At 40.8% G+C, this 288,358-nt stretch overlaps 1 protein-coding gene across 1 annotated transcript; it reads left to right on the forward strand.

Annotated features, from left to right (window-relative positions):
• The first annotated feature begins 247 nt into the window (after positions 1-247).
• On the forward strand, positions 248-167,448 carry NFATC2 (nuclear factor of activated T cells 2). The gene is made up of 11 exons (XM_036752894.1): positions 248-377; positions 18,349-19,369; positions 21,356-21,527; positions 64,445-64,647; positions 65,692-65,864; positions 80,483-80,623; positions 109,657-109,712; positions 110,299-110,425; positions 111,973-112,668; positions 152,144-152,231; positions 167,041-167,448. Exons 1-10 carry the CDS (start codon positions 248-250, stop codon positions 152,185-152,187), a joined length of 2,763 nt encoding a protein of 920 aa, XP_036608789.1. The 3' UTR covers positions 152,188-152,231; positions 167,041-167,448.
• Positions 167,449-288,358: the final 120,910 nt, after the last annotated feature.

Raw genomic sequence — 288,358 nt, forward strand, 5'->3', positions numbered from 1 at the left:
CCCTCCCTGCCAGGGGCTCACCCGGGCTCCCTGCAGCTTCCTCACCTCCCCCCCCCCCCCCCCGCCCCAACCTCACGACGCCTCGAGCGGACTGGGTGGAGGGGCACGAGCAGAACAGGGGCGAAGTCTCCAAGTCTTCGTGGGGACTTCTTTCTCGCACTCCTCTCACAGCCCCCCCCCACCCCGTCAGCTACTTTCGTCTGTCCCCCTCAGGCTTGGCGGGACCTCCACTCTCCGGCCCCAGAAGATGAGTGGCACAGAGAAGGATCCGCATTTGGACCAGAGGGGGGACCCGGGCCCTGAGCCCGCGGAGAGCCCCCAGGTCGAGTTTGACTTCTCCATCCTATTCGATTATGACTATATGAACCCAGTAGAAGGTGGGTGACGGCCCCGCGCCGCGCGGGGCCGGGGAGGGCTGGGCAGGCAGCAGGCGGGGCTCAGCTCCAGGCAGGCAGCCAGGGCAGGGGGCTGGGGCGCTCTTGCCGCACTCGTCCCCTTTCCCCGGGCTGCAGCCGCTCTCTGCAGACCCTGGGGGCCGGGGCTGTTTCTCCTTCCCGCACCAAGGTGAGAAGGAGGCAGCAAGGCGGGGACTCAGCTTCTCATTGTCTCATTAACCCTTGGAGGACAATAGGCGCACGCCTGCTTCTGCCCGTGGTGGGGAGACTTGCTGAGGCGGTATGGTGTGGTGGAAACATTGGCTGGAATTGGTGTTGGAGGATGCGAGTTCAAATTCTGACTCTGCACTTTCATACGATTCTTGGTGGCTTTCTGCAAGCCACTTCTCTGGTCCGAAAAATGAGGGAGTTGGACTGGATTTCTAATGTTCCTTGATGCTCAAATTTTATGATAAGAATAATGAACATTTATATCACATTTCAAAATTTATAAAATTCTTCGCAATCTTATTTGAGTATTCCAACAAAACTGTCAAATTTTATACTACAGGTGTTATTATCCCCTTTGAAATATGAGGAAACTGAGGCACAGGGAAGTTTAGCCCATGGTCACGCAGCAGGTTATCAGTGGCAGGATAGGAACACAGTTCTCGTAAGTTCCATTATCTCTACAGTCCCTTCCAGCTCTAAAATCCTAGGATTCAAATGTTTGTAAAATTAAAAATTTGTAATTGTAAAACTAAAACGTAAAATGAAAAGTTCTGAGCCTAATATAATACAAAAGTGTTAGAAGACTAGTAAGTAGTACTGGGCGTAGTAGGAATGGAGTAGCAGCCTGAGAAGAGTAGGTCGAGAGGGAAAAGTCCCAATGGAGCTTAATGGACACCATTCAGATTAGCTGCCAGTCCTCTCAGACAGCCTAGTAGAGATGGGCCAATCATGACTTAGGTCCCTGGTTGTTTATGCTTCTGTAGAGCCCAAGGAAGAGGTTAAATGTGATGGCAGCTCTAAGCGTGGTTTTCCTTAGTTGTTTTGAGGCCAGCCCATTTCCTCCCAATGCTCTGTGGCTGCTTGTATCATTCAAATCAGTGAGTGGAGAGTGATGAGCTAACTTCTTAAATAGTTTGTACAGTCGAATTATTCCTTCCTTGATGATGGGGGCTTGCCTTGTGTTAAGGCTCTTCAGAAAAGCAATTTGCCTCCCTCGGGATTGGTAATTGGTCTGTCCCTGCAGTGTGTGTATTTAGAGCCAGGGGGACTTTCCCACTGTGGTAGGTGCTAAGCTCAGATGGGTCACACTGTACAGTCATAAGTGTTCAGCAGAGGGAGGGGGAAGCATCCTCTTTGGTTTTTGTTAGTTAACAGGTTCCCCTGACAAGAGTTGATTTACAAGCCCTCTGAGAAGAGGAGGCTTAGTATGTTTGACAATTTTGACTAGCTTAAGACTGTGACAGGTTTTTGAAGCATGCTTTCTGGGGTGTGTAATGATCCCAGTGGAAATCCTTTCAGTAGGGGAACAAGTCTTTCACACATACTTCTGTTTGTTTTTCTTCTGGTGGGTAGAGTTAGTGCTCAATCAGATTGGCTACAGAGCTTCTTGAGAGCAGAGGTTGTCTTCTGTCTCCTTCTCTCCTGTAACACCTAACACAGCAGGTGCTTAATAAAATACTCAGAACCTTAGAGCTGGAAGCAGCTTTAGAATAACAATTGCAAAGCTGAAAGAGGCCTGAGACCCTTTAAGGGAGTCTGATGGGTAAAAACTATTTTCATAATAATACTAAAATGTTTAGATGTTTACTAAATAGATATCTATAGATCTAACCCACATAAAGCAAAACTCTTTGGAAGGAGTTCTAAATGATTTTTCAGAGTGTAAAAGGGTTCTGAGATCAAAAAATGCGATAACCACTGGCTTAGTCCCCTACATTCACTTTGCAAATGGAGAAACTGAGGTCCAGTTTTGTTGATGTTTGACTATAAAGAGTTTACTCCTTCCACTATCAACAACCATTCTACTCTGAGCCGTATCTGATTCTCCCATGTTTGCCATCAGTTGAATGTGTGGAAATGGTAATTAGTATTAATTTTGTTTTAGCCAAAGATGGAAATAATTAGCATGTGAAGGAAAACAACATTCTAGAATTGCAATCTGGAGAGCATTCTTTGCTTTGAAAAGATACCATTGAGAGTCTGCAAACAGTCCAAGCCAACATCAGTGGTCTTTTCGTTTACCAAGATTAAAGTATGTTATGTAGAGAACTATTTAACCCCCCTCCCAGATCTGCAATCAGTGGGGCTCACTGGTATGTGTTGGGTAGATTGGCTGTAGAATCATTTCAGAGCAGAACTTGATGGAAGATGCTTTATAAATATTTTTCCTTTGCAAATGGATTATGGGGTTGACAACCTTACTGTCTGGTTCCATTGGTTTCTAAAGCATAATTGAGGAGGGTTCTGAAATTGATTAATTCAGCAAATGTTTATTGAGTTTTCTATTATATAAGGAGCATTATATTAGGTACTGGGGACACAGAGAGAAATAAAAGTCTTTCACTAGGGTGGGGATGACCTGAACACATATTCACTATAATACAGATTTCAATGTGATAAGTGCCCAAGTATACAAAGTATTGTGAGATCAGATGGAGGAATGATCTGTTTAAGTAATGGCATTACTGTGTATCCTTGGAGAAGGCCTAGAAAATGGCAGATATCTATAGTGATAGACTATGAGACCCTAACTCCCAGAATGAAAAGAATATGAATCTGGAGTAAATTGCTCCAGATGTCCAACTTCCCTAATATTGCTGCAGGGATAACAACGCCAGCTTTTGTCCAGTTGTACATGTTGGTTCTCTGGAAGGGCTGTGGCCACCTCAGCGTCTTAGGCCCTCCTATTCCATGTGGTTGTTGCTTCTCTTTGCTTTTGGGCTTCATCTCAAACCATGATGTTGTTAATAAGAAATACTTATAGCTTCACTCATAACTCCAGGCATGTGGACATTGCAGAAATTGAGTCAACCTAACTGAATGTTGAATGTTTTATGTTAATTGGGAAAGGGACAGGGAGAGACAGGTAGACATGGGGGATAAATCACTGGATTTGCGATCAGGAAAATCTGGGTTCAAATAATGCCTCAGATATTAGCTAAGTGACCCTTATTAAGTCATATAACTCCCCTTTGCCTCAGTTTCCTTATCTGTAAAATAGAGATAATAATCTCTTACTTCACAGGGTTGTTGTGAGGATCAAGTGAGGTCACATATATAAAGCATATATATATATATGAGCATATATATATATGAGAAATGTTAGCTATTATTATTATAATCATTGGGACTGAGTCTGTGATTTCACTAGTAAAGAGGATTCCCTCTACTAGTGCAGATTAGTATCTTCCTTGCAATTTACAGAGTCGTACAGAGTTGCTTAGAATACAGAAAGTAAACGACATGCCCAGGGTCACACAGCCAGTTTGTGTCAGAAGCAGGACTTGAACCCATTTCTTTATCCATTATGCCATCATAACTTTTTATGTTAAATGACCCAAAGTTTTTCTTGACTGAGGAGGCTTGTGGGCTTTCCTAGAAGTCAAGTGTCTCTTCTGTATAGGATTCAGTTCAATTCAGCAAAGATTTATTAAATATCTCCTAGGGGTCAAAGCACTGCATATATATATATATATATATTTATATATATGTATATATATGTATATGTACATATATATTGCATTAAAGGTTTGCAAAGCCCTGTGAACCAGGTGCTATTATTATTATTTTAATTTTACAGATAGGGAAAGTGAGGCTTAGGGTAATTTGTCCATTGTCACCCAATTAGCAAATGTCTGAGATGTGTTTCTTGATTCCAAGTGCAGTGCTTTACAACGTTTTGCTATGGCATGTTGCCTCTCAAGTATTCTAAGCATGGTCCCATTTGAAATGGAAGATCCACCAGATGACTTTATATTTGGAAGAATAATTTTAAACATTCTGAAAGACAGCTTAGAGCTCTAATTTATATGCGTGTTCTTTAGATAACTTATTAATTCTTTCATCCATATATGTAGTGCTATAAATCATATATATGTATATGCATAGACATTTTATACAGACACACACACATGAGAAGCAGCATGGCATAGTATAGAGCTGGCCTCAGAACCAGGAAGACCTGGATTCAGGTTCTGCCTTTGACAGCAAATTACTTAACTTCTCTGTGCTCTAGACATTTTTCTGAGAAGATACTGACGTGTTTTGGAAGAGGAAGCTTTCTCATCTGTTAGTACCCTATATCAGTGAAACTACAGGTCCATACTCCACCCCCACCCCCCAGAGTTGGTTAATCTTTCTAGTCTTTGTCTCAGATTAGGCAGTTAACTTCCAGATAATCCACGTCTTCTTGTATCACTCATCTTCTGGCATATTGTCAATGCACATTAAAAAAAGATAATGTGTTGTAATAAATAGAAAATATGCTGACACGTGAGTCAAGAGACCCAGGTATTAGTCCAAGCTCTTTTGCTAACTAATGGTGCAACCCTGGTGAGACCCTTCTTTCTGAGCCTCACTTTCTTTATCTGTAAAATGAAGGCATTGAAGCAGATGAGCTCTCTTTCCTACCTTAAACATGAGTTTATACTATCAATCAGACTTTGTAATGTATATGACGAAGTCACAGAAGGAGCATGGCACACTGGAAAGACTGCAGGATTTGGAGTTAGATGTTCAAATCCCAACTCTACTGTTTACTGGCTGGCCTTAGCAAATGACTTCACCTCTCCAGTTCTCACCTGCAAAATGAGAAAGCTGTATGTTCACTTTAAGATCTCTCCCACTCTTTCAATCATAATTCCACTTTCTTTTATTTCTTGGAGGCTAATTTCGTGGGTCAAAACTTAATGCCTGTTTCAGTAGCACTTTCTTTTAATGGTTTAGTAAACCACTCGTTTGCAGTCTTGGTCAGAATTTGTAATTTGAAAACTCACCATTACAAATTTTAGGGTTTCTTAAAGCAGTTTCACTCTGGATAAACTATTTTCTAATACATCTGTAGTATTATACTAAAGTGTTATCATCAGTGCTAGATTAAGAACAGGATGAGTTTGATAAATAATGTCTCAAGGGAGCAGCTACACAGGTGAAATGAATAATGGAAGGAAATAATCTTTTTGTATATAGGAAATTAATGGATTAAGCTCAGTTTCATCCTTTAAAAAGTACAAATTGCAAATATTTTAATGTTATGTAATTGCAATCAGACATGCAGTACAGTATCTTTGAAGAAATTATTGAAATTTTAGGTTAATTTTAAAATGTTCTATGGAGATTTTAAATATCCATACTTGAGTGTTTAGCCAGCATAATAACTCATTATATTCTACTTATAGATGCCAAAATGCTGCTTACCACCAATAATTTCAACAATTTTTCACTTTTAAAATTTGTTTATGCTTTGAAAGTTTAATCTTTGGTTATGTTTCAAGCTATGAAAACACAATGTTAGAATAATTGGTGTCATGGAAAAAACACTGGATTTTCAATCAGAAAACCTGAGTTTGGATTCTAAATCAGATAGTTGCTCACTACCTAAATGACTTTAGACTGGTCACTTGATCTTTCTTGGATTTAATTTTTCCATCTGTAAAAGGAGGTCTTCAAACTAGATCAGTGGTGTCAAACTCACTATCTGCCCCCAAACTCCCAAATAGGACTGAGACAGATTAACATGTACTTGGGAAATCTTTAACAAAACACATACAAATACAGTATAACACAGATAATGTTAACTAGTGGTTTTCTAAGTCAATATGCAACCAGTGGGGCTTCCTTTTGAGTTTGACAGCAGTTGATTTCTAAGGTCCTTTTTAGCTCCAAACCTATGAATTGATCAATTCAAGATTCATCCTTTATTGAACAGAATAAAGCACTCATGACCACGAAATACCACATATTGAGTGGGCCTCCTCCAGTTATTAGGACTTTACATTTTGGCTGGAAAGTTAGTATCTAGTGATAGCCCCTCCATTGATAATGATGGTTGAAGAATCATGGAGGCAATCATCCAGTCACATGATCCAGATTCTGCCCTCTGACAAACTGACATGGTAGCCTAGGCATTTGGGAAAGACCTTGTGGCCCATGTTTATTCCCCTCAATAAGCATGAAATTTCCACTCTTCGGTTGTGACTCAATGAAGGGACTTATTCAGCCCTGATAACATCTATGGCAATAACCACTTTGCCAAAATGAGCCCCCCCAAAAGATCAGGTTTCTGTATAGAGACAGGCATCATGTGTTAGCAGATAAAATCATGAAATTGTAGTTAAAAAAACCAACTTGGGCTCAAATCCTGGTTCTGTCACATACTAGCTATGTGGCCTCAATCCCGTCTATCTGGGCTTCATCTGTGAAATGAGCGGGTTGGGCTAGATGATACCCTAGGTCCCATTTAGTTCTAAATTCTATAAAAAATTATAAAAAGGAAAATATTCTTGAGCTCTGAACTCCTTTGACCTCTACTAGTCTATGACTTCTTTCTTGTACAGTACAACTAAGAAGGAAAACAAGCTACAGATTGGGGTTACACACATCCTGACCCTAAATAGGCCAGATCCTCACTTAGCGAGAAATGAGGTCAAGAAAGAGATGTTTAATGATCTGTAAGAGTGTTTGGAGATCATACATCTTCGGGTTGGTATAAAGAGGACAGGACTGATCCTGAGGACAGCTAAATTCTCAGCCTACTTATACCTCAATTGGCTTTGAGGTGTAGGACAAGGAAGTCACTTCTCCCTGATGGCTCTTAGATCCATTTTTGTAAAATAAGGGTTGGGTTAGATGTGGTCTTTATGATCCCTTGTAGCTTTAGTATTTTATGTTCTCCATTTTCATCCATCTCTAAAATTCTACATTCTAAGGTCTTTTCCTGCTCTAATGTTCTGTGGTTCTATGAGTTGAATCCATTCTTAGTCAACTGATCACTTTAGATATTTGCAAATAAGTCCTTAAGGTCTGACCTTTGGCTGGGATTTGGTATTTTAAATGAGTTCTCTTTGCCACCAGAAGGCCCTTGGGAAGGAATAAATGAACCTGTCACATACTTCTTATGAGAATTTGGAAACACTTGCAATAGCAAGTACCTTCTTTACACACAGAGATGGTCACAGCCCTTGACTTGAACCCTTGGATAGGATTCTAAAACCAAGTTCTTCAGTCTCTATATGTAATACTATCTTTAAATTATATTCTGGTCATACGCTGCTTAATATTGCCATAGAATTGTGGGCTTTTGCTTAGTTGGGTATGGGAGAAGGCTAAAAGAAAGCCTTCCATCCTCCACAGCATGTGAGTGGGGTTCCCTTGTGGCTCCTTGGATCTCTCTTTCAGATGAGTTGGCCAAGCAGAGAAGGCCTGGGTCCTGTTGTCCATCAGTGTCCTATCTCCTCAGATAGTCATTCTGAGCACTCAGGCCTGCTGGTGGCTCTTGACATGGGACCATTTAAATGAAGCCTGCCTTGGAAACAGCATGTGATGGTGTGGCTCCCAGACAAGACGACCATTCTCCTTTTCCGTCTTCCCTGGCACAGGAAGTAGATTCAATGACTGTACAACTCAGGCAGCAAACTCAGGCTTCTGTGGGGAAGCTGACCTAGAGGTTAGAGTTCTACCAGATTGTAGACCCCCCCATCCCATACCCACACACCCATCCACTACCACCACCACCACCAATATGAACAACAATCTCCCAGAACAAAACTCGAACACAGTTTTATTTACTATGAAGAACATGGCATTTCATGGCTGAGATTCACTTCTCTTTCTGGTTGCTGCTGATTGTTCAAGTCAGAGTCAGGCCATCTCAGCAGGTATATATTTTCAGTGGGCAGCTCTGTATGATGCTGGGAACACCAGAATTGACTGAGTGGCCTTCGGTCTTTTTGAAAATGAAAGAAGACTGAAAGGCAAATTGGAAACTACTGAACATAATAGGAATGAGTGATGATGGGAGTCTTAAAAAATAGTCCTTTATGATTTTACAAAACATTTTCTGGCTAGGTGGTACAGTGGTTAGAGTTCTGGGCCTGAAGTCAGGAGGACCAGGCACTTCTTAGCTTTGTGACTTGGGGCAAGTCCCTTAATCTCTGTTTGCCTCAGTTTCTTCATCTGTAAAATGGAGATAGTTCTAGCGTCCACCTGTTAGGGTTATTGTGAGGATCCAATGTGATAATATTTGTGAAGCACTCAGCACAGGGCCTGGCACATAGTGTCATCATCATCATCATCATCATCATCACCACCACCATCATCATCGGTGTTGTCACTGTTGTCTAGTGAGACAGGCAAAGCCATGTGGCATGAGCTCCACTTTGCAAACAGGAAACTGAGTTTCTCACAGTTGTAGGGCTAGGATGCCTTGGAATTAGGATTTGAACGTAGGCCTTTTGACTTTATAAAACAACATCTGCTTCTCAGATGATCCTGTGACAAGAGGTTTGATATTGTGGTACATTCATGAAAAGTACAGGACTTGGAGTCAGGAAGACCCAGGTTCAAATCCTGCTTCTCAGATGCTTACTAGCTATGTGGCCCCGGGCAAATCTCTTAACTCGGGTAGTTCTCAGTTAAGTGAGATGATTGATCTGATGATCTCTGCCAGCACTACCAACTCTAAATCTATGATCTTAATTGGGGTATAGGGGTGTATGAAGGAACCCAACATTCTACCTATTTTGTTTAAAAATGTGCCAGCTGTTTCTATTTATGTTTTAATACTCTCACCTCTTGAACATTCCCATAAGAAGAAAGAACACTTCTCAATTCAGCATTTAGAAACATCCTTACAAAAGCATGCTATTGAACTAGCCTGTGCATACCTGTAAAGAGCTAGAGTCAAGAGAGAAAGAAAGGTAGCATCATGGATAGAGTGCTTATTCAGAGTTATGAAGTCCTGAGTTTGAATCCTGCTTCAGACACTTAGTAATTTGTGACCCTGAGCAAGGCACTTTAACCACCCCCCCGCTTCCCCCATGACTCAATTTCTTAATCTATAAAATTAGGGGGTGTGGGCTTGATGGTCTCTAAATCCAAATCTGTGTTCCTGTGCTTCTAGTGTCTAGCTTCCACAGAAGTTATTTTAAAGAGGACACGTGGTCCATTTAATAAGTGTGGCCTAATCATATAGGAGTGGCCCTTCAGGCTTGAGGCTGAGATCTGTAGCCAATGAGATCATCCTGGTTGCCGTGGCAATGTCATTAATTCAGGTTGGCAGTGACCACTGCTTACGTGTGCCCCAGACAACAAGAACGTGGTTTTGGCACAAAAACAGTGGGGAGAAAGTGTTAAAAAAAGAACAAACCCAAAATTTGGATTTTAACTTGACTTTATAGAATACAGAAGTCACTCTCCTAGGGTATGCCAAGTGGTTCAGTAGTCAGTAAAGCAGTGAGTGGCTTTCTGAATGATCCAGAGGGATCTCTGCTGAGAAGCTTCTTAATAGTGAAAAGAAACAACCCTTTTTTTGTTCAGCTCAGTGTTCAGCAACAGGAGATCTGCTGGTCTGCCAGGGTCTGCTGCATAGGAATGTGGGGTGTGCGCACTGGAAGGATTGCCTTCCAACACAGTAGGATTTTCTTTCCACTTCCTAGGCCTTCTTACCCTTACTCGATGGATTTAGTTGTGACAAGCTCTGTCGCTGAGGCTTGATCAATTTCTCCCACTGGAAATGCATTTCGACGTGCTTCCAAAGCTCCGAGCCCTTTCCTTTGCTTGCTAAATGAGGTGGGCCTGAGTCTGGCCAACACTGTGTCCTCTATTGAGATGTATCACTGCTCTTGGCTCTCTTCTCTTGCAGTTTGACCTCTGTTCTGATATTCTGAGCCTTAAAAGGAATCCCTTTCTTCATTCATTCATTGAAAACACACTTATTAATCATCTACTATGTGCAAGGCCTTGTATTGAGTCCTTGGAAAGATATAGAAATAAGTTGTAGTCCTTCACAATTTAGTTACAGTCTAGTTGTGGGTTGAAGACACACACCAAAATATAAAATAAATGAAATGAAGAGGAATGAAGAATTGCTTTGAGATTAGACTCAAAATAGATAGGTAGAAGGAGTGTCATAGAGGTGTCATAGTCAGCTAGGTGGTCAGCAACGGATAGAGTGCCAGGCCTGGAGTCAGGAAGACTGAGTTCAAATCCAGCCTCAGACATTTACTGTGTGACTCTGGACAAGTCACTTAGCCCTGTGTGCCTTGGTTTGCTCATCTGTAAAATGAACTAGAGAAGGAAATGGCAAACCACTCCATTTTCTTTGCCAAGAAAACCAGAAATGAGGTCATCAAGATTCAGACATGACTGAAATGAATGAACTTACCTGCAAAACTCCCATGGCCTGAACCAGATTAAAATGTAATTGGGAAATGTTTTTAAAAATGATAAAAATACAACAAAGATAATGTTAATTTGTGGTTTTCTAAGTCAATATGTGACCTGCAAGGATAAGTTTCTATTTAAGTTTGGCCCCACTGAAGCATATAATGTGCTGGATTCGAATAGGGAAGACCTGAGTTGAACTCCTGTCTCAGACACTTGCTAGCTGTATGACTCTGGGCAAGGCATTTAACTCAACTTCAGTTTCCTTATCTGTAAATTAGGAGCAATAAAGGCAGCTACCTTACCTGTTCACAGCGTTGTTGTGAGGATTGAATGAGCGAATATATGTAAAGTGCTTTGCAAGTCTTGAGCTACTATCTGAATATTAGCTATTATATGGACAGATTTTTTTTTTTAAAAATGACAACTTCCTTATAGCAAAACTCCAGAACAACAAGTGATGCTTCCTTCTACTCTAGTTCATAACCAGAGACCAGACCCTGTCATTGTCAGCTGTGCTTTTTCAAAACTTTGTCTTTTACTAGTTTGGTTTTGATTGCAGAGTACATGAAATACCTTCCTCCAAAAACAGTTGCTCCAGAGTGCATGAGAGAGATAGAGAGAGAGAGAGAGAGAGAGAGAGAGAGAGAGAGAGAGAGAGAGAGAGTGTATTTGTGTGTGTGTTAAAAACTACCATTCCAGGCATGCCAGTTTTCCAGCACAAACCAATATGTGCATCATTTGCAGGCACTCTTATGGTCCAAGTTATTTGGCCCATTGAAGAAACGCCTAAAAGTTATAACTACTAAATATCTATACTTGACCCTTCTAAACTCCATAGAGCTTTTAAAATATGGGGATGGGAATCAGTGGAGAAAAATAGCAGATATTAAAGAATGTCTCTATAGTAACTTCAGATTAAAGAAATAAGTTGCATAGTTATAGAATATTCACTTTAGGCTTCGGGTTTATCTGGATGATTTCTCTGTCTCTGTCTCTGTCTCTCTCTTATAGATGTAGGGATTGTACTTATGATTTTACTGGTAAAGAGAATTTCTGCATAAGGGAATTTGATTTATCAATGGAAATTGGCAACTTCTTTGCAATTTATAGCTTTAGAGTATTGCATTGAGAGGGTAAGTGATGTGCTCAGGGTCACAGAGCCAGTATATTCCAGAGATGGGACTTTGAACTCATTTCTTTCTGACTCTGGGAAGAGAAAGAGAAGGGGACAAACATTTATTAAGCACCTACTATGTGCCAGACACTGTGCTAAGCACTTTGCAAATATCTCATTTGATGAGATGGCCTCTTTATCCATTACATCATACTGCCTTCCCCCAGCCCCATATATTTGTGTATTTCCATGATATATTACAATACCTACCATAGGTGCCGTGTGTGTGTGTGTGTGTGTGTGTGTGTGTGTGTGTGTGTATTTGGCAGGCCTCTCAGTTATTACTGATACTTAGTGATTCATTGATCATTAAGAACCCCATTACAGTTTCAGTGGGAGTATGTCTAGGAGATGCAGTGAATTTAAAATTTGTTATTTAAAGGCAACTGGCAATCTTTTAAAAGGGGGCCTTTCACATGGGGAACATGAATAGACCAGATGAAAAATCCATTTACCTTCCTCAAATTTTTTGTGATTCCTCTTAGCCCGTTTGCTCAGGAAATTACGAGACATATTGGTGCCGAAGGCACCCTCCATCTTCTCCTGTTTCTTTCTGCTGTAAAGCCACAATGCTGCATTTGTGGCATCATAATCGTTTCTATAGCAACAGACTGTGATGTCTCAAACCCAGGGCCTGAGACTCCATACCACCTTGGGATGTGATCTCATCAAGCAAGGAGGGTCAGACCACCTCAGGACTTGGATGGGCACAATCCAGGATGCAGAAGGAGCTTGGTTCTTTATCAAGTGGCACCCTTCTTTCTGCACAGACATAGAGCAGAGTCCTCTCACTGGCACATATGTGAAAGCACAGCCCCCACACCCTTAAGTCATTAAACATCTCATGGCACCAGGAAAGAAAAAAAATTTAAATGAACATTTAATACAGGTTCCCTGGCTGGGTTTCCATTTCAGTAACTCCATTCTATTTCCCCAAAGTCACAGATGGAGAAGTTATTCTCTGACTGCCTGCCCTAAAAGACCTGTTGGGTAGCTGTGTTGGCACAGACCAGCCGTCAAGTTCCACTTCAGACTTGGCTGCATGTCAGCAGCGAATGAGTGACAAGGCTGAGACATGTGGCAGCAGAAAAGTGCCAGGGGAGTCTACATTCCCTCATGCTGTACTTTTGACAAAAGATTTCAGTGTTTTAACTTTGTTGGCAGGAGGGGAGTTAATTTATTTTTTAAAGGCATCAGTTTTATTAATTTGAGTCAATCTTGCCTGTAAGCAGGGTATGTAGTCCTAGCAGTCCGTAAGATCCCTCAGACTCAGATGCCACAGTCCCTGAAATGCTACCATAATGACTAGAATAACTAATCTCTAGCTCTTTGAGGACTACAAAGCACACGAGTGAACAGGGGCTACAGGTATTAGGATTGCTGTTTTACTGATGAGGAGACAAGCTCAGAAATGGTAAGTTCCTTGTCCATGGTCCCATGTCTATTAAGCGGTAGAATCAGATTTTGAATCAGATTTTGAACCCAGAGCTTCTAGCTCCTAGTCAAGCACTCTTTCTACTGTATCTCCCTTTGGGTTAAGGCATGGCTATTTCTAAGCCTATTCTTTCCAAATGCAAATATCCCAGCCCCAAATGGCAATACCTGGCTGTGAATTAGTTTCTGTAACAGGACAAATGCGAATCTGGATAGGGTCTTGGAAGTGGGGCTAGGAGGTGGGGAAAGAGACAAACTTTGCTGACTTAACAGTTTTGCTGAGAGCCCGCCCTGTCAAAAAAGACAAAGAGAGCACCAAAATGCTGACTGAGCCAATTTATTTTTGTTAGCGTTCTTCCTCTTTTTTTTTTTGGAGGGGGGTGGGGAGACTTGTATATGAAATGTCCTTATAGGGTATATTTCAAGGAAGGATGAAATTTTCCTTTTAAAGTTCTTTCTTCCTATCCCACTGCACTGAGTAAGTCATAGATCTGCCAGGACTATTGAATAAAACTTTAATCTAGGAATCAACCTAGGGGTGGTCATATTTGCAACTTTGTCATATCCTGATATGATAATCCCCAGGGAGAGTGCTCAGGTCACATCTGACCAGAGTTGTGTTCAATTGTGGTGTTGTAGATATCATATTTTAGGTGGAAAATGGGCAATCTGAAGAGTCCAAAAGAGGGTAACTAGCATTGCAGAGGGGTTTCCAAACATATCATTTGAAGGTTCATTGAAGGAACTGTGGAAGTTGAACCTAAAGATGAGACTGTCTTAAAATAGCTGAAGAACAGTCATAGGGGAAGATGGATGAGTTATTCTTTGAATGTGCAGAAGGCAGAACTAAGATCACTATTTAGAAGTCATGGGGAGGTGGATTTTGGTTGACTCTCCTAACTTTTTGACTTTCTTAACAATTAGAGTTGCCCCACAATGGGATGTGATGCTTCATTAGGCAATAGTTATTCCATCACTAGAAGTATTTAAGCAGAGTCTGAATTTCCACTTGTCAGGAATATTGTAGAAACTATTCATGCATGGGATATTGAGTTCGATTAAAAAGCCTTCCAATTCTTTAATTCTCTGATTCTCAATCAACCAATTAATATGTATCTATTAAGCACCTATTATGTGCCAAGCACTAGAGTAGAAATAAAATGACTGAAATAATTCCTGCATGGGAGGAGCTTAGATCTGGTGAGATGATCATCATGGATTGAGAGCTAGGAGGCACCTTAGAGTCCACCCAATCCAAACCCACATTTTCCAGATGAGTAACTGAGGCCAAGAGAAGGCAAGAGACTTGCCCATGGACACATAGTGAAGAAGTAGTGTGTGAAGCAGGATTTGATGCCACGTATCCTTGACTCGACACCCAGCCCTCTGTCCCTTATACCATGTGAGGGAGGAGTGATTGAAGGAACTAGGGATATTTGGCCTCGAGAAAACTTAATGAGGACAAGGTTACTTTCCTTTAATTTTGGGGAGGATTTGTGAAAAGGAATAAGATTCCCTTTTTGTTCCCTGAGAGCAGGACTAGGAGTAATAAGTCAAAGCTGCAGAGTAACTAATTGAGGCTTCATATATGAAAAATAAACAATAATAATAACTAATATTAATAACACCTAGAATTTATGTAACACCCAGTGAGGCAGGCCCTAATGTCATTATTCCAATTTGACAGCAAAAAGCCACCAAAAACTTCCTCCTGGAGCCATCCTGAAGCGGATGGTGCCTTGGGAGGTGGTGGGCTCTCCTTAACTGGAGGTCTTTAAGCAAAGGATGAATCAAAACCTTTTGTGCTGAGGGGATTCTTGTTCAGGTACTGATTGGCTAGCTGGCCTCAGAATTCCTTTCTAATGCTGAAATTCTGAGATTCTGAGGTTTAGTATATATTGAAGTGTAGACTTGTTATATAGGCTTTTGCCATAAAATTGGAGAGCTGCTAGTGACTATTATTTCTAAGATGACAGAAGCATGATGGGGGACCCTTACCATATTTATTTTTTTTGACAAGGACCCTTCATTTCCATTTTATTTCTGATGCTTCTATCCTCTGCCACCATTTATTGGATAGAATGCTGGCCTTGGAGTCAGGAAGTCCTGAGTCAAATCCTACCTGAGACACTTACTAGCTGTGTGACCCTGGACAAATCTCTTAACCCTCTTAACCTCAGTTTCTTCATCTCAAAATAGGGATAATAATAACACCTAACTTATAGGATTGTAGTGAGGATCAAATGAGGTAACATATAAAGGATTTTGCAAAATTTAAAGTGCCATAAAAATACAAATTATTATTATCATTAGGAAAATAGCCAATCTTGATAGACTTGTGGCAAGGATTCTTGAGACTGTATTGTGATTTGATTGGATCTAAATTCTAGTCTTATTTTTGTCATTCTTCAAGATTATTGAATCTCCTCCCCCTCCACCTTAGGAATTGTGTAACTTTAAGCTGCAGCTGACATATCTAATGTGAATGTGGATGTGGTCTTTGGGAGAGCACAACTATTGCTTAAATGAAATTAGAGCCAAACTCTCACTAGTTACGGAAATATTTCATCAGTATACTGCTTGCTTATGGTATTTACTGTCAAATGCTCAAGGGACCAAGAATTAAATGATTTTAAATTGAAATGTCATCTTCCCTCCCTGCTTCTAGGTTCATCTAAATATTTAAACAAAAAACAAAACACAAAACATGGTTCTTGAATTAAAGACATATGTAAAAATTTGAATAATTTTGTTTAATAAATGAGGACATTTTTTTTTTGCTCCAAGATTTCAGTAATGCTATAGCTAGTGAAAAGTATTTCAGGTATTTTGCTTCTTAGCATGGAGGGTGTGTTCATGATAAGGCTGAACAAATCTTTTTTGATAAGGTCAGATTGTTCACTAAGTCACATCTAGGGTATTGTTTAATTGTACATTCTAAGAACATTGTAGACATAAATTTGACTTTGATCTTCTAACTTGATTCAAAAATTAGAACTAATAACTGCCAGGCAGGCTTGCCTTTTTTTTTCTTTTTAAGGAATTTGGAATTAGTCTTGATCTTGAACTCAACACAGTAACCAGATAAATGGCACCCTGACTTCTGGATTTAATTTAAGTTTTGATTCGCTCCAAGTTGTGAATAGAGAAGGGGCCACTCATTTCACCCAGGCCTTTCTCTGGAGTGATAACTGCTTTCTGAGAATGAATCTTCTAAATGGGCCAATCCAGGGTGGATATAGTTAGGCAATTTGGCCCTTCGATAGAGAGAGCTCTCTGTATAGTCTAATGGTTAGAGACTCCTCTGTAGGAAGGATTGTCCACTACAAATGCACCTTTGTACTAAAATCAAGTTGTACATGCAAGCCTCCTGTGAGTGAGTAAGTGACTACTATGAACAGCGACCGTGTTTTCCAAACCCCAAATTGGGAAATATAGTTTTGATGCATTATTCTTTTTTTCAAAGTTTTACTTAAGAGAGGCAATGGAGCATAGAGGAGAGCTGGCCTGGAAACCAGGACAATCTGGGTTCAAGTCTTGCCTCCGACTCACACACAGCCGGGTGACCTTAGGCTCCAGTTTAAAGGACTGGCATTTTAGCCAAGTCTCTAAGGCTATAACTTGTAGAGAAGATGCTCACTTATGTAGATTGAGGGAGGTTCCTTACCTGGGAATGTCAGTATGTCCCTATGTCAGTAAAATCACAGGTCTAGTCTCTGTGTCCTATTTATGAATAATTTTTTTTAGAAAGGTTTTTTTTCTTTTCTTGTAATTGGAACTGCCTTGGAGAATCTGGGATTTTTGTTTGCCAGAAGCATGAGTCCTTGAATATTGCTAGCTCAGTTATTCAGAAGTTATTTGTTGAGTATTCCATATATACAAAGCCTTGCACATCTCTGGGAGATAGATACTAAGAAGCCCCAGTCCAAATCCTCCAGGGATTTATAGTCTGTTATGGGATCTAAGGCACAACACATACAAAGTCAAACAACAGTGTAAGAGACGGGGCAAAGACAATTGTAACTGAACTACTCTGAAGGCTTTTGGATGACCCTGTGAGAGGAGGGGCACTTGTGGAGGAGACCCTTAGAGGTCTTAGAGTCATGCCCATAGGGGAATTTATGCTGCAGTGGTCCCTCCTCTGGGGGGATAAACTGAGAATTTGGTGCACGGGGCTTTTCTGTTCTGCCACTAACACATTGTAAAACCTTTACAAGTAACTTAACACTTTCTAATTCCTCCTGCTCTTCCACCGAAAAATTGGGATGACAGATTAGACAATCTACCTCATACTGTTGTCTTGAGGCAAATGCTCGTAAACTCTAAAGCATTCTTAAGAAATGTGAGTTGTTATTAATATGATTATCATTGGTTGTAGACCCGGAGATGGGGCTCGAGATTATGCTGGGGCCAAATTGGTCAAGGATCCTAAACCAAGTCCTAGTTGCACTATCTCCATCTGAGCATGCGCTGTGTTCCCCTAGTCTGGGAATGACTCTCTTCCTGACCATTTTTCAAAGCCCACCTAAGGAAAAGTGGTACGTCATGGAAGGAGGCACACCCGTCTGGGTTGCAGGAAGTATGGTTGTTAGTTCCCTATCTGCTGAGTGACCAAGTCATCTGCCCTCTCTGGGCCTCAGCATCGTCTTCTATAAGGTGAATGTGGTGGACTAGAAGATCCCTGACATCCAGTCCAGCTCTGACATGACGTGCTTTGATTGTAAAATTCCATCGATTTAGCTGCATATAGAACATACTAAAATTGGTTAAACTCTCCTCTCTGTTCTCATTGAATCTGGTGTGAAGCTGCTCGCCTCATGCTTTCTACCTTTCCATTAAGTCACGAACCTGAGGTTTTAGTTTGGGCTTTGGTGTTTTGCTTTTTAAAAAATAATTAAAAAAATAAACCCATGATTGCTCAGCTTCAATAGTACTATTTTATAGCCTTAAAAGAGACCCTTCTTTTTCCAGAAGAACCGACTCCACATAATATCGTCAGCCCACCCTCTGGATGTCCTGATGATGTCCTGGATTATGGCCTCAAGCCATACACCCCCCCTCCTAGTAACTCTGCAGATCCCATGGGCAAATACGGACAGCCAGATAGCATAGGGTCAAAATGCTACCTAGACCCTGCAAAGCATGTAGGGGCTTCGGCTTTGAGTCCTAGGATCGAGATCACTCCATCCCATGAACTGATACAGTCAGGTGGGTCCTTCCGCATCAGAGACACAGATCTTTTGGTAGAGCAACAGCCCACCTCCGCCACTGCTAGCCCAAGGTTTACTCTGCCGGTCCCTGGCTTTGAGGGCTACCGGGATCCGCCTTGCTTGAGCCCCGCTAGTAGCGGCTCGTCTGCAAGTTTCATTTCAGAGACCAATTTCTCTCCCTACACATCACCGTGTGTCTCGCCTAATAATGGCCCTAGTGACGACCTTTGTCCACAATTACAAAACATCCATACTCATTATTCTCCTAGAACCTCTCCAATAATGTCACCACGAACAAGCATCACAGAGGAAACCTACTTGGGACGACACTCACCCTCGCCCCGTCCCAACTCCAGGTCTTCATCACCCGGTGCGAAGCGAAGGTACTCTTGTGCCGAGCTCTTCACTACTCAGCTGCCCTCGGCCTCTCCACACCAGTCTAGGACCCCCTCTCCACAGGCCTCGCCCAACGTCTCGCTGAGGGAAGACGGACTTTCAGTCACTTGCACCCAGTTGCCCGACTCTACCATTCTTATGGACACCATGAGCAACCTCACCACAGATCCCCCATGTGGCATCCCCTCCAAGATGTGGAAAACCAGCCCTGACCCATCACCAGTTCCCTCCCAAAAAGCCAGCATGCCACGGCATACCATCTATCCGAATGTAGATTATCTTGGCCCTTGTGAGCAGGAGGAGAGGAGAAACTCAGCTCCCGAGTCGATTTTATTGGTGCCCCCGACTTGGCCAAAGCAACTGGTTCCTGCCATTCCTATCTGCAGGTGAGTTATGTGATTTTAACATGGCTCTGCATGCTGATTAGTTTTAAGTCTAAAGGTTTCAATGCTTACTCAAGTTCAATAAATATTTATTAAGCATGGCTACCTGCAGAGCACTGTGCTAGGCACAGAAGTTACATTTAAATGAAATAATACACCGCTCTACCCCTCATAACATTTATGGTCTAATGGGTGATCTGATGCACACAGGAATAGATGTAATAGGAAATAGGACATATGAAATGCACAAAGGAGATGCAAAGTGCCTTTGATTTTTATGTAATGAATTAGACACATTTCTCTCTAATGGATTGCATTTGGTGAAGCCCTGATATTTGATGAGGTATTAAAATGGGTTTTCTAGTAAGCTGGGAAGACAAGTAGATGTGCTAGGGGAAAGTGTCATTAGAACACCATCTCAGAGGATTTATGCCATTATGCATTATGTATGACAAATGCCTGGGGTTCAGGTATAAGGTCAGTCTGACCCAATTCTCAGTGTTGTGTTTCAGTAACAAATGGCTCCAAACTAAACCAAGCTAAAGGACACTGAGTAGATCTGTGCCCTTAAGATCTTAGATTTACTAGTGTGGCTGCCTATGGCCATACCTTGTAATCTATTCTTCCTTGGGCTGCATTTTAAAATGACTCATTTGTTTAAAAAAATGAACAACAACAAAAACCTTGGAGGAAAAAATGCAGGCCTAGAAAGAAAGAAAAAAGGATGTTCAATCCTAGTGGTATTTAGATCAGGTGCCCGAGATCAGCAATATACCGTAAACAAAATGGGCAGAAAGAAATTCTGAACTGTATACAAGACACAGTGCTATCAAGTAAAAAGTAAGAAGACCTGAGGACTTTACTTCCTTCTGCCTCTATTTCTTCACCTGTAAAATGGGCCTAATACTTCCACTACCTTCCTCACAGTTGTGAGGAAAGTGCTTTGTAAACCTTTAAGCCCTACAGTAATAGGAGCTATAATTAGGTATGAGGTTATCCATTTTAAACAGTTCAGCCTCAAAGCTATATAGTATTAAAAATAGCCTGCCTGAATATATTATTCTGTATATTGTGCATTATCTTGTATTTACTCCCCTGAAATGTTATAGGACCATAGGATTTAGAGCTAGGAGGGAGCTTTACAGATCAAATAGTAAAAGTCCTTCATTTTATAGAAAAAGACAGTTATGTGACTTGCCCAAGGTGACTTAGGTAGTAAGAAATCTGAAAGTGGAAGACTTATTCTAATCTGGTACTTGCTGATTCATAAGATAATGAGATAACGCTCAGGAGAAATGGATTCTCAATCCAACTCTGCCTGTCACTAACTCACCGCTGTGGCTTTGAGTAGATTTATCTAACCTTTCTGTGACTGTGTCCTATCTGCATGGTGAAATGATCCTCTTTGAGCTCTAAAATGCCATGATATAAGTGAACTGAATAGCTAGTAAATATCTAGCACTGTGCCAGGCTCTATGGGGTACAGAAGAGAAATGCCCTCTGCCAACAATGAGTTTAAAAATCTAGTTTGAGCATCAAAAGCATCCACAAATAATTCCATTAGCAAATAATAATAACTGACATTTTTATAGCACTTTAAAGTTTACAAAACAATAAAATATGCCATAATCATGAACCACTTAAAGCATCATTTGAACACAGGATGATTTTTTTTTTCAAGTCATCAAGCTGTTCAATTTTTCAAACCAATTTAACAAACAATTATTAAGCTGTAATGCACTGGTTATGTAAAGAAAAAAACCACACAATGCTTGCCTTAAATGAGGAATTTGCATTCTATTGAAATCATACCAAGACAGGATACCACTATGCTCCTCTGAAACATACCATGACTGTGAATGGCATATGCATCAGACTCTTTAAAATGCATTTGTTCTGGGCAGGATAATTTGGGGCCTAGATAGGGAAGGGGGCACATTTACCTGGATTCTATGTGTTTCTTATATTCTTGTTTTTAATTTCCTTCAGCATCCCAGTGACTGCATCCCTTCCCCCTCTGGAATGGCCCCTTTCCAATCAATCAGGGTCTTATGAATTGCGGATTGAAGTGCAGCCAAAGCCCCATCATCGGGCACATTACGAGACAGAGGGCAGTCGAGGGGCTGTCAAAGCTCCCACAGGAGGTCATCCTGTGGTCCAGGTATGAGTTTGCATCTTCTTCTACCCAGTGCCTTAGATTGAGTACTAAATGACCCACCTTTGCTTCACAGCAATCACGTACAAAAATGTGATCTTCTGGAAAGGGGATTTTGGGTCAGTGGAGCTTAGCGTCTGGTCAACCAGGCTTAATTGGTTTGGAACTACTGCTTGTAGTCCCTCTTGTAAGCTAGGTGGTACAATAGATAGAGTATGGGACCTGAAATCAAAAAGACCAGAGTTTGAATCCAGCTTCAGACACCTACTACCTCTGCAGCCCTGCAGAAGCAACTTAACCTTTCTCTGCTTCATTTTCCTCCTCTGTAAAATGAGGAATAATATTAGCCTCTACCTTCCAGAGTTGTTGTGAGGATGACATAAGATAATATTGATAAAGTACTTTGCAAATCTTAAATCACTATATATAATAGAAATGGCACTACAAATGGTCTTCTTATGGCTTTTCTCCTTCTGGCCACAAATCTGCAGAGATAATTATGCTTGATGAGGTTTTCTAAAGTTTTGCCAACCATTTAGTCAACATTTTTATATGTTTTAAGTTTGGGATGAAGGTATGATTCCATCTCTTCTTTATCCAAATCTGTCTGGTTCTCCTACCACTGACCTAACCACAGATATTTCTTTAAATATTCACTTATACGTATAGCAAGCTCTTGTTTCTCCATAATATATAGGAGTTGAAGTATTCTGGTCTTGTGATTATTCTAGATAACCAGGAATTGCCACATACAACCCAGGATGTGTCTTCATGTCAGTCTAGATCAAGGATTCTTAACCTGGAATCTGTGTCCTTTTCTAAAAAATACTTTGATAACTATTTGAATGTAATTGGTTTCCTTTGTAATCCCAAGTATTTTATTCAATGAATTTAAAATATTATTCAGAGAAGGGGTCTTTAGGTTTCAACAGATGGCCCAAGAGGTCCATGACACAAAAAAGTTAAGAATACCTGCTATAAATGAAATCTAATCTACTATTCTGGAGATCTCAAACCTGCTGCTAGGCTGTGGACTGTTCATTTGAAACAGTTGGTGGCTCAAGAGATAGAGCACTGGAATAAAAAAAAAACCTGAATTCATAATCCTGACTCAAACATTTAGTAGTTATGTGAACTTGGGCAAGTCAACTAACTGATGTCTGCCTCAGTTTCCTCAACTATAAAATGGGGATAATAATAATGATAAGATAAAAAGAGCACCTACTTGGCAGGGTTGTCATGAGGGTAAACTGAGTTATTATTTGTAAAGCTCTTAGCACAGTGTCTAGTATGTAGTAGGTGTTTGATAAATAAATGCTTGTTTCCTTTTTCCTTCACATCTGTAGAGGTCCCCGTTCCATTGGATTGTAAGCTCCTCAAAGGCAAGGGCTGTCTTCTGTCTCTTTTTGTATCGCCAGTGCTTAGCACAGTGCCTGACACATAGAAGGCATTTAATAAGTGGTTATTAATTGACCGATTGCTCCTAACCCTCCAAGTTCTAAGAGGGAGCCTTTGGTAGTCTTGTTCAAGCTTCAACTCCAATAAGTCTTGATTAAGTGCCTCCCATGTGTGGCATAGTGTGCCAGGTGGTGGGAGAAATATAAAAGAAAATAAACACAGTCCCATATGTAATGACATCGATGAATGAAGAAAAAGATTCAGACAGTTAGCAGAGCAAATAGAGGGAAGCTACAAGCTTAAATTGAAAGTCCCTCTGGGTTTGAGATTCCTCGTCGACATCAGACTTGGGGAACTTGTGTGTTGCATCTTACCCTTGGTTTAACTTCTTCCAGCCTGGGAAGAAACTGCCAAGAAGTCGTATTGTTCACATTTATGATTGTGAAAATGCAACGTGGCTTTAAAAGTCTTTGGCAGTATCATAAGAGGCTACATAGAAGGAGATCATTTTCTTTCTTAAAAATGAGATGTGATACTCTACTTTTTAGTGCAATTGGAGTGAACCCATGAACGCAAAATGTTCTGTAGGGGAGGAGAAGAAATTTGGGGAGAACACAGTTAGCAGTTGGATTTTGGGTAGTTTTTCTTCTTAAAAGATTCAGCTACATAATGTCCCAACTGGGTTGACAGTCTTTGGGGATGTTACTGGCAATTATTTTTATTAGTCTAGTGTTGGTCAGTAGGTAAGAGGCAGGAATGGAAAAAAAGAGAATAGATATAAGTAACTTAGTATAATGTCCCTAATCTTTCCTTTTTCTATTTTTGGGACAGGATGCTGTTGGTCCTCATGTGGACAAGACTGCTATTCTATTCAAAGGGAGTTTTGCAAGATCAGGCTTTAATGTTTCCTAAGTTCTTTATTTTATGGGCTCTAATAATATCACAACTGAGAGTGCTATGTATGAGTCCATTGTCATTTAGTTCTCTTGGCTGCTTCTGCTCATTATCAGATACTTGCAGCACAATATCCTCAGAGCTGGACTGCTCCTAGGTTTTACCCCCTCTTATTTGCTCAAATAAAGAGACTTTTAAGAAAGTTGTAAGTACCATGTATTGTATAACCATGCACTGTAGTTACCATACAATTATTATGTATCATTGGAATTATCATCAAATGAAAATATTACCAAGAAAACTATATTTTATCCTAGTCAGAAATATGAAGCCTAATAATAATAACTTATATTTCTGAGGTGCCATTTAAAATTTAGAGAGGCAGTGTAGTATAGTGGATAGTAACTTGGCCTAGGAGCCCATAAGATCTGGGTTCAAGTCTTGTCTCTCATATATACTGTTGGTGTGACCCTGGACAAGTCATTTAACTTGTTGGTATTCTAGAGAATTCTCTTAAGACTTTGAGTTTCAGAGAAGGTACCTTGCATTGATTTTCTTACCCAGGAGTTCTTTATACCAATGAAATCACTGATCCTGTTTTTTTCTTTATTTATCATTTACAAAGCACTTTGATATACATTTACTATCCAGTCCTTATAACATCCTTGTGAATTAGACAATGCAAATACTGTCACTGCTGTTTGCAGAAGAGAAACTGAGGCCCAGAGGGAGAAAGCAGCTTCCAAGGGCAAACAGTTAGTGGTAGTAGGACTGTAATGAAGGGCATGATGCTTAAGTTTGGTGGTCTTTCTACTGACCTATGTTGCTTTGAGTTCACATTCATAGGTTTGATATTTTAGTCTCTTAAACAGATGTTTAGGCATATGGAGAAAATGTGGACAATTCCTTTATGAGGATTCGTTACAAATGTTGAAAATATCAATTAGATTTAAGCCATGGTAAGAATTGTGGGTTTCACGTGGCCAAACCCTATGTCCCAGGGCTGCACCTGCATGGTTTATGACATGAGAATCTGGACAAGACTAGTAAAAAACCAACCACTTTCATCTTGTAAGAAAAAGCACATATATATTTGGCAGTGATTTCAATCCACTGAATTTCAGCTTTTGGACTGTCTGCTACTCAGTTCAAATTATGTATAAAACAAGGCAGAAATAAACCAGACAAGGGGATTTTCTGGTTTTACTAGGCAGTGCTGTGATATTGAAAATAAACAGAAGCCTTTGAGTAATTGGTTGTGAGAAGGTTTCATCCCTTCCCCCTTTATTAACTAGTTAAAATTAGTGTTCAGAAAGTTCTTTCACTTCTAAAACTGAAAGTAGGAGGTTCATTTGGATGTGTTCTTATTGGCGCCAAGGTGTCTACCCAGTGGTAAATTTCTAGTTCCATCTCTTCTGTCCCATTCTCCAAGTGCTCCCTCATCCCAACACTGGGAGCATGAAGTGGAGGAGGTACATAGCTGATTGATTACTCAAACCTTAGCAGAAGTTCATATAAAGTAGAGAGAACCATGTCAAGCAGAAATTGCCTTTTTCAATCTATAAATAACATTGGCAAGGACAGAAGTCCTCAGTGGGTAATCCTTGCTTTCCATTCCTTCTTGTCAATCAATAAGATATTTATTTCATTTAGAAAGCATTTATTAAGAACAGACTCTATACCAAGATACTGTGCTAGGCTCTGAGGATACAAAGACAAAAGAAAAAAAATCATCCCTTCCCTCAAGTAGCTTGCTTTCTATTGGGGGTAGGAGGTGTGGAATGCAACATTTCTAGGTAAAGAGTAGGGAAGGAATTGTAGGAGAGTGGAAAAAGAGCTGGAGATTTTGGGTTCCAATCTTGACTTTGATACTGACTACTTTTATGACCTAGAACAAGCCATTTGCTCTTTTCTGGGTCTCTATTTCTTCATCTTTAAAATGAAGGGATTGGATTACATAATCTCTAAAGTTCCTTCTCATCTCAAATCTGTGATCTTATGCTATGAGGATATATAAGGCATTGCCATTTTATAAACATCAATAAAACCTTTCCCACAAATCTCAATGAGGTAGTAAACAAAAATTTAGAAGTCCATGAGATTTAGATATTTCAAAAAATAGTTTGATTAGAAATATAAGAAACCATATATACCATATCATCCTGAATTTAGATCACATTCTTCTCACCAATCTGGTTTATATAAAATTGGGATGCAATCTATGAAATATTGTTGTTGTTTTATTCCTTTGAAGGAGATGTTATTTTGGGGGTGTGGCCTGTATTGATCAATGGCTTATGTTTGGACCATTCATTCAACAAACTTTTATTTTTCTTCAGGGGCAAAATAAAAAAAAACAATTCCTATCCTTAAGGGGCTTATATTTTACTGGAGTGAGGGGGAAAGAATTTATCATTTAAAGCAATAAATAGGTAAAATATAATTTGAGCAGGAAGAGTGCATTCATAGCTAGAAGATCAGGAAATGCTTTTGGTAAGGGGTATTATCTGAATTGAGCCTCAGAGGAAGCTAAGGATTATAAGAGGCAGAATATGTATATTGTAGGAATAGACAAGAAGGAACTACATAGGTACAAAAGCAGGGGATGGGAAGACAACAGCAAATAAGTCACTTTATTTGGGAAAGAGAGTATGTGAAGAAAACTGTGAAATGTCTCAAGAAGTAGGGCAGATTTCAAAGAGATTTAAATGCTAAGCTGAGGAGTTTCTACTTTATTTTAGAGCCACCCAAGATTCTTGAGCAGATCTGTGCTTTAGGAAGATGATTTTGGTAGCTTTTTGGAGGGTGGGTAGGAGAAGATAGAGACTGGAAGGAGGGAGGTCCATTTGGAGGCTACAACACCCTATGCAAGAGGTGGTAAGGTCCTGAGCTAAATGGTGGCCAGGTCAATGTGCAGAGATAGCGCTGACAATACTTGGCAATTGATTAGTCATAGGAAATTAATGAAAATGAGAAGTTCGAGGATGACTGTGAGGCAGTGAGCTGGGGTGACTAGATAGATGGTGGTGCCCTCAATAGAAAAATAGAAACCTGGACTAGAGATGGGGTTAAGTGAGTTGTGTGCATTCTGTGACAGTGAATTCTGTTTTAGATGTGAGCTTCAGTTCCTCATCTGTATGTAATTGGGCTTGGACTGATTTCTATTTGGACGTGCCTCGGACTGATTTCCCCTTAGGCAGAGGAAGTCGTTCCAGACACGTTGGAATAAAATTCAGTCCGAGCCTGTCTGAATAACTAGTTACATATAAAATGAGGAGAATTGGACTAGATGATTGTTAAGGTCCCTTCCAGCTCTAAATCTGTGAGCCTATGGTGAGGTGCCTCCAGGACATTTAGACAGAGATGTCCCCCAGGTAGTTGGTGCCATAGAACCAGAGCAATGAAGTAGCTTTGAAGTCTAGGATGAGTGGTGGGATATTTATAAGGAACATAGAATGGCAAGCGATGGAAACAAAGACCTGAGGCTCCCTCTGAATTTTACTGCCCACTGACTAAAGCAGGGCTAGAAACTGACCCCAGTTTTTCTCTCAGACCAACAAACTATTCAGTTAAGTTCAACAAACATTTATTATTTACGTTGTGCAAGGGTCTTTACTAGGTGTTTGGGTAATAAAGATGAAAAAATAGTTTAGTCTCTGTCCTCAAGAAATGTACAGGCTAACAGAATAGTAACTCATTTTTGTAGTGCTTTGATCATATGCAAAATACCTTTTCTCACAGCATTACCTGTGAAGTAGGTAATTATTACATTCACTTTAGAAATGGAGAAACCAAAGCTTAGGGAGGTTAATTGACTCGCCTATAGTCACATAGTTAGAAAGTGTCAGAGTCAGGATTTAAATCTGGCCTTTTGGACTGGGTACAGCATTCTCTCTAACTATATCATGCTGCATATTTAGATCTTGAAAACAGAAGGCTTCAGAAGTTCCTGAGAAGTGTCAGGGACATGAATTAAAAGGCCTAGCCTTTGGTAATTCAAACTCTTTTGACTCATGCATCTATTCGTCTTTGGCGGCTTCATCTTTTCCCTTTGTCTGTGACTGGGTTCTTTGTCCCTAACTGGGGGTTCTAGAGGCAGCTTCAGATTTGAAGCCTCTCTCTGGGTTTGGTTACTTTCCTATGATAATCCACATATAAGGTGGAATTCTATTGAATAGTTTATCTTGTAGTGACCTTAGCTTGCAGTTAGCTAACAAACATTTTATGATATTTATAGAGGTCTCAGACTTTGAAGTTTCTTCCTTGGAAAATTGGTGATTTACTGTGGAAAGATTTTTCTAAAATACTAGAAGAATATCTGCTAGGGGTGAAAATGAAGTAAAGCACTAATAGTTGAGTGACTGTAATTGATTTATTCATTCAACAAAGTTGGTACTGTGTGTCAAGGCACTGTACTTAATTTTGGGAAAGGTATCGGAGTTAAGTGAGACACTTACTTCTCTATGGATGAGGGAGATTTTATGATAGAGTAGAAAATGTTAAGGGGTCCCTAATCCTGGACTGGAAGTTAGGAGACCTGGTTTCAGTCAGTGGCTATGCAGACAGATTGGCTCTGTGACTTCAAGTGAGCATGCTTTATCAGAGATTCTAGAATGTGAAATCTGGAAGGGGCTTCCGAAGTTATCTAATCCAGCACCTCCCTTCTAAACCTCTTTGGGGCTCAGTATCCTCTTCTGTGTCATTATGTCTGGACTCAGAGGCTCTTCCGACTTGAAAATGCTATAAGACACTTGACGAGGCAGTAGGCCACCTGGGTTTTCAAGACATATTTTGAGAACCATTGCTTTTGTTTTAAGGCATTATACACAGTCTTGAAGGCTCTGGGAAGCTATGTTAGTGTTTTAACTACACATTGCAAGAGATGAGTTTCCTTAGCTGAAGAGGACAGGGTTGAATGAACTAATCTCCAGGTTCCATTTCCACTCTTTGGTCTGTGATTTTGTGATCTGTGATCTATGACTTTTAAACGAAACACTTCTGCAGCTCTTCTGAAATCGGGTGGATCCATTATAATGCAAGTAACACAGGCTTCAGGAAACCATTGGCTTTACTTATAAAGTAAGGATATACTTCATTTAGCTAGTAAGTAATGTACTATGTGATAAGAAAATGAGCTTCCACTTCGACCTCTTCTCATGGTATATCTCCTCTGCTAAGGTGCCCTGCTGCCTCATCTCTTGAAGGTGACCAAAGCCTCTTCCAGTTGGAGTTTAGGTTCACAGAGGTCTCACCAAGCTGCAGAGGCTTTGAGAGTATGATTAAGGCGATGGATCTAGGCAAATGAGCAAAGTGTAGAAAACCTCATCAGCAGGGGACTGGCCACAGGCAATCCCAAATTCTCTATTGGGGTGAGGATGATTTGCATATTCTGCATCAGGGGAGAGAGAGCTCCCACCCTTGGAAAATCACAGGTCTTTTCAAGTATTAAAGTAAGAAGCTCATGTAAAGTAAGGAGAGCATGTATCTGGGAATTGTGAACAATGGGGCTTGGTGCTTTGGATTTTTACTGTGCTTTCATGTGCAGTTCATTAAATGACTGAATATCTTTTATTTAAAAAAACATGTTTGTCATGTGCAAGCATATTGTAGCAGGTGAAAAAGGGAGCATGCTCTTGGAGTCAGAGGACACTAGCTGTGTGACCTTGGGTTAGGCTTGTCCTTTCCCTGGGTCTTCTCAATTCCTCAACTGTAAAGTGAAAGGAGTTAGGTTAGATGTCATCTGAAGTCCGTTTCCAGCTAAGGCACAGTTTAAGAATATGGATACCCTAATTTTGTTTTGGGGCTTATGCTCATAGAAACCCAGCCTGCCTCCTTAGTCATCATGTGAGAAACTTTTGGAGCTTTCTGCCTTCTGGGAGAGAGAGAGAAAGGGAGAGGGAGAGAGAGAGAGAGAGAGAGAGACACAGAGAGACAGAGAGAGAGAGAGACAGAGAGAGAGAGACAGAGAGAGACAGAGACAGAGAGACAGACAAAGAGACAGAGAGAGAGACAGAGACAGAGAAAGAGAGAGAGACAGAGAGACAGAGAAAGAGGGAGGAAAGGAGGGAGAGAAAGGGGAGAGAGGGAGAGGGACAGGGAGGGGGAGACAGAGACAGAGACAGAGAGGGAGGGAGAGAGATTGAGAATCAGTCAACAAATAAATATTTATTAATGACCTACTCTGTGCCAGGTACTGTGGGATATAAGCTAATAGAGGTTAAGCACTAGGGATATAAAAAGAAGCAAAAAGACAGTCCCTGCCCTCACAGAGCTTAACAGTCTAATGCAGGGGGGGAGTCAACAGGCAAACAAATATATACAAAGCAAGCTATGTACAGGATAAATAGGAGATAATTAACAGAGGGAAGGCATTAGAATTAAGAGGGGTCGGGGAATGGTGTGCATTTCGGTACAAACTCTTTCACTTAAATGTCAGTGGGACCAACATGGACTTGGGACATTCTCACTCAGACAGGTATAAAGTCTCCCACTGCCTTCCATGCTGGGTTGCGTGCTTCCAGGAGTCCTCCTGTATCTGCACTTGGCACACATGCCTTTTATCCTTTCAAAGTCTGTATGTGTTCTTTATGCCATGACCTCTTTATTAACATTCATTTTCTAATTTTGTTCCCTGAATGAGACTCACATCCCCTTTCGGAAGGCTGGTGCTCCATTGAGAACAAAGTCATTAACTGAGGAGGGCAAGCCTTAAGCCAACATAGGAAAAAGGGGGAGGTGATACCAGCTTAGAGGTTTATTGTCTTATTTTCAATAGAGCAACTGCCATTCATTGTAGCGAGTGAAAGATGTTAGGCTGCAAATGCGGGCTTGTTGCTAACTTCCTAGAAGAACAAGAAAGCTCAGTATGCTTTTGCTAGGGCAAAGAAAGGAGAAATACTGTATTCATATTGGAGTGTTTGTATTTCGTGCTGAACATAATTACAGCGAGAGCCCTTTTTAAAGCTAGTGAATCTTAAAGCTAGAAAGGACCTTGGTGATCCTGTAGTCTAGTGCTTTGTCACCTTATTGTGTCATAGACCCCTTTGGAAGTCTCATGAAGACTATGGACACCTCAGAACAAGGTTTTTAAATGCATAATACAAAACACATAGGATTTAAAAGGGAACCAATTATATTGAAATATAGTTACCAAGAATATTGGGGGTGGGGAAACACGAGTTCACAGACCTTAGGTTAAGAACCTTTGCCGACCTTCTCATCTTATTAGGAAACTGAGTCCCCAAGAGGGGAAATCACTTTCCCAAGGTCACATGTACGGTGACTTACTATTGACAGCAAGGCCATATTACAGCAGGGATTTTGTGTTAATGAGACCTTAGAAAATGCTTGCATGGCTTATAAAAATGTAGAGAATGAGGGGAAACTTCTAGCTGAAGTCTGGGTATTCCCACTCAGGGGCCAGGTTTACCGTATGTAAAGAATCTAAGAAGACATGTTGCTGTTTAAAGTTCTGGCAGGCTCCAAAAATAAACCATCACGCCCCTCACCCCACCCCCACCTCCACCCCCACCCCCTGGGGTGTTTATTCTGTTGTATTGAGTTATTTCAGTAGCACTGGGGAAAAGAGCAAAGGGAAGCTGAGCATTGCCCTCAGAAATAAATTCCAATTTTTCCTATGCTACTGGCATTTAAGGAGTTTACCAAGTTCCCCAGTTCAGAGAAAAGTTACAACTTTTCCTGAGACATAATTTCTGTTCATTTAGGTCTTTTTCTTTTTGGTCAAGTCTTACTTCTGAAAGTGAGCTGCTGTCTGAAGGCCAGGCCTTTGCACGCAAGCTGATTCCCGTATCCTCCTGTGTCTTTATCCTGTGGTTTAAAATTATGATCCAGCTTCCTCCTCTTCACGTGTTTGGCCTGGAGAGTTTGGCGAGGTCTGGAAGGGAGCCTGTGTTGGGGGTGTGCTCTCATGGTGGCAGAACAATAGCTGGTTTGTACAGACCAACAACCTGTGGCCTGAGGAGCCCGGCTGCTCGTGTGCTTCTGGGTTGTTCATGCTCTGCTGGTAGGCTGGGCAAACACCCCAACAAATGGCCGTGTGTGGAGGACAGTTTGAGCAGTCAGCAGGCTCTGTCCGATTTCCAAGTGAGTGAAGGAGCAGAAGATACAGTTTTCTTCTTGGCAACACAATAGACCAGAGAGCTAAGGTACTAGAGGCAGCCTCCCAGACCATCTAGTTTCAATTACTCATTCCATCATTGAACATACTGAGGTTCAAATAGGTGGACTTGCTCAAAGTCACATACAGAGTTATAGGCAGGCAGACAAATGGGGAGACCTAGTAAGTGTCCCTTTCACAATACTGGACAAAACAAATCTGAGGTTGGTTAATGAGCTATCCTTCCTTTTGAGAAAAAAATCCCTAAGGGGCTAATAAATAAGCAGAGAATAAATAAAGTAAGCTGAGAACTGTATTTAGTATAATAGGGATGATCTTGAAAAACTTTCTTCTTATTCTTGTGCTACTGGTTCCAGCTGAAGAAGGTATTAATTATACTCAGTTTTCCAGATAGAAATTCAGTTAATCTTACAAGTATCCCTCATTTAACAGGCTTGATCTTTTGCAATTAAATCTCATAAAGGAGATTCTGGGGAACTTCAGATGTCATTTAGTCCAACTAATAGCTCAGCAAGAATCCACTCTACAATATTCCCAGTAACTTGTCAACTGACATTGCCTTTGAGACTCCATTGGTGGGGAGCTCACTACTTTGAGAAACAGCTCGTTCTATCTTTGGAGAGCTTTTATTGTTAAGTTTTTTTCCTCATATTAAGTTGAAATCTTCTTTTCTGCTCATTGGTCCAAGTTCTGTCTACTGCTACCAAGAAAAATTTGTTCCAAGGCAAATCTCTGTTAAGTGAATCCTATTTTTTCCATTGATATCTATTATACAATTGCAAATCTATACCTATGAGAAAAATTGCTGATACCTCATTAGCAAGTATTATGTACCTACTGTGTGCCCATCAGGAGGAGCAGTATGGTATAGGGGATGTAGACCTTATTTTGGAGTTTTGAAGACCTGGGTTTAGGCCCCACATCTTACAGTGTGACCTTGGTCAAGTTGTACCTAAGGTGACACTCTAAGACCAGAATGCAGAACATTTGCTGATCCGCATTGGAACAGGGAGTTTCTTCATTGGACAATTTCTACACTGACGAATCATTGTTGTTGTTGTTGAGTCCTATCAGACTCTTTGTGACTGTGGGATTTTCTTGGCAAAGTACTTGGCCATTTCCTTTTCCAATAAATTAAGGCAAACAGGATTGAGTAACTTGCCCAGGGACACACAGCTACTGAGTGTGTCCCTGAATCTTCCTGACTCCAGGGCCAGTCCTCTGTCCATCTAGCTGCCTCTCATACATCAGGACAAAAAAAAGAAAGTGGCCCTGCACAGAGTCAATTAGACAAAAACACACCAAAAATCCTGGCAAGAGTTTTTTTTAAAGAATATATTTAAGTGAAAATTTATTTTCAGATAAAAGATTAGAATAATATTTCACACATTTACAATGTATTTAAATACTGAGATTTAAATATACCTGCTAAAACTTTGGCTTACATCCTGTCTCTTTTGGAGAGGGAGCATTCTGGAAGAATTGTTAGGTTAGGACTAGAGTGGTCAATGTTTTCTTCTCAGGGTAAATATTTGTTTACTTAATTGATGGCTAGTAGCCTCTGTAGGGGCTGCTCACACAACAAATCAACATTATTGGCCATTTAATGGAATGTGGAATCTGGAGTTGGTTATTTTAACAATTGTTGGCGGTAAAGAAACAACGACAGATAAAAGATCTTAGCATAACTCTTACAAATCTTCAGGTCCTGAAGTGTTGCTGCTCCTTAAAATGAATTTGTACATTAAACCATGACACCATCTGATCCTTGTTACTTGCTAAAGTCACACAGATTGTGTGTAATCAAAAGATCTAGAGACAATCTAGCCCTCATTTTACAAATAAGGAGTGGCCCAGGATGATTAAATGACTTGATTCAGTAAGCCTCAGAGGTGGCATTTGAACCTAGGGTCCCTCATTCTAGAGCCAGTGCTCTTTGAATGTCACCATTAAATTTGAAATTCTGTTATTTATATTTCTATAAACAAGGTATATTTACCTATATTGGAAAATGAGTGAATGAGTCTGGCGTTAATGCAGTAGATAATGGAGATCCAATTAAAATTTGTGATGACAAGATCTGAGTTCAATTTTAGGAAGATAGCGCTGATAGGACATTCAGGATAGATGATGGATGAAGTAGGGAAACTACTTGGAGGCTTTGAAATAGTTTCAATAAGAAATGATGAGCTTGGAAGCAGGGACTGTAGGAGCAGGATTGTGGGAATCTAATACAGTGGACTTTTGTTATAAGAGAAGTTATTTTGTCAACAAGGGCAAACTTAAGAGAGAACGTATCCTTTAGAGGTGGATTTGATTCCTCTAGAGCAAACTGAAGGTGTGCTGAGGTGATTTTTAAGGTCTCTGTTAACTTTAAAGTCTAGGGGATTTTCAGGAGGAAGACAGGATTAAATGACACCTTGAGCTACTTTCTAATTGTATGTTTTTGGGGGCTTATTCCTTTTAAACTAAAATTGAGTGCTGGCAATTGAATCTTGAGTCTTACAGGAAGGAGAAGTTAATTTGAAAACAAAAAATTGTCAGCTTGGACCCAAGAGCTAGAGCTGGCTGTGTCTGTGGGGATCCTAGGTCCCAGGAACTCCTAAAATAAGAAAAGCTGAGTGCTAGCTACACTATAGGTCTGGTAGTCAAGCAACTGGCAATTGATTTCATTGTTCAGCTCTAGCATGTCATTTCCTGTGGCATCTCTGCTGGGTTTTTTTTGACTCACATTAGCGAGTGTCACTTAGTCAGGGGCACCTAAATTTAGTTCTTCTGAAGCAAAGATTCCATCTTCTCTTAGCTGACTCTTTTATCTTGAAGTCTAGGCTCATTTTTGGCCACGCAAGAGTCCATGGCGTGTTTCCCAGCTCTATAAATTAGTTCAAGGAATGACTAAACTTCCTCCCTTAGAATCACAGATGAGACCTTAAAGATAATTCAGTTGGATTCTTTAATTTTACAAATGAGTAAGGCGAGGCCCAGCGAGGATAGGTCCTAGGTCATAGGATTCTGCAGCTCACATATTTACTAGCTGGGTAATGTGGGGTGAAGGCATTTGTGCTTCAATTTCTTCCTCTTTGAAATGAGGTGGGATTATAGCAACCTAGGGCAAGTGGATTCTTGTTATAAGAGAAGCTTTTTCAAGGACAAACTCCAAGGGAGAGCGTATCCTTTGGAGGTAGATTTGATTCCTCTGGAACAATGAGGGGCCTGACTAAAGGTCTCTTTTGACTCTTGAACCCTTTAGGATGATTGGCTTTGATGGTCTGTTAGGATTGATGGTCTGTCTCTGAGGTACCTTGCAGCTACAAATCTATGTCCCTATGGCCTCCCTTATAACCTTGGGTGAATCCTTCAGCCTCCCCACGCCTCCATTTCCTCATCTATAAAATGAAGGATTTGGACTAAATGTAATGACCCTTCCCATGATAAAGCTATGATCCTTCATTTAAAAATAAAGAAAGGGAGACCTAGAGAAGTTATATCATGGGACTTTAGTGCTCAAGAGAACCTGGAGATTATTTAGTGCAGTCCTTATCTCTTAAAGATGAAACTGAGACCCAGAAAAGTTAAGTAATAGGACTTTAGAGCTAGAGGAGGTCTTAGAGATCATCTCGTTCAAGAGTTCTTAACTTTTTTGTGTCATGGTAGGCTAAATATTTAACAATTCTCTCTCTATATATTATATATATGTGTGTTTTATATATATATATGTGTTATATGTACATATAACACATATGTTATACAATATATTTGTGTGCATATATACACGCACACATATAGTTTGTATGCATATATACACATACACATGTATTATGTATGTGTATATACATATGCATACAATATATGTGTGTATATATATGGGTGCCTGTGTGTATATATGTATGTATACATATATGTACATATACACATATGTATACGTGTGTGTGTGTGTGTGTGTGTAGGTGGCACAGTGGATAGAGAGCCAGGCTTAGAGTCAGGAAGACCTGAGTTCAAATTTGACCTCAGACACTTATTAGCTGTGTGACCCTGGACAAGTCACTTCACCCTGTTTGCCTTAGTTTCCTCATCTGTAAAATGAGCTAGAAAAGGAAATGGCAAACCACTCCAGTATCTTTGCCAAGAAAACCCCCAGTGGGGTTGAAAACTACTATGTCACAACTAAAATGACTGAACAACTATTTATATGTGTGTGTATATATTTTGTGCTTTTGTGCTGTGCTCTGTGAGTGAAACAGAATTGCAGTAGCTCAAAAGAAATGTGAAATGCACAAATTTAGAGACATCTCAACTTCAAATGTTCATATGGCTATTTGTGCCTAACCTGTGGTAGAGCCTTCTGACCTTGCCTTGGTCTGATCAGCCATAGTTGGACACACTGTACCTTGACCCCCAACATAGCCATGTCATTTTGGCCCTCTTGGAGAATAAAGAACACCCAACTAACCAACTATATGTATGTATAATACACATATACCTATGACAAGTTTTAAGTTTAGTTTGCGATATTAACATTTCTCCATCATTTTCTTAAGTCTAGATAATCAACAAAATAATAAATCAAGCCCTGATTTGTACAAAGCTCACTCTGAAAATTTAACAGTGGGCTCTCCTCAGTCAAGACAAGTCAGCTCCAGCAAACCACTGTACGGAAAGACCCCTTTGGCAGTTTGGAGAAGCCTATGGACTCTTCTTCAGAATAATGCTTTTAAATACATAAAACAAAATATATAGGATTACAAAGGAAACTAATTATAATGAGATCCAGCTATCAAAATTGAAGGGAATATAAAGCTCATGTACCACAAGTTAAAACGTCCTGAATCAAGGACCTTATTTTATAGATTCAGAATCAGCATTCCAGAGAGGGAAGTGATTTTAAGGTTGCACAACTATCCAGGAAGTGGGGTCTTGAACCCAGGTTTTCTACTCTTTTCCCTATTGCCTTGCCACCCCAGGGGTCAGTGCCCTGCTGCCATGTTGTGGTTCTCAAGTTCTTGGGTGAAAAAGTGCCCCAGAAGTGCCAGTGATGAATGTGCACAAGTTGATCCTCAGTGACTTTCCTGTATTGAAAGAACTGGAGGAAGGAAGTGACAACAATTAAAAGGGACTAATTCAGTTCAATCGAACATTCACAGGCCTCCTTCCCCCTTCCCTGCCCATCCCCCCACTCTACTGTTGGAACTTTGTTTTAATTTGATGAAAAAGAGAGGCAGTGACAGTCAAGCTTTTGATGGAATATGCAGAAGTTAGTTTTATAATAAAAAACCCTTATTTTTCACTTTCCTTTTCTAATCATGAAGTATGCTGTGGGTGTTCCCCTGCGGTTTTCAGTCAAAGAGGATATTGTTTTTTAGCTCTGAGTTTCCCTCGGGGCTTCAGATTTTGCATGTATCTAACCTTTAACTCTCAACTCATGCTTTTTGGGTTCTTAATAAAGTTGGAGCCTTTGGGTACATACCCTAAACAAGGTGGCATGTTTGTCTGTTATGCCAGAAGGGCCTTTACCCAGGCTGACTCCCACCTTCTTCCTCTTCCTAGCAAAACTCTTGCTTACAATCTGATTTTGTACTCTTCACTCTGTCCTCCACCCCAAACTTACTTATATCAGAAAGCAAGAAAAATATGGAGTGGACAAAGAGGAGAAACGATATTCTCACTAGTTTTGGGGGAGATTCATTAAGAGGGCCACATGCCCACATATACACTGAGCTTTATGCTTCGAAATCCATCAGACAACCAGAATTCAACAGGTGCTTCCTCATGTGTCTGGCTCTGTGGCAGAGGATACAAAGAAAGGCCAAAAGCTTGGTCCCTTACCTCAAGGAGCTCACCTTCTAATGGGCATCTTCCTACTCTCTCATTGAATGGACGCATTTACTGAACACCTTCCTCAAAACAGGCATTGAGTTGTAGAAAGATCACTGAAACTGGAGTCAGAAGTCTAGGGATTAGGAATCAACTCTGCTACTTACTACCTTTGTGACCTTGAATAAGTCTCTTTCTGCCTTGGATTCTCAGTGTAGAAGAAGCTAGATAAGAGGTAGGGAATGTTGACCTAGGAAGATATCTTGCTGGGGGAAGGGAGAAAGAGGTTCTCATTCCTGTGTTTGGTTGCCTGCTGACTAATATTTATGACAGGATGTAAGGCAAGTAAAGTGGGACCTTTCACTATTTTTTCTCCTGGGCAGAGGCACCTGATACTGACACTCATTAGCTGCTTTGGTGACGGTCTTTTGCAGGCCTTTGAAAGTAAAGATAGGTGCTGGGGGAATTTGGGCAGTGAACAGGTGTTTCCATACACCTAGATATTTGACTTCCCATTTTAGGTTAATCTTCCATAGGGGCATTTGCTAAACACAAATTGCATTTGATAAATGGGTAAATAATTTTATTTTAGGCAGAGGTGTAATCTCAGCAAAAGGAATCTGGAACCTCAGCGGTCACCTTAGCTCTACCATGTCACTGTGGTGGCCACTGTGTTGTTGAAGGAAGTGGAACAAGGGAAGGGGACAAGCATGTATTAAACACAGTGACTGGTAGATTGTAGGTACTCAATACATGCTTGTTCCCTTCCCCCACTCCCTACTATGTGCCAGGCACTGTGCTAAGCGCCTTACAAATATTATCAATGATCCTTACAGGTGGGTGCTATTATGACCTCTATTTTACAGTTGAGGAAACTGAGGCAGATAGCGGTTTAAGTGACTTGGCTAGGGTCACATAGACTTGACTCCAAGTCTAGCGACTCCCTGCACTCCTGTTTCCTCACCTATAAAATGGGGGTAGTAATACCAGCATTATTATCTCACAGGGTCATTGTGGGGAAAGTGCTTTGTAAATTTCAGAGTGTTATAGAAATGAGTTCACACTTATATGAACTGATGCTAAGTGAAATGAGCAGAACCAGAGAAACATCGTGCACGGTAACAGTAACAGTAACATTGTGCAATGAGCAGCTATGATAGACTTAGCTGGTCTCAGCAACCCAGTGATCCAAGACCATTCCAAGAGACTCATGATGGAAAATGCTATCCGCATCCAGAGAAGGAACTTTGGAGTCTGAATGCAGATCAAAGCATACTATTTGCTCTCTTTTTTTGGTTGTTGTTTTGTTTTCTTTTCTTTCTTCTTTCTTGTGGTTCCTCCCATTGGTTCTAATTCTTCTTTACAACATGACTAACATGAAAACATGTTTAATATGAATGTATATGTAGAACCTATTTCAGAATGCATGACATCTTGGAGAGAGAGGCAAGGAAAAAGGGGAGAGAATTTAAAACTCAAAATCTTATGGAATTGAATGTTGAAAACTAAAAATAAAAAAAAATTAATTAAAAAAAAGAAGTTAAAAAAGAAACGAGTTCACAGATTATAGGTTCAGAGCTGGAAAGGTCTTTAGAGGTCATTGAATCCCCCATCATTTTACAGATGGAATGAGGAAACTGAAGCCAAGAGATGTCAAGTGACTTGCTCAAGGTCCTGCATCTAGTAAACTTCTGACATGAGATTCAAATCCCTGTCTTTTTGACCATATGTAGACAAAGACTCTCTTATCATTGAGGCTTAGGATTTATTAGGGATAGAGATTGGGCTTTTGATTTAATTGGAATGGGGAGCTCCCAGAAGAAATTCTCTCTACCAGCAAAGGTTGGCAACTCCTTTGCAATTTACAGTCTTAAAGGGTTGCCCAGGACACTGAGGTAAAGTGATTTGTCTAGTCACACTGTCAGTATGTGCTATAAATAGTTGAACCTAGTTTTTCTTGCTTCCGGTAGAGCTTTTGATCCATTGTGCCACGAATTTATGATTATTGATAATAATCACATTTCTATAGTGCTTTAACATATGCTGAATACTTTTGTCATATGGACTCTGTAAGGAATGCGTAATGAAGGTTATATTATTTCCATTTTACAGATGAGAAAACTGAGGTTCAAAGATGTTAATTTGCTTGTCTATGGTTGTATATATAGTCTCACAATTAGGATTCCTCCCCAAGTCTCATGACTCCAAGCCCTCTTTCTAGGATACCACACTGGATAAAACTTAAGTTTTGGAGGATTTCTGTTCTTAGTAGAATACCTACATTTGTTTGCTAACTCCAAGTAAGCAGGTGGAAAAGAATTCTGTGTGTTAGAGGCTACATCCTCTTTTATGGTGCATTCTGGAAGAAATATTACTGATGGTGAATGAATAGCCACCCAGGAAAATCATGAAAAGAAACAGTAGACTTGTTCTCCCAATTTCCTAGTCTCTGATTCCCCTTCTCTCTACAGATTTGCTGATTTCCTTCAGCATCAAAGACTTCGAGTGCATTATTCAGCCATCAGAAAAGCGCTGGGTTAATATGTTTGTCTGGGCACACGGCCAGTATTGGTTTTTTACCTCTGCTGGGCTACAAATGGGAAGATTTGTGAGCTAGATAAGGAGAAGCACTGTGTTTGGGGCATGATAGTTATCTTTCTCACATGGCAAATCCATAAAACCAGCTTGTAAAAATGTCCCTGTGCTTTAGTGTATGAGAAATCCAATCAGAGACTGCTTACTCCCAACTTGATTCAGCTGACCAGCTGTGGGTCATTGGGAGATAAAAAGTCTGGCCAACAGCTGGAATTAAACAACACCATTGCCAAACTGATTTAAAATAATAAACATTCTCCAGAAAATGAGTGAGGAAATAATAGAAAGTCACCATTTAGCAGCATCAGAAGTTTACATGAACATCCTTGAGGATAGGGAGTGAGTGGAGTGCCTTTCCTGGGGTCTGAGTGCTCCCCCTCTCTAAGTTAAACACGCATTTTATTATAAGCAATCAAAATAGTAGGAAGACTTGAATGGAACTGCATCAGGCTGCCAGAAGATGCCTTTACCAGACAGAGCTTAATGAGAATTCTACTATAGGTTGGAGGCCCTAATTTTAAGATGGTAGCATTTTGAACTGTTGCTCACCTGTGAGGACTTCTGATTCTTTATTGATCAGAGGCTTCTTGGGAGCAGTAGGTTATACACTACACAGTGTTTGTGCCTTTTTCTACATAAGAAATTTTTTGCCATCCAACCACTAGCTCAGGAGGCACTATGGGGTAGTGGAAAGAACACCAACCAGTTGTAAGTCCAGGATTGAAGCCCTGGTCCTGTCATATAACAGCTTTATGACCTTGAACAAATTGCTTCCCTTTTCTGTTCCTCAGTTTCCCACTTTATAAAATGAGGCTATGGGACTGTATGACCTTTAAGTTCCTTTCCATCTTTAACAGTCAAACAGATAATGAAGGTAGACAGTGGGGATGGTAGAAAGAGCACGTGACTGAGTCAGGACACCTGGGTTCTGTTCCTGGGTGAACCTGGATCAGTCTCTCTCCAGGCCCTAGTTAACACAGCTATATAAGGAGAGGGTTAGATCAGATGGACGTTTCTATAAATACTGTCAAGTAAAAATGTATGAAATTAGGAAAAACTGCTTTAAAAGACCACTCTGTTTTCCTCCAGAAAAGTGGTTTATTAAAGTATGTTCTTTAAATATAGGTGGCGTTCTACCCAAACTGCACATATTTTATATGCTTATTTAACCTGGATCTCAATTTCACTTTAATAGCTGGAATAGTAAAGGTGTATGTTCAAAGAAGTTTGCATTGATTAGTTTGCAGAAGGAAATGACAGCTGATGAGAGCATGGTGATAGCAAGACCAGGGTAGGCCGTGTTTTGTAAACCAACGAGGCAATAGGAGAAGAGGAGTAATTTAAGCAAAGTTATATTTTTCTCAAAAAAAGACCCAAGTTCAGTGGATTGATTTTGCTGATTTTCTCTTTGAGCTTTGAAAACTTCAAATGCAAATTGTTATACCTTCACATTTTAGCCAATGGCCTTCATAAGCTGCTATAACCAAGCAGTTAGATTCTTGTTGGTTTGACTTCTGATGAACCTCTCTTCACTTAGCTAGGTTCATCTTCGGATTGCAGACACATAATCCATCATCAAGCCCAAATTGGACACCCTTCCACCTTAGTAGTACCTTCTATAACTTGTACTGGGATATTTGAGAACTCTAAGCAATGTATTCTGCTGGGATGACATTTGAGACCTCTAGACAATGGTGAAACATTAAAGGGAAAATGTTTTTTAAAAATTAATTTTCTTTTAAATAATAAATTGTATTATTGATCTTTGTGATTATATCACAGTTGTTTTTTGAACATACTCTTGCCATACTATGAATCTTTCCTTGTAATGATTAAACAAAACCAACTGACCCAGTGACCACATCTGACTGTGCATACAACACTCCACATCTGTAGTACCTCACTTCTCTACCAAAAGGAAGGAGACCTGTTTCCTTAGGAAGAGGATTTCATCATTTTGTAATTTAAATTCTTTGCCTCTTAGGGCAGGAGTCCATGAACTAGTTAAAAATTTTTACTTGATAACTATTTCAATATAATTGATTTCCTTTGTAATCCAGTATATTTAATTTTGTGCATTTAAAGACATTGTTCTGAAATGGGGCCTATATAGGCTTCACTAGGCTGACAAAAGAGTCCATGACAGGAAAAAGATTAAGGTCTCCTCCCTGTTTTAGGGGGAATGGTTTATTTCCTATATTTTTTGAGCCTCCCCAATTAGTGGAAAAGGAAGAGGGCCTTTATTCTTGGCCCTCACATCAGCTCGTGATCATCATTATTATTGTATTTGTTTACAAAACCTTCCAGCTGCTAAAAGTAATCTGTTTACAACCTTTAAAGATGAATTCCTGTTCAGAGACACAACAGTGTAGAACAAATGCATGTGAACAGAAAGAATCTCATTTAAAACCCTTCTTTTTTTAAAGAGAAGTTGGCTCTCTTTGATTAGAATTGAGGTCACTGTCAATATCCCTCCTCCCATTGGGATTTATGGCTAGTGTTGGTTTACACTTGCCTGTTGGTGGGGGCGGTTCCCCATTTTGCCAAACGAATGAATAGCCAAGTCCTTAATGCCAATCTGGTGACTGAATACTCAGTTGGGTCATACACATGCTTCACCAGTTTCCAAGTGCAAATGTGGATGATTTGCACAAGTTGGGACACACCCATTGCATCTACTTTTGGAGACGGAGTCTTCAGTATAGTATGTGGTGATCATTTTGATAGTTGTTTCCCAGCAAACAAACAATACATCATTATAGTTTGGAAAGACACCCACGCCTAGTTAACCTAGCAAGAGTTGAAACAGGTTTTTACTCTTATGCCAAAGTACATTTCACTTTTTACTAAAAAGGTCATCTTGACAAACCATGGGCTTGCTCTCTCTCATTCACTCTCAATTTTTGGTCTTTGGTCTTTGTAGGTAAGAAAGTTTCCCCAAGTAAGTAATGACTATTGCTCTCGGCCTAGTGTAACTTTCTTTCTAGTTCTTATGAAATCTTATTTAAAAACAGGGTTTTAAAAGACACTAAACAGTCTCTTCTCATGAGTCAAGTGTGAGTCATTGATGTGTGCTTCAAATTTCCATTAAAGATGCATGAAGGTTTCAGAGTGAAGGGTGAAGAATTTCACTTCAAGAATAGTACTTGGGGTTTCATTGACATGTCACAGGTAGCTTGGGAAAAAGCGAAAGACTCATTCACAAGGTCACCAAATCTCAGAATTTTAAGGTACCACAGAGACCTAGTTCTGCCCATTCCTACTTTTTGCCTGTGCTCCAAAGGAGTGGAGAATCCTAAGATGTCAGGAGTTGGAATTGCTTTGAAACATAGGATGTTAGACCTAGGCAGTACCTTAGAATATAAATATCAAGTGCTGGAAGATTATGTCCTCGAAGACTATCTACCCTAGCCTCATTATTTTACCTAAGAAGGAACCAAGACCTCTCAACTAATAAATCAATCCATCCATTAACGCGTATTTATTAAACACTCGGTATGTGTTAGGAACTGTGCTGTTTCCTAGGGATACAAATACCAAGGCGAAATGGTCATTGCCTTCAAATAACTTCCATTCTGTTGGGGATGACAACATACACCTATATAGGGATAGGGACTGAACCTGCAACTGATTTCATCAATGTAGGGAGATCTCAGTGAGGAGCTGGTTGGTATCTTCTCTGAATCTTATCGTCTTAGAGCAAGCATGCCTACCTTTTTGTGTCATGGACCTTTAGGGCAGCCTGAGGAAGTATATAGACTAGAGGTGGGGAAACTGCAGCCTTGAGGCCACATGTGGACTTCTAGGTTCTTGGGTGCAGCCTTTTGACTGAGTCCGAGTTTTACAGAACAAATCCTTTTATTAAGGGGGTTTGCGCTGTGAAGTTTGGATTCAGTCAAAAGACTGCTCTTGAGGACCTAGTGAGCCACATGTGGCCTTGAGGCTGCAGGTTCCCCACCCCTGATATAGACCCTGTCACAGAATAATATTTTAAAATGTTTAAATAAATTTTAAAAATACATAATATTGTGGAGGAAACCAATTATATTGCAAATAGTTATCAAAATATTTTGTAAAAAAAAGTTTGTGAACCTTAGGTTAATTACCTCTTCTTGCTTAAAGAGCACTGAGTGATTTTTTCCAGGGTCATGCAGTCAATATACATCAGAAAAGGGACTTGAACCTAGATTTCTTCGGCTCTTAGGCCAGCTGACCAATAGGCTTTAAGAAGAAGATGGCCCTTGAGCTGAGTCATGAAGGGAACTAGGAATTCTAAGAAGACTTGAGAAGAATAAGTATATCATTATATTTGGGGTGGGGGCAGTTCTGAAGGTGAAGTGGCCTCAAGGTCACGTAGCTGGTCAATTCATCTGTGGCAGAGCCAGGACTCAAGTCAAGTCTCTTGATAACCAGGCCATTGAGTAGCAGTGTAGCTGGAGCCTTGGTATTAGGGAGCATTGGAGACACATTCACGATCTCACATAAGTGGCAAAGAGGAAACAGATCTAAATGAGCAACATAAAAGAAACTCGATCAGCCTTGACAAAGACATAGCCACTGTATTGGCTTGGAAGCAGTTGAAAGGAAACATTCTGATAAGGAGATGCTATATCAGGACTTTTTGACAGGTCAGCATTTTCTTTCCTCTTCTCTGTTGTTTGAGCACTCCATTGCCGTCAAGTGTTCCAGGCTGCCTGGCATTCTGCCGCCACTCGGCCCTCACTTCCACCAAGCATTTGTGTGGGGGGCAGGAGGTGGAGGGAGGGAAGACACACTCTTTGAGCCTGTGCTTGTCAGTGGGAACTATGAGGCTGTCTTGCTCCAGCTCTTTGAAAAATCTAGAGGGCTCCAAGCATTTCCTTATCTCCATAAGTTTATGTTGTTCAGCAGGAAAAGGGAAGTGGAGGGAGGAAGCGATTTCTCATGTGGCTTTGTATTTGGTTCTAATTAAATGAAATCAGCCAGGCCCTTGTTTTCCCACTTTTCACCAAAGAATGATGAATGGTTCTATAAATCACCAATACACAGTTCCACAGGCTGACCACACACACACACACACACACACACACACACACACACCCCACTATTGAATGAGGAGCTAAAATACCCTCCACAGAGCTACAGCAAAGCAAGAACTCATCACCCACCGTGGCTGGTTATGTTAACCTTTTGGGGTCTCTCCCCTGCTGTGGCTGTATACTGCTGAGTAAGAAATGCCTCGTTTCAGCAAAGCCAGCTCATGGAGAGTTGTTGAATTCATTCACTTGTGTAACTTTCCCTCTGGCAGGGACTTGCGTTGTCTAGACAGGAAGATGTGTGTGATTGGATTTAAAGATGCTGCTTTATTCCCTGCCGGGGAGAGAGGGAGACCCATATGCCTGAGTCAGAGAGGTCTCTGTTGGGACCTACTGGCATAGTAGTGATTTCTTTTGTCCCGAATGAGGTGTAGCCTGAGTTAATCTACCACATCAAGGAAGGGAAACACTGCAGATGGAAGTGGGGAAAAACATGCAGTTGCAATATGGAATAGTGCCAATATGTACAATTGCCAAACTAGCAAGATATTTGTATCATTTCATGGAGTGGTAGTTGATGTGGTCACAATATCCTCTGCTGGATTATTCAGAAATCTCTTAATTTAAAAAAATGGAGTAAGAGTAAAAGACAAACAGGCGGAATGAATGCTAGCTTTAATTCCAAGAAAATCTATTCAAGTTATACATCAGTTGATATTTATTTCACTCACCTCTTACTTTCTCAAAACCTCCCCAATATCATATATTGATGGGATTGGTTTTCTTCTCTCCCACAAGTAGGATGGTTAAGAAACTTCAGCAGAGCAGCTGCAGCTCTCCATAGAGGAGGCTTTTTCTAGTGCGAGACCTTTTTACAGCATAGGTGGTATAGTGGATAGATAGATAATAGAGTCAGGGAAGACTCGTCTTCTTGAGTTCAAATCTGGCCTCAGACACTAGCTGTGTGACCCTGGGCAAGTCCCTTAACCCTATTTGCCTCAGTTTCCTCATCTGTAAAATGAGCTGGAGAAGGAAATGCAAACTATTACAGTATCTTTGCCAAGAAAACCCCAAAATGAGGTCATGAAGAGTCAGACACAACTGAACAAAAAAGTTTTCAAAATAGAAGAATCTAAACATGAATATATTGCTTATAGATTGTGACAGAAAAAAAATTCTGAAAGACCAGGAAAAAATGATGATGATTTTTTTTTATTTCATCCATTACAGAAACTTATTCCATTGACTCAGGTTTAGTCTCAGTAGAACATAAGACAACTTATCTTTGGCTTATTGTCTTAGAGAGTTGGGGCAGCAAGAGGTGAAATCTAACTTGCTGGTGGTTATATAGCTAGTTCAGATCAGACGCAGGTTTTCCTGAGGCCAAAGCTAGATCTTTATGTCCACTCTACCTTTCCATAGAAAGGTGACAGTAGCTTCCATTTCTGGAGCATTCTAAGGTGTTCATCTTCCTTTGGATGCTCTCACTTTGCTTTCTAAAATGTATTCAGAACTAAACACAGCCCTGCAGATGTGGTTTGCCCAGGGCATCGTACAGCAGGGCTGTCACCTCCTAACACTGGAAACTATGGCCCTCTTTCACATCTCAGGGAAATGCAGCCATCTCCAGGTGGAGTTAAGCCACTTAAACCATATTGTCCAGGACTATATCATGTTGTATGGCCCAAAGAGGAGTACTGTGCCATAGCTCCAGTGACAAGACTTTGGAAGAAGCTAAATATCATCACTTTCCTCTTCAGAATTGCCAGGAAATCTTCTATGAACCTCACTGTCTTACAATTTCTCTTTTGAAAGAAATCTTTTCCCTCCAACAGAGTAATCAATATTCCTCACACTTAATCAACCCAAGCCTTCATTTCCTCATCTGTAAAATGGAGGTGTTAATATTTGTCCTCTTGACTCCAGAGGCAGGTACTTAAAAGATAACAGATGGGAATATGTTCCAAGAGAAAGTTTAAAACACTGTAAAAATGCAGAGTTACTATTTAAAACAATAGGTTAGTGATCTATGTATACTTCTTCACTTTGGCAGTAACTATGCATGGGTGTAGACTCTTGGTGGGAAAAGATTATTTTCCTAAATATTGGAGTTTTCCCCCTTATTTCAAATTGTAAATAAGTAGTGTGATCAATGTAACATCAGGGGGAGTGAATGTGAGGAAAACCACATATAAAGACATGCATAAGTACATCTTATGGATGGATGCATTTATATGTGCACATAGGGAGAGACATACTATGCAGAGATAGCTGAAGAAGACACTGAGCTGAATGAATGAAAAAATAAATGAATGAATGCAGGAACTTAGTCTATGAAGAGGTGAGTCAATAATTTTGATCATGCCACATATTTCCATTTTGTTTATAGAAGCCAGTCCCTGCTGTGGCAGTGAAGAAGAACAGCCTCCTTGTTTTCTGAATGATGTTATTTGTTTACCTGCCAAACTACCTCGCATTTTCCCCAGGTCACAGACCAAAGCCCGTCTGGCTGCTCTCATATTATAAGAATTATGCAAAAAAAATCCACCAAAACCCACCCATTCAAATGAAAGAAATAGGATCTTAAAATCCCAAAATAGTGTGGAATGGAAAGGTACACATCATGTCTGGCTTCTCTTTCCCCTTGTGGCAAAAGTGACTCAAAGTTCTTGGTATTAATCCAGATAGATCAGTATGGAGTTTAGGGGAATTCGATTGTGAATAGCTTACCTTATAATACACTGGATAGCTCTTTTAGCTGTCTTAGATTTCATAAATCCTTATTTCTTCCCTCTCTGCTCTCTAGTATTATTCTTAAAAAAACTTTTTAGACAAAGTAAAGATGAAGGTATTCCCACTCTAGATCTATGATCCAATGAATAGATCTAAAACCCCTTAAATTTTTCCCTTGCATGGCTGTTAATTACATTGACTTGCCCTCACCCCTCATCTAAGTTGGTCTAGATGTGTATGCTTTATGTGGAGTTCTACAGAATTATTTTCTTTCAAGTTTTCTGTGTAGAAAGCTGTTCGGTGGGAGCAGGGTGGGCTGCACAGTTTATATTTAAATATTTGCAGCTAGTCTTAGAAGAGCAATGGGCAAGCATTTATTAAGTGCCCACTGCTATCTTATTCTCCCTTGCTTAATTCTCCAGGATTTAATTTGTTTTTTTCTGCCTCACTCGGGGATTAGCCTTACCATAGACAGCATACAATAAGGAGCATGTTTCTCAACTGATAATCAGTTCTTCTTCGCAAGCATATCTGAGAAAAATGTTTATTTAGAATGTATTCCTCTTGTTGCCATAGACAAACACATAACCAGCGGGAACATTTTACCTGTTTCCTTTTCTTTCTTTATTCTTTACTTAAAAAAAAAGTTTTCATTGATGTCTTCTGTTTCTTACATCATCATAGTTATCTCAAGTATCTCTTCCTCTCCCCCTCCCAGGGAGCAATCCCATATAACAAATAACACTTTTTTAGAGAGGAAAAAAAAAATCAGCACATCTAATCAATATAGTGAAGAAGTTCAAAAACATATTCAGTATGTAACACCTGTGGATCTCCCACTTCCATGAATGATGTTAGGGGTATCCTGTCCTTTTTCTCCATTCAGGTCTTGATCTTTGTAATTTTGTTATGTTTACTTTTGATTTTTTGGTGTGTCATTCTTTCCACTTACATAGTTACAGTTATGTGTATACATTTTTGACTTTACTTACTTTACTCCACATCAGTTAATACAGATATGTTAATATGTTTCTCTGTATTCATCATACATGCAATTTTTTTCAGTACAATAATATTCAGTTATATCAATGTGTCACAGTTTGCTTAGCCATTCCCCGATTGATGGTCATCTACTTTGGAATCAAATTCTTAGCTATCACAAACACTTTTATTATTATTTATTATTATTATTGCTAGATTTATTATTCTTACCAAATTTTATTATTACCAAACACTTATCAGAGAATTTGATAAAAAGATTCCTGCTCCCTGTCCCCCCATTTGGCCATTTCACATCTTATTCTAAGTGCAATAATTTTGTCTGTGCAGAAATTTTTCAATTTCAAGCAATCAGAGTTATCTATTTTATGTTTTATAATTGCCTCTAGCTCTTGTTTGGTTAAGAATACATTTACCCATCACTGTGAGAGGTAGATAATCTGTTTCTCTCCTGTTTTTTAAAGTGTATATCTTTAATATCAATGTTGCATATTCATTTAGGATATGTTGTGGGATGTGGTATAAGGTGTTAATTTAAGCCTAATTTCTTCTAGACTGCTTTCCAATTTCCCCAGAAGTTTAAAAAAATCAAATAAGGAGGTTTTTCCCCCAGTAATATGTTTTCTACTTTATCAAACACTGAGTTATTGAATTCTGTCGATTTGATTTTCTCTTGTCTAGTCTCTTCCATAAATCTCTCTCTCTCTCTCTCTCTCTCTCTCTCTCTCTCTCTCTCTCTCTCTTTCTCTCTTTCTCTCTGTCTGTCTCTCTCTCTGTGTATATGTATATGTATATATATAATTTCCAAACAAAATCAGATGATTTTTGGTGACTGTTGCTTTATAATATAGTTTGAGGTCTAGGAATGTTGTTTCTCCTTCATCCCTGCTTCTCTTCACCATTTCCCTTCATATGATACATATATAGTTTTTCCAAATGAATTTTTGTTTGTATTTTATCAGGTTCTATAAAGAACTTGCTTGGTAATTTGATTGGTATAGCATTAAGTTTGTAAATTAATTTTGGTAGCATGGTCACTTTTATTGTATTGGCATGATGTAGCCATAAGCATCAAAATATTCCCCTAGACATTTAGGTTCTTTTTCTTATTTAATTAAGTAACACTTTATAATTGAATCTACATAAGACTTTTGTGTGCTTTGGTAGGTCAATCCTCATTTAATGCATTTTGTAGTTCTTTGGAATGGCACTTCCCTTGCTATTGTTGCTTCTCGCATTTTGAATTATTATATTGAAATGCTATTGACATTTGAAGATTTATTTTGTATCCTGCAACTTTGCTGAAGTGATTAATTACCTCAGTCTTTGCAGATTCCCTAGAATTTTCCAAGTAGACCACCATAATTTTTTTCCAACCCCTCAGTTTTATTTTCTGCATGTTTTTGTTTTTCTAATGTGTTTCTTGTACATGACAGCTTATAGGGTTTTGTTTTCTTATCCAATTTGTCACACCTTTTATTTTTATTGAATTGTTTAATCCATTCACATTTAAAGTTATGAGAGTTTTTATATTTCCCGTCATCTGTCTCTAATATTGGTTTTTTCCCCAAATTATGATTTCCCCTTTTCTGTTGTAAATACAATACTATGTTTCTTTAGTTGACTTACCTTAATCTTTTTTAAAGGTATCTCTATTCCCATTGTCTCTCTCTTCCTCAACCCTGATCTCTTCCTTTCACTTGTTGCCTCTTTCTTTTCAGGGTTTTGCTTATTGATTCTTTTTTTCTCTTCTCCTTTTTATCTGGTAATATAATTCTCCATTTTTCCCCTCTTAGTCAATTAGATTCTCCCTTCCTCTCTTCCCCTTCAACTAATCCTGTTCATTAGTCTTTAAATTTTCATTTTATTTGTCCCTTTCAAAAAATTATTTCTCTCACTCTCTTCATTATCCTTCCTTTCTGTCTATTCTAGAACTTCATTCTCTGATTCATGATCCATATAATTATCTGGTCTCTCTCTCTTTTTTCTATATTCTGCATGCAATTAAAGTTTCCAAGGTATCCATCCTAGGCTGTCCCCTCTGGGTGCTTTCTGTCACTGCCTTGTCAGACTTGCCCATACATTCCCCTATTCCTGTGTGCCGCCTTACTCCCAGGACAATTCCAATTCTTGTGGGTGTCAAAGAAAATGCTGACCCATGGTAAGGCCCTTCCCCTACCACTTCCCAGATTGTGCCATCCACCACTGATCTATATTCTGTCCCTGGTTACCTTTCCCAAACCAACTCCCATATGCAGCAAAAAGTTCTTGGGTTCATGCTTTCCCACTTTCCCAGGTGCTAGGAGTAGATGAATAGACTTTTCAAACACCAAATCTTCCAGGCCACATTCAGCACAAAGTCTTCATTTCTCAGTATTCATAAGTGGGACCCCCTCCAAACACCAAAGCCAGATCTTCTCCCCCCACCTTTTTATTTCCTATCCCCTCCCCCTCAGCCATTCCCCACAGGCTTTTCTCTTTTTGATACCACAGAGGTCACTTTCCCCTCATTGCTAGCCCTTGATTTAACTCTAGCACATTCCTCTCTTTCCTCCTCATTTCTTCCTCCTATCCTTTATATACCCTTCCATGTTGTAATGTAGTCCACAAAAAGCATTGATTCACCTGTAGTCAGGGTGTCACCATATTTTGTGCATAATGTTCCATGCCCACCTTTTCACTTTTACATCCTCCAGACTTCTGCCTTCACCCCTGACTCCTTGTGTATATTTACTGGTCTCTCTGTTGTCACTCTGTTGCTGTTGCTGGCCTTGGCTGCTGTATTTCTTCACTCCTCTTGCATTTTTTCTGTTTGGGGTGTGAGAGAACCAAATAATCTCTTCAGTTTTGATTTTCTTTCTAAAAATGTTTCAAATGCCTTTTGATTATTGAACATCCATGTTTTTTTCATGTATGATTAAACTCACATTTGCAGGCCAGGTCAACCCTGGGCTGCATCTGAATCCCCACTGCTCTTCAGAACACTTTATTTCATTCCTTCCTACATTTTCTGGTGGGTGCAGAATAGACTTGCATTATTCAAATTTCCTTTTCTTGCATTTGAAGGTCTTTCTTCTAACCATTTGCAGAACTTGTTTCTGAATTGAATTGTTAAATTTAATCACTATGTGTCTTGAAGTTTGCAGCTTTGAGGATTTTTTTAGAGGCAATCGGTGAATTCTTTCGATTCAAACTTTACTTTCTGAACTTCCTGCATTATGGTGTTAATTTTTTTTGTCTTGTCATGTTCTTCTGGCAGACTTATGATCCTTAGGTTGTCTCTTGCATCCTGTTTTTGAGATCACTATGTTTTGCCTACATGGTGAGCACATTTTCTTTTAAATTTTTTTTGTTTCTCTTCTTCTACATTGTTCTTTACTTCTGTATATTTGCATTCCCAATCAATTGTTCTCTCTTTGTTTTCTTTGGTAAGACTTGCCATTGAAGATTCCAAGTTTTCTATTCTGCCTATTATTTTTGCTGTGTAGGCAATAAATAAGCTCTTATAATTCTCACTTCTCTTTTGAATCACCCAAGAAGAGTGTGTTGTGATTCCATTTCTCCTCACATTCCATAGGGTCCTCTGTCTCATTAAGTGTTGAATCATTTTCCTTTGTTCTGTAATATTTATTCATAGATGCCTGAACTTGTTTACTAGATCTGAAGGTCATATTTGTTTTTGTTGTTAATGTTTTTCCTATTGATTTATCTGCTCATGTTCAAGATCTCTGACCTCTCTTCTTCCTGAGATCTTTGGTCATTTCAGTCTCAGCACTCTCCCTACCCCCATTTTCTGCTATTCATTTTCTGACTCTGTTTCCTCTGATGGTGGCTTCCTTGGGGGCTTGATCTCAAAGCATCTCAAACTCCTTCCACACTGGGCAATTCAGTTTGCCATTCTAGGTCTGTGACTCAAGTGACTTTTAAGTGGTCAGAACTGGCCCCAGCTGGATGCTATGCTCTTTCCCTCAGCCGTGGTGGATTGTTGTACGGTGTCTCATATCCATATGTACACAGATGGTATCTTGTCCTTTCTTGTGCTGGCATACTGTCCCACTCTTTGTTCCCTAGTTCTCTGGTTGGGTACCAACAGTTTCTAGAGCTACTGTATTGGTGCTATGGGGTTGTCTGCCCTGGCACTAGCAGTTCAGGACTTTATAGTGCTGTTGCTACAGAGTTGTCCACCCCAGTATTGGCAATTCAGAGCTTTGCAGTGCTGGCACTATGACATTGTGGTTCTTGACAGCTTTTGCCACTGAAGGGATGTGCCACCACTGGCTGTCTGTTACCACCTGGGCAAACTTCTGCAGCCTGGAACCAGTGTCTCATTGGCATTTGGAAGAGGGAGCACGATTGAGGTGTGAGGCTAAGTTTTGTTTTAAGCCTGTATTAGGTCCTTGGGTCTGCTCGTACAACCTTGCTGCTGCTCAATGGGAGGTGAGAGAGGGGTGTTGAATGACCTCGGGGTCAGTGAGCATCAGATGATGGGTCTTTGTTTTTGTTAGTTGTTTTTTTTTTCTTCTTTTCCAGTAGTCTGGTGTAGTAAAAATAGTACTGTTCAAGGGTCCTTAGACGTGAATTCTAGCCTGAGCTTTGCCATTAACTCCCTACGTGAAGTTGGGCAAGACACTTAACCTTTCTGGTAATCAGCTTGCTCCTTTAAGAATGAAAAGGTTGGATTAGATGATCTCTAAGCACTTTCCCATGCTGACATGCTATGATTATGCATCTCTCCCTTAAACAGTGCTGGAGAGGTGATGTGATGGAAGAACTGACCTTTCATTTCTTGATTTACCTGTCCTTTACATCTCTGCTAGTTTATAATTTTATATTTTATAATATACTTTCACAGTGAAACAGGAGCCCATAAAGCTCTCCCATTATCAAGGAATAAATTGAAAATTCCATGCAGGTTAAATATAGGCTACTGCTTTTATGAAATTAAGCCACACTTCATGAATTCCAAATTGGCATCTTTCCTTTAATTCATAGGAGGATAGACTTAGAATTGGAAGGGGCTTTAAAGATCATGCAATCCAACCTCTTCATTTTATAGTTGAGGGAACTGGGGCCCAGAAAGTTAAAGGTCATTTGCCCAAGGTCACACAAGTAATAACTGGATGAACCAGGATTCAAATCTATGCCCTCTGACTCCAAATCCAAACCTATTCCCACTGTATATGTCAAACTACCAGGAGACATTGTGGAAAAACTCTTGACTTAGAATCAAGACACATGGTTTCATGTTTAGCTCTGATGCTTGCTGTATGGCCACAGCAAGTCGCCACACCACTCTGGGCATCAGTTTCCTTATCTGTTAAAAAAAAGTAAGGGATAATAATATTTGAAATATTTGCCTATGCTTTGTAAACCTTAAAGCACTTTAAAGATGTGAGCTTCTGTTCTAATGTTTATAGCATTCCAGATATGAATAGTCTCTTTTCTCAGGGTACTTAAGCTTGATTTTTTTCAGACTGTGAAAAAAAGGAAAAAAGAAAAAATAAATTTATCATATGAAAATTATATATATATATTTATTATGTATAAATGGAACAGCAAATTGTACATAATAGATTTTTAGTTTCCTATGCAGTCATTTTTTTTATTATACTATCTTATAGAAATGCTTGTTTTATCCCATAAATTAAAAATGAAATGAAAAAAAAATAAGCCTAGGGAACTAATGGTGTAGTTTATAGGCTCACTGAATCTTGCAATTGGCAGGGACCTTGGAGATTATCTAGCACCATTGCTACCTGACCACGAATCCCTTCTACAGTGTTCCCCATGGGTGTTGGTCTAGCCCCCACCTTAACACCTCTAGTGATGGGGAAACTATTACCTCCCAAGGCAGCCCTTTTTTGGGGAGCTTGGACTCTATGGAAGTTTCTTATTATTTCAAGCTGAAAGCTGTTATTCCTGCTGAGGCCAAGCAGAACAAGTATAATCCCCCTTTCACTTGCCAGTCTTTTAGATATATTAAGATAATTATTATCTCCTGCCCTGTGCCTTCTTTTCCTCTGCTAAATGCCCCTAATTTCTTCAACTGATCTCAACGTGACCTGGTCTTCTCACCACTCTTGTCACTTTTCTCTGGACATGTTCTAGCTTGTCAATGGCCTTCTTAAAATGTGGTGTCCAGTAGTCCAGATGTGATCAGACTAGGGCAGTGTAGAGCTAGACTGCCCCTTCCCCCAGTTATCTTCATTTTTTACTAACGTAACTTATAATGCATTATTGTTTTTAGCTGCTATGCTTTTAATTCACTAAATCCTTTGGTCATTGGTCATGTGAACCTCCTTCTACTAACAGCTAATAGTGATTTAAGTTTTGCAAAACACTTCCTATATAGCATTTATATGCTCCTCACAACGACACTGTGAGGTATGTGCAATTGTGATTCCCCTTTTACTGCCAAGGAAATTGAGCCTGAGAGAGGTTGTGGTTTACCCAGGGTTACACTGTTACTAAGGGTCTGAGGTAAGGTTTGAACTCATATCTTATAACCTTCAAGTCCAAAGGTCTGTCAGTCATGCCATCTAGCCGCATTTCCACTATCCCTTTTGTTGGAGTGAAAGATTTTTTTGAACTGTAAACTGGTCATTCTCATTATCCGTAATTGAGATTCTCCAATAAAGTATCAGTTTTCTAGGGGCAAATTTCATCAATTTCGGGCTTTACTTGTCCCTTTACCTGCATTTTTGCTTTTCCTCTAATTCTATAAGTTAAATAGAGATATATTATTCATAAAAACACATTTCCCCTGCCTAGTCTGGAATCCTTACTGCTGCTGATCAGGCTCTGGCCTCCTGTAGCTCTCAGAATAATTAAGAGCAATTTCTAAAAAGTGACCCAGGTATGGGTGAAAGTGAAGATATCAAGAACACTTTTCTCTTTTAACAAGGCTGTTTGTCAAAAGGTAGTCTGTAGGGGAGGATTAGTATTTTGTTTAAGTAATTCTAAATTCATTTAAAACGTGAGTTTTTAATTCCTTTGCCCCAAGAGCTTGTTTGTTGAATACGAATATCAATGTTTAATAGTGGATCAGAAATTTGAGGGTTTGGCTGGGTATGGGGGCACTTGACCCTTAGGATGGGTGTGGAGGAAAGGTAATGTATTAGGTCCCTGTCTGAGGGGGGTGAAGTCATCAGTTTCTCTTTACAAAGATACTCCCTGGTGAATGGAGGAAAAGAGGTGGGGGAAGGGATGCTGAATTTGGCACTGAATTCGATTACCCTAATGTTCTCTTCTCTGATCTCTCTGAGCTGTTTTCTACGGCTTCCTTAGGGTTTCAAATGTGAATATGGTAATTGAAAACAAATTTAGCATGTTTCAGGCCATAAAGTCTCCCTTCAGCTTGCTCTGTAGCTGTGCGGTAGATATATCTGTTTTTAATTTCCAGTGATGTGAGAAATATAGAATGACTTGATTCTTAATTTAGAATATTGAAAGAGTGAGAGAGAGAGAGAGAGAGAGAGAGAGAGAGAGAGAGAGAGAGAGACTATTTAAGTTCTGAGCTTCTGTTCTCATTTTGTGATTCACAATGTGCCTTAAAAATTGTTCTATCAATGAGGCTTATGGACCTCCATAATGACAAAAATACGCATCAGTGCAGAATTGTCCAACTGGTGGGATACTGAGGTGCTTAATCAAGCAATCATTTGGGAACTTTTTTATGGGTACCTTGGAAATTCGGTCACCTCTGCATGGAACAGAGCAGCTAAGTAAAAAGGGCACAGCCACCCGAGACCCAACCATTTAGAACAGGAAGTCTGAGAATACTTTATACAATTGAAACTGCAGGGGGAATTCAGGGAGGCAGAGGGTAATTATCTAAATTGAAAGGGGGCCAAAGTGTCAGGGGGAACAGCTTTTTGTCATGGAGAAAGGACACTGTGATTCTGAATAATGGCAACTGCTCCAAACTGTAGGGTTTAGATCTCAGCAGGAAGTCATGCTCGTGACATCTTTGAACTGTTCAGGAGAAATGCTTCTTTTGGTACATAGAGCAAACCCTGAACTACATTGCACGATACCGTTGTTGATTGCCTAGTCATCTGTTGATGGTAACATGCCTTTGATGTTTGATGTTGAGGATATAGTGGGTGGTGACTGAGACTTCTCCATTTCTGTCTTTCCTGCAGGAGGATAGGTGGAGAAGTTTTATGTGCATCTGTGTGCCTTTTATTTTTTCCCGTTGAAAGGGCCCTCAAGACTCACAGAGAAAAGGAGAGTTCCATCTTTAATAGCTTTATTTGAAAAATAGGATGGCTTATTTTTAAAACATGTCTCATTAGATAATTGCTAAGTCCAATTTCTAATCAAAATGATACTCTGCAATGGAGCATGGGTCCTTGGGATACACATAGAACATAGGACTAAGATCTGGGAGGGATCTTAGAGATCATCCTTCATTTTTTAGACAAAGAAACTGAGGCCTAGAAAGATTAATTGAATCTGTCAAACATCATACAGCTAGGAGATTGAACAGAGCCTCAGGTTCTCTGCCTCTAAATGCAGTGGGGGTTTTTTGTGTTGTCAATCAGTCAACAAGCAGTTATTAAGTACTTTCTCTGTGCCAGGTACTGGGCTAGAGGATGCAAAGATTAAGAAACAATACTTACTCCCAAGGAGCTTGTCAAGCTGCTGCCTTTCTGGAGCCTCTCAAAATGTAGATGGACCTGTTCAGATCATACTAGCTTTCTGATGAGATGCCCTTCTGATGATGCATCCCTACAATAGTTAGTTTTATTAGAGCGAGAGATGTCCATATTCTGTTATCTGTCTGTGGTCAACCAGTGAAAGAACTCTTATCCTTCCAGACTTAAGCTCTTGACCTCAAAGCAGTGAGTGGGGGGGGGCGGTGCACAAGCACCTTTAGAGACTAATATGAGTCATGTTGAGACAAATGGACTGTAGGGAATGATAGATACCTGCACATGAGCCCTTTAATGCTAACTCAAAAACATTTCTGTGGTGCTTTAAGGTTTACAAACTATTTTCCTTATTATAGACCTTATAAGAGGCAGGTAGTACAAATACCGGTATTCTCATTTTGTAGATGAGGGACCTGAGACTTAGAGATATAAAATGACTTATTTAAGACCACACAGTTGGCAGGTGTTGGTAGTCAGAATTTGAACTTGGGTCTTCTAAACCCAAATATAATACATATTCTTTTCATTACATGACACTACCTTCTGTCAAAATTCAACCAATGAAAGGTGCTATGTCACCATTTTTTTGTTTTGAGAAGAGTTAAATTTTCATTAGGTTTTTGTAAGTGTTAGGTTCTAATTCGATGCCTTTCCAATTAATACTTATTTAATTGACTTCTGTGTTTTTGTTAGAACACAGATAGCAGAATCATTGTGATCCCTGTTATATTTCTTGGTTTTTGTTTTAAAATTATGTCATTTTTTACATTAAAAGTTAAATGCAGATTTTTGGAACCCTGCATGTTTGCCAAACAAACAACAAAAAACCCCTCCTTCCTTAGTGTCTATATAGAAATTCTAAGTTTGGCATGAAATAACTCTAGGCTTGTTGCATCTGTGTGTTGTTACAGTTGGAAATGGATCAACTTCCTAGTGTTCTGAGCTGTGTGAAATAGTTTCTTGCATTTTTGTTTGTGTGTGTGTGGGGGGCAGGGTGAGGGGCAGGAAATTCGCTGATGTACAATTTGATTTTGGTAAAATTCAAAACTTTTTCCAGCAAATTGCCTCTTTGAACTTTAAGTCTTTCAAAGAGATAAGCAGTCTCATGTTTCTGATTTTCTGAAATGAGTTGTAAAGAATATCAGCTAACATTTATGTATTGCTTTAAATTTTGTAAAGTGTTTGATATCCATTTATTTCATTTGCATCTTGCTGCATCCCTGTAAGGCAGGTACTATAGATAATATTATCCATATTTTAGAGATGAGGAAACTGAGGCTGTGAGAAGAGAATAGCCAGTTAACAGCCAGTTATGCGACCAGTAGGTGCAGAGGCAAGATCTGGTTCTTACTGACTCCTCAACCCGGCAACCTGTCTACTACATGCTGGCTTCCTCAGCCAGTTTGACTGTGTTTTGATAGGTCCAAAGCATAGCCAGCTGATGATGACTTTGTTTCAGAGAAGTGAGAGGCAGTGTGTAGTGGGAAGAGTGATGAAATTGGGGAATCAAGGAGAAATCTGGGTGCATTCCTAATTCTAATACTTACTAGCAGTGTGACCATGGGCATGGCTCTTAGAGCTTCAGTTTCATCGTATGTAAAATGAGAATATTGAGACTCATTATCACAGTGATAAGGAGGCTGTTGTGGAGAAAGTGTTTTTCTAAATTGTAAAGCACCAAAAAGTATGAGCTATTATCACTAGGCTCAGAGCTGGGACTTGGGGTTGGGTTGACAGGGCAGCAGCATCCTAGGCCATCATATACAGAAGAGAAAAATAAAAGACACAATTACTTTTATTTGATTATGTTTTAAAACTTTGACTTATTAAAACTTGAAAAACATGATCCTTTCCATGGACAAGAGAAAAAGATTTTATGTGAAATCACAAATCTTTTATATACACCTTTGTTTTTTTAAACATATAACCAGTTTAACACAGAAGTTCCAAAACTATCCTGCTTCTCTGTGCTGCCTCCTGAACATCTCTCTCTTTTCCTTGATGTGGAGACTTATAAATGCCTGCATTTTTAGTGCTAGAAAACTCTGCTGTCCATAGCACGTAGGAATTTGGTTTGGTTTTTTTTTTTTGGTAAGTCAAATCACATGTTACACCGAAGCCTCAAATGGACCATCCATAACACAAAAGAGCACAATTTTCAGACTTTATATAGGACACACAATACTCCTAGGAGATTAGTCTCTGTTTTTCTCACCAGTCCCTCCTACCTCCCCACCCCCGCCTCTCCCAAAAAGTAATTCTCATAGCTCATAGAACACCTAAGTCCAAATTCTGGTTCTGATGCTTATTCACTGTGTGTCCCTGAGCAAGCCAGTTAACCTCTTTGGTTCTAGGTTTCCCAATATGTGAAACGAGAGGGTTGATTTGGATAGTCTCTAAAGCCTTCCCCCAGGTTTCACTCTGATGATCCTTTGGGATCACTCTTTACACTTTGTTTTGTATGAATTGTTCATCCAATGGAATTGAGAACACTATTTTACAAATTTGTACAGCTGAGTTGATTAGAAAAGTCTCCTCTGAAATACAAGGTTGTGCTTTATTGTTCTTTAGGTAAAATCTTTCAGAAATAGACTGGATGGTGCTAACTGTTGTCTAGGTTGCGCTGGGTTGTGAAACTTTGTTATTACATGGAAATTCAGTAAATTGCATTGATTGAACCTAGAAGTGGATTGTTGCCATTTCATTTCATGTTTCCCCATTATTTGAGATCTGCCTTTATAAAAGGCGGATGGATTTCAGCTCAGTAGGAGAAAACACTTAGAAATGTCCAAAATTAGGATGGCTAAGTTGGAAGGCAGTGAGTTTCCCATTACTGGATGTCTTCAAGTAGAAGAGACTTGGCCATTTTGGGAGGATTTTACAGACAGGATTCATACTTTAGGTGAGATAACAGTTGGACTCATGACCTCTAAGGTCCCTTCCAAATGTTGTGATTCTATAAATCCTTGAAAACCTCTGATTGGACTCAGTCAGAAAGATGAATAGAACTTGAGCTTCGGTCAAATGGTCAAATGTGCTTTCCATTGTGTTTTTTTCCAATAGAATTATATTGATCTTTTATTTTTATATCACCTACCCATCCCAATCTGTCCCCTCCACTACCATTCCTCCCAGAGAATCATTCCCCATAACAATGAAGAAAACATAGAGGGAAATGTTCAGAAAAACTAACCAATATATAGAAGAATTCTAATGTTCTATGTAGTGTTTCATACCCATAGTCACCCCTGTCTGCAAAGAAGGGCAGGGAGGTGCCTTCACCATATCTCTTCTTTGGGGCCAAGCTTGGTCATTATAATTTTTTAATTTTGTGAAATTATGATTAATAATATAATTATAAACATTTTCAAAATTTATTATTTTGTTGTTGTAGTTATTTCCATTCCCATCATTGTAGTAATTGTATATATTGCTTTTCTGGTTCTGCTTAGTTCACTTTTGCATCAGTTCTTATAAGTCTTCTCATGTTTCTCTGAATTCATCACATAAACTATTTCTTCCATTGTATTCATGTACCATGACTTGATTAGCTATTCTCCAATTGATAGGCATCTTCTTTTGTTTCCAGTCAGATGAGTTTTGAGTGAAATTGTCGTGGAGTTCAAATGGGTTTCAGAAACTTAGTCGGTTTTTTAAAAAAAATCTCTGGGTTTCTTTTCAGAAGCTGGTAAGATGGACTTGCCTTTTTCTTCCCTCACACTTTTTAGAATTTTTTGCTTGCGTCTCCTTTATGTTTTTTCATGTGTAGATGATTCATGTAAGTCCTCCTCCAATGCTTTATTGAGGCTTGGAGATGACCCTCGCTTCTTAAAGTCTTAAGACAGACATCTCTCTGGAGGTATTTCTGACCCACAGTGAGAAACGGGGAAACATTGGTCATTCAATGTAACAGATATTTTCTGAGTGCCTACTTTTTTTCCCAATGCACTCTTCCAGACACTGAGGGAATACAGAGAACTGATATAGGTCTAATTCTTAAGGAGCTTGCAACCTAATGGTGATGGGGGATTAGAGGAAAGAACAAGTATGCAAATAGCTGTGGTACAAGGAAAAATGTGATCTGTGCAAACAAGAGATCCAGTCTACTTGCTCGGCTCAAGGAACATTTTTGAAGATTTAATATATCCCTCTTTGAGCCAAATTTCCAACCTTATTAAGAACCCTTAAGTTCTAAAGAGTCCCTTGGCCTCTTTTAAAATGAATGAGCCCACTGATCATTGCTTTGAACAAATTTTTCTACCTTGGAGAGGACAGGTTGAGGAGCAAGAGCCAGGAAATCATTTCTTCAGGCTGAATAGTGAGGACTTCTTATTCAATTTTTTTCTCTATTGCCATTATATCCAAAGTACCTTAAATGGCTGTGGGCTTTTTACCTGAATGCCTCTGTTGTGAAATTCCCTAAATGACTTTTTAGAACTCTGAGAGGATTCAGGAACTGGTTTGGTAGATGCTTTTAAGTAGCTTTCTCTGTCAATAATTAGCTGTAGGCATAGAACTTTAGGCATGTCGGTAATTCCAGACAATAGAGGTAGGCTTTAAAGGTTAGATTTGGAGAGACAGAATGGTATAGTGGGAAGAGCCTTAGTTTGAGAGTGCATAGACTTGAGTTTAGTCCCATGTTTGACATTGACTGGTCAGTGTGTGACGTTGGTCAAGTCACTACCTCTCTGCAGGTCACAGTTTTCTCATCTATCTAGTAGAGTGGTTAAATGAGAGGTTCTTACAGATCTCTCCCAGCTCTAACATTCTAAGATTCTTGAGCGCTTGCAATGTCCTATAATGAGTATTTCTGTCTTACTAAACATGGGACTGCCTCCCAGTTATGCTGCCCATCTTTCTCATTTAATCTTGAACCTTTCTTATTCACACAGTGGTAATGATTTCATTTTTGATTTGCCTCATCTTTGGGTGATCAAGTCATTTTGGGGGCAAAAATCTCCCACCAAGGTTAGCTGGCCCTCCTCACCCTGGGTGCCACTTAGAGTACTAGAAGAGACTGTTACTGTGTGGCAAACTGTACAATGTAAGCTTTTTGAGGGCAGTTACTGTTTCATTTTTGTCCTTGACTTCTCAGCACCTTCTACTGGGTAATAGTTTCAATTAAACAAATATTTATCAATTGCTTATGAAATCCATAGCACTATGTTAGGAGCTGGGGAGGATAATCTCTCTGGGCTTCAGTTTTACCATCTACAAAATGAGGGGGGGAGGCACTGTAATTGATGAGTGCTAAAGTATCTTCCTACTTTAAATTTATGATCCTATAATCTATAATAGAATGTAAGTCCCTTAAGAATGGGCTTAGTTTCTTTTTTGTTTGTATCCCCAGAATTTAGCATGTGCCTGACAAATAGCAGTCACTCAATAATTGCCTTTTGAATTATGATAACCCAGCATAGGACTTTGTACACAATAGGTGCCTAAATTTTTTTTGAATTGAATAAATTGAAATTTTAGAAGCCATTCATTTCACTCCCACAAAGGAGCAACTCTGTCTCACAGGGGCTCATGGAAAGATTACTCTCAGTCTTACAATTTTCCATCTATTGTTGTAGATGACATTGAGGACTTCACCTGCCTCTTCCAAATCCTTTATTATCTTGGGCAGAACCATGTCACCCTAACCTTAATGACCCCCACAAAACACACAGAAAGCCTTAAAACTATATGGCCATCTCTGAAGAAGCTTAAAGGGCATGATCAGAGATCACCAAGTCCCAGCCCATCCCCACTGTGCCCTAACTTCCTTAAGCGCATAATACTACTGAACATTACAGGATAAAGCTTCTGATACTGGGGAGAAAGAGGAAGTAGCATCATGCCGTCAGAATTCATCCTTCTGCATACAGTGTTCCATTTCTGTCAGCATCATCTAAAAATTCTAGGAGCTAGGATGAGAAAGAAATTTGCTTCTCTTGGACACCAACTTAAAAAAACACTATAAAAATCCAAATTTAACCATCCGACTAACTGGCAATATAAATAGATTGCATATTCCAATTGATGTGTTACAGATAGACTATGCATGTCAGATAGATGTATGTCTGACTTTGATTTTTGTCTTCATTCTCCATTACCCATCTGGTTGTATATTAGGCACTTATTCATATGTGGTAGGTGTCTTAGTACTGGTGGATTTTGAAAACTATTTTGGTTATCCTCTGACTTTAGTCCATTTCCAGTCTGTCTCTTCATGATTTTTTTAGATGGACCCACATAGGAATTTTTACATACTTTTGCAGTGTATGTTTGTGCTACAGAATATGTAAACATCCATGTTTGTTCATATGCAGAGGATTGAGTTGACTACGGATGCTTATGAATACTATTATATATGAGCCTATGTTTATATATGGGAAATTGGTTAAATGAAATACCATTTACTGTTACAGGATTAGAGAATTTCAGAACTGGGCAACACCTAAGAGATATTTAGTCTATTTCCCCTCATTTTATGGAGAAATGACTTGCCCAGGGTCATTGAACTGGTCTCCTAGCAGAGCTAGGAATAGAACCTAAAGCTTTGGCCTTAGAACCCATACTTCTTTACATCTCTTTTCCCCTCCCCCATTGTTAGCTCTCCAATTTGACTATCTTTTAGGAAGGGTTACTTATGTCTTGTTTCTTTGTGGTGCAATAATGTTTGTTTTGATTTTTCAACAGCTTCATGGTTACATGGAGAACAAACCTCTGGGCCTTCAGATCTTCATTGGGACAGCGGATGAAAGGATTCTTAAGCCGCATGCTTTCTATCAAGTCCACCGGATCACAGGGAAAACAGTCACCACAACCAGCTATGAGAAAATTGTGGGCAATACCAAAGTACTGGAAATCCCGCTGGAACCGAAAAACAACATGAAAGCAACGTAAGGTCTCAGGAACAATGAATGACACTAATAATGTGAGAGAGGGTTGACTCTTTCTCCACTAGACTATAAGTTCCTTGAAGGCAGGAACTACACCTGGTTTCAGTAATTTGAAGGGTTACCATGTGGATGAGGGATTAGATTGGAAAGGCCAATGGGAAGATTACTGGCTCTAGAGGTAGAGAGCCTGGGTTTAAATTCCATCTCTGACATTTTAATGACTGTGTGACTTTGGCCATATTCCTGAAGCTTACTTTCCTCATCTGTATTAGATAACCTCCGAGTTCCCTTCCAGTTGAGATCTATGATCCTCTGTTCTTCTTGGCCCTACAGGACATGATGAAGAATAATGAATAAAACTTGTAGAGAGTCAGATTTGGGGCTCAGTATAAAGTGAAAAACAACTTTCTAAAAACCAGAGCTTTCTTAAAGTGGACTGGATCTAAATTCATTGAGTGCCTTAGGAGCTGAGCTGCCTGTCATTAGAGGTCTTCAGATGGAGGCCGTGGGACCACTTTTCTTTTTAGGATGTGCTACAGAGGAATCCTTTTAAATTTCAGGATGGAATAGGCAAACTCAGAAGATCCTCTAATTCTCAAACTCTATGATTCTGGGATCTCTGTATCTTTGCCCATAGCTTGCATGGCATTCTACACAGAGTAGGTGCTTATAATATATGCAGTTGCATCGAGCCAAAGCAGGTTGGTTATAGGTTCCAAGTAGTTAAGTGAAGAATTTACTCTTGTATATATTCTATCAGGAAATTTTAGACTTCAAGGTGTGGGTGATAAAATTGGGAATTAAAGTTTCCTAGGGGAGTACTTTCCCTATCATTATTTTATTTAATTGCTTTGTGATTTTTATACCAGTGTAAATTCATGGCTGAAACTTAAGGATGCCTGGGGATTTCATTCTATGGTGTGCCTGTAGAACCACTTAGATTAAACCATAAGAACTGTTTCAGCCTCGACTGATTTTTAACACTTAGTAAGACAGGCAGCAGTTGCAAACGGTTTTCTAAGCCCCATGGTTTGTCTTTGTCAGCATCGACTGTGCTGGGATCCTGAAGCTTAGGAATGCTGATATTGAGCTGCGGAAAGGAGAGACAGACATCGGGAGAAAGAACACTCGGGTGCGCCTAGTTTTCCGTGTGCACATCCCAGAATCCAGTGGGAGGATTGTCTCTCTGCAAGCTGCGTCCAATCCCATTGAGTGCTGTAAGTAGGGTTCTATGGTCTTGTTTGTTACTTTAATTTCTAGACATAATATACATTACACACCATGATATACATTACACACCATTCTGATGGATCATGGATATAATTCTGAATATTTAGGTAGTACTTGGCAGTTTATAAAGTTCTTTAAACATGTTGTGGGGGAGGGGTGCTACAGGATGCAGCAGAATGAATTTGCACTATACTTTGTAGTAAGAGACTTTAGTTTGAATGCTGGTTCTGTTCTTTGGTATTAGGGGGACCTTGAAAAAGGTACTATCCTTCCCTAGATCTCAGTTTCTTCACCTGTAAAATCCACAACTAGTGTTATGTGATCCTCTAATCCATTATTTCCTTTGATCCTCACAACAAAACAGTAAGGCACATAGAATGAATGTTATAAGTGCCATTTGAAGGTGGAGTGAGAGGTGCCCCATAATGTAAGAGGAAAGAGCTAGATTTGAAGTCAGGAGACTTGGATCTAAATTCTGGCTCTGATTCCCATTAGCTTTGGGACCATCTCAGCCTCTCTGAGATCTCAGCTTTCTCATCTACAAAACAGGTAAGAGAATCCTTGTAGACCCCACCATGCTCTGCTGCTGATAAGAAAACCAAGGCCAGAGAGAATCAACAGTTTCCCTGACAACAAAGACAGAGGTTGAATCCTTTAAGTGTTTTTTTCTGGGTTTACTTTTTACTAATGGGTCATTTTCTTGCATTAGAGAAAATAAGCAGGTCTCCAGCTGCATTTAAAAATCCCACAAAACCTTGCATAGGTAACCTATTGTTCATAAATCATGATATGTTTACCAGAGCACTCATTTTTTTCACTTAAAGACATAGTTTTGTTCTTGAATACTGTAGTCATGGCCTGAATAAACTCTTTGTCCTTCGTATATATTCTCTAGTTCTTTTGGGAATCTTTTAAAGCCAGGACGTATCAGCCCCAGTCAGTTGAATTAAGATTTATGTTTTATCCTAAGAGATAAAGCCTGATTCTACCTACACAGACATAGTATAAGACAAAGCAAACAAACAAACAAAAACCTGGTTAAATTTGTTCTAGTATGCATTAATTTGAAAGTAGTCCAAGTGATTTGATAAAATGTAACTCCTCAGAATTACCACTGGTTTGACTTGAGTGTGTAGGGAAGAGAATACTAGACTGAGACTCAGGAAACCCGAATTTTAGTTCCAATTTCCTCTCCGTACTAGCTATGTAAACTTGGGCAAGTAATTTCCCTTCTCTGGGCCTTAGATTTCCCATCTGTAAAATGAGATATTTGAAAGGCTTCAAAAGTTCCTTCCAGTCCCGGCATTCTAAGAGTCAGTAGTTTTTGTGTGTGTAGACCTAGTCCTTACGTACCATAAAGGGTATTTTCCCCATTATTAGTAAAAGGATAAGAGGAATGGGCTTAATTAATGGAGAAAGAGAAAGAGAGAGGCTATCAGAAAAATAAAATAAAACAAACACTGATGAAGGATTAGAATTAGAAACTAACATGAATCACTGTGTGTGTGAGGTCATAGAACCGCTTTCAAAAGGAAGGGGAAAGATGGAGTACAGTTTATAGTTCTTTGAGGTGTGTGTGTGTGTGTGTGTGTGCTGGAGGAAGGGTGGAGAAGCAGGTGGAATGGAGGAAAGGGCTACGTGATCTCATATTCTCTTCCTGAATTGCACTTTCTGCAATCAGTTAAAACGTTTAATTATACTGAACCTAATGAGTCCTCTTGGAAGAATTTTGAAGTTTCTTTTTTTCTGATAGTTTGCTCTTCTTGAGTTTACCAAAGTGGGGTGGCTAGAAGGCCCTAGAGAGAGATTGTAGGGGAGACAAGCAGGGAAAGCAAGTACTAATAATTATAGTAATTCCAAAATCTACCATTCCACACACATACACATACTCCATCCTATTCACCCCACACTTGTCTCCTCATCTGCAAGGTGGCTGGGGACTTACTTGTAATCATCCACATTGATTTTCACAGTGGTCATACCCTTACTCTTCAGTTTGATAGGAAAGTCATCTTGAGACACTGAAGGTACTTTTGAGATTTTCATCATTTTCAAATTTTCACCTTATGGCAAGTTTTCATCCTGATGAGGTTATGGGTTTTAGATAAGGGTTAGAGAGGGAGAGCCATCTGGAGAATTAGCTGCTTACTTGCCTGCCAGCTGATGGTGACCAGTGAGTCACTGGGTTTGCTCTAATCTAATTCATTCCCATTTACTTCTTCTGGGAGAGATGAATGGATTAAGGAAAACAGGTGTATGAGCACTTACTTGCAAAGATAATTAATTAATTTGCTTTTGATGCTGAAATTCTGTTCTCATCTAAGCATGCAAGTGTCGATTTGTAACCATGATAATTAGTCAAACTTTCTAAGACAGCCAGAAGCATATTTGAGTGGTTGTATGTTTCACACAAAATGTGCCCCCTTCTGACTTTTCACACCTGGCCAGATTAGCTTCCTTCTCACTACTGCCTCATCTGGACAGTGGTGACAGCAACAGCAGCAACATAGCAGCCCCAGCTGCTCAAGAGGATAGGGGAAAATACCCATTCCTGCCAGAGTTCCTGGAAATGCCATTCTTTCTAATTGTGACTCACAACAGGTCTAACCACACTGGGGGGAGGGCAGGAGGTGTGATTCTCATCTTGTAAAACTGTCTTCATTTATTTCCTTTTAGACGATACTAAGGCACATACAGGGCTAACCCCAAGCCTAGGAATAAATCATTTTTTAAAGTTTTTTTAGTCTCTTTGGAATACTGATGTGCTGCAACCTTTTCTGAAAATGTACCCTCATCAATCAGATGATCAGAATTTCCTCACTTATCTGTCCCATCATTCATTTATTCCCTCACCTTCTCATTTCCCCTGCCTCCTTCCCTTTTTGACTTAGGATATTGGCTGTCACATTAGAAAGATTGCAACTAAAGGCTGGTGCAATGCATTGATTGATTCAAAGTTAGAAAGCTAGAGTTCCTTTTTTTGGTGGGGGGGGGGGGAGAGAATCATGGAATCCTACAATCTTGGAAATAAAAGGATCCTCAGAAGCTTTATAGTCAAACCTATAACCGAACAAGACCTGGTCAGCACATCCAGGGTGTCATCTAGTGTTTTATGTGAAAACATACAGTGAGGGGAAAATTCTCTGCCCTGCACCTACCTATTCACTACCACATCAAAAGCAAATTAATTAAGATTACGTCCTTGGTTGCCATTTCACACTATTGACTCAGGTTTTTTTTTTTCAGCTGCTTCTATCAAGAGACAGAAATAACTTATGTATTTAATTTTTGCCACTTAATATACCTCTGGTGGGCTTCTGGTTATTATGATCATCATTGCTTCTTTTTTGTTGTTAACATAAATGAGATTCTGAGCATTTTTTTTAAGAAAAAACAGTGATCTGGAAATGATGGTTGCCATTTTTCTTATCTATAAAATGAGGAGATTCAAGACTCAAAGATTTCCAAAGTATCTTCCAGCACTAACATTGTGTATCTATAAAGAAGAGGAAAAGTTCATATTTACTGACCCTTTACAATTTACAAAGTGCTTACCTTACAACAACTCTGTGAAGTAGATATTATTGTTGGCCGCTGTAAAGATGAAGAAACTGAGGCTCAGGCAGGGAAAATGACTTGTCTGGTGTATGCTAGCAAGAGGTGGATCTGTGGACTCAAATCCATATCATTCAATTTTGGATACTATGTTCTCTCCACTATACCATCCTCCCTTTTTAGATCAATAACTTAAGGGTAGAATGTCTGATGGAGCTTTCACTGCCTTCATTCTCCTTTTCAACTGCAAAGAAAACCCACTAGAATGAAGGAGAAAGAATGGTTGTGCTTCTGATGGGAAGTAGTTGAGGGATTTCCTACATGATGAATACTTGGTAAGAAACAAAACCTTAGACATTATTATGTTGTAAATAAGAGATTAGCTTCTGGGTCATCAGTGGTCTGAGGCCAAAGCTCTGAGAACCACTGGCTAAGGTTAAGCACCTCCAGTTCCACGTCAGTGAAAGCCCTCAGGTGAAACTCCGAACTTGGAGTTTTTTTTTTTTTTTCCCATGGTTAATGTCAACACCGGCATTCCAAAGAAGCTTTCTAGAAAGGACCAAAAATATGTTGCCGTTCTATAAACATCTGTTACTAATTTGCCTGCTCTTTGTTTTCTTTTGGTGGATTGGAGGTAGAGTGGGGATGAGGTGGGGCAGTCATGGGATCGGGAAAGAACAGAAAAAAATCTTTCCCAAATCCCCCATTCAGTTTTTTTTTACATAGGGATGAAGGAAGCAGAGAAGATAATAATTCTCTGAACAATGAGAGACACATCAACTTCAGGAAAAAAAAAAACCCCACAACAGAAATGTCTTATAATTGGTGAGACCATAAATAATTGACAATTATCAGGAGTGAAAGAGGAAGCTCTAAACCCAAATGGCTAAGAATAGTTGAGTATTAGAGCTGAAAGGAACCTTTGGGCTTATCTAATACAGCCCCCCCCCATTATCTTATAAATGGGCGAATTTAGTTCCAAAGAAGTAAAATGACTTGGCCAGGATCACATGAGCAGCATACCAGAGTTTGTTTCTAGGTCTTCTGATTACAATGTTTGTGTTTTTACCATGATTCTGAATAGAGTTCTGATAGGAAAGCCCCTTTGGTCTTTTATTTTGTTTTACAATTTCTGCTAAACTTGTATTGTGCATAGTCCATGACCAACGAGGAGTTTTGTTCTAAACCGGATGAAACAGATTCTTTGTGAGCTGTGGAAAGATCATCTCTCCCCCCACTTCTCCTTCCTCTCTCTCTCTCTCTCTCTCTCTCTCTCTCTCTTTCTCTCCCTCTCTCTGTCTCCCTCTCTCTGTCTCTGTCTCTCTGTCTCTCTATCTCTCTTTCTCTCTCTGTCTCTGTCTGTCTCTCTGTCTCTCTCTATCTCTGTCTCTGTCTCTCTCTCTCCCCCCACCTCTGCTCCCTCCTTCTCCTCCTCCTCCTCCCCCTCCTATCCCCCTTCCTCCCCCTAACCCTATCTCCTTTTCTCACTCCTCTGTGAGTTTCCGAGTATGTTCCTGTTCCTGTGCTCTTCCACAACCTTGAAATGGATGACAGACCATATTTCCCTTTAATCAGTTTCATTCGGTTTCCATTATTTCCTCTATGTTACAATGGATTGCAAAAAATGATGTTGTGAATATGATATGTAGTATGGTAATAATGGTGCTTGAAAAAGAGCCTGTTTCAAATGTGTTATCTTTCAACAGTCAGTTTTTCTCGTAATCTGGACTTTGAGTCTATAATGGTTTGACATTTGTCTCTTAAGTATGAGAACAATCAGAAGCAACCAGGCAGGATAGGAGTATCAAAGACTCGTGTGTGTGCATGTACACATGTATGCGTGTGTCTGTGCATGTGTGAGTGTGTGTGCATGTAAAGAAAACAAATCTAGAAATCATATACTATTATACCTAATCATCCTCCTACATCTCTTCTCCTCAAACTGGATTTCTTGAGCTCCAGGCCCTATTGAGAGGTGGTGTAGGGCAGTGGAAACACGTCTGGACTTAAAGAGTTGGAGAGTCCTGGGTTCAAACCTCGGCTCAGCCAGACACTTCATAGCCAGCTACAAACAGCATCTCTCTGATGCTGTTTCCTCTGCTTTAAAGCAGGGATAACAGTAATTTTAGTATTGTCTAGCTTGCAGGTTTGTTGAGAATCAAAGGCTTTATAAACCTGAAATCACTATATCAGTACGATTTGTTGGTTTTCTCTACTTCTTGTCCATCATACTCTCTCGATGCCATGACCACGCTAGAAAGGAAAACATCAGCGCAGCCAAGGGCAGACAGGCAGCAGGCTTAGGAGTTTAGCAAACATGAATTGTGCTTCAGGTGAGCGGGTGGAGATCAATAAACTCATCTCACAATAGGGAGTGGGGTATTTACTTGGCTGTACATGCGTTGTAAACTAGGTGAGTGATTGCCAGAAAGTTGTTTTGTTTTAGAGGAGGAGGACATGCAGAAGCTTTGTTTTTCCTCTTTCTACTGATCGCTATGGTTACGTAGAGCCCAGATTGAGCTGGCTGGTTGGTTAATTAATTAAACAAGGTGGTGTGACTCTAAGAAATCCATGAGCCTGAGGTACTTTTAGGAAACCAGGGCTTTGAAATCTCTAAGTTAGTAAAATTAATAATAAATTAATAGTAATTATATTAATAATAAAATTAACAATAGTAATATAACTTACATTTATATGGGATTTGAAGGTTTACAACTAACATCGCATCTTTCACAGGAAGTCCTTCCCAATCTCTTTTAATTCCAGTGCCTTCCCTCTGTTAATTATTTCCTATTTATCCTACATATAGCTTATGTTGTCTTTATTTGTTTACATGTTGCCTCCAGAATTTGATTCTGAGCTCCTTCAGGGCAGGGACTGTCTTTTGCCTTTTTTTTTTGTATTCCCAAGGCTTAACACAGTGCCTGACTCATAGTAGACGCTTAAGCAATGTTTATTGATTGAGTGATTGTAACAAACCTCTGATGTCAAGAGAATAAGTATAATGATTCCCATTTCATAGACGAGGAGATTGAGATTTGAGAACTAAAATGGCCTGTCCAAGGTCACACAACTATTGGGTCAGAATAGGGACTCAAACTTAGGTCTTGTGGCTCTCCTGACAATATTGTTATTGCCAATACTAAGTCGTCTTGCCTCCACACTCCTTGTAGTTATAGAATGTTAGGACAGGAGGATATCCCAGAGGCACTCTTTTTCTAGGAAGGAGCAGGTTAATCTACAAAGATCTTCCTTCTCTGGGAAGTATATGTTTTTCTGTATGTAGCAGATCACACATTTAGAGCTAGCAGAGGCAGAGGCCTCAGAGGCCATGTAGTACAATCCCTTCATTTTGCAGATGAGGAACTAAGGCCTCAGGAAGTGTCATCATTTTCTAAGGGTCACACAGATAGTAAAGTGGCAGAGCCAGAATTCTAACTGCAGGCATTTAATTCCAAATCCCCTTCTTTCTCTCATCCCATACTGTCTCTCAGTGATTCTGACCACAACTGGTTTAGCACAGCTGGTTAAAGGGCCATGCTAATGGTATTAGGACTTTGGGGGTCAGTCTTCATGCAGGCCCATTAACTATAATAATCACAGATGGAAACTTGGAGTCTCAAAAATGGGAAAACTTGTCCATCGATCAGGTGCATTTGTTGACCACCTATCCAGTGCCACCCTTAGGCCCTGTAGGTGAAATAAGAGAATGAGATGTGCTTTCTTAAAAAACAAATCAAAACAAAACCGAAGGCTGAAACGTATGGGGTTTTTTTGCTAATAAAATGTGGTGAAGTGGGGTTCTTCAGAGAAAAGTAGAAATCATATAAAGGATTGCAATTGAGAAAGACTTTCTGGAGAAAATGAGATGAGCTAGGATGGAAGATACCTAAATGTTGCATGAGGAGACGGGGAGCAGGGAAAGCATTTCACGTGGAAGGAACAGGATAAGCAGAGGTGTTGAGGACGAAAGTAACTGTGGTGTAAGTTGGGAACCATGATAATAATAAAAACGATGATGATGATGAAACAGCAACAACAGCTAGCATTTATATAGCATTTTAAGGTTGCAGAGCACTTTACAAACGTTATCTCAGTTTATTCTGACCACAACCCTGTGAGACAGGGGCAATTGCTATCCCTCATTTTACAAATGACAAAACTAGAGGATTGGAATTCAGGTCTTCCTAATGTCAGGCTCAGCATTCTATCTGCTGCTGAAACAGAGGGTACTTTTGGGGGAGCCCAAAGGCATATAGGGCAGTTTCATGGAAGGAGTCTGGATTTGGAGTCAGAATGCCTGAGTTTTAATCCTGGCTGTGACACCTGCTACCTGTGGGACCTTGTGCGATTCACTTGCACTCTATAGGCCTCAGTTTCCTCACCTGTAAAAAGAGGAATGGATGAGATTATCTCTAAGGGGCCTTACCAGCTCTAAATCCAGTAATGCCAGGAAAACAATACAGGGCACATGCACGCCGGTCAGCTTCATTGTCCCCACTTCTAAAGCCCTTGGTTACTTTTGAAATGGTTCTATTTCCCCTTGTTTCTGTGGCCTACCCTTCTATTACCTCTGTGGAGTGGGAAGATGGTATTCTTCCAGCTGATTGTTTGTGGAAATTTGTAGATATACCTTAAAACATTTCATCCTTTTGCTAAGTCTAGGACCCCATCTGGGAGGAAACTCCATTTCCAAGGGACTTTCTTAGGGATATGTCTAGGCCAGGGGTAGGGAGGCTGCAGGTTCCCCATTCCTGGTCTAGGCTCTTAGCTCTTCTGCCTTTGAGACGAGGACTCGCCTTGCTAAATTAATCATTCAGATATTATAGGGCTGGGGAGGGAGGCAGATTTTGGCTCTAGCGTTTAGAGTGGCATTGATACCTTAATATTATTTATTAAAAACATTGTGTCCCACCTGAACTACAAAAGCAGGCAAAATCACGGCAACATAGGAAGACCTTGGATTATTCCTGGGTTTCACCCATAATGGATCTTTAGCCCTCCTTGAAATCAAAAGGAAGCTATGTTTAGTGCTTTTGATTAAGCCAGTACTTCTTAGGTGGGATTGAGAGCCCCTAAAGAGTTCTTTATAGTGTACTTAGAGGTCTTTGAAGCCCAGAAAGGCTTCTAGGAGATGGAGAAAGGAAGCAGGGAGATATCAAAGAAAATTCTCAGGGGATATTGAAAGTCTAAACATTAATTAGTACTGCAATGGGGGTGGGGAGGTGTGAGAGCAAAATTGCGTTTGGAAGGGAAGGAGAAACTTAGGTCTTAATGTGGAAAGGAGATTTACAAAGATCAGCCCAATGCTAAAAAATAAAAATAAAAAAACCCCTCCTGTCACAATGCAGATTAGATCATTCTGTCTCACCTTCTCATCTCCTTGGGCTCTGGTGAGGGAATAGAGAATGCCCAGAGGATCCGTCTAAGGGGCCTTGACAGTGGGTGTTGCTCATTCCTGATTCTAGTTATGAAGTGAGTCAGCCCTTGCTGGATGTGGGTCAGGTTGGCCAATGCTTGCATAAGCTTCCAGCCAATGAGAAGGAGGCATGATGCACAGTCAGAATGGGTTTGGTACGATGATGGGGACCTTAAAGAGAAGACTAGCTTTCCGAGAAGAATCTGCTACCTGTCAGGAGATGAGGGATTTGTAAGGGGCTAGAAGTGGGCAGAAGAGGGTAGAATGACAGAGATGATTTTAATTATTATTTACATTTTATTATACAAATTATTAGTTACAGGGTCATTGCCTTTCCTCATTTTCTCATCCCCTGTTCTTTTCATTCAGATTTTGACTCTCAGTTGCCTCTTCTACTGTTTAGATAAGGAAAGTTATTGCCTTTGCTTTGAGGAATTTCTTGGGACCAATGTCCCCCCTTTTTCCTCTGAAGTTATTGGGTATATTGTATTTCTTGGCCAAAAGGCCCATGACATGGTGAATTACAGACAGTAAAATAATAATGCCCCTGTAATAGGCTGACACAGTGCAATAGGCATTAGTGTGAGGCTTTCTTTAGCATTTGTGTTGCTGCCTTATGTCAGTGACTGTTGCTATTGAAAGTAAACACCCCAACTGGTTAAATCAACAGTGTCTTATTTATTCAAAGCTCATAAAACACCAGTAGCTGTAAGTCACTTTATGAAGTGCCAGGCCCTGGGGGAGGAGAGAAACAGGGTGAAAGTTTTGAAGGGAGTGTAACTCTGAGTGTCTTTACCTTTAGGGATAGGGAGAAGGATTAGTTTTTTTCCCCTGAAGAAAGAGATGACCCTCAGCTGGGTAAGTGGACCACTAATTCCATGTGCTCAGCTGCTTTTGACCATCAGGTGCTTATCTGGCATTGGTCTGGACAAGAAGCTCAGTGACAATATGGAGAGATTAAGTCTTTGAGAAGGCCTGAATTTGCTGACATCTGTCAGCAGATCATGGGAAATAAGCCTGGCAGTGAAGAACAGTGCCATGAAGTGACTCCAGAGGTGTGTGTAGTTCTGATGAGTAGTAAAAGGCGCTGTACCATTGCATCAGAGTTGGGATACAGGTTTCATTTGTTCTTCAACCCTAAGAGATTGCTGTGCTCCTTGGGAAGGCACTGCCCAACATTCAGCTCATTCCTCTTAAATTTATAGCACGGGGCAAGAAGCTCAGAGACCTGGGTTCAACTTTTTGGTGTTTACATTAACCATCTATACAGTCCTTGAGAGACTACTTATCTTCTCTGGGCCTCAATATCCAGCAGATTGTCCCCTCTATCTCCTCTCCTCTCTTACTGATCTTCAACATCTCCCTGTCTACTGGTTATGTCCTTCCTGTCTACAAGCACACCCATGTCATCCCCCAGCTAGATAGCACATCATTGGGCTTGGAGTCAGAAAAACCTGAGTTCAAATCTAGCCTGACCCATTTACTAGCTGTGTGATCCTGGGCAAGTCACTTAACCTCTGTCTGTCCCATATATATATATATATATATATATATATATATATATATATATATATATATATATATCTATATATATCCTCATATATAAAATGGGGATAATAGTAGCACCTACTTTCCAGGGTTGTTGTGAGGGTCATTAACAATGTCTGTAAAGTACTTAGCACGGTGCTTGGCACATAGTAGGCATTTACTAAATACTTGTTCCCTCTACCCCTCCCCCCCATCCTCAGAAAACACTCACTTGATTCATCTATCCCCATATATCTCTTCTCCTTTTTATGGATGCCTCCACTCCTTTCCTTTCACTCTCTTTTTCTCTCTCTGCCCTAACGGCTTCTAAACTCAACATTCTACTGAAATGGCTCTCCCCAAAGTTACCAGTGATCTCTTCATTGCCAAATCTAATGAACTTTTTTCAATGTTTGCCCTTCTTGACCTACCACCGTCTTCTCCTTGATACTCTCTTCTCTCTAGGCGTTTGTGACACAGCTCTCTCCTTGTTATCTTCCTTCCTATTTGACCAAACCTCAGTTTTCTTTGCTGGATCTTCATCCAGGTCATTCCCACCAACTGTGAGGATCCCCCAGAGCTCTGCACTGGGCCTTCTCTTCTGTTCTATTTCACTTGGTGATCTCATCATCTCTATGCAAAGAATTCTCAGCTCCGTTAGCTCTAACCTCTCTCCTAACTTCAGATCTCATTTCCAGCTGCCTATTGAACATCTCACACTAAACATTAATCTTTCTTCCCAATCTTTCTCCTCTTCCTAAGTTCCCTATGTCTGTTGAGGGAAACACCATCTTCCCTCTTACCCAGGCTTACTATCTAGATGTCATCCTTCACCTCTTGCTCCCCTGTGCCCCACAGTTATCCCTTGCCAAATCTGCTCATTTCTACCTTTGTAACATCTCTTGTACACATACTGCCCTCATGCCTGGACTATTGCAGTAAACTTCTGGTTGGTCACCCTGTCTTAAGTCTTTCTCTACTCTAGTCCATCTTCTACTCAGCTGTCAGATTGTTCTCCTTAAAGTGAAGATCCAACCATGTCACCCTCTTACCCTCATTCAGTTAATCCCAGTAGCTCCCTATGACCTCCCAGGCTCATATATAAAATCCTCTATTTGGCTTTTACTACCTCCATAACTTGGTCCTTTCCTACCTTTTTAGTCTTTTTACACCTTATGCCCTATGCTCTGCCTACTTGTCAATCCAATGACAGTGCCCTCTTTGTGGTCTCTTAAACAAGACATTTCATCTCCCAACACTGTACTGGCAGTCCCCCAGACTTGGAACTCTCTCCCTCCTCATCTCCACCTTCTAGTTTACCTGGTTTCTTTCAAGTCTTCCTGAAAGAAGTCTTTCTTAGTCCTTTATCTTGGTGCCTTCTCTCTGAGATTATCTCCAATTGACCCTGCATATGTATCTTGTTTGTACATAGCCATTTGCATTTATTAGACTGTGAGCTCATCAAAAGCAGGGATTTTTTTGCCTTTCTGTGCATCCCCATCACTTGGTGCAGTGCTTGGAACGTAGTAGAGACTTAATAAATGTTGCTGACATAATGGAGATAAAACCTACCCTATATACCTCACAGGGTGGTTGAGAGACTCGGGTAAAGGAATTACTAGGAAAACACCTTGGAAAATGTCAAAACGCCATCTGAGGGCCATTGGCTGTTTGTACAGCCTTTGTGGAATTTCCTGAAGGATTGTGACAGTGAATGGGGCAGAGTGAAAGTCTGGTGATTTCTGAGTGAGGTCTTCCTTTTGGTTTGAAGGAGCCTTTCCTTTGGGCAAGTATCATGATAAAAATTAGGATGGATACAAAACATCAATTGTGAGAAATGGTGGCAGTGGTGGGGAAGAAGCAAGGATGTCAGTGTGTGTGTGCGTGCGTGTGTGTGTGTGTGTGAATGTGTGTGTAAGGCACAGAAGAATTGTGTTCTGTACTTCTGGAAGGAGCAGGATCTATATGTACAGGAAGCAATCTCGTATAGTGGGAGGAATGTTAGATTTGGAGTCAGAAAAGCTAGGATTGATTCCAGCCCTTGCTACCTGTGTGTGTCACACTGGGTAAGTCACTTAACTTCAGTTGCTTGAATGATCATCTGTCAAATAAAGGGGTTGGACTAGAGAGCTTTGAATATTCATCTGACTCCAAGTGCATGAGCCCATGTCAGTGTAGCCAGACATTTGCCAAAGTTATATACCAAAAATAAAGTTCTGGATTTTTAAACCATTAGACCCTGAAAGGAGATAAAAGGGGGAAATACCATCAAGAGATAGAGGTATGCTGTTTGCGAATGCATAAACGGTAATCCATATTCTCAGGCCTTAACAGCAGTTTCCCACCCAGCACTAACAGACCAAGTAGATCTTGTCCAGGATTTAGTTCCTGGCTTTCTGTGAGCCCTTGGACAAGTTACTTCATAGCAATGACTCAGTTTTTCCACCTGTAAAATGAGAATAATGGTATTTGGAAGCTCCTTACCACAAAAGGGCATTGATCTTTGATATTATTGGATAAAAGTCCCTCTGTCACTGAGAGTGCCATCCTTTCATTAGGATACAGTATGACTGCATGCAAATCTTTAAAACTAGACCCTAATTTTCAGTGAATGCTGTTGATATTTTCACTGCTAATAAATCTCAGTTTGTGGTCAATTCAATTATGAACTCATCAGAAAACTTGAATATTTAAAGGGAGAATTAATCATCCAGACCATGTGGAAGAAATTAGCAGCTTCTGTGAAGAGACATTTTCATATATACTTTTAATTGGCAGCCACTCTGACCAGCTGTTGCAGTGCAGTCTCCGGGAACAATAAGAGTGCAAGCAGACTTTGGGAAGTGAAAAGCCGACAAACAAATAGCCCGTGATTGATTTATTGCTAAAAAATGCTAAGTTGCATTTTTAAGACGGAGCTTTTGGCCCATCCTGTCCCGACACAAGGGACTTTTGTAACACTCCCAACTGTTCAGTTTCTAGAGAAGAGATTGTTTAAAACTGGCCCCAACAGCCATTAAGCAGAGAAGCAGCCTGGTGCTGCGACAAGAGGCTGGGCCTGGGATTCAGGAGATCTGGGTTCTAGGCCTGCACTTGTCATGAGTAATGGAATCTTCAGCAAATCATCTCACCTGTCTAGGACTCAGTTTCCTCCTCTGTCAAATAAGGACTTTGGACTAGATGATCTCCAAGGTCCCTTCCAGCTTCAGGATTCTGCTTTCTATCATTCTGTGTTTTCAGATGCCTTCTAGCTGTAACATTCTTTGTTTTAAAGTCACTTTTGACTCTAACATCCTACACCTCACATTCCTTCCAGCTCTAACTTTCTGCATTCTGTGTATCCTTTGGCAGTGATAGAGTACAGGATAGGCAGATTGGCATATGAAGTCAGGCTCCAAATCTCAGCAAAGCTTCTGTGCTGGCTGAAAAGTGGGGCCATCTTGATGTAGACCTTGACGATACTGACTTCAAAGGAGCTGGCTCTCTGCCCAGCTGTTTGGACCTTTGGGAGGAAATCAGAAGAATTTAGTTTTACTCACTGGGGAGAAGAAAAATAAAACAACTCCAACTCTTCTCTTGCCCACATTCCAGAAGGAATCCTAGGAAATAATTGACTTCTGTAACCTCAGTTTCCTTACATATAAAAATGAAGGCAGTGTGTTAGAATTGGTGATCTTTAACATCTTTTCCAGCACTAAATCTTGGTGTTGTTTTTTGTAAGCATTCTTTTCTGTGACTCTTGCTTTCTCCAATAAGAGGTGACTTCAATTGTAAAATCAGAATATCGTTCTAGGAGAATGTAAGCTCCTAGGCAGGGATGGGGAACCTGTAGCCCTCTAGGTCCTCAGGTGTGGCCCCTTGAGTTTGGATTCAGTCAAAGGGCCTCACTCGAAGACCTAGAGGGCCACATGTGGCCTGGAGGCCGAAGGTTCTCCACCCCTGTCCTAGAGGATAGAGAGGGTTTTCATTTTTGTCTCTGTATCCTCAGTACCTATCACAGAGTAAATGCTTAATACTTGCTTGTTGAACTGAATTCTTGTCACAGCTACAGAACTATCTTTCTTTATTGATCATGTAATTTCTTTGATTTTTATCTATCCTTAGCCCAAAGATCTGCGCATGAACTGCCCATGGTTGAAAGGCAAGATATCGATAGCTGCCTGGTTTATGGAGGGCAACAGATGATCCTCACTGGCCAGAATTTTACAGCAGAATCCAAAGTTGTATTTACTGAAAAGACAACAGGTAAGCAGTGTTTGAAATGATCTTCCTAGTTACTGGAGAAGGCTTTGTTCTGTGGAATAGGGAGAAAATCATGGTCGGTAGAAAGAGGGAGCTGGAGGATAGTGGAGAAAGTCCATGACCTGTCCACTAATTCCCTTTGTGACTTTACTTCCCTGGGCCTCAGTTTTATTCTCCTTAAACTGAGGAAGGTGGGCTAGATGGATTTTAATATCATTTTCAACATTAATATTCTATGACGCTATGAGATCTGAAGTCATGTGAAAACTGAATTTTTTTTTTAGTGGAAGTCTATAGATGTCAGAAACTGTTTCTTCACTAAGTGACCTAATTTTTGTGTACAGTTTCAGATATTGTTGAAAATGTGGTTGTGATTGTGTTTTTTCCCTCCAGGTAAAAAATATAATTTTGAGTTGAAAGATACAACTTTTTCACTATAGTACATAGCCAATTAAATATTTTCCATTTTTATTTTGATCTTGGAAAGACTCTGATGACACAAACACAAGTTAATTTTATAGTTGTGTTGTGTTGTGTTTTTTTTCCTGAGACCATCTCTCTATCTCACCCAGGCTGCAAGTGGAATAGCCACTCATAGGCCCAATCTGAATATTGATCAGCATGGAAGTTTTCATCAGAAGCTCCATTTTTCTTATCTAGGCTAGTTTTGCCCCTCCTTAGGCAGCGTGGTGGCTCACCAGAGCCCAGGGATTGAGCACACTAGTGCTGGAAGGAGTGAGAACATGAGGTTGGCTTTAGCTCTGACCCTAGTGCAGAATTCCTGAACTCAATCAGCCTACCCGTCAGATCAGCAGCTAGGACAGCAGACATACACCACCGTGCTCAGCTTGTTTTATAGTTTATATAGTGCTTTTTATATACATGGTCTCATTTGATCCTCACAAAACTTTCTGAGGGAGGTGAGACAGGTTTCACTATGCCCAATTTACATGAGAGGAAACTAAGAAAGGTATAGTCATGTCTCCACTTTTACACAGCTAGTAAGTGGTGAGTCAGAACTTGAATCAGTAATCTCTCTCTAGGCTGCCTTATTATTATATGCACAAGATAGAGTTAGATGTTGTGGGGAAGGGACAGACAGACCAATGACTGAGTTAAATTGTACCCTGTCCAAGCCTTCTCATTCCACTTGATTTCTGTCCATGGTCTTTTACAAACCCTCCACGGAGGATACATTGAATGTACTAGAGATCTTCTTCTAGGTCTGGCTCTATGTTGTTGTCACTGTTTAATCATTTCAGTTGTCTGACTCTTTGTGACTCTATTTGGGGCTCTCTTGGCAAAGATATTGGAGTGTTTTGTCATTTCCTTCTCCAGCTCATTTTATAGATGAGGAAACTGAGGCAAACAGGGTTGAGTGACTTGCCCAGGGTCACACAGCTAGTCAACGTCTGAGGCCAGATCTGCACTACGGAAAATGTGTCTTCCTGACTCCAGGCCCAGCTCTCTGTCCATTGCTCCACTGAGCTCTAGGCCTTTAGCTCTTTCTTAAATAACAGTGCAGAACTTAGGTGGTCCCATTTGCTGACCTTGATCTTGTGACATGACCAGTCTACCTCCTTTTCCAATCATCTGTGTCCTTGATGATCTCTTTTATATGACTGTGCATACAAACAGTTTATTGACCACAAACTTCTACAGGATTCTTTTGCTCACTTCCAACTCTGACTCTTTAGAGGTCAAGGCTTTTCAGATTTGCAACCGTATAGCCTTACCAAGAGAATATTAGTGCTGAAATGATGGAGCTTTGTGTCATGTAGCACTCGGTGATAATTGGAAATGACACAGAATTTCCTAAATGAAATCTAATTTACTCTCTTCCTTTTATTCAGTTCTGGGTCCAGCTCATTGTCCATTTGCAGCTTAGGTACTGATGGAATAACTTGATGGCTTGTCGTTTGGACTGAATGTCATGATGATCTGGACAATATATGTTTTTCATTCTATTTGATTTTTCTCATGTGCTTCGTTAGGCCATTTCCTTTTGAGAGGCTATGAATCTCATTTAGGAGCCCTTGTAGTATTTGAAGGATTATCGTGGTCAATATCGTAAATCATTCGTAAATATCTTGGAATCTCATCACTCATGCCAGAAGTGTCAAACTCTTGGCCCATGGTTTGACACCACTGATTTATACTACAAAGAGTTAGTTTTCCATTTGGACTCTTCGTAGGATAACCCTCATTATAGTGGCAAACTTCTTTGGCAAATATGTCTCCTTCTTCTACGCCTTGCTCAATATTTATAGGTTCATTGAACATGTTTAACTCTGTTTTTGTCTCACTTGAGGAATCATGTAGGATCTTAATATATTCACGGGAAATACCTTGTTTGATGAGAAGCTTTAAGACTGCATTTTATTCCATGTATTCAAATCCCTTTGTATAATTAACAAGTGTAGTTACAGCAGGATCTTGTAGGATTTTCATCTCTCAGTTCTGTGACTGTAAAGATGTGACACAGTAGGTACAGCATTGGACCTGGAGTCAGGAAGACCCAAGTTTGAATCTGGCCTAACTGTGCTAACTGTGTGACCCTGGACAGATCACTTAACCTCTGCTTACCTCAGTTTCATCTGTAAAATAGGGATAATAATAGCACAACCTCACGGGCTTGTTCTGAGGAGCAAGTGAGACAATATTTGTAAAGCCCTGTGCAAACTTTAAAGCACAGAAATATTAGATAGATTTCTATTATTATTGTTGTTATGTGGCGTGCTGCAGGACACTGTTTCTTTCTTGTACTTTCATCAAGAATGTCCTTGATAGGAGTACAGATCTTTCATAAATATTTTATAGAGTTGAGAAAGCAGGGACATAAACCAGTAGTTGTTGGTGTTTTCTCAGTCACATTGAATAATACCATCAGTGTTCTTTTCCATTCTTTCCAAACATTCTCTTCTTTAGAAGGGCATTGAAAAGATAAAAAGGAATTGATATAGGAGTGAATGGGGTGTTCAGGGAGGACCGGCACCTCTGGTATGAGGACTGCTAAGATCTTTTCAGGGCTCTTCATTTACCCTTGGTGTCCACCTGTCACTTTCAACTGTGGCTCCAAGAACTTGTAGCATGCATAGAGGCCACACCCCACAAAACCATCTCAGCAGACAGTCTAAATCAGGTTCAGGGTAACTAACAGGCCTCAAACTCATTGGTGTGTTAGGGGATGTACCCCAAGCATGTGAAGACTTCCCATGGTGCAAAGAGCAGATGACAATTATTTGTTTCAACAGCCATGAAGGTGGCTGAGGCAGCACTTAGAGCTTGGTCAGACATCAAAGATACCAAGGTCATCCATTACATCCCAGGCCAGGAGCTTCGAATCTAGTCAGAAGGGTAAGATGCCTACAAAAATAATGATTAAGAGGAACTTGGAATCATGGAAAACCTGGTTCTGAATCACAGCTGTGAGACTGTCTAGGGGCGTGACTATGGTGAGCTGCTTAACCTCTACATCTGTTTGCTCACCTGTAGGACGGAAATAAAAACACTTATATTATCTACTTCACTAGGGTTGTTGTGGGGCTCAAATGAGATGATGCATATAGAGTGCTTTGCAAACCTTGAGCCTTAAAGAACTACATAAATGCCAGACATTATTATCATCATACAGAATAGAATATAAGTGTAAGATGGACGTGTGAACAAGATTCTGTGGTTCTTCATAATAGTGAGAAGCTCACTTCCAACTCAGAATGGATGTGAGGATCAGGGAAAGTTTCACTGAGGGTGCTTCCTGCCAAAATTACTTGTTTGTATCTATTTGCTATATTCTTGCACATGGGCATATCTCTTATGATAGAATGTAAGTTTCTTGACTACCTGCATACCTCTTGGTGTAAGGACACTCTCAAGGTCTTTCTGAAGAGCTTTAGAATTGATTGCATGACATGGGAGACACTGGCACAGGACCAGCCGGCATGGAATACCCTCATCAGAGATGGTGCTGTGCTCTATGAGCAAAGGAGAATTGAAGTAGCTCAAAAGAAACATGAGATGCCCAAATTTAGAGAATCCACCCCACATGATCGCATGGCCTATTTGTGTCAACCTGTTGTAGAGCATTCCAAGCCAGTATCGGTCTGATCAGCCACAGCTGGACACATTGTAACTTGACTCTAACACAGTGGTGTCATTTTGGTCCTCTTTGAAAATGAAGACAACTAACCAACTAAGTTTCTTGAAGGCAAGATTTTTAATTTGCTCTGTTCTTGCATGTGGGCGTATCTCTCCTGACTGAATGTAAGTTTCTTGAAGGCAAGACTTTCACTTTGTTATTTTGGTCTTTATATGCTCAGCACCAGACATAGTGCGCATGGTAGGAGCTTAATAAAGGCTGATTGATTGATTTAGGGGGTGGGATTTGGTTTGGGAGTTCAGGGATCTTTTCCCAGTCATCTGTTAGCTTTTCTGTGCTTCTCTTTTCTTAGCTTTAAAAGATATTTCCAATTTTTACCTGATGCAGTTAGTATTGAGACTAGTGTGTGGCAATCAGTGTGCCTCATGAGCCTTGCAGCTGCTACAATCGTGGATAAGCCTGGGTCCTTTCCAAGGCCTGTCTCGTTGATTCTAAAACCATTAAGTCAATAACTGAATTAAGTTCCTGACTCTGGGATAGAGCATTCCAAACAGAATCCTGGCATCATTGCAACTAGAAAGACTGAAAACCTTAGTCCTGGGCTTCAGGCAATACTAACGTCCTGGGATGAGGCTTGAGCCATTTCTGGAAATCTAGACTAGTTACCATTTGGCTCCAAAGGGAATGCAGGGAATTGGCCCTGCAGTGGCACAGTGACACATGCCTAACAAAGCCAGCATGCGCAACATGAAACAGTATGTATGTGTTGGAGCAACTGCCGCATAAAAGGATTAAGGGACTCCCCTTCCAGTAAGGCAGCATTCCAACCTTTGAAAAGCGACAATATCAAGTCCGCTGTGGAGCAGCAGTCAGTAAAGAGGCAGCACCAGCATACGCGGCCAACCTCACCCCAGAGGCTTCTATTGATTTTCTTCTGTTTAATAGCACCCTTAATCCTTTCCATGTGCCCACTGCAGCGAGCTGGAACCTTCTGAGGCAAAGGCAGTACACTGAATGCCAACCTAGGAGACTGGGCTGAGGACTCAATTACAATCATCGAATTGTCACTGAAACAGCTCTTCCTCTCCTCGCCTCCCAACTTTAATCCATCCTTTGTGCTGCTGCCAACATAATCTTCCTTATGCACAGATCTAGTCATGCTGCCCTTCTTCCCAAAGATTTTTAATGGCTCATTATTGCTTGCCAAGTAAAGTTCAGACTCCTTTGCCTGGCATTCAAGGCCTTCCATAATCTGGTACCATCCTGTGTTCTAGCAGTAGGTCATATTATTTCCCTTTGTGTACTCTATGCTTTAGCCAAACTCTGGTCCCTGAGGGTGCTTCCCGGCATTTGTGCCTTTGGTCCTTCAGTTTCCTTTACCTGGGATGTCCTCTCTGGTCCTCTGTTATTTTTATGCTCTCCCTTCATGAAACCTTTTCTGATTGCCCAGGTTGATAATGATCTTCTCTTTCATAAATAACGCAGCACTTGGTTCTGCCCTTCTCTGTTGTGCTGATCATGTATTATAGTCTTCTGTATTTATGCCTCATTAACTTAAAGGACAATAATTTCCAGGAAGGCAGAGACCATGTCTTACCTAATATATGTCTGTGAGTCATCTTCATTGAAATAATAATTCAAGCCATAGGAGCAGATGAAGTTACTAAGACTTAGAGTATATAGAGAGAAGAAGACCTGAACAGAATTTGGGGGCAACACTGACTTTATAGGGCATGATCTGGAGGATGTCAGCAGATGAGTTGCCAGACAAGTCAGGAAGAAAATCAGGAGATACGACTGTCACAAAAACCCAGAGAGGACAGTGTCCAGTAATGGGTGTAAGGTCAAGAATGTCAAATGGGGCCAAGAGGGATGAGGACAGAGAAAATACCATAAGATTTGGCAACCAAGAGAAATTTCATTTGAAAGATAAGGTATGAGGCCAGTTTGCAAAGGATTGAGGAGTGAGGGGACAGGAAGCAGAGCTAACAACAGTAGATAACTTTGTTTTATAAGAGTTAGACTGAGAAAGGAAGGAGAGATATGATATGATAGTTTGAGGGAATGGTAGGATCTAGAGAAGATTTTTTAAGGATGGGGAGACTTTAGTATGTTTGAAGCTGGTAAGGAGAGAACCAGTAGAAAGGGAAGACTAGAGCGAGTGGATTGATCTAGTAGAGAAGAGAGGGATAGGATCAAGGGCAAGGAGAAGGACCATCTCATTATCAGAGATTGGAGGAATTGAGGAGAGAACGAAGGATGATGGATCAAAGGGTGTAAGAAGACAAGGGTAGAAGAGGGAGCTTTTTAATTTTCTTAATAAAGTAATAGGTGAGGTCCTCAGTTGAGAGAGTAAAGGGAGGTTGAACACGGAAAAGCTTGAGGAGAGAAGAGTTGCGGTAGAGAGTCAGGGAATCAATTAGGGAGGAAAAAAAAGATTGCTTTGATGCAACGAGGGCCTAGTGGATGTGAGATAACATACATTTGTAGGCTTACCCGACCAGTATGGTTGTATTATTTCTTTCATTTCTGTTCAGTAGCATGTGAGTGTGAATGGAAGTAGATGGTGGAAGTAATTCAGGCTCTTGGCAAGGGGTGAACAGTGATAGGGAAAGGGAGGAAGGAATTTGAAAGTAGGTGAATGAAGGAAAGTGAAATCAGAGCAGAGGTAATGACCTGAGAAAATACTAAAGAGTGTGAGGGATTAGAAATGAGGATGAAAATAAAGAATACATTTAGGAAGGACACAGAATGGGGAGAGATTGAATGGTAGGAGGTTATGGTCAGACAAAGGATAGTCAGAAGTGTTGATGAAGGAAGAGGAACATTTGTGGGTAGCATTGAGATTAGGGGTGTCACCATCCTTGTGTATGGATGGCTGAGGCGGAGTAGAGAAGTGAGTCATGGGATTTGAGGAGAATGAGGTAGTAAGAGGTTAGGATGATTGAAAGAGCAAATGAATTTAGAAATCTTCTGATATAAGGGCATTAATTTGAGAGGAGAGGAAGAAAACGAGACAGGCACTCAACTCCTGGGGAAAATAGAGAGAAACAACCACCACGATCTGTATGAATGAAAAATTTTTGTCGATTCAACTTCAAAGGAGAAGAGGTTGTTGAATGATGAGGGCAAAGGGAGGGTCTGGAAGAAGGAGTATTCTAACTCCCTGCCTAGAACTAGTGTGTTGAAGGATGTGAGAGAAAGAACATCCCATGCTGGAGAGAATTGCTAGGTATGTAGTATCAGCTGGGAAAGCTAAGTCTCTGTCGAGAGCAAGTACATGGAATGAGTGGAAGAAAAATGATCAAGAATGAAGGGAAGTTTGGGAATTTTGGAGTTCATGTTAGAGGGCACAGTGACAAGGTAGGGTAGAGTTGGAATGGGACATGTGTGGGGTAGGGTGGATGAAGAATTTCTCCCTTACATTAAGCCAAAGTCTGTCTTCCAGTATTTGGCGTTTTTTTGGTTTGTTTTTGCTATTGATCCAAGTTCTACCTTCTTGGCCCAAGCTGAACATCCACTCCCTTTTGAAAAGGATAGGGACTGGATAGGTTAACGTGGTATAGTTGACGGAGAATTGGATTTGGAGTCAAAAGACCTGGATTCCAATCTTGGCTCTGTGAACCTGGGCAAGTCACCTGTCTTCTCTAGAATTCCTTGTCAGCAAAATGAAAGAATCAGCCTGATGATCTCCAAACTCCCTTCCAGCTCTAAAGCCTGTGATTCCATGGAATGTCAGTTTTTAAATTTGCCCTTTTGTCACCATTCTCACTGCCATCATCATGGTGCAAGTCTCACCGTGGTGCAGGTCTCATCATCTCATGCCAGAATTACTACAGTTGCTCAAAGGTGATGATATCTAATGATGTTGTGGCTTTGGGTTCTTCCTTTTTTCTGACCACTAACACAGCGACCAAATGGAACTCATACTGCATCTATACTCATATCAGCAAGACAATCTTCAGAACATAATTCACAAAGCAAGCTGGTGCATGTCGAGAGCCGGCCATGCCTTTCTTATCAATGATGCTTCTTTTACAAGCCAAAAAATACTGGAGCCTTTTTTTCCTGAAATGAAGAATGGGTATATCCCCTAGTCTGTGATAAGGCTACTGCCATTGAACATGAGCATGTGGTAAAATCCAATCTGTCCTCCTCTTGCCTAGCTGTGATAGCTACTACTCAGGTCACGAAGACCTGAGTCTGAATCCTGCCTTAGACATTTAGCAATTATATGAACTCAGGCACATTATTTAACCTCTCTCCTCCTCAGTTTCTTCATCCATAAAATGGAGATAATTATAGCACCTATTTCATAGCATTGTAAAGATAATAATAGTTAACGTTTATATTATATTTAAGGTTTGCAGAATGCTTTATGTATATTCATTTGGTCCTCCCAATAACCCTGTGAGGTAGGTGCTTTTGGTATTCTTATTTTACGTGTGAGGGAATATGCAACTAGTGAGCATAGGATCATAGATTTAGAGGTCATAAAGTCCAACCCTCTCATTTTACAGATGAGGAAATTGAGGCACGGTGACATTAAAAGGCTTGTCTGGGGTCATGCAGCCAGTTGCTTTAGAAAAAGGAGTTGAACTTAGTTCTTCTTGGCTCCAAGCCCAGATCTGTATCATTATTTGGTGCCACCTACCATCATCGTCATCATCATCTTTTTTTAAAAGGCAATCAGGGTTAAGTGACTTGCCCAAGGTCATACAGCTAGTAAGTGTCTGAGGCTGGATTTGAACTTGGGTCTTCTTGATTCCAGGACTGGTGCTCTATCCAATGAACCATCTAGCTGCCCCATCATCTTCATAATTTTCAACAACAGTAATAATGCCAGCAACATAGAAATGGTGGGTCTGGCACATGGTACATGGGACTCAAAGACAAATAAAGATGAGACATTTAAAGAAAGATGGCGCCACTTCTGTTTCTACCTGCTAACGCTAGTTACAGACTCAGTGGAATTCAATGCTAGGAAGTCACTAATATGAAAAGTGTTATGAAGTGGGCTGATTCCTCTTTGCATAGTGGGAATGGATCTCTGCCTGTACATGATATCCGTCTCATTGCTCATGCAGTCTACTTGCTCTCACTTCCATGTCACTGACCAATAATACATTTCAATTCAATTAAAATGTTTATGTTCCAGACACTTCCCCACTAATGCTTTCCTCCAGTGTCTCAGCCTGGCATGGAGGAGATGCCCATAGACCATAAATGGCTCTGTCGACTTCTGCCTCCCAAGATAGAAAGGCTTCAAGTATAGGCCTGTATACTGTCCCAGGACCAGCCTAGCCAAGTTCAGAGAGGTTCATTCACATCACTCCCTTCTCAGGGGGTGATGACCTGTTATTTGGTAAGGGGTGATAAACTAATATGGAAAGAACAGAGGGAGAGGGGATGATTGATAGAGCTTAAAGCCCTGGAAGAAGTGGATTCTGTTCCCCCTCCCTATCCCTCAGGATATATACATTTCTTGAGGATAAAAATTGTCTTGTTTCTGTATTTACATCCATAGTGTCTTGCACAGTTCCTGGCACTAAGGCATTTAATAAATACTTATTAACTGACAAAAAAATTAAGTATCATGGCCATCACTGAAGGCAAGAGCTATTGAAAAGGAGTAGGAAAAGGGAAGAAAGACTTTACTGAGCTTAAGTTTAGGACTGTTTAGCCTGGGAGGGTATCAAACCTAAGGCCCTGGACTGAGTGGAAAGAATGGTAGTCAGGATAGCTGGCTTCTCGCTCCCTTTTTGCCTACCACCAGTCATGTGGCTGCTGGAGAGTCTTTTACCTCATGGAGCCTTACTTTCCTTGTCTTTAAAATGTGTATAACAGTACTTCTTGTCCTGCTCGCCTCACAGGTTGTTGTGCTGAAAGTGCTGAAGCATCTGTTAGTATAAGCAGTTATTGTTACGGTTCTGACAGCCTTTTTTTCTTTGTTCAGATGCAAGTTACTTGGTGCAGTAGATAGAATGCCTGAAGCACTTATTAGCTGTGTGGTCCTGTATTTGTCCAGTTACCCCATCTATAAAATGAAGATAATAATAGCACCTGCCTCCCTAAGAAAACATCTTTTTCAGTGACTGAATCTGACAATACATACAACATTCTGTCCAGGCATTCCCTGCTTCCTCATCTATTCTCTGGTCCCTTCATTGGTTTTTCAATTCCTCAGACTCCAACTTTTTTAAAATGATATTTTCATTTTGCATCACTGGGGTCATAGTAGAGGTGGTTCTTTCAGATTTGCTTCTTTTATGGCTCTGCATTAGTTCACACAAATCTTCCCAGTTCTGTTCAATTCCTCATGTCTATCATTTTCTACTACATTCCATGACATTAATAGGCCATACTTTTTTCATTCCCTAGTCGACAGGTACCCGTTTTTGTTGCTACTTCTTCGCTCCCACAAAAGTGCTAGGATTAATATTTTGCTATATATTGAAATTTCATCTTCCTTGAGGCCCTAAGTAACAAGGTTTACTCGGCCAAAGAGGACTGGATAGTTTAGTCACTTTCATAATTCCAAATTTATATTCAGAATGGCTGGACTTTGTCAAAATTCCATCAATAGTGAATTATTCTTCTAACCTTGTCTATTCCTATTCTATATCATCTTAGTCGATTTCAGAGCTGTAATTAAATATCAAAGTGGTTTTAATTTTGTTTCTCTTAACATTAGGGATTTGAAGCACGTTTTCATGTGCTCATTTGTAGTTGGCAATTCTTCTTTTGACAACTGGACATTAGGATTGCAATAGTGCTTGGCCAAGTCCTCTCAAACCACTATTCCCTTTGCTATTCAATCTAAGCTACTTTTTGATGGTATTAATTTCATCCTTTAAAAAAGAAAGACAGTCATTCTGGTTCCTCTGGACTTTAGCAGGCAGTCTTAATGAGTCACAGTGGTTAAAAACAAATTCATCACCCGCTGACTAGTCTTGTATGTTAGTCCTACTAAGATCATATGTAGAGCTTTTTTTGTCGGAAAGGACTCGCCAGAGTTTACATTCTACTGATACAGCCTTTAAAAATCTGGGGTTACCTCCACACCATGAAGAGATATGGAAAGAGGATTTCAGTGGAGCTTTGGATGACATAGGAAAGTTTACTGCATGGTGTGTCACAAGGGTCTCTTGGGTTAGGTTTCCATATTCTGTCATATCTATCTAAAGAGAACACTTAGGGATTAGTGATTCATTGTATTCCTGTGTAGATAACAATCTAAAACTAAGGGGTTCTCCAATTTTCCTGAACCTGGATAATACCATGGGGACACTCCAGGGTGGGGTAGCTGACCACTTAACACTTCTGAAGCTGGGAGGATTTGAATGAGTTCTCATAGGCTGTCTGCTCCTTTGGCCTTGGAGACAAGCATCCTATATTTGATCTGTCTTCTGCAGGGCAAATTTCCTCCTTGCTGCTTTTTTCCAGCATTCATTGCCACCCCCTTCTCCATGGACAGTTTGGCCACTGAAAGATGGGGGTGGGGATGGGGGTGGGGTGTAGTGGAACAGATCCAGTTTTCCTAGGAGGGGAATCCCATCTGGTTCTTGCATTGTCAAGGTGGCAACCTTTTGAGTTAATCTTATCCCCTTATGTTTTGTAATCTGTATCACCAACTAAAGAATCCTTTTTATAGTTGGGGACTAAAATAGAGCTGGCACTTCAAATTCAGGCAAGCTATCAAGTTTGAGAATGGGGGGGGGAAACACAAGAATTGGGTGGGATGGTGATTTCAATTTCAGGAAGGCTGCAATCTCTTTGAGATGAATGACATCTTACTTACTATTTTACTTCTGCATTTTAAATCTCATCCTTTTCCCACAAGAAAACAAAACCAAAGCAAAAATAGTCCCCTCTGGGGCCAAACCGAGCAAGTTTAATTAATAATAGAGTGGAAAGAGCACTGGGTATAGATTCATGGGACATGGATTCAAATTCCACCACTGAAACTTTATATGAACAGGTATAATTATATAATCTTACCAGATACTGAAAAGACAAGTAAAAACAATTATATGTGTAAATTTTCAGCTAGGGTTCAAGTTGTAATGTCCACAGTGTTCTTGAACTTTAGTTGGTGGCTGGACATGGTACACTTAAACCTCAAGCTAACTTGGGGGATCCCAGCAAAACATTGCAAAACAGGAAAAAATCTAGGGACACAAAAATAAAAGTGATGTGGTTGCGGAAACCGAGTTGCCATAGCTCTTCAAGACTCACTGAGACAGGGTGGAATCCAGTGTTTTGGAAGGTTTCCTCGTATGACACAAGGTTTTGGAATTTTACAGCTGGTAAATCCTCATTAACACAGGCAGCCCTCACCAGCCAAGACCCACTGGCTCGATGCTGACTCTGGGGCTCATGGTGGAAGCTAGTCTGTTCTTGATTATTCAGCTTTGAAACTTAATTGTTTAAAGAGCATTAAAAAAAGATAGATTTTCTTGGAACAAACAAAAGGCAGAGGCTCCCATCACCTGCTGAAAGCAAATTGATCATTTCTGAGTCTGGCGTGGGTAGTGGAATTCCCTATCCTCCCACTTAGTCATAGCATCCTGATGTGAGTCATTTTATTACTTGGAGGTTCCCAAAGGTTTTATTTTGAGTGGAGCCTTTGTTTAATAAACACAAATACATATACTTTTTTCTTTTCTAAATTAAGTATTTTTCCATGAGTTGGCATGCTGGATAAGTTGGAACTCTGTTAGAATAACAATCCACTCCCTCCCGTTTCACTACTCCACTACTGTGTTTGTTTCCTTTCAACCAAGATGGAGTCCTCTTTGTCAATAGCATCCATATGTGATCATATAAATTTGTTTCATCTCTTTGTAAAATGTCAGATTTGGGGTTGGGCTGGATGTGTGACTAATCTGCTGGCCTTTTACCTCCAAGAACTTTGACCTTGGTGACTCAAGTCCTCAGTGAAATGAAAGTGCTGGCCTCCAGCCCACCATTCAGGCATGATTGAATGTGACTAAAAGACTGTATCAAAAAGAGAGACCATATTTCAGATCCAAGTCCTTTAAGCAAGACTCTATTCCAATATTCTTATGTCAAAAATTGCCCAGTTTGGGCTGGGCAGGGGGAACTGTGCTGAATTCATCTAAACTTCAACTTCTCTGAAGATTTTAGGAGAGTCTTTCAAAGGAGGCATGTTGATTATACTCAATGACTCGAATTCTGTTTTGAAGCTGCACCAATAGAATGATGTGTCACTTTAGGCCATGCAATTAACCTCACTTGCTTCATCTATGAAGTAAGGAGCTTGGACCAGATTGATATAGAAAAAAATTCTATAAAATTAAGTTATTATTAAATTAAAATTAAATTTCTATAAAAATAAAAATTTCACTTTTGGTGTCACTTCTGATATAGGAGGTCTATTTCAGCTATAACATCTATGATTTTCTGGTTCCATGGGAGTATAATTTAATCTTAAACTTTTCCAGAAACATATATTGCCATTGTTTTTCTGTTATAGAAGATTAACTAATCAGAAAGTGGGTTATCAGAGAATCAAAGAATTGGAGAGTTGGAAGAGACCTCAACAGACATCTAGTTCGACTCATCTGAAGAGTAATCTCCATACAAGTGGTCATTTGCCCTCTCCTTGAATACCTCCAATTTGAGAGGAACCCATCACCTCTTGAGGCAGCTTATTCCAATTATGAACAGTTCTAATCATTCAGATGTTTTTCTTGTCATCAAACCTAATTTTGCCTCTTTGCAACTTCTTCCCACTGCTCCTGGTTCTGGTCTCTGGGGCCAAGTAGAACAAGTTTTGAATTAATGGTACAGTGGAAAAGAACAGTAGTTGTGGAGCCATAGGACCTGGGTTCAAATCTTACCATTGAAGCTTATTACCTCTATGACCCAAGGCAAGCCATTTGTAACTTTGTTGGACCTTAATTCCCTCATCTGTAAAATGAATTTGATGACTTCTAATGTCTTTTTCAGCTCTAGATCTATGATCCAAAAAATACTTTAAGGTATTTAAATCTCAACCTACATTTTGAAACTTCTCTCTATTTTCTTACTTCTTGACCATTTCCAGGCCTAGATATAGACTAAGCGTATGAAGTTAGCAATATAAAAGTTGAATGGGGGTCAGGCTTTTAAATCTGTTTAAAATAAGGTTTGGTTTGTTCAGCACTTCACTTATACCTTCTGCCTTTTTTCTTCCTTGTGCTTAGTGGATTATTGAATATCCACAATGTGGCTGAATTTCTTTTAGTTTCCTATATTGTGTTTTAAAGGAGGCAACAGAAACTTGGTCCCCAGAAATTAAAAAAAATCTCCTGCTTTTTGTACTTGAACTGATGCCCTGCTGGGTCATGGAGGTGACCTTGAGTTCTTTAAGGCTATGACAGCAAAGACTGGCAAGGTTTTGCATATGTTTTTCACACGACGACTAGCTTAGCTAAATCATAGCAACACTCATTTCCAGAAGGTTGCTTATGCTACTGGAATTCATGAAGACCATCTAATAAGGCAGAGAAGTGCGGCCAGTGTCGATAGAGGAATAGCCTGCACCAGTGGAATCGTGAATCCTTGGAACATTCATGTAGAAGGTTTATGCATGAGAACTGGGCAGTGGTAGTTTAGCAAGCTCTTTGGAGTATAGGTGAAGTTCTGCTGCCCACCTCACATTCAAGTCTTTGAGTTTTCCTTCTCAATTAATTTAGAACCATAGAGACTTATTGAACATTAGAGCTGCGAGTGATCTTAGAAGTCATTTAATTCAAAATTTTACTTTTAAAACGAGGAAACTATGGACCAGCGAAGATCAGGGAACTGCTAGAGACAGAGCTCGAACCAATTGACTTCGGTTGTCTTCTTTTGCATGTACAGCTATTCTTCTCCACATAAAAAGGAGAAACTAATTCAGCTGAAGTGGCATAGAAAATCCACAGCAATCTCACCTTTATGTCTGTTTGAAAAGGTTCTTTAGCCATGAATTTTCTTATTCCTGTAATTCGGTAAACTTACTTCTCAAGGTACAGGTAAATAAATTTGAGAACCTTGACATTTCTATTCCTGGAGAATCTGAAAAAACTAAGGGGTCCCCAGAAATAGACATGTCTAAGCCGGGCACTCCCATTAAGCCAGCTATGAAAGCCAGTTTTTCTGCCAGTTAGCAATCTCGATATAATGAGCACAGGCTCATGATTAACACAGAGACAACAACTAATTCAACAAAACCTTTATTTGAATAATTTTTTTTCTAAAGTACTTACAAGTTGCTGTAGAAGATCATGCTTGGTTTCCTAATACAAAATGACACTTTGATTTCCTCCAAGTCGGCCTCGAGTTTGGTGGTGTGATCACCACTTGAATAGGGAGGGGATAGGGTTTCATTCTTCTGAAAACTTACTCCTTTCAGTGTGAGTGCTGACACAATCAGATCTCTCATCAGGGCTTACTGCTTGAAGCCGTATCCCTGAAGTGAGACAGAATAAAGTGTTTCCTGTGCGCTTCCCTCTGCAGTGAGGAGTTTCTTGTGAGGAGACACCATTAAATCAACTGAATTGGCTGCTCATGATAGCAGCCGACTGGCCATCAGCTTGTGGCCCTGATAGACCCTCACACTTCTACTTCCTGTTTCCCACTGACTGATCATCCTGTTGAATTAGCCCAGTAATAAAATTAAAACTAAACACTGTTAAGACAAGTTCAGCATTACGGTCATTGCTTAAAGAGTGCTTCAGCCATTTGCCCAGAGAATTTGGCTCATGTCTTTTCTCCTATGAGTAAGGCTTGGAAGGGCCTTTTTGCATGTTGGCTTAATTTTCCATGTTAAGTTAGCACTGGGGAAGTCTGTCAGAACATCTGCTCTAGAGACCAAAGCCCTCTATTTAATCTTAGCCCAGAGCAGTAGAAGGGCATTCAGTCTCATTGGGCCTATTAAGTTCTTGGCAGGCCTATGGAGAAATGCCAAATCAATGGTATTAGTCTGGGGGATGTAGCCTATAAAGAAATACCAGCTTATTTCAATGAGAAGGCAACACTTGGAAATAAGTCATGTTCATGATCAATCAAGATGTGTTTACAAGCAGCATCTCAAAGCCCCAATCCCATCCCCTTAGATAGCTGCTTTCTGGCAGAGGATTCTCTGATAAGAATCCATCATTAGTCACTGAGCTCTGTTTTGAGGGAAGTCCTGACTTGGTTGTGGCAGTAGTGGGGTTTAAAAGTTTGAAATTCACCTTGAAGTTCCAAGTTTAGTCTTAAGTTGTACTTTGTTGTGAGATACTGGATAGCTTACTTACACTTTCCATTCCCTCTTATTCATGAGGAAGCATCGTTGTGTGGTATAAAGAGTACGGACTAGATTCAGGGGACCTAGGTTCAAATGCCAACTTAGCCGCTTATAGCTCAGAAGGCCATGAACAGATAACTTAGTTTCTCTGGTCCTCAGTTTCCTCATTTATAAAATGAGATGGTTGATCAGTAAAGTCCCTGACAGTTCTATATGTATGACCCTACGGACTTATGATCCTTTCCCACCCTACTCTTATGATCCAATCAAGCTGATAAAATTTCAACTGAAATTTGCAAATTTCAATTTCAAAATTTCACCCTCACCATGTAACCATGTGGAACAATGACCTGAGTACTTGTCACATCAAGCCTAAGCTTTTCATCATGGCTTTCTAGACCCTCCACAGGTCAGTTCTCACCATGCATGCCAAACGTTTTCTCCCTTCAGGCTGTTTTTTGGGGGGGGCAGAGAAAAGGGGTTTTTGATCTCAGAAACCTTGTTTATTTTTTAACTTTATCCTCATTCACATACATGCCCCTTTTTAAATATGCTTCCTCAGCTTATCTTTATTCTTCCAAAAGTTGTCCCTCTTTCAAGTCCCACCTCCAGTCCCACTTTCTCCAAAAAGCTTTCCAAAACTATTCTAGCACATGGTGATTTCCTCATTCTTGGAATTTCTATGCAACTTTAGCTTTTAATTATATATCACATTGTTTTGTTCTTGAAATGATTCTACACATGACAGTCATTTCTCTGAAATTGGTTAGTAGACCCTTTGAGGACAGGGACTTTTAAAAAAATTCTCCTGTATTTCCTATAGTACCTAGTATAGTGTTGGACACACAAACAGTATTTTGATTGATTGACTAATGAACCTGATTTTTTTCTTCTCATCTAGGAGGGTACAAAAAATTTAGGAGCAAAAGTTTAAACTTTGTCTCCCTTTGCCAAGAAGAACTTTGTAAAAGTACTCCCTTTTCCTCCACCCACAACCCGCCAACCCTGCCCCTCATCTTAAGGTCCAAGTTTGGGCAATAGCTTTTCCCATGAAATAATGGGTTCATTAATACCTGTTATTAGCTAAGGGGTATTCTTAATATCCATTGTAAATAATGGTGTATTTGTTCACCAAGGCATGGGTTCAATTCAGTTCAATTAAGCAAGCATTTAAGAACCAGCTGAGTGCTAGATGGTGGGGTTACAATGACAAAATACAAATTGAACAAAACCTGCCCTCAAGGAGCTTATATTCTACTGGAGGAAACAACGTGTATGCAAATAAAGAAATACAAACTATAAACTAAGTAAATGCAAAGAAATTTCAGGGGGCAGGGGTGGAGCACTGATGGGGAAATCAGGAGAGGGAAAGGAAATTTGCCGCATTGTCTGAAATAGTTTTTTCACAAATTTGTTGCTGTTGTTTACTTAGTCATGTCTGACTGTACATGACCCCTTTTGAGGTTTCCTTGGCAAAGATACTGGTGTGCTTTGCCATTTCCTTTTCCAGCTCATTTTACAGACGAGGAAACTGAGGCAAACAGGGTTAAGTGCCTTGCCCAGGGTCACGCAGCTACTAAGTGTCTGAGGACAGATTTGAACTTAAAAAGATGAGTCTTCCTGACTCTGGGGCTGGCATTCTATCTACTGCACCACCTAGTTCAAATAAATGTTTGCTTTTAAATGTCAGAATGCATCTCCTGGAGTTGTGTTCCCAGTCTGGACCCATCTTCGTAGCATGCCAGAAAGTAATGAGAGTGAGGCCACATGGGTACCTCTCTGAGACTTATCCCATCTGTCATGTGCTCTTTGGGAACCTATGAGTTGCGGAAAGGAAGCTGTTAAATTTAGGATTGTGCATGCTGGTGTTTGCTGAGAGGGCAGTGGGCCTCAGTGATTAGAAGAAGTTGCAGATCGCTTTAGAAATTTAAAAGAAACCAAAAAACTTGAGAATGTCTATTCAGAAAAGGAATGGGCCCAGCTGCGGTGGCAGCCTGGTGGGTATTTTTCAAAAACTGAGTAGGAAGAGTGAGAGATCCCATCATTGGGCAAGAGCCCCAGACTAATGTACAAATGTCGAAGAGTCTCAAAACTGGCCATCATCATAGGAAGCTTTTTTTAAAGCACCTTCCTGGACATTGCCACCAAACCCTGGCCACCTCAAGAGTTTAAAGGGGATTAGGAATTGAATCTTTCCTAACTAGGCAGCCACGTTCATATGTAGGGTTTTCACCTCTGAGTCAGCAGCAGGGGCTGTAAATTATAGCTGGCCAAGGCAGTACCAGAAGTGTTGAAAATCACATGTGCATGTGGGTGGTTTCGATGTGGTGTGTATATGTGTGCGTCTATGTGGGGGGTGTTAATGCTTAATTTTACAGATGATAAAAATTTCCATTTTTCCTTTAATAAGCTTAATGGGAGTGAATTTCTCCTCCTCTCCCCTGTCCCAAAGGCTTACTCATCACCAGGCTTTATTAGGAATTCAACTGTTGGACATGTTTGGGGTAGCTTCTATTCCAAAGACTTGATTTGTGTTTTCTTTTCATTAAGTCCTCTTGAAACCTTTTGAACAATGTGGGGAGTGCAGAAGGAACATCAGCTCTGAGAGAATGAGAGGGATGGAAGGGGTTGAAATGGATCATAGAATCACAGAATCTCAAGAGTTGGATGGCTCACAGGACATTTAGTCCAGCTGGATCTGAACAAGATGTCGATGTCCATTATAATGAGAAGGGAAAATCAGTTTTTGATGATGTGTGTCAATCTCATGGCCCATCCATGAAAGACACAGGCAATTTATTTATCCATTTAGTCAACTTTACATGTTGCCTGAAATTGAGAAAGCTGTTTTCTGGTTTCATTTTCCATTAGAACTTTTGTTTATTTGCAAACAGAATATTAAGTAAGTTGTAACTGTGGCCAGACCTTAAATTAGTCTCATCTTCTTTCATGACATGCATTCCTTGGGGGAAAATCACTAGTCATTTTTGTGGCCTTTAATGGGAAACAGTTTTGTGAAAGACAGAGGAAGATGACCTGATACTAATCCAGATTTTTCATTTTGTGATTCAGTAGTAAAAACACTTGACATTTTTATGTTTGTTTCCCCCAATAGAATGTAAACTCTTTGAGAGCAGGGACTGGTTAATTTTTGTCATTGAATCCCTAGTGACTAGCACTATGCCTGGCGCATAGTAGGCACTTAATAAGTGCTTATTAATTGATTTTCACTGATTTCTTTAAGGTATAAAAGTGCGTTATGCATTATGTCTCCTTTGATCCTTAAAATAATCTTGTGAGATAGGGCAAGTTTTATTGGGTTGAGTCTATTATCATTATCCCTATTTTTTGCAGTTGAGGGAATGGTGGCTTAGAGAGGTAAATGACTTACCTGAGGCTACACAGCAATTATAATAGCAGTGGAACCAGGATTTTACAAACCTAGGCCTTCTGACCACCAAAGCCGGGGAACTTCCCCATTATACCACAGCTGCCTCCCTCCCCAAGAACATACATTTGTATCTAATTACAATAAACTTTTGGTGTTTTTGTTTTTGAGACAAAAAAGGGCCCCTCTGCTCAGTTCTACAGGAGAGATCAAAATTCTGACGTCTTACTTGATTTAATTTCCATCCGAAAAAGGACCTGATTAGCAGTGATGGGCGATTTCACATTTTAGCCTGTAAAATAAAGATAGAAAAGGGCAAGGGACAAATTGCTTTCATCTCCTTGCTCCTGGTGAGGGCCCAGAAGCAGATTCTGTATGACATTTTCTTGGGCAATTATATACAAGTTAGCTTCTTCACGTGCCCGCACGTGTGCGCGCGCGCACGCACACACACACACACACGCAAAGATTTTTTTTTCCTTTCAGTGATCTAGTCTTTTTTTTTTTTTATTTGAATAGCATTTACTCTCGGCCTCAACTGTCAGAGAACTCCTGAGACATTCATAGTCAGGGGTTAAAAAAGAAGTAAACACTGATGGAGTAAAATTAGGATTGGATGTCGGCAGCCCAGAAAGTCTAGTGGTGACGAAAGCTGATGGAGCCTACTCCCTGTTATTTAAGCATAAGGTTATTGCCTGAGCTGCAGAGTGTTTCCATTTAGTAGGGCTTGGGTGTTCAAAGGGCAGAAGTCAGGTTGATGATGAGTATTTGGAAGAAAATATTACCTTGTCCCAGGCACCATATGGGATCAGCCACCACAGGAAAGCCATGAAGTAGTTTTTTTTATTTTTTGGCCCAGGGAAGTCTCCTTCTTCCCTGTTCAAAGGGCCCCATGTCTCTCGCCTTCAAACATAGTTTGGTGTTTTGTGATGTCAATGGTGATCGATTGACTTTGAGTCCATTTATTATAGCTGGGAATAGGTCAGACGTTGATATTTCGGGTCAGCTCCAGCTCTGTGCATGAGGTTTATTTAGTAGCTCATACTGGGATCCTTAAGTCTCCACAGTGACATTTTGGAGTCCTTTGTCTGTTGGGTTTTATGGGTAATGGACAAACACCTTGTCACCTTTGAATTTCTGTCCAGGTTAAACTGCTATTTTAACACTGTAGAGAAACAGTTCGAGGTTCACACAGAAATAATTCAACAAACATTTATTAAATACCTACCTAGGCCAAGGCACTGTGTGCAGTTTTGGAGATATAAAGTAGCTAGGTGGCACAGTAGATGGAATACTGGCTCTAGATTCAGGAAGAACAGAGTTCAAATCTAGCCTCAGATATTTACTAGCTGAATTACTTTACATGAGTCACTTTGTACTGTCTGCCTCAGTTTTCTTCTCTGTTTAAAAGTGATAACAAAGCACGTCACAAATATGTATGTATAAATATATATGCATTTATAAGGAGGTAGGTAGTCTGGCATAGTGGAGATAATACTGGACTTAGAGTGAGGACGATCTGGGTTCAAATATTGCTTCTGACACTTAGGTATGGAGTGCTTGGTAAGTCAATTAAACTCAAAGTATTTCGGGAAACTTCCTAGACTTGCTTACTAAGTCATAAGTGATCTATGATCTGCATTGACGGAGGGAGTTCTCTTACCAGGGGTTACTTGTGCTGATGGAATCACAAATCCTTTACATATATACATATATTTAAAGATACTTTAAATTTACACTCCATCATTACATAATGAATCAAAGTAAGTTTATACCTATAGCCATCATCTCCTAGTCCTGCTTCCATGCCTCCTCATGGCATAGAAATGACTCTGGGTTTTCTAAGAGGACACAACAGAATCCACATACCTGGAGCATCCCAGGATGAAGCTGGAAAGGTTTCAGGTTCAGACCCAGTGATAAATAAGGGTAGGCCTGCTGCTGTCTGAACCAGCTAGCCAGTGTAGCTAAGGACTACTGCAGTGAGCAACACTAAGTTGGCCATTAAGTGATGATTTTTTTCAGCCAGTTTTCAGCAGTTTGTGAAGTCTGTCTCTTAAGTCATGGAGAGGTTGGGATGTGATCTGCATCAACCTTCTCAAAGGGTGAGAGTCTATAGGGATAAAGACAGGATGGACCTGAGATTTCATTGTTGTAGGGAATTCCCAGGTGAGGAAACTCCCTCTACCAGCAGATCAGCACCTTCTCTGTAACTTATTAAAGAGTGTTCTAGAGCATAAGGGGTTGGAACTTGCCTGTGGACACACAGTCAGTATATATGAACTGAGACCTTCCTGACCCTGGAGCTACTTCTCCATCTACTATGGCAGCAGTATCAAACCCAAACAGAACCAGGGTCTGCTAAACAACACATGAGAATCCCTGTGGGCTACATGTTGACTTAGAAAACCACAAATCAACATTATCTAGGTTTATTGTATTTTAAAATTGTATTTAATTGTATTTTTATTTATTTTGTTAAATATTTCCCAAATTACATTTTTAATCTGGGTTGGGCTACACTCAAGAGTCTGTGGTCCCCATGAGGTTAGTCTATTATGTTTTTGATATCTCTGCACCATACCACACTGTTTCTGAAAAAAAAATATATATATACATATATATAATAAACATATACCACACTCGAGTATGTATATTTTTGTTGTTGTTCAGTAATTTTTCAGTCATATTCAACTCTTTGTGATCCCAATTGGGGGTTTTCTTGGCAAAAATATTGGAGTTGTTTACTATTTCCTTCTCCAGCTCATTTTACAGATGAAGAAACTGAGGCAAATAAGATTAAGTGATTTACTCAGGGTCACATAGTAGGTGTCTTAGGACATTTTTGAACTCAAGAAGATGAGTCTTCCTGACTCCAAGTCTCTCACTGTACCACCTAGCTTCCTGAGTATGTGTACACACACCTACACATTTGCACCCACACATATACATACACATGTATTTATATATGCATTTATATACGTATATACATACATACATATATATATCTTGACTAGGAAAAGGATTATGACTTAGGAACACATGATTCCATTCTCTGAATGGGTGGTCAGTATATACATTGACATACATACATTAAGGAGAGGTTATTTCCTCCTCATTTCAAGTTAATCAGAGTAGTCTTTGCAGCAGGAGAGCAGTTAAGAGAAATAGAGAAGAAAGGAATATATTAGGGTAGCTTGGATGATGAAGAGTAGAAGTTTTTTTTTTTTAATGGAGAATGTAGATGTTGTAGGGCCTAGGTTTTAGAAGAAGCTTCAGGGTTGGGAGCAGAAGTAGATAAAGTAAAGCAGATAAAAACTGCAGAGAATATTGGCATAAGTGGCAACTTCTTCTTAATATACTGGATGGGTGGGTCAGTTCTCCTTCCTCCTAACCAACCCTCTTCCCCTCAACGTTCTCAAAAATCTATTGGCTAGCCTCGAGCAGCCTGCAAAAGCTAGCTTGGGATTTCCTTGCTGTAGTGACTGGCTACAGAGAGGTCCCTGAAGTGACTACTGCTTTCCAGCCTTTAGAGGCACTTGTTTTCTCTGGCCAGAGCCCAACGCCATTCAGAGGGGGCAGGGAGGATGAGAGGCTTGGAAGGAAGAAAAGCTGTTTTCATTAGGACTGAATCTTTTAAAGTGAGTGTGTTTATAGGGGACTAGGTCTAACCTGCAGCCACTCAATGAAGGGGCCAAAGTAAATGCTCCTTATTAAAGTCCTGGAATCCCCTCTGTTCATTCACAACCCTGACTGGTCCTTTGGGATGTTAGGGCTAACTGGTAAATCCAGCAGAAGCATTGCAAAATCTAATTACTGCCTGCTTCTGTTCTTGCCGCCTAGGTACTTGATTCCTCTGTCAGTTTGTCAGAGAAGATTGACCCCCTTGACCAAAAGACATGCTGTTAAGGAGTAAGGGAAATAAATCGTATCCTTGACCACAGGCAAGTGGTAATTCCTGGGGAGCAATGGTGAAAATAAGAAGATGATGCTGAATGTCACCCGCAGTTCTGACATTGAGCGGAACCCAGTCAAATAGATTTTTTTTTGGTGGCACAACATCATAGAGGGGAGGTGACTTGGCTTTGGATGATGAGGCTCGATCCACCTATAGTCATGAATTGTCAACTCTATTAAATATCTGCCACTGTGACTTTCTAGTTCTTATATTTGGATTGGACCTTAATCTAGTCCAGCGATGTCAAACTCAAACAGGAATGATCCCAGCTGGCCACATGTTGACCTACAAACCCCAAAATGAACATTATCTATGTGGTATTGTTTGTATTTATTTTGTTAAACATTTCCCAATTATATTTTAATCTAGTTTGGGCCTCACATGGGAATTTTGAAGGTCATTTTTGGCCCTAGGCTGTGAATTTGACACCTTTGATGGTCTGCCCTCCCACATAGTTCAGCAATCTTTTATATAGAATCCCTAACAGGTGGTCATTCAATCTTTGCTCACAAACTCCTGATGACAGGACTTATTACGGGCAGCCCACTCCATCGCTGGATCTTCTAAACTGCTAAAAATCTATTTCTTATATTGCTTCTAAATGCGTTCCACCCATTGGTCATACTGCAGTCTGGAGTGCCATGTTGCTAATAAGTCTTCTCTGTCTTTCATGTAATTGTCCTGCAAACATGTTCCTCTCTGAATTTCCTTCATATGACATGGTTTCCTACCTCCTTCACCATACTACTATTCCCTGAATAATCCTCTACTTTGTCTTTGACGCTTGTCAAATGTGGTGCTTATAAAAGAGCACAATATTTCAGCTATGGTCTACCCAATGCAGAGGATGGAATAACCATGACTTCTTTTCGATTTAGCTCAGTAGCATATGTAAAGTACTTCCTGTACGTGAGGCATTTTGGTAGATGTGGGAGATTCAAAGTCAGTCCCTACTCTCAGGGCACTTAACAATTCCAGTAGGGGGATACATCATGGAAACTGATCAGTAAGTGCAAGGTAATTTAAAGAGAGAGAAAGCTCTAAGGAAATCATGCAGGTTTCATGGCGTGAATGAAGGTGGCACGTGATCTGAACATTAGACTTCTATTAGTATAGCATGGGACTGAGTCAGGTTTTGTTTGTGAGTTTTAAAGCTGTTTTATTGCATTGTTGTCTCATTCTAAGGCTTACAGTCAACTTATCCTCCCAATTCTTTTTCATATCAATTACTGCCAAGCCAGGGCTTCTAGCCTATGCCTAGCAACTTAGATATAGTATGTACATTTGTCCATTAATTTATTCTTTAAAAATGATTGCCTATTCAAATGTTTTGTTTACTTTTTATGATTTTATCATCTAATGGATTTAATAAGGCTATTTGTTTACACAATTCTTATCTCTGTTTATCTACTTGGCTGTGGTCCACAGTCTAGCAGGAGGTGAAGTAAAAGGCTTTGAAACCAAAACACCTAATTACCTTTCTCTTGCTTTAAGGAAGACTGGGTTAAGAAATACAGCGAGCTTAGAAGTGGAAGGGGAGAAAATAGGCAGCTTTCTGTGAGCCTCGGAGGTGTTAAGATTAGTCCAGGGAGCTGGCTGGAGATGAGGAAGGATAGTTTCCCAAGATGGCTCTCATCAGTCAGATCTACATAGCTTAATTTTATATTTCGTGTGAAATTCGATCCAGCCTCAGAATGTCACTTATGTTCAAATCCAAGCATATGCCATCCCCAGCTTACATATGCTAAATTTATGGACCTTTAAAGATAGGAATGGCCACTCTGGAGAAGCTGCCCTAGCCAAATGAAGGGCATATCTTCTTCATTCATGTTCCCAAGTCCTGTGACAAGCTTTCACAGCGACCATAATATGTTTTGTTTGTTGTGCTTTATAGCACTTGGTGTCTTATATTTCCTAAATTCAGAATATCTAGGGAAGACTATTAGGAGCCCCAAAAATGGTGGGTTCATCTCCTTCCTTACTTTGTTACTTCACAAGATTTATAATTTCATTACTGTGGACACTCCGTTAGCCCTGAGAACAAGCTCCACTCCTTAGTAGACAGCTTTTATGAACAGCTATGGCCAAAAAATTCATTGCTAGATAGTTGTCCTGCTAACAAGCCTGTCCTATCTCACTTGTCTTCAGACAAAAGACATGTAGCCTGTTATGAGAATCATATCTGATACTTTCCCATCTTGGTGGAATCCAGTCAAACCTTATATTCCATTGGCACTGACTTTGAGAACCCAGGGTCACTGCCATATTACCACAAGACATCTGAGTAGGACTTAAAAAACTACACACACACACACTATTTGGAGACTAAGAACCTCCCAAGACTGTCCATAAAAGAGAGAGGAAAGGCAGAGAACTCACTTCTGTCCTATAGTCTGGCTACTGAATGTCCATTTAGCCAGCGGATCAGTTCATTTTGCCGGTTCACTTAACCAGTGTTTTCTGTTTTGATAACTTTGTTAGTCTGACCCTTTGTATATGTGTATAGGGGGAATTGGTCCATACTTGTGATTTCATCTTTGCATGGAACTGCCAGGGTGAAAATTCCCTCTGGAGGCAGCTAGGTGGCAGAATAGATAGAGCACTGGGACTGGAGTCAGGAAGACCTGAGTTCAAATTTAGCCTCAGATACTTGCTAGCTATGTAACCCTGGGCAAGTCATTTAACTTTGTTTGCCTCATTTTCCTCAACTGTAATGGGGATAATAATAGCACCTCCCTCTCAGGGTTCTTGTGAGGATCAAATGAGATTATATTTGTAAAATGCTTAACACAGTTCCTGGAACAAGTAGGAACTTAATAAATGCTTGTTTCCTTTCTTTCCTCTTCCTTCCACTAATGCAGATGGACAATTTGTCTGTAATTTATAGTATTAGAGAGTTTCCTGGGGGCACTGAGAGATTAAGATTAAGTGGCTACATAATTAGTATGTATCAGAGACACGGTTTGTATCCAGATCTTCCTATCTTGACGGTTGGCCCTCTATCCACTACTCCGCATTGCTTCTCAACGGTTTCTATTAGAAGGGTCAAAGTCAAGCCAATGAGAATACATTGCAGGATGTATAACAGAATGGACTCTCATTTCTCATCACGGTCAGTTTGAAACTTACTAAAGTATATTTGCCCCTGAGATATGTAGAGGATCCTTGTGTTCCATTTATGGAATGTGATATCAACAGTAAATCTAAATTTACTACACAGGACAGTTTGGCCTGAGATGAAAAGCTTCTCGGATGCCTGGCTGTTTCCGTATGAGCTCAGCATGATGCTACATACAAACTCAAGAGCAGGTGTTTATTGAGAAGGGTTCTGTTGTGAGATTGAGGGAGGACAGACGTAGGAAATTTTAGATGATTGTCCTGCCATTTGTTGTTTAAGCATTCATTCATTCAACAAACAATTATTAAGTTCTTTGTTCAGTCATTTTTCAATCGTGTCTGACTCTTCATGACCCCAATAGGGGTTTTCTTGGCACAGACTTTGGAGTGGTTTGCCATTTCCTTCTCTGGCTCACTTAACAGATGAGGAAACTGAGGCAAACATGGTTAAGAGATTTGCCCAGGGTCATACAGCTAGCAAGTCTCTGAGCCCAGATTTGAACTCAGGAAGATGAATCTTCCTGACTCCAGGCTCAACACTATCCGCTGTGCCGGTTCCTACTGTAAGCCAAACATTGTAAGAGCCATTGGGAGAGAAAGAAAAATAATTCACTTTCTCTGTACTTAGGCTGGTCTTTAGACAATAGGCAGTCAGTCATCATTGCTGTACTGGAATCCTTTCCAGATTAGTAGAATCTGCCAGTGCTTGGATTCTATTGGCATAGAATTCAGAGTAACATCCACGATATGATAAAGTATCAGAAGTATAGCTTTAATAGAGAGCTTTTTCATATATTCCTTTAATAAGACTGCACGTGTGATTTCATTAGTATAGGGAACTCCCAGGTGAGAAAACTCCCTCTACCAGTTTAGATTGGCACCTGTTCTGTAGCTTATCATCTTAAGAGAGTGACACTGATAGGCTAAGTGACTTATTCTGGGTCACATAGTCAGTATGTGTCAGAGGTGGGACCTGAACTCATGCATTTTTAACTCTGTGGCTTGCTCTTTATTTACTATACCACATTGGTTTTTTTTTTTAATGTTCCTTTAATGAACCTGGGGAAAAGAGATAGAAGAGGAGAAAGGAAAAACTTCCGATATTTACATTTCAGACCCTGAAAAACTTTCCAAGCCACTTCACCTGTGGCTCTTTAATTACTTACCTCCAACATAAACATTTGACACAAACTATTGAGAGGGTGTCGTTAACTATGGGCTCCAGTTATATCGCATACAAGCGTTCTGTCTTCTGCTACTCTCATGTTAATAGCTTTAGTTTCTGATGGGGCCCCAAAGCAGAATACAGCTAACACTTGTTTCATATTTCCTGTTCACCTAGGGATGGTTTGTTTTTTCCTGTACCTTGAGGGTTGGTCTACACTTACCCTCTCAGGCTCTGGAGACTCAGTAGGCATCTTGAAATTAGGCAGAAAAACTTTCTTGTATTCAGTGGTGTAGCTGCAGCCTGATTCCACCCAAAAGAAAACCAAGTTATATTTCTAAGGGGATATTAGAGGTACTTGGCAAGGAAAGTCTCTTCTTTCCTAGTGGGATGCCTTATTTGTTCTTATATTTTGTTCATGAGTGGAAAAAAATAATGTTCATCTTCAGTGAAAACTGTTGACTTATAGACAGGAAACATGGATTCGTCTCACCTTCATCACTAAACAGTTGTGACTCTGGGATAGTCACTTCCATCTTTTTGAAACTCAAGTAGCTTCTCTCCAAAAGACAGATAGTAGTTTTCGCTGATTCACAGAGTTGTTTTGAATAGCAAGTGACAAAAACATGCGTCACTGTACTTTGTAAATTATAAAACATCATAAAAATGTGTGACTTTGTAGAGTTTGTGCTTTAATTGAAAATTTAAAAGCCATTCAGGTTCTATTCTGATGTGTCTCATGTCCCAAAACAACTACCTACCCTGAGATTTAGGAAATATTTAAACCATTGATTTCATGTTGTGATTTTAAAACATTTCACTTGATTTCTCTGTATTTTTTGACAGTGGAGAAAAGCTAAAATCAAATCATCATATCCTATCTGGGGTATAGAAACTTCTCCAGCTGTTGTTTCTATTGTTAATGATGGCATGAAAACACTACTTTTAGGACAGTGATACTAAATTAGTATTTTAAGCCTTAACTTTCTAATAATGTCTTCAAACCTGTCAATATTGATTTTTTTTTTTCAGATGGGCAACAAATTTGGGAGATGGAAGCCACAGTGGATAAAGATAAGAGCCAGCCTGTAAGTGTGCAAATGACAATATTTTCTAGATGATAGGATATTGTATCAAACTAGAGGGGCAGAGAGTGACTGGATTTTAAATGGTGATATCTACTGTAACAGAATATGATATTCTTAATTGGGAGCCCATATCTCCTTCCTTGTAGCCTGTAATTAATGATAAACATGCCCTGTTGGTAATGGAGATTATTGGTATTGAAAAACTGAATTGCCTGTGAATACATTTTTGCCTATAAACTTTGGCTTTCCTTCTGATATCACCCCCAGTTTATCTTGTATGTATCTTGCTTGCACACCGTTTGTTTCTAAGTTGTCTCCCTCTACTAGAGTGTGAACTCCTTGAAGGCAGGGATCATTTTTTGCCTTTCTTTGTATCGTTAGGGCTAAGGACAGCTCCAGGCATATAATAAGCTGTTAATAAATGTTTCTCGGCTTGTCTGGAATTTATCCAGCCCCTAGGCAACCTGTCAGAAAGAGATCCCTGTTACATGGAATGGCAAGGGATTTCCCTGTAATTGATTGCAACATTGAGGTAGGAAATATAGCTCATGCTTCATCTTAATTAATAACAGCTTCATCCTTTCAGAGTATGCTTTTTGTTGAAATACCTGAATATCGGAACAAGCATATCCGCACCCCTGTGAAGGTGAACTTCTATGTCATCAATGGGAAAAGAAAAAGAAGCCAACCTCAACATTTTACTTACCATCCAGGTAATTCTGCCCCTTGGGAGCAGTCATTCAGGGAAGGAAGGGGGATGCCTTATATCTAGATTTGTTCATCCCTTTTCTTAAAAGATGGTTCATAAGTTTGCTGACTTAGTGAAGAACTGATGTCTGACCCATGGTACCTTTGGCAGCTAAAAATTATGTATCTGTGTGGAACAGACATGTGAGCATAGACAAATGAGAACTTCATGAGGTATATAATCTAGGAATAAGTTATGATTGTGTGAAGACACTTGGTGGAAGACTAACATAAGCTATTTCTATTCAGTATGTTATGGTGCTGACTAGGGTAAAATTTCTTTCCCTTTATATAAAAAAAAATTAATTTAAATTTAAAAATAATTTAAGTATGTTAATTGAAATATAAAATTTAAAAATTATTTTAAAACTAAATTTTATAGTAAAGCATACAGTTTCAACAAATAAAAACAAATGAACAAAATGAAGACTAAACTCCGAAATAAAACCTGTCTACCTATTGATAAGAAAAAAATATTAAATATAATAAGATAATAACAGAAAAAAACTTTATTTTCCCCAGGGCCCCTTTGAATTTCATCTCTCTGTACAATACAGTTCTGTTGCGCTTATTGTTTTTTATATTGACTTATTCAATATGGATCTCCTTCTTCCAATTCTACTTGTGACCAAGGTAAACCAGAAGGCTTAGGGTGATTTTTTTTAACTTGGGAAAGTAGGTCACGATCTTCCCAAGGGGTGATCCAGACTTTGCCACATTCCCAGGACGGGAAACATAGAATGAGAGAATATCATCAAAATGTGTAATTTCCTGTCCCAGGCCAAACATAGGAGCTTATAGGCTCCTGAAAGCAAGAAAGAAAGTCATGAAGCTGTCTCTGGCTTCCCTACCCCCAATTTGGTTTCATTTAAGTGATGGTTGTGGGTTTGCGCTGGCTCTCATTCTGCCTAATGTAGCCGATCCAGCCCTTATTAAAATGTGTCTGCTCCAGAGCATTGGAGGCATTAGAGCTGATGTAATAAACCGTAAATGTTGGTGGTTAAATCACTGAAGCTTAAATACAACATAGAATCGTGTGAAAGCCTCATTTTGAATCCTGTCCTCCACAGGCAAAAAGGACGGTTTTTCAATTACATTTTATAGCACTTTCATAACATAAAATTTGTGGCGAAAATATCCTCCAACATAGTCTTTGGCCTTGGAGTGCCTGATCACGACCAGGGCCAAAGCCCAGTATAACAGTGGGCAAAGAATTGGAGTCGTCAGTTTTGAACTTTTTTATTTTAGGTGGCTCACTGTTTTAAAGAATGGATTCAGTTCTTCACAGTTTATTTTGGTTTTTGTCTTACTTGAGTCTTCAGCATGTACTTGATTTTTAACATCTATTTCTTAGAGAGACTCTGCATTCCATTCGTTAATCCATTTAACCTGGTGAAAGGTACAAAATGGAAGAGGTGTGCATTACCCTAGGTCTCTTGTTAGGGCAAGGAAGATTTTACATTGTCTTTCAGCTGCTCATTAAGAATAATGTACTGTACATGCTTTATTCTAGTTCCATCCATCAAAACAGAACCTATTGATGAATATGATCCTGCCTTAATCTGCAATACAGTGCACAGTGCCTTGGGAACAGTAACACAGCCTTACTATTCACAACACACAATGGTCACTGAGTCCCCTTCCTGTCTTGTGGCCACTATGGCATCATGCCAACAGTTCCGCTCAGGTCTATCTTCTCCCGACTCTCGGTACCAACAACAGAATTCAACAGCTGTAATATACCAGAGGAGCAAGAGCTTGAGCCCCAGCCTCTTGGGCTACCAGCAGCCCACTTTGATGGCCTCCTCCATCTCCATTTCAGATGCTCACCGATCAGTGCTCATGCATGCTGGCTCTCCAGGCCAGAATTCAGCTCTGCTCCACCACTCTCCAACCAATCAGCAATCTTCTCCAGTGATTCACTATTCTCCAACCAATCAGCAGGTGAGGTGTGGAACCCACCAAGAATTCCAACACATCATGTGCTGTGAAAATTTTACGTCCAGTGCTGCCCGGCCTAATCCACCCCAAGTCAGCCAAGCACAGAGGATAAGTCCAAGCTCCTATCCTACGGTAATTCAACAACAGAATGCTACAAGTCAACGAGCTGCTAAAAATGGACCACCCGTTAATGACCAAAAGGAAGTATTACCAGCAGGAGTGACTATTAAGCAGGAACAGAACCTGGACCAGGCCTATTTGGATGATGGTAAGATGCTTGTTTTTATCATTGTCTTCACAGAAACTCCTATATCCCCTAGAAAAAGAGCAAGAAAGAATGTATAACCTTGGACAAGTCCCGGTCCCACTCTGGGTTGTAAATTAGATGATCTCTGAGGCCCCTTCCAGCCCTATGGTTCATTGATTCTATATGCATATACATTTGTAAAAACCACTTTGCCAATAATGGGCAGCCACTGGGCTTGTAAGCTCAAAAAAAAAAAAAAAGACAACCCCTTACATCCTAATAGTGACTTTCTCCTTCCCTCTTCCCACCCCTGTGATTTGGAACAGGGTTGGTTTAAATTGCTAGCATTTTCTCTCCATTTGCCAAGCTGAGGTTGAAAGTGGAGAAACAAGAAGAGGAGGCTTTCCAACTCCCTTCTATTCTTGTAGGGAGAAAAAAATAACACTTTATAACACCCTCTTGATATCTTGGGGGTGGAAAAATAAGAAAAAAGCTTATTGAACATTTTATATAGATCAGGACATAGAGTGTGTGTGTATGGGGGGTGGGGGTGGGGTAAGGGGTAGTGCTGCAGGCCAAGCTTTGCAGATGTCCTGGCTGAACAGTAGTACATTGATGAGTTAGAAACAATGGATTTCCTTTGTTGGGAACCCAATAGATACGGTTGTTGGGCCCAAGGAAAGGCTGCAGGGAAGCTTGATTTGAATCCTCCCCTCTTATTTGTAGGTGGCTTGGCTCATTAGCAAAGTAGCCAATGGGTTATTTTTGTGAAGAAACAGCCATGTCACTCTTTGCCCTATGACTAGCACCAGGGGATATGGATAGAGCTCGGATATGATCCAAAATTTGCTTCTAGTTAGTGGAGGACAGGGAAGCCTAGAGATGGAAAGAGGAGGGGAAGGGGGCAGGACATGGCATAATTTATTGCTCACTGGAAAATATATTTTGGGAAAGGAAATTTTTGCCATTACCAGCCATTAATTATTCTTACAATTTAACCCTCTGGAACACACCTGAGAACCAGGAAGGCAGCAAACAAAATTTCCAAAAAGCCAAAATAGAAGATACAATGCTCATCTGCTTATTCATAGGAAAGCATTTCAGGCACTGATTCATAGCCTATTTACACTGATTTTTCACACGGTTCTGTCAAGCTTGGTTATCAGCTGACAGCAGATTAGAAAGGGAGAAAGATGTCCTCTACAGCCTGACACACTAAAGTCACAAGGAGGGCCAAGCCAATAGCAAGGGAAGAGACAGGACAATTACCAAAAAAACAGACATAATAACTCAAAAATTCCTGCAGTCTGGCTTTATTTAGTAGTGCCAGATCAATCAACTCTTAATAACTCCTGATGGCATCACTATTGTAAAGAATGGTATAGCATTCAATGATCATAAATCATAAAGGAAATTATGTGTATTACCCTGTGAAGTGTCAGTTTTCCAGAAAATTAACTGACGAGGCACACTTCGTTTCCCTTGGGACTTTATAAATGATGTTTATCATTGAAGGAACAATATATATACTTCTCTCCAAGTGTCTAGGGATTTGTGTCCTAAATGACATGATCTATAAATCCACCTACAAATGCAGAGATTTTCATTTAAATCTCTTCATTTGTAGGTTGGAGACATGGCAGCTTTCTTCAGATATTTGAGAGGCCGTCACAGGGAAGAGAGAATAGATTTGGTTTGCTTTGTCTCAAAGGGCAGAACTAAGAACAGTGGGTAAAAGATGCAGAGAGGCAGATTTTGGCTTGATTTAAGGAAAACCTTTCTAATATTTTAAGCTGTTGAAAAGACTTCCTCAGGAAGGTAGAGAGTTCCCTCTCACTAGAAATTTTAAAGATCCACTTGATGAACACTTGTTGGAGATGCTAGAGAGAAGATTCTTGCTCAAATAGGGGTTGGACTAAGTGACTTCTGAACTCCCTTCTACTGTTTGATTTTGTGAAATAAATGAATCACTGGTGGGAGATATCCACCTCCCCCTGCCCAAATCTACTCCTTCTTGGGTTGAATTTGACTTTAGATTAAGGGATGAACCAGCTGGTTCCATTTTCTTATCTCTTGTTAAAACAAAGAAACAGTTACCTTGGACAGTGTCTAAGAGAGCCATTCCTTTGTTCCAAATGACTCATCCCATCACAGCAAACATAAGTCACCTAAATGATGGGGTTGAACAATACAATCTCTAGGGTCCTTCTGTCCCATCTCCAAATTCTGTCATCCTACTCAACCATATCTGTAAACTGCAGAGATGCTTGAAGATATCTGGATGATGAAACTTTAAATTTTAGGGTGAGAACTCAAGTGCTGAGCCCTTCTCAGAGACCTAAAAAGCCAAAGACATCTTTCTGGTGGAGGAAGGCGAAAAGACTTGAATAACTGGACAGATCATGGCTTCTTCTTAATTTTAAAAGCTGCTTGTTTAGAAAGAAATGATTTAAAAAGTCAAATGTGGTAACACTGTTAACAGAGGAAAATGTGGTAGAGTAGGAAGAACACTGGATTTGGAATTGGAGAGCCTGGGTTTGAATTCCCACTTTACTATGTATTTGGTGACCTTGGGCAAATCACTTCATCTTTCTGGCTTTCAGTTTGCTTCTCTATAAAATGAGAGAATTAGAGAAAATGATCTCTAAGGTTCCTTCTGACTCTAAATCTAGATCATTTGAGATCCCTACAGCAAGAACCCCTTGGCTCTGCCAATAGTTGTCCTTAAGCTTTGGCTCTGCCTAGGACAGTGCAGACTGGAGCCAGATGGAAAGAGGCTGGACAGCAACTTCAAGCCAGCGGCTCCATTAAAAATCAACTATCCTGCTGTTGTTTGTGGGTTGAACATAGCATGGAAGGCCAGTCTTCTTGGAGAGGGACAAGTGTGGGCATGTTATTCCAAATCCTGGGCCAAAAAATGCACCCACAGCTTTTGCACCTGTGAAGATGTGGGTGAAAATTTGGCTCTAAGTCTGTGGGATATTAAGATAATCGTAACAGATGCATTCCATCCTACACATTCATGGAAAATGTTCACAATCTGCGTGGCTGGCATTACCTAATGTGGGTACAGTTTCTTTTTTGACATTCATTTTTTATTTCATTTTTGTGCATGAAAATTGATATAGTGATTGGGATTTCTCTAATCCCTTTCTGGGAGACGTGAGGGAAAACTTAAGGTCTTTAGGACTATTTTCTCCCTATATATATTTAAAATTCAGAAATGGGTTGCTTCTATTTGACATTAAAATTCAGTGGGGATTCTGCCTTTGGGAAAGCCCATTTATACTCTCTCTTCCTTTTGCATAATCCTCATGTTTATACAGGAGTGGTAAAAATTCAGTGTTTGTATATTTTTCATTTATCTTAGTATTTTTGCAGCCAGCTTCCCCCTAAGTATTTTTTAAATTCATCTTTCTACATGTGTGTCTGGGGAAAATAATTCCCATGTGAAAACAAGAGTTATTGGTGAAGAAGATTCACCTGCTCTTTTGTAAAAATACAAATCATGATAGTTCACGTTCATATAGCACTTGAAGTTTTAAAGCACTCAAAATAGGCTTCTTTCTCACCGGATCTTCACCACAACTGTGTGAGGAAGGAAGTACAAAGAATGGGAAACTGGGGAGGGACAGAGAAGTGAACTGAACTGCTGGCCTAGGATCATTCAGCAAGTGTTTCTATGGATATGGAGTGGAATGATGTTTTGGAAATATAGCTATCTCTCCCTTCCTTCCTTCTTCTTCCTTCCTTCCTTTCCTCCTTCCCTCCTGCTTTCCTTTCTTCCTTCCTTCTTTCCCTCCCTCCTTCCTACATTCCTTCCTTCCTTCCTTTCCTCCTTCCCTCCCACTTTCCTTTCTTCCTTCCTTCTTTCCCTCCCTCCTTCCTATGTTCCTTCCTTCTTTCCCTCCCTCCCTCCTTCCTTCCTTTCCTCCTTCCCTCCTGCTTTCCTTTCTTCCTTCCTGCTTTCCTTTCTTCCTTCCTTCTTTCCTTCCCTCCTTCCTACATTCCTTCCTTCCTTCCTTCCTTTCCTCCTTCCCTCCCACTTTTCGTTCTTCCTTCCTTCTTTCCCTCCCTCCTTCCTATGTTCCTCCCTCCCTCCCTTCCTTCCTTCCTTCCTTTCTTCCTTCCTTTCTTCCTTCCTTCCTTCTTTCCTTCCTTCTTTCTTTCCCTCCTTCCTTCTTTCCATACCAGCATTATACAATGGGAGGAACCATAGAATTAGAAGGAGAAGTCCTCTGTTAAAGTTTGGGCTTTGCCATTCATTAGCTTTGTAATCCTCGAGCAAGTCATTTCAATTTTCTTATCTCTAAAATTTCTACTACCCACCCCATTGGATTACTATATTTTTAAATGGAAATAAGCATGAAATGCAGCCTGCCATCATTGAAATTAATCATCTTCAAAATGAGGGGATTAATCTCCAAGTTTCCTAGCAGCTTTAAAGTTCCACAGTCTGTGTGTAATGAGTATTTTTATTGTTACCTGCCCTCTTTCCATCCTTCTATTTATTTGACTGAGCTTGCTGCTTCCTTTATACATCCACCACAAGGTCACCTTTTCCCTTGCCTTGGTGTCTTATCTTGTTTCATGGGTCTCTTCAACACCCTCCTCTCAGTCTTCACGGCTTTCTGTATTCTTCTAATTCTTAGGATTTCATTTGGCTGGTCTGAAATTCTGATATAACAAATATTTTAATTCTGCTATAAGCAAATTTTTAATTTTTACATAAGCAAAAATTAGTCGTTTTGCCAAGTAAATGAGCCTTCCTAAGAGGAGGAGTTACATGGTCTTTTATGCTTGTGGTCCCCTGTTTTCTTTCTCATCTTATCCTGTATGCTTTCTCTTCTTACGGCTTTGACTACACCTGGGACACATGAGTAACTCCCAGAAATAGTTACTGAGCTGGGTTGGATTGCAGCATCACTGATGAGAATCAGTTTCTTCATCTGCACAAATACTTGTTTTCCTCTCTTCACCAGTTGAATATAGTCCTCTAACTGGTACCCAAATTAGGCAGCCTGGTATGGTGTAAACATTGTATGACTTGGCAGTCAGAAGACCTGAGTTTGAATACCTGCTCTGTCATAAACTATTTGTGTGACCCTGGACAAGCCATTAACCTTCTGGGGCCTCAGTTTCCGTATCTGTAACATAGGGAGGGGTTGGTAGGAGTAGATGATCTTGAAGGTCTTTTGCTGTTCTAAAATTCTGTTTTATCCCATGATCTCAGTAGTTTTATTCCTTGCTCACTTGTTTCTAATCTCAATTCCCACCAACTAATAGAAACCTTAAAAATTAGGTAGGCCAACTCCAATTTACAGATGACAAAATTGAGAATGAGAGAAGCTGAGGCCACATGTATAGTAAGTGGTAGAACTGGCATGGGAACCCAGGTCCTCTGACGTCCAATGCAGTACTTCTACACGATGCTGCCTCTTAAAGAGGCTGAAACTTTCTCCTTTCTACTCATCGCTATCAATTCATATTTCCCACATACTCTAAAGTTGTGAAAATCAGCTGCAGAATACATAGAAGGTGGAGTCACAGGCCTCTAGAACAGACTTTATAAAAGAATGTGCTTTGGGTTCCCTCAGAGTGAGGCAAACCTTGATAATGAAGACACAAACCCCTGTAAAGCCTTTAGCCCATGCTCACTGATTAACTACCAGCACAGCAATCCCTTTGGCCACCTTCCTGAAAACAGGAACATTCTCTTGAAAAGACTAATTACTTAAAAAAAAAAGACTTTTGGGGGAGTTCTATTGGTTCATTCTCTTAGGTGCTAAGTAAGCAGCCTCAGTGCCTACCCAACCCTTTGACTCCTACCTACATCCTCCAAAGTGGAAAAATTGAGCCCTCAGAAGATCTGGGTTCCAGTCCTGCCTTGACACTTAAAACCGATGTGGCTTCAGGTAGGTCTCTTAACTTTCCTATGTCCTAGTAAAGTCTGTAAAATTAGATGTCCTCCTCAAGGTCATTTCCAGCTCTGGCTCTACAACTCTATGATCCTCTAGTCTAGGTAATAATATTAAGTAGAGACCTTTGCAGATCGTGAAACTAGGAAGTAAAGATATAGAGGGGTAGGCACTGTGACTCTCTCTCTCTCTCTCTCTCTCACACACACACACACACACATACACACACACAAATTTCGACAACATTCTTTATTTGTACAAACCATTACATTCCCCTCCCCTGAATGTAGAGTAAAATGAGATTCTTCTCTCATTTATCGAAAAGCTTGTCCTTTTATCTATTAATGAGTAAATGGTACCACATTACATTTGTTCACCAGTCATACTCCAGTTGGAGTGGGGTTACTATTACTACTTTATAAACCAAAAAATTGAAGACTGACTAGGGGGAGAAGTTGGCAAGAGCCTTTAATCACAATTCTCAAAGTAGCTCTTTATGGAGGGACTGAATGTGAATCTCTGAGGTTCCTTTCAGCTTAGATTCTCTACGTCTATGATTCCAAACGCTCAGGAAAGTACTGTGGGAGCCCCCTCTAGCTAAACAAATTTTCTTTTTGCTGTGGGGACAATGCACTGAGAGTCTCTTAACATAGATCCTTGGTGGGCTCCATGCAAATGGATTAGTTCACATATCAGATTTTCCTTGAAATAAATCAGCACTCAGCCAGCAAAGAAGGTTGTTTTGGAAAGGATTCTGCCGACCCTGTGAATGACCTGATCCTTCTCTTCCCTGACTTCAGCGTTACTATCTGAAGTGAGTGTTTAGCTACTTGGTCATCGTATCATGGGATGAATGGGAGAATATTGTTCGTGGGAATTGTTTTTGGGTTAAAAAAGTCTTCTTTATCATGAACTAAAACATCCAGAAATAGGTGCGTTTCAATATACAAAGAGAAGAGAAATGATGACTGTGTATGAAACTGTGAATGAATGAACTTTCCAGGACCTGCCCTTAACTTTGCATTAGTAGTACGTAAGCAAAATCCTGATTCCTCTAAATGCTAGTGTTATCCCTCCCAAATGAATTTATATTTATATTTATTCTCTTTATATTTATTCCATATATGCTTACATATCTTTCTGTGCTTCCCCACCCACCCACCCATTGCTTCCTGCTTAGGATGTAAGCTCCTTGAGAATAGGGAATGTTTCATGCATTGAATTCGCACCCCAGGTACCTAGTGACTTGTGGCACTTAATAGATCCATAATAATTGTTTGTTGGTCGATTACTAACAACTAAATGTATATAGTGGTTTAAAATATCCAAAATGCTATATATAAATTATCCCATTAGAGCATTAAGATAACCCCACAAGCAAGGCACACAGAAGTTGTTTTAGGTTTGTTTGTTTGTTTGGTTTTTTTTTGGTCTGAACCCATGATTCCATGAGTATATAGGACTCTCAGTGAAGAAACTCCCTCTACTAATGAAGAATGCCAATACTTTTGCAGTTATGCAGTAGCCTTAGAGAGCTGCCTGAAGTCACACAACCAGAATATGTCAGAGGCCAGCTCGTTCTGATGCTGACACCAACTCTGAATCCGCATGGCCATGCTGCTTCTCTTAGTGAATCAGCTGTTGTAGAAGGAGCTGTTGCCTTATAGATAGAGCTAGGTGATCTCTGAGGTTCCTTACAGCTTAGATTCTCTAAGTCTATGATTCCAAATGCTTAGGAAAGTTCATATACCTTCTCAGGTCTACTGAAATGCTTTCCCCTACATTCCCTGGATACCAATTTGTCATTTTTTTTTACTATAATTTGGCAACATGTCACTAGAAAGATGAAGGTTGGGCTAGGCGATCTCTAAGCTTCCTCCCAGTTCTTAAGAGTTCCCCTCAGTTCTGAGGTTCTTTCCAGCTCTGATTGTCTATCACATATGATCTTAAGATGCTATGGGATGAGGCATAAGACTCAAAGAGCAGGAAATTCCTACCTCTGAAGGCCCGATAAGGTAGTTCTTTTATGGCATTTGATAAGAATATGTATTTTCAAAGGAAGGAGGTGTGGTGCAGGTGAAAAACACTGGCCTAAGAACCAAGAGAATGGAGTAGTTCCAAGTTTGTCATTACTTATGTGACCTTGTGGGCGAATCTCTGAGCCTCAATGTCCTGAAATGGAAAATGAAGAGTTTCCACTGGATGATCTCTAAGCTCCCTTCCAGCTCTGACATTTAGTTACACAAAAGCACACAGATAAATGGAATATGCCGGGCACATCTAAAACTGTTTTTCATAGGCTAACTGATCAATTGGTGAACAGCAGTTCAGATTATATATTCCTGTTCCCAAGGAAAAATGGAAGCAAATCTTTTATTAACAAACGAGTCTGTCTTCAATTAGAAACCTCTCACTGCCTATATTTGACTAGTAATAACAGACAAGCAACTGTATTAAATATGGTGTAGTGGAGGAGAAATAAGGTAGAAGGAGCCCATTCATTTCAGTCATTTTTTTTAGTCATGTCTGACTCTCTGTGACCCCATTTGGGGTTTTCTTGGCAAAGATGCTGGAGTAGTTTTGCCATTTCCTTCTCCAGCCCATTTTATAGATGAGGTAGCAGGCAAACAGGGTTAAGTGGCTTGCCCAGGGTCTCCCAGCTAGGAAGTGTCTGAGACCAGATTGGAACTCAGGAAGATGAGTCTTCCTGACTCTAGGCCTGGTTCTCTAAACACTGCACCTCCTAGGTGCCCCTAAAAGGAGCCCAAATAACAGATTAAAAAGCTCTGGATCTGAGTCTTAGCTCCATGTTAACTATGTGACTTTGGGTTAGTTACTGGGAAAGGTTATAAGTGAAAGAACTTTCTAAACTATAAAACATTATACAAATAGTAGTATACAATCGAGATATTACCATATGAGTACTTTTAAAAAAAAGGAGAGCATAGCTCTATACTATTATTGTGGAGACAACACTTATCCCAGTCTTGATCTATTTCCAGAATAATAACTGTAGCTCAGGTTTGTCTGTTGCTTTACATTCATTTTCTCATTTGATCCCGACAATACCCTTGTGATTTGGGCTGTACAAATGTACCAATTTTACAGCTGAAAAAAAAGTTCAGAAAAGCCCAAGTGACTTTTTCAAAGTTACATTGCTAATAAATGGTAAAGCTAGGACACAGACTCAAATCTATTATTGACAAATCCAGAGCCTTTTCTATTAAATCATGTATTCTTCCATCATATCAGTGCATCTTTTAGAGAAAGTATAAGAGCTAAGGAAGTCCTGTTCATTTTAGTTTGGTTTCATAGTTTAGAAAGTGCTTTTATTTATATCCTCTCACAGTTCGATTCACAATAAATATTTAATAAATCTTTACTGATTGAATAGCTTTCATGAAGTAGGTGGTGCATGTATAATTATCACCACTTTATAGATGAAGAAATTGAGAGTCAAAGACATGGGATAACTAGTCCAAAGTCACATACTACCTCCCCTGTGATGGATTTCTGTGTCCCCTTCTGAGAGTCCCTGAGTGCCTCGGGATGTTTATCTGCAGAAGGGCTGCAGTGCCTGGCTCAGAGGACTGTTCTGAGACATAATTACTGTTTGTCAGATGTGGTGTGCTCCCCTGGTGAAGCGCACCAACTAATTGCACACAATCATTGTTATCGTGGTAGTTGGCATCTATCAAAATGATCCAATCACAAGTATTCAATAGACAGAGGGATTCCAATAGATGAATATCCTGAAATGGGCGAAATACACAGAGGATCCCTCTTTTGGGTGGAGGAAACAGGGAAATGAATGCAGTTATTAAAAAGCATCATTTCACTGGCACCTCTTTGTTCGCCAAGTTGGGAATCTTTAATTGGGTCAGTACAGTGCCCATGGGCAAGTTTGTTACAAAGCACTTCCTATTCAGAAAGTCATGCGAAGTCCACAGAGAGCTTGCCATCCGCCGAGAGGAGCCCGTGGGCCGAGACTGCCACAGCCGTCCCAGGAGGCCACTCAAGCGGGGCTCTCCTGAGGTGGAAGGACAACAGCAAAAGAACCAGGGGTGAGGAGGCAACTTTCAGGTCAAGCCATCACTTAGGAAGTTCCTGCAAGGCTTTGGGGACCCAGAATCATAGTATGAGAGCTACGTTGATCCTCAGAGGCATAGTGCTATAAATAATATTGATGATAACAGCCTTTATTTCCATATAGATCACTCTAGTCCTAGTACCTCATGGGAATAGGTGGTGTAAGTATTCATATCCCCATTTTATTGATGTGGAAACCGAACCCCAGAGAGGTAAAGCAACTTCCCCAAAGTCACATAGCTACTAATGATCAGAGTCGGAACTCAAAGTAAGGAATTCTGCTCCCAAGCCCAATTTTCTTTCCATTGAACTATTCCGCCTCTCTAGTCTGGTGGAAAAAGCACCGGACTTAAAATTGTAAAACTTGGCCATGTTACTGTGGACAAGTCACTATACTCCTCTGTGGGTCATTTTCCTCATCTCTAAAATTGTAGCTAATAATACTTGTACCATCTACCTGTAAGCTGTAAAGTGCTATAGAAATAAATTGTTACATCAGTATGGGGTTATAAGAAAAGTGTTTTATAAACTTTAAAACACTCTATAAATGTAAATTATTAGTGTTTATTATGATTATGAAGAATTCCATGTTTTGTTTATTTGACACACCAAGGTCACAGAAGGCAAGGGGCATTCAGAGTGTCAGGAGAGACTTCTGAGGCTCCGTAAAATCTTAGCTTACTCAGGTGCTTGAGGGTTAATTATCCATATAGCTTTTGCACATGAAGAACAGTAAAAAGATTGGGAGACACATTCCCTTTCCTTCTCTTTGCACTCCCCTCCCCAATTTCTGCTTTACCATATCCCTCTTTATCCACCCGTGATCTTGTGTCTGGGAACCAGGAGAGTGGATCTCCCACCTAATTCTACACTTGGGTGACCGTGGACAAAACATGAGGTTTCTCTGTAAAGTCTCCAGTGCTAGTGAATAAAGACTAAAGAAGCCTTTCCTGAAACATATTGCTTTGAGGGACTGGAATTCTCAGAATACTGGACCCGAGTTCAGATCTTGCCTCAGATACTACCAGGAAGACCCGGGGTGAATCATAGACCCTCTATATCTTCTACAAATTGAGGAGATTGGATTTTGGTGTCCCCAAAGGTCCTTTTCAGCTCTCAATCTATGATTCTGTGTTCCTATTTTGGTCGAGCTGGTAAGCTTTGTCACCCCTCCCCTTCCCAGTATTTAAGGAGCCACCTTCCAGATGGCTCTTGACAAAACAAAACAAAACAAAAACAAACCCAACAAGTTCTGAAATTCTGAAAACCAGTTGCTCCTGGAGGAATGTACCGATGTTACTTGGGACTGTACATACAAAACCAACCACAAAGCCTACTTCCAGACTAGTGATGCACTTATGCCACACTCTTCACTTTCCAGAGCCAGGGTCTGAAATGAAGAGAGCAGACGGCCCCTACACAGAAGGCCAGAGGGTACATCATTAGCGACTCAGACCTGGGAGATGTTTGCCAAGATGGGTCTTTTTATTGACTTTGGCTTTTTAGGGGGAATTTTTGTCTCTGAATTAGAATGGGCTTGTGGCTCTGGAGTGAATGTCCCATTAAATAAATAGTAAAAATTAACTCTGCCCTAATGGCCTGTTATCATGAGAGATGAGTGCCAGCTGTGAGGGGAGGCGGCCTAAGCCGGGGCTCCAGATGCATAACATTCTAGGGTTTAATATTTTGTTAGTGCTGACCTTTAGCCCACTACTTAAAGATGTTTGTTGCATTTCTCTCCTTTAATTTCATGTACCGAATATTTTTCAAAGTACTTTCATAGGATCATTGATTTAGGGCTGGAAGGAACTTTTAGAGGCCATCAAGTCCAACCCCCTCATTTGACAGATGATGAAACTGAGACACACAAGTTAAGTGACTTACCCAGGGTCATAGAGCTGGTAAGTATCTGAGGTGGGATTTGAACCCAGTGCTTCCTGACTACAAATCCAGTACCCTGTGCTGGACATGTGCCACAGTGCTTATCATATTTTGTTGTCATTCAGTCATTTTTCAGTCATGTCTGACTCTTCATGACTCCATTTGGGATTTTCTTGGCAAAGATACTAGAGTGGTTTACCATTTCCTTCTCCAGCTCATTTTACAGATGAGGAAACTGAGGCAAACAGGGGTAAGCGACTTGCCCAGGGTCACACATCTAGGAAGTGTCTGATGCCGGATTTGAACTTCTTGACTCCAGCTGCAGCACTGTATTCACTATGCCACCGAGCTGCACATATATTATTTTATAGTTTATGATTACTCTATTCATTAGAACTGGAAAAGAACTTGGAAATCATTAAATCTAATCATATGTAGGAGTTGAAAATATGGGAGATTGGGCTGGATATGTTCTGACCTTGGGGCCCATCTGAATGGTTTATTTTGTTTTATTTCAGGTATATCCCTCATAATCTAGTCTTTGGGGAAATTGTCGAAGGCATGCCCAGTTATTTCATAGTCAGGGTCAGTTGAGGGTTTAATTAACCAACAGTTTTATGATAATATAAATCGCTCTTTCTTTACCTGGACACTGTCACCCTCTCTGCCCCCCAAAACCCTCCTTAATATAAATTGTCAATTTCTGTTTTGCTGGGAAATGTATTTTTATGGAATAACTTTTGTTCTGCCCTATTTTATAAAAGTAGCATTTTGGGTATCTTGATGTCTTCAAGATGAATAGAGTTTATTCCTATTCACTTCCATTCCACCCATTTTCCTGTTGGTGCATTTTATATTTCCCTGTTTGCTTGGGGGTGAGTAGGGGGGAATCTTTTAGAATCTTAAGTAATGATGGAACTATTTCAACATATTAACAACAAATATTTATGAAGTGTTTATTATATGTTAGGCATCACCTCAAAGACTGGGCATAGAAAGAAAGGAAAATTTGAGGTCCCTTCCCTCAAGGAGCTAATATTCTAATGGGGATGATATCATGCAAACAACTATATACATAGAAGATAGATAGATCAATAGAGATATGTCTGTCTATATCTATCTATCTATCTATCTATCTATCTCTATCTTTCCGTCTCTATCTCTCTTTATCTATTTCTCTGTCTCTGTCTCTCTCTCTGTCTCCCTCTCTGTCTTTCTGTCTGTCTCTGTCTCTGTCTCTGCCTGTCTCTGTCTCTGTCTGTCTCTGTCTCTCTCTTTGGAATGTATGGAAGGTAACCTCAGAGGGAAGCGATAGAGGATGCGGTGGAGAGAGACTGGGAAAGGCATCCTGAAGAAGGAGGGATTTGAGCTAAATCTAGAAAGAAGTCTGGAAAGCCAGTAGGTAGAGGTGGGAAAGGAGAATATTCCAGGCACAGGGGACAGAAAAGCCTGAAGTCAGGAGATGGAATTTAGCAAGAAATAGTAAGATTGCCCACCTCTTCAACAGTTTTTTAACTTAACCCTAGATTGTGTTGAAGTTGAAAACGTAAGTAAGATGCGGAGGGATCTGGGTCTCTTCTGCCTTTTGAGAAGCTCAGTCATCAGTAAATGGAACTTCTCGGAGATAAGGAATGATGCAAGGACTTCCTCATGTCTCCAGCAGCAAATCTCATTGCTTTCAAGGACTTGGGTGACATCTGTAGCTTGCTTTAATCATCATGAAATCAGATCCCCAACAAGGCAACTGATGTGGCGCTATCCTTGGCCATTTAGGACAGGAATTGAAGGCTGAGAAGTTGACTTTATGACAATATTGTCTCTTTAGGATACTTGGACTGGAATCCTAGGGATTTTGCAAACCAGAAAATGGGTTTCATCTGAAGCCTATTACTTCCAGCAGCCAGAGAAAGTCAAAAGGATGCTCTTGTTAATTTTAGGGTGGGCAAATATTCCATTCCATTGCACAAGTTGGCAATGGGGATGATAAATTTCAAAGGTTATTCCCCAGTTGGTTCATAGATCTTAGGAAATCATAGAATGTCAGAGTTGGAAGGGGTTTTAGAGAACATCTAGCCTGGCCCCTTCACTTTGTAAATGAGGAAACTGAGGCCCATAGAGTATGTGACTTCCCCAAGGTTGGTGCCAAAGCTCGGTCTAGAACCCAAGTCTCCTGAATCTATCTATTTTTCTTTTCAGTGTACCATATTACCTGTAACTTGCCTAGCATCACAACCTGGAGGCATATGGCAGCTCTTTCATTTGATGGGTGTTTAAAACCAATTAATCAAAAGTTGATCAGTAGACTTTCTGATCTTGTAGGTTATGGGACCTTAAGATTAATCCTTAGCATATTTTTGTGCTATATGTATCAGGCATTATGCCAAGGTCTGGGATATTAAGGTGAAATTGAGGTCCCTTCCCTCAAGGAGCTCATATTCCAATGGGGATGAAAACATGCAAACAACTATGAATATAAAACATTCCAGCTCTGGAATTCTGTGTTCTGTGTGACTGTGGGCAAGTCACTCCCTCTCTCTGGGTCTTGTTTTCTTCATCTGGAAAATGAGGTGATTGGACCAGATGGTTTCTAGATCTAATATCCTTCCCAGTTCTAAATCCTGTGAACTATCATCCTATGATTCTCTTCTGTTCTCATACTGACTCAAGAATCTGCTAATGCTATTCTTGGTTGAAGCAGAAGTTAATTAAGGAATTTTGTCAATAGAATAAGTGATACCTTATGGTGTTGTACACAATAAATTTGTAAAACGTGTCTCATAAGAGGCTCTTCTATTCCTTTTCCTTCCTTCCTCCTTTCCTTCCTTTCCTTATTTCCTCCTCCAGCTTTGATATTCTTTGTTCTAAGGTCTCTTTCAGCTCTGGAATTCTGTATTCTAAGACCCTTCCCAACTCAGACATTCCATGTTTTAAGGTCCTTCCTAGCTCTGACATTCTCAGTTCTAAGCTCCCTTCCATTCTGTGTTCTACATCTTAAAGGGCCTTCCAGTTTTGACTGCCTAGCATTCTATGAGCACAAACTCCAAAAACAAGTCTATTATTTATAGCTTGGTCAAAACCAGTGGTCATGTTTCATTCTACAAATGCTTTGAGTTCTTTTAGATTTCAAACAACTCATTTGCTTAACCAAGGCAAAAACAATGCACAACTAAGTATAGCCATGGTTGTTCCTGATGCTAGAGAAAAGTGGCCTCTCCCTCAGAGTGTGGTTGGCAGCCTTTTTGGCTCAGAGCAACCCAGGAAGAGACTCTGTGTTTCACCATTTGCATCCTTGCTTTTGCACCCCCTCCCCACCTTCTTGTCAGACTTGCTTCCTCACACCTGCAGTCCCAAAAGGGCAGGGCACAGGATATCAAGGGTAGGAATGTGTGTAGGTGTGTGTAGTTACTAGTTTATAGGAGATAAATGCAGATGTTTTGAGGATGCAAGTTCAAAGCCTCTTGGATAGTGAAAACAAAACAAAACTAGATCAATAGAAGAATCATAAAAGCCAGAGATGAATCTGGCCATTTAAAAAAGTTAAAATTTTAAACATTTTTAGCAATTGTGCTATTTGGGCACTGGGAAGGGGCTATCTAGTGATGAGTAATTTGATTTACAGAATTACAGAGACAAAATCTCAAGTCTGGAGGGGACCACTGGGATCAGCTAGTTGAATCCAATACTGAAGCATAATGTAACTTTACATTGTTTTTGAGAAGTTGTTATCCAGGCATTCAGAGAGGTCCAAAGACTCCAAGCTAAAATATCCTTAGGGTACCACCCCTACTTCTTCCATCATCTCTCAATGTCCCATGGAGTCATTAGCTTCCACTTGGCCAAATCTAATTTTTAAGGAGTTATTTTCTTCAATGAGGTTTTGTACCTCTTTTGCCATTTGGCCAATTCTAATTTCTAAGGAGTTGTTTTCCTCAGTATTTTTTTGTACTTCTTTAATTTAGCTGTTAATTCTCTTTTTGGAAATTTTCTTGCATAGCTCTCATTTCTTTTCCAAATTTTTGTTTGGTCTCTTTTATTTGATTTAAAAATTGTTTTTCTTCTTTTTATTTCTTTAACTCTCATAAGAATTCTTGTTGGGCTCGTGTCCGGTCTGCATTTTTCTTTGAGGTTTTGCTTGTAGATATTTTTGAATTACTGTATTCTTCTGTGTTTGTGTCTTCCTTGAACTTCCATGTCACCATAGTAGCTTTTTATGGTTGATTTAGTTTTTTGTTTGCTTATTTTTCCAGTCTACTAGTTGATTTTGGACTTTATTTTAGTGTTAGGCTGGGCTCACTTTTTGGGGGGGAAGGATGTTTGCCAGAGTTTTTTTGTCCTGCTGCTTTCACAGCTCCTTCTGGGAGATCTGTAAGTTTTCAGTGCTTCCAAAGTGGTGTGATCCTGGGAGAGGTCTATTTACTGTCTTACTTGTCTGTGCTCTCTCTGCAAGCTCCTGAATAAGGTTTGAGTCCATTGGCTTGTATATAGTTGAATTTCCATAGCCTAGTGCCAGTTACTGTTCATTCTCTAGAGAGGGTTCTTCTGGTTCAAATCAACTAAGGAGTTATTTTGTTCAGTATTTTTTGCACTTCTTTAATTTAGCTGTTAATTCTCTTTTGATAATTTTCTTGCATAGCTCTCATTTCTTTTCCCAATTTTTCTGTCACTTTTATTTAACTTAAAAGTTGTTTTTATGCTTTTTTATTTCTTTAACTCTTCTGGCTCCTCTTTGGTTTTGATCTTCTTCCCTGGTTTATTTCACTGTAGACTTATGTGTAGGGCTGTTGGTAAGAGTCTTCCCTCTGCTCTTGGGCTCAGAGCCACACAGTTATCTTTCTGGAACTTGTTCCTTGCTCCTAATACAGGTAGGGCCCTTGCTCCCTCTTGACCACTCCCCACCCTGGAACCGTGACCTGAGTAGAACGGGAACTGTTGGTCAGAACTGTCAGATGGCACCAATTCCTGCTTCCACGGTTAGTACAGGAGTCCCAAGGGATCTCTTTCTGCCCAAGTGCCTCCTGCCCCAATGTTCAGTCTCCTTCCCATTCTTGGATGGGAAGTTGACTGTTGATACTGCCATCTCTCACAGCCTCCTGTACTGTGCTGTGCTCCTAGCCATCCCCTGCCTCCAGGTCCACAGTGTGCTATATCTATCTTTTTAAGCTTCACTGGGCTGGAAAAATGATGTACTCTGACTTTTTCTTGACTTTCTCAATCAGAACTCAGTCTGGTGTGCTTTCTAGCTTGTTGTAGAGGAAGTTGTAGAAGAACCAAGGCGAAAATGCTGCCTCTCACTCTACCGTCTTGACTCCAGCCTCCTCCATCACTTCGCAATGTCTAAAGCTACTGGAAATAAAAGGAGAGAGCTGATTTAGAATCAGATGACCTGGATTCAAATCCCAGTCCTGTAACCTATTACCCATTTGACCATGGGCAAATCAGCACTTCTCTGGAAGTCAGTTTTTTCATCTGTAAAAAAAGGAGTAGATGACCTCTAAGGTCCATTTCAGCTTTAAACCCAAGAAGGACATTGACAAAGTAGAGCACATTCAGAGGAGTATGACCAGGATGGTGAAGGAGCTGTAGACATACAAGAATTGGTTAAAGGAGAAGGGAATGTTCAGATTGGAGAAGTCTAAAGGTGGATATGACAGGTGTCTTCAAATATTTGCAGAGCTATCATATTAGATTGATTTTGCTTGGCACAAAAGGGCAGAATCCATAGCAATGTTTGAAATTGTGGAAAGGTAGACTTTAATTTTTTTGGAAGAAAAAATATTCTAATAGTTCAGCCCTGTCCAAAAGTGAAATGGCCTGAATCGGGAGATTGAGAGATAGCCACCGCTAGAGGGCTTCACATCGATGGCCACTTGATTCTGATCAAGTATAGATGGGCCTGGGTGATCTGTGAGATTCCTTCTAACTCATAGAATCAGAGAATTTTAGAGAAGGTGCCAGAAGGAAGCAATGTAACTCTGAGAAGAACTTGTAATTACTCCTCATAACTTCTCTGCCAGGCCCACTGTGCCTGTCCTCTGAAATAAAAAAGAACTCCACTCCCTGTCATGAATGTATTCAAACATCAGACAAGTGAAAGAGTAGGAAAGTCACTGGTGTTTTGGCTCTGGCATCCCGAAGTGACTCATGTTATTTTAAGAGTTGAGGAAGTCTAACTCCCCTGCAGAGAGAGAGGGAGGGAGAGAGAGAGACAGACAGACAGACAGAGACAAAGAGATAGACAGAGACAGACAGGGGGAAGAGGGATGGAGGGAGGAAAGGGGGGGGGGAGAGACATATTTTCTGCCTATTTAGAAGCAGAGCAAATGCAGTAATTTCAGTCTTCCAGAGTTGAACTTTCTGGTTGGGTCCAGTTGCCCAGTCTGTGCATTAGCTCACTCTGCCACCAGATTAGCCACATTCATTCATTCATTCACAAAACATTTACTGAATACCTACTGTGTGCAAAGCATATATCATAATAATATTTCTTCCATATTTCAAAATATTTGTGATTTCATTGTAAACTTCTCCATACTTTAGGAAATGTTTTTTGAGAGTTGTTAGATCCAGAAGTATTTGTCACCTGGTGATCAACTCTCTAATGATGAACCTCTGTGAAATTAGTTCAGTTCATCCACAGATTACACAGATTTGGTTACCAGTGTCAGAGGACAAGGGTTCAGATCTCCACTGTGCTCCTACTTACTGATTACCTGTGTAATCATGGCAAATAACTCCCATTTACCGGGCTTCCCATAAGAGGAGAGACAGCCTGGGAAGGACCCTGAGTTTGGAATCAGAGTGCCTGAGATCAAATCCTGACTTTGCCACTTACTACATATGTGTCTTTGGACAAGTCACTTAACCTCTTCTGAGTCTTGTTTATCTAATCCACTTAGCTCACTGTGTGACCTTGGAAAAGTCACTTCTTCTCCTGGATAATTTCCTTTTCTTTCAAACAAGAAATTTAGACCAGATGACCTCTTAGATCCCTTTTGTTTCCAGCTTTTTATGAACTCATGTTTGGAGCAAACTGTGTATATGCTGTCTTAATCTCCACCAGCCTTCACTGATTCTACTGCGTAAAGACAAGGTCTAAGGTATCGCTCTAACTCTGAACTGGAGTGGTACCTTGTGTGTGTGCATTCATGTGTGTATAGAAATTAAAAAGGACTGAAGCTTCCTTGTTCCAACTTTCTTTTTGCAATAGAATGGGTTCTAGGTTATAAATAGGGGAGTGGCACACCTTTGGGAGAGACTCTAGGGGTGGAGAACCTGCAGCCTCAAGGCCATATGTAACCTTCTAGGTTCTTGGGTGTGGTCTTTTAACTGAGTCCAAGTTTTACAGAACAAATCCTTTTATTATTTTATTTTATTTTTTATTTATTTTATTATTTATTATCCTTTTATTAAGGGGATTTGTTCTGTGAAGTTTGGATTCAGTCAAAGGGCTGCACTTGAGGACCTAGAGGGCCACATGTGGCCTTGAGGCTAGCCTTGGACTAGTCTGTTTGGTCAGTGGTCCATTCCGACTAGAATTGAAGAACCCCAAAGATCTCAGTTGAACACCTGTTGCTGGCCAGTTTTCAGTCTGGTCCTGCACATCTACAGACATTTTAGGATGTGCATTAAATTTAAGGGATTCAGACTGTTATTCTGGCCTGTCTCACTCTCTACTCTGGAGAGTTTTCTTCTTTTTTCATGTGTCAGAATGATGCTTCCAGTCCCTTAGTTAAATTTGTTACTTTAATTTAAACTCTGCTGAGTTGGTTACACTCTACTTTTGCCAACGTCTCCAGGGCATTTTTTTTACTCTCTAAAAATCCTTCTCTGTATTCAGAAAAAAGATCTCTAAAGCCAGGTAAAAACTTTAGCTTTTAGGCATAATTATTATATCAAATCATCAAGATGGTGGCTTGTAAGTAGGGTGGGATTTTGAAGAGAGATATTTGGTGGGTATTTCTCTCTCTCTCTCTCTCTCTCTCAGTGGTTTCGTCAGGCTCTTGACCAAAGTTTCTGTTTTCCCTATCACTTTGACCTTCTTAACCTCCTTGGGTCTCAGTTTCCTTCTCTTTTAAATAGGGATTTGGATTAGATGGCCTCTGAGATCCCTTTCTAGACCTGTGGTCCTATGATGCTCCAACATTTTCTGCAGGGTCGGGTATATAGATGTTATATATGATGCAGACATGATTTAGCAATCTTTACCGTGCTGTGATCTCAGGCTGAATATTTGGCCCAAGTATTAAAATTTTACCCTTTTAAGTCCCACCACCAATCTCTGTTCCTCCAAGAAACTTTCCCTGACTACCCTAGCCTGCTCTCTCTCTCTAATTTGAATTCCAACTGAACTTACTAGTTTTATCACTGACTAGGTGTTCATCATATACTCCTTGGTCTTAACGAGTATCACCTGTTCACAGCTAAGCTTCTGGAGGGCAGGGATCCTGCCTTCTACTTTTTTCATCCACGGTGGACACTTGATCTATTATTTGCTTGATTTTATTTGGAAAATGTTACAAATCTGTAGCATTTGCCCAAAGGCAGATGCTCCTGTTGTCTGGGGAGTCCCCATCTATGGCATCCAGTCAAAAATGTGCTGGCCAGTGGATCTACTAGAAAATTTATTTTCTTGCCTTCAGAAACCAGTGCTTGCCCCGGTGTTTGACTCTCTCCATCAACTTTGTTATGATAGCAAAGGCAAGTTCTATGGAAACCATTGTGAAATCCGTCTCTGGAGCAGAGCAGAGCCCAGCAGTGTAGAGCAGAGCTGAATGTGGCTGCCTGGAGAGTTGGGGAAAGCCATCCCTCCTTTTTTTCTTGTTGTTGTTGTTTGTTGTGCTTGGCCGAGGCTTGCTTTGGACGAGGACACTCTAATTTTTCAGGGGGGACCCAAGAGAAACCTCCTCTTTTTTTCCACCCTAGCAGTACAGCCAACCTGGCACAAACGTCCTCCTCTTTCCAGCTGTTCCCTTCCAAACACACCCCTCCTCCTAAAGATAGCCTTTCTCAGTGGCCCAAGCTGGTGGAAAGCATGAAGCATGAAGGGATTAGCCCAGGAATCCATCTGGCCTGACAGGCTGGGTTTCCCTCTATAAACAAGAGTGGTGTTTTCAGGCTCCGGACTCTGCAACCAGCTCTCCTTCTCTTCTCTGCTAACCCATAGGACAGCCAGATTTCAGCTTTGGTAACAGGCTTTGCTGTTTCTGGAGATGGAAAACAGAAACCAACCCCCTGCTTTTCAAGCTTCTTGTGTGCTGAGAAATCATGCCCAGAAGAGTTTGGAATGTGAATCTCTCTCCTTTACCTCTTGCTACCCTCCCTCTCCTTTTAGGGGAAAGGGGAATCCAGTTTCCCCTTAATCACTGGTTTCCTGTTTTATCAGGGGCTGTGCTGTATGGATTTATATGATAATTGACTCAATATCAGTAAATGCCAATGTGCATCTTACTTTGTCCATAATTGGCACAGAAATCGCCTTAGGCTGTGCTCTTTTTCCCCTGAATGTCAAGCCCCTTGCTGCACTGACCCCACTATACTGGGAGTCTTTACCAAGTCAGTCTAGGAGGAACCCCAACAAGGTAATATTCATGGGTGACTCTTGACCAGGCCTAAAGAGGAATATGGGAATGTGGGGAATCATAGATTCTATGAATGGAGGAGTCATAGATTTAGAGTGAGAGGCCATCAACTTCAGCCAACCCCCTTATTTTACATATGAGGAGACCAAGGCACAGATACTACGTGACTTATCCACAGTAACAGAGGTAGCATTTGATGGAGGATTTGAATCCAGGTCTTCATTATTATAGTACACTGTCTGCTATGCCATATTGCCTCTTAAACACTGCAGTCACTCATTCTCCATACTTGCTCACTCTTCTTTTAGTCCCTTAGGCTTTTTCTTTTTCCATATCCAGTCAGTTGCCTTGCTATCTAGATTCTGGGGCCAAGGGTCCACAGATAGATTTCAAAGGGTCTATGAATTTAGATGGAGAAAAAAAATCACAACTTTATTTCAATATAGTTGGTTACCTTTATAATCCTATATATTTTGTTTTCATGCATTTAAAACCATAATTTAGTAGGCTTCACCAGACTGTTTGGGGTGGGGGGTGGTCTGTGACACTCAAAAAGGTTGAGAACCCCCGTGCAATGGCCATATTGTCTCTGTTCAATCTTTTCTTTTCCCATAAACACTATCCTAGTTCAGACCCTTATTACCTCTTATCTGAACTATTTTAGTAATCTCCAGACTGTTTTCCTGGCCTCCAATCTTCACTCACTTCCAATCTACCCTAAAACTCCCTGCCAGATTAACCTCCCTAAAGCCTAACTCTGATGATGCCATCCCCCTTTTCAAAAACCTCCCATGAATACTCATCAACTCCAGAATAAACTCTGAAGCCCTCACTGGAAGCAGACAAGACTCACCACAACATCATGCCAACCCACCTTCCTAGTCTTAGCTTCCATTATTTGCACTGAAAGTTGTCTTTGGTACTGTGCTGCAACCTCTTAGGCTCACCATGAATTCCTCCATTGATTTTGATCCTTCTGAAACTGTGATGTTCCTTGATTCATAGTTATAGAGTATTAGTGAAAGGATATTGATCTTAAAGAGATGGGTTTTAGTGGCAGTGAATAGTTGGAGGTCATTGACTGTTATGGGATATAAACTCAGGTCTTCCTGATTCCAAGGTCCGTGCAATGTCCACCAAGCTTCCTTTTCAAATACTGTGTGTGATTCAGATTTTATGCATTTGACTTTCTGTAGTTTATCATAATTTCAGACTTACGTACTTCCTGATTAGAAGACAAGGTTCAGTCAAACTTTTACATATTGACACCTGTAATCAATATGACCATGGATCACAGGGCTTTCTTAAGCTTTTTTTTTTTAGCTGCCTTTACAGTAAAATTCTAGAGGAAGCACAGATTCATGAGTTTACTAAAAGTTCTTTATTACATTTGCTGGAACACCCACGCATAAACCCACATATTAGAAGAGAGGGCAAAGAAAACTTTGAGCCTCTTGGGGGTGTTGAAGCTGCCATCTCATTAGCAGTCCCCTTGAAGCAATTGAGCTCATCAGCCCCAGAAGGTGCTTACGGGTATCGAAAACATGCAAAGATATACTCTTCCATGTCTGAGCTCATGTACAGCTCTGGGAAGGATCTGCCATAACTGACACATACTAGTCAAAATTGTCAGTATGCAGGCATGCTTGTAAGAATAGCCATCAATAGAAGACCTGAAACACTACTCAGTCAGTATTTTGGGTACAGAATGGAGATATTTGCCCAATGGAGATTAAATTCAAGGTTAATTTCCTTATTTCTCTATTTGGAGCTACTAGATACAACAAAGAGTGGCATAATGGAAATAGTATAGGACTTAAATTAAATTCTCACCCCTGTCCCTGCCAGTGTGACTTGAGTAAGTCACCTAAGTGCTGTGGGCCTCAGTCCTCTCCTCTGTAAAATGAGGAACTTTGGAATAGATGACCTTGAAGGTCCTTACGAGATCTAAACACATGATCCTTTACAAGAGAATAATTATTTAGATACAGAGACTCCCTTCCTTAGATCTGTGTTGGTTACATGACAGATGATCCTTCCCCTTTGGGTCCGGCCAAGTCCATCCTGATCAGGCACTGTGTATTCACCATTAATGTCACTATTTGGCCCTCATGATTTCTTATTCGTTGACTGTGAAGATATGCTTTGCAGAAAATGAAATATAGTAAAGCACATGTGGCTAAGGATCAAGTAAGCATTCAGAAGTGGATTTCTAATAGCTATCTTTCTTAATTGAGAGCTTCCTGTTGCCACCACACCTAACCCCCAAAGATTCGTAACTATGAGGGACTCACTTGTGGCTATTTGTCCATCTCCTTTCCCTAGCCCTCACCTGGGACAAATGGTAAATTGTGGATGAGCATTTAGAGGCCAGGCCAGAAAAGGAAGAAAAGGATGTAGGAGTTGGCAGAGCTTGTATTTGAGAAATCTCTATGGTTTCCAGCTGGCTTGACAGCCAGAGCATCTGCTGCTTGCACCTACGAGAGCTGCAGAAAATTTCCAGTGTGGAAGGGTGCAGTGCCAAGAAGATTAGATTTAAGAGTTAGGAGAGACCTTCTGTACCCTGGTTCTGACACCATTAGGTGTATGACTCCAGGCAAGACACTTAAAGTCTTTTTTATGGACAGGGCCCTTTTATTGTAAGTGGTTTATAAACACATTTCCAGATGGCCAGGGAAGGAGCACTAAGTTGTTTGCTTATAGAATCTGAGTTCAAATCTTGGTCCTGTACTTTTTTTTTTAAATCTCAGACAAGTATCTTGACCTGTCTGGGCCTTGGTTTCCTTCTTTGTAAAATTAAGTAGTTGGGGAGGGTGCACCTGGGTGGTGTAATAGATAAGGTCCCAGCCTTGCAGTCAGGAGGACCTGAGTTCAAATCCAGCCTCAGACACTTGACACTTACTGGCTGTGTGACCCTGGGCAACTCATGTAACCCCTTTTGCCTCCAAAAAAATAAAAATAAAATGAAGTAGTTAGACCAGATGACCTAAAAGGTTTCTTGCTGCTCTGGAGGGATGAAACCAAGAATTTTAGAATCATAAGGGGACCTCAGTGGCCATCTTGTCCAACACGTCCTCTGAAAATGCTCACTACAAAGTAAACATGAATACCCTCTATAAATAAGAGTTATTATTATTCTTTATCAGAACCTAGATATTCTACATGACCATTTCTCAGAGTTACTTAGGCCAGATGGCCTTTGAGGTCCCTTTTAAATCTGAGAATCTAACCACATTTCACTGGTCACCTTGAGGACACAGAACAGGAGGAAATTATTTCTTCATTCTACAAACAGGCATGAAGGGCATGGTACTAGTTTCTGGGTGGATGCAAAGATAAATATGTATCACTCTTTGCATTCAAAGGAAGTAGGGAAGATAAGACACATAGATAGATAACACCATATAATATGTAAACATAAATGAGGAACAGAGGTAAAACCCAAGTATGGAGAGAGTTCAGAGATGGGAGAAATCACATCTAACTAGGGGAATCAAGGAAGGCTTTGTGGAGGCCACGACATTTAAACTGAACTTCAAAGGTTGGATAAAATTTCAGAAGGCAGAGCCGGGCATTCAGGAAACTGTGAGATAAGGCACAACCACAGAGGATTTGTTTGGGATGGAGGAAGAGAATATGAAGAGGAATAGTTGGAAACTAAAGTTGTTCCTCAAGAACTTTACATTCTGCCTTAAAGGACAGTGATGGACCAGACTGTGGAGGACTGGAAATACCAGGCTAAGAGGGCTTGGCCTTCATCTGGCAGGCAGTGGAGAGGTGTCGAATGCTATTCAGCAGGGAAGAGACAAGATCAGACTTGCATAGTAGGAAGTTTAACTTGGAAACCTGTATGTAGGATGGATTACAATAGAGCGTGATGAAAAGAGGAGAGATTGCTGTTTGAGAAGTAGCAACAACCTCAAGGCTATGACCTACTTAGCTGCTAGTAAGCAACTCCCAGTGGTCTATCTGTGCAACCTTCGGTCTCCTCTAATGACTGTGACAAATGGGACGTCTGCAGAGCTTGAGAATATTACTATTAAGCTCTCATGGGGCCTTTCACTTGAAATTCTTAGTCCTCCATCAGCAACCACCCTCAAGGTTAATAGAGAGTTCTCTCTCTCCTAACACACTCTCAGATTATGAATATTTAAATTGATTTCCAGGCTAGACAAGTGCGGAATTATGACCAGCCTGTTGGCTACCCAGTCTTTAAGTTTTTACAGGCCAAGAGGGCGCATGGTATAATAATAGGTATTTACATGGCGCTTTAAAGGCTGCCATTTGCTTCATGTTCATTATCTCATCCGAACCTCGCAACACCTTGCCCTGTGGATTCCAGCTATTATTGCTCTCATTTTTAACAGAAGAGGAAACTGAGGCTCAGAGAGTTTAAGTAACTAGCTCAAAATCCTCTAGCTAGTAAGTGTCAGAAGTAGGATTCGAACTCAGGTCATTTGAGTACGGCACTCAGTCCTACTGTACAATGCTGGGAAAAAATTTCGAACTCAGAGTCAGAAGAGAGTTAGGTTCAAATCCCATTTGCAACAGTTACTAATAGTATGACTGTAAGCAAATCACTCTCTGGCCCTTCCTTGGCTCATCTGTAACACCTACCTCGGGGAATGTGGACAGAGTCAGGAAATCTTCTCAAGTTCAAATCAGATCCCTAGAAATGAGAAATATGGGCTTCTAAGGCCTACTGCTGAAAATCAACTCATTTTGAGTGATCTGGGGTTATACACGCATCCATACATGCGTGTATGCATGTGCGTGTAGGCAGCTAGGTGGCTCCGTGGATGGAGCACTGGGCCTAGAGTCAGGAAGACCTGAGTTCACATCTGCCCTCAGACCCTTACAAGGTATGTGACCCCTGACCAGTCACTTAACCTCCATTTGCCTTAATCCACTAGAGAAGGAAATGGCAAACCACTCCAGTATTTTTGCCGAGAGAACCCACAGACAGTACTGGTGTGCTATGGTCCATGGGGTCATGAAGAATCAGATGTCATTTAACAACATATGTATATGGACACATAAGCATGCATATACACATATACAATACATATATTAATAATATATATATGTGTGCATGTACACATATCATATATACATATTAGTTTATATATTATTAATGTGTATTCTATTTGTATATACTTTTCTACATAAGCCTCTGACAGGGCATAATACCAGCTATAACCTCAAATCCTTGAGAGAACCCCAAAGTTTGTGCCTATAACCCATGCCTTGCAGGAAAGCTGATGGGTCTCTGTTTTTGTTTTAGGTCTTATAATGATGCAAAGTATATGTTTTCTAGCACTGGTTTTAAACAACAAATGATATGGACCCCCTAAGTACCTCATCTTTTTCTTGTTCTTTTTAGCTCTTCCACTTTGTCCCTCAAAACCCAATAAGACAAAACGAACCCATTTGAACTGGTCTAGGTGTTACAACCCTCAATTAATCTTTTAAATCTGCCGCCGTATTTTAATCTATATAATGCTTGTATTGGTGACACTCTGAAAAGTCTAAAACGAAAGCATTCTTCTCAGCTCCCCTGGGCTAGTCCCCTCCTCCCGCTGTCTTACTCAGTGCTCACACTAAGGCACTGGACTCCTTTTGTGCCTGCATAAATTCCTTGAGATGTTGTCCCATCTGCCTTCTTGGAGAGAGGGTACTTGTTTAGTCCAAAGTCTTACTTGATTGGTCAGACCTTTAGGTTAAAGTTACTCAGTGAGGAAAGTGGCGTTTCTTATTTAAATAGAATGGGGCTAGGCATGAGACCAGCAACATCACCAACATAGGAAGTTCCTGATGAAGCACTTCCTCTGTGAATGTGGGCCAGAACCTTGTCTGTAAGTTACAGTCTTTGGACAGTTGCTTAGAACCCTGGGAGGCTAAGTGATTTACCCAGGGTCACACAGCTAGCCTGTGTCAGAAGAAAGACTTGAGCCAGGCAGAACTCTCCGGTTCTGTGACCAGTTCTCAGTCCACTATGCTGTACTGCCTCTTGTTCATATTCTAGTAACAGTTACTTAAACCTGTAAGAATGAAAGAGTCCCAGATGGTGCCAAGAGCACTTGGTATGGCCATGGCCTGGGCCCTTGTTAAAAGTCAGTGCCATCAACACTGTAACATCAAAACCTTCTTGCAAAAACAATTTGGGATGGAATGTAGCATCAAGTCTCATAGAAGAAGATGAGCCTGAGAGGAAGAAAAGAGAGCTTAGATTTAAGGATCAGAGGAAATAACATGAGTTTCCTCTACAGGAATTGAATTAACTTGTCTTTGAAGGTTTCTTTGGAGACAGAACATCTTTGAGGTCTCTCCATGTTGAGGCTTTGTTTATTCTTGGTGAGGAGACACGAAGGCCAGCTATTCTGTTGTCTTTGTCTTACAGAAACTCTTCTACTAACTGATTATCACCTTTGCCTCTTAATTAAAATCAAAATTTCAGAACTAGTGATGCTTGCTCATTTTGAAAGTTGTTGACTGTTTGTGATGTTGCCCCGTAATTTTTCTCGTAACCTCAGACAACTTGCTGGTAAGAGGGTTGGGGAGTTCTTAGCTCTGTGGAGGCCCAGGCCCTGGGCTGGTTTCCTGAAGTATTTAGTTTTTCATAGAGTTTCAGTGAAATGTCATAAGACTCAGGAGCCTGAGTTCAATCAATGCAACAGCTAGAAGGGGCCCTGATGAGGAGGTGGAGAAGGAGGTGAGAGGTTGAGTTTAACTGTACATGACAAACCTCAGCCTCTGTCTAATCAATTCTAAAATGGTATAAATATCAGTGAAAGTGCTTTGTTGGAGGAGGTGGACAGGATGTTCATTATTAATACAGTGTAAATTAATCAAAGAAGTATGAAGTGCCTGTTCAGTGCTCAGCTCTGGTCTGTGTTGCAAGGGAGGGTGATGGGGAGAGACTGAGAAGAGTAAGCCATAATCTCTTTCTCTCAATCTCTCTCTCTCTCTCTCTCTCTCTCTCTCTCTCTCTCTCTCTCTCTCTCTCTCTCTCTCTCTTTTTCTCGGCAAACAGGGTTAAGTGACTTTCCCATGGTCACATAGCTAGTAAGTGTCTGAGGCCGGATTTGAACTCAGCTGTGATTTCTTACAAGGAGTTCACAGTCTTGTTGGACATCACAAGTTGATGGGTAGATTAAATGACAGCTAGTTGTGTGCGGGGCAGCTAGATAGCACAGTGGATAGAGTGCTGGGCCTGTGGTCAAGAAGACTTATCTTCCTGAGTTCATATCTGGCCTCAGACACTCAGTAGCCATGTGACCTTAGGTAAGTCATTTAACCCTGTTTTCCTCAGTTTCCTTATCTGTGAAATGAGCTGGAGAAGGAAATGGCAAATCACTCCAGTATCTTTGTCAAGAAAACCCCAAATGGGGTCACGAAGTGTTGGATGTGACTGAACAATAACAACAACAGATTAAACAACTAGAGATCAGTATAAGACTGTGTATCATTAAGTGTTAGTTGCGTGATGTAGGCAGTATGTTCTATCAAGTGGTCATGCCTGCTTCAGTTTCCTCATCTGTGAATTGAAGAGGTTGGACTTCTTGGTCCTTCAGCTCTAAATCTATCATCATGTGTATTGAATTCGACCTTGAGAGATATATTAATCTTGGATTTTTTTAAAAAAAAAAAGAAGAAGAAAATAGGAAAGGCCATTCAAGACATTCTGAGCTCTAATAAGATAATGTTATGCAAAGTGTTTTGCAAACTTTAAAGCGCTAGATAAAAGGCATCATCTTTGTGGGTGTTATTATTGGCCCAGGAAGCTATCCGAGCCAAGGTGTAGAGGTGAGAATGAGCATGTTTTCTGTAAGAAGAATCAGTAATAGCAAAAAGGAAGGGGTAGGGTGCTGTTACCTTTTTTAGTTCCCCTGTTTTTGAGTGGCTGAATATTTTTTCTCTAAATCACCTAGATTTGGTTTTCAATTCAAATTCATTTTTGATTTGTGCCCAGATCCTGGGACAGAATTTTAAATCTGAAAACAGCATAGGATCTTTTCAATGGGATGGCGAAGAAACTTAGGATGAATTCGATGATGTGTCAATGATTTTTATCCATACACCTCAGTGATTGATTTGTTTAGGGAACAATACCAAGTTCATGAAAAAGATGCCAGGCCTGGGAGACAGGAGATCTGGAGTTAGTGGTTCTGGCTGTCTGATTTGTGTGACTTTGGAAAGGTAGAGCCTAGAGAAGCAAAAACCAGAGCGCACAGTAGAGATCCAGTCTAACTCTCTTCATTTTCCAGGTGAGTTACTTACTCTCAACAGCCCCATCTGGCAAAGATACTCACTTACCCTACCTACCTCTAAAGGTGGTTGTGAGCATCAAAGGAGAAGAGAGCACTTGGGTAAAAGTTTTTAAAGTACTAGGTTACTCTTAGGGTGGTGTTTTATCAAGGCAGTAGTTGGGAGTGGAGGCTTTTGGGATGCATCATTTAGTGGCTTAGAGACACTATGTCTTTTAGGATTGTCTGGTTCCAATTTTGGCAAGTCCTCCTGGGACCCTATGAGCTATAATAAAATAAAGTAAAAAGGGATGGGTCCGTGGAACAAACTCAAGAAGTTTAGTAAGAGAGCATACATAATTTGCTCTGACTTTGAAGGCTTGATATTACAGATCTGGGTCCTCCTGTTATCTCCACCCGTTCCTGTTAGGCTAGAGCCAGACTCTTGTTGCTACCTGTCTAAGAAACTTAAAGTACAAGCTTCTAGATGAAGGATCTGTCTTACGGTGTAATCACACACCCTGCAGGTGCATGTTTCTCATAGGACAGTTAGGCTGACTCTGCAAAGGGGGTACTTTTTGTGTAGGGCCTGTGTCCTCCAGGATAAGGAAGGCCTCCTGGTGAGGACTTCCTGGGTCCACTAGGCTTACTTACAAGACTATACATAGAGGAATGTTGGAAACAAAGGAAGATAGGATCTCTTGCTGAACGATGTTGGCATTGCTACTTTTGGTACCTTTATTTTGACAGTTATTGAGTACCTGATTTTTACTCAGGGCAGCAGTGGGAAATGGACAAAGTCCTGACTTTGGACCTAGGGAACTTCGGTTAAAAATTCTGCCTCTGCCACTTACTACCTATACGATCTTGATTGAGCAAGTGGGCTTCCATTTTCTTCCCTGAAAAATGAGGAGATTGGACTAGATAAATGTCCCTTCTAACTCCAGGGCTATGATCCTAAAAGGCTGTAGATGGGCAGCATTGGGAGTGATCAACTCAATCATTTAAAGGAAAATTCCAACCTTTGAAGATGTTAAAATGTTTGGGGGATTCAAAATTTAAAAAACATGAAGCAATTGTCGTGCAGTTGTTTTTCAGACCTGTCCAACTCTTTGCAATCCCATTTGGGGTTTTCTTGGCAAAGATACCGGAGTGGTTTGCCATTTCCTTCTCCAGCTCATTTTACAGATTGAGGAAACTGAGGTAAACAGGGTTAAGTGACTTGCTTAGGGTCACACAGCTAGCAAGTGTCTGAGGCCAGATTTGAACTCAGGAAGTTGAGTCTTCCCGACTCCAGGCCTGATACTCTATCCACTGAACCACGTAGCTGCTCATGAAACAATTAGAGAACAAAAAGAAAGTGTTTAATCAAGAGCCGAATTAAACTCGTGATTGTTTAAACTGCATGGGTCATTCTAAGTAACCTATTCTAATTATAGAATTTAGAAAAGGAAGAAAATGGATTGCGCATTTCTTGGACTGATTTTGAGCCATTATATTGCGCTACTCTATTTCTTTCCAAAGTCTAAATTTGTTCTAACAGCAAGTGTTGATTTTGGTTTAAAATTTTTTTTTGCTTTATATTTCCATTTTGTTTAAAACTTATTTTGAAGTTCCTGACTTGTGACTACCATTGCCTTTTGGCAGGAGGTGTAAGCCAGGCTGTGATGAAGCTGAAGAGTGATGAGGGAGAGAGCTGTGGTTTGTTTAGAGTGCTTTCCTGCCTGCCACTGCTATTTTTGAGGCCTTGTGGTCTCCAGCGTCTTGCTTGCTGCATGATAGATAGGGGAGGATTAGCTGAGCTGCCACAAAATCGAATTGTGCCCAATTGGAATAATTCAGAGTATGAAACATTAGATTGAAATCTTTTTCCGAGCCCTTTATCTCAGGACAAAATGCTGCATTTATTATAATTCTCCTGAAGCTTCAGAAGCACATCTGCTCAGTCTTCTTCATCCAATACTGCTATACAATTTAATCTATCATATCTCTGAGTGCTCTATGATAATTTTTTGTGAGTATCAACATTAAACAATTTAAAACATAATAAAAACTTTATGAAGCATTCTTTTATCTCAAAACAAATCTTTGTGGCAACAGTGTTATTATACTTTAGAAATGAAGGAAACAAGCATTTATTAAGTACCTACTATGTGCCAGACACTGTGCTAAACGCTCAACCAATATTATTTCATTTGATTTTTTGATCCTCGCTTTACAGTTGGGGAAATCAAGGCAGACACCAGTTAAGTAACTTGCCTAGGGTCACATGTCTAGGAAGTGTCTGAGGTCAGGTTTGAACTTGGGTTTTCCTGACTCTAAGCACAGTGCTCTGCCTACTGCATCACCTAGTTCCTTCACTGAATTTGAAGAAAGAGGATTTGAGTTCAAATCTGACCTCAGATACTACCTGTGTGACCCTGGGTAACTAAGTCACTTCAATACTGAGCTTCAGGGTCCTCAAATGAAAGATGAAGATGCCTCTAAGTAAGTAAGAAAGTAAGATGATGGTCTCCTCTAAGGGTCCTTCTTACTCCAAATCTATGATGCTAAGGCAATACAAGTGCTATCATTTGCATTTCACAGATAATAGAACTGAGTTTCAGAGAGGTTGTACCTATCTAAGCTCACAAAGTTATTAAACCTCAGAGCCAGGACTTGTGTCCAGGTCTTTTGACTCCAAAGTCCAGTACTCTTCCTGTTCCAGTGTGCTCTGAAACATAGGAGTCATAGGTACAGAGCTAGAAGAAACCTCAGAAACCATCAATTTGAACCCTGCCCCCTTTTAGTAATTGAGGAAACTGAGGCACAGTAAATATCTGAGTCAGGATTCCAACTCAGTGCTCTGTCCCACTATGCCACCTACCTGTTTTCTCTGTGTCAGCTCAGCCTGCAGAGCTGTGTATAATGCCCTTTAAACCACAGATTCCTCAAGTAATTCAGGACATTCAGTCACATACGGTGATCACTTTATGTGGCAGTTTAGCTGTTTCCCTTGGTAAGGGGTAATAGGACATTGGCACCAATTAGTGAATCATATACTGACCTCATAATTAATACTCAAAAGCCATCCAGCATGCTTGGCTCAGTTCTCTGTCTTATGTAATTAACCAGCAAGCCGATCCCTAATCTAGCACTCTTAATAGGACATAAGAGTAGTATTAAAAACAAAGTAGAATTCTTACTCTGTAGACAGAAAACACTGGCAAATAATACTATGCAAATAACATTGTCACCACTGCTGCTTTTTAGGAACCACTTTAAACCTGATGGGCCTCTGCAGGGGCCATATCCTCTTCTATGCTTGACTCCTTGTGGTTCCTTGCGGAATATGTGCCTGTAGCATATATTCTGGAGTATCCATTTCAGAAAAGGTTGGAAGAACAGAGGCAGTGTCAAGTTTGGTTTTTCTAAGTGCATCCCTTTCAGAAAAATGAAAGGGAAAAACCCCAGTAACCCAGGAGGGGTCAGTCCCAGGGCAAGGAAGACTGACACCCAGGACTGAGACCCAGATCTGAGTGCGGCCAAAGTAACAGAGTCCTGCCCTCAGTGTCAGCAATGTGACCCCTGTAATCTCCTTCTGATCATTTGTTCAACCCTCTTACCACCTGTGGGCTGAGGTCCAGAAGCGGACAATGCTGCTGATTCAGTGGCTCCCAAGGTCTGCTCCTGTTTTGCTGGGCCCTGATCTGCACTGAGACAACCTGTGCTAGACTGTGTTACACTCTCACCAGGGTATGACAGACATTTCCTGCCAACCTTCTAAGTTGTCTTTGGCTTAAACCCATCCTTTTGTGGGTTCTGCTGCTCTAGGAATTGTTTTACGGCATTATTTAAAGGTGTTCAGAGGGACTTTGGGGAGAGCACACGTGAGTCACTGTCTTTTCTCCACCACTTTGACTCTGCCTCTGTAAATCACTTTAAAAATGTGGTTTTTTTTTCAATTGTAAACAGAGCCTATTTGCTCTCACTCTCATCTCCTCTAATTGAAAAAGAAAGAAAATGACAACAAAACCTTTGTGATAAAAATACATAGTTAAGCAAAACCAGCTACCACATTGTATGAGTCCAAAACTGTGTCTCATTCAGAACCTTGAGTCCACAGCCTCTTTGCCAGGAGATTGGTAAAATGTTTCATCATTGGTCCCCTGGAATTGTGGGTTGGTCGTTGCTTTGATCAGAGTTTTTAAGTCTTTCAGAGTTGTTTGTTTTTACAATGTTGTTATTGTAGCAATTTTTCTCCTGCTTCTCCTCACCTCATTCTGCATCAGTTCATAAAATTCTTCCTGGGTCTCTCTGAAACTGTACCTTTTGTCATTTCTTACAGCAAAATGATATTCCATTATGTTTTTCTGTTATGGTTTGTTCAGCTGTTAATCACTTGGTTTCTACTGAACCTACTTTGGGATTGATTTCAGAGTGGGCAGGCACAGTCAACTCTGTCTCCCTCCTTAACAAAAATCCATTTAGTCTGATAATAGGCACTCATTTCTTGTTTGGATATTTAGGGAAAGAACGTTGCTCTTCATTTTATGTGGAACTAATTCAGTTTCCTCTGTTCCAGCAAATTGTGCTTTATAGATTTTTATTAAGAGTGGATTTTTACGAGTGGCAGCATAGGGTAGTGGATATAGAACTAAGCTTAGAGCCAGGAAGAGTTGGGTTCAAATCCTCTTTCTGTTACATACTGGCTGGGTGATCCAGGGCGAGTCATTCAGTGCCCCTAATAACTTCCTAATACTCTTAAATTGCAGATCAGGTTCCCTGGAAGAGAGTGTTTTTATCCCAGAGTTTCCTGTACTAATGAAATCATAGGTCTGGTCCCCAATTCTATGGAGACCAGTGGTCCCAAATTAAAATTATAGGTTTGTTTTAAGTTTAGAGCACTCATCTCAACTCAAGTACTGCTACCTAAATTTCTCTTTGTTTCTCTTCTCAAAGATTTGACAACCTGATTATATATTCTTTAGGAGAAATGGCCGATTAATATCTGGGTGGGGATGGGGGGGAGGGGGCGTAGAATTGGCTTGATGTGGCGCAAGTAAGGGTTTGAGATCATTGGTCTAGAAAACCAAGGCAGCATCCTTGGTATCTTCTTGGTCAAAGTAAAACAACAAAAAATGAAACTAAGAATAACAGCCACACAGTATTTCTCTTAGCTCACATCAAGTTTCCTCACATGTTGGGTGTCACAATAAATCTAGAATGAAAGAAATCCCTTCCAATGGTGAGCCATCCAGCTGTGTTTTCCTGTATTTCTCTGAGGGGATCTTCGAAAGCCTTTTTTCCCCACCACACAACTCTTTGCTAATTGCCAGTGGATCTAAGTTCTTCCTTTTGCTCACTGTTTCTTTTGACTATCATAGAATCTACTGATGACAGATCAATGATAAAGTACTCAAACCCAATAACTGAACAGGAAGTTGTACCTCAAAAATAAAACTCTTTGCACAAACAGTAATTTTTCTTTTTTTCCCTCAAGTTCCTGAAAGGGGGAGGGGGAGAGATCAGAGTCCCCTGATGTGACAGCAGATCACATCAGCCAGGGTAGAAATGCTGATTAGAAGATTAAAATATGGAACTCAGACTTAAGGACCTCTTAGATTCCTTCTGGTTCAATTCAATTCAGACAATATTTATTAAGTTCTCACTACAAGCAAGCCTCTGTGGGGGATACAAAGATGGAAAATGGCAGCCTCTGTCCTCAAGAAGCTAGTCTGTGAGATGAACTCTATCTAGCATTCTGTTTTCTATGTTCTCAAGCCACTTTCAGCTCTGTTGTTCTTGGTTCTAAAGCCTCTTTCAGGTTTAATGTTTTGTGTTGAATGGCTCTTTCTTGCTCTGACATCCTATATTCCATGCCCTAAGTCAGTAACTTGAGACCTAGCCTTGGAGTCAGGAGACCTGGATTTGAATTCAGTCTTTTTTTCAATAACATAGATTAGGAACCTAGGAATCAGAGATCCAAAGACCTCTGTTACATTGTTTATGTCTGTTTTCCCTTACAGTCGTTTTACTTTGTTTTGATAACAAGAGCTTGTGAAACTTACGAGGCACAAAAAGATATTTGGTTCAGCTGGCCCAAGTTCAGTTTCCTATAATTTTGTAGCACCAGGATGAAGTCAATTCAAAAGAACAAGCATTAACTAAGCACCTATTTACTATATGCCAGACATTGTACTGGAAATGCTGAGGAAGTCAAAAACATTCCCTGCTGTTAAGAAACTCACAGTCTAATGAGGGAAACAACATGCAAAGAGCTATGTGCAAACAAGATACATACAAGTCTTAGAGGGAAGGTTCTGAAATTAAGGAGGACTAGGAAGGCTTCATGAGGAAGGTGACACTTTAGCTGAGACTTGAAGGAAGCTAGGGAAGCAAAGAGGCAGAGGTGAGGAGGGAGAAAGGCCCAGGCATGAGGGACAGCCAGTGAAACTGCCCAGAGTTCGGAAGTGTTGTGTCTTATTCAATGAACAGCAAATGTTTGCAAGATACCCTCTGCCTTAGCAATGCTTCTGTGCCTACTCAAAGACAGGTTAATAATACATTGCCATGAACGTTTGCTTTCTTCTAGGTCTCTGAAACCATCCTGCCATATTGTTCAAGCTTGGAAAGCCTTTCCATATCAGCCTGCCTGCTCTAGTCTCTCCTCTGTCTCTTTGATGTGTTCTCCCCCTCTCCCATCAGATGTTCGTGCCCTTCCTCTTCTCAAATCTCCTTATATTATCTCTGTTGTTCATGTCATATATCCCAGTGGAATGTAAGCTTCTTGAGGACAGGAACTGTTTTTTGTCTTTGTGTCTCTAGCACCTGGCACAGTGCCTTCCACATAGACAGTCCTTCGTAAGTGTTAAAGCAAATTGAATTTTGAGATAGTGCTGTCATTTCAGAATCAAATGGTTCCTGTGTTTCTGTCAGCATGACAAGAGCTGGTTTTCATTGTGAGATCTTTTAGTAAATTGATTCCCTTTCACAATTTATGTTGAATCAAATATGTCTTTAAAAAAGTATCCTAGTTAGTTGCCTAACAGAAGGGTGAGACAGAAAAGAACTGGGCACTGGGGATCTCTCAACTCATCCTACGTTGCCAGTGAAATTGCTCCATCACACTGTGGGAAAAGGACTATTCCAGAATTTTTTTGAACCCATGGGCTTTGGATTTCTGAAAAACAGCAAAGAGAAAGCAAGGGTCTTGGCTTACCACATACCTATAAATGTTCATGAAGAGCCATAAACACTCTTCTGCCCTTTTGGAATCATAGAATGTCAGAGATGAAGTAGCCTTAGGTAGAACATAGAATGTCAGAGTTAGGAGAGATCTTAGAACACAGAATGTTAATGCCATGAGTGTGCTTAGAAAATAGAATGTCAGAGTTGGGAGGGACCTTAGAATGTAGAATGTCAAAGAACATAGTATATTAGACTTGGGAGGGATCTTAGCTTATAGGATGTCAAAGAACTTAGAGTGTTTGAGCATCAGAACTGGAAGGGTCATCCTCATTTTAGCTCTTTTCTGTTGAGCATAGGCCTTACCTTAGTAGAGAAGTTCTGGTGGTTATAAGCACAAGTAGTCTGATAATAAACAGTAGGTTTTCCTTTGAGGTCCAGGAGTAGCTAACCTGCTCCCTCACTAGTTTTCATCTCACTGTAGTGATTGGGCACATAATCTGATGGGTAATTAACATTCTTGTAGAATTTTCTAAAGAATGTTGGTTACAGTTACATAGGATAAGTCTAATGAAGCCACATCCTTAAATGTTCAATGGGGTTTTTGCTTAATGAATTCTTTCAATTCAACAAATATTTATTGGGCATTTGTTATATGCAAGGTTCTATGCTAAGTCATGGGCTATAAGGACTGGCAGATGTACAGCATTTGTGTATACTATGGACAGGAGAAAGAATGTCACTTGCTCATTTTGGGATCATAGGAGTATAGATATGGAGCAAGCAGGGACCACGGAGGTCATTTAGTCTGCCTGCAGGAGGGCATCATAGCATCGTAGACTTTGAGCTGGAAGGAGCCTTAGTGGTCATCTAGACCAGTTTCTTCTTTTTAATGTGTGAGAAAACTGAGGTTTGGAGGCGTTAAGTGACTTACCCAAGGTCATACAGGTGGGCACATCTGGGAGTCAAACTCAGATCCTTTGATTTCCAAACTAGGATTCTTTCCATTCTACCACAGATCTTTGAGGTCACCTAGTCCAACCCCATCTTTTTGGAGATAAGTAAGCAGCTCTCACTAGTTTTTTCCATACACATTCCTAGCACAAGAAATAGTACATGTTGAAGACTCCATACAAAAGGATGCAGTTGCAGAAATAGTTGGAAAGAAAGATCTCATTATAAGTTGGTCTCATCTATAACACAGGCATGCCCCTTGAAGAGCTTTTTAAAGGCAAGCACCAGTGTTTCAGGCACTAGTGTATTAGGCAGTATTTCTCCCCTTGAAATAAATTTCTGATTTATATGACTGTACTAACAGCAATTAGTCCAAACAATATTTGGTCCGCATATACAAGGAAATCAAATTGTGACAGTATCTCTAAACTATATATTCAAAGATGTGATTAAAATATACCTTTCTGAGCCAACTTTTGAAAACATGTGTATATATTGTAATGATTAAAATCACAATAAAAAGTGAGGTACCAATTTGAAAGGTATTAAATCAGGAAACACTTTTATTACTTTTTAAAAAAAATTATCTCTTTACTCTTACGTTGCCTTGGTATTGAAAAATAGGAACTTTGAGCTTGTTCATATTATCTGCGAAAAACAGGAAGGAAATATGCCGAGTCTTAAGAATTTGCATGACTTTAGTGGTTATATCAGTATAAAGAAGGAAACTGGGCCCATATTTATCCTATCTTCATAGAATTCTCAAGAATAATTAAATGTAAGCAGGTCCCCAAATGCATTTTCTATTTCTATTGATGTGAATCAAGTAACAGAATATACATTCTTTAAGGTACTGATTTTGAGAAATTCAGTGTGAGATGGAACAAATTGACTGCTTCTTTGAGCCTCAGTAACCCCAGTCTATGAGATGAGGACTTGACCAAAAGCCCGTTGCAGACTTAGAAGTTTATGATTGCATGAAATCACAGTTCTACAAAGATAGTGCTGCCATATTTGACCAGATTCTATAAAGCCATACTCTTGGTCATAACAACACTCCCAAATTTCCACCTTTTGAGAGTTGCTTTCATTACCCCAGTGATTGTGTTATGTATCTGGTAAAAGAAACAAACAAACAACAAAAAAAACCAAACAAAACAAAAAACAAGGCAAATATGGTACTGAGTCTGGGCTTCTAAAATGGCCAGTGGTTAAGATTTGTCTGGGATCCATAATGACTTGAGAGACAGAATAGCATAATAGATAGAGTGCTGGCCTTGGAGCTAGAAAGACTTAGATTGAGCTCTGCCTCTGACATATACTATCTATGGACTAATCACTTACTGTCTCAGTGTCCCACACAACTCTAGAAGACTCAAGTTGCAGAACAGTCACTGATCTGCATTTAGTAGAGGCTGTTTCTACCCCAGGGAGTCTCCTATAGTCAGTCAGTCAATAAATATTTATTAAGCACCTACTATGTGCCAGACACTATCCTAAGTGCTAGGGATACCACACCAGTGAAATCCCAGGTCTGGGCAAAACTTCATGGCTTAGATAAAGAGATGCCAATTAGACTTACAAAATGCGGCATGAGTTGCAAAAGTAACAGAGGTCAAAGGTGATTTTTTTTCTCAAAAATGGTTTTGCAAATCTTTTTCAGAGCTGATAGATACACACCTTAGCTGGATACAAAACATAATATGAAACAGAATGACTGTGATCTTTGATACGAGAATTCAAAGTTGAAGGTAACCAATATTTTCTGCCTTTTTCTCCAGCTGTGTGTTTTCTTAACCTTTTTTTCTCCAAAAAGCCCTCATGCCATGTGTTCCCATGGATTCAAGACATCGTATCATTACTATTTCCCTTTCATCTCCAGGGATGTAGCTTATAGACAAACACTGTGGTGGGATATGATATTGGGAACTGCATGCTTCTTTAAGTGGCACCCTTGCCACAACCCATTTAATGTCATGGATCAAGAGACCCTGTGCACATGTTTGTTTTGCAAAGGCAGATCAAAGTTCTCTCATTACTGGAAGCTTGTGGCTGAGGGCCTGCCTCTGTTTGCATGCACTTCACCAGTGTCCCCTGTGTTCAGTCAAGAAAGTTCCATGGCTATCAGTGGGATTTCTGCCTGTGGGAAGAACCTGTAGGGGAGTAGGCCCCTTGGTCAGGTACAAAAAAGGAAACTGGGCTTCACTGAAACCAGGGCTGCCCCTAAACAACCTTTGCTATTTTTCTGTGCAGGTGATACTATTAGCTCTATTTAGATAATTCATTGTGGGGATCTGTTGAAGGTCTTATTTCCATATACATATATATATATATATATATATATATATATATATATATATATATCCCCTTTGACTCAGAAAACTTGTGTCTCCATGCTAACCTTCTTGCAGTAAAAGGGCTTCCTCTACAGTATTCTTTTACAAAGCTCTCCACTCAGGAGTTTCTGGGTTTTTTTATTTAAATGGGCCAGATAGGGATAGTATGTGCTGGCATACTACGTCTCTTATTTGGACTCATACTGGTGAAACCCAAGTTTTAGGAGGTTGTAAAATCTCACCCTGAGTTGAAGTTGTATTCTATTTATGTTGATGTAAAGGTTACTCTTAATTATCCATGGTTTTCACCTGCATTTTTTCCCATCTGGTCAATTGCCTTTGAGCTAATTTTTGACTCCAGAATGGCTTGCTGCTCCTCTTCCCCCATCCCAACTATATACCATGCTCCTGTGAGCCTTGGTCCATGCCCTGAGCAAATGCATCTTCCTTTCAGTATTATTCTGAGCCAAGTACAATTAGGAAGTTCAGACTGCCAGGGAAAAATCATATCATGCATCCCAAAGCCAAATAAGAAAGGCTTTAGGATTAGCCTTGCATAAACATGAATAATTGAAGGTTGGCTGCATGTTTCAAGCTACCTTTTCTGTATGAGAAGAAAACTAGATTGGGAGTCTGAAGACCTGAGTACCAAATCTCATTTTACTTCTTACTACTTTTGTGACTTGAGGCAAATCTTTTCCCATTTCTGGTTCTCAGTTCTTTCACTGGTAAAATGATGGGACGGGATTAGCTTATCTCTAAAGTTTCTTACAGGGGCAGCTAGGTGGTGCAGGGAGTAGAGCACGGGCTCTGGAGTCAGGAGGACCTGAGTTCAAATCCGACTTGACACATGTACTAGCTGTGTGACCTTGGGCAAGTCACTTAACCTCAATTGCCCTGCCAAAAAAGACAAAAACAGAAAAATAAAGTTTCTTATAGCTCTCTATCCCATAATCCTAGGATGATGTCTCTCACCCGGAACTTCCCAGGACATACTTCACAAGACAGTAGTGTGCACATGAAAGCTCCTCCTGAATGGAAGCCCCTGTGTAAAAGTGATTCAGAACTGACCTTTCCTCCCATGGGGCTTGAATTGACATGCAAGCCATATTCAATTTAATTCAATTTGGCCAGCATTTATTAAACACTTACTATGTATCAGGCACTGCGCTAGCTGGGATAAAGAGTAAGTCAATAGGAATTTATTAAATAAGGGGATGTGGTGGTGAAGTGGATAGAGCTCTGGCTTTGGAGCCAGGAGGATCTGAGTTCAAATCCAGCCTCAGACACTTACCAGCTGTGTGACCCTGGGCAAGTCACTTAACCCTGATTGTCTCCTAAAAAATGTAAAAAAGAATTTATTAAATGCTTTCATAGTGCTGTCACTATGCTAAGCATTGGGGATACAAATAAAGGCAAAAACAGTCCTTGCCTTTTAGGAGCTTACATTCCAATTTCATATGTATGTGCATGTATGTATATATATATATGTATGTATACACACATATATAAATACAGACACACAGTAGATGAGAGATAATCTCTCTAACCTCTCAAGTAATCTTTCAAAACTAATCTCTCAAATAATATCTCAAAACTAATAGCTGGAAGAAGCAGGTAATTCCTCCTATATAAGATGGAATTTGAACTGAGTCTTGAAGGAAGACAAGGAAACTAAGAGGCAGAGAAGGGAGAGCATTCCAGGCATCAGCGACAGTCAGTGCAATGTTGGAGAGATGGGAGGTGGAGTGTCGTGCTTGGGGAATAGCAGATAGGCCAGCGTGCTTGGATCAGACAAAAGATACGGCCCTTGCCCTCAAGGAGCTCACATTCTCTTGGGGGTGGAAGGAAGGGAACAACATGTGCATAAATAAGTACAAAATTCATGTGAGGTAATTTCAGGTGGACTCAGGAAGCCTGCCTTTAAGGTGACCGTTGAAAGAAGCTGGAGATTTTAAGAAGCAGAGGTGAAGAGGGGAGGGTATTCCCATACATGATAGAAAGCCCTTACAGAGGGACTGGGGTGGAAGAGAGAATGATGGATGTGGGGAGCTTCAAGTAGGCCACTTTAACTGGTCTAGAGGAATGGGTTGGAGGCAGATTGTGAAGGGCTGCAATGCCAAGCAGAGGTATTTTTGCTTCGGGGGCTCTAGGCCTAGGGAGTCCGTGAAGCTTCTCAAACAGGAGGACTGGCTTTGTCTGGACTGTGTTTTTCCAAGAGCTTCAAGTACTTACAGATAAATAGAAAGTCCTATCTCAGGGAGGTGATAGAGGTGGGGGACAGCTAGTAAATTCCTCATCCCTAATCTTCAAAGAGAGAGTAGATGTCCACTTGTCAGGGATGTTAGAAAAAAGCCTTCCCATTCATGATACTAGAAAGTCTATGAGGTTGCTTCCAGGTCTGAGGTTCCCCACCCCATATGAGAAAGTAGATCTACAGAGATCTGGAAGCTTGGCTCCAGCCTATTTTGCCACCAAAGCCCCATGACTACCTCTCTCACACCTATCCTGGTGTGGTAATGCTTGAATAATGTTTTTTAGAGGTGGTGGGGTTAGCGTAGTGTTTTTCTTCACCCAGCAGTTTTGTAGTCCCCTATCTCAAGACTAATGTTAACCATGTGGATGGTAAGTTTCCTGGCAGTATTTGGTTACCAACTATCTTGATCTCATCTGACTGGAAATTTTTGTCATATATACTATTGATCTAATTATAGGTCACCCTTGAATGAAGGCCCCACCCTTGAAATAAAATCTCTTTGAAAGAAAAAAGTAAAAGGATGGTATATACTGAAAAATGATACATACAACATTCATATTTATTTATTTTTTAAGCAGATGTATCTGGTAGAAGTATTTTTTTTCCTAAAAGAAAATAAATAAGCTTTGGTTTTTTACAAATGTAAGACACCATCCAAGTTATGGAAACCTAGCTAGGAAAATGGGGAGGAGGTAAATAGGACTTAGGCATTTCCATTTGTCCTCTGACCCCCTTTCTCTATCCCACTCCTAGGTCAGACTCTTACTCAGCTACCAGGTTTGCAAACTCCTACTCCCTGGGCTCCACCTGGATTATTTCCACCCCCCCATTTCTTCATTCAGTGACACTGAGCTCCTGGGTGCCACCACTGAGCAGTAGCCCCAATATGCCAGACACGGAACTCTTGGGAACCTCCCAATATCTTCCCTTCTGTAAGGGTCCTCTCCAGTGTTAGGGATGTTGGGGCCAGGGGAGTAAGGAATGATCGGATGATCTGGGTAGGAAAATGTCACAGGAATTGTGCTCAGAGCATGAGTCTAATAGCCATATTTAGGTTTTACATAAGACTTGGAAGAAGCAAGGGGAAAATGGCATCTCTTCAGATCAATACAGTAATGTTTCAGATGGTCATCATGATTTAGGGTTATTATTTTTAAGTGTTTTTTAAATGGGAAATAAAAAAGAACCTTCTAAAGATGCCATCTATTTCTCAGGTGATCCATATAATCCTTGAGTTGTCATTTTCTTTGCTCTCCAGGGCTAGGCAGAGGAGAGATTTGGGTACCCCCAACTCTGGTTGAGGGTAGTTCTGCCCACAAATTGTTGATCTCACTCTAAGCCAGGTTAAGATGACAGGAATAACAGCTTTTGGTGACTGAAAGGCAGGTAATTGCTTCCCTGGAAACAAAGGGCAGTCCCCAGATACCTTCATTCTCAGCCAAAACCCCATTTCTTTGTTGTAAGATTTTTATTCAACACGTTGGGAAATCAAGATTCCCAGGGTTTCCCTGGGGGTAAGAAGAGAGGCCCTTGTCCTATCAGGAAACCCTTATCAACTAGGTTCCCTCCTCCCACTTGTCTCCTAGTCTCTGGCAGTTAAGGAGTGATAAGTCAGAACGGGGGCCTGGCCAGGGGACAAAGTTTAACCCAAGGAGCTTTCATTTAGCTTCACTCACCTCCTCTGCTCAAAGCTGGTCTGGCCGGAACTCTGCAGGCTGCTCCCCCAGTCCAGGCCCTTATCTGTTGCCCAGGTGGATTATTTTAAAAGTGTGCTGGTAGTTCTTGTCATCACTCTCTCTCCTTCCTTGCGTCCTTCTTACCACTAGCAGAATCAACTTTCTTATATATAGATCTGTTTATATCCTTCCTTTGATCAAAACCCTTCAATTGTTCCCTGAATGTCTAACAAATAAAGTTATCTCTAGCCTGACATTCAAGGCCCTTAACCATTCAGTATTACCCTATCATTCCAAACATTTCATGTAAGTGCCTACTACTTTCTCTGTACCTTCATACCCTAGTTAGATGGAAAATTCATTTAAATGCTCACCTACTATGTGTCAGGCACTCTGCTAACCACTTTGAATACAAATATAAGCAAAATAAAGATAGTTCTTGCTCTTAATGGGGCAGGACAATACATAAAATGGAGCAGAAAAGACTGGCTTGAATACTTCCTCAAATGGAGGTTCTGAGGAGGCAGGAGCTTGTAAGAATGAAAGGCTCTTCCTGGTGAGAAGGCTGCTGAGGAATGGTGAAGTCCAGAGGGTCAGGAGGCCTGGACTTTTCTTTCTTGCTTGACATGCCCTGAATCTTCTGTCTTTGAGCCTCTGCTCAGCTATCTCCCTATTGCTAGAAAGTCTTTCCCACCCACTCCCCACTACTCGCTGAACCCAGTCTTTAAAGGCCAAATTAACTGCCTATGAACTTCCTCCTCCATGCAGCCTTCCCAGATCACTCAAGTTGATAATGACTTTCTATCTATCCTGCCCTACCCCTGCCTCAGACGTCACACAGGCCACTCCATGCTTATTCTGTATTATTTTTAAATAGTTATTTTTGTATATGTCATCACTTCCCACTGGATAAAGAACTTCTTGGGGGCAGGATTTAGATCTTATATAACTTTTTACTGGCTTCAACACCTAACCCAGTGCTCTGCACATTGTAAGCACTAAATAAATGTTCATGCAATTCAGATTTACTGAACTGGGCCCCAAGGTGAATCCTATATCCCTTACTGTCAACTAATTTCTTATCCTTACTGGGCTAATTCCATTCTTTTCACAATGGCCTCATTTTAGCTCTTTAACAAGGAAGAGTAATAGTTGAGAGGCCTTTATTACTTCATTTGTAAAATGGAGGTAGGACTTTCACCATTAAGTCTTATAAGTAACTTAGAAAAACTGCCTATTTTTGATCATGTTCTCAGGGCATCACATCCAGGAAGCCCTGAGTAAACACCTATTCCTTTCCCTGGGTGTACTTATCCTTGGTCTTTGTGCCTAAGGGCTACCATCCTCTTTGATCCCTCTCCAAAATTAGTTCATCCTTAGTGGCTTCCAAAATTTGCTTGAGAAAATAATACCATGTGCTGGGCCCAGAATGGACAGCTCTCCCAAGCAGGCCCAAGTTTCTGACTCAGCCATGAAAATCTGAAGTTCCCATGCCCCTTAATTTGAAAAAGCAGAACTAAAAATGCAATAAAAATGAAGTAAGAGGCAGATGTCCAGGAGGGTGAATTCCGAAGAGGAACAAAACTTCCCTTCTCCTGCCCTTTGGGAAGGACGTGCTGGTAAATGTATAACGTTGACTCCCTGGAAAAATATGTATACATGATACATTTAAAAAAATTTAATCTTCATTATTAAAACTTTTGCCATCACTTTCTTAAGTCTAGATACTAGAAGAAGCAATAAATTAAGCCCTGATTTGTAGCATTTGCCAATTTTCAAAGTATAAATGCTCACACTGAAAATTAAAAATTGGCTCTCTTGAGCAGGGTTGAGCTGATTCCAGCTCATCCCTGGTGCTGGTTGGCTATGGACTTATGAGGAGAAATGTCATACATGAGTTGGTAAGAACATAACGTTGTAGATCAGGACATTCCTGAAACATATTTATCAATCCATCAATAAGCATTTATTAAGCATCTGCTATGAGCAAGAAAAAACTCAAAAATTTCCCTCCTCTTTTTTTTCTTTAAAGAGATTGATCATAAGATCATAGAATTTAGAACTTAGAGGGCATCTAGTCCCACCCCTTCATTTTAGAGAGAAAAAAATTGAGGCCTAGAGAGGAAGAATGACTTGCCTGAAGTCATACAAGCACTTAGTGACAGAGTTAAGATTTGAATCCAGGTCCTCTGACTCGAAGTCCAATGTCTTAGTCACATTTAGCCTCAATTCAATGAGCAGTTATTTCTTTTTTTAAAAAAAATCTTTTATTTATTGATTTACCTATTTATGGCATTAATTTTTTTAAATTTTAAGTTCTAAATTCTTTCCTCCTCCGTACCCATTGAGAAGTCAAGCAATATGTTATCAATTGTACGTGTGAAGTCATGCAACACGTATTTCTGTGTTAGCCATGTTAGAAAAAAAAAAAGACAAGAAAAATAAAGTAAAAAAGTCTGCTTCAGTCTGCACTCAGAGTTCATCAGTCCTCTGACGGTGGAGGTGGAGAGCATTTCTCATCATGGCTCCTTTGGAATTGTCTTGGATCATTGGTTTTTTTCAAATATAAGACACCATCCAAGTTAGGGAAACCTAGCTAAGAAAGTGGGGAGGAGGTAAATAAGACCTAGTCATTTCCATCTGTCCTCTGACCCCCTTTCTGTGGGGGTGGATAGCATTTCTCATCACGGCTCCTTTGGAATTGTCTTGACCATTGTCTCAGTCAGAGGGGTGCAGTCTTTCCCAGGTGATCATCCTTACGATATTGCAGTATTGTCCTGGTTCTGAACAAGCAGTTATTTTTTCAGTGGCTACACTGAGCAAACCCTGCCACCCCCCGGCTTCACCAGATCACCCCCAGACTTCCATTACGCTGGGGCTGGATAGGAAATTGCTACAGCAAAAAGTGTGTTTCAAGTGTATATTTTTCCTAGACAGTCACAAGACATACGTCCTGCTTTGAACCCAGTGGGGAATAGGAACTCTAAAGAGGAGACAGTTCATTTTAGCAGAAAGAAGTAGAGAGAGTCTCAGACAGACCCAAGTTCAAATCCTGGCTCGGACACGTGTTAGCTCTGGGGCCCTGGAAGTAGAGCTAATAATACTGAGGAATAGTTGTGAGGAAAGTGCATTAAAACCCTTAAAGCACCATAGAAATGGGAGTTATTAGAATTATAGCCTAGAGAGTTTTTAAAACAAATTTAAGCCGTTTTGCCATATTTATAATTGTGATGATCCTTCTTACATTGTGGTCATAAGCCTACATTCAAACTGGGGGAGAACAATTTTTTAAAAAGCATGCACAAACTAGAGGAATAAAGCCTGGTTCTTATCCAGAGCTATATACTTTCTTCTCTGTCTTTCTGACCCCCAGCAAAGTCACTCCCATAAAAGTCAAACCCAAAAAACCCTCATAGAAAGCACCACCATTACAATACTAGCCCTAATTCTGTTTTGAATGAGATAATATACACAGTGCTTTGCAAACCTTAAAGTGGTATATAAATGCAAGTGTATTATTACTTTACAGCTGAGGAAATGGAAACTGAGAGAGGCTAAATGACTTGTCCACAGTAACACAGATCGGGAATATCAGGGCCATGTCAGTTGTACTGACTCTTGGGTCCAGTCTTCTTTCTACAGCCCCAAAGCCACTCTCTGTTTTCAGAACAATAACTCACTGAGGCTCTGCTCTTTACCAGCTAGGCAAACCAACCCTAGAGCCCCAAGGAGTCCAAAATAGTGCCATAGACAAGGAGCAAGATGGCCTAGGAACAAGAACACTAGTTTAATAATCACCAGTTTCTACTTTCAGATCTTATATCTTAATGTGGTGTTAGTAATCCTTGAATTTTACCTGCTTCATGTACTCTAGGTAGGAATATGTAGAAAAACAGGTAAAATCCCTTATAATTAGAGCTGTCCCAAAGTAGAATGGACTGCCTCCAGAGGTCACGAGTTTTCCAAAGCTTGGAAAGATTTGCACACAGTGGGCACTCACAAAATAGCTGTTAATGCAATAAAGCCAAGTATGACAAAAAGCCTTACCTTTCAGGTCAAAGTATCTGGATTCAACCCTTAATTCTGTTACTATAGGAGAGGTGAGATGACCATGTGTCAGGGGTGCTGAACAGAGGATTCCTGCTCTGGTAGGATTTAGAATAGGTGGTTTTTGAGGTTCTTTTCACCTCTTTGGGGAGGATCTTCAGAAATTAGGTGTTGGAATGTTAAATGTTATAGATGTCTGCTGACACTTGTCTTGGGCCATAGGGAATGATGGGTACATTGCTCTGTCAATGCTTCAAGCACCCCTAATCTTCTTGCAGAAATATTTTGCTTTTCCAAATTAATTTTTTTTCTTTTTTTTAGTAAATTAAAATCCACCTCTTCCCCTCCCTGCCCCATTGAGAAAAAAAGAAAACCAAAACCCCTCTTACAAGCTGGTATACAAAGCAAAGCAAATTCCAACCTATTGTAGAAATGTTGATCCTTAGCTGAGAGGATCCAAAGGAGCCAAAGTTAAAAAAGCAAGAGAAGCCCAGTACAGTTTGGTCTAGTGGAAAGAGCATTGTATATGAGGTCAGGGGTTCTGGGTTGAAATCTGTTGCTTCCAAAATGTGTCACCCTAAACATGTCATTTTTTCTCCTCCGGGCCTCTGTTTGTTTCCTCACCTGTTCAATGAGCAGATTGGATCAGAAAGACTTCTAAGGTTCCATTCAACTCTAAATTCTAAAGCATTTCCCTTGTGAGATGTTTAAGGGGCAAAAGCAGTGCCGGTCACAAATTCCCATTCACTCTGAGTGCATTTGGTGTTTCCTGGATCAGGGGCTATCTCCCGGCTATGATGTAGTCATTTGGATGCTAGCAGAGACTGCTGGCCAAGTGCGTTAGGCCGAGGAGAGGTTTCCAAAAGTTCAAATTCACATAAGGAGCTGGACTGAATCTCCCACATTCATTGAACAAATAGTTGTGGAGCAAGCTGTAGGTATAAAATTCTGTGCTACAGGCTGAGGGGAAAGAACAAAGATAATTAAGCCAGGATTCCTGTCCTCAAGGAGCTCCCAGCCAAGTACAGGGCACGGGACGGACACACATCACTATGATGTAAATTAGGCCCTAAGTGCATGTAGTTGTACAAATCGAGTACTGCAGGAGCATGAGTCATGCAATTCTCTGCTGATGTAAAGCATCTGGGCTGGCAGGCAAAATACCTCCTCTAAAGTTACAATACTCTGGGCTTCAATTTTTGACCCGGGGGCTGTACTAGAGGCCACCTTGTCAGAGCTGGCCTCTGTAAGTTGACGACATGGCAGGAGTCAGTAGGCACCTTGCTGAAAATGTCATTTATTGCTCAGACGGCGAGTGATTTAGGTCCTTAGGTCTGCCTGATAGTTTAGTACATACAAAAACTACAGATTTTTTACACTCCTTGTATCTAGCCTAGAGCCTGGCAGATAATGAATGCTTTCTAAGTTGTAAACTTGTTTACAATGATACATTTTATGAATTTGCTGATTGATTGGTTCTTCTTCACTCCTAATGATTTCAAGAAGCATATTCTCTTCAGCCTTGTCAACAACAGGGGTCTGGACTAAAGACCTAGGGTTGAGGAAAAATAAATCTCCCAGAGTAAAGTCACATGGGTTAGAATTTGCTGGTGGATTTACATTAAACATCTGCATTGCAGCTCAGAGTTGTTGCAAGTATTTGAATTCAGGGTGGCATATCAAAATTAATTAAGCAGTTGCTTCCATACTCTTTCCTGAACCAACCAACCAGCCAACGAAAACAGCAACAAAATCCAAAAGGACTCAAACTGCCTTCAATCAATAAGTGTTTACTATCTGTCAGGCACTGTTTTAAGCACTCGGGATGCAAAGAGAAGTAAAACCCTGACCTGGAGGAACTTAATGTTTTAATCAAAGGCTTTCTCTTGTGATCATAGAATCTGGAGTGAGAAGGGGTCTTAGGGATTATCTGCTACAGCCTCATTTTTCTAATTAGGAAACTGAGACCCAGAAGGGAAAGAGAGCATAACCCAGTCATGTCTGACTCTCCGTGACCCCATTTGAGATTTTTTTTTTTTTTGGCAAAGATAATGGAGTGGTTCACCATTTCCTTCTCCAGCTCATTTTACAGATGAGGAAACTGAGGCAAACAGGGTTAAGTGACTTGCCCAGGGTCACACAGCTAGAACGTCTGAGGTCAAATTTGAACTCAGGTCTCCCTGACGCCAGGCCTAGTGCTCTAACCACTGCACCACCTAGCTGCCCTGTCCTCTTACTAGCAGGCAGAACTGAAGTTTAAACCTATTTTTTCTGATTCCAAATCCTGTGTTCTTCCATTCTAGTGGGCTGCCTCTCTGGTCTTGACGACTTTTGTTGAAAGGCAGCCAGTGTATATAGAATATATTTTTCAAACAGCAGGCCAGCTTTCATCTCATTTGAGGCAGGTGGGATGAAATAAAGGGAAAGTCACTGTGTTTTTGAAAGATTTTCCAAAGACATAAACTCCTCCCCTCATCTTGTCTATCACAGCTGCTGCCCACTTGTTTTTCAGATGGAAATGACCTTTTTCTACATTATTAATGCCCACTTCTTTTTTTTTTTTTACCTCCCTGCTATTTTTAGAAATTTAAGGCTGTGAAAAGTTTCCATTAATGATCTACTCTGCTCATTTCCTGGGTTGAGAAAACAGGAAGCCCTTCACAATCCTGGCTTAAAAGGGCTTCACATGGAACAGGATCAATCTCACCTACTCCTGGCAGTTTGCTTTTACTATAGCTCCCTTTAACAAACAATAAAAATAATAAATCCTGAGCCTTCTGGTCTGGAATGATTTTAGCCAGCTTGTCAGTAGACGGCAAGGCACACAAAGAAGGAACTGTGGGCTGATGTTTCCTTCTTTGGCCATTATCTACTTTGGGTAGTGACTTCAGGGCCCTTACCAGACATCCTCTACTGTCCTAACTGAGGCCAAGTGTAGGGGAGTCGGGGCCTTGTCTTTGATCACATACCTGACAGGCGCTTCTGTAAAACATTTAATGAAGAACTGAGTCTTTCTTGTTCCATACCTATCTCTGCACTCCATGGAGAAGTCTTTGGACAAGTCCCACTAGTTCTTAAATCTTTATCTTAGCCTTAATCTCTCCTTCTGTCAGATGGGGACAATGACACTTACCTATCCTATAGGTTGTTCTGAGACTGAAATGAGATTATAGATGTGAAAACACTAGGAAAATTTTAAATTACAGGTGTGAAAACACTAGGAAATTTTTTAAAGGTGCTAGACCAATGCAAGAATATCTTCTGGGGTCAGCATAAAACAAAACACCAAAATTTGGCCTCTTGTTTCTCCCCGAGGGGAAGTTCGCTGACCCAGTGGATAGAACACTGAGTTTGGAATCAAGAAGGCTCATCTTCATGAGTTCAAGTCTGGCCTCGGACACTTACTAGCTGTGTGACCCTGGGCAAGTCACCTAACCCTGTTTATCTCAATTCCTCATCTGTAAAATGAGCTGGAGAAGGAAATGACAAACCACTCCAGTATCTTTGCCAAGAAAACCCCAAAATGGGGTCACAAAGAGTCAGACACAACTGAACAACAATGTGCTTCTTCTCATCAACTCTCAAAGGGGTTAATTTGATGTGCAAGGTCCTCAGCTAGGGACTAGGGGAGACACACAGATAAATAAGGCATTGTCTCTGCCCTCAAGAAGCTTACAGCCCAATTTATTTTTTATGGTTCAATTTAATAATTGCAACAGCTTCATACTCCAGTCTTATACTCAGATCTGAGTCCTAGAGGAAAGCTATTGCCACAAAACTCAGTTTCTTCACCTGTAAAATGAAGGAGCTAAAGTAGCCTCTGAGGTCACTTCCAGCTTCAGATCTATGACCCTATGAAAACTCTCAAGCAGATATTTTCTTGTTTTTGAGTCTATGTTGAGTTAGTCTGTTGATCTGGAATATATATTTAATACCAATATGTATATGCATATATAAATTCTAAAATACATTTACTATGTACATAGGGATAATAAAATCCAAGGAAATCAATAGAATTGAGGAAATTTGTGATGGGCCAAGGGCTAAATAAAGATGTCCTGGGCCAATATAATCTAATTCACCTTCTAGCAAACATAATAATGATAATTAACATTTATGGAGTGCTGTATTTATGGAGATACTGCCCTCGTGATAATTCCATGACATAGGTGCTTTGAGGATTATCATTCCCATCTTACAGATGAAGAAGCTGAGACACAGAGAGGTCTAAAGCTGGTAAGTGGTAGGAGCTGGGACTGGAAAGCATGTGTCTGACTCCTAGGCCAGTGGTTTTTCCACCATATTGTTCAGCCCTTGTAATGAGATAGTATTGTAGTGCTTGAAAGAAACTTTCCCATTTAGTTTCCATGTGTTGAGTTTTCTAAGCGGTTTGACTGGCTCCTGGTCCATGCTGCCATTCTGTGTGGTGTGCTAGAAAGTGTGCTATTGATTGGGAGTCAGAAGACCTGAGCTCACATTCTATCTGGATCACTTACTACCTGTGTGGTCATAAGCAAGCCCCTCAACATGATGGGATTGGGCTGGATGATCCTTGAGGTCTCTTTGGGTTCGATACCCTGGGATATTACAATTATTCTATAGAGGGTTCCTAACATCCAGCGGTACCTTGTTTGGTGTAAATGGAATCCTAAGATCACAGTACTCATCTCTGCAGGGACCTGGTAAGCTTTCAGGGAACTTTTAACTCACAAAAGCATCTCCTCATCTCAGCTTGTGATATCATCTTGTCCAGAGAAAATCACTAATCTTCATTAAGAGACATATTGAGTGCCTGAGTTATGAATGCCATGGTATCTTTATTGTAAAGGATCTTTCTTTTAGTCTCAGGCTGTGTGATGGTTCTATTTTGTTCCAGCTGTTTAAATACCTCACTTTTATTTTTTTTCAAATTGCATGTAAAAACAATTTTTAACATTAGTTTTTTAAAATTTTGAGTTCCAAACTCCCTCCTCCTCCCACTCCCTGAGATGGCGAACAATTTGTTTTCTTAAATAATATTTTATTTTTTCCCAATTACATGTAAAAACAATTTTTAATATTTGTTTTTTAAAAGTCTCTCCAAATTCTTTCTGTCTCATTCTCCCCCCTCCCTGAGATGGAAAGCAATTTGATATAGGTTATACATATGCGATCATGCAAAATATATTTCCATATTAGTCATGTTGTAAAAAAAGGCACAAACCAAACACATACACACACAAGTGAAAAATAGCATGCTTCATTCTGCATTCAGATTCCAGCAATTCTTTCTATGGAGGTGGATTTTTTGTCATGAATCCTTTGGAATTGTCTTGGATCATTGAGTTGTTTAAATACCTCCCTTTAAAAAAAAGAAGCAAAACTTACTTTAACATACTGAATTGTCCTATCATCATCTACCATAATCATAATGGAATTAATTACTCTCTCGGCTGCCCATTAGATTGTGAGCTCCTTGAGGGCAGAGATTATCTTTTGCCTTTTTTTTATCCCCTGTGCTTAACACAATGCCTATTACATAGTAGGCACTTAATAAATGTTGACTGGAGGAGCTAGGTGGTGCAGTGGATAGAGCACTGGACCTGGATTTGGGAAGATTCCTCTTCCAGAGTTCAAATCTGACCTCAGATACAATCATAGCTGTGAGACCCTGGGCAAGTCACTGAACCCTGTTTGCCTCGGTTCCTCATCTGTAAAATGAACTGGAGAAGGAAATGGCAAACCACTCCAGTATCTTTGCCAAGAAAATCCCGAATGGAATCCTGAAGAGTCAGACATGGCTGAAAATTATTTAATAACAAAATGTTAACTGCCTACCTTGTTCAGTATTTTTAGGCGGGAAGGAAAATTTGGTGTCTTGTAGAGAAAGTAAAAATATGTGTTCAGTGAAAGATAGAGGGAGAGATATAACCAGAGGAAACTGTAGCTTACTTAAAAGGTGCCATGTGGTCAGACTCATTTAGGTTCTGCAAAGAACATTTGGCATCGTTGTTAGCATTTACATTAACCCACTAATGACATAATTGAGGCACTTATTAACATTATCAGACAAGAAGTGCCACTGTACCAGGAGGGAGTTCTATGTTGAAAGGATGTCAAATGTGTAACTTTAACGGGGAAAAACGTTTTAAAAAATGCAGAAACTTCAAGGTACTGTTTTAAATTATAGAAAGTAACCTGATCCATTGTATCTGTATCCTCTCATTCCCCCCTACTCTCTCTTTCTCTCTCTCTTATTTTGTAGTTAATGAAATTATCAGGAAGGAATTTTCTGGATTTCCTGCCAAAAATCAGACGTAGAAGAAGTGATTAGCAAGACAACATTTATTGAATGCTTCCGTAACTGGCCTCTTGGACCCTTCTACTGCCCCTACCTACCACCTTCTGTTTCCTTTACTATTCATCTCAAGGCCTGGATTCAACATGACGAACAATGTATTGGCATAAAGCTGACTTTCTTGATTAAGGAGCTCGCCACCTTTCTCTGTAAACATCAGAAGGGACAGTCTTCCTTTTTTCCCCCTCCCAAAGATCATTTTGTTTGACCTTAATCTTGTATCAACCACATACTGTGTTGCCTGCTGAAAAAAAAAAAAGAATGAAAAGAATATTGAAAACACCTTACTGGAAGTCTCCGCTGAAGCAAGCGACATTAGACGGGACAGAGAGCGGGAGGGAGGAGGAGAAGGGAAAATGGAGACAGCATGCACTTTGATGCAAAATTAAACCCCAGCACTTCCATTCATTTTTCTAGGGCAGACCTCCTGTGCCTTTTGAAGGAAAGGAGTGCTGAGAACACCCAACCCAAAGGAAAATCTTAAAGTTTCCGGCACCACAGCCTGAAGAACCCAAAGCGCACTGGGGGAAAACGGAGGAGACGGAACTTGGCTCTTCTTTCGTAGGGTTGCTCTATTCCCCACTGCCACTGGGGCCTATCCAAAGTTCATTTTTCATTTTCTCATTCTGGAGTGAAACCGGCTGGCCAATATGAGGGCCCCTATCGGATATTCTTGGTTTCTAGGTGTGCCCTTTGTAAATGTTCATTACTTTTATTTTCCTTATGCTTCTCAAGCCAACAAGAGGTTAGAGATTGAATTTCCTTGGCTGCCTGATCAGTAACCCACGCATGAAGTCTGGTGCTAATATGTAGTTTTAATATACAGGAGAATGTTAACTGAAATAAGTAGGCTACACGTAGTATTTCTCTCTCACCTGCAGTTTTACACCTTATTGGCTTTCAAGTGCTTGCTCTTCAATTTATCACTGAGATTGCTTTTCCACAAAGTAGTAAAAATCTCAAGCATGTGCAATGAATATAGAGTCCTGTGGAAGGGACAAGACAACATGGGTCAATGGCAAAAAGAAAAAAAAAAGAAACAGGTATTTTGTTAATTAAGATGATATTAAATAAGACAATCAATATTCTTAAGTGCTTTTATAGGTTTGGGTTTTTTGTTTGTTTTGTTTTGTCCAAAGGTTAAAAAGCCTTTTCCATGAGGCATGGAATGCTAAGCTTCCTAAATTACCAGGCAGAGGTGACAGTGCCATGTGACTCCAAATTCAAAGCCAGAGAGGGGTGACTGTTGTCATAGGGGACAGTCTGTTCTCAAGGAGAAAACCAAAACCATTCCTACACACATCATTTTCCCCTAACTTTTAGGCCTTTGGAGTTAGGTAGTATATTCATAGTCCTAAGAAATCCAAATGGTGTTTCAGCTGGGTACAGACTCTAGAAGTTAATTTGTCTCCCTCCTTTATGATACTTCAGTAATAAACTGATGGACTGGCATACTTACATGGAAAAGCCAGAGCCTTGGCTTCAGAGAGCTTGCTTTCTCTATACTGACTCCATTCTTTCACATGAACCTGCAACAAATGGCTTTAGAGAATTTCAGTTCAGAGAAGAGTCAGTCAGTGAAAGCAACGAGGGACAGTGGAAGGGAGACTGATTGGGGGTGGAGGTCCGGCCTCCGGCTCCCGCTTACCCACTAACTTGTGTGACTTTTGCCCTTTCCCCTTTCCGGACCTCGGTTTCCTTATCTATAAAACAAGAGGGCTGGAGTCAGTGATCTCACGCTAATAGGTTATGATTCTAACAATATGAACAATTTTAAAAGCCCCAGAATTCTGTTCATATTAAGTTTCCTGGTGTTTGGACCTGAACTCATTTTAAGCCACTCTTGAGCTAGAAACCCCAGCTTTAAAGAAATAGCTGCATTTACTTCTTATGGGAGAAAACCCAACCAAATTAAAATCCTTTGGCTTGAATTTTCTTTGCAATGAAAAGCAATTTTTTAAAAGAACTGTTTATCGTGACTGAATGTGCAGTAACAGTGGTGCCATGTAAATAGCATCCCCAGATCATGCAGTTTCTGTAAAAAACGAATCAGAGCCCACATAATAAGTGCACAGCAGGCTCTATTTTTCACCAAATATTTCTGCTTGCATCTAAAAAGGACACAAAAATTTTGCTTGTAACACTGCCACAGCCAATCAGTTCTTTTCAGAGGTAAGGTCAATGTTGCTGCCCGGATGTTAGACCAAATAGCAGAGAGAAACCAAGCCTCAGGCACAGGGTTGGACCATATGGCCTCCGAGGGTGCTTCCAATGGAGATTCTTGAATATGAGAACTTTCAAATACTCTTCAAAGATGACCGGGTTTGCCATGACCAGTTTGCCATGACAGAGACCCAGGGGAGAGCTCAGTGGTGACAGCATGATATTTCCATTTGCACAACCCAAAGTTAATCTCCTGAGTTTCTGAGAACAGGCCTTGATGGGACTTCTTTCCCTCCCATATTTTATAAATGAATAATGTCTCTATACAGGTCTCTTATCAGAGGGGTTAATTCACACAGTCCTTTAAAGTCAGCCTTACCTAATGTAAAGCTTTGCTTATATGTAACCATACAATCAATATTTATATTTTTTCCCCCAGCAACAGTGGGGATCCCAAGATGAATACATAGCTTCCTTTTTCTTTTAAACCGAATAAGAGCATTAAGAAATATAGCAATGCTAAAGTGCTTCCAGTTAGATTAAATTATTCATGTTTTTGCCATTCAGTGTTTCTCATGATAACATTAATACCCAAAGAAGTCTCTCTGTAGAAAATAGGAGGTTCACCTTGGAAGAGTTAATAGCATTTGGTGAGTAATCTCTTCTCACTTGATCTGGACAATAGCCACATTTGCACAGGAGGGAATTCTCTCTTTCCTCAGTTATCTGAATGTTTTACCAAAGTGCCTTCCTGTCATTGTAGCAAAGTCTCTCAACTTCATTGTCCACGGGGTGAACAAGACTAATGCATTTTCCATCAATCTTGTACCATGCTTACAAAACAGGGCTTTGGGGTAACCAAAGATTCTTGCTATTCTTTCTCTTTCTCTGTTTTTTAAAAATTATCCCTTCTTTTCTCCAACATAAACTTAGCCACGGATTGCAGGGTGGGCTTCATAAACAATTGTACCAAATACTTAACTACCGGAAACAAAACCATTGGTCTTAAAACATAAACAGGCAGAAAAAAAAGTGGAATAGGAGCTGACAGTTATCAGGAAAGTCATGTCAGATACAAATGATAGGAGGAAAGTTTACCAAGGGAGTAATTGTTCATGAAATATTTTCAGTACAGAAAGAAGCAGTTTAACTTCTCAGAATGGATGGGATGATAGGAGCTGAAGAGCAGGAGTGGGAGGTGTCTATTGCATGTGGATAGAAAGAATGTAGTCAAGTCAGGGTTTGCACTCACTTTGTAAATATGTAATCACCTCCATTCTTCTGATAGAAATGTACCATTTTTCTGAATGTAGGATATTTCTAAAGATAGCACTATTATTCTGTATTGTATAAAAATGCTGCTGCTTGATAATATATCTAAGACAGTTCTCAAAATTAGCCAGCATGTTATTAAATTTTTATTTTGTTATCTGTATTTTTTTTAAAGTTCCTGTGCCTTTATCCACCCCTTTCCCCCAATATTACACCCCTTTTGGGTTAGAAATATTTATAAATGGTTGGAGCTTTATCAAGTGTTTTATTTTTTTCTACATAGTTGTTGGTAAATTTTTTCCTATGAGAAATAATTTTGATTATTGGATAAAGATTCCAAATATTCAAAGCCTGATTTTTCAGTTACCACCCCTCTCTCTTCTGGAAGAGAGCATTTTCACAGAAAGTAGAATACATTGGACAGCAGCTATTTTGTTCTTACACGTGATACTAAATTCAGCCTGGGATTAAGATGTCATCATTACCTCAGCTGTTTGGAGTTTGGCTTCCAGTTTTCAGGAAGACTGTGTCACAACTGTAGGCTGAATATTTTGTGCTCTTCTTCGGTGGTAGACAAAACTGTACTTACAAAGTGTCTACATTTGGTGGGGAACCCCTCCCCCCCACAACACAAAATAATTTGAGGTAGGATGTAGACTTAATGCTTCTATTTTCATAGTGGATTTCAGAAAGAGTTAAAAATGGCTTAACTGGAATAAGTCAAGGGATTGGCTAAGCATGAGCTGCTGGTGTAGACAATTAAAAGAGACTATTGGGATGTCCAAAGCCTTCCTGCTGTAGATGTAACTTAAAAGGACTAACTGTGTTAGTCCTCTGTAAGGGACAGGGGATAATTTATATTGGTCTCATCGACCTGCATTTTACAAAGCATTTATCTTGAGGCTGATGCACTGGGCAGTTCAGGAACTGTTGAGTTTTGGCATTAAGAATACTTAATCTACTTTGCAGAGCTGGGGTGAGGCTGAATTTATCTTGATTTCAAATTGAAAAGCACTTTATAAGTGCTTTGAAAGGGAGTCATTAAAATCTCTTTATTCCATCCAGATTTGTAGGGGGTGCCCTGTAAGTTCCTTGAAGTGATAAACCTCCCTTGATACTGAAAGATTCTTGTCTGTGGCCCTCTTTAGCCAATTAAAAAAGACAGAAACTCAAACTCACAGGTTTCTGGTTCCATTACAGGCTTTCAATGTGCCACAGACCCAAATTAGTCAACTTCACAGAATATTTTCACCTGCAAATGGTCTAAAATAGTTGGGTTGTTAACATTCTATGACTCCAGTTTTAGTGGTGAATCCCAAAAGCTGTTTTTCTTTTCTATATCATAGGAGACCTAAGCTTATTATAATCATCAGACTCTACTTAAGCGGCAGTGTAAACTTTGCTTGTGTACTCCCCGCTCCCCCGCCCCCCCCCCCCCCCCCCACCGCCAATTGTGCCTAACCAACCTTACAGAAAATGAAAAAACAAAGCTAGTGGCTGGTTGTGGAAGCAGGTCCAAGAGGCTATTGAGATACTCATGAGGACATCTGCGGTTTCCCCAGGGCTTGACCACCCTTTCCTTTCTTGGCCAGACAAGGCAACAACTGGGAAAATCCAACCCAGCTATTTAAGTGGTTTGGGCTCCACCAGAATGATCCTATTTGCATAGCAGGGCTGGCCACCATGGATGGTGTAGTGATGTGTCTGTGTTCACAAGCTACAGATCTGCATTTGAATATCAGAGCTGTTGTCCAGGCGGGGTTCTCACTCTGTGGTCTACATAGCAGCCTTCTCCTACCACAACTTTACTCATGGGTAAAACATTCCCAGTTTGGACCTGCCAAGTAACAGCCTCTGTGGATTCATTTAACAATGGTCTTCTAGTAGTTCTCTAAAGCAGTGCCTTTTTGAAGTACCAAGGAAAGGCTAAGGTTTGGAAAATGCTAACTTTTCAAAAGGGTTCCAATCTGCCACATTCCTATGCAAAACATTTTTAACCTCCAATATAATGTAGTTTATTTTTGCTATCTGTAAAATATTTTTATATAGCTTGTATTGTGATAGTTTGGCAATAAAACAAAAGATAACTGCTATTGTGAGTTGTCTGTGCATTTCTTTCTCTCTTTTTCTCTTGCAGCCTGACTCAAAAGGGGACATTTACCTCTGAGTTGATATCAGGCTGGTACTGGCAAAGAAGTGACCAATGGTGTTTTCGTCCCTGTCCTAAAAGTTAGCAGTTTTATCATAGAGTGTTAGGACAAATTCCAGCTCAAGCTAGACTTATTTTTCAATCTTCAGTGAGCTTTTGGGGGTTTCTACACTGCTCTAGAATAATGCTGCCTGCCCTGCCACCCCCCCACCCCCAGCCATGGTGACACTGGCTGAGCTTCAGTCTAAAATAAAATTTTAGAGAAGACATCTAGTCCAACCCCTACACAAAGCATGAATTCTATAGAGGTAGTCTTTAAATGAATACTTCTAGAGTGTTAGGAAACTCACTAATAATGATAATAATAATAACAAACATTTACATAGTGCTTTAAGACTTGCAAAGCATTATGTAAATGTACAATTATTATCTCTGTTTTACAGAGAAGAGAACTGTAGCAGTTAAGTGACTTGCCCAGGGTCGCATTACTAGGAAGAGTGAGATCAAATTTGATCTTGGGTCTTTCTGATTCCAGGTTCAGCCAGTTAACGCCTAGCTCCAAGGTAGGACATTGCACTATTGGAAAGCTCTAATTGTTCGGTAGGTTTTCCTAATTATTGTATCCAAGTATTGCATCCCTCTCTAATCTCCATCCCTTGGTCCTTAAGTCTAGCGCCACACAACATCCTTTTTATCTGACTGAATTGCTGTTTTCAAACAGCTGTCCACCTTAAGGCAGAATGGTGAAGCAGAAAGTGAATTGGATTTGTAGCGGGAGGATCTGGGCTCAAATGCTGACTCTACTGTTTACTCCTACTCCCTTTCAGAATTTTGGCAAGTCTCTTAAGTTGAGCTTCAATTTCCTTCTCTACAAAATCTGAGTGTTGGACAATGTGACTTCCAAAATGGCTTTGTCCTAATCCTATGATCTGATGATCTGTCATTGGCCTTGTACTTCCTATAACATTTGGACCAGTTAGCTCAAGTTGTACAGTATGGAACTGAGCTCACCATTTGGAGTCACAACCTCCTCACTCCCACCCACAGCTACACAGCACCCCGCATCCCTTCACAAATCATTAAATTATAGAGCTGGAAAGGACATCAGAGATGATATGGTTCAATCCCATCATTTGTTAGAGGAGGAGACTAAGACTCAGAGTGGGAAAGCAATTTAATCCAACATCACAGATCTTTGCCATTTGGGTCACAAGGGCACGAGATAAGAAAGTCAAGAGGAAAAGCTATAAATCAAGACTGTTGCCACACTGTGTCTACATGTAACCTCTGTTTACCATTAGACGTTGCACTTAGTATTTTAGTTCAGGCCTGTGGTTATAGATGCTACCTCCAAGAGTGTAGATGAGGCAATCCATTTTAGAAAGCTGCCTGGGTCAATGAGATATTAAGTGACTTTTCAAGAGTCACATAGCTAGTATGTCTTAGAGGTAGGACTTGAATCCAGGTCTCCCCGTCCTCTGTTTATTATGCTACACTGCCTCTCATTACACCTAGTAGATACTTAATAAACATTTGTTAAATTCAGTTAAATTCAATAAGCATTTCTTAAACACCTATTACATGCCAGACACTATGCTAAATATAGGGGGTACAAATATGAAAAAAGAAAGATAGTCCCTGCCCTCATGGTGCTTAAAATCTAATGAGGTAAGACAACACACAAGAGGAACCCAAAAAGGGGCAAGGGTGGGGGTTGAGTGGGGAGGGTAAGGGTAAGAGGAGCTGGAACAGATGGGATGATGTTTTGTGGAGTTGTAACCAAGCCGAGCTGCTCATGGAAAATTGAGAGTTACCTGGAAGATTCCGAAAGTCCAAAGCCTTCTAAAAAGGAAAGATTTGGGGGAGGGATTTTTACTGCTCCACATTCCAGCCTTCCAACCAGAGGGGAGAAGCAACTGAGGGAACAGAGAAGATGTCGAGTATCAAAAACTGAGTCAATCTGCATGGTGATGAAATTTCAAGTGATCAACTTATCCTGGGGGAGGTATGATGTTCTTTGGAGTCAAAATCAAGCAAAGCTGCTGATGGAAACTGGAGAGCATTCTGAGTCCTCATTACAATGAGAATCCCTTTAAAGAAAGTCATTCGTAGTAGGTGGTGGCAGCCAATTTCAGTCTTTAAAATGTGATGGTTTATTAGAAATCAAGCCCATAATAATAATGTCACCATTATAACAGTTTACATCTATATAGTGTATTTCAGTCACAAATCACTGTAGTTACGTCATGTGATTTGATCCTGTGAGGTAGGAAGTACAATTATTATTATCCCTACTTCACAGGTGAGAAAAGTGAGGGTCATAAAGGTGAGAAGTAGAGCTAAGACTCAAACCTAGGACTTCTGAGGCCAGTTTCACACCTCTTGCCTCTATACCACATCCTGCCTCAATATTTATGTCTAAAAAGTGGAACTATTCTACTAGAAAACAGCTAAGTGTAAATCTTCATTTATGAAAGTCTTTTGCCAAATGCTAGTATCTATGCCAAATCTTAATATTAATTATCAAATCTCAACATTTAAAAAATTGCCTTTTACCCCTACAGGCTAGTCGAATTAGATCTTGCAAAGTTCTAACATCCTTAAGAGTTATTCCGCTCAAACCAAGAGAACATTGTACACAGTAACAGCAATATCATATAATGATCAACTGTGAATAACTTAGCTATTCTCAGCAACACAATGATCTAAAACAGTTCTGAAGGACTTATGATGAAAGATGCTGTCCATCTCCAAAGAAAGAATGCATATTGAAGCATACTTTTTCTTTATTTTTCTTGGTTTTTTTTTTTGGCTTGTGTTTTCTTTCACAGCATGATTTACATGGAAATATGTTTTGTATGACTATATATGTCAAATTGCTTACCTTCTCAATGAGGAGGGGAGAGGAGGGAGGGAGATTATTTGGAACTCAAAAAATTTGAAAAAAAAACATGTTAAAATTGTTTTTACATGTAACTGGGGAAAAATGAAATATAAAAAATTTTTAAAAGTTATTCTACTTGAAGAAAAATTCAAATGAGAACAAGTATCACTCTATACCCACCAAATTATCAAAGACGGGAAAAGTCATTATTGGAGGCACTGGGGCAAGATAGGCACATGGATTCATTGTGGTTGGTTCAATCATTCTAGAAAATAATTTGGAATAAGGCAAGAAAATTTGGGAAATTGTGTCTACTCTAACCCAGAGATTATACTTATTGGGATCATATACCGCCCCCCCCCAAGGAGGTTAAGAATAAGAATAAGAAAGAATACAAAAGATACAAAAATATTCACATCACTGTTATTTATGATCGTGTGATTCTAGAAATAATACAGAGATAATAAAACAGGTAAGAAAACCGTGCTATGTTCATGTAACAGAATATTATCATTCTGTAAGAAAAGATAAATATGAAGGATTCAGAGGAATCTGAGAAGACGTATCTGAAGTAATGAAGAGTGAATAGGGCCTACATGTCGATATAGCCAATAATGTTATAGTGCAAATAAAGTCAGCAATGAAAGACAAAATTCTGATCAAATATAAGTTACCAGTAGTGCCCCACTCTTTATCAGTTAAAGGACACATCTCTCCTCTTTGCTAACAATCTGTCAGGTAATATTTTGGGGGGATCTAGGTTTGTATAGGACTCAATTTAATTATTCTTTCCATATAGATACTCCCAGATCTATACATTTAGCCCTAGTCTTTCTCCTGCATACCAGTCTTGATCATAGAAAAAGGTATCATGGTGGGAGAACCTACAATTGATTAGATATAGAAGGGTAAGAGAGAAGAAAAAGTCAGAACAATTCCAAAATTGTGAACACGGATTAACTGTAGAGGTAGTGATGGAAATGGAGAAGTTAGGAGGAAGGCTGCGTTTGAGAGGAAATAGAGTGAGTGCTGTTTTAGAAGTAAGAGAACTAATAACAACAAGGTGAAGGTGCCCAGCAGGTGGTTCTCGGAGTTTAGGAGAGAGATGTCGAGGGCAGGGTATATAGATTTGGGAATCATGTGGATAGAGTCGATAATTGAAAAGTAAATTGCTATAGCTTTGTTCTTTAAGTGTATTACCCTTTGTGGAAAGCTCTGTCCTTCACAGGGAAATTGAAATGTAATTTGATGTACTGAATCAGCCCTATAAGCAAACCTTTAACTAAACTTCTGTCTTCAGCCTTTCCTTCTTAATGCAACTCACTACCTGTATCTAGAAACTGATACAATGTCATTTGTTCAATGAAGGGGATGGACAACTTCTAGAGAATGACTGTTGTCTATAACCCACTCCACCTTAACCCCCTACCTTTGTCCAAAGTTCTTCCATGATCCAACAATTCCGCAAATACCTATTAAGCACCCATAGCCCATTAAGGGTCAATATAAAGTAGTAGGAACAGAAATCATCTTGCAGGGGATTGGGGCATGAATACATGGTAAGGAAGCAAGGTATACAGCCTGTTCATTCTAGAAGCTTGCCAGCGAAGGAGAGAAGAAATACAAGATGATAGCTTGAGAGGGAAACAGGGTCAAGGGAAAGATTTTTTTTAAGTTAGTGGAGACCCAAGCACATCTGTTGGAAGAAGAGGAGCCAATAAAGTGGGAGAAAAGCAGGGATGGAGAATGGACAATGGATGGAGTAAGTCCCCATAGAAATTGAGAGGGGACTGGGTCAAGGTATATGGACAAGCTTTGACAAAAAAGACTTGCTCCACTCACCTTTTGAGACAGAAAGGAAGAGAAAGAGCAAGAAAGAAAAGATGGGACAGAGAACAAGAGGTTTTGAGATGTGGATGAGAGGTGAGGGAACTTGTGATGGCTGGTGTCAGTCTCTTCAGTAAAGGAGGGATGGATTGAAGTGTGGGAATTGAAGGTTAACTTAGGGGCCTGAGGAGAGAGACGGTTTGAAAAATCATCTTGTCTAAACAATTAGAAAAACATCAGCTGCTCATGGGTAGGCCGAACTAATATAATAAAAATGACAGTTCTACCTAAATTGATTTACTTATTCAGTGCCATACCAATCAAACTACCAATGAATTATTTTATAGAGCTAGAAAAAATAATAACAAAATTCACCTGGGAAAACAAAAGGTCCAGAATATCAAAGAAATTAATGAAAAGAAATGTAAGGGAAGATGGCTTAGCCTTACCAGATCTAAAACTGTACTATAAGGCAGCAATCATCAAAACTACTTGGTACAGCTAAGAAATAGAGTGGTGGATCTGTGGAACAGGTTAGGTACACAAGACATCATAGTCAATGACTGTAGTAATCTACTTTTTGAAAAACCCAAAGATTCCAGCTTCTGGTGTAAGAACCCACTATTTGACAAAAACTACTAGGAAAACTGGAAAATAGTATGGCAGAAGCTGGGCACAGACCAACATCTTACACCATATAAGTCAAAATGGGTGCATGATTTACACATAAAGGGTGATACTATGAACAAATTAGGGGAACAAGGAATAGTTTACCTGTCAGATCTATGGAGAATGGAAGAATTTACAACCAAACAAGAGATAGAGGACATTATGAAATGCAAAATGGATAATTTTGGTTACATTAAATTCAAAAGGTTTTGCACAAACAGAGCCAATGCAACCAAGATTAGAAGGGAAGCAGAAAACTGGGAAACAATTTTTACATACAGCATCTCTGATAAAGGTTTCATTTCCAAACTATATAGAGAACTGAGTCAAATTTATAAGAATACAAGTCATTCCCCAATTGATAAATGGCCAAGGGTATGAACAGACAGTTTTCAGATGAAGAAATAAAAGCTATCTATAGTCATATGAAAAAAATGCTCTAAATCTCTATTGATTAGAGAAATGCAAATTAATACAACTCTGAGGTACCACATTACACCTATCAGATTGGCTAACATAACAAAACAGGAAAATGATAAATGTGGGAAAAGGTGTGGGGAAATTGGAACACTAATTCTCTCTTGGTGGAGTTGTGAATTGATCTAACCATTCTGGAGAGCAATTTGAAACTATGCCCAAAGGCCTATAAAACTGTGATCCAGTTTCAAAATCCCTTTGATCCAGCAATACCACTTCTAGGTCTGTAGCCCAAAGAGATCATAAAAATGTGTAAATGACCACATATATGAAACTATTTATAGCGGCTCTTTTTGTAGTGGCCATGAATTGGAAATCAAGGGGATGCCCATCAATTGGGGAATGGCTGAACAAGTTGTGGTATATGAATGTAATGGAATACTATCGTTCCATAAGAAACCATGAGCAGGAGGATCTCAGAAAAACCTGGAAAGACTTGGATGAACTGATACTGTGGGAAATGAGCAGAACCAGGAGAACATTGTACACTAACAGCAACATTGTGTGTTGATCAACTTTGATAGACATAGCTCTTCTCAGCAATGCAATGATCTAAGCCAATTCCAAAAAACTCATGATGAAAAATGCTATTCGCATCCAGAGAAAAAAACTATGGAGTCTGAATACAGATCAAAGCATACTATTTTCTCTTTTTTTTCCTTTCTCATGGTTTTTTCTTTTTGTTCTGATTCTTCTTTCACAACGTGACTAATGTGGAAATATGTTTAATATGATTGTACATGTGTAGCCCATCTCATATTGCATGCTGTCTTGGGGAGGGTGGAAGGAAGGGAAGGGGAAAATTTAGAACTCAAAATCTTGTAAAAAGGAATGTTGAAAACTAAAAAGAAAGAAAGAAAGAAAAAGAAAAGTCATCATAGGGGAAATGATGGGAAATGGGAGGTGAACAGAGGATTTACTGTTTATCAGTGAGAGACCAATTGAGACGACAGTACAAATTCATAGCAGGCCCAGTCAGCATGGTTTCCTCCAGCATTGTTCAATGGCTTGAAATAGAAAAAAGAAAAAAAACATACCCAGATTTCAAGGGTCATACAGAGTTGAGGATTAGCAGGGCAGGATGGCAGAGTATCAAGAGAAGTAAGTGATTTAAGGATATGATTGACATGGCTGCTCATAGGGTCAAGACTTATCCTAAATGTTACTAGAGATCACACTGGGGTAAAAAGTATTCAGGGAAAAAAAGTGCCTATTGTACACTTCATAAATGGTCAATGTTCTCTCCATTCCAGTTAAATTGGCCCACTAGCTGTTCCCTATACAAGACATTCTGACTCCTGCCTCCATTCCTTTGTACACATAGTCCTCCCATGCAGGAATGCACTCCCTGCTTACCTCCACTTAATAGAATCTCTAGTTTCCCACAAAGCACAGCCCACGTGCCACCTCCCACACAAAACCTTTCATATTCCCCTCCTCATTATCCTCTCTGTCTCTTTCTGTCTCTCTGTCTGTCTCCCTCTGTCTCTGTCTCTCTGTCACACACACACACACACACACACACACACACACACACACACACACACACTTACTTTGCAAATGCTTATCTGTGTGTATGTTGAATCTCCTTCAGGGCAGGGACCAGTTTACTTGTATCCCTAGAACCCAGCACAGTGCCTGAGGCATAGTAGGATGCTTAATAAACAGCTGCTGAACAAATAGCCAAATGAGATTAAATTGTGTCATCTAACACGCATATTTGCAAAGAGACAAAAAAATGAATGCCATAGAGGAAGACTTTATGAGAGAAATAATAGAAGACTGACTAACCTATAAAACTGATCTTTGTTTTTCTCCTGACTTCAAATCTAGTGCTTTTACACCAGGTCTCTCTCTATCTCTTCTAATGAGCTAGCTCCCCTTCTTTGCTGGCCCACCAAGAGCATGGGGCATTTCCCTAGAGGAATCGGGAAGTAACCTGGTTGTCATTTGCCTTTTTGCATTTCAGCGTCAATCTTGGTCCTCTTTCCTATAAAACACACACTTCAATTACCGCGTTGCTCTCTGGAGACAGGTAGACAGGGAGTGGATTTGCCAGATGACATATATGAGCCAAAAGCCGTGAAGAGAGATTCAGATGTCTTCCTCCAGCATTCTGTTTGGCTAAGTGAGGAGTCTGTGCTGATGCAGAGTTAAGCCCCTGTACAGTCCCCTACCTGTAATGATTACGCTTTGGCTCTGCCTTCTTTCCATCTGGTCCTTCTTCTCAGCTGTGCCTACTGTTAATCCAGGTTCTAGTTTTAACATTCATATGGTGCAGATAAATTAGCTCACTCCCTACATCCTGGTTTTCTTCTCCAGTAGAGAGCTCAGCATTTCAGACGGTGATTCCAGGACCTCCTGGCAGAACAGACAACCCAAGTTCTGATAACCAAAGAATGTATCAAATAGCTACATCTGACATGGGCAGATAGGTGTTGCTTTGGATTTCTCTATCTGCATCAGGTGTCATGGTAACCCAGCTAGTGCATGGTCTGGGGAGGGAAGCCTGCTGCCTCGAGTCCACATGTGGCCTTCTCGGTCCTTGGTGCCGCCTTTTGACTGAGTCCAAGTTTTAAAGAACAAATCCTTTTATTAAGGGGATTTGTTCTGTGAAATGTGGATTCAGTCAAAAGGCCACACTTGAGGATCTAGAGGGCTACATGTGACCTTGAGGCTGCAGGTTCCCCATCCCTGGCATAGACGCATGGCATTTCCAAATACAGAGATAGGTGGCTCAGAAATGGCTATTGATGTGTTCATTCATTGATTCATTTGGTAAAATGAGTATAGAGTTCAGTGTTGGGTCCTGACAAAACTGCAAAGATTAAATAAAGCACAGGCCTTGACCTCATGGAGGGCAAGAAGATCTAGAAGAAAGATTTGATAAATAACTCCAATACAACATGATATCTAATAAGGGATAGTGGAGGTGTAATATGATGTAGTGGGAAAAGAACCTGACATAGATTCAGGAAGATCTGGGTTTGATTCCCATCTCTGACACTCTGATGGGTGACCCTGGGCAAGTCACTTAATTTTTCAGTGCCCTAGGTAACTAAGTACAAATTGTAGAGCAGGTGCTAGTCTACATTGGCAAATTGAGTTTCCTTCCAGGGAGCTCCTCATACCGATTGAATCAGGTCCAGTAAAAATAAACAAACAAATAAATAATTGAACATTTACAGGACTAGTAAAAGAAAAAAAGATGAATGCAGAAGTGGGGAAAAACATGTTTTCTGTTTTCCAATATGTGGTGGAGTCATTAGGTTATTTTCTATCTGACAAACTTGAGAAAATAATTATAATTTTTTTAGGCAAGGAATTCTTCCCTTTGTTCTTTCCAATGTCAAACCCTTCTCCTTGGCATCCATTTGTATGTATTTTTGAAACTTAGAAATATATACATATTGGAAACCTTTTGTTCTAGTTTTGTAATTCATAATTCATTTTGTAATTCAAATATTTAATATGAGAATTTTTCCCAAAGGCTTTTCTCCAAGTGTGCCCTATTGTAATGTCACCGACTGATGAATGGATGGCTAAGTGAACCAATGGGATATTCAGTGTTTAAAGAGCTACATAGAACCCCAAAGCAAACTGGGCTCTGTGTCTACCATTGCCAGAGTGATAACACTTGATTATCAAGGCAAAGTTTCCCAATTTTAAGAAAGTGGCCATTTGATTCAGATGAAATTAGATTTGGAGGTGAAGAAAGAACAAGAGTGTTTAGGTCCTCCGTCTCTGCTGTCTTCTAACTCATTACTGGGCTCAAATACCGACTCCAGCACTTACTTAGCTGTGTGACCCATGGGTGGTTCAGTTAATTTTTCTGAGCCTCAGTTTCCACACCTGTAAATAGGAAATAAGAAGACCTATAGTACTACTCATAGCATTGTTGCAAAGATCAAATGAGTGTAATGTGTAAAGTACTTTGAAAACCTTAAAGCATTACCATAAATGTCAGCTATTATAGTGGTGCTGTGGATAGGGTGTTGAACTTGGAGTCAGGAAAACCTGAGTCCAAATCTGGCCTCAAACGCCTACTAGATGTGTGACCCTGGGCAAATCAGGTAACCTCTCTCAGCCTCAAGTTCTTCATCTATAAAATGGAGATATTAATAATAGTACCTTCCTCTCAGGGTTGTTGTGAGGATCAAATTAGATAATATTTGTAAAGAGCTTTGCAAAACCTGAAGCACTATGCAAATGTTAGCTATTATTATCATATTGCAATAATAGCGATAGTGCAAGAGGTTATCTCTTCCTGCCTTGTCAAGCCCAGAGAAAATATTTCAGAACATAAAACAAGAATGTAGTTGCTATTGGGAGTGGAGTCAGTTTTCCTTAATAAGAGTGAAGCCTGGACTTCAGAGTTGGTCAAAGGCCAGTTGTTACAACACCAAGGTAGTTCATGAGGTTCATCTTATTTGAAGAAATATCAGCTGATATTTATCCTATGACAAGTGGGAAGGGTGAGCAATAAGAGGCATGGTCATACCCTTAATGAGCTCACAATCTAACAGGTGTCTTACTGACTCCCCATCCAATGCACAAAGGAACGATTCCAGACCTTCTCTTGTCTATCACCCAGGCGATCTTATCACTTCCAGACATTCTACACAGCTCTCAAGGGGATAATTGTCATCTTGAAGAAGATGAAAGCTACTTGGCTCAAACTTCTGAATTCACTTACATATTCTTTTCAGTATTTCTGACACTCAAGTGAAAGTGATTTCTCTTTCTCACTTTTCTCAACTTTCCCAGAGCGCTTTGTTGGGATTCCTCCTTTGCCATATCACACATTACCTTCTCTCATACCTTCTCATGTATTAGTCTCTCTATTAAACTGTAAGCTTCTTGAGGGCAGTAATTGCTTCACGTTTCTCCTAGTTATCCTCAGCACCTAACCCAGGACTTTCCTCCTAGCAGTCACTTAATAAATGTTTGTTGTATTAAACTGAATCTCTGTGTCTACACCCAAGCTCTCATTTCTTGCTCCAGTTTCAGATGATGTGTTGCTACCTGAGGTCATAAATTTAGAGCTAGAAGGGATCCTTGAGACCATCTAGAACAACTTCTTCATGTTACAGATGAAGAACTGAGACCCAGTGAGATAAAGTGATTTGCCCAGACTCACAAAGCTAGTGAGTGAAGTAAGTCTTCTTCATTCCACATCTAGGGCTTTATCCATTATACTTTTCAGTTGTTTTTTGTTGTTATGTACAACTCTTCATGACCCCATGTAGGGGGTTTCTTGGCAAAGATACTGAGTAGTTTGCCATTTCCTTTTCCAACTCATTTTACAGATAAGGAATCTGAGGCAAACAGAGTTAGTGACTTGCCCAGGGTCACACAGCTAATAAGTGTCTGAGGTCAGATTTGAACTTAAGAAGAGTCATTTTCCTGACTCCAGGCCCAGCGCTCTATCCACTTTACCACCTAGCCACTATATTAAATTGTCTTTTCCAAAGGTGTGCATCCCTTCTCAATTTATGGAGGTCTTCATTCTTTTCCTTAACATCTTCAATCCCCCCCTTCCTTGGTTTTGCAATAAGTTTGGTCTTCCCTATCCTGAAAAAAATCTTTACTTGACTCAGCAGCCCCCTCTAGCTATTGCCACAACTATCACCTCCAATGAGATGACTAGACTTGTCCCTTTAGTCTAGTCTCAGAGAGGAAGTGAGTGTCTGAGTGCCTTGGGAATGACATGGATTCATTCTCGGGGCCTGGTCCAGCTGCTCCTGGGGAGCACCCAAGCAGCTGTATCTAGGTCACAAGCATGGCATCTTTCATGACTAAGGCCCTTCCCACCCAAATGAGTGGGGCTCGAGTACCAGGCCTGTCCACAGAAAAGGAACAAAAGAGTGCGTGGTTGGGGAAAAGAGCTAAGCCTGGCCCTAGTCTAGAAACCTCAGTGCATTCTGTCATTTCTGCGGCCAACCTCAGTGACACACCACCAGTCTGAGGTTGGTGGCAGACACAGAACTGGCTTCTCAGGGGGTAGACGGTGCCCAATAACACAGCCAGGCCTGGGCTGGGGTGAAATTGTGAAGTAGAAACAAGCTCATTTTCAGCACATCTCCATCCCGTTTTCTGAACCCTTCTATTTCAGTACTGCCATGGCCCCTCTAGACACTGAATGGCTGTCTTCATGCATTCTATAAGCATTTACTGAACAACTATTATGTCCTGGACACTACTTGGTGGATACAGAGCTGAATATGACACCATCCTTGACCTCAGAGAGCTTAGAACCTAGTTGGAGAAGGGAGACCAAAATGCAAAAGAAAAAAGCATGTGTGTATGTAGATATAAATATACACATACACACATGTATATGGATGTGTCTGTGTCTATGCGTAACACACACACACATATATATATATATATATCATATTTTATAAAGCAAATGTAAAATGTTATGGAAGAGGTCAGAAGCAAAGGACTATGGAATTTTAGAAAAGGGAAACACCATTTTCTATTTACACTATGTGTGTCGGGGATGGGGTGGGGTGGGGAGTAGTCAAGGAAGACTTCATGGAGGAAGTGGCATTTAAGCTAGGTCTTGAGGGATGCATAGGAATTGAATAGTTGGGGGTGGAGGAAAAATGAGCAGAATCTCCCCTTCATGCTGACCCCAGGCCTGTGGAACTTTACTAAACCAATGTTCTGATAATTTAGTATGTCTTATATGCCCTTGTATAAATTTTCACACTAGTGACTGACACTGACTAAGGCAAAAAGAGTGGTAGACAGTGGTGAGGTAAGATCAGGGTCATCATTTGCTGATCCTGTTGTTTCTGAGAAAGAAAAAGTTCATTCTCTGTCTTTGGCAGAAAAATAAAAATGAACCAGTGATTGCTTTCTCTCTTCCCCCTCATGCTCTTAAGAAAGAAATCATGAACCAACTCAGTTTACTGAAACTTCTGACTACTTGACTCCCTTATTTCTCCAGTAAAGAAGATGATGTAGACTTATATAATCATAGAATGTCAGAGCCTGAAGGGACCTTAGAACATATAACAGAGGATGCCAAAGAAAGAAGCGACCTTAGAACATAGAATATGAGAGTTGGAAGGGACTTTAGAACAGACAACACTAGAATAGGAAGAAATCTTGCCTGCTAGACTTGGAAGGAACCTCTGGGAGTAATATCTCACATTTTGTAGCACTTTAATGTTGGCCAAGTATTTTGTTCACAATAACCCCGTAAGGTACATAGCACAATAATCAGTATCCCCATTCTACAGGTGGAGAAATTGGGGTTTAAGAGGTTAGATGACCTTTCCATGGCCATTCAACTAGTAAGTATTTGAGATGGGACTGAGCCCAGGTCTTCTTATTCCAAGTCACTATACCACGAAAAGAATGTGGAATGCAAGAATTAGAACACAGTGTCAGAGTTGGAAGGAACCCTAGAACACCAGATATCAGACCAAGAAGGGCTAGTCTAACCTCATTGTGGGATCATAGATCTAGAACTGGAAGGGACCTCAGAGACCATCTGTTCCAACTCTCTCATTCTATGCATGGGGAAACAGAGACCCAGAGAAGTTAAATGACTTGCCCAAGGTCACATACATGGTTAAGAATTAGATAATTCCTTTAACTCCAAAATTTGCACTTTTCCCATTGTACTTATACTTTGTACATTGTACTTTTCCCATCATTTTATAGATGAGGACACAGACTTGGATCCATTAAGAGATTTGCCTGAGGTCACACAGCAAGTTAGTCATAAAACTTTCAAGTTATATTCACTAGAGAACCTCAGACTATCAAAGGATGGAGGTTGAGCATATTGGGCCTGTATTAACCAAAGGGAAAGGCGTTCTTGAATAGAGGGGCGTCAAAGTACAGACAGTCTCCTCATAAAGCAGATGTGTTCCAGACAACTTGTGTATGGATTGAATTTTTGTAAATTAAAATCTATTTTAAATATATTTGTTTAGAGGAGACCTTTATTTAGTAAAGTGCCTAGCTCAATTCAACCAGCATTTAGTGAACCAAATCTAATTTGTTTTATGGTAAGATTTCTATTCATAAACTGAGGTGTGCTCTGGTACAACTCATCTGGTCAGTGACACCATTCATTCACACTCCATTATCCCTGATAGTTAAGCGAGCAGTCACCGTTACCTTTTAGCCAAGGTTTGCAGAGTGCTTGGCCGGCAAAAGCCTGGAAGCAGCTAGGTCGTGCAATGGATAGAGTCCTTTTGTTCTTCAGTTGTTTCTGTCCTGTCTGACTCCTCATGACTGCATTTAGAGTTTTCTTGGTAAAGATACTGGAGTGGTTTGCCATCTCCTTCTCTAGCTCATTTTACAGAGGAGGAAACCGAGGCAGACAGTGTTGTGACTTGCCCAAACCAAACAGGGTTAAGTGACACTGTTAGTAAGTGTCTAAGGCTGGCTTTGAACTTGGAAGATCTAAGTTAAAATTCAGCCCCAGGTAACATTAGCTGTATTGACAAGTCACTTAATCCACTTCTGCTCTATTTCCTCAATTCTAAAATGGGCAAAATAACCACGTGGGCCTCTCAGGGTGGTTGTGAGGACTAGAATGAGATGATATCAGGAAAGCATTAAGCACAGTGCCTGGCCAATAGTAGTCTCTCTATAAATGTTCATTTCCTTCCCCTCATTCCTTCCTTTTTCCGTTCCTTTTGCATGCACTTACTCTTGAGACTCTGCCCTGGTCCTCAAGCTTGTAAGTGAACAGGGTTTCTGGTGCAGACTGACCCCTCCTTTTTTGGAGGGGCAGGGGATGGAGCTACAGGTAAAGAACAGAACTACAAGCGCAAGCAAGCCATGGCCAGAAGCCAGGTCTGAAGTTGGAGCAGTCAGTCAAGAATCACGGGAGCCAAGGAGAGGCTAACAGAAGCCAGCTGTGCGTTCAGCCTATAGTAACTCACTAATGGGCATGCAACAGAGTGCAGTTGGGCAAACATCATTAAGTAAATTTGCCCCCACACCTTGATGTGGGAGCAAGTGTTTTCATCCGAGGCCATGATCTCCAGGTTCTTCTGAAGTTCTTTTAGCTGAAGCGCTCTTGTATTCGTTGGGATAACCTCCAGGATCCTAAAATTTGAGCTGGGAGAGACCCTAAGAGATCTTGTCCAACCCCCTGGCATTACAAATGAGGAACCAAGTACCTGAGAGGTAAAATGTCCAAATGTCACATCAAGAGGAAGGAAGGGACAGAATCAGAATTTGAACCCAGATTTCTAGCTCCAAATCTACCATGCTTTTCACTGTTCCAAGCTGTCTCTCTTAGACCTCACTATTTTCCTGGGCAATTGCCAAATCTATGCAATTTTGGTAGACTCACCCAGAATTCATAGCACAGAGAAAAACACATTAAGGAAACTGAGTCAGAGATAATTCCCTGAATGTTCTTGCCTTCAGTCTGAGTTGGCCAGGCTGTGGCTTGTTTATATGCTGTTCTGAAATTTTTCTGTTTCTTATACTTGGATTTAAAGTTCCTTAAAGGAAACAACCACCTACAGTTCCTAGGGCCTCAGCAGGCACTGAATAAGTGTCCAAATGTGTCTTTTGTCTCTTATATTCCTGCCTTCAGTCTGATCCAAAAAGCATTTGGATGAGGCATTTCTGAAGCATCAGTGGATATTTTGCATCCTCAGATGCCTGTCCTCCCTTTGCTGAATACAGAAGGTGACTCTTGTGGGGAATATGCAGCTAGCATCCTTTATTATTCCTGGATCCTTTGTCACTGGCTACCCTGTTAATCCGCATTGGACCATCTAGCGATCCTTTTTACTAGTTTTTGGGTCAGCTTGATTCTGGTAGATAGCTTGGTCACCACGGACATTCATAGATACAAAAAAGTCATCTTCTCTCTCTATTTTTAAACATTTCAACTATTTCTGGGCCCCTATTGGTATGAAACTCCTGCAACAGCCCTCATTTATAGTCTGTAGGTATGAAGAACCTCTAATAAGAATCAGAGGACCAAAGAGGTAACATGGTTTAGAGGAAAGAACACTCAATTTGGGGCTATAAGATGCAAATTTGAATTCTGACCCAGTCATTGACTTAATGTGTGACCTTGGGTGAGTCTCTTAAACTCTCCTGGGCTTCACTTTACTTATCTATAAAATAAAGGGGTTGTACTAGATAATGTCTAGGGCTCCTTATAGCTCTACACACCTATGGCTGTTGGAGTTAAGAAAGACCTTAGAGACTATTCGGTCTAATTCCCTCATTCTCCGATAAAGAAATTGAGACCCAGATAGAGGAAGTGACTTGTCCAGGGCAGACTATTAGTGGCAGAACCCAGGATTAGACACAAACTCTCTTGGGTCCTGGGTCTAGTGCTTTTTATAAGTATAAGTAAAAGGTATTATATTTTCCACAGCCCAGAAAATCATTCAAAACTTTTTATAGCAACGTGAAGATTTTTAGACTTGGGCAAATATTTTTCTTCTTCTGAACATGATTAACTTGAAAACCACCAACTTGCTTCCATTGAGAAAGTGTTAAGGAAGAAGAAAAATTACTTACTGAAGGTTATGAGCTAACTTCCAAAGAAAAAACAAAGATTCTCTTTACCTTCTTTCACAATGAATTGCCTCTGTAGCCACTCATTGGCAAGAACATGCAAATCAGGTGGGGAGAAGGATAAATCACTCAGTAGATGTTTTGGATTCAGCTCACATGCAGATGCAGTTAATGCCACACACCCACACTGACTGCCCCAGAAGGGGGCCTTAGGACACTCCTCTCTATTGCCTCTCCTCCATACCCCATGTCTGAATGGTGATCTTCCAATGACTGCCGGGCTACGTCTGACAGCTTGATGTTTTGCCTAAGTACATAGTGCAATGAACTCTGGGTGGAAAGTCAGGGAGGCAGTGCAGAACAGTGCAGAGGCTCTGGCTCTGGAGTTAGAGCACATGGGTTCAAATCCTACTCTCTGAAACTTCCTTCCTCTGTCCTCTTCAGCAAGGTCCTTACTTTCCTCCTCTGTAAAATGAGGAGGTTGGACTAATTCTAGATGTGTGATTTTATTTGGATTCATATCTTAATTATGCTATTTGTTACCTTGGAGATTGTGGGTGAGTCATTTAGCCTCTTCAAGTCTCCATTTCCTCATTTCTAAAATAAGGGAGCTACACTGGATGACATCTAGGGTCCGTTTTCTATGTATGTGTCTTCCTTGACAAACTATTGGAGGGCAGAGCCTGTTTCATTTCTGTCATTGTATCCTGGGTACCTCGCATGGTGCCTCCTTAATAGATTCCAGTTTCAAATACTATGAGCAAGTTATCTTGTGATTCCGTGAGTGGAGAGCAGTAACTGGCTCTATCTCTAATTTTGTGATGGGACATTGGCCCAGTCACTTTCCCTCTCTTGATCCAATTCAGTTTCCTCCTTTGAACCATGTGTGTAAGGTTGAGCTGTATGCTCTCTAAGATCCCTCTTAGCTCTGACATTCTATGACTCTCTGAACTACAAGTTACGGAAATAACTTGCCCAAGATGACACACTAAACTAACTCCAAATTCACTGTTCTTCCTATCACACTGATGGAATCTTAATAAAGTTTCCCCCAGCCCCAATATGCTAACTTCCTTATAGGCCCCACTGCCCCTACCTAGCCACTCACCACCACCCCCCCAACTCAATACCCTAACTTCCTCATATATGCCTCACTGCTCACCATAACAACAGGTGTGTTCATGAACTCATATTTCTCACAGGACAGCAGGTGTGTCCATATGATGGGATCCCAGCCACTGCCTCTAGCTAGCCACTGCCCCCAGACCCATTCCTCATATTTCCCAAAGAAACAGCAGGTGTGTCCATGCACTCAACCACAACCACATCCATCTAGTCTCAGACAGGATCACAATACTCAGCCAATCAGAGAGCAGCACCACCAGGATGCCCAAGCAGGATATGGACCCCAAAACAAAAGAAGAGACTTTCCCTAAGTAGGCATCTGTGCAGTAATAATAAAGAACTGACCTAGAGTGAACTTATGGTATAGAGAGGCTTATTATAATGTCATTATCATACATATATGCCCCCCAAATGGGTTTTTCTGTATGCATTGTGGGTATGTGCAGTTCCACTGTGGCTGGGACCCCTCCCCTATTACCTAATCTCTTAACAAACCCCTTCTGCTTTTTTAATATTCATAATTTCTGTTATGTAATTGCATCTTTACCCTATAAAAATCCACCTTGCTTTCTCTGAAGTTGCTGGTTCCTCTTGGAACTGAGCCCTCTTCATGAGGAGTCCATCTCAATAAATGCCTATACTTGGATTAGAGTTGGTCTGACTCTGAATTCTTTGAGACAGTTCCACCACAACACATCATGAAAGTGCAACAACACCATGCTATTGTCTCCAGACAGGATCACCTGCTTGAGGCTAAGGGGTAGAGGTGAGTTTTCTTATGCTATTCACCAGTGGGGTGATGTCTTGACTCCTGAGTGAATTGGATTAAAGCGAGGCAGAGTTGCACAAAGTCATCAGCCTCACTGTCTTCCAGGGTCATCAAAATCCAGTGACAAGAAAAAAGTCTGGATGACCAGCAATGGCCTGGGATCTTGGTGCCTATGAAGTCTCACCAAACTCCAAGCACATCACAGTGCCTGCCTCAGCCTTTTTCATTGGCCATCGAGACAAATTGTTCTCATCTGCCCATTCTGTTGGGGGAAGTCTTCACATGCTTGGGGGTGGACATCCCCCTAACTCACCAATGAGTTTGAGGCAGTTATCCTCAATGTGGTTTAGCCTGTCTGCATAGGAGGTTCTACAAGGTGTGGCTGCTTTGCATGCCACAGATTCTTGGAGTCACAAGTGAGGGTTAAGTGCCAGATAGACACCAAAGTTGGATGAGTGGCCCTGAAAAGGGCTCAGCAAGCCTTTACGCCAGAGGTGCTACTCCTCTTTGAATACCCTTAGAGTGTTTGCAGAGGGGATATAAGACTCTAGGGTTTTGTGGAGGCACAGTTTCATTTGGAACTCCAGCAGGAAGATCTCCTGGCCCTTAGTTGTCAACTATTTTTAAATGGTACCCTGATTGGCCTGATGTTGATTGGCAGCTTGACCAACCAATGACATTGATGGACAGGGAGAGAGAGAGAGAGAGAGAGAGAGAGAGAGAGAGAGAGAGAGAGAGAGAGAGAGAGAGAGAGAGAGAGGAGCCTCCTCCTTCATGTTTCTGTGCCTTCCCCAGACAAGTTCTGAGACCACATTGATACACTATTCCTGTAAACAGCTCTGAGGTGTAGCTGCCATCATATAGAAACTAGACACTTCAACCTGTGAATTCTCAGAGATCTTTAGTGCCAGTAAGTGCCCAGGTCATGACGAATACAGAGACTGTCTTCCATTCCGATTCAAACCAAGTCAGAAGCACAGACTCTTCCCTGAGAAAGAGAGCAACAAGAAAGCTGGGAGTGGAAGAGAGGCCAGAGAATCCTCACCATTGACTCTGAAACATCTGGCGAGGCACAGTGTTGAAACAGACATTTTTCTATATGTGTGTGAATTTCTCAATAGCTCCACATCGGCCCTCCTCTTCTGGCCCAGTCAGAGAAGATAGCTTCTTGGCATTGTCCCCAAAGGGGAAGTGTGTAAGAAACCAAAGGGGGGGAAAAACCCATCCTGACTTGGGTGCAGCTTCTACAAGTGCTTTTCTGGATTCCCCAAATGTTAATGAGTGAATACAAGATGCAATTTTCTCCTGAGAGATGGCACGCTTACCCTTCCTAATGTGGAAAGATAGCGTCTCTCTGTTTGAGCCCAAAGTGAAGGGTATCTAGAAAGAGGTCTCAATGCCAAGCACACATGTTCAGTGCTTATGGAGAAATAAAGACTTGACTTCCCTCTTCCCTCCTCTTGGAAGTTGTTCAGAATCAGCTTGAAGACCTGGGCAGAATGAGGCTGCCCTCTGCAGGCACAGAGCCTGAGGAGCTGCCGTTTGCTGCTGGTGCTCCACTGAACCCTGGGGCTGCGGAGTCGGGGTCAGGAGGAACAAGCCTCTCTCCTGGCCCCAGACTTGCCTGGCGCTGCTTCCTTCTCAAGCGCGCCCTCCTTGAGCCTGTAGTTGGTGTCTTAGCACCAAGATGACCAGGGGGATATTCTAGGCTGCTCGTGATAATCATAGCTAGGAATTCTATAGTGCTTTAAGATTTGCAAAGCACTTTACATGTTATTTCATTGGAACTTCATAATAACCCTCTGAGATAAAGGCTATTATTATCCCCATTTTCCAGACTGGGAACCTGAAGCTGAGAGAGATCGAGTGAACAGTGACATAGCCATTAAGGGTCTGAGGCTGCTTTGTTTACCGAAGCCTCAAAGCAGATAGTAAAGTCTGGATTAAGTAGATGGAGAAACAGTGGAAATAGAAAAAGGACCCTAGGTTATTTGTAGATAAAGTGGAAATGATCCAAGAAATTTTATAGATCTCAAAGCACTATCTTTACCTTGCTGTCACTCCTCTGGGGTGAAAGCATGGTCAAAAAAAAAAGCAGAGCCCCAACAGGAGGGCAGTATCTGAGCTTCATGGTTCAAAAGAACCCAATTTGTGTTTTTCCAAAATAAAGAGAGAGCCAGTGTCTGAGCTGTCTCTTACAGAGGTCACATTGACCTCGGTATCATCCCTATAATTTCCACTGCTTCAGATGTTTCTCCTCAGAAAAGTTATAATGGAAGATGGACTTTGGTGTGACCGACCTCTCAGAGAATCACTGAACCTTTCTGACGGCCCACTTTGTGACCTGCCCCTGGAATGCCCAATGACCGTGCTTTCTTTTCACTTACCAAACATGTTTGGGAACCAGGGAGAGAGTCTGATCGAGCAGGAATGCTTAACCTGGTGACCACAAACCAGATTTTGGTGGTTGGGGGGGTGAGCTCGGTGAGCTAGGATGGGAAAAAAAATCACATCTTTATCTTGACTGACCTGTGGTTACCTTTGTAATCCTATGCTTTGATTTTACGCATTTGACAACATTATTCTGAGAAGGGGTCCATAAAGCTTCCCCAGAGGGTCCAGGGAGACCAGGACACACAAAAATGGTTAAGAAGCCCTTTGTTACTAGGACTGATATGGTTGAATGGCAGTGGAAATAGACTGATACAACTTTAAAGCTATGCTTTATATGTACTGTCTCATTTGATACTCACAATGACCTGGGAGGGAGGTGCTATTACTATCCCAATTTTACAGATGAGGAAACTGAGGCTGAGAGAGGTTAAGTGACTTGCCTAGGGTCACATAGCTGGTAAGTATCTGAGTCTGGACTTGAACTCAGGTCTTCCTGACTCCCAGTGCTTTCTCCACTGAACCACCAGTTGGAAATGACAAAAAGAGCCTCAGTGGTCTTAAAAATATGGGGTCCAGAATAAAGGGGATGGGAGTACTCTGACCTAGCCAGGCGACATCTCCAGGCTATGTCCCCTTTGGAGCACCATATTTTAGGAAGGGCTTTGAAAAGCTGGGGAGAGCTCCAGAGGGTTTAGGGCCTCAAGATCATGCAATCTGAGGATTGGTTGAAGAGACTGTGAGTGTTTAAGTCCAAGGAAGCCAATTCTAAGGGGTGGAGGTGGGACTGATAGCTGTCTTCAAGTGTTTAAATAGCTGTGATTTGGAAGAGGTGTTAAGCATTTTTGCATACAGCTTCAGAAGACAGAACTAGCCCCAGTGGGTAGAAGTTACAAGGAAGATTTAGGTTTACCTTAAAGGAAAGGCCTGTGATGTCTCCAGTTCTGGAGACTGACAGTCCTGAGCTGGCACCAGGCACAATGGTGTGGTTGGCCGGAAGTTATGTGGGGAGGGTGGTTAGGTCTGTGCATTGAGCCTCCCTCCAGAAAAGGAGGAATAAGGCCTCCTCCTCCCACTGCTTCCCTCCTGGGGGACTAGAAAGGAAGGTAGCTGAGAGCAGAATGGGTGACTCTGTCCCCCACAGGGTCCCTGTACATAATCTAGAGTTGATTACCTGTCACATTTTTTCACTCTTCTATTCAAAGAGAGGTTTGAAGAGGTTGATGGGGAGATGGCCCAGGAATGAGAGTGGTGGCAATCACTCCCTCCTTTTCTCCCTCACTCATGAGGCTCTACTTAGATTAATTTGGGAGTGAGGATAGTGGATCAAGGGGGGGCCTCCTACACTTTGATCCTGGGTTAGGGGACAAGTCTTCAAGTATTTGAAATAAAATTAAAAAAAATTTGAACACCAATGTGGTCTTTATTTATTTAAGAGGTTGTGGTCCTTCCCCCTTGATTTCTCCCCTACCAGACTATATTTTCTAAGAAGGCAATTTCCCTGTTCCCCTCTACCCCCAACAGTACATGTTGATCATGTACTTACTCATGCCTGGAACACTTTCCCGCCTCATCTCTACCTTCTGGGTTCCTTCAAGTCCCAGAAAAAAAACTCCTACCTTCTATAGGAAGCCCTTCCCAATCTCCTTTAATGCTAGTACCTTCCCTCTCTCAGTAATCTCCAATTTATCCTGTATATAGTTATTTTGTACATAGTTGTTTGGTTATAGTTTCCCCATTAGACCGTGAGTTCCTTGAAGGCAGGAACTGTCTTTTGCCTCTGTATTCCTAGTCCTTGGCACAGTGCTGGGCACATAGGAGGTGCTTAATAAATGTTTTTGACTAACAATCATAGCTATCCAAAAGTGAAATGGACTATCCTGGAGACCTTCAGGCAGAGGCTGAAGGATGGATGCCATGTTGGGTATTCTTGCTCAGGTATGAGCTGGATTGGATGGCCTTTTGACTGAAAACCTGTGATTCTGTGAATCAAACTCCATTTCATTCTCCAGATAGTTGTCAAAGCGATTTTCTGGAAGCTCAGGTCTGACATAAGTCACCTCCCTACTCAATAAACCCCATTGGCTCCCCGCTACCTCCCCAATAAAATATACACTACTCTGCTTGCATTTAAAGTTCTTCACAACCTGTCTCCATACTCCTGTCCACATACCCTCCTCCCACCAAACTGCCTTTCTGATTGTTCCTCACTCTGTCTCTTGTCTCTAGGTCTTTGTGTTACCTATCCCCAATGCCTGGAATATCCTCCCTCCTCAACCCTTCCTCTTGGAATCTCTGGTTTCCTTTAAGACTCAGCCCAGCCATCACCTTCTGCATGAGGTCTTTGCTCACCCTCCCCCCAACTTGCTAGTGCCCTCTGCCCCCACCCCATTTCCTTGTACATGTTTTATGGGCTTTTGCACATACCAAGATTTCTATATATCGTAGTCTCACTCCACCCCCCTAAGATGGAAGTTTCTTGAGGGCAGGGACTATTTCATTTTTGTCTTTGTATCTCCAGAGTCTAGCACAGGACAGGGCACATAGTAAGCATTTAATAAATGATTACTGACATTGGATATTTCATCTTTCCTCAAACTATGTACATTTTAGCAGAGTACAAATGTTTTGGTCAAAGGAACGACACAGTAAATGGTAGAATTTTAGGCACTGGTAAATTTTTTGAGGATACGTTTGGGGGAAAGAAGGGTTTTTCCAGGCCACTGAAATTATACCATATAGGCTGCCTCCTCTGCCGATGGGCTTCTTCACTGTACATTAGCATTTTAAATAGGTGACCTCTAAGGTCCCTTCCAGCTTGAAAATTCGACTATTCTGTGATATCCTGGCTCGGTTTAAGTTTTCCATGCCTGGATTTCATTTCTCCTTTCACGCTCTGCTTTCATTGCTGGCTGCATTATAAATCATCCCCATCTTCCCTCTCACTATGGCCTCCCGAATTTCACTGTTTCTTCCTGTGTGACAGACTCAAAGGTTCTCCATCAGTCACAGTCCTTCCTAGAAGGGGCAAGTTCTTGTCTTCATCTTTCTTGAAGACTTCATTATTTCCAGCCATCCTATCTTGCTCTAGGGACAGTGCAAAATCCCAGAAAAACAAAATGAAAAGGGGATTCTAGAAGAAATCTAATCCAATCCTTAAATTTAATGTTTTTACAGGGACATTGCAGTGGGAAAAATAGTGTCCTAACCTTTTTTCCTGAAACATTTCCACTTTGATAATCACCAAATTGTGTTTTTTCTCTACCATAACCTTGTGCAACCTCTGCGAAAACCGTACTACAACATCTGACTTGCCCCTGCTCTTCAAAGCCTTCCCCAAGTCTTTTCTGGTATATCTCACCCTAGAGAGGCTGAGAGAGGTTATGTGATTTGCCCAAGGTTATATAGGTGAATAGTAGCTCCTCTGCCCTTTCTCCCATCTTGTTGTCATGTTAATTGTGGCAGAGTCCCTGTTATCAGACTTTAATAAGGCAGAAAGCATCCCCTTAATTTTCTGCCTCTAGACTATTAGTGGTGTTACAAATGCACATGCTGGAAACTGGACTACTTTGATTACCTTGCCAAATACCTTTCAGTTTTATGATGGGGCAGATGAAGAGTCTGTGCCAGATGTGGTAATCACCAATAAAGTGTTAGGGGAAATATAACAATGAACTTTTTCATCTTGGCTCCTGCACTGAAACCCTGAGGTGCAGTTCTCAAGAAGAAATGCAAACTATCAACAACCACAAGGGAAAAAAATACTCTAGATCACTAATAATAACAGCGATGCACATTAAACAATTCTAAGGTTCTACCTCGTACACATCAGATTGGCAGTGATAACAAAAAAGGAAAATGACCATTGTTGGAGGGGCTGTGGGAAAGCTGGCACATGAGTGCACTGTTACTGGTGCTGTGAGTTTAATGTAGTTTGAAACTATACTCCCAAAGTCATTAAACTGTGTATTCCCTGTTATCCAGAAATACCACTAGTAGGCACACACCAAAAGAGATCAAAAGCAGAGGGAAAAGGTCCTTGAATACAATGTTTATAGCAGCACATTTTTGTTATAGCAAAGACATAGTAACACAGTGGGTACTCACCAATTGGGGAATGGCTGAATAAAATATGGCATATAAATGAAATGGAATCCTTTTGTGGTATAAGAAAGGATGAAAGGGACAGATCCAGAGAAACTTGGGAAGACTTGTATGAACTGATGAAGAGTGAAGTGAGTACAAGTGGAAGAAAAATTTATACAATGACTGCAATATTATAAAGGGAAAATTTTTCTTTTCTTCTTTGTATATTGTTGATATTTGTTGGCTTGCCAAGTAAAAAAAAAGCCCAAGCACAGAAATTGTCAGGTAAGGTCTGCCTAGGTATGAGGAAAAGCTTGATTTGGGCTTAAAATATAATATTAATTTTTTAAAAACCTATCCTGATTTACAAACAAATCCCTCACAGGGCCAGATGTGTAGGTTTTGTTGGTCAACCATCCGTGAAGGGAACAGGAAGGTATCAGAGAAAGAGGAAAGAAGAAGGACATCTATTTGGTTCTGCTAGGTGGTGCCATGGTACACGTAAGTCTGGATCTGGAGTTAGGAAGACCTGAGTTCAAACCCAGCCTCAGACACTTACTAGCTGTGACCCCAGATAAGTTACTTAATCCCTCTCAGCCTCAGTTTCTCCATCTAAAAATGGGTATAATAATAGCCCATGCTTCACATGATTGTTGTGAGGATCAAATAAGATATCTGTAAAGTGCTTAATACAGGGACTAGCATATAATAGTAGCACCTACTTTCCCAGAGGATGAAATGAGGTAATATTTGTAAAGGAATTAGCAAAGTGCCTGACACATAGTAAGCACTTACATAAATGTCAGCCGTTATTAACTGTACGAATAAGTTTTGATGTATGTAAAGAGTATTTTCTTATTTCTGTTTCTCTCTTTCACCCTCGTGTTGTTTATACATTCATATAGTTGAACTGCATAGATGTTATTAGTATATGAGTATATGGTAAGGGGTGTACACCCAAATTAATAGAGAAACTGATGGTTCGCAAGAGTTTTTAGATACCTAACAGGTATCTAAATAAAGCACATAGTAGGTGCTTAATAAATGCTTGTTCTCTTTCCTTTCCGCTCTCCAGCTTCTTGCTCGCCATTCAGCATAAGACCAGTATGATACTGTGGAAGGAGGTGGGGGAAAAACAGTGCAGCGTAGTAGAAAAAAGATCGGCAATAAGATCAAAGTGGTCAAATAATATGAATAAACGGTTCTTAAAAGAAGACTTGCAAACTATTACCAGTGAAATGAAACATTGCACCAAATCACTAGCAATAAGGGAAATCCAATTCAAAAACATTTGAGCTTTCATTTCACACCTAACCAACTGGCAAAGGCGACGAGGATGGGAAGAGTAAATATTGGAGTTGTAAAAAGGCAGGCACACTTTCACTGGTAGTGGAACTGTGAATTGGCCTATCCATGCTGGGAAAAATCTGTAATTATATTAAGGAAAGAACTAAAATATTCATTGTTCCTTGAGCCAGAGATCTCACTGCCTGTCACATACACCAAGGTTGTCAATGATTAAAAAAAAGACTCTCATACACCAATTTATTTGTAGCAGCACTTTTTTTTCTGGCAAAGAACTGGAAACAAAGTAGATGCTCATCACCTGGGGCATCAGCTGGGAAAAACAAGCTGTGTCCCATGAATGTGATGGAATATTACTGTAGTATACAGAAGATGACTAGGATGAATACAGAGAAGTATTGGAAGACTTACAAGAACTGAAGCAAAGTGAGGTGAGAAGAACCGGGAAAATAATAGACCTAATGCCTATGACAATGTAAGAATAAAGAACAAGAAGAATAAAATAGTTGAAACAATTCAGTGAAATGATGATGATCAACCTTGGCCCCGAAGAAAAACAGTCAGGTACTCCTCCCATCTTTGAAGAGATTGGGGATCATTGGTGTGGAACACTTATTTTGTCCATTTACTTCCATATATTGGTTAGTTTTACTGAACTCTCCTCCCCTCCACTTTTATTTTTAATTATTCTTCATTATAAGATATGGTGTTCTAGGGGAGATTCAACTGGACCAGACGCTATCTCCTATATGAAACCTTTTCTAATTCTTAACCTCTCTACCCTTCAATGGTTAGCGTTCTCCCTCTGTGTGTCTCTGTCTGTATAGTTCTGTCGGTCTGCCTCTCTCTCCCCCCACCTTCATTTTATATGCATTTATCTGTGTACCTGTCATACCCTTGGCTGCAATAAAATGTAAACATCTTAAAATGAAAGACTGCTGTTTTTTTGTCTTTGAGTCCCCAAGGCTATGGATAGTGCCTTGCCCACAGTGGGCATTTAATCAATGTTTAATTGAAACTAACTCCTTAGTGCCATTTCAGTGTTCTCAAGTAATGCATCAGAGGCTGAGTTGTAACATCGAGGGTGGTTATTTAACCTCTCTGGGCTTGGGTTTCCTGGTCTGTACTATGAGGGAGGGAGGGGTGACTGTATGATTATTCAAGTCCTTCTCAGCCCTAAACCCTATGTGAATGAAGGGACTTTGAACACTCTGGTCCTTTCTGGTCCTCAGTTTCCTCCTCTGCAAAATGAGGGGTTGGACTAAATCAAAGGGTCTTTTTTTTTCCTTAGATCCTTTTGGTAGTCCAGTGAAAGACTTATGACACTCTCCTCAGAATGTTTTTAAATGCATAAATTAAAATACAAAGGCTTATAAGGGAAAGCAATTAAGTTAACATAAAGATGTAATATTTTTTCCCCATCTGTGAACCTCTGAATTCTATTCATAGTCCCTATGGAGGTCTGTGGACTTCAGGTTGAGAACTCCCTGGACTAGAAGATCACTAAGGTTCCTCTGCTGGGTGCTATGACATTCTAGGCTCATGTTAGACTATCCAGGTCTTGGCCTCCAGAAATCAGTCTGGCCACAGAACTGAAGTGCTGTCAGATCCCTCCCCCTGGAGTCTGCAAGGTACCTCTCATATATTATATGTTTATTGAAATGCTTACCTGTTGTTCCTATCCCCCTGACTCTTCAAAAGAATGTCAGCTCCTGAAGTCAGAGACCATCTAATTTCCTATTCCTAGCACTTAGCACAGAGCCTGGCATATAGGAAGTCACAAATAAAGGATTGTTGAATGAATTGTAGCCAAAAGCCAGAGGATGACAGAAGAGGACAGCAGGAGTATCAGAGGTGCTCATCAGAAGGCAGCAGCAGCAGCACAGAGGTGTGGCAGAGAGAACCCCAGAAAAATGGGGAAAGCATCCTGCCTGATGATATCACCAGAGGACATTGCCAACTCTACAACTCTGAAGTTGTGAGTTGTCGCAGACAAACTTGTGCCTCCATCACGTGTTCCTTACGCACGAGCCTTGGCTATGTGTTCTCTCCTTCAAGGTTGCTAGGGTAATCTGTGGGAGAGGGTACCATTGTCTATATGGGGTAGGGGGAGGGAGCAGGAATCATTGTACTTATCTTCAACTTTTTAATCAAATGTCTTTTAGAGGAAGCTAGGTGGGTCTTGGAGTTAGAAAGAACTGAGTTCAAATTCAACTTTAGACACTTAATGGGTGTGTGACCCCGGGCCAGTTACTTAATCTCTACATGCCTCAATTTCTTCATCTGTAAAATGGGGATAAAAATCGCACTTACCTCCCAGGGTTTTTGTTAGTATCAAATGAGATAATGTTTATAAAGCATTGAGCACCATGACTGGCATATAATAGGTGCTTAATAAATGCTTGTTTCTTTCTTTCCATGCTTCCTTCTTTCCTAAAACTGGTGTATTCTCTGTTTGGCTGGTAAAATAAGATGTTGATTAGCCAGGGAAGGGCAGGGCTCAGGAGCTATGATTTTAAGCATGCTAACCCATAGGCACAACGTGCTTCAGACCTAAATTAATCCTTGGTGCTGTCCACATGGGAGAAGAATAGCCTCTCTGGGATACTTATGAAATATCCTTAGAATTATTTTTAGGATCTCGAGTTGATACAGATGAATTCTTGGCCCCACGTACCCTTGGGAAAGTGGGAAGGGTATTTCAATAATCAGGGAGAGAACACATAAATCAATCAATTAATAAAGATTTATTAAGTGCTTATTATGTGTCGGGCACTGCGTTAAGTACTGGGGATACAAAAAGAGGCGAAGTACAGTCCCGGCCCTCATACTAATAAGTAGATCCAAAGCAAATTATTTACAGGAGAAAGAGGAAATAATTAACAGAGGGAAGGCACTAAGATTAAGAGGGGTTGGACCCAGGCCTTCCTTCATTTAAAGGGCTGATTGATGTAATTTCTTGATCTGGAAATATTTCTGTGGTGTTAGAAAGATGTTTTCAAAATGAAGTGAACATATTTCTGAGGTCAATTCCTAATCAAAAATGACTCCCAGACGTGGCCCCGGTTTAGAAAGAAAAAAAAAAAGGAAAAAAAAAGTTAGTGAATCATCATCCAAATCATTTGAATGAAACAAAGACACAACAAATTGTCTGCTTTTCTCCTCTGCCAGAAATGATGACTTCAGGCTTGTGGAGACTCAGCTGAAGGAAATTAAAGTGGATCCATTATTCCCTAAGATGGCCAATATAACGCAACAGATAATCCCCATAATTTATCAGGAAAACTGTACCAAGGCCACAGAGATGTAGCTGAGCCAGGCAGGGGCTTCAGAGTCCAATAACTGGTTTGTGGATTGGCTATGAAATTTTGAGATTGTGGCCTCTGCTGCCAGATGGGCCTGAGAGAAATGAAGGACTGAGGGTGGAAGGCACAGAATACCAGTTTTAACAAAAAAGACTTTTAGAACAGAAGTTCTCAATGTGTGGTCTAGGGATCCCTGGAGTTCCCCAAGACCCTTTCAGTAGGTCTGTCAGGTCAAAACTATTTTCATAATAATACTAAGATGTTATAATTTCTAATATAGTAAATATTGATAGATATGACCCACATAAACTAAAGCTCTTGAGGAAAGAGTTAGTCAATAATTTTTAAAAGTGTATAGGAGTCTTGAGACTGAAAGTTTCAGAATTGTTGCCTTAGAACACAAAATGTAAGAGCTACAAGGATCCTTAGAACACAGAACTTAGAATATTAGTGCTGGAAGGGCCCTTAAAAATCATGTAGCCTGACCCTCTCATTTTATATAGAGGGAGATCAAAGTATCTTGTCTGATTTTGTGGCAGAACCAGGGCTAGAAGCCAGGTCTTCTGATGCAGTCTAATTGTCTTTCTATCGTATCCTGTTACCTCTTCCAGTCAGGATTGGTCACTTTCCCAGGAGCCAGTGGGCCAGAGAGATCCAGAACAACAAAGGAGTCTGTGTGTGACAGAAACTCACCTTACACTAATCTCTTCTGCCATTTTGGACTCAGATTGGTATCTGTTTTAGGCCCATTGGATATTTGCAGGATGGCAAAATCATAGAATTTTAGACTCAAAAAGAGCTTCAGTGGCCACTAAGTCCGATTCATACTTGAAAAATGATCCTTACTGGAATCTGTGTGACAACTGTCATCTAGCTTCTGTTTAGAGGCTTCCAATGAGGGGGAAGTCACCACCTCCCAAGGCAACCCACTATATTTTTGTACAACTTTGAGTACATTTTTCCTGATCTCAAAACTAAATTTGCCTCAATCCCAAATCCGCCCATTATTCTTGGTTTTGCCTTCTGGAGCCAGGCAGAATAAGCCCCATCCCTATTCCACATGTTCTGCCTTTCAGATATTTGAAGGCAGCTCATATGTACCCCTTTCCCTCCAGTCTTCTCATCTTCATCCCTAACACCCCACCTAGTTTCTTCCACCATTCCTCATATGACATGAACTCAAGACCTATTTCCCATCCTGGTTGCCATGCTCTGAAATTCTGTAGCTTGTCAATGTCCTTTTTAACTAGAGTACCCAGACCTGAATACAATATTCTAGATATGGTCTGAAGAGAGTAGAATCCAGAGCTATGACATTTCCTTATTCTTAGAAACTATGCCCTTCAATCTAGCTCATGATCATATTGTAGCTAGGTGGCATGGTGGATAAAACACTGGGCCTGGAGTCAGGAAGACCCAAGTTCAAAACCAGCCTCAGATACTTATTAGCTGTATGACCCTGGGCAAGTCTCAGTTTTCTCATCTGTAAAATAGGGATAATAATAGCCCCTATCTTCCAGGGTTGTTATGAGGTGTCTTTGTAAAATGAGTTACCATTTGTAAAAGTGCTTAGCATGGACCCTGGTGCGTAGTAGGTGCTATATAAATGTTAGCTATTATTACATTGGCTTTTGGAGCCATTACTGACATAAAGACCTTGCAGCCCACTAAAAACTTCAGGTTTTTTTTCTTCTGAAAGCTGCCTATTCATGCATCTCCCATGATCGATCCCATGAAGTTAATTTAGTTTGAACCCAAGTGTTAGACTTTACTTGTTTATCTGGTGATTTTATCTTATTAGATTCAGGCCAGTGCTTTAGCTTACCAGGAGATATTTTTACATCCCATCATCTAGTGCTTTATTAACCCCTCTTGGCTTTGTGTCATCTGTAAATATGACGAACATCTCATTAAAGACTTTATCCAAATCTCTGACAAAAATGGTAAACAATACAGAACCAAGCACAGATTCCTAGGGCCCTGCATGGGAGACTTGTTGCCAAGACGAAAGGCTAGCCATTCTGCTAGCAATGGTCTGATTGTATTATTGTCTGATGCACATATCTCTGTATTTTCCACAGGAAAGAATAGCATGACAACATTTATCAAATGTTATATTAAATCAATGAATCAGTCAATCACCCAGCATTTATTAAGTGCCTATTCTGTTCCAGGTGGTTTGCCATTTCCTTCTCCAGCTCATTTTACAGATGAGGAAACTGAGACAAATAGGTTTAAGTGACTTGCCCAGGGTCACACAGCTAGTAAGTGTTTGAGGTCAGATTTGAACTCAGAAAGATGAGTCTTTCTGACTTCAGGCCCAGTGCTCAGTCTACTGTGCCACCTAGCAAAGCAGAGGATGAAAGTGGGATTTGAAGCCAGGTGCCACACTATGTAGTGACTGGGTGACTAGGTCTGAGTTCACTAGGGAGGAAAGGGTGAAGTACTGGCAGTTGGCAGAAAGGTTGCTTTGCAGCTGATGCTACATTAATTCCAGGCATTTCCTCCATAGTGGGAATCCCAGACAGGATGAGGAGTGAAACTTCCCTCCCTTCTCAAATCTCTTAATCTTCCCTTTTGTGGGAGAATACCTAGGGAGGGGTCTGGATGGCCATGGGACACTGGGAGCTTGTAACCTAGAGCCAGGCAAGCAAGCAGGCTTGGGGCTGACTGGCTGGCATCAAGCAGGGTAAGGCAGGAAGTATGTCCTTAGGGAGAGGAATTGTGTCCCACCAGATGTTAGAATCTGGAGCATTGCCCTGGTCCTAATTCTGGCTCTGGCTAGAGGATAGTCTGGTTTGGGCAGAAGATATTCAGGTCAAAGAAAATATGTCCTCCTTGTCCTTTGGAAATGTTCGATGCTGGTGGTCCTCAATATGAATGTCAGGGGGTAGGGAAGCTGGGCCCCTAGAGCAGCTACAGAATGCCAGTGCATCCTAGCCATGCGGTGTCTGTCTGGCCTGAGACCAAGGCTCCTGTTACAGTGGAAAGACTCCATTTTTCTGGTAGTCTTGGGTCTCCTCTGCAGCTTAGTCAATGGCCAAAATGCTCCCCTCTCCCACATATGCCCCAGAAGCAGATCCTACCCATTTGGGGATAGAAAGGTTGTATAAAAGGAAAACAAGTTTTGTTTTTTTTAAATCTCTGTGACTCTTGGAGTTATTTTCTATGCTTCCTTGATATTCTACCACAACATTTCCCATCAAAACCCAGACGGCTAGAGAAATCCCAAAGCTTGGGTTTGTCTCTCCCCAGCACAATTCTCTCTCTCATTATTACATCATCTGGCTGTACTGCCCTCTAGTGGTTTAAAGAAGACAATTCCCTGAATAACTTGGAATTCCTTTGTGGACTCTTATCTCTTTGACGTTCCCAGAGTCAACAATTTTCATAAGTGATTCTTAAGCACCTTCTATGTTGCTTTTGCTTTCAGACCCTCAATATCTTCAGCTGTAAAATGGGGGGGAGAGGTTATAATATTTACAGTAGCCACCTCAGAGAATTGTCCCAAAGAAAGTAGTTTGTGGAACTCAAAATGTTATATAAATGTGAATAATGGTTTCTGCAATGTACTGAGGATACAAAGGGGAAACTGGAAGTGATCTCTGCCCTCGAAAAGCCCAGTTGGCGCAGGCAGCAGGAGAGATGAGATGAGTGATAAGATCACCACAATTCAGGTTAAAGTAAAACATACAGTAGTAATGACTCATGTTTCGATAGCACTTAAAAGCTGATATGATAGGAGAGTTTGGAACTTAAAAATAAAAAGAAATGTAAAAAAAAATTGTTTTAACATGTAATAGGGAAAGATAAAGCAGTATTTTAAAAAGTTGATAGGGCGCTTTCCTCCGAACAGCCTCTTGAGACAGGTGGTACACTATTGTACCCTTTTCTGGTCCAGATTTATGCTACCCTTGGGGTTGAGGATTCCCAGTGTGGAAATTCCTCCCGTTCATTCAGCTATGCAGTTAGTCCCTAACATGTAGTATTCAGAAGTTGCCTGGAGATCTGAGAAGTTAAATCACTTGTCCACGGTCACACAAGCTTGGAGGCAAGACATGAACCCAGATCAACATGCCTCTAGGGCCAGTCCTTTATTCACAATGCCACATAGTTACTGAGGAGGAAATTGAGGCTCAGAAATAGGGCCATATAGCTTGCAAAAGTCCAGTGGGACATTAAGCCGGGTCTCCTGATTTGAAGGTGGTTCAGTGGATAGAGCACCGGTCCTGGAGTCAGGAAGACTCATCTTCCTGAGTTAAAATCTGGTCTCAGACACTTACTAGCTGTGTGACCCTGGGCAAGTCACTTAGCTCTCTTTGCCACTTCTAGGTGGTTCAGTGGATAGAATGCTGGGCCTGAAGTCAGGAAGACCTGAGTTCAAATCTAGCCCCAGATACTAGCTCTGTGACCCTGGGCAAGTCACTTAACCCTGTTTGCTTCAGTTGCCTCATCTGTAAAATGAACTAGAGAAGGAAATGGCAAACCACTCTAGTATCTACGCCAAGAAAGCACTCCCCTCCCCCAAAAGGGGTCGCAAAAGTATTGGCCACCACTGAGATGACTGACAATAATAATAAAACTTGCTGACTCCAAGCCCAGCTCTCTATCCACTGCACCATCTAGTGGCCTCAAACCGAGGTGTCATCCTCAACTCCTCATTCTGTCTCATCCGCCTCACTTCGCGTCAGGTCTATTGCCAATGCCTGCCTGTTTTACCTTCATGACATCTCTCACGAATGCGTTCTTCTCTCCTCTGATACTGCTGCCAACCTGACACAGGCCCTCACCCCTCATACCTGGTGGGTCTGCCTGCCTCTGGCCCTTCATTTCCTATCCATTGTCCTTTCAGGCACCATAATGATTTTCCTAAACCACAGACTCCAATCATGTTACTCACCTACTCAATAAAGCCCAGCGACTCCCTATTACCTTCAGGATCAAATATAACTTCCTCCGCTTGGCTTCTAAAGTCCTTCATAAGCTGACCCTCTCCTACATTTCCAATCTTCTTACACCTTATTCCCCCCTGACTAACGTATCCTCTGAGACATAGTGACCCTGGCTTCCTTCCTTCTCCAACTACATATTCCATCTCCCGCTCTGGGGATTTTCACTGTTTGTCCCCCATGCCTGCACCTTTCTCCCTCCTTATTTCTGCTTCCTGGCTTCCCTGAAGTCCTTCAAGTCCCAGCCAAAACCCCGTCTTCTACAAGAAGCCTTTCCCGATCTCCCATAAAGCTAGGGCCTTCTCTCTGTTGATTTTCTCTACTTCATTCTGTATATATTGTGTCTGTACGTAGTTGTTTGCATATCATTTCCCCCTTAGACTGTGAGCTCCTTGAGAATGTGGACTGATTTTTGTTTTGCCTTTCTTTGTAGAATTTAGTACAGCGCCTGGCGCACAGTAGGCACTTAAATGTTTCTTGACTGACTGTATCATGCATACAATCATTGCCACAGGCCTGGAAGGGATCTTAAAGATCTGGTCCAACTCCCTCATTCTGAGTCTGGGGAAACTGGGGCCTGAGGAGGTTTAAGGGCCTTGTGTAAGAGTTGTTGTGGGGATCAAATGAGTGTTTTACAAACCTTAAAGCACTACGTAAATGTTAGCTTTGAGGGCAGCTCGGTGGTGCAGTGGATGGAGCGCTGGGCTTGGAGCCAGGAAGACCGGAGTTCAAATCTGGCCTCAGATACTTAACTAGGTGTGTGACCCTGGGCAAGTCACTTAACCCTGTTTGCCTCAGTTTCCTCATCTGTAAAATGAGTTGGAGAAGGAAATGGCAAACCCTGTCAGTATCTCTGCCCAGAAAACCCCAAATGGAGTCATGAAGAGTTGGACACGACTGAAAAACGACTGAGTAATAACAAAATGTTAGCAGTTATTTTATGTACATTTGCCATTTTTAATTTCCCAAATGATTGTCAGTTGTCATAAAGAGCCTCCTTAAGAGCAGTCTGTCCCGTCGCTCAGAGAGTCCTCTCGTCAAGCCCTCTGTTAGCAACCCCTGGCTGGGGCATGTTGTTTACAGACAGTGGCATTGTCCTGGGGAGGGCAAGGGATAGGCATGAGTCAGGGCCTTTGGCACAGAGCTTGTGCGGCTGCTCCCACAGCTGGGGACACTCATGAAGCAGAAATGCACAGGAAACTGCAGGAACTCACACATCCCCAGAGCCAAGAGCTGTGCCTTCCCCTGGGAGCAAACCTTGGGACCCAGAGGCAGCGGATGCTGCTTGGTTTCTTAGCAACTGGATTGTTTGGCTCCTCAATCCAGAGGGCAAAGGGGATTTATGAATGAAATGGAGGACTGGCTTTAGTGACCAACGCAGGCCTTAGGGAGGAGCTTGGAGAAGAGAAGAGTGGATGGTCTGGGGCCCAACAATATCCCCTTTTGTTTATCTTGGTCTCCTGATATGGCCAAAGAGAGGGAAAGCCTGAGATGCGGGAAGATTAGGATGGAAAGAGAAAGATGGAAGACCTTAAGAGCTAGGTCTATACTGGCTTCTCTACATTGGGGAATTTATCACCATTGCCAAGGTCATGCACATCTCCTCTCCTCCTCCACCTTCACCCCATCAAAAGCAGACTGGGAAGATCTCCAATATGTGAGGCCACTTCTCACAATAGCTATTCACTGCCACTGGGATAAATCCAAATTCCTTATGCTGGCATTCAAGGCCCTCTGGAAACTAGCCTCAACTTACCTTTCCAGTTTTATGTGCCCAGATTTTCCAGTACAATCCCCTAGCTCCTGCAAGATAGATTTATTCACTGAGAAACAGTATCATACAGTGAAAAGGGTAATAGTTCCAGAGTCAGGAGACCTGGGTGCAAATCTGGCTCTAATATTTGCTTACGACTATGGGATTTTGAACAAGTCACTTGATCTCTGAGTCTCCGAGTTCCTCCTCTTTGAAATGAGGAGGTTGGACTCAATGAATTCCAAGGTCCCTTCCAGCCCTAAATCTCATTATTCTAGAACCCCACTTTTATGTCCTTCTTCATGCTGTATGCCCTTGGATCCTGCCTTCACAGATACACCTGGAATGTCCTACCCCTTTGTGCCATTCCGATTCCTATTCTAACTATCCTTCAATCTCACCTCCTCCAGAAAGCCCTTCCTCAGCCCTGTAAGTCCAGAAGGATGTCTTCTACTCTGAGTTCCTGCTGGGCTGTTTACTCCTTACTACTAGAGAGCTAGGACTTAATTGTGTGTGTGTGTGTGTGTGTGTGTGTGTGTGTGTGTGTGTGTATTAGGCAGTTAGGTCCCTCAAGGAGAGGGACTATCTTCTACTTATCTATATTTGATCTATTTCCATATAAGTATATTATACTTATCTATATATCCAGTGTCATATAAAGGCCCTCACACATAGGAAAATAATTAGCACTGGGAGGTGGAAAGGTCCTAGAGATCAACTAACTAATCCAATCCCTCCCTTGTGGAATTGGCAGAAGTGAGGCCCAGAGAGGGGATGGAACTTGCCTGCGGTCACACAGAGAAGGTGATTGTCGTTGTACAGTGTCTGACTCTTCATGACCCAATATGGGGTTTTCTTGGCAAAGATACTGGAGTGGTTTGTCATTTCCTTTTCCGGCTCGTTTTACAGATGAGGAAACTGAGGTAAACAGGGTTAAATGACTTACCCAGGTTCATGCAGCTGGTAAATATTTAAGACCAGTTTAATAAGATATAAACCCTCAATTTATTGAATGACTCATTCAAGCTAATGAGGGTAAAAGATATCACAAATTATCGAAATCTCAGCATCAATTAAAACAAAAACGACTTCAAGATTTGAACCCAAAGCTTCAACCTGCTTCCTCCAAACCTCCCAATAAGCAACAAGATGGATGGGCTAAGATTCCTTCCCCTTTGAATTTCTCTTGTACTGAAGTTGTTCCAATCTTGACTCTTATGATCCCATAAATCTTTCCTAATCTCAATTGCTAATGCTCTCACTCCCTAAATATTTTGCATGAAACTACCTTGTATTTATTTGTTTTTAGTTTCCTTATATTTATTCCAAATATACTTAATATGTGTCCTTATTCTCTTCCCCATTAGGATATAAGTTCCTCAGGAAGAGGGATTGTTTCATTCTTTGTCTTTGTATCCGCAATGTCTGGCATACCATAGGCACTTAATAAATGCTTCCTGATTGATTGATTGAGCCTTCATAGAGGAGCTGGAAGGCAGCCAAGGGTGGGGGCAGGGGAAAGGAAAAAGGGAGGGGAGATGGGAAGGAGGAGGAAGTGGGGGAAGGAAGGGAGGTGGAGGGAAAGGAGAGTCCTCAGGAAGCAGCAACAGTTCAGGATGTGTCAGAGGCCACCTGTATCCCAAGACACTGCTTGAATATTTTTCCCACGTTCCACGGACTCCCAGTTCCTGCCCAACCAACATTTAAAGTTTTCTCCAGAAACAACCCATGGTTATAACTAGAAATGCTCCCTCTCACATTGAGACCCAGAGCATCAGAAAACATGTGGACAAGACCTTTTCATATTTCCAGATACCTCCAGAGGGATGAGGACCCTCAAGGGCACAGAAAACATTCAGTTTGGTCAACGTGCTACTGTCCAAGGCCAGATATTGACAACACTGCAAAATAGATGAAGCTTCTCTTCATGTACCGGAAGTTCCTCCCCTTCCCCCAGGGATCCCATAGTACACTGTTTGCAGGTTAGTATTTAGAAAGTCTCTGACTTTCCTCTCCATGATCCCAATTCCAAAAGACCCTGTTTTCCATGGTTTCAGTGGCTAATGTAATCCAGACACATGGAAGCAAAGGGTATTAAAGCTGGGGTGGGGCAGAAATCATCCACTCCAATCCTTTCATGTTACAGATGGGGAAATTGAGGCTGAAAGAGAAGAAGGGACTTGTCCAGTCACACAATATGTCATGGTCAGAACTGGGACTGGGCTGCTCTTCTTCTCCTTCTCCTTCTTTTTCTCCTCTTTCTTTTCCTTCTGCTTCACCTCCTTCTTCTCTTTCCCCTTCTCCTTTATCATCTCCTCCTTCTTCTTCTTCTTCTTCACCTTCTTCACCTCCTCCTTCTTCTGCTTCTTCTTCTCCTTCTCTTTCTCCTCCTCCTCCTCCTTTTTCTTCTTCTCCCAGATGCAAGCAAACATAGTTATGGAAAGTTAGGGAAAAGAATTATGTAAAGGCAGAATGGTGTCTGAGCACTGGATGTGCACACAAGGGACCTAGGTTCATATCCCAGCTTTGACTCTAGCTGTATGACTTTGGATAGGTCGATTCATCTCTTGAGCCTCCATTTCTTCTTTTATGACATGAAGATAATTTTCTTTTTTTAAATTAGATTTTTTATTTTTAGTTTACAACACTTAGTTTGACATGTTCTTGAGTTTCAAATTTTCTTCCCTTCCCTCCCCTCCCCCCCCAAGATGGCATGCAGTCTGATATAGATTCTACATAAAACTTAGCATTAAACTTATTTACACGATAGTCAAGTTGCAAAGAAGATTTATGACCAATGGAATGAGTCAGGAGAGAGAAGAAACAAAACAAAAAAAAAGAGGAAAAAAAAAAGAGAGAGCAAATAGTTTGCCTCAATCTGCATTCAGGCTCCACAGTTCTTTCTCTGGATGTAGCTAGCTTTTTCCATCATGAGTCCTTTGGAGCTGTCGTTGAGCCTTGTATTGCTGAGGAGAGCCGAGTCTATCAAAGTTAGTCATCACAGAATCAATATGTCTGTGGTTGTGTACAATGTTCTCCTGGTTCTGCTCCTCTCACTCAGCATCAGATCATGTAGGTCTTTCCAGGTTATTATGAAGTCCGAATCTTCCCCATTTCTTATAGCACAATAGTATTCCATTACATTCATATACCACAACTTGTTCAGCCATTCCCCAATTGATGGGCATCCCCTTGACTTCTAATTCTTTGCCACCACAAAAAGAGCAGCTATAAATATTTTTGTACATATAGGTCCCTTTCCCACTTGTGTGATCTCTTTGGGATATAGCCCTAGAAGTGGTATTGCTGGGTCAAAGGGTATGCACATTTTTATAGCCCTTTGGACACAGTTCCAAATTGCTCTCCAAAATGGCTGGATCTGCTCACAACTCTACCAACAATGTATTAATGTTCCAATTTTCCCACATCCTCTCCAGCATTTATCATTTTCCTGTTTTGTCATGTTAGCCAATCTGAGAGGAGATATGTGGTACCTAAGAGTTGTTTTGATTTGCATTTCTCTAATCAATAGTGATTTAGAGCATTTTTTCATATGCCTATAGATATCTTTAATTTCTTCCTCTGAAAAACTGCCTGTTCATATCCTTTGACCAATTTCTCTTTATCTTTTTTTTGGAGGGGGGAAGAAAGGGCAATTAGGGTTAAGTGACTTGTCCAAGGTCACACAGCTAGTCAGTATGTCAAGCGTCTGAGGTCGGATTTGAACTCAGGACTTCCTGACTTCCTGACTCACTGAACCACCTAGCTGCCCCTTTGACCATTTCTCAATTGGGGAATGACTTTTATTCCTATATGAAGATAATTTTCTTATCTAAGTCACAGAATTTTCACAAAAATAAAAGTATCTGTAAACCTTAAAGTGTTTCATAAATGAGAATTATAAGAGGGCAGTCAAGCAAAGTTGTGCCTATATGGTTGCTATTGGCTAATCAATTTGATATTTCAGCCTGGCTAATCTGAGGTTGGTTGATAGCTCAGTCAATCAGTGCAAGAGATTCTAGAGACTAAGGGATGAGTCCTTTCCTTCCTCATCTTCTAGACAATGGGACATAGCAAGAGAAGAAGAGAGTCCTACAGGAGCAGTAAAAGGATATGATGTCTACAGCTGCTATGAAAAAGGCCAGGCAAAGACTCATTTCTCAGACTGTTACCTTACAGGATCTTGGAACTGGAAGGGACATCAGGAAACCATACAGTGCATCCCATATCAGAATGTGACAATAACCATCCAGCCTTTACCTGAATACCTTATGTGACAGTAACTCACTACTTCTAGTAGCCTATTCCACTTCTGGACAGCTGTAATTGTTAGGAAATGTTTTCTTGCATAAAGACTAAATCTGCCTCTTAGCAACTTCCATCCATTGCTACTGGATATGTCCTCTGAAGTCAACCAGAACATGGTTCTCCCATAACAGCCCTTCAAATAGTTGAAGGCAGCTGTCATGCCTCATGTCCACCCTAGATTTTCTTTAGACTTAACATCTCAAATTTCTTCACCTAGTTCACCTATGGCACATTCCCCAGTCTCCTCATTCACCTAGTCAATGTCCTCTGAATGTCCACCAGCTTTTAAAAATCCTTCCTAACATATAGCCTCCAGGATGGAAAACAATATTGTGGATGTGGTCTGTATAGGGAAGAGACTGAGGGAGCTCTTACATCCGTGGTTGTAGATAATACTCAATGTCTCAACACAATCTAAGATTGCATTAGGCTTTTTGTCTGCCATATCACTTTGTTGTCTTACCTTAAGCTTGTAAGTCCATGAAAACTCCCAGAATTTCAGAATTTCTATTTAGCCAAGACATCTTGAATTTGTGTGAACCCATGAGAAACTATATAGTTATCCCTATTAAATGTCATCATATTAGATTTGGCCTAGCATACAAGCCTGCCAAGATCTTTTTTTACCCTAATTCTCCTATTTAATGTGTCATATCTGCTCTGTATTGTCTGAAAATTTGATAGACACACCATCTATGCCTTTGTTTAAGTCATGAATAGTAATGTTAAAACACAGGGCCAAGCACAGGTCGCTGGAGCTCACCAGAAGAGCTCTCCTCCCAAGATAACATCGAATCATCAGTGGGTATGCATTGGGTCCAGATAATCAATTCTAAGTCCACCCACATACAGTTCATCCAGTCCACATCTCTGCATCTTATCCAAAAGAACTACTGTTTCTCACACCAATTGGCAGTAATTTTTGGTAGACTTGAAGGAGGGAACTTCCCACCAGAGTGTCATCATCTCTAAATGGAGTTATGTGTTATACCAGGGATTCTCAAAAACACCCTAAAAGTGCTCAGGGGGCAGATACTCTGTGATACACTTAATAGAGATGTAGTCCTAGGCTTTCTCAGAATAACTTAGTCATCAGAGACTCAGTCCTTACTGGAAAATTGACACATACACTCACTCCCCTCCACCCTCTTGCCCTGGAGGAGGTATAAATGCTACCACAGGAGGTGAAATGACTGGCTGGGCCAGAGATTTCCTTGCCTAACACAAAGCCTCATCAATGTCAGAGGCCCTTCTCCTCTGCCCAAATGATGTTAACAGCACCACCTTTCTTCCAAAACCCTGAGGGATTACTGGGTGGGTCTAAATTTTAGTCTTCAAGTAGCCCAGACTCTCTGTCCCTCTCCTCCCTTAATATTCCAGGAACTGCCCCCACAATGGCAGCATACCTCTGGTGGTATTTTGCAAATGTCAAGGCAGAAACAATACCTCCCAATGCTCCACTGCTGTTGAATCTTTACTCAAAGACACACCTAGGAATTCTGAAATCTAGGGCAAATTCAGTCGAGTTGGGAGAGGGGGGAGGAGGAAGAATAGGGGAGAGTTCTAACATATGAGCATCCTCCATGTGGTTGAGGCAGATTAGAGAGAAGTGGTGGGAGGTGAGGGGGCTGGGGAATGGGAGCAACAGGGTGTTTGAAGCAGGCGGGGCATGGAGTGCAGAAGCCTGTGAGCCAGGTGCTGAACTGTCTTGTTGGGAATAGACCTGGAAACTTGCAAGTGATAATGAAGATCTGGACAGGATGGTGTGAATTTTAGAGGAGGAGAGGAGGTTGGTGAGTGATGATGCTAGTGGAAGGGTCTAAAGGTGGTAGTGGAGAGCAAAGAACATGCCAATTCCTCCTCCTGGCCCTGTGTTTTGGGGGCATAAGAGCAGGAGCAGCTTTGGAGAGGCGGCTAAGAGCACTATGCTGTCTTCAAGGAAAAGCTAGATTTCAGCAAAAACCAGAAGAAGATGGATGTGAGAGGAAGCTCTCTAGGATAGGTTCTTGGAGATTATCTAAGCCTCTAATTTAGAGTTGGAAGGGATCTCAGAGTCAATCTAGTACAACCATCCTGTTTTGGTGGAAACTGAGGCCCAGAGTAGGGAAGTGACAGGATTGTAAATTGAGAGCTGTAAAGAACCTTAGAACTCATCTATTTCAACCATCTCATTTTCCAGATAAGAAGACTGGGGACCAGAGAGATTGTTAATATCCTTCTCATAAGCTCGTAACATTGCCCCAAAGTTCCACTATTAGGGCCATTTAAGAGATCGTAGATTTAATCAGTCATCCACAGGTCACACAGGTAAGTAGCAGAGACAGAACTAGAAATCTAAATCCAGAGATCTTTCCATTATACTCACAACAGAGAAGGGGTATCTGGGGTGTTAAAGAGGACTAACACCTCTGGTGTGAGGGCTGCTGAGGCCTTTCCAGGCCTGCTCATCCTTCTTTGGTATTCACCTGTCACCTAACTCTCACCTGTGGCTCCAAGAAGCTGTAGCAAGTGCAGTGGCCACACCCTGGAGTAAGTCATCTCAGCAGATGGGGCGGAGCCAGGTTGAGGGTGACTGACAGGCCAGGCCTCAAGAATTAGGGGAATGTCTACCTGAGCACGCGAAGACTTCCCCTGGTGACATGGACAGATGAGAACACTTTGTTTCAACGTCCGTGAAGGTGGCTGAAGCAGGCGCTGTGGAGTGCTCAGAGCTTGGGCAAACATCGAAGATGCCAAGGTCATCCAGGGCATCCCAGGCCATCACCAGTCATTCTGACTTTTGTCTTTTCACTGGATTTTGATGGCTCTGGAAGAGAGAGTAAGGCTGAGGACTCTGTGCAACTCTGCCTCACCTAAATCCAATTCACAGAGGAGTCAAGACATCACCCCAGGATGTCATTCGTCCTTTTCAAAAACAAGGGACAAACAACAACAACAGGGAGAGGTTCTCAGAAGGGCAGTGGGAAGGTGAAGAAGTTTAGCTAGTGGGAAAGGCTAAGGGTCTACTGAAAGCTCTATCATAATTTCCAGGGGCAGGAGCAAGGAAGGGGAGCACAAGTAGCTCGTGCTGCCAGTGGGAATACTATCTTAGCAGCAGATTCTCCTAGATTATTCTGCATTGATATTAAGTAGCCTGAATGATGTAGGTTCCTGGGATTGGACCCCCAGGTCCTCTGGGGGTAAGAGTAGCACAGTCTGCTCCGCTTCCACTGCAAGATGTTCTAGGAGAAGGGTGTGCCAACCATAGTAGTCTGGGAGCTGTAAACGACAGGAATCATCCTACCATTTCAGGATGTTGGCATGCGGGACATAACTCCAGTTGCTGAACACTCATTCCAGCTATACACAAACCCTTCCCAAGTGAGGTACGTACATTTTAACAAGAGCTTCCTGGAGCTGTAATGCATTAACCCAATGGGATGATAGCATGGTATGGAGAGAAAAATACTGGCTCTGGAGTCATGAGACATGGATTTAAATTCCACCTTAGAATGACTTTGGGCAAATCATTGAACCTCCTTGGTCCTCTGTAAAATGAAAGGGTCAGACTGGATGGGCTCCAAGCTCCCTTCCAGTTCTAAATTGGTCTCCTTACTGGCCTCCCTGCCCTAAGTTTCTCCCCACTCCATCTCCCACAAAGGCGACCAATTGATTTTTCCTTAAGTATAGATATGACCATGCCTCTCCTCTGCTAAACAAACTCCAGAGGCTCCTTGTTGCCACTAGGATCAAACTTAAGCTCTTCTGTTTGGCTTTGAAAGCCCCTTATATCTTGGTCCTAATCTATCCTTCCAGACTCGTTGTACTGCTTCCATTTCTGCACTCTATTGTTCAGCCTAACCACCTTTCTGTTCTTCACACAACCCAGGACATCTCCCAGGGCATGCCTTGTTCTCCATGCTTGGCCATTCCCTATGTCTACCTGCTTCCTCATTTCCACTTCATATAATCCTTCTCTTTCTCCAGGATGTGACTTAAGACCTTCCCCATGAAGCCTTTCCAGATTTAGAGCTTGGTCAGACATTGAAGATGTCGAGGTCATCTACTGCACCCTGGGCTATCTCCAGTCATCCTGACTTCTGTCAGGATGCTGTGTTCCCTTCCCCAACTGCTGGTACCCTTCCTCCTTTATGTTTATTTTGTATTTGTTCTGCAAATACTTACGTATATTTTAGCTCCCCTGGTAAAATGCAAGGTCCTAGAGAGTAGGGATTGTTTCATTTTTTAAAAAAATTATATCTTCAGTGCCTGGTATGTGTTGTTGTCCAGTCATTTCAGAGTGTCCAACTCTTTGTGACCCCATTAGAGGTTTTCTTGGCAAAGATACTGGAGTGGTTTGTCATTTCCTTCTCCAGCTCAGGAAACTGAGGCAAACAGGGTTAAGCGACTTGCCCAGGGTCACACGGCTAGTAAGTGTCTTGAGGCCAGATTTGAACTCAGGTCTTCCTGACTCCAGGTCCAGCACTCTATCCATTGTGCCACCTAGCTGCCTGCCTGACATTTAGTGGATGTTTAATAAGTGCTTTATTGTTTGATTGGTTAAATCTGTGTTATTGTGACTAGCCTTAGTGGTAAAACTTTGGGGCACTGTGAAAGGCTAGTGAGGAGGCTGTATGTGGGACTTCCTTCCATCACACTGAATGTATAAAGCCTGTTCAGTATGTACACAGGATTGGCCCTGATATCATCTTCTCCAGTTAATATAGACAATGATGGTTGATGATTCTACCTTACTGAGACAATAGAAAAAAAAATGGAGTTAAAGCTTGGAGTTAAAAGACCTAGGTTTGAATCCTCTCTCTCCTCATCTCTAGACTTAAGATGTTGCCAAGTTAGCTTAGCAACCTCTCTCCAGAGGTCCTCCTCTTGGATGCTCACAGTCATTGTGATTCTTACTGTAGTCCATACCATCACTGGCCAAGGGTCCTGAACACTGGCCAAGCCTATGAAACAGGGGCTTCTATATTAAACATCATCTTTTGGTCACGGGGCCTGGATTTTCCTCCTGGGCTTACAGTTTGGAGTGCTTGCCCCCACCATGACCACAAATTCCAAGTTGTATTCCTAAGTGGGATCTTCTCCCCACCTCATCCCTGAGCCCATCCCCCATGATAATGTGAGGCATTGGGGAAGCCAAGAAGTCAAGTTAGCTAAGGCTTAGCTAAGAGGACAGAGTTCCATTGTGTTAAGGGAAGTAAAACATAAGGCCCTATTCAACAGAATATGAGGTAAACAGATATTCTGCTCTTTTTCTAAAAAAAAAAAAAAACAAACCAAAAAACCTAACCTCCCTGGCAGATAGATGTTAAAGGCGTCTCTGATTCCACAACAAAAAAACAAAATCACAGGTTATATGTTTGCGTGGTGGCCTATGAGTCAGATGGGAGTGGTGGGGGGGATTGTTTGAACACATGAAAACCATTAGGACTTGAGATGAGCTTTCTATGTAAGCCAAGGAGGGGATAATAGAAGGGGATTCCAGGGTGGGTGGTGTATCCTGCTATGTCTACAGTCTGGGCATCAAAGCCAAGAATGAAGATTGACTCAGAGTAGTGGAAAGAGCTGTGGATTAGATCAGGAGGTCAGGGTTCGGTCTTAGCTTTGATATTTACTGTTTGACATTGGGCTGATCACTTGACATCTAGAAGGGTCAATTTCCTCATCTGTGAAATTAGTCAGATGGACTACATGATCTCCAAGTTTTCTTCCAGCTCTAAATCCTGTAGCAAATGTGCTTGGAGAACCAAATGTCCTATTCCTTCCAACCCTAACTGTATCTTTCTTTACTGATTGCTGTACAAGCAAGCTGTTGCTCATTGGACCTGACTCTCCTAGGATCTCCATGTCTTTTCTCTTTAAGTTGTACAGGGGCCATTAAGAGGTTATGGATGGGGCTTTCTTCCATTACACTGAATGGACACAGCCTGTTCAGTATATACATGGGATTAGCCCTGACTTCGTCTTCTCCAGTTAATACAGACAATGATGGTTGATGATTCTTCCTCACTGAGGCAATAGAAAAAACTGTTGTACCCAGAGTTAAAAGTCCTGGGTTTGAATCCTCTCTCCCCTTATTTCTAGATGCAGGATGTTATCAAGGTCTCCTTTTTTCTGAACTGTCTTCTTATCATATCAGCAAATCTTCTCTCTCTAGAAGGTTTGGTGTCTAAACACTCAAAGTCAGGAGCTTTTGAGCTTGGGGATGCTTATAAGGCAACCCTCAAAACCAGCAGTACTCAGGAAAACTCAACAAGTCAACATTTATTACATGCCTACTATTACATGCCAGACACTGTGCTATGTGCTAGGGATGCAAAGAAAAGGAAAAGATAGTTCCTGCTCTCAAGGAGATCACTGTCTAATGGAGGGTGGGAGGGAGGGACCACATACAACTATGTACAAACAAGATATAGAAAAAATAAACTGAAGATAATTAGCAGAGAGAAGGAAAGCTCCCTTCTTTAACTAGAAGGCCGGATTAAGGAATCCCACTGCCTAGGCAATTCAAAGTTCCCCTAGGAGGTTTAATGTAATAGAGATCTGAGAACTGAATAGCATCTTCTTTCTCAAATCCCTATTATGTTAAGAAAAGCATTCTTGAATTCTCATAGCTGCTAGGTTAGCTAGGTGGCTCAGTAGATAGAATACGGGGCTTGGAGTCAGGAAGACTTGAGTTCAAATCTGGCCTCAGAAACTTACTAGTTGTTTGACCCTGGGCAAATCATTTCTCCTGTTTACCTCAGTTTCCTCACCTGTAAAATGAGCTGGATAAGGAAATGGCAAACCATTCTAGTATCTTTGCCAAGAAAACCCCAATTTGGGTCAGAAAGAGTAAGACATGACTGAACAACAACCACTGCCATGTGCTTCTCTTCAAGTCGCCATTCCTGCCAGGGTGATGGCAGGAGAAATCCTCACCTCCCAGTGTGCACTTGGAGAAAGGCAAAGAGGGGATTCCAGAGAGCAAGAGACCAAAGACTATTGTAACCAACTCGCTGATTCTCAGTTCAGCTAATCATCAGATGTTTGCTATTTTCTATTATTTGTCTCAAAACAATGTCCCATGCTCTGTAAATTTCATCAGATTGATCAGAGAACTTCTCAAATTGACTACAAGTTCTACTGATCCACAGAAGAGGAAGCTGGGTCCAGAGAGAAGAGATTTGTGTAAGGTCACACTGTGTGTTAGTGGCAGAGCCGGGACCCAAATCCAGGTGTTCTGAGTCCTAGTCTCATAGTCTTTCCACTATACCATGCTTGCATAGGGTGAAATGGCCTAATTTTGTGCTTTAAGTGGCATTCCAAGATGGCTACTGGCTAGAGTCAATCGTTGGCAGTAAAAGCTAAGAGCCCCCTTTTCTCCTGTCTCCCAGCTTCCTGAAAATCCAGCCATCTTTTAAAGCTAAATTCAAATATCACCCCCTCCAAGAGGTATACTCTCATTCCTCTAGTGGGGCCTTTCTGCTTTTGATTTCTACCCTCCCCAAGGCATATTCCATATGGCAGTCAGGTTGATATTCTTAAAACACGAATCTTACCCTTTCACTCCTCTGCTTAAGAGGCTTCAATGGCTCCCAATTGCTTCTAGGATGAAAAAACAAAATCCTTTTTTGGTGGGGATTGAAAGTCTTCCAATGTCTGAATCTACCCTGCCCTTCTGGAGTGATTTCTTTTTACTCCCCCTCATTCACTGCCAGTCATATTCTTCCAGTCAAACTGTCTGGCTCATCATCCACATTGTACCCTCTAGGTTCCTTCTTAGGCCCACTTATCTTTTCCTCTACACCAAGAGTTTTTTTTTGCATCACAGAACCCTTTGGCAGTGTGGTGAAGCCTATGGATTGCTTCTCAGAACAATGTTTTTAAATGCATAAAATAAAATGCTTAGGATTATAAAGGAAACCAAAAATTAGTGAAAACGAAGATCTGTTTTTTTCTCATACAAATTCACCAACTCTCTGAAATATATCCACAAACCCCAGGTTAAGAATCCTTTGCTCTACATTGTATACAGTAAGAGCAATATTGTAACGATGATCAACTGTGAAAGACTTGGCAACTCTGATCAATGCACTGATCCAAGACAATTCTGAAGGACTCATGATGAAAAATGCTACCTGCCTCCAGAGAGAGATCTGATGGACTCGGAGTGCAAATTGAAGTAATAGTTTTTCACTTTATTTTTCTTGCTTTCTGATATGGCTAATATAGAAATGTTTTGCATGATTTTACATGTATAATTGATATCATATTTGGTGAGGGAAGGACTGGAGGGAGGGGGAGGATTCAGAACTCAAATTTTTTTAAAAAAGGGAATGTTAAAAATAATTTACTAACAGAAAAAAGAATCCTTGCTCTAGGATCTCTTTTGGAAACCTCATCAATTCCATGGGTTTAACTATAATTACTATGTAGATGACTCCATATCTCTATCTCCAGTTTCTGGGCTCTCCTCTGAGTTTCAATCCTGTATCACTAATTTCCTATTTGACATTTTCAACTGAAAGTCTCAGAGATATCTTAAACCTAACATGTCTAAAACTGAACTTGTTATCTTTTCCCCAAAACACTCCCTTCTTCTGAATTTCCCTATTTCTGTTGAAGGCAATGGCATCCTTCCAGTCTCCCAGGTTCATAACCTTGACACTATCCCCACCTCACACATCCAATGACTTGTCAAATCTTGCCATTTATAAATTATCACATTCCTTGTCTCCAACCTCTTCTCTCTATTCACACAGCTACTGACTTAGTTCAGACCCTCATCACCACTCACCAGCAGCCTTCTGATTGATCTGTCTCAAATCTCTCATCCCTACTATCCATTCTACACAACTGCTGCCAAAGTAATTTTTCTTAAATGAAGACCTGACCACAAGACTGCCCTCCTTAACAATTCCAATTGCCTCTAGGATAAAATATGAACTCCTTTGTTTAGTTTTTAAAGTCCTACACAATCTAGTCCCATTCTATCTTTCCATTCTTGTTAGACATTACTCCCTGTCCCATATTCTATGATACAGTCAAACTGGCCTTCTCTCCATTCATCACATGCAACACTTCATCTTCTATCTCTGTGTCCTCGTACTATCCATCCCATATGCCAGGAATGCACGTCCACCTTACCATCACCTCCTGGAGTCCTTTTTTTCCTTAATGATGCAACATCTACATGAAGTCATTTTCTGATCTCCCCCAACTTCTAGTGCCTTCTCTCTCAAACTCTCTTGTATTTAACTATGCAAGATAGATGTTTGTAGGGTTGTTTGGGGTTCTGGAGCTCTAGACCACCCATTATAAAGTTTCTGTCTCTCTCTCTCTTTCTCTTTCTCTCCCTGTCTCTCTCCCTACCACCCCATTGTCTCTCTTTCCACTCCCCCCACCTTCCTTGAGGTCCTTTCACAGTGTCCCTGAAATAAACTGCTTAGTCTCATACAGGTACTCACTCACCACTCTCTGTCAATGAGGAGTCCCCACCCACCCCCACATACACACCATACACACAGCACAGTGGATGGGAATGAATATTACCACTGCATTGTATATATTTGCATTTATTTGTATTTATGCTCTATGTATTTACATATGGACTTATCCTCCCATTCTCCTCTCTAGAACACAAGATCTTTGCAAGAAAGGATTGTTTCACTCTGTATTTCCATCCCCAGTGCCATATCCATAGTGCCTGGCACATAGTAGCTGCTTAATAAATCCTTGATTGATTGGTTGTAAGGCGACTTGCCTGTTCCCCAGAATGCCTGCTTCCAACTGAACACACGGCTAAATCAGCATTTGGGCATAATGGAAATGATGAACTCCTTGGCTGTTTCTGGCTATGTGGTAACCCAGTGCTGAAAGGACCCGGCATTTTGGCATGTTGCAGCAAGCTCTGAGTGACCTCTTGGTTCTCTCACTGCCTCGTGACAGCTGATATCAGTTACAAGAAGAGATAATTTCTGACTTGCACTCTTGCTTCAACTCTCTTGTGTGGGAAGCAGTAAAGTCTGTCTCTATATTCCCTATGATGGGAATCTGGGGGGAGTTGTGGAAGAATGAGCCTCAAAAGTTCAGGATGGACTCAACTAAGTAAACTTTAGCTGATTCCCTGGCTTCCTTTTCCACTTTGTGTTTCCTTTCCTGAATAGGGAATTAAACATTGTTCTCCATGTTCTTCTCCTTGTGAGTTTGAAATGTTCAAAGGTCCCAGGTCCGGTAAGTGAAGTAGAGTAGCATTGAGGAAGCTTAGAATCAGAGAAGTAAACCACTGATAAGAGGAGGAGTCCAAGCCCCTGGACTGATTTGCTAGAAGCTATGGACTTTGAAGAGTCAAAGTTGAATGTAAAATGCCTCATCGGAAGCCCCACAAACTGCTTCATGTTTTGATGGATTTAAATGCCAACCCCTTGACCAGATAGAACAGTAGTTAGCCCTGTCACTAGTTTAGCTTAAATCAATGAATGCCTTTTAGAATCTTTTGTATTTTAGCATTTTATTTGTGTATAGGAATAAAATATCTGTCCCATACCTGATTTATATTGTATATTGGGTCACTTTATTACTCCTTACTTTAGGAAGGCCTAATGACCCCTTCATGGTGTTACACTGGGTACTCAGAGCCCAAGGGTTCAAACAAATGGTCCTTTTACTAAAAATATACTGCAATATTCCCAGGTAGAAGCAGTTCTCAAGGCAGTTCCAATAGTGTAGGATGATATAAGGTATTTGCTCTTGGCAAAGAGATAAAACAAGCAGTCGGCAAGGCAGTTTTCTGGGATTTCAGGAGCTCCTTGCCAATGTCCTAAAAAACTGTTTTTATGTTCTTCTTGTCCAAATAGCTCACATCTAGGTCCCAGATCTGTCTATCTAGGGACAAAGTTAAGCTCAACTGCCCCAGGACCATACCATTGGTTCCTTGTTTCACAACAGTCCCAGCTGGTGTTGAGGGGAAGTTAACTTATTCTTCTCCCATTTTTGCCACTAGCCCACAATACTTAGACATGAGACTCAAACCCTGAGCTTTAAACAATTTATCCTGGGCTGTTTTTGTTTTGTTTTGGGGGGAGGATGGAGAAGAGAAAAGGGAAAGGAGCCTAACCCCTCAAGAGTCTAGACTCTCCCAAGACTAAGTCTAGTACTGACATGTGCCCAGGGACATGTGCCCAGAGCAAGAGAGTCACTTTGTGGAAAAGCAACAGGCACAAAACCCATTTCTTTTGGGCCCAGCAACGGATTTCGCAATGTTAGACCTATATGACATCTCTCATGTCCATTGTGCCTCAAATGTTCTTCCTCTTCACCTTGGCCACTTGAAATCCCTTATTTCTTCCTCTCTGGTGCTATCCCTATGCAAGGCCTTTCCTGATCCCTTTCCCCTCCAAACTGTTAATGCTTTTTCCTCAAACCACTCCTCCGGGCCTCTCAAATTACTTTGCATTTATTTTGTGCAAATCTTTTATTGATTTATCCATGGGATTGCTTCCATTCAGCAGAATGTTAACTTCCTGAAGGCAGGGACTATTTCATTTTTGTCTTTGTGTCCCAAACACAGGGCCAACCACAGAGTAGGTACTCAAATGCTTATTGAATTAAATTACTGCCCCACCCCATGCATTGACCTCTCTACACGTCTTCCCCAAGAACTCAACAACTGTGATTTTGTACTGTAGCTTTCTGGGTATATGCCTGTAACCAGAATTGTCTTTGTTTTCTTTGAGTGACTCAATTTATCTCAGTGAGCTTTACTAGGTGCTAAGCCCCAGGCCCAAAGCCCATTAGGTGTTAATGTAATCCATGTGGATGTGAACATCCCAGGGTCCTAAGGGGAGGGGCCAACTCAAGAACCAATCAACAGAGCCTGAGCTCTGGTGATTCAGATGATGTCTGATGATGTCTAAAGCCCTATAAGAAGGGAGGACAGAGCTATTGGTGCGGGGCTCTGGAGATGGTGTTGATGAGGAGACTCTGGGCAGCTGTAGCTAAGGAGCCCTCCAGCTTGTAAACCCGGATGTTGAAACTTTGTTGAACTGTGGTAACTATCTGTTGGGACTTGAATCAGACAAAGTCTATTGATGTCTGTAATTTGCATTTTGTTTTGAAGTTCAGGGTGCTGGTTTTTTTTCCTCTGAACTAACTGAATGATATTTGAATTAAAAGTAAGCTTGTCAACCCCTTCACCTTGCTTTCCTTAATTAAGCAGATCGAAAGAACCTGTGCTGTTGGCAGCTTTCTGGGTGTTGGCTGTGGGTGAATCTTATATCCCCACAGAAGCTGCCAGCCGGGTTGTTGACACAATGCCCCCTCCCTTTGATCCTGGATTCCACTAGAGCCATCTCTCAATGTCCTGAATAGTAAAGGATTGAGAGCTACTGGAGGAATGAGATCAGCAAATGTTCCCCTTTATGGTTAGTCCCTTAAGGTTGAAACCATTACATGCCAACACTATGCTACCTGATGTTTGCAAGCTGCCTTTATAAAATTCTAAATGACTTTCCTTCTTCCTTGAAGAAAAATGTTTCTTTCCATTTTAAATAAATTTAGGGAGAAAGACATAAAATTCTTAACAACAACAATAATAACAGCTAACATTTATAGTATACTTACCATGTTCTGGGCACTGTGCTAAGCCCTTTACAAATATTATCTTATTTGATAGCTAGATGCTATTATTATCCCCACTTTCAGTTGGGGAAACTGAGGCAGACAGTAGTTCAATGACTTGTCCAAAGTCACATGGTAAGTGCCTAAGGCTGCATTTGAACTCAGGTTTTCTTGACTCCAGGCCCAGCACTCTATCCATGGCTTCATGAAGCTGATTCTTTTTAATCCTATTATATTCCTCTTCTCTCTACTGTGGTTGGTTGGGAGATTCAGCATACATCCTCTCCTCACTTAATATCCAATCCACTCTCCTCCTCCTCCTCTTCTTTTTCTTTCTCCTATTCCCACTAAAAATAGCACCCAATTCTTTTTTTTTAGGTTATGCATGTATAATCACATTAAACATATTTCTACATTAGTCATTTTGTGAAAGAAGGGTCAGAACAAAAGGGAAAAAAAAACAGAAGAAAGAAAAAACAAAAAAAACCCCAAAAAGTGAAAATCGTATATGATTCAATCTGCATTCAGACTGGTAACAGCAACCACATTGGCATACCCGGGATGGCTGCTAGTGCAGGTTCTTTTTTCTGCTTTACTAAGTAAAGAGGGGTCAACAATCTTTTAAATTACATAAAAGACAAACAGAGAAAATACAAAGAAGAGAAATAAAGATCAACAGAAAGGGCTCTACTGCCTGAATCAAAGCTTTACCTCTACCACTGAATCAAGAGAGCCCTTACCTCTGAGGAGTCAGGGAGCTCTGAACATACGGTCACTCAGAGTCTTGACCAGGGAATCACAACATCTTTCTCATAAGGGAGGCCCCAAAAGCAAAAGCTCACCTCTCAGAATATATACTCTTTAGGCTCAGTGCCTAATTAGAAATTAACAAAAGGTGTGTAAGCCTTCCTACAACCAAGCAAGCTTCCCTTAATGGGCTCCACATGAGGCCTATTAATGGACGGGGGAAGCTCTTATTCCCCGTTAACCTTACAAGACTCCATAGTTCTTTCTCTGGATGTGGATAGCATTTTCCATCTTGAGTCTTTCAGAATTGTCTTGGATCGTTGTATTGCCGAGAAGAGCTAAGTCAGTCATAGTTGATCATCGAACCATGCCACTGTTATTGCGTACAGTGTTCTCCTGATTCTGCTCACTTCACTCAGCATTAATTCATGTAAGTCTTTCCAGGTTTTTCTGAAATCTGTCTGCTCATCATTTCTTATAGCACAATAGTATACCATTGCATTCATATACCACAACTTCTGCAGTCATTCTCCAATTGATTTGCTCAATTTCCAATTGTCATCACAAAAAGAACTGCTATAAGTATTTTTTTGTAAATATTGGTCCTTTTCCTTTTTTTAATGATCTCTTTGTGATACAGACCTAGTTGCTAGATTGCTGGATCAAAGGGTATGCACAGTTTTATAACCCTTTGGGCATAGTTCCAAATTGTTCTCCAGAATAGTTAGATCAGTTCACAACTCCCCCAACAATGCATTAGGACAACACCCAATTATTTATTGTTTTAAAGTTAACAGAGTATTTCCTTCCAAATAGCCCTGTGAAGCAGGTTGTACAAGTGGGGAAATAGTATCATATGTTTTGATTTGAGCTGGAAGGGACCATAGAGGCCATCTAGTTCAGTCATTTTATTTTACAGATAAGGAAACTGAGGCCCAGAATGGTGAAGTGACTTATCTAAAGTCATACAAGTATTTTGTATACATGTTGTCTACACCTCTCCACCCCCGCCCCTCACTCCCGAACCTATGCAAATTCTTTGAGGTCAGGGCTCTGTTTTATTTTTGCCTTTACTTCTTAGGTCCAAGCACAGTACTCAGCACATAGTAGGCACTTAATAAATGTTCATGCTCACTGTTTGATTTCTAAGAAGTGGCCCAGGTGAGATTTGAAGCTAGATCCCTTCCGCTGCACCACACTATCTATTATTCTCATTTTACAGATGAGCTAAGGGATGATAAGGTCAGGAAGGCAGGATGGTAGAGCAGAAAGAGAGCAGAATCAGGAATCAGAGGACCTAGGTTCAAATCCCAGCTCTACTACTCACTACCTGCCTCTGTAACATTGAATAAGTCACTTTGCTCATTCAGCATTGTTTTTCTTTTCTATAAAATGAAGAACATGGACTAAATGAGCTCTAAGTTCTCTCCAAGCTCTAAATGTTATAATCTTTGCTTATAGAACAAGAATCCAGGTCTTCTGAATTCAGGACCTCTTTCTCCTACTACACAATGATTAGCCAACACTGAGAACTTTCCTGTTCCCCCCAATTCTACTTTCCCTATTACCCTCCCCACCCCAAACCCCTCCCCCATCTCTCTCTAGCCAAGTGTTTGAACCAGACTCAGAAAACATGATAGAATTCCCTCTGCCTTACAGAATAGATCTCTTGGGAAAATGTGAATGGATTTCTGGGAGAAAAGGAAACACCAGAGGATGTGGATGCCACCTGGATTGGATCTTGCCTCTTAGAAGGATCCCCTTGCTGGCTGCAGGCTGGTTTCCCAATTGCTTTTTCAGGAAAAACTCAAAATCTGCCGTAGCCTCATGGTAGGTAATAAACATTGCTCCCAAAGATTAGCAGAGAGCCTGATGCTCATGTTACATACAGGAGCATTTTGGAAAGTCTCAGTAAAAGGCCTCCAGTCGTTTAAAAATTGCATTGGAAATTTAAAAATGAAAAGAAGGAAGGGAGAGGGTCTGATTTTTTAAGGGGCAGAAAATATGTGCTTTTTCATACTCGCATACCTACAAAATGACTGAGTGGATAATGTTCAAAGCTACCTCTCTCTTTCACTCAAATTCACCTCTGAGCCCCAACTGGGATCCAAAGGAAATATTTGGATAAAACACAAGTTACAGAGGGTGAGCTTAGTTCCTTGATTAACCAAATTGAGTGCAAACAAATTATGCTGGCTCTGGACTTTTCCATGAAATGTAGACGGATCTGGGAACCAAGCAACTGGAAAGAGTTCCATGATTGGCACTCCCACCCATCAAATGACCTCTTAGAACCCTGGACCCTGTCAACTTCTCTTTAGCCCATTGGCACTTATGTTGGCCTCAGCGAGTAGATCCCTATTCTCGGGAATAACTTGTCCATCTATGTTGACCAGGAGCAATTTATGGCAGGGTGTGGCAGGAATCATTGGATTTCCTAGCCTTTCCATGTGTCCCATCACTACTCAAAGGAGAGTTGAAAATTCTGTTAGACCTACAAGGGGTGATCAAGGCACAGAGCTGTGGTTCATTCTACCTTCAACTACTGGACTAGGCTTAGGCTTAGTTAAAGTAGAAAACTGCCTACACATGCAATTTCATGAATGCTGGAAAGGCCTTTTGCTCCACTAAGTATCTCTCTCAAAATACCTCCCTCACCTGTCCTCAAAATCTCTCTCTTACTGGTCCCCAAATACTTCATGCCACAGATTAAGCAATACCATCCTACCTGCCGAAAATACCTTCCTAGACTATCCCCAAATAAGTACCCTATCTGCCTCCAAGTCCTTCCAAATGACCCTCAAATACCCAAACAGACCCTAAATATCTCCCCCAACTACCTTCCAAATATGCACCTTTAATCGCTCTACAAATACCTCTTACCTGTTCTCAAATACTTCAGCAACTCCTCCAAAAATTCTCCCCCTCGAAGATCCCCAAATTCCTCTTCCAGTTGCCCTCACATACTATATTCAATTCCCCAACTTGAGCTACCCAAAGGGAAATTATCTTTCTGCCTCTCAATAACTCCTATCCTCAGATAAATCATAGATCTAGAACCAGAAGGGACCTTGGAAGCCATCTAGTCCAACATTTTATTTAACAGATGAGGAAACTGAGATCCAAGGAGATTAAGTGATTTGCTCTAAAGTCACATCAGAGGTGAGATTTGAATCTAGAGCCTCTGACTCCAGAATCAATATTCCATCAACTGTACCCTTTGGTCTCTAATTCATATCTTTCAAAAATGGGCTCTTTCCTCCCAAATAACTTCTACAACAATCACAGAAGCATGAAACATATACTGTTGGGAAAGCCTTTCATCCCATAGGAAGATAAGAGAGCAGCAAACATAAATGTGCTTAGGAAAGGGAACACAATGACATAAAGTCATTCCTTCAGAGGAGGAGGGGAACTGACCTGTGATTTCACTGGCTTGGAGGACACCCGGGGAAAACTCCCCTGTACCAATGCAGATAGATCAGCAATTGTCCTGTAGCTTAATTTTTAGTTGCCAGGGGCAGTGAGAGGGTAAGGGAATTGCCAGGCTCACAAAGCCAGTGTGTGTCAGAGGTGGATTGAACCCTGTTGTAACTGTAGCTGTCTCTTTAATCTACTATGCAATACTGAGGCATAAAATGTTCATAACCTTCCTTTGGGTCATGGACCCTTCTGGCAGTGTGGTGAAGCCTGTGGACCACTTATCAGAATAATGTTTTTAAATACATAAAATAAAATACATAGGATTATAAAAGAAACCAACAATACTGAAATAAAGATATGATTTTCCCCCTCCAAGTTCATGGACACCTTGACACAGATGCTCAAAAAAAAAAGGAAAGAAAAAACAAGAAAAGGAAGGAAGGACGAAATATTCCACAGGCCCCATGTTAAGAATTCCTGATGTAAAAGCTTGTAAAGCGCTTGATAAATTGACTGAAACTAGTTATCCAGTTCAAGCAATTTACCTCATAGTTGCATTCTCCAAAAGCAATCCCAACAAATGGTTATGATGATAAATGACTGATATTAGTTCCCTTGTAGAGAATAGGTTTTGGCTGAGGGTGAATGTGATGGAGGGGACTGGAGAGAGCAAAAATTCACGGAGAAGGCAAGCTTGGGGCCTTTGTGTGGGTATACCCTCCACACCTTCGCATCTTGGCAGATAGTCATCCTTAGTTGCTATGGCAACCTGAGTATGTGTGTAGTGTGTGTGTGTGTGTGTGTGTATATATATATACATATATATATATATATATATATATGTAGTATACTGGTCCTTTGGTGATGAGCCCCACCCCCCAAGCTGAGAGGTTAGTCCTTTCACATGGATAGCCCATCATTTGGCTCATACTGGAAGCCCTTCCAGCCCTGTAGGACATGTCAGAGCTTGTACTCCCCTGGCATAGCTTGGGAGTACAATGTGGACTGCAATTTATTATACAAATTGCTCAAAACTAACATATCCAAATTCAGATCCAAAGCTGTGGTATCTGCAGATACATGAATGTTCACCCTTTGGCCATGGAAACCCACGAACAAAGAAAAATGTGAAATGACATTTAATCCTGGGCAGCTCCTTCCACTTTGGTCACACCATAATGTCACGTCAAACTCAGCTTTTCCCTTGACTCCTCATTCTCCTTCACTCCACACACCCATTTAGTTGCCAAAAGTTTCTATCTTCACGACAGCTTTTTCATTTCTCCCCTTATCTCCAGCCACATGTCCTTGCCCTCGTTCAGACGGTCATCAGCTTTCTGTCACCTGGACAATTGCAAAAGCCTCCTAGCTGGCCTCCCTGCTGCAATCTCATCCGACTCTAATCCTTCCTCCTCTCAGCTTCCAATGAGATTTTTCTAAAGCTCCAGCCTAACCGTGTTACTCCCTTTCTCAGTAAATTGCAGCGATTCCCTATTGTCTCTGGGATAAAATTTAAAGCCCTTCACAACTTGGTTCTAACCTACCTTTCCAGACCTCTTACATATCACCTCTCTTCCCACACTCTATCATCCAGGCAAGCTGACCGCCTTGCTTTTCTTTGCACATACCATTCTATCTCCGATCTCTGTGCTTCAGTAATGGCTGTCCCTCATGCCAGGATTGCACTCTCGTCACACCTGCATCTCCTAGAATCCCTTGGTTCCTTTAAGCCCTAACTTAAGCCCTACCTTCCACGTAAAGCTCTTTTCTGGTTCCCCCTACCCAAATTAACTTGTATTTATTTTGCATATATTTGTAATATTATATATTAATATATAATTGTATTTATTTTGCATTTTTATATTACATAATATATAATAGTAAAGTACACATTAAATATATTAATATATCAAATAAATATATTAAATTATATTTATTTTGCATGTATTTGTTATGTATATCACACACACACATATATAACAAATACTTACAAAATGACTAAAATTTAACTTGTGTGCATGCATGTGTGTGTGTGTGTGTGTGTGTGTGTGAGAGAGAGAGAGAGAGAGAGAGAGAGAGAGAGTTGGCTCTCCTGAAAGAATATAAATTCTTTGAGGGCAGATGATATTTCATTCTTGTCTTTATATCCCCAGAGCCTAGTACGATGCCTAGCATATAGTAAGAGTTCAGTAAATGCTTATTGATTGATTGACGTAGACAAGATACAAAGGTTTCTAAAAATTACCCAGTGTTTAGGACACATAGTATAGAATAGTGCACAGAGTGCTGAACTTGGAGTCAGGATGGCCTGAAATGGATTCCGGTTGTAGAGCTAGCTGTATGACCTTGAGCAACCCACCAACTTTCCTATGCCTCAGTAGCTTCGTCTGTACAATGAAGGGATTAGATTAAATATCTTCTAAGATTCTTTCCAATTCTAAATCTGTGATTTTGTAATAGCTGTTGGTGCTAAAATGTGAGAGTTTTTTTGTAAATAGTATTTTATTTTTTCTAATTACACGTAGAGATACTTTCAACATTTATTTTTTATTAGATTTTGTTTCACATTTTTTCTCCCTCCCTCCCGTGCTCCTTCCCTTCTATCTTCCCTCCCCAAGATAGTAAGCAATCTGACATAGGTTATAGATGTGCAATTATGTAAACATATTTCCACATTAGTTGTGTTGTGAAAGAAGAAACAGAACAAAAGGAAAAAGTCACAAACAACAACAACAAAAAGAGAAAACAGTCTGCTTTGATCTGCAGTCAGACTCCATAGTTCTTACTCCGGACGTAGATAGCATTTTCTATCATGAGTCTTTTGGAATTGTCTCAGATCGTCGCATTGCTGAGAAGAGCTAAATCTATCAAAGTCAGTCATCACACAATGTTGCTATTATTGTATACAATGTTCTCCTGGTTCTGTTCACCTCATTCAGCATCAGGTTATGTAAATCTTTCCAGGTTATGTAAATCTGTCTGCTCATAAAATGTGAGATTGTCCCATGATCAACGAGTAGATGGGCAACAGGGAGAGTTACATCATGTCAATATCGCCATTCTCAATGTAATTGAAACCAGAAGACAAGAGGAAGTTGCAAATAAATGAATGAATGGTTTATAGGGCAACTTTGGAGAAGCAAATAAAGGAGTTCACAGAGTACGCTTTATCATTCATCCAACAAGAAACATCATTTTATGGGATTGTTCATCGTCTTATCCTGAAGAGCTTATGATTAGCATGAAAACAGTTACATCCCAAGTGGCAGCATTTATGGTAGAGATTGAGGAGGTGTAGAATTATATGAAAAACTTGCCACAGTGGCAGCTAGGTGGAGCAGTGAATAGAGCACCAGCCCTGAAGCCAGGAGGACCTGAGTTCAAATGTAACTTCAGACACTAACTATCTGAGTGACCCTGGACAAGTCACTTCACAATATAACTTCAGACATTAGCTGTGTGACCCTAGGTAAATCACCTAACCCCTGTTTGCCTCAGTTTCCTCAACTGTAAAATGAGCTGGAGAAGGAAATGACAAAACACTCCAGTATCTCTACCAAAAAAATCCCAAATGGAGTCACAGCGGGTCAGAAACAACTGAACAAAAACAACAACAGTGTAGAGGGGAACAGGAAACATTTGAATAGTAAGAAGCAAAGGAGGCCAAAGGTAAACCACAGAAAACTCATGCCAACATATCATGAATACTTTTTTTCAAAAGGAGAATTGGGAAGTGCTAAGCTTGAAAACTGTCAAATAACATTGCAAAAAATGAAATTGATTATATTTTAAGATAGGAAAGAGCAAATTGCTGATTTGGGAGTCATTTCTGAACCAGCTGTCTGTGTACCTCTATTTGTCGGAGCAAAGATCAAAGTCAATACCAAATTCGAAAAAAGAACAAAAAATGAGAAGATAAGACGTGCAATTAAAATAACTACAGCCAGTTCTGTTTAAACAAGCTACTGACGTGAAAAAAGGGAAATAAAAAGAACAGACATCAACTCAGACTATCGCTCCTTTTCTAAGAAAATGTAACTGATAGAAATCAATCACCATGATGAAGAGACCAAAAAAGCTCCAAACCACCTTAGTGAGTCTGCACATACCAATCACCTTAATCTCCGCTAAGTGGGGAGATATGACAAATTTAGAATAAGCATGTTGGGGGAAGATTACAAGCAGTATCATCTCATGCACACCAAGAAGGAGTGGGGGAAATACCAAGTTTTACTGGAAATTTACTGAGCAACCCAATTAAGTCAGATATCGAGGCAACACAAGTGTAGTGGGCAATGTTCTGGATGTAGTCAGAGGGTCCGAGTTTTGAGTCCCGGACCTGCCTCTTCCTCCTTGTGAAACCATGAAGAAGTCACCTGGTCTCTCTGGGCCTCAGTTTCCTCATCTTCCAAATGAATGGGTTGGATCAGGCAAACTCTTAGGTCACTTTTGGTTCAGAATCTATGATCCTGAGAATCAAACGCCACTGACTTCACAGCTGTGTTGAGCATCGACCTACTTGTACTAATCACTGACCTATTCTCCCTCTGTCGATTTTATTAGCTATTAGCCTCCTATATGACGCAGGGAAAATCGGTTCACTATTGTGCCTCAGCTTCCCCTCTATGCAATAGGGAACATGCCTGTACCTGCCCAATTTCCAGAGATTTTGAAGGATTTCCCAGAAGTAAAAAAAAAAAAAAAAGGTTTTAAGCTTCTAAATTTGAACACATCTGAATGTGATACTATCATGATTTCTCAATAATACCTCCCAGTATCCCTTGGACTCCTCCTCCATCCTCCAAGCCTCTGCACCAGAAATTAAATTCTTTTGCACTGCCTGCTGCTGTCTACCCCTACTTCTAACAATATCTTCTCTCAGCACCCCATCACCTTAGCCCATAAGCCTATTCTTCCTTCTCCAGACCTTATTCTGATAAGATCCAGTCACCTAAGCAATGCTCTCTCCAAAATTAAGAAATAAGTCCAGCGTGAGCTAAGCATCTGAACCAAGGAGGCAGCTGGCCAAGAGCAGTGTTTCTAGAGGCAGTCAAAGGCCTTCTGCCTCTAAAACTACATCACTTGTCTGTGCAAAAGAACTCACCATTAGAAGCACTGAAGAGACACCCAAATGGTAGAGGTAGAAAGAACCTTGGAGACCATCTAGTGACTAGGTTCTAGTCTAAAAAGTATGCATGGGAGGGGAGCCAGAGCCCACCTCCCCAGTCACTTAGAGGTGATTCGGAGGGGAGAAAAGCAATTCCTGATCCAGACGCATGGTGGTGCCTAGTCCACTTGTAAAAAGCCAGACCAAAGAAGATGGCCTATGTATTCTCTAGGATCAAACACAATGAGTTAGTGGCAGGGTGGGGACCAGAACAGAGATCTGCTGACAAGAGGCAGTATGCTGTACTTGGTTGTGCTTGTGGTTTGTCCTTTGTTCTCAAAGAGGACTATGACATCAGGAAGGCGATGGCATGACATGCAAGTGAATTGGATTTAAGTGAGGGAGGGCTGTGCAGAGTCACCAGCCTCACTTTCTCTTCCAGAGCCATCCTCCAGTGGACAGATGTAGATCAGAACAACTGGAGATGGCCCAGCTGCTGTGCTTGGACCTGGTCTCAGAACACATATATCCAACTCCCATTGACCATATGGGCCTGAAAAAGTCTCTTCATCCTGGGACTCAGTTTCCTTCTCTGTAAAATAGATGGACCAGGTACTCACTACAGTCTATTCTCTAATAGTCCATGATTCAATAGTCTGTGATACCAGTCTGGTGCTCTTTTCTTGTGTAGCATACATACAACAGGCTGAGAAAGGCCCAGAAGGCCTGCCCACATTGGGCTACTTCACCCAAGAGCTAGACTCTACCTCCTAAGTGTCTGGACACTTAAAGGTCACTTTGGGGTGGAGGAAGAGTAGAAATTATATTCCTGGTCCAGACATGCCCAGGTGAAAGACCACTTATGAAAAGTCGGGCAAGATGAGATACATTTACCAGTCTCTCAAAGTTTCCCAAATTGTTTTATAAAGCTGAGTTGGGGGCCTCAGAGTTGTTTATCTAGCTGGAGTAACAACTTGTTTCTTAAGCAAACCAGTTCTTTGAAGAAAAATAAAGTGCTGTAGGGTGGTTGACTCCCCATTTCCCCCACCCCCAGTGAAATCTTGATTTAAAATCAAGCACAGATGTGAAAAGCACTGATTTCTGCTCACGCAGCAGCTGCCTGCTGTTGGCACGCTCATTAAAAAAAAATCAGTGCAGAGCTGGTACCATCTGACACATGTGGCAAAATGACTGGAGCTCCCATCTAGAGAGAGGCTCTGGTCACTAATTGCTCCCAGCCAGAGGGAGAGAGTGTCCCAGCCAAAGAAAATAGAATGGAGAGGAAACTCAGAGAGAAAGCTGATTGGCAGTGCAGCAAGAGGGTGTGGGGCACATAACCACACTCCATCAACTGCCATAATGAGAAAAGGATTTCTCCCAGACAGCGTCTCTAGAAGAAGACACCCCTACCCTGGAACACAATCTGTGCCCTGGAGATGGGGAACTCCACCCACCAGATGTCTACTCAGTCACGGAATCCCAGCATCTCAGAGATATGGGAAGGACCCTTTCAAGTCAAGGGGAAAAAAGGCATTTATTAAGCACCTACTATGTGCTAAGCACTAGAAATCCAAAAAAGGGCAAAAACAGCTTCTGCTCTCAAAGAACTCCCAGTTTAATGGGGGAGACAACATGCAAACAACTCTGTACAAATATACAGGATAAACTGGGGATACTCTTGGAGGGAAGGCAACTAGCATTTAGGGGGATCAGGAAAAGTTTCTTGTAGAAGTTGGGATTTTAGCTGAGACTTGAAGGAAGCCCGGGAAGCTAGGAATAAGGGATGGTGATCCTTAGACATCATCCAGTCCAAACCTCCCCCCTCCATTTTACAGGAGAGGAATCAAACAGAATTAGAAGGCACATTAGCGATCGTATATTACACATAACGCCCTCGTTTTACAGATGAATATGCATTGCACTAATACAGATTTGATTCCACTCAATTCAATTCAACAAATATGTATTAAGTATTTATAATGTGTTAGGCACTATGCTAAGCACTGGAGATTGAAAAAACAAACAGAAATTAAACAGTTCTGGATCTTAAGGAATTCACATGCTAAATGGAAGGACCCTGATCTTTTTGATCAGGCATCCCTATTAAGAATTGTTTTCCCTGTTGGGTATGCTGGAAGAGAAGGGGGTTTCCCCAACCCTTCTCAGCCTTCACAGCTGCTACTGTGGAAGACTGGGTTGGCTTCAGGTTATAACTGTCCTGAGAAACAGGAGCCTAGCCTAGAAGGGGGAAGGTTAGGAGCTTGTAGAGGGTTGGGGTGGAGTGGGTGAGGCTAAGGGTAGGTGCGATTGTGCTGGAAACAAATCCCGTGGCTAGCTATCAGGGAAGGAGGGAGCATGAGAAACCTTTCCATTCTCCGAATGGTTGGTCAAGTCATGGCCCTCCACTTTAAAGTCTATCACCTTACAACATAGGATAGTGGCACTGGAAGAAATCTTAGAATGTAGACTACTAGTGCTAAAAGGGACCTTAGAAGAGCAGTAGTTCTCAAAGAGTGTGCTATAAAATTTAGGATGTTATGATATGACAGACAAAAGAAAATTCACAAATAGTTTTAATATAAATTTGACTTGATCAGCATGCAAAGTATGGAAAGCATGGTATTCCTAAAATAAACAAAATTAGTCCATCATATTTACACACTAACCTTAAAACATACCAGACCTCGAACTCATGGAACTCAACAAAAATGGCCACTTTTATTAAAGAGAAACTGTGCCTGTGACACCTGGCTCCCATCATGTGGCCAATGTCAGCCTTCAGTGTGCTCCAATTCCTCACAGCAAAAATGCTGTTCTATGACCAAAAAAAGAAAAGTTTGAGTACCATGTTAAAACAAGAAGGACCACTGACATCTTCTAGCGTAAGGTCATATAGCTAGCTCATGGAAGACCCAAGACTAGAACCCAGATCCTGACTCTCCATTCAGTGCTCCTTCCATGATACCACACAGAAGCCTGTGGTGAGGAAGGCAGAATTGAAGTAATGATGAAACATAGAGTCTTTAGCACAGATGCTGCCCATCTCTCCATTTCTGCCCAAAGACACTGGGTGCAGTATTCTCCTGAAGCTGAATATCCTTGGGCTAAGTTGAGATCCTTTGAGTGGCTCGAGAAGGCTGCTAGATATCTCTTTAATTAGCACAAACACTCATTTAATATCCTAGAAGAGAAACTCTCAGGTGGCCCATCCTCAAACTTGGGCCATTTGAAGCCTGTTTGGAAAATAATCCAACAACCCCAGCAATTCTTACCAAGGAGCTAATCCACCCATCCATCCTCATCATAGCTAGGATTCTGTTAGCAGGGGGTGTAGATAAAGGGTGCCTTTGGCTCCCACCATCTGGCAAACTCTGCTGACGCCTGATGAATCAACTTTCCCAGGACAGAAATGTCCTGGGGCTTATCTCTGGTTAGAAGACTTGTCACCACTGTGTCCAAGGAGCTGAGGGCCAGAACCCACTAGGGGTGACTCATCTCCATCCAGATATAGCACAAAGGGAGTCAATGGCTGCTATGGCTTGGAAAATCGTGCCCTTTCTAGGGAAATCAACATGGAATCCCTTTCTGGATGGTTTTCCTCTCCTCCTTACTTCTGCTCCTTCTATTTCTCCAGTACTTTCCTTTATTCACACTTTTTTGTTTTGGAGGGGTGGGGGAGACTGGAAGCAAGATGTTCTTGGTATACAGAACTCTCAGTGAGGAAACTCCCTCCAACAATGCAGATCAGGGCTTGCTCTGCAGTTTAAAGTCATGGAGAGTTGTTGCCTGGCACACTGAGACCTTAAATGACTCATGCAGGGTCACAAAGACAGTATATGCCATACTGGTACCAGAGCTGGCTCTCTACCCACTGTAGGCCACTGCTTTTTTTCTCACTCTCCCCTTAAATGCTTGAACATCTGTCCTCCAGAAGTATGACATAGTGGGGGGTGGCGGGGCAGCACAATACAGGGGAAACATAAGCTGGAAGTGCTGGATTAATGTCTCAGTTCTTCCACCTACCAATCATGCCACTATTGGTAAATCATGTAACCTGCCTGTACCTTAGTGTCCTTGTCTGTAAAACTGGGAAAATGATTTGTCCTTCCACCTGTGTCAAAAGGTAGCTGAAGGGATAAGATGAAATAATGTCTACAAGATGTCCTCTAAATTTAATCTTTGACTATTCATTCAAAAGACATTTATTAAGGGCCCACAGAGAGAACACTGAGCTGGGATAAAAGGTTTAGATAAGACCCAGTCCTGACACTCATGGAATTAACGATCTAGTAGAAGGTAAAACGAAAGAGCTGGACAGGATAAAATCTGAGATCCTTCCAACTAAAAATCTATGATCCTATGACCCCAGGATACAAGCACAGACAATTCTATTATGCAGTATTATATAATATATGCTCTAGAAAGGGGTAGAGCAAAGGGCTATGTAAGGTCCACAGGGGGAAGGCATGGCAGTCTGGCACATTTTTTGACCTGAATCATCATTCTTAAGAGTGGCAATATACAGAGTAAGAAAGGACCTGGAGATGACTTCTACGGTCCCTTTTAAATTTGAACCTATAATCTCACAAGTTTATGACATTAAATCAGGGCTAGTTATAAGTTGGAGCTCAGAATCTTTCCAGAAAGTTCCCCACCTTGACCTCCCACCTTTACCACCACCACCAAATCCATCAACTGGGGAGTCATGGAAAAAGTATTTTCAAGAATATGATGAAGAACGCCCCCAGAGAACTATGGGAGTCAAATGTTGTGTAGGCTGTCAGACTAAGGTAGGGATTCTTCGACCAATTTTGCTTCAATGATTTACTTTGTTACAAGAAAGGGGAGGGGTTCAATGAAGGAGAAGGCAAAACAGGAAATAACTGTGGTATAAAAACCAAAGGATATCAAAACAATGTAAAATAGTGATAATAGTAGTAGTAGCAGTAATACCAACAATAAAAGGAAATAACCCAGATTGTCCATCTGAAACAAGGATGCTGGTACTCCATCACCGGGGGAGTAATTGACAAGGTTGCAGCAGTGGGCACTGGGAGAGGTAACGTTAGTGTCAGTGAGAGGACTGCATCTCAGATACAAAGGGGGGCAATGCCTGGCTAATAGCATGATGATGCAGCATGAATCTCTTCTCCCTGGAAGTAATGTCAGAGCAAATGAAAACACAGATTTTTCTTTCTTCAGTTAATGTCAGAAAGGAATATCCTTCTTGGGTGTATAGAGCTAGCCCTGGACAGTTCTGTGGCCTAGACATCCCCAAGCACATTTGTTGTAGAGGGGGACAGATGGATACTTGGCTTTAAGGCAAGACACAAAGGGACACATGAAAGGCATGCTCTCCTCTGAGCGGCTTCTCTCTCTGCCTCTGAAGCTTCCCAGCTCACGGAGATGTCCAGTCTGGTGGTTGAAGAGTCCCTTGGTTAGAAGGGACACTTGATCTCTGCTCAGTCCCCTCATTTAAAGGAGAGGTGATGGGGGATGTCTGCACTTTTTTCTACAAAAAGTGACAATTGAGGAAATTGAGGGGATTAGGACAGCAAATGGTTAATCGTGGGAATTGAGTGAACAAACTGACTCCATCCTATGACTCAATTCTGGAGCTAGCTTGGTTCCCTTTCTGGTCAATTATGGCTGTAGTCCAACTTCTGTCTTGTGAAAAAACTTCATTCAGTTGTGGGAATTGGGAGAAAATCTTATTGCGTTACTTGAACCTAGCCCTACGTGGCTGGGAAGCTGGACCACCTCTACCTGCTGCTTAGAGACCCTTAACCAAGGACCCTAGGTAATGCTGACCAGGAGCCCACTCAGATCCAAAGATTGATGCAAGGAGTTTTTCACAATTGTACATCTCAAGAAACTCACATTTCATCTAAAAACTGGCCTCATACTGATCACTCAGTTATTGTTTTCCATGTTCCTTTGATCATTTACAGACACTTGGGAGGAGTGGGACACCTCTTTTCCTGATTTCAATGTATTGTGCCTGTCCACTCTTTCCCCTCCAACTTGGAAAGTCACTAATCTTCCATCCAGTTAGAAATCAGATAACCTAATGTTATCTTGCTTCCTTTTAATTAATTGGCCTTATTTGATTAATTATTCTTACTGTATAAAAGTCTGTCTCTCTCTGTATTCGGAGTTCAGACCTAAGCTGAGGAAGGGGCCTGGCTCAGGTTTGTTGAGCAATTGGCATGCATTGCTTAATAAATCAATATGCTCAAAAGATTGAACCTTGGTTTCCTCAAACTTTTCATCTTTCACCCACCACACAATATCAGAAATCAAGGAAATCCTAGCCTGTTGCCTTAACGATGTTCCTCATGGCTCCAAGTTGCAAGTCTTAGGGTCTTCCATTCCATTCGATTTAATAAAAATTTAAGTGCCTATCCGATCCTAGGCACTGGGCTAACTCCCAAAGATACAAAGATGAAAAGCAACAAGGTGCCTGACTCAGGGAACTTATGTTATAATAGGGGAGATTATGACAAGTATGTAAATGTTTATGAGCTAAGGCAGGATGTGATAAGGATAAAGGAGACAAAGGCTTCTTTCTAGACCGATCTGAGAAGTAGAGTGTTAGGGTCTTGACCAACAAGTTGCCCTATCTCAGTATGCAATGATGAGGCGGTAGCAATGATGGTTATAACTCCGATTTATTGGGAGCCATTATCCATATTTATAGGTTTTTGCACTACATAAGCAGAAGCAGGTGTTCAAGGGGATGAAAGCATGGGAAAAGAGATGTGCTTCAGTAATGTATTGTTGCACTTAGATTAGTAGCGATATCTGGTGGGAAGAATCTAGATTATAGTAAATTATGCTGCCTACAAGCGTATGGGAAAACTAGGGCTGTGGTAAGGTGGTTTCCATAGGAGTATGGGAACAGGAGGGGAGTGCTATTCTACAGTGACAGGGAAGGCTGGGAACAGGAGGGGAGTGCTGTTTCTACAGTATCTAAAAAGGCCTGGGAAGGTTCGGGCAGGATACAAACTGATTATCAGAACTGTATGACCTATGTGAGGCACGGGGCAGGATGCCCTTGTAAAGTATCAAAGAAGTTCCCATTAATTAAAGCATGTTTGTGTTAGGCACTGGTTCAAGAGCATTAGGTAGTGGCCAGCTGTGTTCCTCCTACTGGGCTTGTGAGTCCCTGGTGGATGGACTCTGCCTGCATGAGAAAGGATGGCTATCAGAGCAAGAGGGGGTGCTGTTAAGGGGGGCTGTTAGGGATGGAAGTCTTTCCTCCAGGCGCCTACCATTCCAACTCCTACTAAGCCTGTCTGGTTTTACCCAGGAAACAGGCCAAGTGCTAGGGTCCGAGCAGCCCCGGGGTCGGCACTAACTCCCTACAGTAGAGCTCACTTTTTGTGGGCTAACCAGGGAAGGTTTCTTGTAGCAGGTAGTACCTTTTTAAAAAAATTAATAAAATTAATTAATTAATTATTTTTTACATTTTTATTTCATATTTTAGTTTTCAACATTGATTTCCACAAGATTTTGAGTTACAAATTTTCTCCCTATTTCTACCCTCCCCCCATTACAAGATGGCATATATTCTGATTACCTCATTCCCCAGTCAGCCCTCCCTTCTGTCACCCCACTCTTCCCCCCCACCCCCTTTCCCCTTACTTTCTTGTAGGGCAGGATAGATTTCTATGCCCCATTCCCTATATATCCTGTTTCCCAGCTGCATACAAAAAAAACTCTTTTTTGAGCATCTGCTTTTAAAACTTTGTGTTCTAAATTCTCTCCCCTCTTCCCTTCCCACCCACCCTCCCTAGGAAGGCAAGCAATTCAACATAGGTCACACATGTATCATTATGTAAAACACTTCCACAATACTCATGTTGTGAAAGGCTAACTATGTTTCCTTCCACCCTATCCTGTCCCCCTTTATTCAATTTTCACCCTTGACTCTGTCCCTTTTCAAAAGTGTTTGCTTTTGATTACATCCTCCCCCTATCTGCCCTTCCTTCTATCATCCCCCTTTTTTATCCACTTCCCCTTACTTTCCTGTGGAGTAAGATACCCAATTGAGTGTGTATGTTATTCCCTCCTCAAGTTGAATCCAATGAGAGCAAGATTCACTCATTCCCCCTCACCTGTCCCCTCTTCCCTTCCCACAGAACTGCTTTTTCTTGCCACTTTTGTATGAGATAATTTATCCCATTCTATCTCTCCCTTTCTCCCTCTCTCAGTATATTCCTCTCTTACCCCTTATTCAACTCACCCTGTGCCCTCTGTCTATATATATATATATGTATATGTATATATATGTGTGTGTGTATATATATATATATACATATGTATGTATGTATATTCCCTCCAACTACCCCAATACTGAGAAAGGTCTCATGAATTACACACATCATCTTTCCATGTAGGAATGTAAACTAAACAGTTCAACTTTAGTAAGTCCCTTATGAATTCTCTTTCTTGTTTACCTTTTCATGCTTCTCTTAATTCTCGTATTTGAAAGTCAAATTTCCTATTCAGCTCTGGTCTTTTCACTGAGAAAGCTAGAAAGTTCTCTATTTTATTGAAAATCCATATTTTGCCTTGGAGCATTATACTCATTTTTGCTGGGTAGGTGATTCTTGGTTTTAATCCTAGCTCCATTGACCTCCAGAATATCATATTCCAAGCCCTTTGATCCCTTAATGTGGAAGCTGCTAGATCTTGTATTATTCTGGTTGTGTTTCCACAATATTCAAATTGTTTCTTTCTGGCTGCTTGCATTATTTTCTCCTTGACCTGGAAACTCTGGAATTTGATGACAATATTCCTAGGAGTTTTCTTTTGGGGATCTTTTTCAAGAGGTGATCAGTGGATTCTTTCAATTTCTATTTTACCCTCTGGTTCTACAATGTTAGGGCAGTTTTCCTTGATAATTTCTTGAAAGATGATGTCTAGGCTCTTTTTTTGATCATGGCTTTCAGGTAGTCCAATAATTTTTAAATTATCTCTCCTGGATCTATTCTCCAGATCAGTGGTTTTTCCAATGAGGTATTTCACATTGTCTTCCATTTTTTCATTCCTTTGGTTCTATTTTATAATATCTTGATTTCTTATAAAGTCACTAGCTTCCATTTGCTCCAATCTGATTTTTAAGGTGATATTTTCTTCATTGGGCTTTTAGACCTCCTTTTCCATTTGGCTAATTCTGCCTTTCAAGGCATTCTTCTCCTCATTGGCTTTTTGGAGCTCTTTTGATATTTGGGTTAGTCTATTCTTTATGGTGTTATTTTTTTTCAGTATTTTTTGGGTCTCCTTTAGCAAGTCGTTGACTTGTTTTTCATGCATCTGTCTCATTTCTCTTCCCAATTTTCCTCTATTTCTCTTATTTGCTTTTCCAAATCCTTTTTGAGCTCTTCCATGGCCTGAGACCAATTCATATTTTTCTTGGAGGCTTTTGATGTAGGATCTTTGACTTTGTTGACTTCTTCTGGCTGTATGTTTTGGTCTTCTTTGTCACCAAAAAAGGAATCTAGAGTTTGAGTTTGAGTCTGAGTTTGTTTTCACTGCCTGTTCATGTTCCCAACCAACTACTTGACCCTTGAGCTTTTTGTCATTCTATAACTGCTTGTAGAGTAGAGAGTACTTTGTCCCAAGCTTTAGGGTCCAAGCACTGCTGCTTTCAGAGCTACTTCTACTCCACCATCACCCTAGGCTCTGTCACAACAGTGCTCCTCCTCCCCCAAGAACTGCCAACCAGGACCGCAATACAGATCCAAGCAGGGCACAGCAAGAGAACCTGCCTTTGTGCCCACAAAGGGCTCCTTGCACTCCTGCTCAGATCTGCTGCTAGATTCCTCCCACCATGTGAACTAGAGACTCGGGAAGCACCTGACACTGGAGCTCTGGAAGCAGCCTCAGGAGCTTCCTGCTGCTGCCATCGCCACCACAGCACCACCTCCACCACCCCCAGGGCTGGTGGCTGGACCAGTCTCAACTCTATCCTGCAGTGTCCCACTAACCTGCTCTTTGGCATTTGTGGGTTGAGAAGTCTGGTAACTGCCACAACTCAATGATTCATGGCCCTAGGGCCTGTTCTGCTGGCTGACTCCAAGTCTGGTCTGTCCTGGTGTGGCCCATGCTGGGTTGTGCTCTGCTCCCAGCACCACATGATAGACTCTTCCTGGTGACCATCCAGGCTCTCCTGGGCTGGAAATCTGTTTCTCTCTGCTATTTCTTGGGTTCCACAGCTCTAGAATTTGTTTAGAGCCATTTTTTACAGGTGTTTGGAGGGATTTGGGGAAGAACTTAAGCAAGTCCTTGATTTCCAGCTGCCATCTTGGCTCTGCCCCCCAGGTAGTACCTTCTTGAGCTGGGCCTTGTAGAAGAAAAGAGGGGTACTCCCTCAGGAGATATGGAAGGAGTGCAGTCCAGATATGATTTGAGATGTACAAATGCTCCATTAATTCTAGCAGTTTCTTGGCTTATGATACCTAATCTATTTTGACTGTAGTCATATCCTTGCTAGAGGACAGGATGAGTCTGGGGAACAGTTAGTGGTTCAGTTTGACTGGTATACAAGGTGTATACAAAAGATGAACCCTGTCTACAAGGACCTTACAATCCACCTGGGTGTCCTCAAGGTAGGAGTAAGAAGACACTAGCATTGCAATTGGTGTTATCCTGGGCCCACTACATCAGTGAATGAATGAACAAATAAATAAAGCATTTATTAAGTGCTTACTGTATGCAAATCATTGTACTTGCTCTCAATGAGATACATTCTAATGAGGGAGACAATATATATGGAAGGTTTTAGCTACAAGTCAGATAGAAATGTCCCATGGTCCTTAGGATACACTGGCAAAGCAGATCATAATGCCTCTACTTTGATGTTTGATTAGATCATATCATCTTCTGTTGTTGAACCACTTGACAGTGCCAAGGACTTTGGTGGTGAGAACTTTTTTTCTGAGTCTCCATTAGATGAGGCTGCAGCAGCTGTAGGAGCAGTTGCTAGTCTGCATCTCCACAGGCGTTGCTTCACAGGATGATAACTGCAGGAAATGGGCTAGACGCATCTTGCTATTCCAAAGGCCCTTTGGTTCAAGATCCTGGCCTATCTCCATCATGGTCAAAGGGAAGGTGCTGCTCGTGGTTTGACTCATCTGGCTCATGCTACCTCCTGCTAGTGCTATCACCCCAGTTCCTATAACATCAGAGAATGATAAGATTTTATCAGTAGAAATGACATTTAAAAGGAAGTATTACCTTCCTGGACCAAGCTGTTTCTCTCTCAGTGTGCCTTACTGCTTTAGCTAGGCTGGCTTGCCTGCTCTGGGGGTAGCTGTTGGTTGGCAGCTGGTGGGGGTGGCTGGCCCCTTCTCCACAGAAGCTGCTTCCCCAAATGATTCCTGTAAGGGCCAGGCAGGAAGCAGGACTGGTGGTCTGTACGGGTGCTGCCACTCCCAGGGCTCCTGTGCTTATCTGTCTGTCTTTGGTAGTTGCTCAGCAGTTGTTTCTGGTGGTGATGAGGAAGGTGGACTCCTCCAAAATAATCTCTCTCCTCAATGAAGGCTTTGGGGGCTGGGCTGATGCAGAGCATTGAGAGGTTAGATGGCTAGAAAAACACAAGCTGTATGTGTCAGAGGGAAGACTCAAACCTAGGTCTCTCTGTTGCCAAGAACTGCTCTCTATCAGTTATGCCTGCACAGACTCTCATTGAACATGGGAAGCACCAAACACCATCACAAAACATGAAATTGACTGTGTCTTAATGTGCAGAAAATGATTGGTTTCTGAGCTATTTTTGTATGGTAAGACCAACCAGTTGTTAGAGAAAAATTCTAAATAAAAATCAAATCAGAAAATAAGGCAAAGATTAAAAAAATACTGCAAGCAATTGCATGCATTTGTATAGGCATAGATCAAAAATCTTGAGAGCTGAAAGGGACTTTGCATAGCTACCCATCCATCCATCCATCCATCCATCCATCATAAGTCCTAGAGTTGGAAGGGACATCAGGACATCATGTGGGACAATGCTCTACCTTCAGGTATGTAAGGCATTATTGTTCCTATTTTATAGGTGAGACAACTAAGATCCAAAGAGACTTCAGAGTCATAGGATTTTAGAATTGGAAGACACTTCTGGGAAAATTCAGTCCAACACCCTCCTTGAATAAATGAAGAACCCAACACTGGGATAAAAAGACCTCCCCAAGATTGTAGACTTAGTAAGTAGAAGAGCTAGGACTACTAGAACCCAGGTCTCCTTCCCTTCAGCCTTGTGTTCTTTTCATTCAACCATCTTTGATTACCAAAAGGAATTCTTGGCATTGGAATGTCAAGCCCAAACTCTGACCATCAGAATAATGTAGAAAAAACATTCTCCCTCATGTTGACATGCTACTTGATCCCCAAACACATTCTGCATTAAATTCTCTTGGGAGATGGCCACCCTCATGAACTCTCTTAACTCTAGAGTTGGATCTGTGCTTCAACTGAAATGATTACAAGCCATAGTCTTATTTTCCAGAATTTCTAATAATCTTGTAGGTTTTTTTCCCATTCAATTTGGCACTATGCTCACACATTTTACTAAAAATCTTCCCTTAGAAAAACCAGAAGAAAAGGGTTCAAAGAGTCACTACTTAGTTCTTATTTTTGAGGGTCTCAATTGAAAGAAGTTTCAATAAGTCTAATAAAAAAGAATTTTAATTATTAATTATTCTATAGCCATTTCAGAAAAGTCAAGTCATTCCCCCACCTCCCTGAACAAAGATTGTCAAGGCTCTTAGCCTTTATTATTAATCTGGTTTCATTTGCTTTCCTTTTAAGGAGAGTCGGTATCTTTGAGTTAAGAAACTAAACAGATGTAATTGCTGAGCTACTAGAAATAATATTTAAAAGATCATGGAAAACAGGAAAGCTACCACAAGACTGAAGAAGTACAAATGTCTTTATTTTCATAAAAGGGAAGAGAACAGAGTTTGCAAACTATTAAAACCGGTGAGGTTAACTTTGATTCCTTGGGTAATTCCCAGCAGAACTCAAACTCTGCGCCTGAGACTCTGGTCTCTGAAGGATTTAATCTTATTTTCCCCAGAACCAGGACATCATACTGCCTCCAAACCATGCTATTTCCTACTCCCATTTTGGTTTCTTTCTTATGTGATGCCTTCCCCTATTAGAATATGAACTTTTTGAATGCAAGGATTCTCTTACTTGCTTGTACTCATATTCACAAAGCTTGCACAGTATCATAATATACTAAGTGTTTAGCAAATACTCTTTCATTCATTCAAGAGATAGTTGGTGAGTATTTAGGAAGAGAAGCAGTGATTACAAAGAATCAATGTGGCTTCATCAAGAACAGGCCATTTCAGACTAAGCTCTTTCCTTTTTTTTCAGGATTACTAAACCAGTACATGAGGATAATGCTATTTATAGTTTAGCCTAGATTTCAGCAAAGTTTGTGTTAAAGTATCTCATGCTACCCTTGTGGAGAATACAGGAAGATATGAACTAGATGATCAAATAATTCAGAACTGATTGCATGGCCAAACTCAAAACTAGTTGTTACTGGTTCAACATCAATGTGAAAGAGTCCCCAGTGGAGTATCCCAGGGGTCTATGCTTAGCCCTGTGTTGTTTAACATTTTTACAAATGACTTTAAAAGGTGGGATGTTCATTAAATTTCCAAGTGACACTAAATGACAGAATAAAGATCCAAAAAGATATTGATAGCTTTGAGCTATAGCTAATTAGGCTGAATATAATAAGAAGAACTTTAATGGGGATAAATGTTAATACATTTGGGTACAAAAAGTCAGCTTCATGAATATAAGGTAAAGGGGGTATGGTTAGACCGCAGATATTCTGAGAAGATCTAGGATTTTAATGGTCTGTAAACAATACTAATCAGTAGTGTAATGTGATGTAATTGGGCTTCCATACATAGGAACATGATTTTAATACTTTTCCCTTTTTAGAGATTATCTGGAATATTATATTCCATTCTGGGCACTATGATTCAAGCAAGATTTTGACGAATAGGAGACTATCCATAGGAGAGCCTCTAGCACGGCGAAGGACTTTGAGTTCATAGAATTCAAGGATGGATCAGTTGAAGGACCCAGGGACATTTAACCTGAAGAAGAGTTGGGGGGAGCATATTAGGTGTCTTTAAGCATTTGAAAGACTTTCTTAATGGAAGAAAGATTCATTTCATTCTGTTTGGCTATGGGAAGCAAAACTGGGAACAATGGATGGATTTTAAAAGGAAGCATATTTAGTTTGATATCGGAAAACTTCTTAATAACTACAACTATCCAAAAGTGGAATGGGTCCCTCAAGAGATGATGGGTTCCCTCTGTTGGAGGTTTTTCAAGCAGAGACTGGATAATCTAGGACTCTTGGGTACATGCTTCAGGGCAATTTTCTCAGCTCAGGATTCATGACAGCTGAGCATCCTGAACAGACAGAGATATTCAGGTGTCTATATAAGGATGATAGGGATCCTACTTAGGCATGTTTGCTTGGTTTCCGATCCCTGAAATTACATTACAGGCAAGGAAATATCAATATTTTAGGAAACCGGACATTTAGAGCATAGACTATTGTAAGCATAGAAGTTTCCAGATATTAGAGGGGGGTATTTAGTGAATGGACAGAATAGAGGGGAAGGAGTACCTGGCAGAAGGGGTGATTATGACTAGGGTAATAGATAATCTATAGGACAAAGACATGTAACCCAGAGATTTTGAGGACTACAACAATTAATAACTATAATATTACATTTTTATGTAACAAGGGAACCAGAGAGACAGAAATACTATGTGGGATATAAGGGAGAAAGTTGTTATGGACTGAGGGACTTAGGTGTGACTTCATGGGGGAAATAACCTTTCAATTGAGCTGTAAAAGTGGGTAGAAATTCAACAAGTTATGAGGACATCAGGAGCCTAGTCATAGCATCAAAAATGCAAGACAAAGTTTTCCAATTCTGCTCTGCCTCCTTCAGTTGTGCCAAGTGGGCTAATGAGGCTTTAAGGTAATTTTCATGATCCTAGCACTAGTTGACACACAAAAGAGCAATAACATTCCCTTTGTAGAAGTAACCCCAACAGATGACAGCTTCACTAGATGGCAAGAGAAGCTGAGTGGGAGAAGTACTAATGAACAGCTTTGAAGACAGAGAGAAACAGCAGCTGAAGAAGTAAGGTAGAGCAGCAATGGGGGACAACCAATTGTTGGGAGGTGGAGTCATAAGATGTTCCAGGGCCACTTTTTCTTGTGAGATGGGGATGATGGAGGACATAGTGGCAGAAGGTATCTGGGTAATTGAGATGAGGAGAAGGAAAGAGGGAGCTCTTGGTGAAAGGCTTCAATTTTTTTCAATAAAATATGTTATCATACAAGAGTATAGGGAAATTTGAAGAGGGATGAAGAGGTTTGGAAGAGATGTGTTGGTGAGTGGAATAGCCCATCAATTAGGGAGATGCAAAAGGATTGTCTTGAATCAATGAGGGGCCCATTGTAACAAATTCATAGTGGATTGAATTAGCATGGTTTCATTATTTTCTCCACCTAATTCAACAGCACATGCATAGAATCAAAAGCAGTAGGTGATTAGAGTGATACAAGGCTTGAGGCTTGGCAGGGTAAGATTGGAGATATGATAGTGGAGCAAGGAACTCAAGAAAACAATGTAGACTTGATATGACTCACCAAGGGGTCAAGATGGGAAAAGGATGAGAGAGTAGCTAGAACAGAGGTGATAGCCTGGGGTAGGACTAAGAGGACTGGAGTATGTGAACAAGGAGAGCTTTTGGTTGCAAAGTAGAGGGAGACGTGGAATGACAACAGATTGTGATCAGATAAGGGAATTTGTGCTCATGAACATAGAAGTGGTGAATTTGTGTGTGATGGCAAGATCAAGGGTACGAACATCTTTGTGTGTACCTGAGATGGGGTAGAGAAGTATGTGACAGGAAATGATTATGTTGAACTGAGAAGTTAGGGTGTTTAAGAGAATCTCAATATATATGTTGAAGTCTCCAAGTATGAGGGTAGGTCCAATTTATAGGTATGCCAATGGTCTATTAGTGTGATAGGACAGATATTATTAGCCCTATTTCGTAAAGGAGGAAACTGAGGACCCATTAAGTTAAATGATTTGTCTGTGGCCAAATGACTAACATTTATAGCAACAGGAATCAAACTAAGGTCTTTTGATTCCAAGTTCAATCTTTTTTTTTCTCTGCCAATATACCACACTGGAGAATAAGTAACACCTTAGAGAGCTTTACATGACAAATTCCAGTCCTGACACATATATTTTTAAAAATAACACCACATATGGTTTTGATCAGTACTCCTGCAGTTTCTCCTGATTTTACCTTGGTCTGTAGGCTCATATGTTATATTATTTGACCACATTTATTTTTTAAAACATGAATCCAGTAATCTGAAGAAAGTGCATACAACCATAGAGGTCAGCAGTTGGCAAATGTGTGTGTTGGCATGACGTGGGGCTTCCCTACAATGAAAGAATTCTCTAATATGATTAAATTAAAATATTCTACTAAAGAGCTGCCTCCCTATGGAATGAAATTGACCTTTCCCCCTTGAAATAAAATCAATTCAATTTAGTTCAAATCAATTGACATTTATTAAGTTCCTAATAAGTTCTTTTGTGGGCTGACTGGCACTGTAGGAGGTACTGGGTTACAAGGATTAAAATTAGTGATCTGGCTCTAACGGAGCTAACATTTTGCTTACTTTGTATTTACTTTCACAAAGTGATACTTCGTATAGGATACAAAGATGAAGCATGAAAACATTCCTGTCCTCAAAGAGCTTATAATCTAATACAATGTGTGCAACAAGCAAATATGACAAAGGATAGAATATGAGAGAAAGAATAAAAAGATGCAGATGAAGTACTCTAGCACTCACCATAGTTTAGTCCCTTACCAGCCTCCTGAACTATTGCACTAGCCTGCTAATTGCTTTCCTGCTTCCAGTCTCTGCATCCTCCACAGATGCCAAGGTGCTATTCCTAAAGCCCAATTCTGACCATGATACTCACCTATTTAAGAAGCTCCAGTGACTCCTCATTGTCTCTACAAGTGAATTCACATCTCTGTTTGGCACTTAAAGACCTTTACAGTCTGGTTCCAGTATATGTTTCCTTTCCTTTCTAGACTTATTAAAATTGTTCCCCTTCATGCGTGCTACAATCCAGGCAAACCGGTCTTACTGCTGAACCTCTCACACCTTATTCTCCTCTCCCTGTACCTTTGCATAGGCTGCCCCCTGGCCTGGAATGTGCTCCTTCCTGGCAGCCACCTCTTAGATTTTTTTTAGCCTTCTTCAAAGGGCCATTCAACCAGCACTTCCCATACGAAGCCTTTTCTGAGCTCTCTTCCCCACCCCCACCCCCTGCCCCAGTGCCTTGTATTTGTTTTGCACATATTTTGTATCTACTTACATGTGTACTTGTTGTTTTCCACCAATAGAATGTAAGCTCCTTGAGGTGAGGGACTGTTTCATTTTTGTCTGTGTGCCCCCAGTACCTAGTACTGTGCCCAGCATATACTGATCACTTAATAAATGTCTTATTGATGGAGGGAGAGATGATTTTTAATTTGAGGGGTCAGAGAAAATTTTATGTAGCAGTCATCTGAACTTGGCCTTGAAGGAATTGAAAGCTGTCATAGAACCCTAGCTTTAGAGCAGGAAGGGATCTTAGGGGCCATTGCATACACTCCTCCAATTGCACAGATGAGGAAACTGAAGCCTAGGCATGTTAAATTACTTGCCCAGGCTCAGGTAGGGTTAAAGAGAGTATTTTCAGGCAAGCATGGGAGCAATCTGTCCAAATACACAAAGGTGAGAGAGTGCAGGGGAAGTAGGCTCTAGAATAGCTAGCCTCTAGCGTGGATGGAAGATACCATATATGAAGAGGAGTAGCTTGAATTTAAGCTAGCAACATTGGCCATAATTCAACTCTGAATAGCCTTAATTGCCAGGCTAAGGGGTTTGTATATTATCCTACAGGCAATAGGGAGCCATTGAAGGTTGATCATTTATCTAAAAACCTGGCACTGTTTTCATTTCCATAGGATATCAGGAGTTGGAGGAAACCTTGGAGATCATCCAATCCATTTTTGTTATAAAAAAAAAGAAAGCTGAGGCTTTGGATGGTAGGACTGGGTGTGGGGTAGAGGGGAGGGTGGGTTTTTCATGGCACAGAATGGTGTCGTGAGGCAACATTATGTGCACAGAGAGTACTGGGCTTGGAGTCAAGTTTCACTCAACCCAAAGTCACAATGGGAGCCAGGAGCAGAGGCAGCATTTGAACTCAGGTCCTCTGACTCCAAATCTAGTGCTCTTCCTATGATACCATGCTCTAATACCTTTCCATATGCTTAATATATTTTTAAAAATGTATTTTTCCAATTATATAGTTATTAATATTCATTTTTCAAAATTTTGAGTTCTAAATTCTCTCCTTCTCTCCCTCCCTTCCCCCTTCCTTGAGAGGATAAGCAATTTGTTATTGGTTATACATGTTAAGTCATGCAAAACATATTTCCATCTTAATTAAATTAAATGTTCATAAATTACTTTCACTTGAGTTTGATGTTGCACCAGTTGGGGAAAAAAGGACTTAAGGGCCAGGCCTGAGTTTTCCTATTTCTTTTATATTGCTCTAGAGTGCTTCCCTTGGGCTACATATCTTAAAAACTAACTTGCAGGCAGAACCCACAAAATAGCAGAGGGAAGCAGGGATCCAGCCCAGGACAGCCTGGATGGTCGCTGGATGAGGTCTATCATGCACGGAGTGGAGGGGAGCAAAGCTCAGCGTGAGAGGCAGCAGGACCAATCAGACCAGGAGCTGGGCAGGACAGGACCTAGCACCCTGAATCAGTGAACTGTGGCAGTTACCAGACTTCTCAACTCACAAACACCAAAGATAATAGAGAGAGTTCACGGTTTGGCCACCGCCCCAGGGGCAGCGGGGGAGGTGCACCTACAGAACTACAGCTGCAGTTACTTCCAGCCCCAGGACCACGTGTTGGGAGGAATTAAGTGGCAGATCAGATCAGGAGTGCATAGCCTGCTGAAGATTTGCATCAGGTCCGGGTTGGTGGTTCTTGAGGAAGGAAGAGTGCTGGGGTGGCAGAGCTGGCTGTATAGAAATAGCTCTGAAATCAATGGTGCATCCCCTCAAGCTTGGAACAAAGTACTCTTTGCTCTACAAGCAGTCATACCCCAACGAAAACCTCAAGGGTCAAGTAAGTTGGCTGGGAACATGGCCAGGCAGCGAAAACACACCCAGATTCAGTCTCAGACTTTGGAATCCTTCTTTGGTGACAAAGAAGACCAAAACATACACCCTGAAGAAGTCAACAAAATCCAAGAGCCTACACCAAAAGCCTCCAAGAAAAACATGAACTGGTCTCAGGCCATGGAAGAGCTCAAAAAGGAGTTGGAAAAGCAAGTTAGAGAAGTAGAGGAAAAATTGGGACGAAAAATGAGAATGATGCAAGAAAACCATGAAAAACAAGTCAATGACTTGCTAAAGGCGACCCAAAGAAATGCTGAAAAAAATATTGAAGAAAACAACACTGTAAAAAATAGACTAACTCGAATGTCAAAAGAGCTCCAAAAAGCCAATGAGGAGAAGAATGCCTTGAAAGGGAGAATTAGCCAAATGGAAAAGGAGGTCCAAAAGACCCCTGAGGAAAATACTACCTTAAAAATGAGATTGGAGGAAGTGGAAGCTAGTGACTTTATGAGAAATCAAGATATTATAAAACAGAACCAAAGGAACGAAAAAATGGAAGACAATGTCAAATATCTCATTGGAAAAACCACTGACCTAGAAAATAGATCCAGGAGAGATAATTTAAAAATTAATTGGACTACCTGAAAGCCATGATCAAAAAAAAGAGCCTAGATATCATCTTTCAAGAAATTATCAAGGAGAATTGCCCTGATATTCTAGAGCCAGAGGGTAAAATAGAAATTGAAAGAATCCACAGATCACCTCCTCAAATAGATCCCAAAAAGAAAACTCCTAGGAACATTGTCGCCAAATTCCAGAGCTCCCAGGTCAAGGAGAAAATACTGCAAGCAGCCAGAAAGAAACAATTTGAATATTGTGGAAAAACAATCAGGATAACACAGGATCTGGCAGCTTCCACATTAAGGGACCGAACGGCTTGGAATATGATATTCCAGAGGTCAATGGAGCTAGGATTAAAACCAAGAATCACCTACCCAGCAAAACTGAGTATCATGCTCCAAGGCAAAATATTGACTTTCAATAAAATAGAGCATTTTCAAGCTTTCTCAGTGAAAAGACCAGAGCTGAATAGAAAATTTGACTTTCAAACACAACAATCAAGAGATACATGAAAAGGTAAACAAGAAAGAGAAATCATAAGGGACTTACTAAAGTTGAAGTGTTTTGTTTACATTCCTACATAGAAAGATGATGTGTATGATTCATGAGACCTCAATATCATAGTAGCTGAAAGGAATATGCATATATATATATATATATATATGTATATATATATGTATACATATATATACATATGTGTGTGTCTATGTATGTATATGTAGGTATACACACACACACACACAGAGGGCACAGGGTGAGTTGAATATGAAGGGATGATATCTATAAAAAAAATAAAATCAATTTAAGGGATAAGAGAGAAATATATTGAGAGAGGGAGAAAGGGAGAGATAGAATGGGGTAAATTATCTTGCATAAAAATGGCAAGAAAGGGCCTCAGGGGGCGGAGCCAAGATGGCAGCTGGTAAGCAGGGACTAGAGTGAGCTCCGTTACCAAGTCCCTCCAAAAACCTATAAAAAATGGCTCTGAACCAATTCTAGAACGGCAGAACCCACAGAACAGCAGAGGGAAGCAGGGCTCCAGCCCAGGACAGCCTGAATGGTCTCTGGGTGAGGTCTATTCCACACGGAGCTGGGAGCTGGGAACGGAGTGGAGCAGAGCCCAGCCTGAGCGGCGTGGAGCATCCAGACCAGAAGCTGGGTGGAGGGGGCCCTAATGCCCTGAATCAGTGAGCTGCGGCAGTTACCAGACCCCTTGACCCACAAACACCAAAGACTGCAGAGAAGGTTAGTGGGAAAAGCTGCGGGAGTGGAAGGAGTTCGCGGTTCGGCTTCCAGCCCCGGGGGCAGCGGAGGTGGGGCAGCTACAGCTGTTGTTGCTTCCGGCTCCAGGCCCACCTGGTGGGAGAAATTAAGTGGCGGATCAGAGCAGGAGTGCACAGCCTGCCGAAGATCTAAGTCCAGTTCGGGTTGGGGGTTCTTGGGGAAGGAGCAGTGCGGGTCTGACAGAGTTGGCACCTCCCCCCCAAACGTGGAACATAGAACTCGTTAGTCTACAAGCAGTCATACCCCACTGAAAAACTCAAGGGTCAAGTTAGTTGGTTGGGAATATGGCCAGGCGGTGAAAACGCGCCCAGATTCAGTCTCAGACTTTGGATTCTTTCTTTGGTGACAAAGAAGACCAAAACATACAGCCTAAAGAAGACAACAAAGTCATAGAGCCTACAACAAAAGCCTCCAAGAAAAACATGAACTGGCCCCAGGCCATAGAAGAACTCAAAAAGGATTTGGAAAAGCAAGTTAGAGAAGTAGAGGAAAAATTGGGAAGAGAAATGAGAAGGATGCGAGAAAACCATGAAAAACAAGTCAATGACTTGCTAAAGGAGACCCAAAAAAATACTGAAAAATACGCTGAAGAAAACAACACATTAAAAAACAGACTAACTCAAATGGCAAAAGAGCTCCAAAAAGCCAATGAGGGGAAGAATGCCTTGAAAGGCAGAATTAGCCAAATGGAAAAGGAGGTCCAAAAGACCACTGAAGAAAATACTACTTTAAAAATTAGATTGGAGCAAGTGGAGCTAGTGACTTTATGAGAAATCAGGATATTATAAAACAGAACCAAAGGAATGAAAAAATGGAAGACAATGTGAAATATCTCCTTGGAAAAAATACTGACCTGGAAAATAGATCCAGGAGAGATAATTTAAAAGTTATTGGACTACCTGAAAGCCATGATCAAAAAAAGAGCCTAGATACCATCTTTCAAGAAATTATCAATGAGAACTGCCCTGATATTCTAGAGCCAGAGGGTAAAATAGAAATTGAAAGAATCCATCGATCGCCATCTCAAATAGATCCCAAAAAGAAATCTCCTAGGAATATTGTTGCCAAATTCCAGAGCTCCAAGATCAAGGAGAAAATACTGCAAGCAGCCAGAAAGAAACAATTTGTGTATTGTGGAAACCCAATCAGAATAATCCAAGATCTGGCAGCGTCTACATTAAGAGATCGAAGGGCTTGGAATGCGATATTCCGGAGGTCAATGGAGCTAGGATTAAAACCTAGAATCACCTACCCCGCAAAACTGAGTATCATGTTCCAAGGCAAAATATGGATTTTCAATAAAATAGAGGACTTTCAAGCTTTCTCAGTGAAAAGACCAGAACTGAATAGAAAATTTGACTTTCAAACACAAGAATCAAGAGAAGCATGAAAAGGTAATCAAGAAACGGAAATTGCAAGGGACTTACTAAAGTTGAACTGTTTTGTTTACATTCCTACATGGAAAGATGATGTGTATGATTCATGAGACCTCAGTATTAGGGTAGTTGAAGGGAATATGCATATATATATGTATATGTTCATGTATATATATAAGTGAATGTGTATGTATGTATATATCTATGTGTATATGTATGTATGTGTATATATATATGTGTTTATATATATATATATTATATATGTAAAAGAGAGAGAGCAGACACAGGGTGAGTTGAAGATGAAGGGAAGATATCTAAAAGAAATAAAATGAAATTAAGGGATGAGAGAGCAACATACTGAGAGAGGGAGATAGGGAGAGATAGAATGGGGTGGATTATCTCGCATAAAGGTGGCAAGAGGAAGCAGTTCTGTGGGAGGAGGGGAGAGGGCAGGTGAGGGGGGATTGAGTGAATCTTGCTCACACCAGAATTGGCCTGAGAGGGAATACCATACATACTCAGTTGGGTATCTTACCCCACAGGAAAGAAGAGGGAGGAAGATAAAAAAAAAATAAAAGGGGGGGGGATGATGGAGGGGAGGGCAGATGGGGGTGGAGGTAATCAAAACAAACACTTTGGAAAGGGGACAGGGTCAAGGGAGAAAATTCAATAAAGCGGGATGGGTTGAAAAGGAGCAAAATGTAGTTAGCCTTTCACAACATAAGTATTGTGGAAGGGTTATACATAATGATACATGTGTGGCCTAGGTTGAATTGCTCGACTTCTTAGGGAGGGTGGGTGGGAAGGGAAGAGGGGAGAGAATTTGGAACTCAAAGTTTTAAAATCAGATGTTCAAAAAAAAAGTTATTGCATGCAACTAAAAAATAAGATACACAGGCAATGGGGCGTAGAAATTTATCTTGCCCTACAAGAAAGGAAGGGAAAAGGGGATGAGAGGGGAGGGGGGTGATAGAGGGGAGGGCTGACTGGGGAACAGGGCAACCAGAATATAAGCCATCTTGGAGTGGGGGGGAGGGTAGAAATGGGGAGAAAATTTGTAATTCAAACTGTTTTGAAAATCAATGCTAAAAACCAAATATGTTAAATAAATAAATTTAAATTTAAAAAAATGGCAAGAAAAAGTGGTTCTGTAGGAAGGGAAGAGCGGGCAGGTGAGGGGGTATGAGTAAATCTTGCTCTCATTGGATTTTATCTGAGGAGGGAATGCCATACACACTCAATTGGGTATCTTACCCCACGGGAAAGAAGGAGGAAGAAGATAAAAAAAGGGGGATGATAGAAGGAAGGGCAGACGGGGGGAGGAGGTAATAAAAAGCAAACATTTTCGAAAAGGGACAGGGTCAAGGGAGAAAATTCAATAAAGGGGGATAGGTTAGGAAGGAGCAAAACATAGTTAATCTTTCACAACATGAGTATTGTGGAAGGGTTTTACATAATGATATGCATGTAGCCTATGTTGAATTGCTTGCCTTCTTAGGGAGGGTGGGTGGGGAGGGAAGAGGGGAGAGAATTTGGAACTCAAAGTTTTAAAAACAGATGTTCAAAGACAACAACAACAACAAAAAAGTTTTTTCATGCAAGTAGGAAATAAGATACACAGGCAATGGGGCATAGAAATTTATCTTGCCCTACAAGAGAAGAAGGGAAAGGGGGATGGGAGGGGAGTTGGGTGACAGATGGGAGGGCTGACTGGGGAATGGGGCAACCAGAATATACACCATCTTGGAGTGGGGGGAGGGTAGAAATGAAGAAAAAATTTGTAATTCAAACTTTTGTGAAAATCAATGCTGAAAACTAAATATATTAAATAAATTTTTTAAAAAAGTAAAAAAAAAAAGAAAAACCTGGAAAGACTTTCATGGCATGATGAAAAGTAAAATGTTCTATGTAGAAAGTAACAGCAATATTGAAAGATAATCAGCTGTGAATTACTTAGCTATTCTCAGCAATACAACAATCCAAGACAACTCTGAAGGACATATGATAAAAAATGCTGTCCGTCCCCAAAGACAGAACTGATGGTGTTTGAATACAGATTGAAGCATACTCCTTTTTAAACTTTATTTATTTTTCTTAAGTTTTTGTTGTCTATGTTCTCTTTCAGAACATGACTATTGTGGATGTGTTTTGCATGACTATACATGTCTACTGTTTATCAAATTGCTTGCCTTCTCAATAAGGGTCAGTGAGGAGGGAGGAAAGGAGAAAAATTGTAACACAAAGTTTTAATAATGAATGTAAAATGGTTTTTACATGTAACTGGGGAAAATGAATTATTAAATGTAAGATAAAAAAGAAAAGAAAAAAAAAAACTAACTTGCACAACTAATAGTCTTGCCTGAATGATAGACAGTGTAACACAGTGGAAAGTGCCCCAGACCAGAAGCTCTAGGTTCTAGCCTTAACCAGGACATTAGCCAGCTGTATGACCTTGGGCGAATCACTTCTCATCCTTGGACTACAGTTTTCTGTCTGTCAAGCAAAATGGTTGGATCAGATGATCTTTAAATCCTTCCCAGCTCTGACATTCTGTGACTGCATTTTCTGAAGTCTGGACACATAGGCAAAAATGCATATTTTCAAGAAATCAAATGAATGAAATTTTCAACATTTTATTTAATTGGAATATTAACAAATAATATCTTCAACTTCAAATAACATCATATTATTTCATATTCCTATTCCAAGAGTGAATTGCTAAAATTCACAGCAATGTGGAGTTACTGAGTTATTTTATCAAGTTCATGTGAATCTTGCAAAGTGCATCAACCTTTGCATCACAAATGATGGAAATCATATTGAAAATGTCATTTCTTAATATTCCAATTAAATAAAATGTTGTTGAAAATTTCAATCATTTCAGTTCTTGAAAATATGCATTTTTGCCTATGTGTCCAGACTTTAGGAACACCCTGTATTAAGACTAAGTCTCCAGACTTAAAGATGTCTCTGGATAAGATTCCCTGGCCTAGAGAAAATTTTTTCCTCCAGTCTCTCCTGATTTTGTCTGGGGAAAAGAAAAATATTTTGGCAAATATTTTAGCAAACGGCAGCCATGGCATTCATAATAGTACTCAATATTTTCATCTTTTCTCAGTGGATCTAGAGTCTTCCAATGGAACCCAAAGAGAGCCAACATTGCCTTCAGAGTGCCCCTGAACTTAAGAAAATGTCAGTGCTCAACACCAGACATATTTAATCTAAGCAGCTGGGACTTGGTTAAGATGCTGAAGTATCAGCTATGTGAACTGGATTCTGCCCCAAAGTGAAGGCTATGATTTAAACCCACAAATATGCTTCAACTCACTGCTGAGGCTCTGAGCCCTGAAATCCATATGTCTGTCATGGAAAGACAGAAGAAGAACATTCACTATGAGGATGACATCAAGGTATGATTGTGTCACATGGGAACTAGTCCAAGAAGTAAACTATGTGGACAGTTCCATAAGTACAAAGGGGGGATATTTCTTAGGATGCTGTCTGCTTATGAGGGGAAAATTATATTACAACTTTCCTTTGCCTCATTGGCTGGAAATTAGTTTGTTGACCTATTAAATTGGCTAAAAAATAAGAAAAAATGACTAAATTAGGTGTTTATGGGGACATAGGAGAAACATGTACACTCATACATTGTCAGTAGAACTGAGAATTATTAGAATCTTTTGGGAGAATAATATGGAAATAAACAACAAAATCATACTTTTCAAATACATAATCTCATTATTGTTATTATGTCAAAGAATATTATCATAAAGGAATAAAAATAAAATATTTACTAATATATACACACATCAACATTATTTGCAATGCAAGTTATTGGTGTATAGTAAGGCTACATGATATAGAAAAAGCACTAAATTTAGAGTCAGAAGACTTGAGTTTAGATCTGAGCCATGCCGCCAACTAGCTGTCTGACCTCAGTCTATCACTTTCTTTTTCTGAATGTTAAGTTTTGATATCTATAAAATGAGGGCATTAGATTAGATAATCTCTAAGTTCCCTTCCAGATCGAAATCCTGTGAATATATCACTACTAGTAGTAGCACTATTTTTTCCCAAGGTCAGGGAGTTGGCAAAGGTCAAGAAGTAGCTAACACAAATGGGAAAAGTAGCATATCACCATGATGGATTTTGTACCATATAGAATTACATGTTACAGCAAACAGGACCTCAGAGATTATCTGTCTAGTCAAACACCCTCATTTTATAGCAGAAGAAATGAGATTCCCTGTCTCGGGGCTTTAGTTTCTTCTGCTAGTAGTAATATATTCACAGAACTTAGATTGGGAAGGGACCTTAGAGATACCCTCATATTGTATAGAGTACTGGGCTTGAAGTCAGGAAGACCTGTATTATAATCCCATCTTCTTCAGAAGGCCATTCCTGTTCCTTCTCACCCTCCAGCTGCTATTGCCTTCCCCCTCTTAGATTACCTTCCATCAAGTCTCTCTCTCTCTCTCTCTCTCTCTCTCTCTCTCTCTCTTTCTCTGTCTCTCTCTGTCTCTGTCTGTCTGTCTGTCTATCTGTCTGTCTCTCTCTCTCTCTCTCTCTCTCTCTCTCTTCCCCTCCCTCATATGGGTGTGTATGTGTGTTATACCTAGTTATTTATTTCTTATCTCCTTCATTATAATGTGAGCTCCTTGAGGGAAGGGACTGTTTTTGCTTTTCTTTGTATCCCCAGCACTTAGGACAGTGCCCGCTCCATAGTAAGGTCTTAGTAAATTCTTTTTTGATTGAATGATTTCTAGCTTTGTAACTTTGGGCAAGTCATTTAATTTCTATGAGCCCCAATTTCCCCTATCTATAAAATGGCAATAATATCTGTGGTACCTATTTCATAATGGTTATTGTAAGGCTCGAAAGATATAATTTATGTAAAGCCCTTTGAAAACCTTAAAGTGCGTAAATATAAATGTATTCTTTTAAAAATTATTATTATTATTATCATATTGTCCAAGGTCATACAATGAACTAATAGCAAAGGTAAGGCCATTTCTTCTGGTGGAAAGGTCTCCTGAACCCAGTCCAAGGCTCTAAATATTTTTATTTCATTTGAAATATTCCAAGACTTGATGTTTGGGGTGTATTCTGAGTAATCAACAGTTAGATGAATAAGCAGAAAGGCCATGTGGATCCCACTATGGCATGTTTTCTGAAGAGAAAGCCTTCTTTGGTATTAGACAGCGTTGAAGAGGGGGCTGTGACCCAGGCAAAATGTCTAGTCCTAAGCTATTGGTGCCAGTAACACAACCTACATATTACACAACATTCAGTGATTCAGATGCATTCTTGTGGGAAACCAAGCTTCTATGAGAAGCCAAGGGAAGTATTGCCAAGTAGGGCTTGGTTACTAATACTTTCTCCTTCGGGTTGGAAAACCCTAGGCTTCATTCTTCTTTTTAAAAACACTTGGCCCCATCAAACATTCAACCCTTCAGGGTCATTTGTGGAGATAAGCCAATGTCTGAAATTGGGGAAATTGCCTCAGCCACCAAGTCCCTATTCAATTCAACACAATTAAACAAACATTTTTTCAGTGCTTAAGCTGGACAAGGCACTGTCCTTGGTGCTGGAGATGCAAAGTTCACGGAGCAAACCCTCTAGGAGCTTATACTCAAATGAAGTAGATGAGATAGACACATAATTTATTGCTGACCCAAAAAGCAATGGAAAGACATATGTGGGTGTAACTAGACTGTAACATACATATTACCAATGTTCGAGCTATATATAAAAGGCATTTGTTGTTGTTCAGTTGTGGCTGACTCTTTGTGACCTCATCTGGGGTTTTCTTGGCAAAAATAGAATGGTTTGCCATTTCCTTCTCCAGCTCATTTTACAGATTAGGAAACTGAGATAAATATGGTTAAGTGATTTGCCCAGTGTTACATAGCTAGTAAGTGTCTGAGGCCAGAGTAGAACTCAAGTTTTCCTGACTACAGGCCCAGCGCTCTAGCCACTGTGCCACCTAGTTGCTCATAAAGGATATTATCAAGAGCATGTATAGCCAGAAAAGGATATGGGCCTCTATGTAATGATTGTAAGGAATAACAGATGAATGGCCCAAGTATGGCACTTGTAACCATGGAACATTAAAAGAATGAGAAGGGTTCTAACTCATTGGGTTTTTGGAAAAGATTAAGACAAGAATCACAGAACATGAGAAAGCTTTCTCAGATGTCACCAGTGACTTCCTTGGGCTATTAGCCCAAGTGAGTGGCCTTTTTTATTTTTCTGCAGCATTTGACTTTGTTGAACCCCAACAACCCCACCCCTTACACTATCTTGCCTCCCTTGGCTTTCATGATACCACTCCTACTTGGTTTTGGTTCTACTTATCTAACTTTTTAGTTAAATATAAGCCTTTACTTCCTTTCCCCAGCACTCTAATGACAGGTATGTAAGTATACACGCACACACACACACACACACACACACACACATATGTATGTATGAGAGAGAAAGAGAGAGAGAGAGAGAGAGAGAGAGAGAGAGAGAGAGAGAGAGAATTTGTTTAAGCATTTACTATTTACTAGGCAGTGCTGTAGAAACAAGTACAACGTCTTTGCCCTCGTGGAACAAATATTCTAATGGAAGAAAACAATATATAAAAGGGAATTGGAAAAGAGTTTTTTGGGGGATACATATGGCTAATAGTAGGGAGATGCCTGGCTATGGCACAGAAGCCTGGTTTATGGGTTAAGGCAAAAGCTTGCTTATTAGAACTTAACCTTCCAGGTGGCAGAATCAGAAGTTCCATGGGTTGGGGGGGGGGTGCAGCTAGGAGAGAAGACAGTGATGGTGGAAGTACAGGAAACCTCTTGTGGAGAAGGCCAGGAAGTAGTGTGAGAGTCTGGTTTCAAGTAAGATAATGAGAAAACTCACTTATCACCAGCTTTCAAAGGGCAGTTGAAGGTGGGAATGGGGGTGTAGCAGGGGTTGGGTAGATGGAGATGATGGCTAGAATATAGGAAACATGTTGTGGAACTGACCAGGGACAGATATCCTCTAAGATTCTGTCCTGGTCCCTTCTTTTCTCTGCTCTCCCTTAACGATTTCATTTGTTACCGTGTTATCAATTTTAATTAATGCCTCAATCCAGTGACTCAAATCCGTATTTCAAACCTAATGCCCCCTTCTCCCCTCCTAGCTCTAGTCCCCCATCTCTAAATGTCTCTTAGATATCTTCATCTGGATGTTCCATCAGTACTTCAAAATCAGTTATGTTCAAAATGGAACTTAGCATCTTTCTCCAAAACCTGCCTCTCCTCCCAACTTCCCTCTTTCTAATTATTCCACCATACTCCTAGTCATTCACACTTGAAAGCTCAGAATCATATTTGACTTTTTCCTCTCTCTCCATCCCCCATCCAACAGTTGCCAATCTGTTGATTCTTCCTCCATAATATCTCTTGCATTATCTCTTTCTCTCTACTCACATGGCTACCATCCCAATTCAATGCCTTATCACCTTTTGCCTAGACTATTTTAATAGCTTAGACAAGAATTAACTAAGGGCCTAAACTTGGTGATTATAATGGGGTTAGAAAGGAGTCTTTTGAAAGAGATATTATAGAAGTAAAATTGATAAGACTCATAATTGATTTAGATGTGGAAATGAAGGAAAGGGAAGAATCATAGATGACTGAGGTTTCAAGCCTGGGTAAAACCTGAAATGATGGCATCTCCAGTGAAATTCCAATGGAATTATGCATTCTCCACTGGAATCACTGAGTCCTCAGATCTCAGAATATTCTTTAGAATTATTCTTTAATTCTACTTGTGTAGAGCTCTCACCTATTCATAATTTCTTGGGAAGAAAATTATTAGACTGTCAGTACTTACTTCAAATGGAAGCCACCTTGATGCTTTTAAAGGAAGAGCATATTCCCTATCACAGGGTTCCCCTTGCCCAAGTCTGAGAGCCAGAGATTTATAGAACATAAGAAACAGAAGGAACCTTAGCATTTAGAATGTTAGAACATAGGGTATATTATAACAACTCTTTAAAATTAAAAATTTGTAGCAGCCAAAAGTTGGAAACTTAAGGAGTGATCACTTATTAGGAAATGGCTAAACAAAGTATTGTATATGAATGTAATGGATTATAATTATTCCATAAGAAATGGACAGTTTTGGAGGAAACTGGGAAGACCTTTCTGAACTGATGCATAGATGAAGTAAATAAAAGTAACAGGACAATTTAAAAGTGACAACATTAAAATGAAACACAACTTCGAAAGGCTTTAGAACCATGGTTAATGCAATGATAAATCATGAATCCAGAGGACTGAAAATGAAATATGCCACCTATCTCTTACCAGAATGGTGATGGACTTAAAAACCAGAATGAGACATAACATTTTTTGACATGGCCAAAGTGGGAATTTGTTTTTGTTTTTGTTTGGTTTTTTGGACTATGAATTTTGGTATGGGAGTTTCCTTTTTCTTTTTAGTATTATTCATTTGGGAAGAGCAGTGGAAAGGAAGGATAATAAATTCTTGCAAAAATAAACATATTTATCAAATATTTTTAAAAGAATGTATAATATAGAATTAAAGGTCTGGACAGGACCACAGAACAAGAATATTAGAGCTAGAAGATATCTTAGAAACTGTTTAGTGCAATCTTCATTTTGCAGGTGAAGAAACTGAAATCCAAAGAGGGGAGTTGCCTAAGGTCACACTCATAGTTAGGGGCAACGAAAGGCCTAGAACCCAGGTTATTTGAGTCTTTATCCAATGCTATTAACCATACCACTACAATTCTTCCCATTTGATGAAGAACTTATAAACTAGCACCTCACATCTGGAATAAAAAGAATAAAGTCTATCAGCTACTGAAGTCAGCAGTGTGACAGATCAATGGAATATTGACAGGATATCTGTGTTGATCCTCTGTATGTACATACTCTGGTTGAAAAGGATATGCCATTTTTAGCTTCTGTGCCCTCAGGACACTTTCAAAGGTGTGAATACTTTCTTAAACATGTTATTATTTTCCTGCTGAGGGGACATAAATATGTGTTGGGGCAGCAAACATTAAAAATCTGTAATGATAGAGGTAGCTAGGTGGCGCAGTGAGCAGAGCACCTGCTCTGGAGTCAGGAGGACCTGAGGTCAAATCCGGCCTCAGGCACTGGACACACTTACTAGCTATGTGACCTTGGGCAAGTCACCTGCCTTCCCCGCTCCAAAAACAAACAAACAAATCTATAATGATATACTTATAAAACAACAATATAATGAAGGCCTGCAAAGTGCCTTATGTCAATTTTCTCATTTGAACTTCCCAACAGTCTTGTGAAGTAGGCGTTACGGGTATTATTATTTTTTACAGGTATGGAAACTGAGACTCAGAGGTTAATTTTTTTCCAAATTCATAGAACTATTAAGTGGCACAGCCAGAATTTGAGCTGGGGTGGGGGAGGGGGGCCTTTAAGTCCAACACTTTCTACTATAAGCAGATGGGTGTGGAAAGAACCATGGGTTGGAGGCTGGATATATAGGTTTGAATTTCAATTCTGTGCTTTGTTCTCTGTGTAGCCTGGAGCAAATCAGTTCACCTTTCCTCATTCCTCATGCCTCGCTAAGCTGTGCCTTAGACTTTCTTCACCATGCCATAAAAACCTCTTCACACTGGAAGCTCACTCCACCCCTGGAATACTCCATTTAGAAGTACTCTCCACCACATTTCCCTCTAATTGGGACATCAGACACCCTGAGATCATAAAACATGGTCTCTTACCCACTTTTCTGTTCTATAAAACCATCGAGGAGAAATTTAGTTTATCACTTTGTTTAGGGAGAATTCTGTTAGCTCTGGTAGAGTAATCTGGGGCTCGGTATCCAGAACTAATGATTGTGTTTTTTCCTATCCCCCATGCTTACTGCACTCAACCAATATTCCAATGTCTTCCCCTACCAGAACCTTGAACTCCGTCCCTGGGATGCTGGGCTCTGAGGGCTGAATTTTTGCTTGGTCTTCTCTGGAATGAGCGCTGTACATCCTTTCTCCATTCTACATTATCTCCACTGCCCTTTTTAGCTCCCTTTGTATGCTGTATTCTCCCATTAGAATCTATGATCCTTGAAGGCAGGGATTGTCTTTCTGCTTGTATTTGCATCCCCAGCACTTACTTAGTACAGTGCCTGGAATAATAGTGCTTATTCACTTGACCTTTTGATGCCTCCCCCTCATCTGTAATCCCTCCTTGACATTCCAGGGCCGAGATGAGATTTAGGACCATAGATTTAGAGCTGGAAGGGACCTTGGAGAGCTTGTAGTCCGAGGCCTTCATAAATAAGGAAACAGTGTGGCTATTTTTGTCCCATTCACCATCATTATTATCATTCTTGGCTTGTTTTCATATTAATTCAGCAGAAAAAGTCTTGGGACAGGTCACAGTCCTACTCTTATTCTTCAATGTTTAATATTCTACAAACTATTGCCCAGATGACTAAAATGGCTGTCGATTTATTTTTTTCTTTTGCTTTGTTTCTTTCAACTTTTATTTATTTATTTATTTGGTTGTTTGTTTATAATTGAATGAAAGTTGTAAGTTCATCTTCATAGGCTCATGGAAGACAGTAGCAGAAGGATTAGGAGTTACTCTGTGCTTCACTCTATTTCCACATGGTTCTGATTTATTCCCTCAGGTCTCTAGATGCCACAAGCTTTTCATCCTATGTAGCTTGGGGATTATGAGTATTCCATATGGTGATATCTATTTAAAGCACAGTTCTTAAATTTTTATGAATCAATGTTATGTCTGATTGCTTGTCAATACAAATTACATCTGTGATAATGCTTTCCTTCCAGTATATTAAGTTGTTCAGATCTCAAAGATAATTTGAAATCTTCATTTGTAGTGTGAGGATTTAGTATCTGCTAGTTTAACGAAAGCTAGTAGGTCATATCTTGGTAAGGATTTGGTATGTGCACAATTTTTACAACTTTTAGTCATATGTTGCATGGGTTTTTGTTTTAATTTTATTTTATTTTTACCATTCCCTTGCATAAGCTTCTTTGATAAATATCTGAGATTAAGGATAGTCTTTCTTTTTTTTTCATACTACAGGACTTAATTTTAGGGGTTTTTTTTGTCACTTTTCCATTTTATTGATATGTTTTCTGTAATTTTTGGTAGTAACCACCAGGCCTTGAGTTGCCATCATAATTCCCTCCATTTCTGTAACTAAACCCACCTGGATCAACACATCGAATGTTGAGTTCGTGAAGATGTTGTCCCTGTAGGTCCTTTTGATTCTACTCTTAGGTATTACCTGTTTCATAGGCTCCTTCCAGAGAGAAACAAGAGGTAAAACTTTTGATTACATTAGACAAATTTTGTGGCATATAAATCTTGTCAGCCATTAAATGAGATAATATTTGGAAAGCACTGACCACAGCACCTGGCACATAGTAGATGCTACTTTTTTTTTGTTTAGCCATTTTTCAGTTGTGTCTGACTCTTCATGACCCCATTTGGGGTTTTTTTGGCAAGGATACTGGAGTGGTTTGCCATTTCCTTCTCCAGCCCATTTTATAAATGAGATAACTGAGGCAAACAAGGTTAAATGACCTATCCAGGGTCACATAGCTACTAAGTGTCTGAGGCCTGTTTTGAACTCAGGAAGATGAGTCTTCCTGACTCTAGGCACAGCACTCTATCCAGTGTGCTACATAGCTGCCCTATGCTGGTACATAGCAGGTATTATATAAACCATCTTAACTATGTTTAACTACTTTGTAAATATTTGTATTCATCAACTCTATATTTACACTGTGTGTATTTTATATGTATGTCTTGTCTCCCCATTAAAATGTAGGCTCACTGAAAATTGGGATTGTTTCATTCTTTTTACTTGTATTTCCCAGGGCCTGGCACAAAATAAGAACTTGACGAATAGTTGATTGATATTCTTTTCATAGGCCTCCTGCTCTGCTGATGTTTGGATATACCGAGTCCCTACAACAGAAAAATGTGTAAAAAGCACATAACGGACCTTCCTCAGGAAGTTTTTATGCTGACATGCCCCCACATCTGGAACAGAACATAGAGGCTTTCTTTGACCCTACAGGCCTTTTATTTGCTCAAAAATCTTAGCAGGCTACATTCTGCTCTCTCTTGAGGAACCACAGAGCTAGTGTGGCATGAGAGGACAACTAATGAATGCCTAGCTGTGAGTTAGCAGCTGAGTGCCCAGTCGTCTGGTGGAAATTCTAACACCAATGTAGCCGTAATATGGGGAAATTGTTGGGAAAAGAGGAAAGGGTTCACTTTGACGGACAGGCACAGTAAAATGGTTAACCTTTTCCAGACTACTTGGTATAGAATACAAGGAAGGTGAGTATTTCACTTTTTCCATACCCACATGATACATTTTTAAGTTTGTACATAAATATACATATGTGCATATATACACACATATGTATATAAAAGTGTATATGTACATGTATATGAAAGAGACTGAACAGAGTGCGAATCTCTAAAGCAAAGGGAAATAACTAACAACCATTCACTGTTTATCTATCACACTTAGGATCATAGATCGAGAGCCAGGTTGGGCTTTTGAAGTAATCCATTTAATCACACAGTCACAGAACTTGAAAGTTGGAAGGGACCTCAGAAGCCAGCTAGTCTGACCGTACGTAAAAGGGATCCCTGTTCTAACACACCTGGTAAGTGGTCAGGCAGCTTTCACTTACTTGAAGACCCCTAAGGAGGGAATGCCCATCACCTCTTAAGGCAACCCATCCCACTTGTGCACAGCTCTAATTCTTAGTAGTTTTTCCTGACTTTTAGCCTAATGTAACACATAAAATATAACTAACAAATAAAACGAGATCTTCTCTCTGAGTATAATATGATTAGGATGTGTGATCTTTTCACAAAGGACAGGTCAATGGCATGCTTCCATGTGCACTAAAGATCCAGAGAGATGGTTGACAGCCTGTTTGATACCTAGGTGTATCTTCCTTCTGACTGGCCCCACAGTACATATTTGGACCTCCCCTGGTAATTTCCGATTATTGAACATTTTAATGAGGAGGTGGGCCAAGAGTCCTCAGCACCTCCCCATTACTTCATCATTGGGAGGGGGAGGACCAGTCCTTAGGTGGGCCAGATAAATTTATAGCTAGGAAAATGGCTTTCAAATGTGGCTGACTAGCCCCTCTCTCACAGTGAGGGAATGGAATGTTATCTGGTTTATGAAACCCCAGCTTGCATCCAGCTAACTTGGCCAGAAAAACATACGCCGTCTCAACCAGGCTTTTACTGGCTTCTAGACCAGGTCACCCTAAATCTTGATGAGAGGAGAAGCAAGGACCAAGGGACACACATGTAGAAGACCTGAGACAAACAAAAGCAAAGATCTCAGCCTAGGTAGATGCCTTTGGGGCTGGGAGTAGATTACATTTCTCAGCCAGAATGAGAGAAGCCTCTTCTGAGCTAGGCCAAAAAATGAGAGATTTTAAAAGAAAAGGGAGGATTACAGATTAATATTAAAAAATCAAATGACACAGCATTAAAATTAGTTTTCCTCACTAAATTTGCTCTTTTTTTGGCAGCTTCTACCCATTTTCCTGGTTCTGCCATCTGGGGTCAAATAGAACAAGTCCAATTTGTCTTCCACATGATATCCCTTCAAATACCTGATTTGTCTTTCCAGTCCTGCCTTATTAGTCTTTTGTTCACTAACTTTCTTGTTTTGAAGATGAAAGTAAGAGATCCAGAAAGTTTAAGTGATTTTCTTAAAGTTACTCAGGTAGCAAGTTGGTCAACAGTGAACAAGCATTTATTAAGTGCTTACTATGTGCTAGATATTTTGCTCAACCCTGGGAGTACCAAGAAATAGAAGAAAGTACACACAGAGTCCCTAGTATCGAGGAGCATAGAGTCTTGCATGAGACAACATATCAATATCTAGACATATGCAAGATATAGACAGAATACACGGAGATAGTCTGAAAAGGGGAGGTATTAGCAGCTGGGGGAACTTCCTCCAGGAAAAGTCTCCTGGAGAAGGTAGGATTAGAGCTGAGTCCTAAAGAAAGTCAGGGAAACTGAAAAATAGATGTGATGGGGACTGAGCATTCCAGGCACGGGGAACAGCCAAGGAAAAGGCTTGGAGATGGGAGATGATATGTTTTGTGTAGGAATTGTAAGTAGGTCAGTATCACTGTATTACAGAGTGTGTAGAAAGGAGTAAGGTATGAGAAGTCTAAAAAGGTAGGAAAGGGCCAGGTTAGTATAACGGGTCTTCTCTGAAAATGAAGGTCAAGGAAGAAGAAGAAGAAGAAGAAGAAGAAGAAGAAGAAGAAGAAGAAGAAGAAGAAGAAGAAGAAGAAGAAGAAGGAGGAGGAGGAGGAGGAGGAGGAGGAGGAGGAGGAGGAGGAGGAGAAGGAGGAGGAGGAGGAGGAGGAGGAGGAGGAGGAGGAGGAGGAGGAGAATGGACTGGAGTGGAGATAGATTTGAGTCAGGGAGACTAGTTAAAAAGCTACTGTCATAGTGTAGGCCAGAGGTGATGGGGTACTAAATCAGGGTTGGGGTAGTATGAGTGGAGAGAAAGGGCTGACTATGAGAGAGGCAGTGAAGGTAGAAATGACTTGACCGAAAGAGTGGCCATGTGGGGCAAATTAAGATGACAACAAGATTGTAAGCCCGGGTTACTTAGGGGAAGGTGGTGCCTTTGATTAACGGGGAAATATCAAAGGGCTTCGAGAAAGCCAGCAAGTTCTGCTAGCTATGTATATGTAGGTCTGAGAATCCTCTTTGTAGAGGTGGTAATTGAACCCATGGGAGCTGATGAGATCACCAAGCGAGAAAGCACAGAGGAAGGGGCCCAGTGCAGAGCCCTGGGGGACACTCGCAATTCGAGAGTATGACATGGATGTGGAACCAGCAAAGCTGATGAACAAGTGACAGAGTCAGGATGTAAACTGAGGCCCTCTGGCTCTCCTGACTCTAGAGCCATTGTAAAATTTTCCACTCTACCGTGTTGTCTCTTCAATACATCAAAAGACTGGGGATTTCTTGAGTGTGGGGGCTCCCTCTGCCCATGCAGATCACAACCACCATAAGGCTTCAGTATGCAGTTTTCATGAAATGCTTTGACCAACAAAATTGGTCACCTGATGCCCAAACTTCTAGTGATGAGCTTCTCAGCACTTAGATAGGCTTGTCCTCAGATGACAAACACATCTTCATTTCCAGGTTTATACCCAAAGCTTTTCCAGCTTCATAGGGCCTGACAGAGCTTGGGTTTCTCTGGTGAGGCCTTTGAGAAGCTAGGGTCACATCCAAGCCATGATGAGGCATCAGAAGAGGGCCTCAGCTAAGCCATGCTATCTGACCAGTTCTGCCCTATTTATGGGCCATTAGTGACCATTAATAAATGAAGCAATGCTTGGATTTCACCAAAGGGGGTGTAGGGCCTATGGGAACATCCCTGAACAAAACAGAAAGCATGACTTAAACTACTTAGTATTCATCATTGGGACTTGAAGTATTGGGTTAGCAGAGACATAATTCATGAACTTGCTAATTATTCTCCCATCCTTCAGACATCCTGGTCTTTAATTTTAAAATATATCGAGTTCTCAGTGTCCTCATTTGAAAATACTGATACAAATAGTGTCTGTTGCTAAAAAGACCGACACAAAGCCAAAAGACCTTTCCAAAGTACATGTAGAAATCATGACTCACTCACTTTGATGTTTGTTTACAAAGCCTTTTCCCCCAGAAAAACATGGGACATTAACATTATAAGTATCATCATCCCTATTTTACAGAAGAGGAAACTGAGAGACAGAAAAGTGAAGTGATTTACTTGTGATCACAGATGTAAGACCAGAAGGGACCTTAGAGGCCATCTAATCCAACCTCTTCAATTTACAGTTAAGGAACTAAGAGCCAAAGAAAGTAAATGACTCTCCCAAGGTCTCAAAGATGCTGCATGGCAGAGTTAGGATTCAAACAAGGTATCCTAGTTCCAAATCCAGTGCTCCCTTCACTACTGCAGGCTGGTACCAAAGGCAAGATTCATGCCCTAGATGTCTTTTTTTAGACACTTTTAAATGGATATTTTGTTTCTTACATCACCATAGTATCCCATGTATCCCTCTCCCTCCCTGAGAGTCATCTTATATGTCAAATAGACCAGGCAGCTAGGTGGCACAGTGGATGGAACACCTGGCCTGGAGTTAGGAAGACTCATCTTCCTGAGCTCAAATCCAGCCTCAGACACTCACTAGCTGTGTGACTCTGGGCAAGTCCCTTAGCCCTGTTGCCTCAGTTTCCTCATCTGTAAGAGGAGCTAGAGAAGAAAATGGCAAACCACTCCAGTATCTTTGCCAAGAAAACCCCAAATGGGGTCATGAAGAGTCAGAAACAATGGAACAACAGCATCAATACCATGAATAACAACATAAATACCACCACCACAGACAAAAAATATTTAGAGAGAATAAAAAGTGAGCACAACTGATTGAAATATTGAGAAAGTCTGGAAATGTGTGCAATGTGTAAGACCTGCAGACCTCCCACCTCTGTGAAGGGTTAGTTCGGAGATATCTTCTTATACCTCTTCATTTAAGTCCCACTTGATCTTTATAATTTTGTTGCATTTATTTTTAAGTTTTTGGTGTGTCACCATTCTTTCTGTTTACTTTGTTGTAATTACTTTGTACATGGTATTCTTGGCTCAGCTTACTTCTCTCTTTATCACTTCATATGGATCTTTCCATGTTTCTCTATATGCATCCCACTCCTAATTTCTTACAGCACAACAATGTTTGATTACATTCATGCACCATAGTGTGCTTAGCCATTCCCCAATGCATGAACATCCACTTTGTTTCCAATTCTTAGTGATCACAAAAAGTGCTACTGTAAATAATTTGGAGTATATAAGGACTTTTTTATTATCCATGACTTGCTTGGGGTATAAGCACAGTAATGGAGTCTCTGATTCAAAAGGAATGGATGTTTTAGTAACTTTATTTGCATAATTCCAAGTCACTTTCCAAAATGGTCGTACTTTGTCATGGCTCTACTAAACACATTTTAGTGTGTCTACCTTCTAAAATCCTACATTGACTTGCCATTTTTTGGCCATTTTTGCCAGTTTGCAGGGTGAGAGGTAAAACCTTAGGATTCTTTTGATTTGCATTTCTCTTATTATTAGTGATTTGAAGTGGTTTTTTTTTTCATGTGACTATGCCTTAGACTTCTAACTTGTCCCAACATTCTTTCCTCTGTCCCGAATTACATTCCTATGAACAACTGCTTAACACTCAGCCTAGCACTGCTGTACCATAAAGAAATTCAAAATATGCCTTACTAATAGTGGGTCAATAGTGTCATCTTCTGACCAACTATGATAGAATTAGTTCTTCTCAGCAATGCAATGATCCATGACAACTCCAAAAGACTCGTGATGGAAAATGCCATCCACATCCAGAGAAAGAGCTATGGAGTCTGAATACAGATCAAAGCAGACTATTTTCTCTTTTTTTTTCTTTCTCATGGTTTTTCCAGTTTGTTCTGATTCTTCTTTCACAACATGACTAATGTGGAAATACATTTAATATGATTGTGCGTGTATAGCCTGTATCAGATTGTATGCTGTCTTGGGGAGGGGGGAAATTTTAAAACTCAACACGTTTTGTCCTGGAGGCAGCTGGGCAGCCCAGTGGACAGAGCACTGGGCTTAGAGTCATGAAGATTTGAATTAAATGTCTATCTCTGTAACCCTGGGCAAATTATTTAACCTCTGTTTGCCTCAGTTTCCTCAATAGTAAAATGGAAACAGTAACAGGACTGCCTTGTAGGGTTGTTGTGAGGAACAAATGAGATAATACTTATAAAACACTTAACATAATGCCTAGCACATAGTAGGCACTATATAAATGTTTTCCCTTTCCTCCAAAAGGCACAGAAAAGCCAGGGTTTCTCACTAACCATAGATCTGCCACTCAATTGAATTCACATTTATTAAACAGCTGCTATGTGCAAGACATTGTGCTGAGTGCTGGGGACAGAAAAACGAAAGTCCCTGACCTTGTGGGTGTACAGCATGTAACCAGACAAGTAAATGCAAATGATTGCAGGAGAGAGAGGACATTAACAGCTGGGGACATAAGGGAAGGCACTGTGTGACCCATGAACTGAGCCTTGGAGGCAACTTGGGGGGCGGGGTGGAGGTAAGGCAGGACTACAGTTCAAGCATAGGGACAGCAAAGAGCAGTGATGGGAGATGGGAGATGGGAGATGGCCTGTTGAAGTCAGGATTAGCTAACAGTCCATTTTGGCTAGAACATAGATTTCATGGAAGAGAAATATTAAGAAATAAGTTTGAAAAGGTAGATAGGAACGAGATTATTTAGGGCTTTAGCATACAAACTTAGGAGTTGGTGTTTTATTTTGAAGTCAGTAAGGAGCCACTGGATGTGTGTGTGTGCGTGTGTGTGCATGTGTGCATGTGTGCGTGTGTGTGTGTGTGTGTGAGAGAGAGAGAGAGACAGACAGACAGACAGACAGACAGACAGACAGACAGAGACAGAGAGAGAGACAGAGACAGAGAGACAGAAAGAGACAGAGAGAGAGAGACAGAGAGAGAGTGAGTTTCTGGGGCAGGGGAGTGACATGGTCAGAATTGTGTTTGGGGAATGTTAATTTAGCAGCTATGTGAAAGATGGACTAGTGAGAAGAGAGACTGAAAGCAGAAAGAACAATTAGGAGGCCATCACTGTGGTACAGTAAGGGGCAATGAGGACATGAACCAGAATAATGGTCATGGGAGCAGAGAGAAAGGATTCCATTTGAGAGCAGTTACTGAGGGTGGTTGCGCTCTATCCACAAGATACAGTAACTGATAGGATATTGGGGAGTTGTGGGGGGACCGGCCATGAAGGAGACGGAAGTGTCAATTATGGCCAAGGCAGTGAACCTGGGTGACTGGAAGGATGATGGTGCTCTCGCCTGATATAGAAGATTTCTGAGGGATGCATTGGATAAGCCCTCTCAAATTAGTTCAGAAAAAAGAGGGTTTCTAGGAAACATTCTCGATTTAATCCACATTTATCTCTTCCCCATTTGAAATCTTTGTACATTGCTGTAGTTCAGTCATTTCTGACCAACTCTTCATGCCCCATTTGGGAATGTTCTTGGCAAAGATGCTACAGTGCTTTGCTATTTCCTTCTCCAGCTCGTATTTATACAGATGAGGATGATGAGACAAACAGGGTTAAGTGACTTGCCCAGGGTCACACAACTAGTAAGTGCCTAAGGCAAGATTTGAATTTGGGAAGATGGGTCTTCTTGAATCCAGGCCTGGCACTCTATCCACCGTGCCATCTAGCAGTTCCCTTTGTACGTTACCATAGCCTTTATCAGACAGTCTAGCCCTTGCTAGGTGGTACAGTGAAAAGTGCTTAATTTGGCGTCAAGGATTCTGGATTCAAATCCTGGCTTTGCTACTTATGACCTATGTGACCTGGGACAACTTACCTGGCCTTGAGTTCTTCATCTATAAGATGAGGGGGTTGAACTAGATGCCTTACAAGAACCTTCCAGCTCTTGATCTTTTATCCTATGATTATAAACAGTTCTAATTAATTTTGTCATATGAGTCAGTCTTGTTTCCCCAACTGGATTATAAGATCCTCATGGGGTTGTAGCTTATAAGGGTCATGAAATTCTCCTAGAGCTTATCACAAGTCTGGGTACATGGTAGGTGCTCATTAAAAAGAATCATACAATGTCAGACTTGAGAGGAGATAGCTTTGTAAAGTCAAAAAATCTAAGTTCAAGTCCCAGCTTTGCTGTTTTGTCATATGACTGTAGTGAGGAAAGAGGTTTGTAAACTGAAGCACTGCATGAAGGTGAGTGGCTGTTGTTGTTCTAAGCTCAACCTTCCTCTGAGTACAGGAACCTTTGGATAATTAACTAATAAATCAACAAAAATTTATTAATATTTGCCAAGGACTAGCCACTATGTGAAATATTGTACTGGTACTGGGGACAGAGACAAAAACATAATAATCCCTGCCCTCAAGGAACTTACATTCTATCAGGGAGAAAACACACACACATGCACACACACATTATTGAATGAATAGAAAATAGATACAAGGAGAGAGGAGAGGGGAGGACATTAGCAGTTGAGAGATTCCTCGAAGACAGTTATTCAGCCTCTACCATAACTACCCCTAAAACACCCTGGTCTCTTGGTCTGCCATTTTCTTCAACTGCCATAACATATCTTCGATCCACCTCAACTGCCCATAGGGATGGTCATGTCTTAGATCTCACCATCACCTATAACTGTGCTGCTACTCTCTTTGTGAAACCTGAAATTCTTCTCTTTGGGCATAACCTCAGCTCCACTTGCCCATTTGCTTTACTTTCCTCCTAAAACAACTTTTTGTCCTCACCACGATATCCAATATGTCTATCCATCCTTGTTCTCTCAGGCTCTCACTCTAGTTCTAGCCTTGCTTTCTTCCTTTCATAGACTTGACCTTGTGGTGGATCACTTCAACTATGTAGCACCCTTTATTTGAATCATTGAATCCCTTGCCTTTATTCTACTTTATCTGAGCCCAACCTTGAGTTCCCTCCACCATGCTCCTACTTATGCTACTGAATAATGATGGAGAAAGTCATATAATTGCTCCAGCTGGGTCCACTATGAATGTACACTAGTTATTCTCAATTAGTGCCTCACTGCTTCACAGAAATCTTTTTATTTGTATCTGATTGACTTTCTATCACACTTCCCACAAGAACTATTCCAAACCTTCTCTTCACTGTTCTATTCTGCTTACATCGATGACCTTACATGATGACCCCAGCCCCTCTCAGCAGAGGATCTACTTAACTGAGAAAGTAGACCATCTGCCATGTGTTCCTTCTTTCCTGTTATTCCAACACCTCAAAGTCTCTCCACAACATCCCTTCTCTCCTCTCCCAATGGGTGTCATCAGCTCCCATGGGTTCAGTTATCATCCATACACATGACTCCTAAATCTAGTTCTGGTCTCTCTCCTGAACTCCTGACCTGCATTGCTAGCTCCTGGATGGACATCTTCACTTATATATCCCATCTACATTTTGAATTAGACATGTCTAAAGCAGAACCCATCTACCATTTCTCAAACTCCCAAATTCCCTTTTATTCCATTGTAGATAATACCATCTTTCCATGGATCTAGGCTTATAGATTCATCTTTCAATTTTTCTTCTCCCTCACCCCATATATCCAATCAGGTATCAATTCTTATTAATTATATCTCCATAGATAAGTTGAGTCATTCCCCTTTTCTTCATTCACTAGCCACTACCCAAGGACAGGCTCTCATCATTTCTCATCTAGATTACAGAAATAGCCTCCTAATTGGTCTCTCTGCTTCCACAATCTATCTCCTCTGTCTTGTGCATCCTTCACAGAGTTGCCAAATTAATTTTCTTACAACAAAGTGTTCAGATTACTCACTGGCTCACAAAACTTTAGTGGCTACCTAATGCCTCTAGAATAAAATAAAAACTTCTTATTCTGGCTCCAAGCTACCTTACCTGACTTATTTTGTAAAGTCGTAGATTCGTAGCCAGAAAGACCATTCTAGATCTTCTTGGCCAGGAGTGTGCTGGAGCAAGCTCAAACTAGCTCTAAAGAGCTGATTGTTAAATTTTCAGTGTATACATTTACTCAGAAATTGACAAATGCCACAAATCAGGGCTTATTTTTATCATTTTATTGAATTCTTGATGTAAGAAAGTGGTGGAGAAAATGTTGGTAATAGACATTAAATTTAAATAGAGATCTGCTTATTGAATGTTTATCAGCTCACCACTGCTCTTGTCCCAAGGCCTCATTTTACAAATGGGGGAAACAGAGGGCCATGGACTTGCCGAGCATCACACAGGCAGAGTGGCATATGAACCTAGGTCCTATGGCCCCAGACGTAGGGCTCTTTCTCCTTTCCTGCATTGCTTCCTAAAGCCATGTGCTTGCCTTCATGTACTCCACGTTCCAGTCAAATTGACCTTTAGACTGTTCCTCAAACTCAACATTCCATTTCTTCTCTCTCCAGGGCTGACTCCCATGCTTAGCTTCCAACCTCTGTGTCTTAGGATCTTCCTTCAAAGCACAGATCAGGTGCCAACTCCTATGGAGAAAGGAAAAGAGAAGGGAAGGGAAGAAGCCTTTATATAGCACCTACAAGGTGCCAGGCACTGTCCTAGGCATTTTACAAACATTATTTCATGTGGTCCACACAACAACCCTGAGACATAGGTACTATTATTAATCCCCATCTTCTGGTTGAAGAAACTGAAGCAGGTGGAGGTTAGAGACCTTGCCTAGGGTCACATAGCTGGTGTCTGAAGCTGGATTTGAACTCTGGTCTTCCTGACTCCAGGCCCAGCTCCCTATCCACTCTACCCACCTGTTGTTTCAGTTGTTTTCCAGTTGTGTCTGACTCTCTGTGACCCCATTTGGGGCGAAGATACCAGAGCAGTTTGCTATTTCCTTGTCCCGCTCATTTTACAGATAAGGAAACTGAGGCAGAGTTAAGCGATTTCCCGGGTTCACACAGCTAAGAAGTGTCCAAAGTCAGATTTGAACCCAGGAAGATGAGTCTTCATGACTCCAGGCCTGGCCATGCCACCTAGCTGCCATCAAAATGAAGCAGACAGAGATTAAATGACTTACCCAAGGGCACATAACTAGTGTCTGAAGCTAGACTTGAACTCAGGTCTTTCTGACTCCGGGTCCAGCACCCTATCCAGTGCTCCACTTAGCTGCCTCTGGGTAACTCTTAGGAGAGCCCTTCCCCAGTCTGTCCCATTGTCCATGTTAATGATGATAACCACGATGATTATAGCTAACACTTTTACGGCACTTGCTGTGTGTCAGGCGCTGTGCTAAGTAATTTACAATTACTAGGTCATTTGATCCTCACAACAACCCTAAGAGGCAGGGGATATCATCCTCATTTTACAGTTAGGAAATTGAGGTGAAGTGACTTGTCCAGGGTCACACAGCTAGTAAATGTCTGAGACTGGATTTGAACTCAGGACTTCCAGGCTTCAGGCCTGATGCTCTATCTATCCACTGTGCCACTTAGCTGCCTCTTTTCACTCCTTTTTAAAATGATACACGTGACATCTCTCCCCTAACCCCCCACCCCCACCCCCACCCCCGGGAGAATGTAACTTTACTGAAGACAGGAACTGTTTTTCATTTTTGGTCTTCATATTCTAATCACCGAGCACAGTGCTAGGTGCATAATGAAAAAGAGCTCTCTCTCTTTCCTAAATGTCATTTGGCCCTATACCTAGCCTTCTGTTTTCACTCTTCTCATCCTCCCTCCCTTGGATCAAAGTATATTTTTCCTGTTAGACTATAAGCTCCCCGAGTGCAGGGCCTGTGTCTGATCTATAATTGTGTTCTTAGCACCGAGCCCCGTGCCTTGCAGACGTTTAATAATCACTAGCCGGATCGGCTTAAATAGGAAATGGCTTTCAGTCCTTTCACTGGACCAGCCACCCTCTCACCTGGTGATGTCCCCCTTAGAGTGTCGCCCTCAGAACCAGATGCAAACCTCCAGATACACCCTGGCAGTCAATTAGCCGTCACTTCCCCTGTTACAGTCATTATGTTTCTATTAAAGTAGCGAAGATTGAATTAGCCTTTTAGGCAGTTACATTGCACTGTTGGCTTGTATTAACCTTGGAAGTCAACAAAAATCCCCAAAGCAATTTTCACATGAACTGCTGTCTCGCCATGTCTCCCCAAATAACCGCTGATAGATTAATCACCCGAGGGACATGGTGCATTTTTAGAGGATGCATGTACTGGTGGTGCTGAATGAAAAAGAAAAGGTTGAAGATGTGTAGATTTCATTTCATTTGGAGGAATGCGATGGGGAGATGGGTTGTAGACTCCCCAAAAAGGGAATGGCACCCTGCCCCTCATTCCTTCGTGTACACGTACGTTCATTCAAATAAAAATATTTAACTTTGGGGCATGTGGTCAGCTGAGAAGGGGATGGGCATCTTACATGGCCTATCCCACGTGCCAGGTATTGGGCTAAACACTTTTTTACAAATATTATCTCATATGATGCTCACAACAACCTTGGGAGGTAAACGCTAGCATTATTTCCATTTTATAGATGAAGAAACTGAGTCAAATAGGGTTAAGTGACTTTCCCAGGTCATTTACAGTTAGGAAGTGTCCGAGGTCACATTTGAACTCAGGTCTTCCTGACTCAAGGCCCAGTGCCCTATCCGTTGTGCCACCTAGTTGGCTCTGGGCAACGCCTATGAGAACCCTTCCCCAGTCTATCCCATGGTCAGTGTTAACAATAATAACAGTGATGACAATTGCTAACACTTGGCACTCTATCCAGGCTGGATGAGCTCTAAAGTCTAAAGAAGGAACCAAGATAGGATTTAGCCTGGGGAAGAAAGTGAGGTGGGCGAGGAGAAGGAGGGACACATGGTAGCTCTCTTCAAGTTATGTGAAAGGCTGTTATGTAGAATAGAGTTTACATTTGTTTTGTCAGGCCCCAGAGGTTACAACTAGGAGCAATGAATGAGAGGAAGCCAGAAGGAAGTAGGCTTAAGTTCAGTGCTAGGCAACACTCTCTAACCATCGATCCTGTCCTGCAGTAGACGGAGCTGTCTCTGGAAGTGGTGGCTTCCCCTTTTCTAGGGGTTTTGAAGCAGAAAATGAACGATCCCTTTGGGGGGGTCTTTAGGGATGTTGAGAAGATTCTTGCTCAGATGCAGGCTTGGCTAGATGGCTTCTGATTTCCTTTCCAACTCTGACATTCTGTGGAAGCCTTCCAGCTCTAAGAATCTGGGATCAATTCAGTGACCACCATTAGGCACTTACTATCTGCAATGCTTGGCATTGAGGGCACAATAATAGGCAATACGCACAGACCTACTGCTCTGGGGACTTGTTCTCTAACAGGGAAAATGTGCAAACAACATGCTGTAAGTAAGAGCGAAATAAGTGAAAAGAAAAGACTAGGCAATGAGCTGGGAGAAATCTGAGGGGAGAGAGGGAGATCACTTTCCCCTCACTCTTCTGTCTGGCATTTAAGGTCCTTCACAACCTGACTTGGACCTACCATTCAAGGCTTATCATATATAACTTCCCTTCACAAATTTTACAGCCCATCCCAAAGGCCTTCCTGCCATTCCTCTCATACAACATTGTGCAATAGGCAATTAGGGAAGACTTCATGAAGAGGGTAGGATTTGAGCTGGGTCTTGAAGGATAGATGGGATTTTCATGGGTAGAGATGGAAGAAAAGGAAAAACATTCCAAGACTGAAAGGCAAGGAGGCTGGAAGCTTGAAGAGGACATCATCATCATCATCATCATTGTCACTGACATTATCCTCATTTTGAATATAAGAAAATTAAGGATGAGAGAGGCCAATGGTCTTGCCCATGGTAATATGACCAGTGTCAGAGGCAGAGCCAAGTATTGCTAACTCCTAGTCCAGAATTCTACTTGCTATAACAATCTACCTTTAAGACCACATTCCTCTGTGTGAAAGTAGGAGTTTTGACATATCTGGAATTAAGACTATTTAAAGCAGAGACATTTCTGCGACCTTTCCTATTAACAATGATGATGGTGATAATGATGGCTGACATTTCTAGAATGTTTTTCTGTTTTAATAATGCTTCATAGCCTTTATCTCATTGAAAGCTCATGAAAATACTTTGAGATAAGTAGTACAAGTGTTATTTTAATCCCATGGTGGGTGCTGGGCAGAATGATACAGTAGAAATTACAATGAGTAATTGTAGCTGGGGGACCCCAGTTCAAATCCCATCACTGTTATCTATTACTTGTATGAGCTTGGGCAAGTCATTTAAGCAAAACTGGGCCTTTGTTTACTCATTTGCAAAAATAATTAGGGTTAGGTTAGAATTCCTCTAAGTTCCCTTCCTGCTCTAAATCTATGATTCTTTATCTTGGTTTTGCATGTGAGAAAACTGAAGCTCAAAATAATCAATTCATCCATGACCAATAGATGAATTATTTTTAAAAACCAGGATCCAAATGTAGTACTGCTTCTGCTAGCCCGTGGCTGTCTACTAAATTTAAAAATATGTATGTAAGAGAAGAATCCTTTTAGGGGAATGTACTACAGCCCAGAAATCTGACTCATTCCTTGCTGTGGCACAGGGCGGTTCTCCTGAAGGGGTCATCTCTGCTTTCTCTATGGATGCAAAAAGGGAAGGCCCCATCCCTTGCCGCCAGGCGGCCACAGATACCTCACCCAGATTTAATCCTGGGGCCAGGCTTAGACTAGCTCAGTGACAATCATCTCCCTACTCCGCAGCCCTTCACCCTCCTACCCGACCATCCCAATTCTTAACTCTCCCTTTCAACAAGAAAACACACCAGGCAAAATTGCTCCCATATCCCTTTGAGTGTACCAGGTTTCATGTTTAAAAAAAATTAAAAATAAAAAGCAAGCAAGAAAGCAAAGCATTTGTCATTTATAAACATTAAGCTCTAAATTGCCTGAGATCACTTACATCCATGAGCAAAACATTTAGCTACCCGGCTGGCGAAACCCCACCAGAGGGTTCATTTGATCCATCAGGCTCCAAAAAAATGTTTGTTTTTCATCATCATGGTCGAGACCAATTATTGGTAACCCAATCCTCAGCACAGGAAATTTGACTTCGTAATGACATAGTCACGGAGACACTTTGGGGCAGTGAGGGTGGCCACAGACACATCGAGGATGACTCAGAGAGCTGGACTGGAGGGTGGCATCATCTGAGCTTTTGTCAGAGACTTGTGAAGTCATGGAAGGTTCCCTCTTTGACTGGCTTGCTCTCTCTCACTCAGGGATCCTGTTGTTTCTATTTCCATCAATAATAAAAGATATAGAATGAAGTGGGAAGGGAGAAATTAGCTGATAATTTAAGCACTATAAAAAGAGCTTCCCTGTCTACAAATGTAGGCATATATACCTATTTTGTTAAGAAGGCTTTAAAAACAAAGCAAAATAAAACAGGACTACTGAAAAAATTTACCAGCACCTCCCTGGCACTCAGACGGAGGCAGGAAGCTGAGGAAATACCAGCAGGGTTTCAAGTCTCTTACTGAAAAAAAAAATACAGCCAGTTCTCCTGAAACTCTTTAAAAGGAAATGGCCCTGGGTCTAAGCACAGGGATATGAGGCCCAGAGTCTTTGGGCCTAATCCCACACCTATCTAGAAATCTCCTGTACCCACTGAGTGAGTTGAACCAGATGCCTCCCAAGTTCCTCTGCATCTCTAAAGTTTTATGATTCTGTTAGTCTATCCACAACAACAGATCTTAACCTGTGTGTGTGTGTGTGTGTGTGTGTGTGTGTGTGTGTGTGTGTGAGAGAGAGAGAGAGAGAGACAGAGACAGAGACAGAGACAGAGAGAAACAGAGAGACCAAGAGACTGAGAGACAGAGAGACCGAGAGACAGAGAGAAAAATACACTAGAGTAAATCCTGATGGGGAAATCTAGAAAAAGTCATAGCGAGTCAGAGCAGAGTGCTTTAGCACCGGGGAAGCTGTGCACTGTCACAAGAAGGCCCAAACTGAGGCTTCACCAGAGGAACAGGGGACAGCTGGTAGCTTTGTTGCTCACTCCCCAGTTCCAGGTCACAGATCTAGTAAGATTTTGGTCCAACCTCATTTTCCATATGAGAAAAATGAGACCCAAAGTCTTACAGGGAGTGAATAGCAAAATTGGGATTTGAACCCAAGGGTCTTCTAACTCTATGTTCCTTTTCCACAAGGCTGTCCCATTGCTGGAGACCTATAAGTAGATGTAATGTTAATGGAGGGGTGTAAGATCTTCCCTGTCCATCAGTAGGCCTCATGTGGAGCTCATTAAGGGGCTTGTAGGAAGGCTTACACACCCTTTGTTAATTTCTAGTTAGGCACTGAGCCTAAAGGGTACATATTGTGAGAGGTAAACTTTCGCTTTGGGGGCTCCCTTATGAGAAGGATGTGATTCCCTGATAAAGACTCTGAGTGGCTGTATGTTTGGAGCTCCCTGACTGCTCAGAGGTAAAGGCTCTCTCTATTCAGTGGTGGATGTAAAGCTTTGATTCAAGCAGTAGAGCCCTGTCTGTTGGTCTTTATTTCTCTTCTCTTTGTTTCCTGTGTTTGTATTTTACATGATTAAAAAAGAAAGATTATTGACCCCAGAAAAAAACTATCTTTCCTTAGTAAAGCTGATAAAAGAATCTGCAGTAGCAGCCATCCTGGATATGCCAGCATGGTTGCCATTACGGTAGATTAAAGGGAACTATTTGACAGTGGCTTGGTACATAGCAGTCCTGCTCAGGGAGGAGGAATTGGACTAAATGTTCTCCAAGTTTCCTCCCAACTCTGAGATACTGTGATACGGAGTGCTGTGTTACACCGTCAGAGTCCTCCTGTATTAGCTCCATGCCCCAGACCTCTCTGATCCCTACATTCAAAACTCCCATCATATCTATTTACCTAAGGGCTTTGCTCAGTGCTAACCTGATAAACTATTATTAAGTTTTAATAACTATTCATATGATATTATGCAGTTAGGTAGTACAGTAGATGGAGTACTGGGCCTGGAGTCAAGAAGACCCATCTTTCCAAATTCAAATCTGGTCTCAGATAACTTGCTAGCTGTTTGACCCTGGGTAAGTCACTTAATCCTGTTTGCCTTAGTTTCTTTATCTGTAAAATGAGCTTGAGAAGGAGATGGCAAAGCCCTCCAGTATCTTTGCAAAGAAAACCCCAAATGAAGTCACAAAGAGTTGGGCACAACTGAAAAATGACTGAACAACAAGCATGATCAGAAGACTTAATTAAGCCTGCATGGAACCTTAAAGGCCCAAAACCCTCACTTTACAGATGAGTCCCCCATCCCCTGCCACTTGGGTAAAATACTCACGTTTTTATGGATGGGGAAACTGAAACTCATGTTTTAATGGAGAGTTTCTGAATACAGTAACTCAAACCAAAAGGATGAATTAATTTCTAATGATTAAATTTCAGGATGGTGGCAAGGGGATTGAGGAAAAGTTCTTTGGGAAAGCTGGAGAAACCCGTTCCCACAGTGTCTCTGATCACTGCATCAGCAATCCACTGAGCTGTGCAATTCTAACATCAAAGTCAACCAACGTGAACTGAGTATCTACTGTGTTCAGGGCAGTGTTGGGCACTAAATGACAAACAGGGCATGACTTCAGTCCTAGAAAAACTCACATTTTGATTCAGGCAGTACAGCCCTGTCTGTTGGTCATTATTTCTCATCTCTGTATTTCCTGGGTTTGTATTTTATATGATTAAAAAAGAAAGAATGTTGACCCCTCAAACAGCTATCTTTCCTTAGTAAACCAGATAAAAGGACCTGTACCAGCAGCCATCCTGGGTCACAAGAGACACGTACACAAATCACTGAAATCAAAAATTAAATAGCCTAAGAACATATCTTGGACCTTACTGGATCTCAGTTTTCTTATTTTGACCACGTCGTACTCCCTCTGCCCGCACTTCAATAAGTCCCAGTTATTCCCCGTTCTATCTAGGATTCATCAGAAACTTTGCTGTTAAACATTTAAAGTTCTTCACAGCCTGGTCCCTCACTGTCTTGCCAGTATTTTTGCACATTACTCTCCTCCATGTACCCTACAGTCCAACAGCACTGTCCTACTTGCTCCTCTTTACCCACAATGCTTCATCTTCTATCTTTGGGCCTTTTGCACTGGCTGTCTCCAATGCCTGGAAGACTTTCCCTGCTCACTGCCGGCTTCTCTAAATACTCAGTTCAAGCACTACCTCCTTCAAGGAGCCCTATTCACTAACCCAGCACTATCCCTGCAGCGCCCAGCCTTCCCCTCTAAATCTGCTTGGTATCTACCTTGTATGTATTTTGTGTATACCTACATATGTACAGATTGTCTCACACTTTAGAATGTGAGCCCTTGAGGGTACGAACTGTTTTCACCTTTGTCTTTGTACCCTCAGCATACACAGTAAGTGCTCAATAAATGCTAATTGACTGACTGAGTCTAATTGCATTGTATCTAATAATAATTGACCATATCTAATAATCTCTAAGATTCCTTCCAACTCAGACATTCTTTGTTTTGTGCTGTCTGGTCCCGCTAGCTCTGATATTTTATAGGTAGAAATGTGATTTAGTGGAAAGAGCTTTGGACCGGAAGTCAGGGGAGATGTCTCTGAATCCTCCCTCTGATAGTGACTGTGGGAAAACCACTTAACTTCTGAGTTTCAATTGCCCCATCCATACAATGAAGATACTAATGTCTGTGATACCCACTTCTCAAAGTTATCGAGAAGATTAATTAAACGATGTATGTAAAGCTCTCTGTAGAACATGGAGTGTTATATGAATCCAAGCTATGCTTCTAAGGATCCTTCCAGATCTAATGTCCAATGAATCTAACAAATCTGGGCCCGGAAAAGTAATTATGGATGGGTTAGGGAAAATTCAGCCCTATTCCTGGGCAAAACCTACTGAAAGCATTTGTCTTACCTTTGGTGGGTCCATGAGAACATCTTCATGTATAAAATAGGGGGAGACACTATGCCTGCATGAGGTAGATCATTGGTCATCTAGTTTAAAGGGGATTCCATGCTTAATTTGAGTTCTTGGTAGAACTCTCCAAAGGCCCTTTGGGTCTGCAAAGCCACAAACTCTGCCCAGTCAAGAGGAAAACATGAATGCCACCAATTTTAAGTTTATTCCAGGTCAAAGAATTCATAGAATCACAGCC

Source organism: Trichosurus vulpecula, chromosome 3 (genome assembly GCF_011100635.1).
Source record: "Trichosurus vulpecula isolate mTriVul1 chromosome 3, mTriVul1.pri, whole genome shotgun sequence".
In the NCBI taxonomy this organism is placed as follows: Eukaryota; Metazoa; Chordata; class Mammalia; order Diprotodontia; family Phalangeridae; genus Trichosurus; species Trichosurus vulpecula.

Coding starts and splice junctions, on each gene's coding strand:
- NFATC2 (XM_036752894.1), top strand. CDS start 248: ATGAGTGGCACAGAGAAGGATCCGCATTTGGACCAGAGGGGGGACCCG. Junction 65,865..80,482: donor GTCCAATCCCATTGAGTGCT/GTAAGTAGGGTT, acceptor ATCTATCCTTAG/CCCAAAGATCTGCGCATGAA. Junction 110,426..111,972: donor ACATTTTACTTACCATCCAG/GTAATTCTGCCC, acceptor GCTTTATTCTAG/TTCCATCCATCAAAACAGAA.